This window comes from Scophthalmus maximus, chromosome 16 (assembly GCF_022379125.1).
Source record: "Scophthalmus maximus strain ysfricsl-2021 chromosome 16, ASM2237912v1, whole genome shotgun sequence".
Lineage (NCBI taxonomy): Eukaryota > Metazoa > Chordata > Actinopteri > Pleuronectiformes > Scophthalmidae > Scophthalmus > Scophthalmus maximus.
This window is the reverse complement of record NC_061530.1, coordinates 13,509,479-13,743,280: the sequence shown is the minus strand read 5'-3', so window position 1 is coordinate 13,743,280 and position 233,802 is coordinate 13,509,479. Positions and strand designations below refer to the sequence as shown.

The 233,802-nt window shown below is 41.3% G+C and overlaps 14 protein-coding genes and 1 long non-coding RNA gene across 29 annotated transcripts in view; 8 read left to right on the top strand and 7 right to left on the bottom strand.

The window, feature by feature from the left end:
• The first annotated feature begins 5,691 nt into the window (after window positions 1-5,691).
• LOC118287120 (zinc finger protein 385C-like) lies at window positions 5,692-57,648 on the top strand. 2 transcript variants are annotated; one of them, XM_035611936.2, is made up of 9 exons: window positions 5,692-5,900; window positions 24,472-24,744; window positions 46,987-47,141; window positions 48,448-48,555; window positions 52,276-52,453; window positions 54,921-55,289; window positions 55,462-55,664; window positions 55,836-55,934; window positions 56,278-57,648. In XM_035611936.2, exons 1-9 carry the CDS (start codon window positions 5,855-5,857, stop codon window positions 56,506-56,508), a joined length of 1,662 nt encoding a protein of 553 aa, XP_035467829.2. In that variant the 5' UTR covers window positions 5,692-5,854; the 3' UTR covers window positions 56,509-57,648. The 2 variants fall into 2 exon arrangements, with proteins under 2 accessions (XP_035467829.2, XP_035467830.2); XM_035611937.2 differs by lacking the exons at window positions 5,692-5,900; window positions 24,472-24,744 and adding an exon at window positions 33,466-33,847.
• Window positions 57,649-59,166: 1,518 nt separating this feature from the next.
• On the top strand, window positions 59,167-67,638 carry LOC118287748 (dnaJ homolog subfamily C member 7). The gene is made up of 14 exons (XM_035613283.2): window positions 59,167-59,315; window positions 61,675-61,763; window positions 62,114-62,238; window positions 62,360-62,473; window positions 62,803-62,877; window positions 63,246-63,364; window positions 63,559-63,712; window positions 64,348-64,512; window positions 64,637-64,728; window positions 64,816-64,889; window positions 64,982-65,128; window positions 65,230-65,385; window positions 66,083-66,157; window positions 66,270-67,638. The coding sequence occupies exons 1-14, from the start codon at window positions 59,245-59,247 to the stop codon at window positions 66,305-66,307; spliced, it is 1,494 nt and encodes a 497-aa protein (XP_035469176.2). The 5' UTR covers window positions 59,167-59,244; the 3' UTR covers window positions 66,308-67,638.
• Window positions 67,639-68,322: 684 nt separating this feature from the next.
• aclyb (ATP citrate lyase b) lies at window positions 68,323-84,831 on the top strand. 3 transcript variants are annotated; one of them, XM_035611594.2, is made up of 30 exons: window positions 68,323-68,479; window positions 71,104-71,285; window positions 71,445-71,567; window positions 72,567-72,629; window positions 73,039-73,229; window positions 73,403-73,482; window positions 73,732-73,862; window positions 74,263-74,381; window positions 74,596-74,732; window positions 75,083-75,144; window positions 75,710-75,827; window positions 76,049-76,203; window positions 76,485-76,578; window positions 76,816-76,872; window positions 78,034-78,063; window positions 78,855-78,996; window positions 79,680-79,848; window positions 79,939-80,043; window positions 80,152-80,348; window positions 80,498-80,579; window positions 80,694-80,804; window positions 80,880-81,007; window positions 81,104-81,197; window positions 81,466-81,620; window positions 81,719-81,869; window positions 82,114-82,257; window positions 82,471-82,584; window positions 82,795-82,877; window positions 83,177-83,253; window positions 83,341-84,831. In XM_035611594.2, exons 2-30 carry the CDS (start codon window positions 71,127-71,129, stop codon window positions 83,433-83,435), a joined length of 3,366 nt encoding a protein of 1,121 aa, XP_035467487.1. In that variant the 5' UTR covers window positions 68,323-68,479; window positions 71,104-71,126; the 3' UTR covers window positions 83,436-84,831. The 3 variants fall into 3 exon arrangements, with proteins under 3 accessions (XP_035467487.1, XP_035467489.1, XP_035467490.1); XM_035611596.2 differs by lacking the exon at window positions 76,816-76,872 and having other exon boundaries at window positions 68,324-68,479; XM_035611597.2 differs by lacking the exons at window positions 76,816-76,872; window positions 78,034-78,063 and having other exon boundaries at window positions 68,324-68,479.
• Window positions 84,832-85,707: 876 nt separating this feature from the next.
• klhl11 (kelch-like family member 11) lies at window positions 85,708-91,544 on the top strand. The gene is made up of 2 exons (XM_035611599.2): window positions 85,708-86,535; window positions 88,290-91,544. Exons 1-2 carry the CDS (start codon window positions 86,003-86,005, stop codon window positions 89,872-89,874), a joined length of 2,118 nt encoding a protein of 705 aa, XP_035467492.2. The 5' UTR covers window positions 85,708-86,002; the 3' UTR covers window positions 89,875-91,544.
• Window positions 91,545-91,906: 362 nt separating this feature from the next.
• LOC118286958 (7-methylguanosine phosphate-specific 5'-nucleotidase-like) lies at window positions 91,907-105,997 on the top strand. Of its 6 annotated transcripts, none has more exons than XM_035611605.2 (12): window positions 91,907-92,375; window positions 93,426-93,539; window positions 93,777-93,875; window positions 94,312-94,381; window positions 94,569-94,615; window positions 94,789-94,874; window positions 95,300-95,389; window positions 95,681-95,843; window positions 96,090-96,290; window positions 96,373-96,461; window positions 105,157-105,441; window positions 105,576-105,997. In XM_035611605.2, exons 1-12 carry the CDS (start codon window positions 92,373-92,375, stop codon window positions 105,658-105,660), a joined length of 1,332 nt encoding a protein of 443 aa, XP_035467498.2. In that variant the 5' UTR covers window positions 91,907-92,372; the 3' UTR covers window positions 105,661-105,997. The 6 variants fall into 6 exon arrangements, with proteins under 6 accessions (XP_035467498.2, XP_035467499.2, XP_035467494.2 ...); XM_035611606.2 differs by lacking the exon at window positions 91,907-92,375 and adding an exon at window positions 92,916-93,159 and having other exon boundaries at window positions 105,157-105,416; XM_035611601.2 differs by lacking the exon at window positions 91,907-92,375 and adding an exon at window positions 92,916-93,159.
• Window positions 96,638-104,694, bottom strand: fkbp10b (FKBP prolyl isomerase 10b). The gene is made up of 10 exons (XM_035611600.2): window positions 104,291-104,694; window positions 102,885-103,030; window positions 101,959-102,148; window positions 101,583-101,728; window positions 100,709-100,898; window positions 100,455-100,600; window positions 99,778-99,967; window positions 99,503-99,645; window positions 98,726-98,889; window positions 96,638-98,492 (listed from the first exon to the last, which is right to left on the bottom strand). The coding sequence occupies exons 1-10, from the start codon at window positions 104,479-104,481 to the stop codon at window positions 98,298-98,300; spliced, it is 1,701 nt and encodes a 566-aa protein (XP_035467493.2). The 5' UTR covers window positions 104,482-104,694; the 3' UTR covers window positions 96,638-98,297.
• On the bottom strand, window positions 105,488-127,324 carry adam11 (ADAM metallopeptidase domain 11). Of its 2 annotated transcripts, XM_035611598.2 has the most exons (27): window positions 126,980-127,323; window positions 126,541-126,674; window positions 123,454-123,530; window positions 122,860-122,926; window positions 119,188-119,270; window positions 118,463-118,520; window positions 117,125-117,194; window positions 116,160-116,299; window positions 115,275-115,349; window positions 115,046-115,117; window positions 114,503-114,669; window positions 114,098-114,182; window positions 113,920-114,010; window positions 113,466-113,517; window positions 113,046-113,145; window positions 112,661-112,732; window positions 112,267-112,359; window positions 112,054-112,134; window positions 111,888-111,938; window positions 111,705-111,768; window positions 110,961-111,066; window positions 110,732-110,851; window positions 110,332-110,500; window positions 110,064-110,178; window positions 109,438-109,528; window positions 108,165-108,182; window positions 105,488-107,482 (listed from the first exon to the last, which is right to left on the bottom strand). In XM_035611598.2, exons 1-27 carry the CDS (start codon window positions 127,035-127,037, stop codon window positions 107,467-107,469), a joined length of 2,325 nt encoding a protein of 774 aa, XP_035467491.1. In that variant the 5' UTR covers window positions 127,038-127,323; the 3' UTR covers window positions 105,488-107,466. The 2 variants fall into 2 exon arrangements, with proteins under 2 accessions (XP_035467491.1, XP_047183785.1); XM_047327829.1 differs by lacking the exon at window positions 109,438-109,528 and having other exon boundaries at window positions 126,980-127,324.
• A 1,260-nt stretch (window positions 127,325-128,584) lies between these two features.
• Window positions 128,585-135,932, bottom strand: dbf4b (DBF4 zinc finger B). Its single transcript, XM_035613527.2, has 12 exons — window positions 135,804-135,932; window positions 135,104-135,304; window positions 134,244-134,435; window positions 133,712-133,762; window positions 133,480-133,549; window positions 133,132-133,196; window positions 132,828-132,867; window positions 132,659-132,704; window positions 131,713-131,838; window positions 131,360-131,498; window positions 131,118-131,251; window positions 128,585-131,011 (listed from the first exon to the last, which is right to left on the bottom strand). The coding sequence occupies exons 2-12, from the start codon at window positions 135,251-135,253 to the stop codon at window positions 129,496-129,498; spliced, it is 2,529 nt and encodes an 842-aa protein (XP_035469420.2). The 5' UTR covers window positions 135,254-135,304; window positions 135,804-135,932; the 3' UTR covers window positions 128,585-129,495.
• A 554-nt stretch (window positions 135,933-136,486) lies between these two features.
• Window positions 136,487-145,485, bottom strand: LOC118287251 (gap junction gamma-1 protein-like). 3 transcript variants are annotated; one of them, XM_035612244.2, is made up of 3 exons: window positions 145,302-145,483; window positions 144,269-144,339; window positions 136,487-139,692 (listed from the first exon to the last, which is right to left on the bottom strand). In XM_035612244.2, exon 3 carries the CDS (start codon window positions 139,644-139,646, stop codon window positions 138,333-138,335), a length of 1,314 nt encoding a protein of 437 aa, XP_035468137.2. In that variant the 5' UTR covers window positions 139,647-139,692; window positions 144,269-144,339; window positions 145,302-145,483; the 3' UTR covers window positions 136,487-138,332. The 3 variants fall into 3 exon arrangements, with proteins under 3 accessions (XP_035468137.2, XP_035468138.2, XP_035468139.2); XM_035612245.2 differs by lacking the exon at window positions 144,269-144,339 and having other exon boundaries at window positions 145,302-145,485; XM_035612246.2 differs by lacking the exons at window positions 144,269-144,339; window positions 145,302-145,483 and adding an exon at window positions 140,094-141,090.
• Window positions 145,449-149,955, top strand: LOC118287254. The gene is made up of 3 exons (XR_004785616.2): window positions 145,449-145,582; window positions 149,321-149,565; window positions 149,714-149,955. It is a non-coding gene; the product is annotated as an uncharacterized LOC118287254 (long non-coding RNA).
• Window positions 149,956-150,369: 414 nt separating this feature from the next.
• Window positions 150,370-155,387, bottom strand: LOC118287253 (probable phosphatase phospho1). 2 transcript variants are annotated; one of them, XM_047327515.1, is made up of 2 exons: window positions 154,731-155,387; window positions 150,370-153,822 (listed from the first exon to the last, which is right to left on the bottom strand). In XM_047327515.1, exon 2 carries the CDS (start codon window positions 153,793-153,795, stop codon window positions 153,016-153,018), a length of 780 nt encoding a protein of 259 aa, XP_047183471.1. In that variant the 5' UTR covers window positions 153,796-153,822; window positions 154,731-155,387; the 3' UTR covers window positions 150,370-153,015. The 2 variants fall into 2 exon arrangements, with proteins under 2 accessions (XP_047183471.1, XP_035468141.2); XM_035612248.2 differs by having other exon boundaries at window positions 155,170-155,387.
• A 2,345-nt stretch (window positions 155,388-157,732) lies between these two features.
• On the bottom strand, window positions 157,733-173,967 carry LOC118287252 (synaptic vesicle membrane protein VAT-1 homolog). Its single transcript, XM_035612247.2, has 6 exons — window positions 173,318-173,967; window positions 165,605-165,812; window positions 163,691-163,861; window positions 163,405-163,494; window positions 162,252-162,490; window positions 157,733-160,807 (listed from the first exon to the last, which is right to left on the bottom strand). Exons 1-6 carry the CDS (start codon window positions 173,708-173,710, stop codon window positions 160,643-160,645), a joined length of 1,266 nt encoding a protein of 421 aa, XP_035468140.1. The 5' UTR covers window positions 173,711-173,967; the 3' UTR covers window positions 157,733-160,642.
• A 3,127-nt stretch (window positions 173,968-177,094) lies between these two features.
• LOC118287996 (rho-related GTP-binding protein RhoN) lies at window positions 177,095-200,099 on the top strand. Its single transcript, XM_035613722.2, has 5 exons — window positions 177,095-177,432; window positions 178,706-178,793; window positions 193,952-194,061; window positions 197,031-197,165; window positions 199,155-200,099. Exons 1-5 carry the CDS (start codon window positions 177,328-177,330, stop codon window positions 199,407-199,409), a joined length of 693 nt encoding a protein of 230 aa, XP_035469615.1. The 5' UTR covers window positions 177,095-177,327; the 3' UTR covers window positions 199,410-200,099.
• Window positions 200,100-209,055: 8,956 nt separating this feature from the next.
• LOC118287266 (breast cancer type 1 susceptibility protein homolog) lies at window positions 209,056-229,229 on the bottom strand. Of its 2 annotated transcripts, XM_035612279.2 has the most exons (21): window positions 228,981-229,221; window positions 227,711-227,800; window positions 227,540-227,593; window positions 227,342-227,422; window positions 227,131-227,219; window positions 226,998-227,034; window positions 226,789-226,919; window positions 223,640-226,285; window positions 223,372-223,445; window positions 222,383-222,506; window positions 221,801-221,858; window positions 218,745-218,848; window positions 218,209-218,414; window positions 218,027-218,114; window positions 216,797-216,874; window positions 216,631-216,671; window positions 215,770-215,853; window positions 214,215-214,272; window positions 212,062-212,135; window positions 211,276-211,342; window positions 209,056-209,243 (listed from the first exon to the last, which is right to left on the bottom strand). In XM_035612279.2, the coding sequence occupies exons 2-21, from the start codon at window positions 227,782-227,784 to the stop codon at window positions 209,149-209,151; spliced, it is 4,263 nt and encodes a 1,420-aa protein (XP_035468172.2). In that variant the 5' UTR covers window positions 227,785-227,800; window positions 228,981-229,221; the 3' UTR covers window positions 209,056-209,148. The 2 variants fall into 2 exon arrangements, 1 of the variants encoding a protein (XP_035468172.2); XR_007029813.1 differs by lacking the exons at window positions 209,056-209,243; window positions 211,276-211,342; window positions 212,062-212,135; window positions 216,631-216,671 and having other exon boundaries at window positions 214,225-214,272; window positions 216,711-216,874; window positions 228,981-229,229.
• A 92-nt stretch (window positions 229,230-229,321) lies between these two features.
• The window catches only part of becn1 (beclin 1, autophagy related), a 4,791-nt gene continuing 310 nt past the window's right edge, over window positions 229,322-233,802 (top strand). The window contains exons 1-12 of one of the 2 annotated variants that reach the window (XM_035612288.2): window positions 229,322-229,442; window positions 229,652-229,784; window positions 229,906-229,973; window positions 230,787-230,845; window positions 231,019-231,109; window positions 231,246-231,382; window positions 231,508-231,702; window positions 231,809-231,955; window positions 232,104-232,253; window positions 232,377-232,437; window positions 232,537-232,679; window positions 233,393-233,802. The exon at window positions 233,393-233,802 is cut by the window's right edge and continues 310 nt beyond it. In XM_035612288.2, the coding sequence (XP_035468181.1) occupies window positions 229,658-229,784; window positions 229,906-229,973; window positions 230,787-230,845; window positions 231,019-231,109; window positions 231,246-231,382; window positions 231,508-231,702; window positions 231,809-231,955; window positions 232,104-232,253; window positions 232,377-232,437; window positions 232,537-232,679; window positions 233,393-233,561 (1,347 nt within the window). In that variant the 5' untranslated portion in view covers window positions 229,322-229,442; window positions 229,652-229,657 and the 3' untranslated portion in view covers window positions 233,562-233,802. Of the gene's footprint in view, window positions 229,486-229,651; window positions 229,785-229,905; window positions 229,974-230,786; window positions 230,846-231,018; window positions 231,110-231,245; window positions 231,383-231,507; window positions 231,703-231,808; window positions 231,956-232,103; window positions 232,254-232,376; window positions 232,438-232,536; window positions 232,680-233,392 lie in introns of both variants that reach the window. The other variant, XM_035612287.2, reaches the window with a different exon arrangement.

Below are 233,802 nucleotides of genomic sequence, written 5' to 3'. Positions count from 1 at the left end.
CGCATGGATAGTTTAAATTGATTTGCGGTCTAAGATTATCATTTGTGGGCACCTGAGCTAATCAGAAAGCAGAAATGGCATCAGTGAACATTTCCAACCACTAGATGGCAGCATCACACTAAAAAAATACAGGTAGAGGTTTTGGAAATCTAATCGTAACAGCAGTATGAGCATATGAGGAGGCGGAGTACAGTGTAACTATTAGCAATGCTGAAATTGCAAAAGGTGGTGCGCTTAATCTTATTTGTTTTATTACAATTTGTATCACAGCATTTTGTTCTTCTCTTTAGGGACCCAGACATGACAGTTATAAAGAAAACTGAAAACATTGCTTATTAAAGCAGGTCATGATTTAAAACATATCTGAAGATGTTTCGGAACTGCGCAACTAATGCAGTTGTTTGCATTCCTTCTGTATTAATATATGTAACACCGGAGAATTGTTAGTCCTATTTTGAAAGGAAATATGAGAATACTTGCAAATCTAAAAAGTAATAAATATGCAAGATTCATTTTGTTTTGAGTTGTTTATGCAATTTAATTTTCCAAGTATTGCTTGCATGTTTTTAAGTCTGTAAGGGTTTGGAAAAAATATATGTGCAGCAGCAGCATTATGAATATTTGAGAAAGCAGAGAACAGTATCTCTGCAAATATTTCTACATATGCTCATTCTTGTCGGCTTATTAGGTGAACCTAGCTAAAACTGTCACTGTCTGGCTGCATAAATTCGAGAAATCCTCCCCGTTTGAAGGTTATAATGGTCAGTTACTGTTTAAAATGTCTTTTGAATTGTATTGCAACATACTGAGGTATGTTCAGTAATGATGGAGGGAAATAATCTTAAACATCACTTTAAAGAGAGATAGATACCAAACAGTTTCCATCCAAATTGTATTAAAGAATATTGAGAAAGAAAATGTAAATGAATGTGTGTTTCCATCTACTACTGTCATGTGAATATAAGGAGTTAGGTGCAACGAGTTAAATATTTTGTGGTAATTCTCCCAAAAGATGCCAAACCATTACAGGATAAGAGGGTGCAACAAGATGACATAATGAAGAGCGCCAGTTATACTTATATATTATGGAAAACCTTGTGTAAAATGTGATGGAAATATGGCATTTTTGTTTAAAGTCTCCCAATGGGAGCATACGTTTCTGATATTTTTTCTGCTGATATTTAATTTTTTTTTTGTCGCTCCAATATATAGCAGAAATGTCAGTGGATGTTTAAAGTCGTGTGCTTCATGTATGATGTGATATATTTCCTAAGTCTGATTCCTTTGCACTCCGTTACATTTGTTTTAGTTGGATGGATGGATTAAGTTCCTTCTGCTTTTAGCAGCACACCAACTTTTCCACCTCACCAAGCATAATTTTTTTTTGCGAGATCTTTTGTCCAACAAATACATACAAGAAATAAAGTATGAGGTTTCTTTTGAATTTTACAAGCCATTTTAATAGACAGAAAAACTAATGGAGGAATATGTTTGGGAGATTTTTCTTTGTGTCACACTCACACTTGGTCTGAACCTCAATGTAAAAATGTGTAAACAAACCATAACTACGTGAAGACCTGCTGTCATGGTTTTGCTGCCTCAGACCTCGTATTAAATTAGCTTTTAAAGCCATTTGAACACACACAGGGACACAGGCAACATCTCTGCCAGAAGCAGGAGGCCGCTCTTTTCACAGTAAATGATTTCTCATTTGTTGAACTGTCAGTCAAAATGCATTCTGTTCCCCCCCCAAAAAAATTAATTTCAAATTTCATACTTTCATATCTCTGAATAATAATGGTGAGAGCTGGACCTAAATCAACTGTGTTTAGAGGAGATTTACAGAATAGAGGAAATGTGCCCTGAAAGTGAAAGCAGCCACACACTTTTTACACATTCCCATTTTGTTCCAGAGATATTTGTTGTGTCTCACTGTGCCCCACAAATGAAATGACGTGGTCAAAAAAATTTTCTTAAAAGAAAACGTGGTTGTCATAACAACACAGATTTTCCGATTCGCTTTCGAACTGTAAATTTGCCTTTGCTCAAGAAGCCACTAGCCCAGCTTAACAGCTCAAGCTCAATCCAAGACACAGCAAACCGCCGAATGTTTCCAAAGGCCCGCGCTGATAGATTCCTTCTATCTTCCTGGACAGAAAGAAATGTCATTAAATACCAAGGGCACGGGGACACGGTATCTGGATTGCATTCTGTGGTGCAGTTTGAGATTTCTGCTGATAGCGATGGTATATGTGATGTGGTACTATAATTGTCTCTTATCTAAAATGAAACATCTCACTTTGTTGCCACAGGATGGGGATGCTAGTGAAGAAGGTACCAGACTAAAGCGCGATAAACAGTTGCCGAGAGGTCAGTGATTTTGATTTTTACATAATTTGTGTTATGTTGCGTTATAAATGTCCAAGGGTTTGCTGAACATTCACAGAATGTCAAGCAGTTGAAAACCCAGCGGCTTTTTCAGTGTCATGCTGAACACAGGGTATGACGACTCTATAAATGAAATGTATTATAATTAGAATTATTATTATTATTATTATTATTATTATTATTATTATTATTAATTTTCTTCCCAAGAAGAGTTAGATGAGAAGATCGACACCACTTTTAAATCTGTATGATAAATATGATGCCACAACCTGAGGCTTGTAAGCTTAGCTTAGCATGAAGACTGGAAATAGGGGGAAACAGCTGGCCTGGTACCAAAGGTAACAAATTCCACTTACCAGCACTTTGTTCAATCTATGTAGAAATCGTTCTTCTCATTTGGAAGCTTTTACTTCCTGGAATCTCTTGCCTTACGTCTGTCCCCAGCCAATGAATAATCCTCATCTAACTCATTGTTGGATTTTGTATAAATTAAACCCCCCCAAAAAATATAACATGTTCATTTGGAAGGTTTTGAGGTGCTAGTGAGTGGATTTTATTACCTCTGCACGGGGCCAGGCTAACTGTTAACCCCTCTTTACAGTCTTTATGCTAAGCTAAGGTAACTGGCTGCCAAAAGTAGGTTAATATCTACATGTATTTCCCAAGATGTTGTTCTACTCCTTTAAGGAAGCTGAAACTATTACTTTTAAACAAGTATTAAAATGCCTCAAGTGCCATGAAAGCATTGATATTTCCCCCCCCCCCCAAAAAAATAGGTTCAGGGAACATCCACGGAGCAGCACAGCTGATGAAGAGATTAAAAAATGTTAAAAAAATAAATGGAACCTCACACTCCTCCAAGAATCAAAAGGACAAAGTAAGAAGATATGCTTGTAGGATTAAAAACTCTTTTAATGTGCTCATACTTGGCGTACTTTGAAGTCTTTTAGCCTATTTATGATTTTTGTAAACTTGCCCAGAACACATTGCAATTGTTTACAATTAACATCAGTGACTTTTCTGAGAAGCTTTTGCCATCATCGTTCAGTCACATTAGTTCCAAGAGTAGTTGTGTTATTTTTGGGATGTTCCTTCACACTTCCCCCTCCTCACTCAGATATTGTTCACGTATGACGCAATAGTTCCTCAGCGTCAAATGAAGTGAAGTGAAGTAATGTGTGTTAAATGAGCTCTGGGACACGCTGCATGTTTGCCCTTAATAACCTCAATTGGGATTTTTAACAGTAAACAAATATACAAATAGACTCAGGCAGAGTCATGTAGAACAAGAAATAATTTTAATTATTTGGAAAAAAAGGTCTGCTATAGTTTAAGTATATATACTACGTAATGTATATACTTGAAATCATTTTTTTTCAGTCAAATCGATGACATGTGTTTTTTTTACTCCTTAAAATACAGACTTCTTTGCTTACTTCTTTGCACTCATACTAAAATTAAAGGTCATACTTTGTTTGTAATTTCTCCTGGCATCATGCATGTCAAATTTTAGACACAAAATTGCTACCCCCCCCCCCCCCCCCCGCACTGATTTAAGTAACAAAACAGATGGAAATGACTAAGTTCAAGTAAAGAGATGTTTTGTTAAAACCCCAAAATTTGCTTATGTTATGCGTGAAATAAATGATCAAAATGCTGCAGCCGCTGTCGTGGACCAATAACTGGATTGAGTCAGAAGCTGGATATTGTCGACACGCTCGACTACTGAAGACGGCTTAAAGAAAGAAAATGTTGCCATAGTGACAAGGTTAAACTGAAATGTGCAGCTCTACGGGAGTAGCCAAGTTCTGGATAATTCTGGGACCAGAGAAATCAAAATGTCCTTTAATGAAAGCACTCCAGATAATGATGGAGCCAAGCGCTCATATTAACTTTGATGCTGGGAACATCGGACTCCAGCTCCACGAGGATGGAGCGACCAGATATACCCTACACATCCTAATCCAACCTTAACAACAGGAGGCTGATTCTTCCATTGCAGGAGTATCCTGTTGGAGCTAGCTGAGCTGTGCGTGCATGTGTAAACGTGTGTTGCTGTTTAGCTGTGTGTTGTTTTATTATATCCACACACGCATACACGCGAGCAGAGCCATCAAGAGCACTTGATGAGCTTTGATATGTTACACCGTTGTCTCTGCTTGTATGTGCATACAAGCGCATGTGCACCTTTTATTTTTAGGGTGGGTGCCTTGTGGCGGGGTCAAGCAGGCTACCAAAAGGACTTCGACGTGAAGGACATAGCTCAAACTCCAAGTATGTTTCCACCGTGCATCCATCACCGTCCGGCTGACAGCTGAGCCAAGCGCACGCCACCACGCTGGCCGCTGCCACGTCGCTGTGTTCCTGAATTCATCTGCAGGCATCTGCTTTTGAACGTGGGCCAACAATGTTAATGAGGGGGTCGAAAGGGGGTGGGATGGCGGATGGCTGGCGGTGCACACAAACTGGGCCTAAGGGTGGAGGAGAGGATTTGACATGTCATAGTGATACAATGTTTTCCTTTGACTCCTTGACCAGTTTGTCTTACTCCATGTGGCTGTTATGTGGAAGGAGGTTTTTTAATAGTTTACAGACTATATACGTCAGCAATGTTTTGATTAGAAGTTTTACAAAGGTAGCACAACTATATAGGGGACCAGATATACGCACAGATGTTGTCGTCCTTCTATCGCCGTTACACTGTTCAATAATTTTGAACATCACAGCGACAGCTTTAGGCCAAAACGTTGTCTATGCCTTCTTGAGTATGCGTCACCTGAAGAAAAATCCAAACAAAGAACAACTCAAAGCACCTCCACCAAGAACGGGTGAGATAATCGAACCAGGACTCACATTGTGCGGCGCGAACCAAAAGAACTAACAACTAGTGAAGATGAACGAAGCTGCGGCCTCTGTGGGGGGCCTGCGGGTAATGGACCACTTTTTCCTGGTTGGTGGTCGAGCCTGACGCGTCCAGCACACTCAAATCCAAACACAGTTATTTACAACATAAGACATAGAAAAATGTATTCAAACTGTTCTGGGAGTGATGCATTTCTATACCCATCACAGCAGCCACACACACACACACACACACACACACACACACACACACACACACACACGTCCTCTGTGTGTGTGGCTTTAAATAGTTCCTGATGTGAGTTGCTCTCAACCATTTACATTTTAAACACTTCTGCTCTTTTCATTTCCTTAAGTGACATCTCTCTCTCTCTCTCTCTCTCTCTCTCTCTCTCTCTCTCTCTCTCTCTCTCTCATCCTCATCCTCATCCTCGCGCGCGGTGTTTTGGCGTCTCCGACGCGCAGGCGGCGGCGGCGGCGGCACAAGCGCAAACGCGCGCGCGCGCAGATTTGGCCGCGTGGTCGGTCGTTTCCTCTCTGGACTGTCTCGCGGGACCCGGAACGCCCGCAGCTGAGCTCGCGCCGTAATCTGTGACAGCTGCAAATGGACCCCGGCGACAACGGAGGAGAAGAGAAACCGCCTCGCACAGGTAGGACAAACTCCCCTTCTGTCGAATTCCTGTGCACGTCGAAGACGCTGTGCGCGCAACTGTGGACACACACAGAGTGGGCTCGTTGCTCGATCCCTTGGATGAAACGCGTCTCTGGAAATGCAGTCGTTTCGTCTCTTTAAGTGTCACAACCAAGCAATTACTGTCCGGACAACGACGAGCAACCAGGGCAACAGTGAGTCTCAAGTGGCTGACTTTTCTAATATGAACATAATATCTCTCTTATATCGTGACACAGCTGTACTGTAGGTACCTCGTTTATTGGTAACATGCGGTCATGTGTGGTTCTGTGTTTTGAAAGAACTTGGGATGCAATTATTTTCCCCCTTTGTAATTGTTAACCACTTGCAGACCCCCCCTCATATATATATATATATATATATATATATATATATATATATGAGGGGTCCAAGGCAGAAAATATACAAGCCTTTGCAGTATATTACTTGAAAAAAAGGTTTCAGTTCTTTCTTCCTTTTGAGGACAGTGTCCTCTGAAAGGTAACTCTTCAAATTTAACAACCAACCTTTTTTTTAATTTAATTTTTTTTAAATTTTGGACGTTAAAGAACTTAATATAAGTAGTACATTTTGTCTTGAAAACCCTTTGCGAGCCGCAAGGAAAAGTCTGAAAACAATGCTGGGCTGACAGCTGTTGCGGTGATATTGAGATACTGAAAAAACGCTTTTGCTCCCAAACAAGGTACGATTTGTCGAGGTTGCGTGAAAGACTCAGTCCTCTTCAGACCCGAACAACGTGTGTTCCTGAGCTGTGTGTTCACCAGCGTGCACTGCCGCAGCGGCTGCCAACGTCATTTCCGAAGAATATAATTTCCTGGCAGCTGTGGTCAGTGTCAACGGAGGTCGGAGGTATTTAGTTGGCTAACCGGGCTAATGAATGGAGTAATTATTTAAACCTCGGGGTGCAAGGATCTGTTTGCTCTGCCCACGAGAGTCCCAGTCAGGGTGTGACTGCCTGTCTGTGTTCCCGTGCATGGTTTTCAATTGTGAACGTGTTCTCAGTGTGGCAAGCTTGTGCATGTTTTTAGAGGCTTTTGTGTCCAGTCACCTGAAGGTGGAAGTTACAGGTGTAGGGTCAGAGATTTAAAAAAAAGAAAGAAAAAAAAGGAAACAACTTAAACTGTAGGCACCACAGAAAACACTGCAATTGAGCAAATATTCCCCCGTCTAACCAGTTGTTTTCAGTGTTTATTCCTCTACTAGTGAGAAAGGGTCATAGTGGCCTTTTTTTAATTCTTTTTTTTTAAAGATCGATTGTGTTGAAGCAAGACCGAGCTGGATGTATTGAAATGAAACTCTCACTGCCTGCAGTACTGTGATCCGGTCCATCTACGGACAGTGCACTGTAGGTGTGTGTCATTATTGTGAGTGCTGCCACACCGTCCTCGGCGTCCTCTCAATTCGGAGCAGATCACACCCACTTAAACACCCGGCACTGGCCACGTCATCATCCTCTTCTGCATCATCTTTGAATGCCCTTGCTCCCCTCCGTCCCGCTCTGCGTCGTCAGCTTCAGACCCAAATGGCTCCCAATGATGCACGCCCGCCCGCTCGCCCGCCTGCCGAGCACCGCCGCACCGCCGAGATGTTCTTTCCAACAACATGCAAGCAGTCATTTGCGCTGTGAACAAAAGGTCCTCGATTCATCAAATCCCGCGCCTCCTACTGCCCACTCCCCAGAGTGAAGCTGTAATTTTCACCAGCACTCCTCCAGTGTGAGGCTGGGAGGGTTTTTTTTTTTAGATTTTTTCTTTCAGTACCTTCTGTGAGTCTGTTTGGCTCTGAGGTGTGTACAAAGCTGGGCCAGACTCACGCTCTCCAATGCAGCATGACGACCTAAATTCACACAAATGAACGACTGAAGAAATGCGAAGTGGACTATTTAATGAACATATTCCGTGCACAGGATGCTCACACGAAATAGACTCACAACAGTTTGCTTGAAGGCCTAATTCGAGTACAATTAAAAGACAAAGTGTAATTGTTTTGAGGCTGGTTTGTAAATAAGTGACAATTTGAGCATTTCTCAAGTCATCACAAAGGCCATTTTAGTGACCAGGATCATAAAAAACAGTTTCACCAGATCAGGCCAGTGCTAAACAACTCAAATGGTCTGTTTAGCTCCACACTTTTAAGCAGGTGACACATTGTGGTGCATGACTACCAGTGACTTGTGTACAAAAATATCTTTCTTTAATTTCCTGCAACCAACTAGTTCTAGATTCCCCTCAGTTCTTCATGTTTACATTATGGCCAGGCTTGTGTTGTCAGACCCGAGACTTCTCAGTGTCTCACCATCCTGCAACCGTCAGTAGGTCACACTCACAGATTCATTCTCTCCCAAACATTGGTGATGAAGTTGAGTGACCAGGCTCTCTGTTTTCTCTCTAGCTTTCTCTCCCACCTCAGAGCGTTCTCCCCTGTACTTTGGCATTTGGCTGATGCCGTCTGTCTCTGTAAAAACCATCGGCTGTGAAATTGAGAATAATCATGTGGAACGAGATTGGGATGGGAGCAGCTTGAGCTCCAGCCCTTCACTGTCAATGGACTTGTGGCTCCCGCTGATAAAGTCCACCGAGGGTTGAACAATCGCCCCACAAAGCAGTTTTTGTTGACGTGTGAGAAATATTGCAGTTTGTCGTGGATGTGACCTATAGCGAAGTTTCACTCTAGAAACGACCAATGGTCTGCGTATGAAAGTCTGCGTCCTAATGCAGACTTTATTGCTCTTCATACTACATCGTCTGACTTCCTCCTTTGCTCCCGTCTTGTTTTCTGTGGAGCTTTTCACCAGCGTGCCTTGTTCCCACCAGGTTATACTATGTGTTGACACTCGGATAATAAAACAATTGCTTTGATGCTTAAAACATGTGTAGGCCTTCTTTTTTCCAGGCCTACTTGTAAACTAAAATCAAGAAATTGATACTAAAATCCTTAGATGAGACTTATGAAACCTTGTCAGTGTCAGGTGAATCATTTTAAAGTTAGTCAGATTTAAGTAAGTAAGTTTTAACTCATTAAAATCTGGAATATCAAACTTGCATTATGCCTTTGCTTTTGAACAATAGGGATACAAATAATTATTTTCTCTATATATTTATCATTTGAAAAATTCAATATTAAATGAATATTGGAGTTTTGCACCCAGGTTGATGTCTTAAAGATATTTTTTTCTTAGACCCAATGAGAAAAGCAGAATATCCTATTTGTTTTGTAGAAGCCATAACCATAAAATGTTTAGCATTTTGTTCATTACCCAAATAGCTGCAGATTATTTTTGTCAGTTGACGCTTAGTTTCAGCTCTATTGGACAGAGCGAGTGCAGTGGTATGAAATGCAGTTAGCGGTCATGTGTTCCCCCACACTTCTCCACAGCAGCCATTTTCTGCCCAGGATTTTATCATTGCACCTCCTGCCTGCGTTGAACGCACACATTTCCTCAGCCGATATCTGACGCGGGAGGGGGAAAAGTGACGATTAAAATGACAAATGTTTAAGATGAAGCACATCTGTCTTCCTTCTGCGCATCTATCATCAATAATGGTTTTGAGATGGACTGTGGGGGAGATTTGGAACCACAGTCATTCTCACAGGAAGATTCCACCAGTAAATTGCAATGTGCAGCAAACACCTTATCACAGCAGACTCTCAACAGATTGCTCTTCCCAAGCCTCCCCATCTGAGCCCGCGTCACCTTGGTCTCACTGAAATGGATTTCTGCTTAAGTCTCCCATCAAAGATGTAATGGCTCTCGGGCTGTGTCATTACAAGTCAGATGACGCTCTCCTTCACACAGCTTAAACCTGCCTCTGGACCGATCACTGTGATCTTTATTTGGCTGATTAGAGGTTGACGACGGGGCAAAGCCACCTCCCCACACTCTCTCCTGACCCCCTCCATGTCCCCTCCCCTGCACCAACACAGCGCTATCAGCTACAGTTCAGGATGGAAAAACAATTCCACCAAAGGTGCTGGGAAAATGTCAAAATGCCCACGAATAAAAGATCTATAGATGACATGTCATGACACAACACTAGCTCGTCAATACTTGGCTGTAATAGACTGAAAACTGAAGAGGGGGAGAGAGCGAGCCACGCTTTCTGTCTGTTAGACACAGTCAATGTTTGGTTACACCTACAGTAAGTAGTTTTCACAGCTCATATATCACTACAGCGGCAGTATGAATCATCTTCCTCCGAGGTAGGATCATCTGCTTCTCTGTTTTCGAAAAAACATAAAGGTGTGAAAGAATCGGAATTGACTTGAAGATCAGACAACATAAATACTGTAATCAAACATACATTGAAATTCGGCGAGTGTAACCACTCTTTCCTCTCAGTCACACAAAAAAACCTCTTGTGTGTATTAAAAAAAACAAGGGTATCCAGTCATCAAGGTATGTTATATCAATGCACAAGGTGCACAAGTGTGCACTTGTATGGAGAGAACAGAGAGTCCCTTGATTTCTCTCTGACCTCATTTTTTTTTTTTAAATGCCAGTCACAGGCTGCTTCACATTATTTCCAAAATGTTGCTGGCTGATGTATCTCATTTTAACATGCATTTAGAAACACTGTTCCGCCTACAGAGAAGGGGCAAAAAAGCATGTATGTCTCACAACAGCACTAATGGAGAGTTGCTGTTTGAGTCCTCTGTCGTCATCTGGACGGAGGGATGGACAGACACCTTGTGGGCTGTGTGGGAAGTTGAATTTGTGTACGGTCCATTACCTCTCCATTCCTCTGTGGTTGGATTGCAGGTAAAGGTTCAACACATCAAGCAGCAGTAGGAAAGTGTGTGTGTGTGTGTGTGTGTGTGTGTGTGTGTGTGTGTGTGTGTGTGTGTGTGTGTGTGTGTGTGTGTGTGTGTGTGTGTGTGTGTGTGTGTGTGTGTGTGTGTGTGTGTGTGTGTGTGTGTGTGTGTGTGTGTGTGTGTGTGTGTGTGTGTGTGTGTGTGTGTGTGTGTGTGTGTGTGTGAGAGAATCTTTTATATAAATGGATACATGAAGATATTTCCTTAGAAACTGTGTCCTTATATAATTTCACTCCATTTTATTATGTCAACTGAGTGTAGGCATGGAAGCTTCACGGTGAAACCACACATTTGCACAAACTACAGATCAACAAATTCTTACCACAAATATTCTGCACGTCTTTAGGAATCTCATGATTTGATTGTCGGTGTCACTTGAAACATTACTGCCCTGTACTTTTCCTTACAGCAAGACCTCAGTGCAGGAAAATAAATCTGCAGACGTACAGTAGGGAGGGGGCACTTTGTCGTTGTGTTGCCGCAGATAGGTTTTATTCCATGTCCCGCTGAATATTTCGCACCTATTGCATATTCCATGTGCCATCATGTCCAGAGGGTCAAATCTGTACATTGTGTGTGTGTGTGTGTGTGTGTGTGTGTGTGTGTGTGTGTGTGTGTGTGTGTGTGTGTGTGTGTGTGTGTGTGTGTGTGTGTGTGTGTGTGTGTGTGTGTGTGTGTGTGTGTGTGTGTGTGTGTGTGTGTGTGTGTGTGTGTGTGTGAGATAATTACTAGAGAGCTGGTAGACACAGTCCTACAAAGCAGCCCTGTTGCAGCTGTTAGAAATACAATTTTAAATTTGCGTTGATAGAGTTGGTACACTTATCCTTTCTACTGACATTCATAGCAGGAGTATCTATTTTGAGCCTGGCATACTGCAAGCCTAAGATAATTGTGTTTATGATTATATGTATTTAATTTCATTCAGACATAGTGACAAAATGGGGCTTATGCCCTCCAGTTAAACTAGATTGGGTCGCACAATACAGCTGATGAAATTGGAAGTCAGATGCTCTGCCATTTAAAATTTTTTCCATCCTCTGTTTTTTTCTTTGGATCAGATAACTTTGCTTCGCACCCGATTTGTCATGCAGCGCATTATTGTGTAATCATTTCCCTTTTGTTCCTCCATTAAACGATGTGTTATATTCTCTCTAATGGCCATTATTGCTGAACACAAAGACCAGTCATGCAGGCTACATTAAATGGCCATTAATTGAAGGAGCCATTATAGCGAGGCTCTGCTGCTCGCATTGTGCCGTCTGTTTCAATCGCAACTGAATCGCAGGTTGCTGATGGGTGAAGCCCCTGGACTGTTCTGTCCACTAACAATTTACGATCAACCGACTAAAAAACGACTTGCAGAATTTTTGTTGTTATGAATTTCTGGACTTGAGGGTAAGGGTTTACTCTTAGTGCTGATGCTATAGAAGAGAATTGTCGTCCAATGGTCGAGTCTGAAGTTCACTTGACGGAGTGGGAATTTTGTAACCTGTCTAGATTAGTTTTGAATATTTAGAGCCAGAACTACCTATTCATTTGATTGAGACATGAGCTCATGGCTACATTACTCAAGTGTTAACAGCGTATCCCTGATATAAGGTCATAATGATTCTCATCATAAGCTCATATTAAATTATGAACTTTATCTGCAGTTGAACATCACACACTAAAACTACGGAGTCCACTAATTATATTGATTCATGTTTGTATTATTTAGATACAACAGACAAAAGCCTCAACAAACCTCAATCTTTTTTCTTTGGGAGGCTGTTTACATTTTAATTCAAACTGATTCAACTGACTGATTTGATCTTGCCCTTCTGCCACGCGACGCCAGCAAGATAATACAGACAATTAAACCCGTTTTACCTGGTGAGTGCACCTAATTAAAAGTCAATCCAATTTAGCCCGTCAGGTTTCCAATAGGAGTCAGCGCAGATAAGAACTTGCAGGATGGATGATTAGGGGAATTGGACTGAGAATGAGCAGTGATCTTATCTGCAGTCATCTGTCAACGTGGGGATGTTTTTTGCTCGATAAATAAAACGCCATTGAGTTTCTTCACCACATGATGGGAAACCTCCGAAATTTTCACTGCAGTGAAGGTAATTTAATCTCAAGTTTGTTAGGATAATTACTTATGCAGGGAGGCAAGAATCAGCATATTGACACATAGAACTTTCATAGTATAACAAAGCTTACACACTGAAAACAGTGCTATTTTAGTTTTGTTGTCTACCGATGCAGGTTTGATTGGCACAGGGACTATGGATATATTTTTTTAAGTTCGCTATATGGAAATTCACAGTGACTTATAACTTATGAAATAATGGTGTTAATTCTACCTCTATGCGAGCCCCCCCCCAATGGAGCGAAAATGAATGGACCATCCCAGTTATCGTGTAAACGTTTAAATTCCCCAGTGTGAGGCTTTCTATGTTGTTGAACCATCATGTAGTTCAACTCCCTTTGCTCACTCTATGCCATCCATATGTTAAAAAAAACAAAACATTGAAATGAAAAATACAATATTTACACAGGGAGAAGCACCCTGAATACATCTCTGTCACCCACGTTCGTCATCGCTGCCACCACGCTTCCCTCCTCCCACCTCTTGCTATCACTCCACATGGACAGCACATGTTTTTCTGCTTGGCTTGCCGTCATTTAGCATAAACATATGAAGCATTTTGCCCAAGTTTAAGAAACTGTGGGAATATAACCTGCTGCCAAAGCCCATGAAAACGGGAGACATACTGCGATAAGTTGCATTTCTCTGTGATTGAGATGCCAGGGGTTTTTGCTTCAGCTGTTTTTATCAGTGTCACGCAGTTGGTGATCTGAGAGCTGTCAGGAGCACGAAGCCCGAAGGGAAAACGGTCAAAGTGGCTTAACCCTGCTCCGCCCAGGGCTCCTTTCCAAATGTAAACATATGTTCACACCCGTGTGTCAATGCCAGGACAGTTGAATAGTCTTACGTTGATATTCAGGGTTATTTTCAGAATTCATTTCATGAAGTGTAATAATGGATACAACAACCCACTATACGCTGACAGGTCGACTTATGTGTTTGGCCAACTGGCGTTTGGTAAGGAAAAGCTCTCAAATCTTAAAGTGATGTCTTCAAGTCGCTTCTTGTGTCTGAATAACACTCCACGTCCTAAATATATTCAATTCACTTTCATAGGAGACCGATTGTCGGAACCTATTTCTATTTAGAGATTTGGACCAACTTGTCAAGCCACACTTCTCAACTCGTGGATGTATGTTTTTATTTTGGAGAGACAGATAGTAAAAGGACATGACTGTTCTTGGCCCCGTCGCTGAGCAAGTAAACCAAATATGAGGAATAAATCGCATTGAAGCTTCTCACCAGGCTTTGAATTTCACCTTCAACATAATGTGTATGTAATTTAAACGCCACAGACGAACTATATCTTAGATTACAGTCTGTATTTTAAAAACAAAGGAATTCACAAAAATCTTCAAGTAAAGAAACCATATGAATTCTTCAAACAGCCGGTGTGTTCATGTCCTTGTCGTTAGCAGAATGGACAGCATTGGAAACATAATAGCTTGATTTTCAGAGCATAGACCACCGACTGTATCACATTTTCTTTTTTTTGGCATCACTTAGCAATGCTCATTCTTGCAATAAGCTTCTCTGTATTAAATGTATCTAAAACTATTAAAGAGAATCCAGGTCAGCGTGGAAGGAAGGAAGAGGAGGATTTTGTAGCTGACTGCAGGCCGATCCCTTCAACAGCCCACACGTCCCTGTCAGAAAAAGAGAATGGGACAGTTGTCTCAGCTAATCCATCACAATGTTATCAGCACGCCCTCGCCATATTTGTTTGTCCCTCAAGCTGCCTGGACGATCTCTCAAACTATAGCCGCAATTATCTTTCACGTATATATCTCGGGTAGTTTGAGGACAAAACAATAAAGGCTCACAAAGGTTTATTTATTTAGCCAAAAATGTTATCATTTAGCATTTATGTTTACATTGTTTTTAGTCCTTCTTATATTCTTCATGTCTGCCTAGGGGAATTTATTAGGGCAGTTATGATTCAGAAAATCTTTGGTTTTATTTGATATGTGAAATTGGTGCCCTGGCAAAATTTAAATGAACGATAAGATTTGGATTTTCCTGCTGGTTGAGTCGTTAGAAAGTTCTCCATGTATCCCTGAAGCTTTTGGTAAGACACTTGCCGGGAACAACTTGACTGCATCAGTTTACATTAAATAATCTGATGAAAACACATAATGACGTGTTTAAGCCACGGACAACTACATACATAAGACTAGGTTTGACCTCTGTACGGTCATTGCTCCCCCCCCCCTTCTGTTTGCATGTCACTATAAGCACTGTTGGCGTTCCAGTACATTACTGTCGGTCACATTTGCTTTGCTCCCCACACAGCAGCTTTAGGGCTCTCCCAGATGGCCGATGACAGATGCCCACAATTGCTGTTGCCCTTGGTTGGAGTGCAGTTCCTCCCTCCAGATAAAGAAAAAAAAAAACTGTCCTTCCAAGTTCCCCCCAATGTCCCAGTTTTCCAATTTGTCATACCCTAATTTTTGCTCATAGTTTACTTTCCTCAGTTTCCTGTCTTATCTTGTGTATCAGTCGGTAAATACTGCCATTAACTTTTTTTTTAAACTCAGTTAGTTTCAGTTGCTTTGTCCCATTTTAGGTTTTCTTAACATCCTCTCCTCTCCCACTGCATCATTCTTCGTCCTTGACTTAATCCCATGTCCTCTGCCCCCCCTGCCTTTTTTCTTCTTCTTTTTTTTCATCACAGAGCTGAATGCTTAGCAAGGATGTTTGCCACAATGAGGTGTCCACTGTTACATCCTTTTTGTCCTTTCAGTGGGTAAAAACATGGCAGTGACAATGTGATTCTAAAATGCAATGAATTTATACTTGTGCTGTTTGACTTGTTTTAGCCCTTTATTTCACTGTCGGATTCCTGCAAAGTGGCAAAAGTTTTTTCTACATGAAAAGTAACCACACCATGATGACATATAGTAGTTCCCTGGTAAATCTAAAGTTTACCAGGGCAAACTGCCCTGTGTAGGGGTTTTTTTCTTCTGTCATCATATGACAATAAATTCAGTCTGTCATCCTGGCCTCATGCGACACGTCAGAGACTCCACCTGGGTGAAGGAGATTACGTGTTGCCAGTCCTTACTGTGGCCTACCTCAGCAGTGCTTATGTGCAGAACAAACTATATTTGTGCGAATGTGTCAAGGTTTTTGTTGAAAGGAGATTAAGTGCAAGGACAGGGATTTATTTTATATAGACATGGTGACTGGGTTTGTACCAAAATGTGACCTACATTTTCATATATTCTATATATTCTCCACCAAAGTGATGGCATTCAAGAAAACAGTGGAAACATTAGGGACAATTGAAAAGATGTTATTCTGTTAAGTACGGTAATATGTTATACTAATAGAGTGATATGAATGATTACAGAGCTGCAAATGGATGTAATTCTCATTATTGATTAATTAGTTCGTTTTTCATTGAATCTATTAACCGTTAATCAATTGCAATAGTAAGAAAATCCAAAGATATTCAGTTTATTGTCCTATCTGAAAAAAGGCATCAAATACTCACGTTTGACAAGCTGGAACCGGGAGGTGGTTTTGCACGTTTTTTTTTTGTTTGAAAAATGAATAAAATAATAATTTAAAAAAATGTTTGCTTAAGGATCGTAGGTACAAAATTTGGCCCCAAATGTTTAGAAAAATAATTATTCCAGAGATACAGTCTCAAAACATTTTACAGCAGAGACACTACTAGAATTCAATGTTGTGCTAGAGTGGTTCCACAGAAAAAGCTGGGGACGAGAAACTCATTTATTTTACTGCAGAAGGTCTAAAGAACATTAGCAGTTAAGGGTGAGCAGCTAAGGGATGGCCGCTTTTGAGGGAGCTTGGCTACACTGTCTAAAATAAAACCAGGATCATGAGCGGTTGAGACCATAAACTCTTCAGGAAAATGTTTCCTAAACCAAGTGAGAAGTTTGGTCATTTTCCCATGGACTTCTATAGAAACAGATTTTTGGAGTCATCGGAGAGGATACAGGTTTTAGGCTTCACTTTCCGGACCCGGTGACTACGTCAATGGTAGTGATGTGACACGGCGGATTTAAAAGGGAGCCAGTCAGATCAGAAAGGTGTATCTCATGTCTTGCGACAGAATGAGGTCAAGTGTGTCACCACTGCAGTGAATGGGTACCACAACGTGAAATCCTCGGACTCTATAGCCCTGGAAAAAGTCATTTATAGCTAATTTGATTAAAGAGCGTGCTTTAAACTTTGTTTGTAGCACTACATGTGCGTGCGTGCGTGCGTGTGTGTCCTCAGATGCCGGTGGTCTAATTAAAGAGCCAGCATGTCAGAAACCTGCTCTGCCTCTTTGTTAAACATTGTACCTAATCTCCTGCTACATAGAGTAAAGTGGTGTGTGTGTGTTTGCGCGCATGTGTGTTATCTGGTGACTGCACTGTGGTGTCTACAAGATGGATGCCAGACCAGTACAGACATTAGTTGGGAACCCAGCCAAGCAACCCCAGAGGTGTGTGTGTGTGTGTGTGTGTGTGTGTGTGTGTGTGTGTGTGTGTGTGTGTGTGTGTGTGTGTGTGTGTGTGTGTGTGTGTGTGTGTGTGTGCGATTGTCAATTTTCACATGAATTACCAGTGCTACTGGGGCTCCACAGAAAAAAAAATAGTTCCCATTATTTCAATGGTTTGATGTTATGGGTCTTTGAGTCAGCATCACATGATACACTAACACATGTATGGGAAAATATTGACCGTAACCTCCCAGTACTGTTGCTGGATGTTTATTTCTTGCTTTAATTGTTGCCATATTTATTGTTTTCAGCATTTCCACATGATTTGACAGCGAAAGTTTGATGGAGAATGAGAGAGAGAGAGGATGACATGCAGCAAAGCAGCTCGGGCTGGATTTGAAGCCAGTCAGCTGCAGTAAGGACTCAGCCTCGCTAGTGGTACATGCTCCAGGGCAGCCCTATTATTTTCAATAAAATCATCACTAATCACCAGATTGAACTGCAATCATGCAGAAGCTACATCCCACAGTCACTTCAGTTTCATAATCTACCGCGGGTCAACCATATGAAGTCTCTTGAGTGATAAATGCGACAATGTTTTGTGATTTAAAAAATTGTATTTTTGGTGAATCAAGCAAAAGGTTGACAGTGTTTGGTTACTGACAATCAGAGGTGCAAAGTATTTGGCTAAATGCACTTTTATTTTAGGGATGTAATTCAACAAAATGGAAAATAAAAAATTCATCAAAAATCGAAACAAAGTTCAAATTCTGAACACCACCCCCTTAAATTACTTTTGTACACATTTTAAAACATGTTTACTGTCGTATTTTGGTTGATCAGACATGTTACAGTTTTTTATTATTTTATTCAAATCCACGAGTAGAGCATATATCACCTCCTTCATCTCAATATACATATGGACACTGTCATTGCCCCATGTTCCAAGTACCAGCTGTGTGCAAAGGGAAATGTAGCGACTAAAAATATGCACCCTCTCTACAGCTCCCACTCACTCACCTAACCGAATGAATCACTGCATTATATGAGTGGAACGTTTGCAAATGACCTTGTCATAGAGATCTTACACACAAAAGACCACTTGCGCTGTGGGATTATTTATACCAACGGTTATATCTGTGCGCTATACATATACACAGTTTGTGTGTTGCATGTCGGTGGGGACATTGTGTGTTTTTGAATGTTAATATTTTAGATGCATCTCTTTTATACTTAATTGAGCCTTCCAGGTGAGTCATGCTTCTCTTTGAGCCCCGAAATGAAGGGATCTTTGTCATCTGTATTTGCACATGCGCAACAGAGATGAGCTTTTATTTAACCACATTCGGCATAACAACTACGTAAGGGCTTATATTATAACACATCAAGCAACCTATGTAGACATAGCAACCTTTCACTGTGTATATTGTTCTATAGATTATTTGAATGATCAATTATTCTGCAAAAAATTTTTTTCAGTTAATTATTTTGTAAAGTGTCAGGAAATAAATAAATAAGTTTAACATCATCTTCAAACTATTTGTTTGACAAACTGTCCCAGGCTACGATCACATATGGAGAAGGTGCAACCAAAGGATGTTTCTGATTGATCGATTGATCAATCATCGATTAGAATATTTTCAGATTCATTTCTAATGAATTAATCTAACTCTAATAGCTTCAGCTCTAACATGTACCGTAAAGGTTAATGAAAGGGATTGTGATATTAAACATTTTTTAAAAATTAAACAGAACATCCGACTGCATTGAATATATTTTTTACACTTCCCAACAAAACATAAAAGCAACAACCAACTCTGTGTGCTATACTTATAATTTGCTGTTGAATTCACATTACAATTACCAGAAAAATCACAGTTGTACAGACAGTATGTGCCTCCAAAATCACCATCCGACTGAGAATACTCTCTGTCCCTGATACCTAGATTCAGTACCCAGAGCAACAACAGCATGCAGAAAGGCAATATATTTTTTTTAAACAGATATTGTTTATTCCTTTGCGACTTCAGAAGGGTTCTGACTGTCAGTGTCAGCAATAGGAAGAAAATGGCGCCTGAGCTATAAAAATTGGACCATGCAGCACAACTATGGGATTTATATTCTATAATCTAGTTCATCAATGTTACAGAGCAGGGATCAATACATGAAATTGTTATTTTTATTATTCTCAGACTGTTTGTCCGCTTGCGGCTCTCTGCAGACTTTATGTTGTGAGTTGCACACATCGCCTCCATCCACCGTGCCGTAAAATGTGGCGCTCTGTCCATTTATTTCCCCTTTCCACACAAATTGCAGCATAATTGAGCTGCAATTTATGTGGAAAAGGTTCAAATTAATCTTCACATGGGATGTGCAGGGTTGCCTAGCGACACGGCTGTAATTGACTTGAAGACTCAAAAGAACTGTAGGTGCTGGCGATGTGTGTGGGGCATATAGTGTTTGTAAGTAAACGTGATCTGAATTCTTTGCACTATTACACACTTATTGCTTAGTGAATACATCCTACTATAAACGACAAGATCATTACTTACAGTATGTCCCCCCCGCCATCCAGTTTTTCCAAGCCAGATCAATCGTGTAATCTGCTGCTGTCTGATGTCGACGTAATGGAACAGTGATGACAGGTGTGGCAGCGACGGAACTCGTCTTGGCCTCAGTGTCTGGAGCGCAGCCATGTTTTTGAAAGAGCATATGGCTATGCCAAAACATCCCATCCACAGTTGCCTGTCATGTAGGTGCCGCAGACCATTGTCCACCTCTTGACACATCTGGACTGGACATGCTCATTCCAGGAAGTTTCCTAGATCGCACAGTGGAAAGTTCACAGGTTCAGGTGAATTAATAGCCTGTGGGGGAGTAGAATCGTCTTATAAATAGAGGACTAGGTTATTTGGAATATATTCTTAGGCTTTGATTGTACAGCGACAGATGGCAGACTGTACAGTTCAAGAACATAAAAACATTACATTGCACATAGCCTTTATAGTGTAACAGATAGCCTTTAATGTTGCTGGGAATTAATCAGCTATATATAGAGAAGTTCCATGGTGCACTGTATCCCCCTTGAGAAAATACGGGACAATGATCCACATGCTGAAAAGTAATTTTATCACATAATTGATTTGATGTAATAATGGAACAAGATGTTGTAATAAAATTGAACATAAACAAAATGAAAAGCTCGTTCAGCTGCAGAATACTTGTTCTTGGAAAACACCCGGCACTTCAAAAGCTCTCTGGTGGTGTGTATCTTTCCAAATAACTCTCAGACTTCACAGTGCCGGAGCTTTTCTCGCAGCAGTCCCTTATTTATCAAAGCTCAGTGATGAACAAGTTTGCCCCCAACGAGAAACAACTGCACATCGAGGCAGGCGGCACATCACACAGATTGGAACAGCAGATCTGCGGGAAACCAGCTGAACAAGTCGCCAGTTTTATAGACACCTGTCAACTCACAACCCGTCGGGCTGAGTACTAAGCAACTAAGTAGTTATTTAAACTCCTTTAAGACTAAATGCCATGCTTGCATACTGGCTCTTCTTTTGATCAAGATGCCAAAGCTGCATTCGAGTCACTCTATTCTCAGTTTTGAGGTTGCCCACCTGACGTGGTGGTGCTTTCCTCAGAGCTGCTTTCAGACGTGCACTGAAGTCAAGATATTTTCCGGAATTTTTTCTGGAGGGGCTGTATGTGAGAATGCAAATGTCTGTATACTGTATCTGTGAGAATACAGCAGGAGGTTTTCCAGAAAGTTCACAGTGGGTGGAATTATTGCTGGAATTTTTCCTGTTGAGGTGAATGCGTCTGACTCTGACAATCTCCTGCTGCGTTTGTCATGTGTGAAATGCAAATTCAGAAAAGGTTCGGACCCAATTTTCCGGACACTTTCCAGAATTCATGTCTGAAAACAGCTTAGGTGTCCGTGTGGAGAACATTACACTGACTGTATCTATAAGTGAGTCTCCTGATATAGTACTTTTTGAAGTTGACAGGTTGTTTCCATGCAGCTATAAAGAAGCGATAAAGAAGAGATGTCGTGCACGCCGTTGACTTGTTGTTAGTGGAGAGTGATAAACAAAGAGATGACATTTAGCGGCAGGTGAAAGATATTTCTTCTATATCTGCTGCCCTCATTGTTTGCCTGATGACAAGAATCATTAGTTTGAGTTTTTATTTTATTAGACAATTACAACTAACAACTTAAGGGGGCATCAGGTCAGGAGAGTATATGAGGAAGCCTTTACGACAGGCGCTCTATATTCTTGGCTTTGATGTGGTCTTGCTGGTATTTAAAGAGCTGCTGTGACATGATACAGTAGCTTTCACCACCAAGAGGACAGCCCAACAGATACAGTGTTTACAGATAAGGGGTTTCTGATGCTTGAACTCTTGTTTCATGAAACTGTACAGCAAATAAAATCGCGGCATAATACCCAAAGAGACTGCCTTTGCGAATGTATCCTGCATGGATATAACTACCAGTAAATAACTTGTTCAGATTTCTTTAGAGACATTAGACATTAGACATTAGGCTTCAGAGGCAGAACAAATTCACATTTTTTGAGTCATATGATCATTTTTGTGCCTTTTTTACTGGGAGGATTGTGTTTCATAATTGAACTAAGTGCTTTATCCCTTATCTTTAATTAAGTGCTATGGGACTTGATACTTGAAGTTGTAATATGTGCAATAATTAGATGTATTTATTAGACACCAAGCCTTGGATCTGTTGTCATTTAAATTTTTTTAAGTATTTTTTCACCTGTGAAGGCAACTTTCCTCATGGACAACAATAATCGTATTTCCATAGATGTCTATGTTACTAATTCACCATCAGCCTCAAAGCTCTTTGTGATAACATTTGCAATCACAATCTGTTGGGTATTTTGTTAACAAAAAAACGTGTGTAGTGTATCGCTTGCAGATAATGATCAAATTGGTCATATTTACCTTATTTTGTTCCATAAAAATAAAAATCCTGCACACTGTCAATAATTTTTTCACTCGTGACTCAAAAGGGGAGTAGTGAAGTGACTGACCACGAAATTCAAACTCAGAGTTTTGGAATTGAGTGTTCACAAAAAGTATGTATCATCACAGATTGAAATAGGCCGCTTTAAAGAGTTTTTGTTAAATACTTTATCTACATCCTTTTTGCGAAAGGCTTTTACTGGAAATCATAACTGAATGGACCTTCAGCTGCAGACCGCAGGTGCCACAGTTGGCTCATTGGAGCACCGGTCTCTTGAGCCATTTAGTCTGCGGCAGAGGACTTGGGTGCTGCTCCCAGCTGCCCACTCAGGTGCCAAACAGGCAAAGCTGCCCTGGCTGCGGTACAGAGTGCCATCAGAAACCAACAGCTGCTGGCCGCCGGCAACCTGTTTAAAGTTGTTTTGTAATGGGGCCATCAGCTGCCAACTCCAGCTGACCACATAAAGATGAGTGAGGGGGAGCAGCTTGGGTGTTTCTAGTGGGATGAAGGGTTTACAGAGTAGTGGCATCAATGTACAGTATTCAGCATGAGCCAGCATGAGCATCTGAACAGGGCTCGACTTGGACTAAAAACAGTGTCAGTACTTTGAACCAGCAGACTAAAGAGCATGCTACTTCCGCTTTTAGTAGAATGATGATCCAGGTGCTTAATATCTTTTAAGATGATCATTTGCAAACACTTTTTTCATCAAAAGAAAGAGGGAAAAAAATAGTAGTAGGAGATATTCTTTATATTCACTCGTCAGATATGCCATAGCGGGGAATTTTATTTTGACTGAGACTTCTTTAAAGACTACATACCAGACAAGGGTTTATTTCTGTCGTATGATTAATTTGCTTGTGTCAGACATCCATGTATATGTGTTTTCTATTGTGAGAAAAAATTGTGATGCAGGTTAGGATTAACACCTGCTCGTGCCAAAATCCTCCTTGTTCCATCACCATCTCCACCAGCAGTGACTGATTCACTGCCAGTCTTTTCCCTCAAATAACTGTGACGATTGGCTGCGGCTTTGGAGTCCATGTTGCTGGTCGGGGGCTGATGGATTCCAGTGAGCACATTTCCATTACACTTTCATCTTTCCACCAGTCCAATTGAATTTTTTTACAACGGCAAAGATTTTGTACAAATAATGGTTTCTGTTGGGCGGCGGCAGCAGCGGTGTTGGTGGTGGAGGGGTGGGCACACTCAGCGAGGCGGAGTATGAAATGTACAGCACAATGAGGACTTAATTGATGCCATTATCATGTGAACAGCACCAAAGCAAAGAATTCACTCAGACTTTGGGTGACATTTCCACATCCACAGACAAAGCTCGTGCTTCGCTGCAGCCTGATTCATGCTGTCAATCTGCCATAACCGCTCAGCCATTACAGGTATTAAGGCTGCGTGCTCTCACAAAGAAACATGTCGCTTTGTGAACCCCGGGAATCAGCTTTTATCATCTGATTAATAGAGAGACGCCCGAACAAGATACATCTGCAGACTGCTGTAATGCTGTGGTTTTTGCATGAGAGATGGACAATTCTTTTCAATTAATGGATGTTTTATTAAAGCCCTTTAATGGGATGTCAAAGATTTTTAACACGTACAGTTGGACAATAGTGAACAGTCCAAGTGATAAGCATCCTTTTGTATGTATGACCATATGATTTCTCAGCTTATTTCAGTGAGAAATTAAGCTTTGCAATAGTATTGTACATAAAATTGCACTAAAGAAAAAGGACAGTATTACTCTTGTGAATGGAGTTATGCTGCTCTGTTGCCCCCCTGTGGAAGCAGCATCAACAACATGCATAGCACACGATGATGAAATGTCTCTTGAGCTTTATTACTTCTATGCACATGAATTTTCAACATGTGTATTTTTATACAGCCTTTATTTGAAGAGATAAAGCACAATTAAACGTGTTTTTTTAACTAAATGATATGACTGCATTGTGATTAAACTAGAACCTTCCCCCACCCACTCTGCCCCCTGCCCAGTTTTTAGCGTTTTTCAAAATGATGCAGTGGGTGGAGTGAGGCCCAGAGCTGTGGGGTTAAGGTACTTTAATCAGGTAATGTCTGATTGATTAATCACATGAATGACCTCCATGATCTTTTTCTTCCTCCAGATATGAAACGTCCCAAGAGCCCCGTCTGGCTGGACAGCAGCCCTCCACCCAAGAGTCAGGAGGTGCAGGAGGAGGAAGAGGAGGGGGGGGAAGAGGAAAGGAAGGTGGGGGCAGGGTACAGGGCCAAACGGGAGCGACGTCAGAGCCCCAGCGGTGCCACTATGTGCCAGGTGTGCAGCATACAGCTCAACTCCGTTGCCCAGGCCCAAATCCACTACAGAGGGAAAACACACCAGCGGAGGCTGCGGCGATTTGCAAAGGCTGTCAGCACAGGTAGGGTCGCACTGGTTTTCCTTTTATCCCAATAATATTTATTTTTGATTACTCGGAACTCAAGTTCAACTTCAATATCAACTTCATCGTCACCAGAGGGCAATTTGTCCGTCAGACAACTAAAACACACACATGAACTTAAAACATAGTAAATAAAAAAAAAAGATTACAAAATGTGTTCAAAATAAACATTGAAATGTCGAGGTCAACATCACTATAAGACACGAGGAGAAGCAGGCCAACAAACACCTGATGCTGGTCGCTGCACGAGCAGAGTCTTTTGAAACAGTGTTTCACCCTGTTCGACAAAAGTAGAACAATCAGCGGACAATCACACTTATTTAGAAGTCAATTTCTTTTTTAAGGCAGATAAAGATTATTAACTGGGATACAATGAGGTCCAGCAGTGCCCACATGAATGAGCCGTTCCCTACATTTGGCTTGTCAAAGCATGAAAACAACGGGTGTAAGTAAAAATGATGGCTCCATTACTTCCGTCCCACTAGGCCATGCCAGTGAGACATCATGCATAACGCCGGAGCCCATAGAGCACCAAAAATGGGCCGGCGCTGCCATTCATGTCATTAACTACACCTGCGCCATTCATCTGATGGCTAGAACAACTTCTGCTGTGAAAAAAGATCTGTTGTCGGTGCCTTTTGTCTCATTAAATCCCGACATGTAGACTCTCACCAACACTGACTGAAAGACTCATAACATGGTATTTGCTGACCACACTACAAACTGTCTAGAAATGACCACGGTTTAATCACCAACAAAAACAGAACATCATGAACTTGTTCTTCAAATTGATATTTACTGATGGGCTGCTGCATCGTGGTTCTGTTCAATATCCACAATATTGTTATTGATTTTTCACTCATCGAAGGTCTGTTGATGGAAAAAGAAACTGCTTCTTCTCTGACTCTTGTGCTTCTTGGCGTCAAGACAGTTTGCTCAATGCGTGTATTGTACAGTATGAGTGATGGTACACATCACAGTGCAGGTATTCTGGGTCCAGCTTTTAATTTTTGCATCACCAGAAGATTTTACAACCAAAACTGAAAACTTTCAAACTGTTATCTGTGCTAATGTGGATAAAGCTCAAGTAAAAAAACACTCAAACTGCCTGTGGTAGCACCCGTATTCATAATCCATTAATAGGTTTTGTACCAAGGGGTATATTCAGAGAGCAAAATTACTTATAGGGAAATGTTGAAGTTGATCTTTATGTAAAAGGACTGAACTTAAGTGGGGGGGGGATGATATTTGAAGGCAGCGTCAGTCTCATCTAACACACTTTATTTTGACTTGCAGTCTCCACTCTCCTGGTCGTGATCTTGTAAATGTTCACACATGCAAACTGTGAGGCGGTGTTATGTATTCCGAATATATTTGCTATTCCAGAACAGGACCCTCGCCCATTTCCAGCTATTTTCTGCACACCTGCCGCGACGAGGGGCCATTAATCACCTTCAGTCTCCACCGGCTGTCACTCTGCCACACTGACTGGCTCTGACCAGCTTGATCAGTCAGCACTCAGGAAGAAGACAGCCAGTAATCAACAACTGGCCGATAAAATGGCACTTTTAATGTTGATTTATGAGGCCGTCGCTCTCTGAAGGCTCGCCACACATATTTGGCTTTTCCAATCTCACGCGGCGCACGGAACTAAGTTAATGCTATATCATTGTTTAATTTCTCCCTTATTTCAACCTCATTTTGTGATCATCAGAATGTTATTGAAATTTTTTTTTCTGTGTCTGATAATGGCCTTTTGCGGATCATCATTCATACTTAAAAGTGTGAGACTTATTATTTTAATGTACGCTTGTCGAAATCTGGGTCAGTGGCCAACTGGCTGACTTTCTGGTGCGGAAACAGACACCTGTGTGAATTTTGACCCTATTCCATCAGGTGAAACGAGGCGGCTGGTGAGTCTATATAGGAAGAGATGTGTTTCTGAAATTACAGTACTCCCTATGAAGTATATTCTTGAGTATAAAGCCTTTTAGGTCTTTTTTCAATTGTGTATACTAGTAGACAGTTGATATACAGACTGATATACAACCTACTTAACTATAGGTTTATTTATTAATCTCTCTGCCAAATGTTAGCAAGCTAAAATAAAACACACAAGAGTGATGTGACTTTATCGATGAGAAGAAGATTTAGGGTCATAAACCAAAAATAAATTGATAATTAAGAATCTGAATAGAGTCATTTTGCACTACTAATTTACATCAGAATAACTGTCTTTTGTCTTTTGAAAATGTAGCATGAAATATTAATATAAATAAAAAGATACGTGTGATTCATAACCCACATTAAACAGGATATTGGAAATAATACTCACATTTACTTGTGCAACAAAAATTCTAAAACAATAAATATTTTAGCAAACCTAAATACCATATATTGTTGAATATTAGTTGCTTGTCAGTTGCAATCATCATTGAACAAATCAAATCTTGCGAAAATAGTATATGTCATATTTCACACAGAAAAAAACAAACAATTCAAAAATAAATAGTAGGGCGACAGATTGCTTTTTTATTTTTATTTTCATTTAGAGCACTAGGCATCTCTTTTGGTAGCTGAAGATCATTTTGTAGAAACAACGTGAATCATCACGGAATTCAGCAGGTAGCAGCAAAATAGATTTTTGGTTAAACCTTTTGCATGAGAAGGAAAATCCCTACATTAAAAACCCGGGAAAATGCCAAGTTTTATTCAGACGTCACAAACGGTGTCTCATGAACAGTTTCCTCATGAAGGCCTTATCCCTGTCGCCTATTTTCACTGTATGAGATGAGAAAAGGAGGACAAGCAAAGTCAATTAAGGTGACTGTTGAAACTTCTCACAGCTGAACTAACATACCCTTTATTTAGCTTCATGCAGTGATTGCTCAAATTAAATTTGGGTGGATCTGACCGGGGGTCTTTTTTGAAACGAGAACGGAGAAAAGCATTTTCCACTTCCTACACTCTGCACTAAGCTTCTGGACCGCTGTGTAGTCGCTGCTTTTCTCGTTTTTTTCAGCGTGATTCAAGGTGCTTCCGTGTGCATTCATAGCGGATTTCATGGTGTGACGTTTAAGGTAAATTTGCACAGTTCAGCTTCAATCGAGGATACTCGCATGTCTGAATAAGCACTGTGGACACTTGAGTCACAATGTTAATCCTGCTAGGTTTGCCCTAGTAACAACTGAACTGAATGCAATGCTCTTATATACTTACCAATGATTTTACCATTAAAGGTAAATGTTATTATCACATACCACCTGACGTGAAGCGGTTGTGGTGTCATTATGAGTGAATATTCACTTTTCTGTGTTTGTGAGTAGTCTAATTTTACATTGAAGGACATTTTGCTGATATTTAAAATGCATGAATTACATTTGGAGTATTGTCATATTGTAGTATTGCTACTTGTGCTTCCTTCATCACTTATCACTAATGTATTGTCCTATCTCATATTATGTCTCAGTGTTTCCCAAATGTCATTGTTTCCATCGTTGACATACATATGTGCCTTGGTATGTTTGCTTCACATCTGCAGTTTGTATCTCCCCGATATGGAGCGACAGTAAAAGGCAATTGTAAGGGATTTGTTGTCCATATTTCTCTCTTTAGACGGCTGTTATTTCCAGGCTAACGTGCCATTTTACGAGGGTGCTTAAACTTGCAGTGCACAGTTAACGCCGCCGTTAAGACCGTAACACGAGAGTCTGCAATCTTACTCTGCAAGATGTGCACTGATATTTATCTTTGGGTGTTTTTAGGTAGGTGCACAGTGAATCCCTCTGCCCAGAGGTGAGTACACTTCGTCATATTACCAGTACACCTCCTGGCTAAAAGTGTAATGTGACTGTACTTCTTTAATATGATTTTTCAAACTTAGACTGTTCAATCCTCCTAAATCTGAGAGGTGACCTACATTTTCTCTGCCGTTTATAATATTGTACCACTGGAAGAGAAAGTGAAGCCCTTTTTTCTCTCCTGGAACAATGCTTCTCCATCGTTAATGGAAAATCTTAAAATATCTCAGATTGAGCATCACTGCAGAATGACGGGGTTAATTCCTTCCTGAAGGTTGAATTGTTTCTCCATAAAAATACATGCAGCTTGAAATACAGCATATTGTGTGACCTGTAAAATGGGACATTTATCAGCTGGAGCTTGGTGGAGGCTTGGCCTCATTTCACACACTGTAGCAGAGGCTGCTGAGAAAAAGCAGCAAATTTTAAGATGTCACTTGATGTGTCATCAAGGAAACAGTCCGACTGCCCGCAGGAAAGAGAGTAAGCTGGTGACGGAGATGCAGAGAGTGGGAAAAAAAGGGGTTGATGGTGGCTCGTTCGCCATTTCTGAATTTTTATTACTCGGTCGCTGGCTGGGCACCAAAATCTGACTAGTATCCTTAAAGCAGACACCTGTTTTTACAGTATTTCCAATGGCTGTGTCGTCTAAACAGGTCACATTATTACCCAGGGAGCTGTACCTGGATTTTGGACCCAAATAAAACAAGTAAAGGGTTCCTTCTTAGTATTCGACATGGCAATGCATCGAGGTTGTTTGTTGGAACATGAGTCATTGTCCTGCATGTGAAGCAACAAGAGTCACATGGCCTGAACAGCCGGTGAATATATTTAAATCCTTGAAAATTTGCTCAAATGAATGCTGGATTTATCTTGATAGTGAAAGTGCCATTGGATGTTTTGAGTGAGATTAAGGATAAATCAGTATGTAGTTACATTTATTCAGTAGCTATTATACCTAAGCATAGCTATGTAGGAAGTGGAGAAAAAGGTTTTGAATGGGGCAAAGAGGAATTTACGTAAGGAGCTTGGCTTGTCATGTACTGTACACAGTCTGTAGCGGTAAACAGATGTATGCACGGCTCATGTTCAGTAGGTCCACAGTCAGACGACCGTTGTGCTCGAGGCCATCTCCCTGCTTTTTGGTCTGCATGCAGCAGCCTGAAATCAAGTGTAAAACTGTCAGGGTTTGTCAGTGTTGTGCTTCCACACCACACTTATTCAAGTGGACAAGGAGTCGGCAAGGAGCACACAGGGCAGACACAAGCTGTGTGCCTGCGTGCGTGCGCGTGTGCCGAGAACACTTGTATGACATTTAAGGCCAGTTTTCAGCATAGAGACTGCGAGAATAGTTGTGTTTATTTTCAGGTGATTATAGTGACTGTGGAATGAATAAAAATGCACTGAAGTCCTGTCCTCCCCAGACATGGTGCAATGCAAGCCTCTGCGCTGCCTCTACAAATGTCTAGCAATGTGCATCTGGAGAGAGTTGAGTTTTCAGACGCAGTTAAAATCTTCCTCTTCAAAAACGAAGAAAGCACAGAGCCTTCAATTTCGAGGCATATATGTATAGTGTAAATGTAAAATGACCTGGAAGCTGTAAGAAGCTGTATAGAAACATAAACCCTTTAAAATGTGTAATACTTATATGCTTTATGGACCATTTGATGGTCACTTGTGATTATTTATGTAATAAATTGTAAGCAGCATGTGATTACTTGGTCACAAAGCACTTTTAATTCTGTCGAGCATTTTAGTTTCATACTCGTGAGTTGACCACAAACAAAGTGAGAGTGAAGTCTCTAAAAACATGCAACAAAGGTCCCCAGCCAGACTCAAACCAGGGACGTTATTGGTGGTCCGCACCTTAACCCCTCGGCTTCAAGAGCACACTGTGTAGTTATGTCTTCCTATTCTGCAAAGTAACTATTAAAGGTGCCCTGTGGGGGTTTCTACATCACATGTATCCTTAATGTGGCCTGATAAAGCCTAATAAATGTGATAAAATCCTCCTTATAAGATATTTAAAAAATGAAGTTTAAGCCAGTTTTAGCAGCTCGCAGTCTTGTTCTTCCCCATCTTTGTTGGTGTTTTGTGGCGTTTCTTGCCGCCACCTGTTGATCAGTGGAATAGTGTGAAACCGTTGGCAGGAATATGTATCACGTCACCTGCGGACTCACACAAAAAAACTTCTCTATTGGTCAAACCCACCACAGCAATTTTATTTTAACATATCAGCTAGAAATTCGGTGGAATATTCTCATCAGATCTTTTCCCAGTGGTGATGCCAAGACCGTTTGCTGTGCAAATTGTATTGCAACTCGAGCCTTTCAAGGTTAATATGTTGTACAGAGCTGTGAAAGGCTTCATTCATCTATAAAATGGCCTGTTTGGATTGTGGCGGAGCATGACGGGGCAACACCAATCGCAGTATCCAACTCTGCTCTGCAGCATGAACAGAGCAATCATCGAAAGATTAGTCAGGAAAATGAGCAGAGTATGAGGTGAACAATAATCTCTTCCATCTGCTCATTAAAATAAACTCTGTTCAACGCTTTTGGTTGCTTAATCTCAAATAGTTTTAATCAGCACTGAGCGGGGAAAAAGCTGCACTAACAATAAGGCAAGTTCCCATTTTAGATTTCTCTGAGCCCTTAAATTATGGACGACAGCTATATGTTAAATATGACTCTGCATAACAAATATAATATATTTTCATGGCCGGGTGTTATTTGTTAAGTGTATACTATGATACATGGCAAATATGGATCAATCTTGGTAGAAGAAAAAACCTTATGCTGTAGGAATGAGAATTTACTATCCTTACATATTAGTCGCAATCAGGTTGCTTTTGTCACTTTTGATAATAAAAAGTATTTGCCTATAACAAGTAGGCTAACTGAGATTGTGGCAACAAATGGAATTAGGGATAACTATTAAAATAAAATACACCTAAATCATAAATAATGTTTTTTTGGAGATTCATGCAGATACGTGTCTTTTTCTATGAAGTTATCTGGATTTAAAATATTAAATGTAACGTCTGAAATAAGAAATAACTCATTTCCTTTATGAATGAAATACTTATTTTTAATGAGCAATGAAACTCCTCCTGTTTCAGTTCCACTCACATTTTGCTGCTCCAGCCTCGGTGTGGTATGACCAGAAGTGTATGATGACTAATGTTGGCAAAAATCTGAGCCATTATCTGTCAGCTGTTTGCCGACTTTATGACTCTAATCTAAATCCCCGTCTCCATTCACTTACTACTAAATTGTTTTTCCCAATTATGTTGTGGTGGCAACATAAATGCTGGCTGGTATATTTAGTTATGGAATTTATGAAGTGCTACATTTGTGAACAGCAGCGGAGTCGCCAAGATGATGATGGGGTGGATGGTGTGGGTGTTTAAAGGGCTCGGCTGTAACACCAGAACCGGCGTCCACGGACCAATCTGTGGTTCTGTTTATGAAACAAAAGCCCTTTGGCATTTTGAACAATGTAAGTAAAGAAGTTGTGTTTCAAGTCACTGAACATTTACTGTGTTAATCCAGACCATGAACTTTCCCTAAATTTAACCAAGCTCTTAAACATAACCATAAAAACGTCCGGTAACACTGGAGTCACTTCATGTGGATGTTGAATTGCAAGATAGAATGTGTTTTAAATGTTTTTCTCTGAATATTATTTTCAGTAATTTATTTGTAAGATTAATATGTTCTCATTATATTCATAGAAACCATTTACATTAGTTCACTCTAATTCCCTCACTAAATGTTCAGGCCTAATATTCAAGATTGCACATAAAATGTCCAGCCATTTGGCCTACACATATTTAACATAAACAAACTAATAAATATAATGTGATGCATATTTTTCAGTCTAACATTAATGCAACAAGACTGACATTTTTGTGATAGTAATAATCTCAAAGATAACCAGAAAATAACCAGATTACAAATGTGTAAGAACCAGGTTTATGTCTTCAATATTGTGTCCATTTGTCTAAAATATTTGAGTTTTTTTATTTGTTTACGATTAATCTGTGTAATCCAAATGGATGGACATTTTATCTGCAATTAAAATACATTATTTGAATTCAAATATGCTTGTGGGTGTGGCCTCAGTTGTCATTGAGCAGGGGCAGGTCACTTTAAATACTCAGATCTTTCTTTTCCCTTTTCTGGCGCTGAATCCCAAAATACAACATTATAGCCACTTCAGCCCCTCATGTGATCTATCAGATATTAAAAGAACACAAAACACTGAGCCACTGCTGTTTTGATTTTAATGGCGATTAAATCTGTCACACTGAAGTGGTGGCGAGTCGAATAATGACTTTGTGCTGCACAATAGACTTGGGTTCTTTTTTTTTTTTACTGAAAGCGTTCACTCGACCTAACCTAAGACATGAGTGTAGAATTACTTGTTCCTCATCAAACTGGACCTTGCATTGTTTATCAAAAACACTGAAACTGCAGCACGAATCACAACGATATCTAACCTCAGCATATCGGGCGTTCATCATTCTGATGCGGATTGAAAGCTTTTCAATGTTGTGCCCGTGATGTTGATAACTCGTTTTAGGCAGAACTGTAAGCAGAATGGAAAAGGACTGATAAACGATGCCTATTGTTATCATGACAGGAAGGAAATTACATTTGAGTGACCTTTAGGGAGCATGCAGGTGTGAACCCTCAATGGAAAATAGTGCTGGGAAGAAGATGAAGAAGATGAAGAAGGGGGAGATGTGGGATGTTCATGGTGTTAATAGCCAGTCCTTTGCCAGCTCTCTCTCTCTGCTCTTCACCCGCTTTCTCTCACACTGGCGCTTTCACTCTATCGCTCTCACTCTCTCTCTCTCTCTCGTACATACTCCACAGAAGAATACACACACTTGCTCTTCAGACACTCGCAGCCTCTATTCCGTCCCCGCGCTTCCTTTTCTCTCTCTCCTCCGTCTCATGAAGGGCGGCGTGATCAGCGGAGCATGGGGCTTTTAATTGAAGCGCACGCGTGTCATTCTTAAGCTGTGGCAGTTTCGGAATCGTAGCCAGCATGTGTGTCATTGACTGAGAAAAAGACGGCCGCTTCACCTCAGAGTTAGAGAGTCAGAGAGGAGGGAAGACGGGGACAGTTGAGGGATTAATGTGCGAGGCTGCACTTTGTTGGGTTTTGTTGAACTACTTCAATGGGAGATAAGCTGGCGGGGGAAGACTAAGTCCAGCACAGAAGGAAGCTGCAAGCCGAGGAATCACAAAACACGTGGAAAATGCTCTTAGGTAAGACTTGTTTACTCTTACAGTGCTACATATGTAAGTTCCTCTTCTGTTTGCGAATGCAACAATAGCTTCGCAAGCAACTGCTGTTTCATCAGGATCCATCTGCCTAGATGCATGCGAGTACTCCCGAGTCAGTGTGCGCTGTATGTACGACTCCAGCTCAAGGGCAGACTCAGTCTCCTGCGTGTGCCATCTGCCCTCTTTCAGGTCGTCTGTATCCAAAATGAGTCCCCGGCCTGTTTGTTTTTCTAATTGACCCCTTTTGACGGAGCCCAGTGTGGAGTTCATACCAACACACACACACACACACCGTCCCGTCCCGTCCATCCCAGATGTGTCGAGACATTTTTTGAGCCACTCTAGAACAGCACTGATATCATTGTGTAGATTGCTGGCAATTATGTCTTCGCCTCCCGAGGGAAATATGCCCAGATTAGCTCGCATAATTGGAGCCTGTTAAAGATAAAGGCAGTGTGGGGATTTTTAGTCATTTGGGGGTGGGGGTCGACTAAAGGGAACAAAATGCTGATTGCATTTAGGGTTTTTGAACTTAAAATCACCTTAGTTTTTCCCAAGTTTAGCTCTTTTATCAAACCAGCGCACTAACATTGGTAGCACATGTAGAAAATGTATCAATCTCAAGGGTGACTTCTAGGTGGATGCAAATTAAAGAGCTTAATATGGATATATGTAGAATTAAAACGACAGTTTATTTGCCGGACGGAGATGGATCACCTTCTCTTAAATTTGAGCTTTTCCTGCTTTATAATCTCTGTTGTTTATATTTATAAAAGGAGGGAATTTAAATATCTCGCCACAGACATGTTCGTGGGTTTTGACAGTGAAGTAGACATTGATGATTACTCATACATGTCATATCTCATCTCAGATGTTTAACCTAAATCACAGGTTTAAAATACTGTATGTGGTATACATATGCATTTTGTGATATACTGTGATACACACACACACACACACACACACACACACAATGACACAGTGCAGTGTGAGCATGGGTAGAAATACTAAGAAGTGTCTGTGCGGCAGCTCTGGATGCTTTCTTCTTTAAATGGCAGATTAGCGAGATCAAAGGGAAACAGTTGGAGAGGAGATAACTGTGGAGTTTTGCCTGATGGCCATGCTGCAGCTGTCCTCACCCCTCCACCCCTCGTCGAGAGCTCTGTGTGGAAGCCGCAGTGACGGACTGTATACACTATTTCACTCTCTGTTCGGCATCATATGTAAGAGATGTGACAGTGAGAAATTCCTAGAATAAAAAAAATCATCATTCTTAGCCGTGAGATTGATGTATTTGTCTCTGTTAACAAAAGACAAGAAGAAATGTAAGAGGCAGTAGAAAATGGAGGCAGGCAATAAATAGCATAAAACCATCATAATAGATCACGACAAGAGAACAATAGTGTAATATACACAGTGGGGGCGCTGCTTCGATGTATCATACCATATGCAGCACAGTCAGTGATGCAAAATAGCAGTCACCTACAGTACGACATGGTGACTGGTTTTGGTAATTACGTGATTCCGAGGTACACTGAACAATTGCCCCTTAGTTGGAAATTAACTGTGTTCGCTGGTGTGAGACGTCTGAAATATGACTGCCGTCAGTTGGCTCAAGTCTGGCTGGGGAATCTTTGTAAAAATATTTGTGTATAGATCTTTTATAAAATCATGTCATCCCAAATTGCTCTACAGTGTGAGATGTATAGAGACCAGAACTAATATGACAAAAAAATAACATTAGGATTAAGATTTGGGGAGGGGGAATATAAACAACAACAAAAAAACAATATATTCAATGGGACAGAAAGTTAAAATGATGAAAAATATTTAAAAACACAAATTCATTCATTCTGATGTTGCAGTCTTCTCAAGCTTTGGGGCACATTGTCTCCTTTAGTTTTGAATTAAGTTTTCACTCAACCCCGCTTTCCCTCCTGCATGTTTTTTTTTTGCTCTCTACTGTTATCTTAAAAAAAGAAGGTAATGGGCTGTTATAAAATGAATATAATAACACTTAGTGTGACTGTTTTCTTTGCCTATTAAAGCAAGCGAAACAAAATCTGCGGTGAGCTTAAATCCTGTTTGTGCTTGTGCAAAGCTCCACTGGGCTTTGTCATAAACATAAAATCCGAAAATGCAATTTACCACCCACTCACACAGAAATTATTTACTATATACCGGTTAAAAAAATCTGGGAATAGCTTTAGATTGCAACAAATGATAGTTGTCTGATCAGCCTAAAAATAACCTGCTGCAGGTTGGATATTACCTCAATGACTGCTATTGAAGTGCAGATGTGTCTTTGGTTGTGCTTTGTGCATCTCCTTTTGGAGAAATTCTTTTTTACTATCCAAAGTGGTATAATGCTTTTATTAACATACAAGTAAAATATTAACAACAGACCTCTTCACACATTGATTCCAGTTGGACATTTTTTTGTGTCATGTTAGCCAGTTAATTGGCAACGTTTTAAAAGCAAAATCCTTTATAACCATGCAGTGATCACCTAATGTAACTTTACTTTAACGTTGTAAAATGTCTGTGTGACAAACAACAAAACAAGCATTCGGGGCAAAACAGGTTTCAAAAGATAAGCCTTTCTATGCAGAGATGAAGTCACTTTACTTTTAATCTAAATCATTTACAAGGAATATATGATTTTAGTGCTGTGATACATATAGTAGCTATGAGATATTTAGTTGTGTTCTGTGGTGGAGAGAGATAATCCATGTTTTCTTGTTATGTAATGGAAATGTTATTCAAAATGGTTCAGGAGCCAGAAGTTCACGAGTCAGTTTAAATGGGACCATTAATTTTCCTGTCGGGGCTATATTCGCTATCCACCAGCGTTAATGAGTCATTATTCTAATCAAAGGCTAATGAATATGGCAGAGTATGGTTTTAATTGCAATACTGATAGTGCAGATTATCTTGGAGAACAAATTTAATTAGTCTGCTGTACTTTGACTCAGTGCCGTGTGTCGGTGAGAGCGTTTTAATTTATTTGTGCCATCAGTGCAGAGTCAAGTTACAAATACATTACGACATGCGCCAGCTTGATTCCACAACTTTATTTCTTGTTTTACTTATTGGAGTGAATGCACCAGCTTGCGTGTAAGTGCTCGCCGAGCACTTTGTCAGGAACACCACACTACTGCTGGAAGGAGTCATTGGAAGATGGTAAGTTGTGGCCATGATGAAACCGCAACCAGTCATTTTCCTCTGACCTCTCTCATCCACGAAGTGTTTCTGTTCAATATTGATTTTGTTTTTCACACCGTTCTGAGTAAAACTGACTAAACCCTAGAGACTACTGTGCATTGAGATCTCAAACCAGCCCGACAGACACCTACGATCATGTCAGAGTCACTGAGATCACGTTTTTCTCCATTCTGAAGTTTGATATGCACATTAACTGAAGCTCCATGTATGACTTCATGCAAATATCATACATCATTTAGATTATTTTAGATTTTTATGACATAATGCAAACAAAACGCAATCTTACAAATTCCGTATTTAACAGTATTCAACGACTTCTACACATCAATATTCCCCCGTTGCCATAAGAAAAATCTGCCTGGCAGATGTTTCAATACTAGTAACTCTGGCTAATGTAAGGGTAAAATGTGGGTCACTAATTGATAAAAGAACAACATCTTTGAATGAGTAATGATTAATTACACTTAAATGTGTCCACCACCCAACCATTACACCCGCACCTCTCATTCTCCACCTTAGATGTCAAACTTTGTAGTTAGGGTCTTGTAAGGGCAACTTTTCTTGAACTCAAACTTGCACATGGAGCGCGTCTATGCTGCATAAATGTGGCAGTTTATCTTAATTTTGTGTTTGAGTGTGTTTTTCCAATTTTTTGGCTATAGTGCAGAGGAGTCTTGCATAAAACAGTTGCCCTCTTTTACCGCAGCCCTGCTAACAGAGACCGACAGCCCCAATCAGTCACTCTGAAATGTTGACAGTGTGAGTTTGATTAGCCTGACTGGTAATGACTGTGGGACACACACACACACACAAGGATGTGCACTGTATTACGATCATTCTCTGAATGCTACCAAACCCTGCAAAATACTCTGTACCAAAACCCTAACCTTAATCTAAACCAAGTTTTTGCCCTAAAATTAAATGTTAATGTAGACCACACTTTTATCCCCCGAAGGCAGGAAAGATTAACAATAATGTCCCTGCAATGTCATTATTACAAGTATGCACACGCACAGTTTTCTTCCCTGGTGATTAATCCTAATCAATGGAGGCTATGTGATGTTGTTGTACATCTAAATCACCATGGTCACCTTGCTTTCAATCTTAACAATTACTGTAAGTGCAGCATAAGTTGCAGTATTGTTGCTTTAGGGTTGAGATGTGAATGTTGAGACATAAGTTTAACTGGCATTAATTCTCTTTGCAATTATGAATCACCATGTCGGTAGAGTTGGATTTATCATAATGACAAAATGAAAATCGTGTAGAAAAATTTGACTTTTTGTCCGACTGGGATCCCTACAGTTAATAGTTATGTGGTGCGCATCTCAACCATAATTGAGTTTTAAAAAAGCTGTTAAAAGTTGAGGATTCATGCAATGATCATATCGTCTTCTGACTTCAAACTTCTGGCTGTGCAAGTCTAGAGTGACTCACATACTGCATCAAAAATGAGGGAAACATTTTTCCAACATTTTATCCTAGGAATGGAGCTGCATGCCAAGACCTACCACACAAAGTCATTTTAATGATTTAGACACATGCCATGGATTTCTGTGATATTCTGGATTTGCCAGGAGTTCATGCAGCTTCAGGATATCTGGTGTCCAGGGATCTGCCGCAGTCCACCATCAGACAATTCCCACCGGGAGACCCTGATCCCAGGGGTGTGTAGAAGCCTTGTGGATACTTGGAGGGGACATTAAAGGGTTCTTAATGCACCAGAGAACACATCACCTGCTGTGGGGCTTGTATTTATATTTTCAAATAATAACCTTTGGAATAAAGGCCTGGAGAAACAAATTACAGAGAAGCAATGTGATGGAGTTGCAGAGTAGATCCAGTGCGTAGCAATATTTTCCTGACTATCAGGAAAACACTGGGGAAAAAATGAGGACAGGCCAAATCTATTGTTTTTTTTTACTTGACTCCTGGATCCCAGAGCTGAATCCACAAGATGAGCCTGAACAGCATGGAGTTAGAGACAGGGTGGAGGCCAAACTTAAGTCTTCACAATCATTCTCATCTTCTCAAGGTGCAAGGTGGGGTGCTGCTTTTGTGTCAACAGCCATCAGACTGTATCATGCTACCTGCGCAAACGGCTTAAGCCTCCACAGGAGAATATCAGGCCCTGATGTTGATCAGTCTTTTCGCTGGTCCAACATTTTGGACGAGAAGAAGACCATTTCTACAGCTGCTGGTCGGATTACCATGAGTGTATGAATGTTCACTGTATCCTCATCATTTTTATGTTTTCTTAACCACAACTTGGTCAAGAATTTCACCTTGGACACTTTGCTCCATGACAACGTATCTTTGATACAAAAAGACTACAATTCCTTGACATTTTCTACAGATATTCATGGTCCACATTAATGTGGTCCACAAAATCAAATGCTCTCCATTAGGATTAATGGAATAAAATCTGTGTTTATGATTAGGTTAATAAAAAATGAAGCATCTAAAATTTAAGCTGAGTGCTGGTGTGTGTTTTCATGCAGCCTGTGGCCTTTTCCTTAACTTTTTTACCAACATGATGTTTTACCAACATGATGTTATTAGAAGATTAGAAAGTGTAAAATCACAGAAAATATGTGAGATGTTACGCCGTCTTTTGAATTCCAGGAGACGTGACAACACGCATGCGCAAGCGGTGGACCAATGAACGAGCGCAGACTTTGCTATTTCTTAAACAAACAGGCTGAACTGTGAGGCTCTTTAACATGCTCTTTCTGACCTCTTTGATGGATCTATGGACGCTGGCTGCTCCTCTGTTGTGTAGCCCCCATACACATCCTTCGAGGTGCACCAGCAAGCCGATATCCTGCAATTCTCATCTCTGATGCCACTAATGTACGATCCTTCAACCTCAGCCAGGCAGGCCGCCAGCCTCACTGCAGCTCAGAGACGGAGCATTGAAACAGAAAGCGGCTAATTACTAAGTTCATGAGGCGAATAAAGCTGCAGACAGACTTCAAATATCAATGAATATGTGCCGCAAATCTGCTGACTGCCATTCGGCAGGTCTGATTGGACTCTGTGCTTATCTCAATCCAAGCAGATGGTGGCAGTTTATTTTAAGTGGGCTTGGTGCTGGCGTGTAGAAAGCTGTGGAAGGGCAGAGGGTTGGTATAGGAAACACCACACAACAAACACTGTCGTGTCTGAGCAGCTTTGTGCTCATTTCCCTGCTGATCGGCTTTATCGCTCTGTGTTTGTTCGTCCTTTTATACGGACACCGTGCAAAAGATTCTGAATCCCCCCAAACCACCATCACGTGCACTAAATTGGATTTTTTTATGTTTACCTGTTTTCAAAAGGCAAAAACTTCTTGACATATTCCAGATAATTGATCATATAGTGGGATTGATCAAATGATGGTTCACCAGAACATACCAAGATTATGACGTTCCTAATGGACCAGAAGTTCTTGAATGTACTGTATTTCGGTGTCTGTATTAACATTAGACTAAATAGGATACATTGTAGAAACTCTGTGGCCATGAAATCTAAAGGTCAGGTTAATGGGACAGCATTGGATTTGATATCTCATTGACTGTTTTGTCCCACTGGCGTTGAAGAAAAGTCAACGCGATGAATTCTGAATTTCCTGATTATTATTTTGTTGTTGTTTAATGGTCCTGTGTTGACATTAAACCTGATGCTCATTTTCTTTGCAGAGTACGTACACTCTCCTGTGATTTTCTTTTAAAATTTGGGCTTTTTTTTGGGACCAAAGAACACTAGTCCTGGATTTCACACATTGAACAAATTCAATAGACGTTTATATACCCTGGGGTGAAAAATGTTGAAAGTAGGACAGATTACCATGGGGAGCCTGATCTGGGCTGGATGGTTCCCTGCAGGTAGAAATTGTCACAAAGCCGCCGGCTCTGCCAGCTGCAGCTGTAGGAGTTTAAATAGACAGTGACAGCCAGCGGGAGAACTTGCCTGTTGGCTGCCAGTAGTGGCCTAAATGTACTTTGTCACAATAAAGATGATTTATTTAAAGACCACACAGTGCAAGGTGGGGGCAGCATTTTAAGCCATCATGGAAATTAGACCCTCACTCTCCACCTTTTTGTTTCCAATGGAGAAAGCTTAGCGGAGCTTTCAATGGCAGTTTTAATGGATGCTAATTCATCCACCAGAGCTCATCATAAATGCCTATCTCGACGCCTGTTGTGTAAGCAATGAATGGCATCAACATTACCGCAACAGCGGCGGTGCACTAACCACTTCTGTTTTATGACTCAGAAAAGCTGTTTGCGTCATTCTGTATTGGAGTGGAAAACATACCGTTCAATTTTCACTATTTGACAATGTGTTTTGCAGGCTTGCAAAACACATTGAAAAATGTCAAAAGGCTGCATTTTTTTTTAGCATTTAAATTCCACTTTTCTCTCAGTGCTTAATCTGTTGTATTAAACCGTTTGTTATGACTGAGTGCTATTCTGCAAATAGAAAGATGATGGTTTGTTAAAGATAGAGTGAGTGGGTTTTCTATTGGGCACCATATACACTTAATAGACTGTGCAGCAGTGACTCACGATGTCATCTATCAAAAGCAGCTGAGTGGACGACATTTTGGTGAGGGGGAGAAAAAAGCAGCCTCCTACAGTGTGAGATACCGATGGTGGTTAACAGCTTAACAGCATAATAACACAGGCTTTTGTGTCAGTGCAGTATGTATGTAGATGTTATGATTGTAAATTATTATTAATTTTCAATTTAATTTAATTAGGGTGTCCGAATTATTTTCATCACTTTTATTTATAAGCTCTAATGTCAACCATCTGAACTAACCATTAAAATGACTGTACACGTCATACAACTAAATCTAGACGTGTAAAGGCCCTGATCAACACCACATGTTATATAATCAAATTTCCAGCTCTCCGGTTTCCAAAATTAGTAGTAGTATATATTTAAACAAACGGAACATATATTCACAGGTTTACCAGTTTTAAAAGACAAAAATTTGTCTTCAATCAGTAGAAAACCGCACTGTCCTGTGAAAAGCAGGTAAACATCGGAAAACGATGACAAATACAATTAATATACTGATTCTTGTCTCGATTGGAGCTCCAGGAAATAAAGATTAATTAGAGGCCAAAATGCCCTCAACCTGGTGGGGTTGGGTAAGAATTGGGATCAAAGCTCTAATAAATGTAATTTATAATAATGTGAAAATTTTCCCCACAGAGGAAAAATAATCGGCACTTTCCTCCGTTTTCCATCCTGCATTTTGTCTTGCTATAGATTCACCTTCACCACACCAGCTCTAAATCTGCGCCCACCCTTAAATCATCATGGATTAACGTGTGTTGTAGCAAAACGGTTTGGATACAATTCAGTGAAATAAACAGTGCTATTTTTGACGTTAATATCACAAAGTGCTAATACCGCACTGGGGAAGGAGGTATCAGAAATGAGAGCAATGAGGAGAAATGTGGAGGCACATTGCCACGATGTTTCAGACCGAAGACAGAGAAAGTGGCTCAGACAGATGATACGAGGAAATACATTCACCATGAAATGAGGCAAAGCAGCCTTTCTTCTGATGCTTTCGCTCTGATTCGCCGCTATGAAAGCTTCATCCCCTCTTTTTTTCCCCCCACGCCTCATGGAAAGATGCCATTTCTCTCCCTCTTTGATAGCTGTGATGTTGAGTCACCCAGAGTCTAATCCTTGACACAATAGAGATTAAGCATTTTCCCCAGTTTTTTTTATTTCAAGGTGCTGTGATTTCTCCAGCTCATAATCTTCTATCCGTTCTCAATGCAAAAAAAAGGTTGGTGGCTGTGACCTAAACTCCCAGCCGCCATGAAATATCCATCATCTTGCATAGAAAAAGGAAGTGAATACAGATTATTAAGCAGGGACTGGCTCATTTTAATGTGTGGAATTACACAAATAAAGTAGGGGGGAATTGACAAAAGCGCAATTCCCTGCATGCTCAATTTAATGTTTGGTAAACCTCTGCCGAGAGCAGAAGTGTAATGCATTAAACAGTGTTTGTATGCTCAAACCTGAAATCATTATTATGTCCCAGTTACTACTTACACCGGAACTGAGCCTTACTTCTGGGGCCAAGTTGGTTTTGTCAACAAAAACACAAAACATGAGCAAATTAGGAAATCATCCTCATCAATTTGACTGATGTGCTGCAAATATTCACAAATAAGGAAATGTCCTTCAAGTAGCACAGACCACAACAGACTTGCGAGGAGATCTTTTTTTTAATTATTATTTTATCACTCTGATTCCATGCTGCCGACTTCAAAAGTGCGAAAGTACTGAAAAACAAATGTGTCCCAGCTGAGTTTATCTGTTTTTAAAAATTCACAGTACAAAGAGTAGTGACTGTCCTTGTTTGCAGTTCAAGGTTTCTTGTCAACAGTTTTCAAGTACAATTTGCCGCTAGGCTAAGTGGTGATGCCGCATCCAGCTCTTCATACATCCATGTTCACTGGCCGGCTCCAATCCTGGGGGCTTGGACTTATCGAATGCTCAGTTTTGTGGTACTTTTGTCTGTGTTTTTCCTTGTATGTGAACTTATCTGGTTAACTAATTCCCTCTACTGCTCCTTTTTATTTCAGGTAATGGGGGCTTTAACTGAGTTCGTGACTTTGAGTCCATGAAGTAACTGATGTTGTACATATTTTCACAGCTGATGGCAGTTTCTAGTTTGTTGAGTGAAAATGCAGTTAATTAAACATTTTGCCCTGCTGTGTTTTGTGAATATGTGCACAGGTGATTAATGACATCAATTTTAGATTTGTGTGGGAGGGAATCAATGTCCCCAAAAGTCATACTGACAGGCGGATTAAGCACATCGGCCTCGCAGATGGGGGAAAAAAAACCTCATCAGCGTCTCCCTCTCTCTACTTTCTCTCAATTTTCGCAACTCTGTCATTTGCTATTTATTCAGTGTAACGCAATTCAATATACTTTACTGGGATTGGCGGTACACATTTGAATGGCATTTAAATGAAAATGGAATTCATCAAAAACAAATTCAATCAGTAAGCACGTGTTACTAGTGTCTGTGTTTTCATGCAGGTGGGTGTTTTACAGGCACATTACACGTGCAGGATCAAATGCACACTTATAATCATAATCGCACCTCTCATTTCAAATTCAAATCTTAACAATAATACTCACGAAGTGCACTGGAGTGGCTGTAAATCTCTGAATAAATAGAATAAACTGCTAAAATAAGGCAAACAAATAGTGTAATGCATATTGGATGAGGATTAAAACATAGCATTCTTTTTCATATGTTTATTATTTGGCACACTGTCGACAGTTGTGTTGTCAGCCAGGACCTTTCTCTGTGATTCTAACTGTGGTATTTCTGGTCACATTCATCTCCTCTTTGTCGTGAAGAGATGCGCCTGCCAATTTTCATTCATGGCTGTTACTCTAATCGAATTTCACTTCGCTTTGTGTTTGCTGTGTCATTGTTGGTTTCTTGAATTAGTTTCGCTCGTATTTTGTGACTGAAGCATTGTTCTTCTGAGGTTAACCCCTTGCTGGTGTTGGTCAGTCTGATGACAAGATGTGGGAATTTAATCTGTTTTTAGAAGATCATCTTCTTCGCTCAGAACATAACATTTCAATTTGTCTTCATTTAAGATTCATCCGCATTGGTTCTGTTCTTTTGTAAACACTTTTTTTTACTAGTAACAGAGTTGGCAATATCTTGACAACTATTGGATGGATTGCATCACCATTTTGTACAAACGATGACCACCAGCCTCAGTCTAATTAGCAAATGTTAGCATGATATGTTAAGAACATGGTTAACATACATTCTAAAAAATCATCACCGTCATGCGAGCATGTTAACATGATAACACTAGCAGTAGTTCAAAGCAACACTGAGCCTCGGAGAGCCGCTACCATCGCTGTTTAAAATATAATTTCATATTTCATTTCCATATAAGGCACCGGTCTGGATTGCTATGAATCTGATTCAAAACAAACTTGACAAGCTTTTATGTTTCGCTCTATTTCCTGCCCTACCGTTTGGGGCGTTCGTAGCTGCAGGCGATGATAAAAAAGTGCTGCGATGTGTTTTCACTGTTGATGCTGTTTTATTAGCTCTTGCCTGTATAAAATATTGGGTCACCTAGATGGAGCAATTCAATTCAAATATTGAACTTTTGCTTCTTTTTGCTTGTCTCCAGAAAAAAACATGTGCCTGTATAATTCGTCTGCAGTACCGTTCTGTTCTGTTCTGTTCTGTTCTGTTTTGTTTTGTTTTGAATCCGAAACGGTGGTTTTCCCCCTTTCATTTCCACATCCCCATGTGCTAATGTACAAAGACTTCCAAGCATGTTTCATCCGCAGAGATAACACATGAAATACAGGGGTGCCAAAGTAAAAACTAAAAACAAAGTAAAAAGTTTGACTCCAACTTTGTCCATGGAGAAATATCCACCTATGCTCGATCCCTTCAGCTGTCTCATCAACCTCCTCTTGACAGTTTTCATCCCGTTAAAAGCCAAACCCCGCCTCCCCATCACCAACCACACATTTTTAATCCTAACTAAGTCGAGCTCTGTCTTTCAAATGAAGGAAAAACACTTTATATTGTGTTGTATTTAAAAATATGGCTGTTTTCAATGTAACTTCCCTAATTTATTATTCGTCATTTTGTAATTGTCTTTAACCTAAATATTTTTCAAGCACTGCAAAATGGTAGAAAAAAAACTTTTGACACTGAATGAATTTTTCTCTGCTGCTCATAATTTAGACATTCAACAGACCTGTGCATATACTCATAATAATACTGCACTTTAGCCTTCTAGCTTCTTTGAGGTTTCCCTTTAAATATTAGTTATCGTAATCATTAATTAATGGTAAAATCATTGCTTTGGTATTACCATTTCTTTTGCTAATATCTAATAGATGTCTGATGGAATTTCCCTTTAACAAATCAGCCTTAACCCACTGTACATCTTCTTTAACAGAGAAATGCTTACCTGGATCCAGATCCCTCACTTACTTTTATTTATTTTATTCTTCTATCCCTACACTTCCACATGACCTTTTAAACTTCAGGACCTCAGGACTTTAAGCATTGAGGCATTACAAACAGTCTGTAATCACCATGCTTATGTAAGGACTGAATTTCAATGCAAGCGCACTAATGTTTACTTTGGGTCTAGACAAAGGTCAGTGCCATGGTGCTCTTTAAAGCTCGAGCGGTCTAAAAGCATTTAGGGCAACCAAAATTAAGCGTGATGAGATGAGAGGTCATGGGAAAGGAGATTTCAAAGCAAAATGTGATGGTGGCAATGCTGTGGGATTCATCAGAGTAAACACTTCAGAGATAATGTATGCAATGAGATGGAAAACGTGTAAAAAAAAAAAAAAATGTATGTACAGTCCACCACTCACCTTAGACCTCAACCCAATTCGCCTTACCTCTTCGTCTTGAGTGACCCATTAGCAGGATACGAGGAAGAACAAAACCACACAATTACGCACACTAGTGCTGTGTTTAAAGGCCAGAGACATTTGTCAGGATAAACTATGGACTTGTTAGGCAGGAAAAGGCCACACAAAGGCTCTCATCATTTATCTCCTGCTATTACTGAAGTCATTAAAGCTTTACTGAGTGAATCATTCACTGCGGGAATAGATCTTGGTCTCATATGCTGTGTGCTAAAGTCTGTCACTATGCTTGTCTGTGTGCAAGGTAAGGATTTGCGGCTTTGGTGGTCTTGAATGAAAAGGCCCGGGTGAAATTTCTGCCTCTCCTCAAATCCACCAATGTGATTTATTTTTTCTGGAAAGAGGATCTTGATGAGATGACAGAGGAGTAAGAGGGACCAGCTTGTCACGGAGATGTGTTTTTGTGAATGTGATCTGTCCTGCTGAAGGTGCAATGTCCCAGAGTCAAGTCCACCCGCTCCTGGGATCCCTGCCTCTGCCGCGTCGAGCCCTGCAGCCGCAGACCCACGCCCAGCTGGAGCACTTTCTGCCGCTCAGGGTCAACGGCTCCTCGCCACTCAGCCTCTTCCCCAACTTCAACACGGTGAGATACCGCATCGCATTCTTCATACGATACATACACATCACGCAGGTGGATAATGTCTCCAGCCCCAAACAGAAGCCAAAAATATTTATATCCAAACCCCAGGCAACACTAATGAGTGTAACTTTTGGTCACAGCAAAACTTAGCGTCACGTTTTCATATGTGTGTTACAAACCGACATTATCCATAACTTGCAGCAGGTGTTTTTGTAAAGTAAACTAGACGCTACAATGTTGCATTATTTTAAATATATGAAAATGGAAAATGAAAGCGGTAGATCAGCCTCTTGTGATGTCTGAGTACCAGCATCTGTCAACTTGAGCAAAATATAAGGCAACAGTTTACAGGAGCAAGTATTATTTTATTCATCTTGGTGCTCCAAATATCTAGGTCTTATTTTGTGTGCAAGACCAACTTCTCACATTAATTTCCTATTTGTTTAGAGCAAACCCTGTGGCTCAAATAATCAACTTTATTTTACATGAATTGTGCACTATGTTGCCATGTAAAATATTTTTAAATACCAGCTGCTATATGGTAAAACATATGATCAAGACATCGGAAATATAACACTCGTCTCGCACACATTCCCATGTAGGTTTGGTCTAAACAGTGAAGCAGCAGACTTTCATAGTTTACATTTAGCTTTAACCCGTGACGAGGTAAATCAGAGGAACGTGCTAAATGTGTATGAGACGTGTGGGAGGCTGGGAAAGGATTCCTGTCTGACACCTAGAGGCTAAAAATAGGACTCCACCAACACTTCTGCGCTGTAAGATTAACCGTATGAATAGAATCGATCAAAAAAGGTCTATTTCAAAAGTGTAAAGTGAACGGCAGTTTCTTCATCTTATATCCTAAAGAAAAAATATACGCAGCTCACTAATTGCTGATCTCCCGTCCTCTCTAATCAGACAAATTACGCAATTCATCATTGAGCTAAAAGATGATCAGGGATGTGGTGGTGTAGATAATTATATTGGTGCTCATTCAAGGCTCATTAACTGTAAAAACATGTGCTACTCCACTGCGAACATGACCTGACAGCAAGTTTTCATTGATGGTATAGGAAACAATAGTTAATATGTCAAACACATCTTTCTTCAATAGTGCAACATTAAACATTATTTTTCCAGTGGTATATGTGTCATTGTATGTTGTCACCGCTTTATGCCAAAAACATATGAGAAAATTCTTACTATACTTTAAGGTCAATTATAGAAAACAAAAAAAAAGAAAACAATATCTGACTAAAGTGTTCCTGTGTGTGTATATGTGTGTTTTTGTTTGTCTTTCACCACGTAGATGGACCCAGTGCAGAAGGCGGTGATCAGCCACACGTTCGGCGTGGCCCCGCACAAAAAGAAACCCATCATCTCCTGTAACATCTGTCACCTGCGCTTCAACTCCACTGTAAGTCGGACACTCGTTCAATCCTTTCTTTCTGATGTTACAGAAGAGAAAAAGTGTCAGTTTCGTTGAGCTTTCATCTGGTAACCTGTCAAATTTACATATTATTATTATATATACACATATTTGCACCACATCTAATATTTTTACATCCTAGTGTTCTGAAAACAGTCTTGAAGCTGGCTATTCTTTCTCTCAGTTCAATCATACGTGTGTCCCCCCCCCCCCCCCCCCCCCCCCCCCCCCCCTTTCTTTTTTTTATCGACCACGGGGTTCTTAAAAAGAAAACCAGCCAGCTAATTCTGTGGCTCTTTCCCTCTTATCGCACCGCTCTTCATTTGGCTCCCGTTCCTGTGGAGTTAGTTTATACATATTAGCATTTATATTGTCAGGAGGAAGCTGGCAGAATGACAATGACTCTTCATTATGTGAATTTTGAAACCTGAAAGAAGCAGGACAACGGCGCAAGACCACCATACTACCCTGACCTCCTCATTTGTCTCTCTCTCTCTCTCTCTCTCTCTCTCTCTCTCTCTCTCTCTCTCTCTCTCTCTCTCTCTCTCTCTCTCTCTTTCTGCTCTTTACTTTTGGACATACAGTGATGTTGTCAGGAGTCTGTTTATTTCTTTAGCTAACAGGCTCTCTCCTCCTCCCCTCTGTGTTACCTGCAGCTGAGCTGAGAGGGCTGTTTGACCCGGGAGGTGGATGCCAGGTTGCAGGCAGGTACCAGGTCCCAACAGGGGGCAGCACTGCGTGGCTGGAATTTGCACCCCACAAAGATATTAGATAAAAGGAATAGTTCAGAATGTTTGCAGTCTACTTGTGTGTTATACTCACTGCTTGTGCGGCACATAGAATTGGAAGGTTTCATTGTCATAAATGTACAACTTCATTTGTCATATTGGACGTGCAGCTTCAGCGTGCCATTCAAAGCTGGGAAAAGGGCTTTCATGGCTCAACGGAGCATGATTTAAAAGCAGTCTATTATACATATTTGAATTAGTTATTTCAGATCACAGTTGTTTTTATTGAATATATCAATGAAGAAAATTGATGCCACGGGGACATGAACTACTTAATGTGGACAGTGTTTTTCTCCTAACAGTGATTTCACTTCATCACTTAATCGCTCTGCAGTCCCCCCATTAGCTCTGTGTGTGTTTTAGCATTTTGGTTTTACTGCCCTCAACTTCACTTCGTAGCTCCAGTCCCATAGTGTCATTTCAGTAGCAGGTAGCTGCATTCATTGAAAAGATTTACTGAAAAAACTAACTGTGTTATATTTATTAGCAGCTAAAGAGGGAGATGTTTTTCATTGGTGGAGACCAGAGCAGAGCAAAAAGCAGAGTCATGGCTCCATATACATACTAATGGAGCTCTGTATTTGCAGGATTGTTTGCAAAAACACTAGAAATAACCAATTTTATGGTTAAAAATATGTCAGTCTTAAAATGAACAATACATATATACAGCTGTAACATGATGTCAGCTATGACTGAAGCCTTAGAGTAGGCTTCAGTCTCTCCTAGAGTAGGAGAGTGCTGTAGTGCATTAAAAGACAATGTTAATTTTACCCTAATGGAAAGCTGAAGCTGTTTGTTCATTGTTTGATAACCTTTATACTACTACATAAAAGGTTTGTATGATAATCTGGGGAAAATTCTAAATTATTCCTTTAAGGCTGTAAACTGACTGAAAACAAGCATGAAAGTTTCAACCTCGATGGTCCAAACATTTTTCTGCCCTTTTGTGGAGGATGGTTGCTGCTCACTGTGAATGAAGCTTGTGGGCATCAGTGGTGTGAGGATGCAAAAAGCTGCTTGAATCAAGGTCAGTGGAGGCCAAGCAGTCCTGACAGTCGTGTCTTTATATGGGGTTTTGTCTAGCTGCCCTGGGATGGTAGTTATTCCAATTTTTTTTTTGTTCTTTGTTTGTTGGTTTTCGTTTGAAGTTACTATGGTGTAACATAGTAAACCCATACTACACTGGCATGCAAGATAGTTTGGTAGTATGCAGATGAGAGCAGCTTCATCCCTCTGACTCCGGTGAAAATCACGCTGAATGGTTCGTGTGCACTGACATTCAGCGTAGCCAAAGGGGTCGTACACCCTTTGCACAGCCCTTTGCTCAACCCATGGTGGTGCCCTTTCTGTTTGTGTCGCAGGGCAAAGCTTTATGCAAAGTGTTGATGAGGAGACTGGTGCCCCCTCCACTTTATACACACAGTCACTAAAAGATCACCTCTACACACTATGAATGTGTATGTGCATTAGCAGGGTGCTGCACAGTGTGTGCTTGGAAACTGGAATGGGTAATTTAAGCGATGGCAAATTATTCAACAGCCTCGTGTGAAGCCAGACACTCGACTTCTTCTGTTGATGTAGGCAGTGCACTTTTGTCTGTCATTTACAGAAAGGCACTAGTTTTGCAAAAATGTGCTCTTAAAGAATAAGGCTGGTAGTGTTTTTTTCCCCCACTTATTTTAAACAAATCCCGTAACAAAACCAACAATGTGTTAGTACATTCAACAATAATGGAAGTCTACAGCTCAGAAGAATAAGCTACAACTGACGTGGGTTACGCAGGCAATATTGGTTTTGGCCTTTTCATTTTTTTTTGACAACAGGAAAAATATGGTGTCGTTATCACCAGGCTTATGTCCTTTATGACTTCGGCATGATGTTGTGAATAGTTTGCTCAACTTGCCGAAGCTATTTTATTCGAGAAAAGGTTTGGCCAGTTTACATTTTGAAATGTCACTGTGAGAAAAGCACAAGTATACAGGTAAATGGTAAAATGACTGGCTGATTCCATGTAGCTGCTTCAGTGTCAGGATCCAGATGTTGGTCACAACTTTTTGGGACAGGTAAGAGCGATTGTTGATATTATTAGTAAAACTTGTGCTTTTCCTACTATGACAGTTCGAAATGTCTGCTGTGAAAAAGGCTTATTTTGGAGTTCAGATGGTTGTTATGGAGCTGGCTCAGTTGGCATAAATAAATATGAAAACAATGTGTATATAATGTTTTATATTGTTGCATAATAATGAGAAACGGAACAATCAAAATTAATAAACTGTTTTGCTGTTCCTTTTTCTAAAGCTTACTGGTGCAAACAAAATGTATAGATTTTGTGTGTGTTGTGTAAAAATTGTGTGGATTGCAAGAAAAATGTGTTTTTTCTTCAGCTTTTTTGTTTCACTGTTGGTGCACTTCTGTTTGCTGGACAATGATCGTCCTCCGTAGAGCACGTCTTTTCTCTACAGCCATTCGGAGCAATTTCCCAAATCTGCATGCATCTCTTGTCACGCTGCCACAAATGTGTTTTCTCTCTCTGCGGAAGGCAGAGAAGTCATTTTGTGATGCTGCATAACGGACACAGGCCATTTTGTGTCAGAACAAATCAGTGGAAAGAAGAGCGAGTGAGCTCAGAGGAGGGTCATGAGACGCCACGAGTCCAACTGATGCTCATTTGTGCATAGCCATGACGATGATGATGATGATGATGAAAATGGTCTTGACTCTTCCTCCCAGTCAAATGCCCAATCGCACAATTTTCCCCAACTCCAGATAGACACATGTGAAGCCAGAGAGCTGGAACAGATGGAAAGATTGCAGTTTGCTGATTTCATGCTGTCCTTTTAATCACTTCAACTGAATCAGTAATTTAGTGCATATACTGTGCATTGACTTTCCCCTCTGCTTGTTCTGCTTGCGTGGCCAGACCCAGGCAGAGGCCCACTACAAAGGTCACAAGCATGCTCGCAAGCTAAAGGCCTTGGAGACCCAGAGGAGCCGGCAGAAGACCGGACACAGTACATCCACGACAGGAAAAGACAGAGGGAGGGGGATTATGGGAGGAGCAACGGCGCCAACAGACTCACATTTGAAAGACAAAAAAGGTATAAAACTTTCTCTTTTTTCTCTCCATCCTCTGAGTAATTAGTGGTAAATGGAGTGACATAAGCACTAAGGTTTGGTTGCTGTCACTCAGCTGGCTAATTACCAGCTATTACCTGTCCTGCTATCATTGGCTCCTTAAGATAGGTAATTACTCCCATCAAGCTAAGACATTCTGCATAATGAGAAGCCTTGAGGAACTTATCTGACATCTTAAGTCTGAATTCTGACCGAGGATGTTGTGGGGTTGCTTCATCTGATATTGATTGTGCTTGTGAATCAACAGCAGCTCCACGCAACTCCCACTTGCAGTTCCCTGTTCCTGTGTTGTCCCTCTGCTGTCAGAGAAAGTGGAACATTTTTGGAAAAGGGACAGAAAGTCTGGTGTGTGCCTACATGTTTTCATGTCATAGTCACACTAGACCGCGGTACGTTACAAGAGAAACGGGTTGGAAGTATGGATGCTGAGTGCAAACCTCCCATGAACATTTATACTGCTTCTGTGCAAACAAAACAAAGATGGTTGCAGTGGCTGTTAGTGCCTGAAACAGGACACTTTCTGAAATTGAACAAAGAAGTCAGACATGGAGGTGGATGTCTTCATACAGCGTCAGAGTATGGACCAGTGAGTGGAGGAGTGGGGACACTGAAGCTCACCCTTGGTATTTGGTATGCTTGGTACCCCTGGTTTGGTATGCATGGAGAATGCTCAGTTCCCTAGTTATGTTAATAAATTTCATTTCATTTGGTGGTTATTTCATGTGGTCGCTAGGCTATTCATGGTTTATGTTGAGGGAACGGTGACCAAGACTTTCTATAATCTGCCACCTGACGCATCCTGGCATCATCCTTGGTATTTTATCCGCTCTGGGACCGTGCAGCGCTAAGGGTTTAGGAATGTGGGGATGAGCCGGTGACTGGTGCTCAATAGCTTATTAATAATAGTTTAATGATGAAGATTTTAGTTTATCTGCATCTTTGAATAGAAAAGAGTTGATTGTGGAATAATCAGTTTCTTACCAGCACAAACACAACGTAACACAGCTGACCTCACTGTCTATCACATTGTATGATTATTCATTTAATGTGTAGTGAAAAAGTCGTCATAACACGTTCCCGCAGGTCTAACATAGCTTTGTTGTAGTAAATTTGTCAAAAAACAGCAACATCATCCTATAAAAACCCATTTGTCCCCCTAATATTGTCAAACTCCACAAATTCCCAGACAACAAAACCAAGGACTCAAGTGTTTTTGATGGTGAATACAGCCCTAGAACCTTTCTTCATTTTGTACAGTATGTACTGAATATTTGCCTACAATAGAGCTTCTGTAGGATTTTTGACATTTTAGTCATTTGTCACTCTACTTCTCATTCAGCCTGACTGAAAAAAAGCCATCGCCGTCTTCCTTTTCTATACTGTGTCTAGCTTTCCTTTTCATTATTGATCTCCGACTCGCATTTTCTTCCAGCTCCTATCAATTTCCCTCTAACCACATAATGATAAGCTTGTTTCATTCAGCAGTTGCCATGGTTGTTGATTGATGGCGACAGAGGGAGCTTCAGAAGAGGGAGCGAACAAATGACACAGATGCAGAGAGAGAGTTACAGAGGAAGTAAGATTGAGATGGCAGAAAAAAAAATTAAAAAGAGGGAACAATGTGAAAATTAAGGAGAGATGATGGAGCAGAAAAGAAAAATAAGTCGATGAGAACAAGAACAAATAGAATAACAAGGTAATTTGACAGAAACAGAACGAAGGAAAGATGAGAGGTCAGTCATACAAAATGACTGATAAGAAGAAAAATATTTCATATTTCTCTTCTCGCACCAGTGAAGAAACTGTATTTATACCTTGACTGAGTAGAATGAATGTATTGTCATGATATTACAAACTGTGGACTCACCATCAGGAGGGATTTTTCTTATATTAGCTAATCCGGTGTTTGTGGTTAAACTCTCCAACTCGTTTCATTTTCGATTAACTTCAATTCAACTCAGCTTTATATGTATTGCATGTTGCAGCTTGCCGTACAACAGGTACACATGCAATAGATAGAAGAAGAAACAGCAAAACACAATCACAAAGCTAAAAATAATGAAATGCTACAAGCCTAAAAACTATGCATGGAATTGGAAATAATTACCTTCATCAATATGTATAAATATCTCAAATTAGGCGCTACATCTTGCAGCTTCATTGGCTGGCATGTGTCTTACCTTTTGACAGAGCTCTTTACCAGTGCTTCCGGTCTTTATGTTTCACAATATGTCCAACTATTGGTTAAATGGTGGTTTGGTCAGAATATTCAAATTAGTAATGGTTGAATTGATTTGTCTGCAAATGCTGTCATCGTCAAAATAATATAATATTTCACTTTGCATTAACAGGCGTTTATCCTTATTCAGATAAGATATCAAGATAAACATCATATTGTAATGTAATGTCTGTTTATCTCTCTGTCCTCAGGCCCAGGCTCTTCTTCTCAACCTTCACAGCAGCAAACTGAAAACACCCAGGGGAGTTCACTGGCTGCCACTGCTCCCTCACAGCCTTCGTCCATGGATTCCTTGCTCCGCTCTCCTCAGCTGTCCCCACAAGCCTCCCCCGGCCCTCAGCTTTCTGATCCGGCCTCAGAGAGGCCACCTGTGGAATGGTGCAGCCTGGCCACGGGTTCAGCCCCTCGCATTGACCCTCAGGGAAGCTCCACGGGTGGGGAGGACGAGGCGGGGAAGGCGGACGAGGCAAAGGAGACAAAGAGCAACAAAAAACAGCTCCACTGTCCAACGTGCAAAGTGACAGTCAATTCCAGCTCCCAGTTGGAAGCTCATTGTAGTGGTATGTACTATACAATACAAAATAAGTTTAGTTTACATTTTTGAGCCACTTGCCGTTTGATCATAGTTGGGAAAATGATATGGGAATGTTAAAACATGTATTTTAGCTTTGAAAAAAACCCAAAAGAAGATCATTCTGACATTTCTGCCTCCTCTCTGATTGGCTGAATCAGGCTCTAAGCACAAACAGATGCTGGACGGTCAGAACAGCAGCTTGTCACAACGCAGGGCCAAGTTGACATCATCGCCCAGACCTTCCTGCCGAATTAAGCAGAGGATGGTCAGCAAGACCCGAGCAGTTGTTCGCGTATCCAACCAGCCCTTTCACTGTGAACTGTGCCAGGTGTCCGTCAACTCTGAGACACAACTGACGCAGGTACGTAGGTTGATCCAAATATAATGAATGTGACTTATTTTACTACTTAATAAACCAGTGACAACAAAAGAGAGAACGCCTAACCTTTGTATTCTGCAAGGTCTGTGTTGGTTCTATGCTATGTGAGTCAGGGCGGTCCTGACTGCTCTGTGTATACCTATCCCCTTTTAGCACATGAACAGCAGGAGACACAAAGAGCGTTTGGCTGGGAAGCCTGTCAAGGCCAAGTTCACCCCCTATAATAAACTGCAGCCCAGCGCTGTCTTAGCGGTAAGAATTTGTCTCTCACATTTGACTGCTTTTCTTTTTGTTCTAAATGGCCATTAAAGAACACATACAAACACTGCATTCTCAGTAGATGCACCTGTCAACATATTTGCACGTCTGATAGTTGTTAAGTGCCTTGTTGTGCTATTTAAAAATAAGAGCCTTGTTTTATATCAATATTTTTTGTTCAAAAGTGTAGTGATGGGACAGTAGCTGTGTATTTGGAAGACACAGCAGTTGGTATAGCCATTGTATGGTTTGTGATATGTTACATATCACGAAATACTGCTTATTATATTTTTGGTAGTATTATTATATATTCATTATGTTGTACTTCATGTGTCAGACTAAATTGGCCCTGCAGAAGCAGCTGTCCAAGACCCTGTCTTCAGGTTTCCTGACCAGTCCCCTCAATCCAGCTGCCTTGTGCGCCCTGGCGCCCGGACCCTTGGCACTACGGCTACCGCCAGGTCCCTCAGCCTTCTTCCAGGGTCCTCTGATCAGCCCCACGCTCTTCAGGCCTGCCCCGGGACCTTTGCGGGCCACACATGCCCCAATAATCTTCTCTCCTTACTAGCAATGAGCCAATCCCGGACAAGGCAGGGGACCCCCTGAGTGACAACAGGACAATATGCAGCGACAGCGAGGGCAACGTGTCAAAATATCAAATTTGGCAGGTTCAAGTCATGAGCACAGTATGCACAATCCCCCTGGTGTGGATTAAGATATCAACGCTGACTGACCCGTGTCTCGCCTCCTTAAAAATGGAAGGATCATCACTCAGCTGTTTCCTCTCAACGGACTGTTGAGTGTATGTTCCCCCTGGGTCAGGGGAACATGGAAGCCATAACGACAAGAATCTTTTTGTTTTATTTCTAAAACTATAATAGACAAATACACTAGGGTGTGTCAATGTTACTAAGTGTTTGTTGCAAAATTTCTTTAATTTTGAGAGCTTTCTAGACGTACTCTGGGAGAACAAGTATGAGACTACATCCTTGCTTTTGGTTTCATAACCAATCCTAAATGAAGAAAATCAAGACTGTGTTAATCTCCAAAATACCAGGCTACTAGTTAATACAGATTCATCCATATCTTTGGATTGCTGATGATATTGCATCTCAACAAATTTACATCTTTACAGACATCGTCTGATTTCGATGCCTGTACTTTATAATTTATTTTAGATCAATACATACATTATTTTTTCTCTATTGCTCTGTGTTATGAGATGACAATCAGCCACCACATTAATGATGCCAAGAATACATGCTATATGGAAACAGGCTAAATGTGTTGCATACAATGAGATGGTTTAATATAAAATGATGAAGTTTGAAACTTGATTTTGTTCAACATGAGCCATTACAAATAGTTCTTCAGGTGATGGTTGGATAAATAAGATTTTGCAACAGCTTGATGTTGTTTTTGCAATATGAAGAGATGTACTCTTGTCCTTTGTTTAAAAAATAGCCACATTTTAAATGTCTGGCAATATTTAACCTATTTTTTTTGTACAAAATTGTATTTAAAACAGTTTTTTTTTCATTTTCATCTCTCACCTGATTGTGTTGAATCATCCAAAGCAATATGTATTTTTTGAAGTGTCCCCTGACTAGAGTTAAATTAATGAATAGTGTAAGTGCATCAATTGCAATAATGTAAATTATTATGTGCTGAAAATGTCAATACTGTATTCTATATAAACTTATAAATATAACTGTTTTTACCAAGTTGTGATTGTTTTTCCTTCATATGGACACAAGTCTCTTCATATGATTAACAATTCATATTGTGAGTATGCAGAATTCTACACTTATTAATATAGTTATAGTTAGTTATACAAGAATACTTGAAGAACAAGGCACACTCAGTAATAACTTGTCACTAGTGTGATACTGTTTTTATTTCAGGTTACTCAAGGGTCAGTGAATATCAAAAGCAATTAATTTTTTTTAATATTGAGAAAAAATTTATGTCAGATAAACATGATACAATCAAACAACAAATGCAGCAGCTTGGATGTATTAAAGTCACAAGCCTCATGCATATGAGTTGTACTTGTATGAGAGACGACTAACTGAGTAACTGAGATCGTAAAGCCTCTGAAGTACTAATAACCAAAACAATATGGTGTTTGAGAATAAAATACTATTTAGTCATTGTTGCTGTGTTCCTCAAACAGGCGCATATCCCATGCTTTATGATGCTCTAGTGCCCTCTTGTGGCAATTAACAAATCATGAATGATATAATTTATCATGCTTTAAGTGATATAACATTTGTTACACCAACAGTAATTTGAACAAATAAAAATGCCACCGAAATATCTTTATTATTAATGCACTAATCCTGTTAAAAAATATTTGGTGGTTTTCTTGACACATCTAATACATTGGGATAATTCATTTTTGCATGCTTACAATAAGCACTGTGCTAAACTGCCTTTTTAAAATAGATTTTTAATGTAAAGAGAGTAAAGAGTTGTGCAGCATTTTATTTAGATTAATATCATGGCTTCTCTCATACGGGACAAGAAAATAAGAAATAAAAGTAGTAACAGACAAATGGAAGCAGTAGTGGACAAATAAAGCAAAACGATGCTTGTGCAAGTATGTGTTTAAAAGTTGAATAAAAATAAAACCACTGGTTGAAATAAATTAGATTTACATTTACAGATATACAGTGGCATGCATTAGAGAGGTAGAATGTTGTGAGTAGTGTAGTGAGGGTGAGGCTGTGTGTCTGTGTCAAAGACCTTGATGTGTGTGTGTGTGTGTGTGTGTGTGTGTGTGTGCGCGTGTGTGTGTGTGTGTGTGTGTGCGTGCGTGTGTGTGTGTCTTAAAGTCTTTGATGTGTGTGTGTGTGGGGGGGGGGGGGCTCACAGTTCCTGTCCTCTGTTCTGTGGTTGAGCAGTAAGATTTGAACATCAATTTTAGTCTGAGATTTACACTAATAAATGTTTTTTAAAAACAATTAACAATTTAAAAAAGACATACACAGTATCCACAAGGGTGTTGAATCAGGAGCAACTGGACTTGTAGCTTCTTGAAGATGTCTCACCTCTCATCCAAGAGGCTTAGTGCATAATTGTGACCTGGATGAATAAGGATCTGCACATACATATACAGTGTGTTAGAAAACGCGTGTGTGTGTGTGTGTGTGTGTGTGTGTGTGTGTGTTAAAGATATATATCTCTATTGTATCTTTTCGCTGCAGTGGCCTACTTTCTCATGACCTGCAAAATAAATAGATAAATAAATAAATCCGCTTCCGGAAGTGACGTCCATTCCTCTTCGTCCTCTCCAGCAGAAATGGCAGCTGTTGACATCGACGTGCTGATAGAAACAGACCCCGAAATTCGCGACCAGGACGACCTGGAGCGGTAAATACGTGATGTGTGCTGTGTTGAACCGTGTCGTGTCGGTCGAGCGAAAATAAACCGAGTGAATCCACGTGCTCGCGCGCTGACGAGCCTCGGAAACGACAGCGCGGTTAGCCCCGAGACAAGCTAACTCGGCTAGCATGCCGGGGCGAACACGGCAGCAGCGTGTCTCACCTCCGCACAATCTCCATGGGTGTCGATTGTTGTTAAAAGGCGGGAGTTTTGCCTTAGTGTGTTAAGGCTACACCGGAACACTTGATAATTAACCGACGGAGTGGCTGTTGGCACGCGCGCCGTTGTGTCGTGTCACATGTACAGACACAGACATCCGTACAACTGTTGTAATTAAGACCTTCGCGCAGGCGACTGCTTGTGTAATTGACCCATTTGTCGCGACACATTACACAGAAACATTGAAAACGAAAACAATAAAGCACCATAACAGATCGTTGCTGCTGTACTCTCCGGCGGTCAGTGCTTTCGAGAAACTTCGATGTTGAGATAGCCAGGAAGCTAGCAGCCGAGCTAGCATCGGTGCTAGCATCGGTGCTAGCATCGGTGCTCAGCTCTCAGGTGAAGCTACAACACAAATCGCTATGAGAGTTTTTGGCTAGATGAGTTCCTCTGGTAGGCAGGTCATCACTGACAGTAAAGCTCAATGATCGATCAGCCTATCAGAGGATGGCGTCAGAGCCACTGTGTGATAATTCAACATTGACACATGTGAAAGATAGAATAAAAAGGAATGGTACAGTCTTGCACAAAGAGCTTTGTTCGGTCGTTTTGCCACTGACACAAATCAAGGTACAGGACTGAGGAAGTTTCCAATGTTGCAATAAAATGATCACGGTGCTGCAAAGATGTCAGCATCATTACACCACTGTGATCCATATTGCTGGAGTGATACTGAGCAGGAAAAATCCAGGTGTGCATCTCACTTCTTAGCAGAAGAAGAACGTAAAGAGTTGGTTTCATAACCAGTAACCCAACATTAAAATACTCCTGTGGGTTAACAGTGATTTGTGAGAAGCTAACTAACTCCTCAGAGACACACGCCGTATCATGACAATGTTAACACACTCGTTTGCATGAATCTGAAATGATGGTTTGGGAATCATTCGCAGGTCGGAGGGATCATGTTCAAATTCATTTAGTGGTTATAACCTGTCAATTACAAAATATTCATAAAGGATCATCTATGAGACTTATAATATAATGTGTTTGTGGTGGTGTCTTCAATCATAATTGGCCTCCTTAAATGTAAATACGCTGTTAAATCATATACCTGAGTTGACTCAGATATCTGAATTGCTGAACCTTTATTCAAAATTCCTTGAAAATTTTAAAAACAAACGTGACCTTTTACCATAAAATGAGCATTAGACTTAAACCACTACATTCTTCTTTTGATCTTAGAGAAGCATACTTATCTTTGAGCTCTTCTGCCAGCGTCTTTTTCAGTCTTTTTTTTTTTTGCAGTGCCACAAAGTTTTTAAATGCTGTTTTACAAATATATGTAACTTGAATAACAAACCGGGAGAATGCGTGAAAAAGTTATGAATGATTTTTTTTAAGGATTCATTATTAATAAATCTGTAAAATATTTTCAGTAATGCTCTGTTTTGCCTTTTGATTTTTACAAAACTTATGTCAATGCCACTGGCTTGGCTTGATATTATGAACTTGCGTTATGAGAAATATTGTGTATTGATATGATCTATTTTGTCATGGTTTTTGGTTTTTGCATCAGTTATGGTCCATTGTGTCCAAGACACAGCACAGCCTATTTTCCTATTGAGAACCGACTCTTACCTGGGCAAGATTTGCCCTACACCTTTAAAAACTGCAGACTGCAGACATGAACCCTAAAGCTTTTTTGCGTATTGCAAAAAAGAAAAACTCCACCTACATGCATTTCCGCTCAAATATCTTGTTCTGCACCCAGCCGTAGTTAGAGATGTTATCAGCTGAAGAAAAAAACACCTAGTGTGATGTCTCTGATAAGGGGTGTGTCCTGACTTTAAACACTTAAACCCACAGAGTAGCACAGCAGTAGCTTCTACCCTTTTAGCACTTTGCATGTCTGACGGGCAAATTTCAACGCTATGTTTAGTAATGTTGCTATCAGGACTGAGTGTACCCGGTGCTGCGGTCCCAGTTCCATGTGTGACACCACAGTTGAGTCCTTTCAGACATACTCTCCATCCCATCTGCAAGATAGATGGAAATGACAAATCCGCTGGTTTCTTTCTGAAAATTTTCTTTGTTTTATGTATTGTATTCTATCAGTTACTGTTGTTTTATCTTTGTCAAGTCCTCACTTCATCTTGACATTGTTTTCTGTTTCTCCTCTCTCCAGTGAGGCTGAAGGCTTCAAAGAGAAAGGAAATGCACTCTACAGCAGGAAAGATTACTCTGAGGCCTTCAACTATTACACTAAGGCCATCGGTGAGTTTACTACTCGGCATTCTTTATCGCTGGAAATTAGTTTTTGCAGGAAGGAGTGAACGACACACTGACATAATCATATTGAGCAACTCTTCTAATAAGGCCTACACCGCATAAATCTTATATTTTGTGATGACTAGTATCATTGGTTAAAGTTTGAAAGGGATCCTTCATCCACAGATTTCATGTTAAACTATGTCAGTGATTTTATATTTTACCTTTCTGTGTCTCAGAAAGAGACAGAGTAACTGACTAATTTAAAAAATCATCCCGTCTTTTCTGAAATATTCTCTGTAATCCACATCTCAGTTAAACTGTGACATTGATTTTTTCTTTTCTTTCATTTCAAGACACTTGCCCCAAAAATGCAAGTTATTATGGCAACAGGGCAGCCACCCTCATGATGCTCTCTCGCTTCCGAGAGGCTCTTGAAGATTCCCAGCAGGCTGTGCGCCTGGATGACTGTTTCATGAAGGTCAGTGTGAACAGACAGAGCTTCATATTCAACCTCAGCTGTTTCTTCACTTCTTCTTTCTTTCTTTTTTTTACATAATCTTATCTTATCTGTGCCCTTTCTTGTCTGCCCTTTTCCACAGGGTCATCTACGTGAGGGTAAGTGCCACCTCTCGTTGGGAAATGCCATGGCGGCCAATCGCTGCTTTCAGAAGGTTCTCGAGATTGAGCCCAGCAACAGAGAGGCCCAGCAGGAGGTGGGGATCACTGAACTTTATTTAATCACTATCAAAAACAAATGTTTGAGTCATATACCGTACACAGTCTTGGAGCTTAATTTGCATGACTTTGTGTTCACAATTAATTACCTAGACTGTGGCGGTCCACCACAGTTTCATAATGATCCAAATCTCTTTTTATTTAGATAGATCTCAAACCTAGCATTTTTTAATTATGGTAGCATTGTCTCTCTCACACACACACACACGCCATTGCTTGAAGCTACGACAACAGATAGCATCTATCTCTGTGGGGAATCTCGTCACATTGTAACGACATTTCTGATCAATGGCTGTTTTATTTTCAGAATAACAACGCCTCGACTCTACTGGAGTATGAGCGAATGGCGGACTTCGGCTTTGAAAAGCGGGACTTCCGAAAGGTACATTACATTTCTATTTTTCAGCAAACTTAACAAGGGTCCTTTCCTCATCTTAGTGGAAAGGACCCCCCCCCCCCCCCCCCCCCCAAAAAAAACATAGACACCTAATCAGTCGAACAAATGCTATGACTATAACTCTCAAAGAGTTTCTTTGGAGCACTTGAGTTTATACACCCTCAACAGCTTGTTTGACTGGAGAGGCAACATTCTCTGTGCGCATACAAATGTATACAATTATCTTTTGCAACGCCTCAGCATTTGCATTTCTCATATCTAAATGTAATCATAGAGTGTATATGTGGTTGCTTAATGTGTTAGTTAATTAGTAGTGTAAATATAGTCAATGTTTCGCTCTTGTTCCGATCCAGGTGGTGTACTGTATGGACCGGGCCTTAGCAGTGGCTTCTGCCTGCCATCGCTTCAAAATCCTCAAGGCTGAGTGTCTGGCTCTGCTGGGGCGCTATCCAGAAGCTCAGTCTGTAGCCAGGTATGATTAGTTGAGCTCTTATTACTATGAAGTTTAATATGACTGGTTTCAGGGTAATTAATTTACAGAACAAGCTTCTTGGATTCACATAAGATTTTGAATATAAGTACAGGCTCTGTTAAAGTAGCTTTCCAATAAGATGGGTGAATTTTGTTCTTCACTGCAGATCTTTTAAACAAAACTTTCTTTTGCAGTGATATTCTGCGGATGGATTCCACAAATGCAGACGCGCTGTATGTTCGAGGTCTGTGTCTGTACTACGAGGACTGCATCGATAAGGCTGTTCAGTTCTTTGTCCAGGCTCTGCGCATGGCACCTGATCATGAAAAGGCCCGGTTAGCTTGCAGGGTAGGACTTTCATTTTGTGTGTTTGACTATTACTTGTTCTGAGAAATAAGAACTTGTATGGCAATGGTTACAATTTTTTTATTTTTCGATCTCTAATGTGGGAAAATAATCCAAATCGTATGACAAATACAAAAACCACTAACTGTAAGGATGCGATTTGTTAAACATTACAAAATCTTCCATATGTTAGCAGCTTTAATTAAAAGTACGCTGGCAAGTTTTTGACCACTAGCAACTCTTTTGTCAGTAGGTCCCCTTTTTTTGGTATGAACCCACATACATATTTTTATGTAACATGATCCTCAAGATTGCAGATGTTCTATGAGGAAGGAAAAGCATTTAATGTGTTTGTTAGACTTCAAGTATGCACACTGTTTTGTTCAGAAACAGCAGAACTTTTGTTTGTTAACAAGAAAACGGCATAGACCACATTTAAAAAGAAATGTGAATAGAAATGGTCTGAGGTCATGAAGACATTTCTAGAGGTCGTGAAAAGGCTGTATAATACGAAGGATGTTGCAGGACTTGCTGAAATGAGATATAACTATCTATCTTCTTTTTCGTTTTATGTTTTACTTTCAAGTATTAGTAAATGTTTGAAATTATTACAAGGACTTGTTCTCTTCCTAATTCAGAATGCCAAAGCCTTGAAGGCCAAGAAGGATGAGGGCAATCAAGCGTTCAAGATCAACAACTTTGAGGCTGCCTATCAATTGTATACTGAGGCCCTGATGATAGACCCCAACAATATCAAGACTAATGCTAAACTTTACTGCAACAGAGCCACAGCAGGAGCAAAGGTAAAACACTAGCAGTTGTATGAAAGGCAGGCACACTGATCACACTTGATCAATAATACTGATTATTTGCTTAAAATGGCACCAGTCAATTATTTCACTGTCCTTATTTCTTCCTCATCAACAGCTGAAGAAATTAAATCAAGCCATCGAGGACTGCTCCAGCGCGATCAAACTAGATGACACTTACATCAAGGCCTACTTAAGAAGAGCACAGTGGTATGCTGTACAGTCAACACGAGCACGTTTCGCCAATTTTGTTGTTCAGCATTTTGCAGTGTTTGAGTGACTTTGTGTGACCTGTAGTTACATGGACACAGAGCTGTACGAAGAGGCCGTACGGGACTATGAAAAAGTTTACCAGACAGAAAAAACATCAGGTAAGCCGCTGTTGTAGGTATTAATGTGTCATAACAGATTTCACTGGTGATGTTCACACTCATGTTGCCTGACTTGTATTTTCTTACCGTAGATCACAAGCAACTGCTGAAGATGGCACAGCTGCAGCTGAAGAAAAGCAAGAGGAAAGATTACTACAAGGTGCTTGGAGTTGGCAAGAACGCCACCGAGGACGAGATCAAAAAAGCCTATCGCAAACGAGCCCTCATGCACCACCCAGGTGGCCATATTTTCCCTTTTTCACACGCGTGCAGAATTATGATTATATTGAACGTTTATTCATCTTAAGGTCGCTGCTGTATTATGTCATTATTTTTGCAGACCGCCACAGTGCGGCGACTCAAGAGGTGCAGAAGGAGGAGGAGAAGAAGTTCAAGGAGGTGGGCGAAGCCTTCACCGTGCTCTCCGACCCAAAGAAGAAGGTCCGCTATGACAATGGACATGACCTGGATGACGACAGCGGCATGGATGGTGGAGGTAAATGCGTTCAGTAGTGTCTGTTCTTTGGCTGGATTTACATAAAACCTACAGGACATTAGTGAGATGGAAGGGAACAGAGGCATCAGCTTAGGCATTTTTAAACCTCTTGAGGATTAGCACCTCTGTTTGTGTTCAGTCAACACCAAATTTCACACATGGATACAAAAAGCCTTCCCTAAGTAATGTGTTGTACTTGATTGTGACATTTCCTCTTTTTTTTCTGTAATTAATGAGGGTTATATCAAAGTCACCATGTGCCAATGGTTTCTGATTATTGAACGTGAGCAGAGTTTATGGGGTTAACAATGAAAGATTTAGCACATTTGCATCCAAACATTATTTATTTTTAAAATGCACAATCCCCACCTGCCGAATACTTCACCACTTTCAAACGTAAAACGACATTTTATCTGCAAATGTAATTTTTTGTGGACATTCAAACTTCTTCTCCTCTAATTGCCCTCTAAACCTCCCAGATTTGTAACTTGGCCTGTGAAAACATTAGGAACTCAATTCATCTTTTTTCCAATTTATTGTGACACAGTCCATATTGTTGACACAATATTGTTGTTTTAAGCAAAATTGCAAAATGAGTGAAATATGTCAAACAGCTTGATCCACCACTTTTTTCCATCTTGTTCATCCTTAAAGTTGTCATCACCAGTTAATCCCATGATATTTGCCTTCTCTCTAGATTTTGATGCGAACAACATCTTCAGGGCTTTCTTTGGTGGCCATGGTGGAGGATTTAGCTTTGATTCCAGCCCAGGTATGTTAGTTTCTTTTCCAGTTTAGGCATTCTTGGGGTTACGGAAAGGTGAAAGGAAGCAATCTGAAAAGGTGCATCATAGTAACTTCTTTTTTCTTTTATTCTTTTTCAGAAACTGCACCTGGAAATTTCTTCTTCCAATTTGGCTAAAACAAAGGCGCATGTAAGAAACTGCAGCCCTGCCGAGGACAAAATCAAGTTGGACCCACAGTGTCTGGCAAAATCCCCCAACCATTCTTTTTTTTTTTTTTATCAAAAGAGATCTCTGATTATCGCATTCACTAAATTTACATTGACGCTTACCAATCATCAGGAATGATAATTCGGAGGCTGTAGATAATGGATTAACAATGAAGAAAAAGGGATTAACCTTTTTTTAAATAGGCTTGGATCTGCTGATTGAAAAAGTCACTTTTGCCAAAATCCTGTTAATTGAAATGTAATCTTGTAAAGCCACCTCAAACTTCCTGAAGATGATAAGTAGTAAGGAATGCTGTAGAAATAAAATCGTCTTGGTTGATGATTTTTTTTTTTTTTTTTTTAGAAAACATAACATGGTATACATTTTTAAGTTTCTACTGGGTCATCAGGTCTTTATTGAGCCACAGTCAATGTACAGTAGGAGTTCAATGTCAAAACTGACCTCAGGACACTGTTAAGGAAAACACTGCTCTTTTGTGACTGTGTCCCGGTTTTATTGGCTCACTTGCCAAACATAGAATCAACTTGCTGGGTTTTTGTTTCTTCACCCCTTTGCATTGTATATTTGACTTGAATGTAAAGCTTTTTGTGTCTTTTAATTTCTTTTCTTCTTCAGTCTTCCCTTGGTCTATTTATATTTATTGTACTGTGTATTCTAAACTGTATGCAGCAGAATGCCATCGTCTTCCTCCTTTTGTAAGACACATTTGTAAATGTTTCCACATCATCCTCACTCTCAGACTATAAGTAGTTTTTTTTCTCTTCAGAAATGGGCCAAAATCAGCATACATGCACCTACAGTTTTTCTTCTGTTGAAAGCACCGATTACGCATCATCTGTTCGACTGTCCCATTCAAACTCAAGTGGTGCCTTACCAGAATGAGCATATCTGTTTGTGAAACCTGCTTCAGAAGCAGTAGAGCAGGCCACATCCTATTTGCATATGACAACAGTCACACTTGTATAGCAGGCTGCTCTTTCGTAAGAAAACCTTTTTTTCTCATCTGGCCAGTAAATTGAATTTAAAAGTAAATTCTTCAACCTGTCATGTTGCCGTCACCATCACACCCAGCTGCCATCCACCTAAACTTGTCCTGCACGTTCAGTCAGTGCAGCCCTTCCCCTACTCGTTGCACCTGTTTAAAGTGGCACTGATAGTAGGTCGGAACCCTCTGTTATTGTTTTTTTCTCATCTGTGTATCATTTAAAAAAGACTTCTCACAGTGTTAACAGGACATGCTTTTATTTTTGCATAAATAAAGGCTCGTCTTTTACTGTAATATTGTATTTTTTTCTTCAATTTATTTATGGAATAGTATGATTTTTTTTTTCTAGTTTCCAGTACTGGGATGTAGCTTATTTGTCTAGTATATTTACTGAAGCAATACTTATGTACACATTACTTGAGTGTTTCCATTTAAGTTACTTTATACTTTCAGGAAGGTCTTTCTTTTATTCATTGCATTTGTTTGACAACTCAAGTAATTTTTTTATATATACAGTGTATATATACAAACATCTGATGCATTGTTATAGAATAAACTGCCCAACAGTATATAGTGTTTAGTAAAATATGAAGGCACAAATAATGTGTTTTCATTTTGTTAGTTGCATTTAAAGATGGTTTTAAGATGATTTTTCTATGACTTGGAACTGGGTTACTTTTACTTAACCCCAAAATCCTAAAGATGTCAACTGGAGTATTGTTTCACCAGGAAATTATCACAGTTTTGCGCACAATCATTTTTCGGTTTTCCCTGGAACTGACGAAAAAGCAAATAAAAAAAAAAGGTTAGGGTTGAGAATTTATGTTGTAATCTTGTGAGAAATTGTAATTCTAACTTTTACAGTTTAGTGTGCGTTTGTGTGTGTGTGGGCGGGGGGTGTTTAGGGGGTGTATCTGACATCTCACACGTGACCAAGTTTCAGCCAATCAGGGAGCCGCAGCGACGTGTAATCGGTCGCCAGATTATGGTGCGACGCAAGCGGACGCAAGGCGAGCGAGGGGGAAGAGTTGCAGGAGCGGACTCTCGGTACGAAGCGAAGTGACTCCTCCGCCGTGTCGTTCCTCACCACGACGAGACTCCTGTACTTCGACACGGCGCTACTTCCATTGACAAGGTAACCGCTTTTCACCTCGGTCGTTTTTTCAAGACCGCCGTCGGTCGGCTTCTCTCTGATAACCGGTTAGCTAGGTAGGCTACAGCGGTTAGCCGGGCGGTCGCGAGTCCGGCGCATGTGAGATGCTGCGCGGTGTCCCTGCTCGAACTGTAGAGACACTGTCCTCCTGTTGGACACGGAGCGGATGACAGCTGCTCACTTCGTTGTCTTTCTTAGGAATTCCAATTACAAATAGACTGCATTCCCCAAAAACTCAATTAACTGACTCGTCACTCGCAGAGTTCCCTTTAATCGCATGCTAACTTCACCTGACATTTCATCCGCAAACAGCCTGGTCCCCCATGTCGCACTCTGGAGGTGTATTTGTCCCATTCATTCTGTTTGCACGTCCACGGAGTTGTCCCCTTGTCCAACCCACAGCGGGCAACGCTGAAGTTGTCGGAAGTTGTCCGGGAGGGAGCTAGTCGCGGCTGCAGTGTGCGTGCAGGAGTGGGTGTGGTGTGGTGTGGTGGGCTGCTGAGTAACAGGGGCTTCGTTCACGTCCTGCCGGCCTGACGCATGAGATGTAGCACCGTGAAGTCGTCCAACAGCAGCTGTGTCTGAAGCAGTAACGACCCCCCCCCCCCCCCCCCCCCCCCCCCTTCAGCTGGTGGTGCTGCTGCTGCCTTCGTCCACCTCAGGAAACCACACAGTGACACACATTTCACGGCTAGACAGTTTCAAACAATGGACTGGAGCCCGTGGATTATGTGGCAGGATAAATACTGGGACATCTGCCTCTGAGATGCATGACAAGACCACCTGTCAAGACAGAACCCACCAGAACCCACGCCAGGTCAGATGTCCCATAGCTCCTGCACACCGAGGCTCTGCAGCTTCCAGAAAAAGGGCCACTGTTTGTGTTGTCAGAAGCTGCAAATACATCCAGCATAAAATGTCACTGGTATCGCAGTGTCAGATGATCTACGACGCATGTTATCAAGGCCCACTGCTTATCACTGTTTGGTTTTCTGGTGGATATAATGGAGGTGATGCAACCGTATGGCCTCGCTCTCCAGCCTCCAGGGGCTCAGCATCTCCTTTAGATTAGAGCTGTAAACTTTTGGCAGGGCACCAAAAGCAAACAGGAGCTATACATTTACATATATTTGTGTTAGCTCAGCACCGACTTTGCATGATGCTTTTAGAAACGGGAATGTCAGGTCGTCGTGCGTTTATGTTTTAGTTGCTGTGTTTCAGCCTGGAGCTAACCATTATTTGTATTATCAATTAATTCGTGAATTAATGTAACCGAGTCGTGTTATGTCTACAAAATGTCAGAAAATGTTGAAAGATGCCCTTTACATTTAAGATTTTCCAGAGTCCAAGGTGATTTATTGAGTCAATTGCTTGTTTTGCTCCCAAAAACAGAGATACTCACAAATGTAACCACTATGAGTCTGGAACCGAAACAAAGCATTTTCCCTTAAAAAGAAAAATGACCCAAATAATAAACTAATTATAGAATATTTGCAAATCAAGGTTCCGTTGATTGACTAATCATTTGAGCTCTAGCTGCATCTTTGCTCTGAACGCTGACATAGGATTGTGTCTTTTTCTATTTTCTTACATCTTCTCTTGTTTGCACAACGGCTGTATTGTTGATTGAAGGAAGGGGACTTAAGTTAACTGTGTACACACTATTCATGGCTTTGAGACAGGGATGTGTAACTGACTGACTGAATGTTCAACTGTGAATGTACCTCTCATTTCTTGAGGAACCACTACCACTCCTCTTCTTAAGTTTGTGTCCACAGCTAAGTGAAATGAAACCAACCAACAGCTAAATTTGGAAATATGACTTAACAGTACCGAAGAAGGGATTAATCTCCATTGAGGAACTTCGGTTTCTAGGTTTGGGGGAAAAAATAGTTATTCAATTGTCATCAGTTTGTGAACTTCCATTCTGAAGCCTGGAGCTTAGTATTTTTCATAAATTTTTCACGTTCAGATGCATAGAATCATCTGTGTCTACGTCTGTTTGCATTTTCAACATACCCATCAGAATAACTGCTTGAAAACATGCCACTAACTAAGGCAGATATCCCTTTTATTTTGGTAGTCCTTCATTGCAAGCCAAGTGTATTGGCTGAGTATGTGGCCTTGCAGCTGATCGCAAATGCTTTCACAGTTTATCTCAGTTAGTGCACAGTTTGTCACATGGGATTTGTCTCTGTAAAAATCTCAAACATGCAAGACAATATAAAGCTGTAGAAGGCCACTCGGCTTGGGTTCAGTAAATGAATGTAACCCATTAGATTAAGGGTAGTCAGTCTTTCTTTGTAAAACCTTACTGTGTAACTGATTAGATATTTAATCATTGCACATTTAATAAATCACTTGCACCGAGTGTCTTACATGGCATGTGCACAGAACCTTGATTTATTTTGAAAGATTTCATCCTTTGTGTTTATAACCAATTATATTAAATCACATCACATAATATTGTATTCATACATGTTCATCTGGGCTTGATAGTGGCTCAGTCTACATCTTGGTTTAAGATCAAAAGAGAGTTGAGCCTCAGCTTCTAGTTGCCAACAATTTACACATGCTTATAATTTTGTTTATTTCATCTCCTAAAGGTACTGTGCTAGCCAGCGCTGCCATGTCGGCGAAAGCCATCTCAGAGCAGACGGGAAAAGAGTTCTTATATAAGTATATCTGCACCTCAGCGGCTGTGCATAACCGCTTCTGCTATGCCCGAGTCACCACTGAGACGGACTGGGACCGTCTCACTCAGGAGCACCCATGGCTGCTGACAGAGGTACGGCTGCGGTGCCCTTATAAGATGCACTAGACACTAACACCTGCTCGGGCAAAGTTTTAGCCTGATATCACTTTGACATGTTAACAACAGTACTGATGCAAGATGGCTTCCTTTGTAATTTGTGGTTTATCTGTTGTCCTCTTGCTCTTCCTGTAGCGGCTGGTGGTGAAGCCAGATCAGCTGATTAAGCGGCGTGGGAAACTCGGGCTGGTGGGCATCAACCTGGACCTGCAGGGCGTCAAGGAGTGGCTCAAAGGCCACTTCATGAGAGACACCACTGTAAGATGACTGCAATATCTCTCTTTGCGTTTAGACCAAAACAATCCAGCATTACTTTTGAGACAAAGAAATAGGATCCAAGAGGTTGAGCTACAGTAACAGATTCAATAGTTTGAGTGTTTAACAGATATCAAAACACATCAGTGTTGTTTGTAATAGTATTAAGAAGTATGCTTCTCTGGTAAGTTAGTTTGTTGCTATGATCACTAGGGTAATTGGTATAAATTCTATGCTGTTCACTAAGTAATCAATCAGAAATATTCAGTTTCTGCCAGGTGACCGTGGATTTTTGAATTCTGTTTGAAATACAACTTTATTATTCCCTTTTATAGAAAGGTGGGACGTAAGCTAACTTGGTATTCATAGTATATGTGAAAGAAAACTAATTTACTTAATGAAAATTCATGTAATCTGAGATATTTAAAGATGCCCACTGCTCTTTAATGTGATTGTAGCTAATTGTGTTGTATTTGACCAAAACTGTGACCAGCTGACTTACCATTGAGTAGTAAATCACGAGTGCAGAATGAAGGCTACAGTTCCTTTTAGTCAATTAGTCCCAGCATACAGACCTGTTTTATGTAGAAATTTGTTATATGCATTTCCGAAGACCACAGGCTTATGTTTAAATGTGCCAGGTCAGAGGTGAAGGCCGATGGAGGGGGGTGATCTATTCTGGTCCACCATATACACACAGTCATGCAATCCTGCTCTTCAAACAGGCAGTGGCCATTCTACATAAGAAAGAGAATTAAAGCTCGTTGGTCTGTTCTCTTTTTATTAGTATTAGTCTCATGCCAGGATGAGACTGATTCTCTCTTTGACATAAATATATTTTCCAATAGAAAAATGTGTTTAATTTTTTTCTAGTTTGGAACAAAAAAAGGGATTTTCTGTTGAGTAATTAAATTATATACACCATAGTTTTCTTATCAAGTGTTTAACTTGGATAAACTAACATGCGTCTGGTTTATGACATTGAGTGTTTGTCTTGAATAGGTGGGAAAGGCAAAGGGCGTGCTGAAGAACTTCCTCATTGAGCCATTTGTTCCACACACACAGGTAATGTACGACACCCTCCTGTCCCAAGTCAGCTATATTTGTGTAGCCTTGAATCATATATACATTCTCAGGGAGCTGCATATACCAACCAAGAAATCAAAATGTCAGTCCACTCAGCAGAGGCAATAAAAGCTCCAGGGCCAGCGTTCAAAGTCATTTTGTGTTTTTGTTTTTTTATCTCAGCGAGCATGTGATTAGTTGGTTCGTTTCAAACAATTTCAGTGTAAGTGGTGCTTGTGAGGCTCAGTTTGGTTTAAAGAAAAACTGGATGTTGTTGAAGTCAAATGTTAAAACAACCTGTCAAGTCCAAAACCAGTGAGAATGCACACTTGACTGTTTGCAAAATGGAATCTATGAATATGTCTGTGTCTTTGTGTATGTGGTCTGACTTTCTACTGGCCCAACCCAGGATGAAGAGTTTTATGTGTGCATCTATGCCACACGTGAGGGCGACCATGTGCTTTTCCACCACGAGGGAGGAGTGGAGGTGGGCGACGTGGACGCCAAGGCCCAGAGGCTGATGGTTGCAGTGGACGACAAGCTGAGTGAGGACCAAGTCAGAGAGCAGCTCCTCACACACATTCCTGATGATAAGAAAGAGTACGAATGCATCCTTTTTTTATTTGTTTACTTCTTATCCACATGGAAAGATCTGTAGCAGTAACGCAAACTTTACTGATTGAAATCAAGGTGTAAAGAAAAAATTATTATAAAAGTATTTTTTTGTCCTCTATTAAGACTTGTCTTTGTTGTGCTCTGTTTTTCTCCTTAAGAGTCCTGTCTAGTTTTATCATGGGCCTCTTCAACCTATATGAGGACCTCTACTTCACCTACCTCGAGATCAACCCCCTCGGTAATTTTTCTTAACTTAAAAGAATCACATCTCTTTACTCTTCACTGCAGCTTCTTATGTTTCCAGCTTGCAGCCTATTATTATTAATTCAAGGTCCTTTCATAGATTAATCATTTATTTGAGGAAAATAAAGTTTTAAATTGTCATCTCTAAATGATCATATGTACCCCTGATAACCTTTAGTTGTGTAACACATTTTTCTTTTGTAGAAATGAATGAACAATTTGACTTTTCTCTCATATTAACCAGTTGTCACCCAGGAAGGAGTGTACGTCCTTGACATGGCCGCCAAGATTGATGCCACAGCAGAATACATCTGCAAGGCTAAATGGGGTGATGTTGAGTTTCCACCACCTTTCGGCAGAGAGGCGTATCCAGAGGTGAGATCTGGAGAACAGCATATCAGGCTTTTCATGTTTGTGTGCATTAAGATTTTTGGGTTCTCATGCTCCGGTTTCCTTTTCCTACTTTCTCATTTTTTTTCATAGGAGATGTACATGTTAAATGCCTTGGTGGTATATGTCTTTGGCTTTACAGAAACATTTTTTTTAGTGACTGCATACATAATTATCTTAATAAGTAATTTCACATTGAAAATTGGTTTGGGGAAGAAATGTATAAAATTTAGTCTGATCACTCGCTTGAAAATAGCATCCTAACTTACATGGACCAATTCTGATAGATGTTAATCAATTACCCAAATGCACACGTAGCTTAAAATGTGGCATTGTGCATTGATTCATCAGATTGTTCAACTACTATGTGTTATGTCACTTGTAGGAAGCCTACATAGCAGATCTGGATGCAAAGAGTGGTGCCAGTCTGAAGCTTACCTTGCTGAACCCCTGTGGCCGGATCTGGACCATGGTGGCTGGAGGAGGGGCTTCAGTTGTTTACAGGTGGTCTATTGATGTACATGGTTTATGTGAGACTTTTAAAAGCATGTTACATTTTGAGTGACATGGGAGTCGATGATGCAAACATAGTTTTTGTCTCTGCGAGGCAACGATTTGATATTTCTGATTGGGGGTGTTAGATAGTCGGCAAATGTTCAGAGTCGTCAAACTACAATCACGACAAAGGACTTGATTGTCCGTCTTCTCTCTGCTTTAGCGACACCATCTGTGACCGGGGCGGGGTGGATGAGCTGGCCAACTATGGCGAATATTCTGGCGCTCCCAGTGAACAACAGACCTACGATTACGCAAAAACCATCCTCTCTCTCATGACTCGCGAAAAACATCCTCAAGGTGAGTACAGCCAACACTTCTTAAGGTGCGCATTTCCCCAAACAAGGTCAAAGAAGTAGGCCAATGGTGAACGGCTGGGGGGAGGAAGTTATCAGAAGTCTTGACTACTTCAAATAACAAAGACATTTCTTACGGCTGCGTGTAAAATTTCGTAAATCTGTGTGTAATCATTGTTCTGCAACATGGCTTCTGGTTTGTTTTCCTAAAGTGTGTCTGAAGATTGCTGTTCACTATGTGTATGTCGCCAGCAATAGACTTCAGTTCGGTCACTTCAACTATGTTGCTGGGGAGTCAAATTTCAGTCACGGACATGTTCTTAACATATCACCTCCTCTCTCTTTATCCTACAGGGAAAGTGCTGATCATCGGAGGAAGTATTGCCAACTTCACCAATGTAGCAGCCACATTCAAGGTTTAACACACTGATAGATTTATCTAAAACTGTGTAGAGTAAGCTCTATATGTTATCACATTATCACATTGCGATTGTGGGTCAGTTTAATATGTTTTATAACTTTTCTTCAAAGAAAAGCCAACTCCAATACAATATTTTATTTCCAAAACTGTTGAAGAAGGTAGCGTCTGTATTACTAGTAGGTTATTAGATTAGCAGCTGCTACAGCTTCATTTCTTGTTGAGAAGATCAAAGTGGAAATTTAATTTCAGATCATGTATTTTTTTAAAGTTTATACTGCCCACATTAGCCAACTGTAATATCTAGGTTCCTTTAGTTAATAACTAGCATCATAACTGATGGTAAAACATATTAACAACAATAATTATTATAGAAGTCTTGTATTTCAGAAGTTGGTCTGAACATAGTGTGTGATAAAATGTCCCTTCGTAGTTTCAGGAACCTGGACTCAAAGTTTTGCATCTTGTTTTCTGAGATGGACAAACGATGTTAAACCCTGTGTCTCTGAGCCAAGAATCTACCGGCTGATCCACATAGCTGACCTGCCTGTCTTTCTCCTCAGGGCATTGTTAGGGCCATCAAAGATTACCAAGGTCCTCTCAAGGAGCATGAGGTCATCATCTTTGTTCGACGTGGCGGACCGAACTACCAGGAGGGGCTGAGGGTGATGGGGGAAGTAGGTGAGTGAGGTGAAGTAGAGGGTCATAAGGAAAACATGGGATAGAGATGCTTCAGTATGTAGTTTGATACTTGGGAAATATTTTGTGTTAAGCAATTTTCAGAATTGTTTTTGGACTAAGCATTATGGTAAAGATGGCTAAATTGCCTATCATTTTTTGAGTGTGTGCACATCTGGTGTGAGTTAGCAGCAGTGGTTTAAACTTGTGTTTTTCCTTTGCAGGGAAGACGACAGGTATTCCTATCCATGTGTTTGGTACCGAAACCCATATGACAGCCATCGTTGGTATGGCCCTGGGCCACCGACCGATTCCCAACCAGCCCCCAATGGATGCACATACCGCCAACTTCCTCCTCAATTCCAGCAATAGTGCAATGGTATGTTATATAGTAACTTGCTGGGGGGGAAAATAGGATGGTCCGCACATCATGTGCTGCTTTGCTGATTTGCTACCGCCACTGGTGTCTAGCCTTTTTCCCTTTTTACTTATAAAAAAGGCAAACTTACCAAAGACAGGACATACCAAATTGTCACTGCAGCACCTTACAATTGTTATAAGACATTTTCAAGTACAATTTATCTCTTGTAAGAGACAAAACTGATGGTTCCTTAGTTTCCATTTCTCACTGGAAAATGTCATCTCTCTCTTCTGCACCAGACTCCAGCAACCACAAGGACGGCTTCATTCTCTGAACCCAGGACGCCTAATAATGCCACCCCAGCGAAAAAGTCTAAAGCAGGTCTTCCAGCAGGTAACTGAACTTCACCCCGACATCTCCGCTGTTCCTTGTCAGCAAGACTCCATGTACTCACACACGTATGCTTTTTCATTTCTCTTACCCTTACTACCTGTATTTCTCCCTCCCCTAATGCTGTCACTGCTACACTACATTCTCTTCTTTTCCTCCTACTCATGCTCCTCCTCTTCTTTTTGTTTTGCTGCACAAACTGCCCTCTCACCCTGTCTTTTTCATGCTTGTCTCTCTAAGACTCTCTTGATTCTATACTGTGGCCTCTGAAGAATTTGGTCACAGCCATTTGGAAAGGTAAGCGGTAGTTGTGCCATGACCACACTGCGCACGGCTGCCCCCACACTCGACAATGGTCTGCCCATTTTTCCTTTTTACCCCTCGCCCTCCTCATCTTGGTAGAAAGGACTTTGAGTTTGTGTGACAGCTTCATGTAGGGCTGTGCGATAAGTCTAAAATATCATGATAGAGATGTTAATGCTCTCACAACATCTGAGTCTGGATTACTTTTACGGCTTTCACGCGTCTCTCTTCATGTGGATTGATATGATTCTAGCCTAGGTGGTTAAAGAGGTTAGTGATGTTTAGGTCTGTCGTGGGACAAGTCTGCGAGGTAATTTGAAAAGTAAATTTTTTCTGGCACTTGTCAGACTTTTGATACCCAAATTATTGCCATGCAAAAAAAGTGGCTCATCTAATGTACGAGCTACTGGTCGGAGTCCTTCTCCCGTTCGGAATGATCCCGTTCTGTGTTACTTTAACTCTCTCCCACTTTTGTGTTGCCTTCACGCTAATTTCCTGTCTGCAATGAATGCTGAGCGCTGTCCAAATGATGGAAAATATTGCCATAAAGAGTGACATGAAGTGAGAGATCTTTTTCTATCGTGACCCAAAATATATCGCACAGCCTTACTAAGTTTGTATTAAGTTATTACCTCAGCAGTTTTCCAGGTACAATATTTTTTTCCATCAATACGATGTTTGTTCATTCATCTTTGAAATAATTAAAAACTGTGGAAATGCTTGTAGACGTTCCACAAATTAATCATATCACCTGTTTTCTTAAATCCGAGTCTCGTTAATACAACAATCTTTTTGGAAAGATTTGTCAACTTCAGGCTGAGTTGTGTGTCGTTGTGTGGGGATTGTTTGCATTGTTGTGAAGCAAGAAGTTCATCTCAGGCTATTCAGGAATGAGATTTTGATCGTGGCCTAACTCGTACTGTTTAGATTGCCTTTTACAGCAGCGCAGTAAAGGCATGCTCCGTAGCAGCTGAGCTTTGCATGCTCTTTCCTCTGCTAGGCTTTTAATGGAGTGTTTTCAGAGATGATAGCACAGTTGCCACTGCATTAAAGTCTTTTAAATAAAAAACACACAATTAGGTAAAAATGAACTCATTCTTTTCTCTTTTTGTGCTCATTTTGTCATATTTTGTTTCCATCCCATGGTGGTCACAGAAGTGCAGGCCTCTTCAGGCTGCAGCGGAGGTATGGAAGGGTGTGAGAAACCTGTCCTCCTTGCCTCTCTGTCCTCTGTCCAGTTCCCTCTGCCTTCCCGTTGTTGTCTGTTGTGTGATGCTTCTCAGTGTGTTCCACTTTTTTTCCACATTCCTACCGTGGCTTACTCTCAAGGTGTGCTGTTTTTTTTAACACTGAACTTAACTGGTGTTCCCTTTCAGACTGACGTAGTTAAATCATATTGAATGATATTGATGATCAGAGCATGTGGTTTCTTTAAGACCATCACTCGTCTCTCAGGCCTCTGTTTAAGTTGCAGTGGACGATCGAAAGCTATTGTGCACAAATAATTGTAGATCAGATGAAACGGCAGGAGGCGGAGGGGAGGAGAGACATGGGAGGACCGGAGCAAATGTGAGAAAGCATGGAGAAAGCAACTGCACAAGGCTGGTATAGGACAGAAAGTTGTTATCAGCATGTGAGAATGGAAAGTTTTTAATCTAACTTCAGTTTGGATAATTTTCTCCAATACAAATTCCTATATTAACAATGTGAGGCCCCAATTATTCCTTTTAACAGTGTGGCTTTATGGGGTGGACAAAATAATGGACTGAGTAACTTGAGCAGTGTTTGCAGTGGTGAAACTGTTTGATCAAGGTTATTTTCTCTACCTCCTGCGTCTCTGTCCTCATAACAAGCTCTCCCTGTACTCTGCTTATTACCGTCCTCATTCCTGGTGTTTTCTTGTCATTAATTAAAAAAAACAAATCTATTCCAGCTCTGACTCAAATCTCCATCCCTATTTCTCTCTCTTCCTTTAGCCAAAGCCACCACACTCTTCAGAAAACACACCAAGGCCATCGTCTGGGGCATGCAGACACGTGCTGTGCAGGGCATGATGGACTTTGACTACGTTTGCTCCCGGGACGAACCCTCCGTGGCAGCCATGGTCTATCCCTTCACGTAGGTTCCCCAAGATCTAATCATTGCCTCAGTTTTGGGAAATACAAGGGTTAATAGATTTTCTACATTGTTACAGCAAGTTGTTCTGAATAGGATTTGCTGCTTAATTTGCTTGGTTTAACTTGTCAGTGAGTGGTTGTTACAATTCAGCACCAATGATGCTAATATTCACTGGAAAACTACATGGACCACTCTATTGAAGTTAAAAGACTTTAACATATCAAGTCATCATATTAGATCAAATCTAGAATTTATTAATCTAATTTCTACATTCGAGCCTGTCCGATATGTTTTTTTTGTGGGGCAAGCCCAAAACTGTCAGTAGGGAGTAAATCAGTCAATGCATATTGAATAAATTTTTTTTTTTTAAATGGGCCAAGGATCCCTTAAATATCGTTTTCAAACCCTTATGACAGACAACTTGAATTGAAAGAATAAACATTATTTATAGTTTACTAATGATTTATGTTAAAGGTAAACATCTTTCTGCATTATTTATTCTGTAAAATGACAAATTTTATCACAGGGAATTTTACTATTCAATTCACTCCTTTTGTAGAAACATAAATTTGCAATTGAAGCTTTTGATTATTTGTGAGAAAAGCAAATTCGAGGTAAAACTGCTCTTGTGAAGTTCTTTTTAATTAAGATTTTCTTCCCCTTTATGTTCCTGTGTTGCCCAGTGGGGATCACAAGCAGAAGTTCTACTGGGGACACAAAGAAATCCTGCTGCCGGTCTACAAGAACATGGCCGATGCCATGAAGAAGCACCCGGAGTCGGACGTCATGATCAGTTTTGCATCACTGCGCTCAGCCTACGACAGCACAATCGAGGCCATGCAGTACCCACAGGTAGAAAGTATATAAAGTATGTATACTGTATAAGCATGTGACTGACAGTCAGACATGGAAGTCAGGACTTTTATCTCACTGTGTTTCCAGATTCACACTATTGCCATTATAGCTGAGGGCATCCCTGAAGCACAGACAAGAAAGTTGATCAAGATGGCTGATGAGAAAGGTGTCACGATCATTGGCCCCGCCACGGTACGTCACCGCATCACACCAACAGAGACTCTTTCAAGTACAACAATAGACGCTGTTCATTTTTAAAGGGACAAGTTCATTTGATACCAATTGTTTTCTGTCTCGCAGGTTGGTGGCATCAAACCAGGCTGTTTTAAAATTGGCAACACAGGCGGTATGCTGGACAACATCCTGGCTTCCAAACTTTACCGTCCTGGCAGTGTTGCGTATGTGTCGCGCTCTGGGGGAATGTCCAACGAGCTGAACAACATCATCTCGCGCACCACAGACGGCGTCTATGAAGGTGTTGCCATAGGAGGAGACAGGTACAAGAACGTATTTGCACATTATTTGTTTTGTAGTTAGGAGGGGAGATGGTTTGGATTTTTAGATTTCATCCTGGCTCCACAGAAATATTTTGTCGTCTGAAAGATTTCTTCATATTAGTAGTTTTATTTTGTTCCTTTTTGCCCAGATATCCAGGCTCCACCTTCATGGACCATGTCATTCGTTACGAGGACACTCCAGGGATCAAGATGATAGTGGTGCTGGGAGAGGTGGGAGTACAGTATTTTGGCCATGTTCAATGCTAATTCTTATGTAATTAATGAAAACGATCTGTCAGCATAGCCGTTTGTCATTATTAACATCTCTTTCACTCTGCGGCCCAGATCGGAGGCACAGAGGAGTACAAGATCTGCCAGGGCATAAAAGAGGGCAGCATAACCAAGCCTGTGGTGTGCTGGTGTATCGGAACCTGTGCCACCATGTTTGCTTCAGAGGTTTGTTGAGGATTTGTTTTTATAAGGTGATGATTTAGAGTTTTTGAGTTAAGTTTGTCACGCTGCCCTCTTCAGGTTCAGTTTGGCCACGCAGGGGCCTGCGCCAACCAGGCTTCAGAAACAGCAGTAGCCAAGAACCAGGCTCTGAGGGACGCTGGAGCTTATGTACCCAAGAGTTTCGACGAGCTGGGGGATGTCATCAGGTGAGAAAGTTATCACATGATCATGCCTCAGTTTATCACCAATGATTTCAGGCTTTTTTCTCCACTGATATTGTGTTTGTATATATGGTGAAACAGGACAGTTTATGATGAGCTTGTGACCAATGGCACCATCATTCCTGCCCAGGAGGTTCCTCCTCCAACTGTACCTATGGATTACTCTTGGGCAAGGGTAAGCATGTCAACGTTTACAGTACATGAAATGGTTGTGCTGTTTTTAATAATAAATAATTTTTGCAAGTATTTTGACCTTGGTTTGTGCTGAGCAAAACATTTTAGTTGAAATATAAACTTGTCAGTGCTCTTGTAGACAAAATATGTAATGACGCCACTGTTTCTGTTAACCTCAATCACATCGGTGGCATTTATGCACACTGTCTATTACCTGTGTTTCTTTTCATCTCATATTTGTTTTCACTCGCCGCTGGATTTCCCTCCAGGAGTTGGGACTGATCCGTAAGCCGGCCTCTTTCATGACGAGCATCTGTGACGAGCGAGGCCAGGAGCTCATCTATGCTGGCATGCCAATCACCGAGGTCTTTAAAGAGGAGATGGGCTTAGGAGGAGTGTTGGGCTTGCTCTGGTTCCAGCGCAGGTTAGAGCGACGACTCAAGACCCTGATGCCAATTGGCTCATTTACTTTTCCAACAAACATATTTTTAGTGACATTACCTCCGCTGTGCTCTTGTCTAGGTTGCCACGCTACGCCTGCCAGTTCATTGAAATGTGCCTGATGGTGACTGCGGACCACGGACCTGCTGTCTCCGGGGCACACAACACCATCGTTTGTGCTCGTGCTGGCAAAGACCTTATCTCAAGTCTTACCTCTGGCCTGCTCACCATTGTCAGTAGTGATGACAAACACTTACACTTGACAGTAAAAATGAGGAAGTAGTATATAGTGTAATTATTTGTCTACCTACTGGATTTCAAACTGGTCCAGGGTAGTTTTGGATTGACGTCCCTTTTTTTCTTTCTCGTCTTTTACAGGCCTCTAGGGCCACATTTTGACTTTTAAAAAATGGTTCAAACTGACCAACATGTTTCTGTACAGAAAACTGATGATTTATTGATTCCTAATTTCTCAGGGGGACCGTTTTGGAGGAGCTCTGGATGCAGCCGCAAAGCAGTTCAGCAAGGCCTTTGACAGCGGCATGCTGCCCATGGAGTTTGTCAACAAGATGAAGAAGGACGGGAAGCTGATTATGGGCATCGGCCACAGGGTCAAATCTGTATGCAGCACTCAACTACTCACATTCTGTGAAGTTACATCATCACCAGCTTTGATGTTTTTTTAGAATAAAGTAGAAAGTTGTTCAGATTATCTGTTTTTCATTTTAAAGAAGCATTAAGTTTAGAGCCTATTCTGAGTTTATTGATCTTATTCACTAAAACAAGATACAAAGCCCATTTGTATTAATAACACAGTTTGTCTCTGTTTTCAGATCAACAACCCAGACATGCGGGTGCAGATTCTGAAGGACTTTGTAAAGCAGCATTTCCCTTCCACTCAGCTACTCGACTACGCCCTGGACGTCGAGAAAATCACCACTTCAAAGGTACATGCCAGTTGAATTCGCAAGAAGGAAACGAAACCTAAAGATTTTCTACCAACTTTGAAAACACAAAAACATAAAATAAAAACATAAACTGACAAACACTCATTTAATTCTGACAGCGTAGGACACTGTGCAGAGCCTCTTCTTCCTTTTTATGTGAAAATTAGGACAATGGTTGCTTGGTACTAATATTGCTTTCATAATTTTCAGAAACCAAACCTGATCCTGAATGTAGACGGTTTTATTGGCGTTGCCTTTGTGGACCTGCTCAGGACATGTGGAGGCTTCACAAGGTAAGAATGTGTTTTAATGCGGGCCTTTTATCAACACTTCAATATTTAATCATAATCCAGCCTCCATTTATGTGTGTCCACAGGAGGAGAATAGTTCCATTACAATAACAAACATAATCTGGTTATGACTGCATTTTAGTGTGTTATGAACCATTTATTCAAGTGTTAACAATATGGATTATCCTTATCCTAAGCATTTTGGAAAAAAATCTGCCCATTGTCTGTATTTTTGTGATCTGCACTAATACAGTTGCACACTGCCCATATTGTTTCTCACATGAATGTTGAACTGGTTCCAGAGATGAGGCTGACGAGTTTGTGGAGATCGGTGCACTAAATGGGATCTTTGTCCTTGGCCGGAGTATGGGCTTCATTGGTGAGTCCCATCGACACTGAGACATGACACCAACTGTTTTTAGGTATTGAAACAAAACAAATCTAAATGGTGTCTGTCTGGCATTAGGTCATTACCTGGACCAGAAGAGGCTGAAACAGGGTCTGTACCGCCACCCCTGGGACGACATCTCCTACGTTCTTCCTGAACACATGTCCATGTAGACCCAACATCAAAGACTGGTACGCACCCCACAGTACCGCCCATCTCACTAAGCGTATCGGTATTCTCCGGTTATGATAAAAGCTGCCTTATAGGGCAGAGGGATCTGGGAAGAAGTTTTTGATTCAGTTTTTACGGAGACAGTAAGTATATTTTTAGATTTAGTTTTTGACAAATTATTTAAAAAGTCTAAGACGTAACTTATTCCGTTTTGAAGGCAAGCTAAAGCAAAAAAAGGAGCACAAATTCAATCAGTACTTTAAACAACCAAAACCTAAGAAGTCTGTTTTTACAGCTGGTACGAGGGCAGGATTCAAAAGCACATTTCAAGCCTGACCCCTGTGTTACTGAGTCTCAGTAGATGACCTGCAGTAGCAGCTGCTGATGTGAAATTTGTTCAAGCGCAGCGATACAGTTACAAGTCCTTTTATTTATACTACTTACAAGAAATAACCGTGATTTATTTTAATCTGCATTTCCCTGTTTCAGGCCACGAGATAGTGTGCTTAAGCATGCTTTGTCCTTCTAGTTTTACGTTTGAGTTTTGCACCTTAGTTTAAACACTAGTTTTAAAAATCCCTTCTCCAAGGTTCACTCCCACTGAGAAACATCTTTAAAAAAACCAAAGTTATTCTTAAGAATCTGTTGTCTTTTGTCAAAAGTTTAAAAAAAAAACAGGGTCCAGTGGTAGATATAATGGAGCTTATCTAGATCTTACATTTTGAGAATGGGACACACACACACACACACACACACACACACACACACACACACACACACACACACACACACACACACACACACACACACACACACACACACACACACACACACACACACACACACACACACACACACACACACACACACACACACACACACACACAGATTTAGGTGTCACTCCGCCATTGCCTTTCTTACAACAACCCTGTTTACAAACTTAGTTGTAGTCAAGTGGTTGGAATTCATCAGCTACTGTAAATTAGATGCAGTTTTGAAGTTTGGGACACTTTGACACCAAATCTAAACAGAACTATTTGTGTTGCTATTCTGAATACCTGTCAAAAAACACGAACGTGTGTAGAAGCATCGAAATGGCTGACAGACAAATTGCTACATGACAGAGCCCTGTGAGTCATGGAGGCATCTTTTAGCGAGGGACCATGAAAGCAGTCTGCTTTATTTGGGGAAATGATTGCACAGAATATGGATATCTGCTCTGTAACAGATTGTTCACTGAAGACTTTGACACCAACTCAATATGGTTTGTAACTACCCACTTTATGGCCTGCTATGTTTGATCTTTGTTTTGCTGTTTTTATTTAACTGTGAAAAAATACTCTGTTTTTGTAATATGTCATACAGTGGTATAATAAAAAAAAAGTGTTTTCCTTTTCATTTTGGTCTGTGTCATCATCATCATCATCATCTTCAACCGCTTATCAAGGGTCGGGTCCCGGGGGCAGCAGCTTCAGTAGGGGGCCCCAAACTTCCCTTTGGTCTGTTTAATGTCTTAATGTCTCAATTGGTTCAAGGTGAAGAAGAGTGATCTGTGAACAGCTGATGAGCCAGAAATTAATTCCGTGAAGGGGGGGGATCTACATGTACAGTACTTAATGCTCAATAATCCAAACACTGATTTCAGTGATCTTCGGTTGGGAATTATTTTCGTAAAATGGGAGACATACTGAATATGGGAGCTTGAAACAGCTCCAACAAAAGTCAAAACCTGTTAACTGGACAGTATCATATTTGCAAGACAGTGAAGCAGGACTCAATCATTCAGTGAATGGATTACAACCCACTTTGATAGTTTTATGCAGCTATAACGGCATTTTATATGCTTATTAACGTGGAGTATTCGCATAACCTCTAACTCGGTTTTTACATGAGTCTCTTCTTATGGATTGGAGATGTATAATATTGTGAGACTTTCAAAACTTGTGTCAAACAGGCCATTGATCTGTTTGCAAAACAAAATAGTTAAAATACAGTAAATGTGAAAAGTTTAATTAAGAGCTGTTTTTATCACATTTTTAAACAGATAAGTTAAAATTCAACCGGCCAATAAAGCGTCAGTAGATTTTTTTAAATAACCATAAATACAGTTTATGAGCCTTTTGTGAATTTGCTTTAGTATAATACCAATGAATTTCCCAACAGCAGGCAACAAGTACCGAGCTTTAAACATGACATCATTTAGAACAGACATTAATATGACTGATAACTCGCGGAATGAGAGTGTGATTTATATAAGACGCAACAGCTCACCAGCACTTCGACACATCACAACACGCATGCGCGCAACTGGTGCATCCTTCATAAACAAAGTTGAATTTCGCTAAAAAAAAAAAAAAAAAATACGTGTTATTGAAAAATACTCAACATCGTGGACTCTTCGTGTCGGACGTGTCGGTCTCCTGCGGGACGGACGTGTTCTCTTGAATCTGACGGGCTCCCGTTGACTCTCCCGGGGGAGGGAGGGGGGGGGAGAAACGGGAATATATATTCTTGAAGACGGAAGTGATAGCTACAGATTTCCAGTCGGGGCAGTGAACGCACCGCATGCATGTCAGTCATCGACTGTTTGTTCACGTGTGTTTTATTTGCCTACGACTTCTTCCCGAAGCTCCGTCAGAGCTCTCGCCTGAGACTCGCCTCCTCCTCCTGCGGCGGTATGGCGGCGGCGGCGGCGGCGGGGCCGGAGGACTGCGGCGCACAAGGAGCGGTAACAGGTGACGGGGAACCCGAGGAGGCCGAGGAGTTCACCTGCCCGGCCTACTGCTCGGAGCTTTCGCGGCGGCAGAACGAGCAGAGGAAGGCGGGCGTGTTCTGCGACGTGACGCTGGTGTTCTGCTCCGGCGAGCGGGTGCAGGTCCTGTCCGCCCACCGCTGCGTCCTGTCCGCGGCGTCGCACTACTTCGCGCTGCTGCTCGGCGGACGCTTCTCGGAGTCCCAGAGCGGCCGAGTGGAGCTCAGGGAGTGGAGCTCCGAGGGCGGACTGGACCCGGAGACCGTGCGGAGGGTCGTGCAGTTCATGTACACGGGAGAGATCACGGTGACCACCGCGAATGTGCATGAAGTGCTGGAACTTGGTGACAGGTGATTTTTTCTTTCGTGTTGCTATTGTTCATGTTCAAATCACACGTCTGATCGGAATGAGACAATTCCCACTTGCTTATCCATGGAGGTGTTGGCCAGTTACCTGGGCCCTGCCTTTGTTTCTAGAGGTAAATGAGACGCACCTTGTCTGGATCCACATGACGTCAGCAGGTGTGACGTGTGCACACCTGTGGCCCCCCGTGGTTTTATAAGGTCTCCATCACAATAACATTGAGTCTGCAAATTGTATTTAAGTAAAGATATGAGTCAGGTCAACAGCCAAACCTTACCAAGTGTAACAGTCTGTATGTGATAATGTGATAATCAATTCGTCATGGACGGATTCTATCAAAACAGGCCCCTGGGCCGAGGCAGGTGGTAGGCCCCCCCCCCCCCCCCCCCCCCCCCCACCCACCCTTCCTACATAGGACCAGGCCACCTTCACCAAAAGAGACTGAGCGACCACAGATCGCAGCTTTGTTCTTTGGTCCTTTTGTTCCTCCCTCCCTTGCAGTCATTTTTAGTCTCTTTAAATATGTTTTGCATCGCTTTGTGGCAGTTTTACATTGTTTTGTGTCGTTACTTCGTCTGTGTGTAGCGTCTATTTGCATCTCTTTGGTTTCTTTGCATCTCTTGCTGTAGTTTTCCGTCCTTTTTTTTTTTGCGGCTCTTGTTCATATCTTTTTGCTAATCTTTGTAGATCGTTCATTTTGTCTCTTTGTGGTCTTTCGTCTTATTTTAGTTCTTTTGTGGCTCTTTCTGGGATATTTCCAGGTGAAGCCCAGGGGGCCCCCTGACCCCGTGAGCTACAAGGTTTTGGCCCTATAGGCCTGTTCATTCATCAATTGAATTAGGGCCGATTCTAATTTATCAATTAATCTGCCCTTTTTTTTTGTCCAAAGGGACCAATACTAACTTGAAAGTGATTTGAACAATGAATCAATCAAACATGAACATTGATGCCTTTTAATTTTCTGTGATGACTTTCCTGTTTCAACCATTACGTACTTACAAAGTCTGTCAGCTGAGAAATAGGTAAAGCTCATATTCGCACCTTGTGCATGTTTATTTATTGTTAAAGACTATACACACCCCATGTCGTACCAACTTCACTTGTTGTTTATGGTGTAAACATTGTGCTGGTCTGACAACTCCATTATTCTGCTGCACCTGTTTGGGGCGTGACAACTGTCACCTTGCTCTTGTTAATACATGGACATTATTATTATCATTACTTCATCCGACTTCTACCTGGGCAGAGTTCTAAACTGCCAGAATAAAAGATGATTAAAATCACCATTCATCACTTTTTGACATATCAGAGTATTAAAGTCGCAGGTGTCAATGACAAAGTTAATGTTGAAAATCTGTTGAGTTGCTTGATTGTCCAGGTCCTGGCTCTGTGCATTCCGCAGACTGTCAATCTGTCACTTGATCCAAGGCCAACGAAGACCAACTTAAAACCCTTAAAGAAGGTTATAGACACATATTAGTGCAAGAACACCAAGACAATATGACCCTCAAGAGTCTCGAAAATCACAACACAAAAGGTTTCTTGCAGACAGTATCTTGGTGTCTACAGTGCTAATTACAGATCATACACTGGATGCTGAGGGAGATCTAATATTTCTTTGTCCTGTATGTAGACATTTTGTCAGTCTATTTTTACTGCTCACGGAAATCGTCTGCTCACATTCTTTGGCTACAATTAAGAACCCGTTGGCAGACAATGACTCATTTATTCACACTTTCAGGTTCCTGTTGGTGCAGCTAAAGAACTTCTGTGGAGATTTCCTGATGAAGAAGTTGAGCTTGTCCAACTGTGTCGCTGTGCACAGCCTCGCCCACATGTACACCCTGGACCAGCTGGCCCTGGGAGCTGCCAAGACCATTAGAAGGAACTTCAACAAAGTTATCCGCAACGAGGAATTCTACACGCTGCCATTTCACCTGCTGCGAGACTGGCTGTCCGACTCCGAAATCACTGTGGACTCTGAACAGGAGTTGTTTGAGACCATCGTGAAATGGGTGCAGCATGACAAGGAGGAGCGAGAGACGCATTTTGAGGAGCTGTTCGAGCTTTTAAGGCTGCCACAGATTGCTCCTACCGTCCTGACACAGGTGGTGAGAAAGGAGCCCTTAGTGGCAAACAATGCATCTTGTCAGAAGCTGGTGTCTGACACCCTTGAAGTGCACGCTGTTCACTTTGAGAGCCTCAAGTCAGCTGATTTAGAGCTCTGCGCCTCCTACATGGCGGCGATCCAGCCACGTTTTGGCCAGAACATGGATGTAATCATGGTGGTGGGTGGTGTTTCAGAAGGCGGAGAGTATATGAGTGAGTGTGTGGGCTACTTTGTCGCTGAGGACCGTTGGGTCAACCTACCTCACATTCACAACCACCTTGATGGACATGCCATAGCAGCCACCGACAGCCATGTCTATGTGGCAGGCTCCATGGAGCCGGGCTTCGCCAAGATGGTGGAGCGCTACAACCCCAACCTCAACAGCTGGGAGCAGGTCAGCAGCCTGAGCTACCGCAAGCACTCTTTTGGCCTCACAAGTGTCAAGGACATTCTCTACAGCATCGGTGGTCACGGAAACTTCAGTCCTGGCTTTAAGGATGTTACTGTCTACAAGCCTGAGCAGGATCAGTGGCATAATCAGGAGCCAGCACCCAAAATCCTACGAGACGTGAAAACGGTGAGCGTGGAGGACCGCTATGTGTACGTAATGGCCCGGACCCCTGTAGACATGGACCACGAGGACGGACTGAGCACTGTGACCACTTGCTACGATACAGAGAGTCACGTGTGGCAGGAAGTGGACTCCTTACCGCTCATCGATAACTACTGTGTTTTTCAAATGGCCGTCGCCTCCACCAACTTCTACCACACGGCGTCCTGTTGCCCCAAGAACTACGACGTGACAGTAGAGTCTGCTCGGCAGAAAACGAGCAGAAAAATCTCCGACGACATCCTCGACAGCCTCCCCCCGGAGGTCCTCGGCATGGAGGGTGCTGCCATTTGCCACCTGGGTGAGGACATATTCGTCATTGGCGGATGGAGGAACAGCAACAACATGGACAAGCAGTATCGCAAGGAGGTCTACCGTTACTGTGCCGAAAAGAAGCGCTGGATGCTGCTGCCGCCCATACCTCAGCCTCGCTGCCGAGCAGCGGCCTGCCACGTTCGCATCCCGTACCAGTATCTCTACGGCTGCCAGCGTTACCCCATGCCCCAGAACCTGGCTCGCCAGCGAGACCGCATGCAGCAGATGCAGCAGCTCCATCGGCGCACCCTCACCCTGCGGAGGCAGCTGCAGTCTCAGATCGAATGTTGACATTGACTCTGACGTTCTGACTCGCCTGCCATGTATAGTACTGTCTTGTAAGCACTTTGTGCGCTGAGAAATGCCTTGTTGTTATCCCAAGATTTCTGTATGGTTTTTTGCTCCTATTGAGGTAAGGCTTTTATCGTCTGCATGGGTTCACCTGGGGCCAAAGCTTACACTGTTCCAATAGCCAAAATAGAAAAAAAGTAAGAATTTGCATTCTCATTTTGGCCTTACATCATTTCTACCTCCAACTTATACCATGATTTGACCTTTTTTGCACTGTAAGGATTTAAACACCTGGTTGATAGTCTTATTGATTAATCTTGTGTGCACCACTTGAAGGAGACCATAATTTCGTAACAGGAGATAAGTATGAATCAAAAGGACACACTGGGGAACAGGGTGCTCAAAGCCTGCTTAATACATTTTTGCACTAAAACAGTTTCTACAGATTCGCAAAAATGCTGTTTTGAAATTCAAAATGGATGTGTATGAATTGCTGCTTTCAGACAAGCACTGAAAGTCCGGACATTTTTCCTGAACTTTTCTGGAGGAGCTAAATGTGAGAACGCAAATGTTCCTCAGGACATTGTCTGAAACTGTTTTCTCCCAGCCCCCTGGTAAAATATCTGGAAAATGTCCCAGGTAGGGATGTAGCAGGAAATGTGAGCGGCAAACTCCTGAAGATGTCCAAATACGATTTTTCGGATATTTTCTTGTGAGTGATATCTTTCTTAAATAGTATAGCCGTATTAAAATACCAATATTTTGATTTCACAAGTTGTTGCATATCTTGAAAGTTAGACCAAATACCACCATAATAATGACGAGAAGTAATTTTGGCAGAAGCTCTCGGTTATTCTAATTTAATTTTAACTTCTGTTATCCTATTTAATGTTGTTATTTCAGTGACCAAAGTTTGTTGAGTATTTTTTAGTTTGCTGGTTGTCTCACTGGACTATTCGTACTTCTTGCAGAATTGGTTCTGCATCTTCTTTTGAGTCACCAAGAGCGAACTGTATGTTCACACATGGGCAGAACTGTGGAAAGGCTGAAATGTGTGAAACACATTTAAACAAAACAGGCTTCTTTGTGGATGTTCTCTCAACTGTTCCTTATTGATGCAGTTGATTTTAATTGCATTCCCTGCACTTAACGACCATGAAAGTTAAACTTTAACTTTTTTTAAAAATCCAGTCTTGTAACTCAGTGTTGTGTGGACCAGTTGCTGGGATCAGTGTTTATCTAAAACTTTTGAAATTGCTCGTGCCTGTGGTATCTGCAGCCAAGCTGTCTGTAGCTATGATCTAATTAGGCATGGTGAACCTAACATTTTTCCACTAACACACTGTACATAATGTGAACAGCACTGGTTGATGAATGATTCCATTCAGTTGCGGAACTGGAGGTTTTCATTTTTCAATAAAAAAAATTGCCAGTTTCCATTACTACAGGGTACAACAGGCAGTTACATTTTGGCAGTAACATATAAATGTCACATAGTTTCAAGTCCCAGTTTGATAAGAGGTAATTTTGGATAAAATGTAATTTGCCAGTGTTATACATCCTGATTTCATGCAGCCAAATGTACCATCTGACATGGTGTCATTGCATTTGTATGTGCAAGAGCTGCATGTGTATAGACACTGCAATAAAGGTTAATGCACTAAAATTAATTTGTTGTTGTTAATTTTCCAAAAATGTAAACAAATTAATGCTAAATAAACAGAGCTCTTGTTGCAGCCTACAGTGCAAGGCAACTGTAGACTGCAACAGTTTACATCTGTTGATACAAGTGAAGGCTTTTAACGTTTGCTGTAACATTTTCCTAAATTCTTTTGTTAATAACAAAGAACACATCATTATACAAACACATCATTATATTTATTTTTAAGCTCATTATAGAATTGGCAGGGCTGCACGGTGGTGTAGTGGTTAGCGGAGACTCTAAATTGACCGTAGGTGTGAATGTGTGAGTGAATGGTTGTCCGTCTCTGTATGTGGCCCTGCGATAGGCTGGTGACCTGTCCAGGGTGAACCCCGACTGTCACCCAATGTCAACTGGGATTGGCTCCAGCCCATCTTTTCTCGGTTCACGGTAAATCATAGTTAAGAGATTTAGGTCTCAATTTCATTTTTTTTTATTTTAGTATTAGGTATCAAAATGTCAAATTTGGTTGTTTATGTTGTTAATATAATCAGGATTGTTATGGTAACAATGGATAAGTCATTATTTCACATACAGTACACGGTCGAACGCACTGCAGTAGGAACTAATATGCGTCCGGAACCATGTACGCTGAGTGCACGGTTCAGTGGGAACGCCGCGGGTGATGCAAACAGGGAGAACGTAAACACATCATTCAAACCAGCTGTAGACGGAAAACAGAGACACTATTCCATCAGTTTCTCAATATGTTTTTGTAGATATCAACTGCTTGTCCTTATAGCACGATGTATTTTAGCGCTGGACAGTAGTTCAGACCGGACTTCTCCGTTTGAAAATGGTGAGTGCTTGTAAACATCCGGGTTGGACTTTTAAACATGCGAGGAGACTAATAAAATTAGTAAGGATGATGTGTTTAAGGCCAAACACATTATTATTATTATTATTATTATTATTATTATTTGAAAGGCCATGCCTCTATGTACACTCTGTCAGTGTTTCTATTTATCAGTGTGTGTGTGTGTGTGTGGAAAGTTGTCTTCTGTCTATTTTAATGATGTGATTCAAAGCTGACTGCTAAAAGCCAGCAATAGTGTTTCTGAGTTGTGTTACAGTCGCTGCAGTTGTGTGAATTTTACTTGCTAGAGTTGTGTTGTTCGTGTTGATTGTTTACCAAAATGCTTGTTGTTTGGTGAGTAATGTTGAACAGTTTGAATGTCCATTCCAAAATGTTTTGATAATCCTCCAATTGAAATCCTATCACACAATCCCCCGACGAGGCCACGATCATAGGATCAAAGGCACGCACTCACTCCTGTGAACTGGGCTCTTCATCGCACGTAACAGGGAGTCAATCCCACACGCAGACACAGAGGTGAGACGCTGGGTTCCCACATTTGAAAGTACAAAACTGGAGCGACACCACCATCCGGAAAGACGAGCACAGTTTCTGAGAAACCACATGCAAACTCCCAAAGGAATAATAAAGGAACTCTTTGTCACAACAAGGCCTGTGGTCACTGTAACTATTCCCTCTAGAGGCAAACCCAGAGCTCTTACCGGACTATTAACAGCGAATGGATCTATCCATTAGCATGGAACTCGTGCACCATTTTTCACACATGGTAGTTTTGTATAACGGGTAAAACATATGGCCTGAAATCCCTGTGAATACACAGATTCACCTTATTGAACTGAGTAGCTGTTAGCTGTATGTATGTTAAAAAATGAGGTAAAAATATTTGTATACTGCAACAATAGGGAATAATAATAGGGGTAGCTTGATTCGGTTTAAATTCAAGTTAATATTAATACATTTTTCCTTTGTTATTGGAATATTTATTCTCCATAGTTGTATCCATGAGTTTTCTTCTTGGCTGTTTACATACAGATCATTCCCTGGATCTACACGCCGGTGCGGGGCATCCTGGCCATCTGGCAGCAGCTGACCAAAACCCTGGAAAAGAAGAATGGGAGTTTAGTTTCAGAAATTCTACGTAGCAAAGTAAATATAATTCTGTTCTGTTCAGTGTCTGCAGCATTTAACGTGAATTTATGCATACAGAAAGATGAGACGTGATTAGACAGAAAACATAATCTTTGTGTGATGAAGCATGTAACATATTCCACTAAAGAAAATCCTCCCTGGAGACTGTCTTTGCCCCCATCGCTCTCCTTGTTGTCTGCTCTCTTTCCTTCCATGGGACTCGTGTGGATAAACACACAACTCTTTTCTGTTCAGATCCCAGAGATGGCCAACTGCTCTGTGCTGATGAGGGAGCACAGCCGAGTGGAGGAGACCATCCAGGCCATGCAGCAAGCAGGTGCAGGCAGCCTGCAGGTGAGTGGAATGGGTGAAGGAGCCATGGGTGGAGCAGGGTTGCGTTTCAAACATGTAATCTGAATCAAATATCACAAATGATCCCAGAACACAAGGTTTTTATGGATATAAAGAGGTTGAATGTTTACACTGAATAGTCATCATCACGTGCACAACCTAGGAAAGCTTATATTATCTCCACTATTTGAACACCAGACACTGTACGGAGAATGTATAAAGCATAAGCAAAGCCCAGGGACTGGAATAGCAAGAGGACAGGATACTGTAATAACATATTATCAGACAGCAGTGAGCCTTCATGAATAAATAGAGAAATGCAAAACGTATACTTTGGCGGGCAGGGTGTAACTTAAGAAGATGTGACGTGTGTTTGAATGATTCATGCTGGCTCAGTGGCCAGCTCTATTTTCCGTTCATAACAGTCGTGTCTTCGCAGGTAATCTCAGACTTTGACATGACGCTGACCAGATTCGCTCACAACGGCAAGAGAGTGCCCTCGACCCACAGTAAGCACATAGGCCACAGAGATCATCGGCGTCATGGCCAAACAGTGTCGTTATGATTCGGTAGAGTCTGCGCATCTGGTTAAATTAATCAAGGATTTATTTGTGCGTGCTTCCCCTTTTGCCACTGGGTTGATGTTCGTATGACTGTCTTGTGCCTTTCTGAAATCCGTTTTGCTGGCTTCCGCAGACATCCTGAACAACCGGTTATTGGTTAATGAAGACTGCACTAAAAAGGTAAGTGTGCTATAGTCATAGGGTTAGGGTTAGGGACTATAAGTATATAGTTTCAACAGAACAAGTAAATTTTGAACCCATCACTCCAATATTAACCAACAAGTATGTGCTGATACATCCCATTAAGTTAGATCTTAATTTATTTTTCCGTATTTTGTCTTGGTCCATTGCAGATAAAGAAGCTGCTGAACACCTACTACCCCATAGAGATTGATGCAAGACGGAGTGTTGAAGAGAAGGTGCCTCTCATGGTGGAGTGGTAAGAAACAGACAGATTGATTGAAATAATGGCAGAAACTTTCAGTCGATAAAGCAATAAAAAATATGAGAGTCAAAACTGTTTTGTAAAAGCAACGGTCCAAAAATCCAAGTCGATATACTCAGTATGTACATGAAAATAACATGTTTTTGTGTTATTTGTCCAACTGGATTCTCTTCATATATTTTTAGGACTTAGATAAGAATACTGCCTCATTGTAAGTAAACTGTATGTAGTTGATTCCAGGGCTGGGAAACATCCACTTCTAATATAGAACATACTGTAAACATCAACTTTAATATGTTGTTCACACACCTAACTTTTCTGAAAAACTAGGATTATTATTTAGTTTATTATCAATTTCCTGTGTTCTAAAAGATAAAGCTCATTGATGAGGAGGATTTGTCTTGTGCTGCCATCTACAGGTGGATCAAAGTTCATGAGCTGCTGATTCAGCAGAGGATCAGAAAGGACTTGCTCTCCCAGGCTGTCAAGGAATCCAGCACTATGCTTAGGTGAACGCAGATTAAATTCCATATTGAGTTTGCCAATAACACCTACAAATGTTATAACTCATTATAGACTGGTTGAAAAGAGTCACTGGGCTTTAGTGACATTAAATACTTACTTAGACCTTAGAAATTTTAAGACAAATAATTTCTTTAATTTAAAGCAGTGTTCATTTATCGTGTGAAATATTCTTCAGTTGTTCTCATGTTTACGCATCACAATTACTGCAAATCTTTCTGCTCAGATAGTCATTAGTTGATGCGTGTAATATAATGTGTGTGTGTGTGCGTATTTAGGGACGGCTACAAAGTGTTTTTCGATCGTCTTGTCGAGCAGAGGGTCCCTATGCTGATCCTCTCGGCCGGTGTCGGAGACGTGCTGGAGGAGGTGATCCGACAGAACCACGTGTTCCATCCCAACATCCACATCATCTCCAACTACATGGACTTTGACCAAACTGTGAGTCGGACCACAGCTGCCTTTACATGCATCTTTTACATCTTGTTCATCATTGTATGAAATGAGTTGTACGTTGATCGCGGAACAAAAGGTTGTCGGCTGTGTGATTGTAAATATTGTAAAAAGGGCCAGAGATCGATCAGAGGTCATCAAACTTTGCTGGTATATAAAGTAGTAATAATATAAAAGTAGGTACTAAAAATGTAAAGGGGCAATAAGCTAAATTCAAACTGTCTTGTTAATAAGGGCGTCCTGCAAGCCTTCAAAGGCGAACTGATCCACATCTTCAACAAGGGAGAAGGGGCTCTGTCACACGCCGCTGGCCTCAGGGAGCTGCAGGGCCGACCCAACGTACTGCTGCTGGGGGACTCTCTCGGAGACTTGGCCATGGCCGGCGGCGTGTCCGAGCCCCAGAACGTCCTGACCGTCGGCTTCCTGAATGACCAGGTCAGTGAACGGACAAATGTTTGGTGTGTGTGTAGTTTTAGACGCTGGGTTCGTCATCGTCCGTCCTTTTTGCGTCTCTCAGGTGGACGAGAGGAAAGAGTCGTACATCAACTCCTTCGACATTGTGCTGGTGAAAGACGAGACGATGGACGTTCCGAACGGCATCCTCAGGTACATTACCTCATCGGGTAACAACAAGTGAGACACACAAAGATGGACTTGTTCTCTCCTGTTACAAGTGTTGCATGCTGGGCAATTGTCGCTTACCTCAAACAAGACCTGGAAACTGGACCGTTAAAGTGGTTCAAGGTGCAAATCAGACAGACAGACAGACAGACACACACAGACACACTGTACTCTCTTTTATTTGTTACATTCACATGTTTTGACTTGCATTTGCAAAAAAAACCAAAAAAATCATGGAACCAAAGTCGAAATGTTTAAAGGATCTAAATTGGGTCATTAGTTTGCAGATTAGTTTTGTAGAATTTTAGATTTATTTCAGCTTTGCAGAGAGTCAGGGTTAAAACAAATCAGCAACCTCCTTAAAATCTCAGTACAAACAACCATGGTGTGTGTTTTCACATATACAGATTTTTATTCAAGTCTTAAAATATGCTCATGCAAGAACAAAGATGTAAGACATTTTGTAATCGACTCTTCATCTTTATATTAATTCCCCTGTGTTTAACCTCAGTGCGCAACTCGATGCCCCAGACTCGATGCCACACACACTGTACACGTGAATCCTTAGATGACAGTGATTCTATGAGTCAATAAGCTATTTATTAGAATTAATGAATTAATAGTTATGACCTCTGTTAACATGTGACAGTGAAATGTACTGTGCAATCTGGGTTGTGTGTCTTTCAACTGAATCACTGTCTGCTGTACAAAAGGACTTAACGTTGAAGCTTGTATATGTTGCTCCTCACCAAAACCTTGTTAAAAATGTAATTTTATTTAACACAAGTTGGGATTTCCTCTCTGTAAAGAACTGAATTCCCTCAGTATTACTAGTAACTCACATGTCCGACATAAATACCACACATTTGTACTGTAACGGAGAAATGCATCTTTTAAATTGCTACTGCTGAAAAAACAAACATTTTCCCTGGCATTTCCTCCTCCTTTGCTAAGAATATTTGTTTGTTTTTTCATCCTTTTTCAGAAACTGCACATTATCTTTTCATTTTTTGATGCAGAGTTGCAACATTTCTTAAAGCCAGACACCCGCCTATGTGATCACATCATTAGAAAAAAAAATCAGGAATCTGCCACATATTGGTGATTGAAATATTGCAACCACAACTGATTTTGGTTGTTTGTATAGGATAGCATTAGCTACTAACAACAGTTTATTTCAGATATCAGTGTGGTTAAAAAAAAAATCCTCGTAAAAACCTGGTGCCTACATTACACACATTGCAATTCTAATCAATGATTTGTTCAGCCAGAGTCTCGGCTGTGTTACGCAGTAGAAGGCCCTAAGACTTATTTTAAGAAATGGGTGCACTTTTCCTTTAAGTGTGATAATGAGAAAAGTGTAATTTCTGCATCTTTCTTTAAAAACCGTGGGATTGTTGTTTTTTCCCCTCAATAAAATCAACCATTAAATAGTTTATCCATTTGTCGGTAAACCTCTTTTTTTCAGGAATACACTTGCCGTTATTTCAGATGTCAGATGATTTTCTATGCAGTGTTTACAAGTCGTAGGAAAACAACTGAAACCATGTTAATTTTCTCACATTTTAATCCATGTGACTTCAGGGACAAATAAGGTGCTTGTTTGGTTTTCTGAAAATACAACTGTCAAACACAAACACTCACACACTCCGCAAAAAAAGATCATTTGCACTATTTTCTTGTCATAAAAAAAAAAAAAACAGTCCACCAATAAAACCTTGACGCTGTTTGGGGGAAAGTCTCTCGTTGCTTGTTTTTAAGGTGTTTGGGTTTATTCCTGAGAGAGCATTAAAATTCAAATTAAAAAAACATCTGTCCTCATTACAACTCCTCGTGCCTCGCCTCTTCCCTCTCCTTGTCCTCCTCTACCTTCAGTTTGAGCTCGTCGGCCGTGATCACGCCATCTTTATTTCGGTCCTGGTTCTCGAACATGTCGACTACAACCTGCTCCATGGTCATTCCAGGCTTTATGCGACCTTTGCCCTCTGCCACCTGCAGCTTGATGAACTCCCCAAACTACAGAGGGTCAAAGAGGAACATTACTGATTAATAACAGCATCGCAGTGCTTGAGTACAACTGCACACAACATCTTTAACCAATTGAAAAGATGCAATTTAAGCTGCTAGACCTAATACGACAACAACAAAAAAGTTAACAACATGCTAAAGTAACAGGGGGAGCAACGATGTCACAAGTGACCGTGTGAGTAGAGATTATAGTGATGATTATACTGTCAGCTGTTACCCACCTCCTCCTGTGGAACCTTCTCATTCTTGTTGATGTCCAGGGCTTCGAACAGGTTAGCCGGAGTGTCCTGGAGCCACACGAACAGGTAACCAGGGGGCACTCCCTTCTCAAAGCTCACCAGCTCAATGTCAAAGACCAACACAGCGCTGCCCGGCACACCATCGGCTGACAGACAAAAAGCAACAAAGTGAAGTGTGTGTATATATACATATATACATATATATACATATATATACATATATATATATATATATATATATATATGCATTATTCTGATTTTTTTATTCATTGACAGGATGGTGTAGTGTAAAACATTTAGGGTTATGAGAAGCGTAGACATCTTACGGTACAATGACCTACAGCCTTTTCAATCAGATCTTTTATCTCTTTTGAGAAATTTGATCTTTTAAATGATCAAAATGTACTTAAATACTGAAATAAAGATTTGTTCAGATCAAATCCAGACGTGTGACAAGAAACCTGTTCAGTTCTACATGAAAAGAAAAGAAAAGACTGATACTGTCATATCATTGTTAGTGTAAGTACATTTATTCAGTTAGTGATGAAAATCTTATGAAACTATGGTGAAAAAAGTTTACTTTGATTTCAACAAACAACCGCTTTCAGATGTAACCTAATAAGAGCTATTGGAGATTGATAAATGAGCACGAGCTTCGTTACTGAAGAATAATAATCAAACCTGATAAAAAAATAAATAAAAGTACAGTGTGATGGTGTGTGATGCTTCATGGTTATGAGGGCGAAGCTTAAGTCTCACCTCCTCGTTCTCCGTGGCCCAGGTGAGGAGGCACCGTCACCAACCTCTTCTCTCCCACACACATGCCGCGCAGGCCCTGGTCCAGCCCGTCGATCACTTTGTCTGCCCCCAGCACTGCGTCCTGAAGGTTCTCAAAGTCGCGCCTGAGAACAGTGATTGATTACGTATCAGACAAATGGGAAAAGGGAACATGTGTAAAATGTGTGTGTTTGTGCCGTTCTGAAAATCTGCAGCGACGAGACTTGAGAGTGTTTGTGTGTGTCCGGGTGACTCACGAGGAAAAGAGCAGCGTGCCGTCCATCAGGGTGCAGTTGTAGTTGTAGCGGACGAGGTCGTTGGCCGCGGTGGTGTCGTTACACACGTCGGGCTTGTGCGTGGTGTGGATGCCCACCGTGTCATTGGGGTTGTGGAAGTCGATGACGTGAATGTCAAAGACGAGCACAGCTGAGGGAGGGATGACGTCGCCTGGAAAGATCACAGAAAACAGTTTCATCTATTTGGTAACTCAGTGTTGGGAAAACAGATTCAACTAGATCACAAGTTCATTACAGCCCATGAGGTGGGATAGGTCGCATGTTTTTCAGTGATACATAACTGGTCCATTAAATTAATTGTTACTTTTTGTTTCTCCAAATAACTGAACGAAATATCCCGGGATATCAGATTGGACAGTGAAGTAAAACAAAGTGTCAAATCCTCAAACGTAAGAAAGTAAGAGCTGCAAATATTTGGTATCTGGTTCATTTGTTCTCATTGTTTGAGCTGTAATATTCGCTGAACAACAACTGCCAACAATTTTTTTAAATATAGTAATAGAATTTCTGCACCAGCCAGGTTTTTATTATCACTTTATCCTGTCAAAGCATGAGGACAAATCTATGAAATGAAGGATTTTTTGTTAAAAGTCAACTTGGGGTAGTCATTCTCATGCAGGGGGTACACAGTAACTGACCTGCTCCTTGCTCTCCATACGCCAGGTGAGGGGGGAGGATGACCCTCCTCCTCTCCGCAACGCAGACTCCCAGCAGGGCCTGGTCCATGCCCGCAATCACATACCCCATCCCGATGTAGGTGTTGTATGTTCCGTTTCTCTGGTAGCTGTGGGCAGATGGGGACAGTGATGTGTTAAAATGGGATGGTTTTATAAAAAATAGCCGTTGACCCCGCTACAATCCTCTTCACTGTCAGTGGGACCTAAGGGCTCACCTGGTGTCAAAGGTTCTTCCGTTCAGAAAGGTACCGTTGTAGTGGTACCGGATGTAATCCCCGACGACGGACCTGCGAGTGCACGACTCGGGCACCACCTGGTGCTCGATGGTCATGTTGTCCTTCGGGTTGTGGATGTCCTCCAACAGGACATTGAACACCAGGGTCGCCTGGGGGGGGATATCTGTGCCTGGTGACCAGAAAGAGGTGAAGCAAAATAAATATTCACACTTCATAGGCAACTTATTACTTGTTCTGCTAATAAAACTGGTGTTATCTTCCCTGTATGTGTCTCTGCAAGACACAAGGTAACAACGTATATTTAAATTAGAAGTATGAATTTAAAAATCTATTTTCCAACGTATGAGCATCTAAGTAACTTTTTTAAAAATAAATGTTTACAGGATAAGTTTGCTGGTCTTTTACCTTGTGAAAATATTTGACTAAATCTCCAGATGTCTTGTAAACTAACTTTGTTTTTACATTCTCAGCTTCTGACCAAAGTACACTTGCACTGTGACCAGCAAATTAGTAAAATCGGTTTTCTCCCTCATAAAACATTTACAAATGAGATTTTTCTTTCAGTATTTTTTTTTTTGCTCCATAAACAAAGAATATTATTACTTTTATTATCACTAGTAGTGATAATAAAAAAAATCCACAATGGTGCTTTGATTGGTGTGAATAAAATATATAATAGGCATTTTATTGATGAGACGATTTTGCCTGCCTGTTGATTCTATGTCCTTGTTTCAATGTTTTATTTCTCTGACCTACGCTGGACTTCAGGTTTCGATTGCAAAGCAGGAAATAAAATGTTTTTAAAAATCTACTTTTTTTATTTTAACCAATCAGTTTTCTGATTTGCACTCACCTGATCCCTTTTCTCCGTAGGCCTTAAAAGGTGGGATGATAATGTTTCTGATCTCTCCCACGCACATGCCCAGCAGGCCCTCGTCCAGGCCCTTGATCAGCCAGCCCTCACCTACTAATGAGTCTTGGGTTTGCTTCCTCATGTAGCTACGTACAGTAGGGCTCAGACAAGCGCAAAGTCAAACATAACTTCACACAGACAACATACCTGTGTGACAGCACAAAACACACAAGAACTGTCATTCAGACAGGGGCTTTGTTTCAGAGACTGAAGCACACACTTCAGTCTATATTGATGCATAAAATTCCCACATATCTCATGTTCGAGAGGAAACTCCCTTCACTGAACACCGACACTCATCTGAGCCCGAATTCACCTTGATTCAAAGACGGTGCCGTCGAGCAGGGTGCCGTTGAAATGGTAACGCACAAAGTCAGTGCGCATCACGGAGCGTTTGCAGTCTTTGGGGGTGGTGATGGTTTTGGTGACGACCAGGTCGGCTTTGTTCCACAGGTCCAACAGGTGGACCTCAAACACCAGGGTGGCATCTGGAGGAACCACGTCACCTGGTAACAGATAAAAATCATCAGTGGTGATAACCAGACGATACAGGTCATTTAGGATCCGGGAATTATTTATTTATTTAACTTTGTTTAACATCGCAAGATATGGGACTTTTAACATTTTAAAAGAGAATTTCCCATTCTTTCTCAGAGAAAAATGAATGGATCTTGATGAAATCAATGTGTGTGTGCGTGTGTGTGTGCGCGCGCAATGTGGTGCGGCCTGATTGTATTTGTGGACTGTTGGGGGTTGGCGGAGGTACAGCATGTGCTCTACTTAGAGCCTCTCCAGTTTTCTCAAGCGATGCAATCCAGAGTAAACAGGATGTTGGGACAGACTACAAATCTCTCATGGTTGCATTGCTTTGACTTTATTTACCTCTACCGGTGCTCAACAAAGTTTTCTGTCCATATTGCAACTTTAGTTTGTGTTCTTCTTTTATCGTAAAGGACTTTGTGACATCTGATCTATTAAAGTGCCATAGAATTAAGTCTTACTTTTACTTCCTGACTTTTTTCATTTCACCTGCAGATACTTTCAATAGTCGCTAAAGATGCAATATACAGCTACGCCTCTAGGTGGCCCCAGTGCAGAAATGAGCTGTGGGCCCCTACTGAAACCCTCAAACACGGGGCTGCAACAGTTAATCGATTACTAATCGACTACTAAATTAATCAGCAACTATTTTCGTAATCGATTAATCTGTTCAAGAATGTCCACTTGTTGCGCATCACTTACCTGCGCCAGTGCTGCCGTAGGCCAGGTGAGGAGGCACGGTGATCGTCCGGCGCTCGTTCACACACATGCCCTGCAGACCTTTATCGATGCCGGCAATGAGGCGACCCTCACCGATCCGACCGACCTTGGCGTCTCCTTTCTGGTGGCTGCATGAGAGAGAAACCCGGAGGACGTCGAGGAGGACAAAGGGAAGATGTCAGAAGTGGGCCGATGTAGGGGGTTCCTACACATTTTCCATTTCAAAATTCCATACTTTTTCCAGACTCGTATTTCCTTCTTCTCTGTAGATTTTTTCAGATCATATTTGACATCCGGGTACAAATAGTGAGATGATTATTAAATTATTTATGTTTTATTTTAAGTTTTATGGCTGAATCTCGCCTAAGATTACCACTAGCCATTTTGTTGCACAGGTCAGCAGCTTTGGTGGGCAGGGGCGTGGCCTGAGCTATTTGCATATCATGAATATGCCTAATCTCAGAATTCCTGAATGAGGGAGAGAGAGTGAATGGATTCCACCTCCATTCCAGAGGGGTTTTTGTGAAACCTTTTTTGGGGGTTAAACCATGTAAAACTAAATATTAAGCATAGCAGATTATTTGTATATACTTCAAAACGTGACTGGAGGGGTTATTTAATTAAATATGATTATATAAATGAATACTAATTATTAATAAGTCGTTTATTCTAACATTATTATAAAAGTAAAAGTGTCTCAATTCATTCACAGAAAATCACGGAAATTCTGCGGATTGATATTGAAATATTGATACTTCCAATTCCGACGATAGCTGTTTTAAAAGATTGATATTAAATCTAAGTAATTTGGGGGTAAATGTGTATTTTATCACCAGCGGGGGAAACAACGGTACAAATCTAAATAATGCCCGGTTGTTAGGAACTACTTATCCTTCCGCCCGCCGTAGTCATAGGCGAACTACGTCTCTGTCGTAGTTGCAGGTAGAGTGTGTCGCCGTGGCGACGTTTATCTCTGAACGTGGGAAGATGACTCACTACGCGAGAGATTGAGACGCATCGGTAGTTTTGTAAAAAAAAAAAAAAGAAGAAAAGGGGATTGACATCTGTTAAGATTTCAGTCTAGAAACACAAATATTTTTCCATACCTGGAAATTTTCTAAACAAAAATAATTAAAAAAAAAAAAATCAAATTCCATACTGCGTAGTAACCGTGCGCGTGGAGGACGCGGAGCTGCATCTGCGAACTTGTTCTAACCTGCAAAAATCCATCACCACGTCTGCGCCTTTACAATTTCAGCTGCGGAATCTGCGTCTGGTCTCGTGAGGCCCGGGGCCGCACGACGAGCAACTTTGCAAATCAAATTAAAACAATTTGTACAAATGCATTTGCGGCTCGCAGACAGAAAAAAGAAAGCGAGTGACCGTACCTCGAGTCGAAGGTTTTGCCGTCGACGAACGTGGCGTTGTAGTGGTAGCGGACGAAGTCTCCGTCCTTCACCTCCCTGGCGCAGAGTTTGGGGATGAAGGATCTGTCCACGACTACATCCCCCAACACGGGACTGGGGTTGCCCTCCACGGAGGACCACGCAGTGAGCAGGAAAAAGAACAGGCCCAGCATCTTCGCAGAGTTTCAATCAAAGTTACTTAGGAGGGTTGAAGAAAAAAAAAACAAGAACAACAGTCATAAGTAATAAGAAAAATAAAAGTCGGGGGGGGGGCGCCGGGCCGAGGCTGTGGATGTGGAGCAGGGCTGCGGCGTCTGAGGCTGTAAACGTGGACAATCCCCAGGTTCCTGCGCAGACTTTTTCCTTTTTTTCCCCCTTTTTTTTTTGTTACCAGAGAGAAGGAGGGTCGTCGGAGTTAGAAGTGGGACGCGTCTCTTGTGAAGTCACCACAATAAGACATGCGCACTACTTCCGTTAGAATAAAGTGAATAGGAATCGCAATTTAAAAGACCAAAACATTTCAGCATCAACGGGTTGAGAAGGGAGGACAATGAAAATGGGAGTAATACACATAGGTTATCATATATCCTCCACATGCTTCAACTTTGAACATTAAAATATGAGTGGTACTGTCTTTACTAGAATACGAAGACAGTAAGGATGTTTATATATATATACATATATATATATATTCAAAACACTTTGGCATGCGCAATGTTTTAAGGTTGAACTCATTTAATGTCATTTCCACTACGCATTGTCTGAGACATGAGTCTGTCTCTTTTGAGTTCCACTCATAAGACGGAATAATTGATGGAAATGTTCTTTCCATCCTTTTATTTTGAAAGAGCCGGACGCCTGTTGCTTCCCCGCGGCTTGACTCGTTGGCACAGCTGGACGCAGCTGCAGGCGGCAGCAGGGCGGTTCCGCCCATCCTGCCTCTCGAGCCGTAAAGCGGCCGCGGACCCCAAAGAGTCCAAGTATGCCGTGAAGTTCGGGACAGGATCACTTCTTAACTACAGCAGAACTACAGGAACCCGTGCGGAACAAATTGACAGAAACAAAGGACGCTGCAACAATACAGATGAAATCAGAACCCGCCAGAGGAGTAAGAACATCCTGCAGAACTATAGGTGTTTGTTTTTAAATCTGGATTTACACCATGGATCACACAGTCAGTGGTATTCAGATATGTTTTAATATGTATTTTTTAATATACAGTAATATGAGCATGGTCATTGATATAATTCTGTTTACTTCCCTGCAGGACTTCCACACTGAATGTGACCCGGTGCCAAAATACCTGTGATGAGACCAACCACCACGATGAGATCACAAGTGGTGTAACCTGAGCTTTCAGCCAAGTCTGTCCTTGAGTGTTTTCAGATTTTATATTACTGTGTTTAGGGAATAAAGTGTGATTCGATAAATCATGAATTTCTTTTGTATAATTTTCACTTCTCCTACTTCACTTCAGTGAGGAAAGTAAATTTGAATACACTTGATTTCCCCGTGTGAAAGACTTCAACTCAAAATGTTGACATATTCCTCTAGAGCCACTGTAGGTTTACTGGCAGTGTAACATGGATCATCTTCTCTGGCGTCTGTGCCGTTGCTGCAGTTCTTTATCGTTCCTGGTGAAACAAAAAACTTCTCAAGCAGTCTTTGTATTAAAAAAAAAACTAAAAACTGCAGGAATTCTCTGAAGCTGATAGCAGATATGAGACCTGAGGTCCAGAGAAGATGAGTTGAGACAGTGATGCGCATAAAAGCTGCAGAATTAGATTTTTTTTTTTAAGGTAGACCTTGTTTCACACAGGTAAGGTATGTGTTGAGACGAGATTGAATGTTTGGATCATTACACAGCCTCATATTCTAATGTTCTGTAATTTATGCACACGTGTGTGTACATACCGCAGAAGCCAAGTTTTAAGTCGTAAATCTTCATCCTGTGTGTCGGTCTCCTAACTATGCTCATTGAAACTTGAAAATTTCCTTCGCACTGCGAGACACACATCTTCTTTGCAGTCCAAATAATCAGGCATGTAGCCAACGACAAAGTTGGAAATCCAGATGAGCTCCACTTTTCCTAGAAAGTACAAACTGCAAAGATTTGAATCCGCTTCTAGCTAGTTACATCCTCAAAACGAGCAGTATAGGCTGAGAGGCAGGAGGGGGTTTTCTTGTGCTTCCATTCAGAGCGGCAGTGTGTCACTGCTTTCCAAACGAGTCATCCTTATAATACACTATGTACATCAGCACCCATGTTCAGCATACCTGTATGCATGTTGGTCATATATGGATTTACATATGATACAGTGGGATAAAACCTTCGGTCTATACATGTGCAACTGTCTAGCCAGCCTGACTGCAGTGTCGCACAAAGGACTTGGATGTCACCAGCACAGAGATACGACCATAACAAGCTTCCTTGCAGGCGTGAACTATACATTCATACATTAATGCATATTATGTCGAAGCATTGATTTAGGGTTGGACTACTGCGAGATAATGAAAGACAGTATTAGAGGGAGAATTGTGGCTGTTACTGTGGAATGTACTGTAAAGTCCTTACACACAAAAAATAACCCTCATCTACTTTAGATAAAACGTGAGCGTTCACTATTCTGTATGATATTTATACACTTCTATTGCAGTTAAAGTCACACTCCTGAGGAGAGGCGACTGTGTTGACTGTGTTCTCCATGAGGTTAAATGTGTTATCGAGAGAAGGCTTCTGTAAAAAGTCCGGCCCCCGGAGAAGTACACAGCCTTCTTCCATCAAATCACTAAAAGAAATAAAAAGCATAATAACAGTCAATATGGCAGAAGATCAGCTGTTACCAGTGGAAGGGGAAAGGAAAAATCGAAAAAGCGGCATAAATTAATTGCTCTGTGTCCGGGACAAAAACATGTCTCCGGACGATCCCTGACAGCCGTTCAGATCTGTGGGGATGTGACCTCAGGGGTTCTGTTCAAAAAGCACAATTTGACTTTCCAGAAGGAGAAAATACTCATGGAGAGAGCATCAGTAAAGTCAGAAAGGGGAAAATAAAAGGTCTGATGGCTCGTAGACGGAGGTCGTCTTTTTTCCCCCCGTCTCCTTAGAGCGTACTGGACACAGTGTAAAGGAAGACAGGACAACAGAGAAATATGTCTCACACTCCTGAAGATCTGGAAAGAGAAGAGGAAAGAAGTTGAGAAGATGAAGACTAAAGAATCTCAAACTGGACAGCTAGGATGAACTGATGAAGACTGTTGCAGGTTAGGGCTTCAACAAATGATTATTGTCATTATAGATATTTTTCCAATCGACTAATCATCATCATTGAAGTTAATACGTAGGTAACTCATAAAATAATGAGAAAAATAATGAAAAAAATGAAAACTTAAAAGAGATGTTCACCTTTAATTATTATGAAACTCTTTTGAAATGAACATTACAAAGTCAACACTGCAGCTCGATTCGATAAATGGCAGCCAAGGGAATACGGGGACATGCAGTAAAAATATGAATGAAGCAAAGTAAGATACACTGAAATGTTTCCATGTAGAAATGAAATTATGACTGAGCTGGATTAAGTTTTGTGCTGCACAAACTACTGTATATAAATGCGTTGTTATGTGGCATTGCTCCATGCCACTGTAACCTGATACAAACAAATATTAAATTTAAAACATACTGTAGGCGCTTAGAAATATCTGAAAGTAGTGGGTGATCAGGCGATAAAGAATTAGAGGATACTTATAAAACAGATGGCATTATGTTGACATAAAGAATGCTGATTATGGACAGATCTTTTTTGGGGGGGGGGGGGGGGGGGGGGGGGATCAGGACGGAAAAGCGGGATCGTACCTTCCCCTTCGGATGTTCCTGGATCCGAGGCAGACACAAGATGGAAGGAGAGGAAGAAAAAAAGAGAACGAGTGAAGTACAAAGACGGTTAAGGCTTTCACGTTTTCTTTTACGTGAGTTGGATGTAGTGTGGGAAAAAAACAATCATGCGATGAATCCAAGGCCTTAAAATGCAAAGCACTAAACACAGCCATCATCTCCTTTCTTACCTTTTGTTATACCCAGAAAACTAAACATGCCCTTGCCCGGAGCTTGGCAGGCAGATTTGATGCTATCGCACAAGCTACATCACAATCAAGATTTCAGTCAGAGAAAAGCAGTTTTTGGTTTTGTTTTTTTGCATGCTGCAGGCATGTCACTGCAAAGCAACTCTGAGACAAATCCAGCCGCACAGAGAAGAGACTGACAGTGAGAGGGCAGCAGGTTCTATGAAGTTAATTGTTAATCTACAGTATTTATCCATTTATGTCACTTCGTCACTTGTACTGGGCCATTTGTAAACTCCACAATATAACATTACACTCCTGTAACACTGTCCACTTCCGCGCCGACTCAAATGACATCACTTGAGGCAATTTATCAGTGTGACCTCAGCACCCTCAGGAGCCACAAAATCTTGAATCATTTTTTTTCCCCCACATATGCAGTTAGACTGCACACAGGACCTGTACAGAGACTTATGTGTAAAATCGGTGGAGTTCCTCTTTAAAGGCTAGACTGGTGACAATGACTTTACTGGGAATATTAACTACTTAACCTTGCTTTTTTAAATATCAGTAAATAATGAATATATAAAAAATCTCAGAGTTTTGAATATTATGTTTTGCGCGACCAACAGTCGAAAACCCAAGGATGTTTAGTCCTGCTTGACACTAAAAGAAAAATATTCACATTTAACAGGCTGGAACTAGTTAAAAAAGACCAAACAGGCCCATCAAATTAAAGAAATACTATAGCTACATACTATATTAGTTGTGTCACTCCTCTCATGTCATGATTGTAATTTCACAGAAGAGCGTAACAGCCAAAAGTATTAGTGATGGTTTATTAAGTATTAGCATTCATGCTGTCTTCCTCCTAGCAGATGGTAGACCCCTCTATACTGCACGTCGTCCGCCAGCGAGCGTTAAAAATAATCCCATATGGTCTCTGGTCGTGAGTATGGATCAGACAGCAAGCAGAGGAGCATTCAGCAGCGAGCCGCAGGCGTGTGTGTTAGCTGACAGAGGAACACAGCAGGCACACACAGATGGAGGCATGCCAGAGCTCTTACTTAAATCCCCAGCCAGTTCCCCCTAGGACTATCGCTGCCACAAGAATTGCACCAGCAACCGCACCTATTATGATATTGGTGCCACTGGGACCTGTGGGAGTGAAGGAGTCAGCCGGTGAGGGAAACAAACAGCATGAGAGAAGTGGGGTCATTGGGGGTAGTGAAAGGCAATGATGACTCAAAGTGTCCAAGAATGAACTCCAGTGGTTCATATATATTAATTTGTGGACATGTTCCATTATTTCTTGTGTTGGCCATTTTGTTTTATTTTTGAGTCAAATATAAATAAACCGTGATCTAGTGAAAAGATACAGTGGAAAATCGCTTTAAAAGCTGAATGAGAACAAGTGATAGTACAAGAAACAACCAGCAGATCACCAAATATGATGCTATTGTTTCTGCATATTGTCATATTTTTTCATTTGTTTTGTTCATTCTTTATGCTGAGAGGTTTTTCTATTTTTGGATCTCTATATTTCAAAGCTGTTGTTTTGCACACACTTGAAGACAACAAGATTTTTTATGAAAACATGAATTAAAATGCAATTTAATTGTGAGTTCATTTCATAATTTTTTTTTTTAACTAACCTGAGGCATCTGATTAAAGGACTACTGTGTGTGGTTACCTTTGTGTTTTTCGGGGCCGTCTGGCGGGGTGGGTATGGGCAGTTGGTCAAAGACGCTGCAGTCCTTCCCAGTGTAGTCTGTATCACAGATGCACTTCACCTCGTTACTGCACGTCTGAGGCACAAGGAGGAGAAACACGATGGAGAGCGTTGACCTAATCAACTACCACCACACTTTTGTTTTATTGGAGCTTTATGTCAGGACAACAGTGGAGGTTACAGAAGGGAAATATAAAATCTTGAGAGGGGACAGCAGCGACGGACTCACCCCGTGGTGGGAGCAGATGCGTGAGGACGAGGAGCCCGGGCAGGTGCTGAGGTTGAAGGTGGTGACAGGGAGGCAGCGGCGCTCCAAGCACATCATGTTTGGCCCACACGGCGTCCCGTCCTCCACGTAGCCCAGGTCCAAACCGTCATCCAGCACCGCATGGCCTCCCCTGTTGGTTCGATTGTCCCATAAAATGATTAGCAAACACTGTAATTCCTATGAATTTCAAAAAGAACAACAAATGAACTATTGTCCGTTCCCAGAGATTTTAAAAGATTCTGCTTAAGGATCCATCTCTCTGTTTATTCATAGTATGCCATAGATTTCTTTTCCTCTGTTTCCGTCATGTACTTTTGTAATTCCTTAAAGCGACCAAGCTACCAGAGAGAAGCAGCCTCACCTGCAGTCCAGGTATCTGCTCTGATGGTGGATGGTCAGACTCGTGAGCTTCCCCTGCAGCTCGCCAAACCTCGGCTTATCTGTCAGATTGGTGCACAGCAGCAAACCACACAGAACGTCCCTGATGGAGGCAAATGAGAGAAGATGCGACAGTAAAAGTGTGATTTAAAAAAAAAGCTCAAAATTCAAAGATCCAAATGAGATGTTTATGGTTTATATTGTTCACTCACTGCTTGTTGCACTGCACCCATCCCTGACCAGTGGAGTCTGGGCCACAGTTTCCTTTCTCTGTCCCCTCAGAGTTCAGCTTCTCATAGCAGAACCTGTCAGCTGAGTCTGAGAGAGAGAGAACAGATGCTTTGAAGTCAACGCACTACAACCCCGTGGCCATCCTTCAATAAAAATATAAAAGATTTGTTTTCATGCTTCAAGTTCTTGAGGCCGTAACAGAAATCTCTCTGCAAAAGTGAAAGTCATCAGAAAGAAGAATCAGTCAGTCATCAGGAGCAACTGTTCAGAACGGACCATTGACGAGGAAAGATGTCTGAAACTGCACCCCGCTATAAGAAACTATACACACAACATTATTTAATCAGACCTGTAGATCTACAGACCTTTCAATAAATGAAATTACTTTTCAGTTAAATATTAAGTAGGGCCATATCTACATTTTACGATGCTCTCTTTGATGACAAAAATGAAGTTGTTGGTGGTCCTAAACTAACTCTCTAGATTGGAGAGAGCACTGCTGGAAAAATATCCCCACACCAGGAAAAATATAAGAACACAAATCTGGCATGTTGGAGACAATGTGGCTCCTTGGATCAAAATTATTTCCATTTATTTTTGTGTTTATATTAAAAAATAACAAATCACTTGTAACCCCAATGGAAAACGTACAACCACAGCCATGGAATTCGTGTTTTAACCACCAACAATTGAGAAATTACACTCAATATACAATCCAAACCTACTGTAGCCCCACAGAGTTCTGCACTGGCCATCTCTGGTCTTACAGCGACCTCCATAACAACGACCCTAAGGAGGAGGAAGAGGAGGATGGACGTGATGACGAGAAGAGGGCAGACAGTAAGAGAAGAACATGTAACAGGAGATGTACTGACAAACGCTTAACATACAGTATATCATGACTTTACCTGGCCGACGTCACACATGTAGCCGTCCAGTTTGTGTACATTATGAGGACACTGAAAGAGGAAGAAGATCATCTGTCCAGTCAGAGTCACGTTGAATTTCAGATTTGTGCATTATATTTATGTATTTTTGTGATTGTACAAGATTGTGTTTGGGGGCGTCTTGTACCTGGCTGGAGTCGCCCATGCAGGTCTCAGGAATGTCACAGTCGTTGACAGCATCACGGCACGTCGTCCCTCTCAGCTCGTACTGTCACATGACCACAGAAGAAGAGAGAAAAAAACAACAACAAATACATCCGATATGAAACAGAGAAAGTGAGACAGGACGAGTCAATCAAGCCCTCGACGAACAACAGGAAAGAACCAAAAGTATGTTCACCTTACAGTCCCTGCAGCAGAGCCCATTGCTGCACATGGCATTGTGGGTAAGTGTACACTTCTTACAGCAGTTGGCTCCACTCCGGGCGCATTCCTACAGGATTATAACACAATCGTACATCATGAGCGTGAGGATGTTAAGCCTCAAGTCTTTCCTGACGTCCTGAACTTACGCAACTGACAGCATTGAAAAAAAAAAAATACTTGTGGAGCCACATATTCTAGAAAAGACAACGATTCTTGTTTCTCCTTAGAGGGAAATGGCAGACTCGAAAGCTGACAGAGTTGAATAAGAAAAGAATGTGATCCCTCATCATGTCGTTAAATATCAACTTTACCAATCATATATTAATATATTTCAATAAGCTATTAGTTAATTTGAGCTTTTTACTCACCACCAGTGATCCACAGTCACATTCCTCTCCCAGCTCTACATATCCATTGCCACACTCTGGCGGGTCTAACAGCTATTGATTAAACAAAAAATAACGTAAGGAAGCCATTGAGTTGAACAATACAGTTCACTATAGACCTGTAAATTAAAGCTACTTTATTTTGAATGAATGTAAATTTCATTGCTTGCAAAACTCTGACTGCGACAAAGCATAGCTTACTATTCTTAAATTTGAAACACTTGTTGGTTCGTGTTCAAATGGAACAAGAATCTACCGATGTGGAATTCAGTAGGTCTTTAACAGGGTTTGCTTTGTTCTTTAACTGACAAAAAAATTGTAAAAATGAACTTACAGTTAAGAAGACAAATTTGACTCAGTGTCTCACCTTGCTGGGCTTGTTGAAGAGGCAGCTGCCTCCTCCCTCCTGGAGGAAGCGCATGTACTCGTCAATACTGCAGCGAGAAAACTTCCTGGGCAGGTAGTAGCTGATTGGTAAAGAAAACACAAAAGCAGAATTCCCTATTTTTGGAACATCAGAGAAAAACCATCAACATCAGAATATGGAAATGTTTCAAACAACATCCTGTTCATATTTGTTTATCTAAATAAAGATAAAGTCAGGTACTTTTACATTTGATACTCCATTAAATGTGTCATTACATCACTGCAGGAAAAGTTTAAAAGAAAAGAAAATCATTCACAACTTATCAATAAAGCTTTAGATGCATAACTTGAACATGTTTTACATTAGTAAAAGTGAAAGGATGTGATCTAACTGATTAATTTATTTTAAATGAGTACGTACCCTGTATCCTCCATGATGCAGCCAAGCCATGGATCCGGACACCTGCAGTCTCCTGGACACACGCCGCACGCACACACACGACACACACATGACACGTACACACATGACACGCACACAGTTCATGATGACAGGTGATTCTAACTTCTCACCACTTGGGGGAGCTGTTAATGAAGTAAATGTGACATGTTTTCTTTTTTCCCAGTGATGAGTTCAATGCAATTAACACCTTGTCAATGGAAAATCTAATAATGATAGGTTTACAATTTTACAGATTTTAGATGAAAAACAAAAAAACTATAGCATTACCTGAGATGAAACAACTATGAGTATGTGTGTTTGTATGTATTAGAGAAAAGCCTTGCCTACTTGGCTCTGACTCTGTATCTCTGAATCATGACAAAGATGACTGTCGCTGCCTGTAAACCTCCCAACAAGCCTTTTACTTTGGTCTTACCTGCGGCTGGTCGCTCCTTGTTCCTCAGCATGCCAATGTTCTGGCCAAGACTCTGACACAACGTGATGGCCATGGGGCCCACGCTGCCAAACTGAAGACGCATATGTAAAACAAGTTCACATAGACTAGTCGGAAAAGAGAGCAAACTCGAATATACAATGCAAATGACATGTCTCACCTCATTGATGCCTCCACCCCTGGTGAGTGAGCAGATGCCCCCGATGTAGGCCGCCTCACTGCGACTGCTCATGAACGTCCTCCCTCTGTAGTGAAGACAGGGAGATGGTTACAATAATAGTAAGAAGAAGTAAGACGGTGAAAGAGATGAAGAGGAAAGAGTATAGAATTAGCAAAAAAATTGCATGGAGGAGAGGAAAGAGGAGGAAGACAAGAAGAAGAAATGACGTGGTGAAAGAGGAGCAGGATGAAAGGAGAAGAGGGAGGAGGAGGAAGAGGTGGATGAGGAAGAGAAGAAGGATGAGGAGAAGATATCAGAGGACGAATAGAAAAAGGAGTCGGAGGAGAAAGAGAAGAAGAAGGTCATTGATAATAATAGCAGCAGGAATCTGCAGACTGAACATACGAGAAGAGGTGCACGGCGTCACAGCGCTCCTTGATGCTCTCCTTCCTGAACTTCATGAAGTCACGCAGCGTGAGCAAGGCATCGTCGCCGATGGAGACTCTGTTTTCAGACGACCAGGTTTCCATGGACACCAGGACGATACGAGTGTTGAGCTGCTCCTTGTAGATCTGGACACCACATCAATGGGTGGGGAAAATCACAAGCTTGAATTATGCAGCAGGTGAGAGCACAACACTGTGATATTATCTGTTGTCCAGTTGTCACAGTGTGGCAGAAAACATGAAGAAAAAAAACTGAATAACAATAAACAATTCCAAAATGGTCAAATTGACCCAAAAGGCCCGTGGTTAAAAGGCTCGAGTCGGGTACTGTATGTCTCATGTGAAGAGAAAAAGGAACGAAATCTTGCAAATATCCTGTTTGAGCTCAAGAAAACTCTCTACAGTAGATTCACGTTGAAGGATCCTGAGAAAAAGCTCATAGTCTATTCCCAAACAATATTTCTCTCTTTTTAAGATTCTGTTGCAATTTAAAACCACTCACCGCATCGGCCATGTTCACCACCGCTTTGGCAAAATTCTTTGTATGAGTGGTCGACCGACGGAGCTGGACAAACTATAAAAGGAGAAGAGAAACATTTTAGTGCTGCATATTAAGTCATCTGATTACCATCTGATTAGATTAAATATTCATCACTGACTTCTTATAATTGCCTAGCTGCATTTACACACAAAAAAGGTGAAAGAAAACCCCCTGTCGGCTTCAGACCTACCAGTTCGTGGTCGTTCACCACCATCAGCTCGATATACTTGGTCTCAGTCTGGACGGTGCGCTGGCCTCGCCGCACCTGGAGGGAGGCAAAAGAAACCCGTGCAGCCTTTTGAGTTTTGAGTCCACTGTCATAATAACCTTCACACAGGACAAACAGTCACACGTCAACACACACACACACACACACACACACACACCCAGCAGGTGAAACCATTACTCACACACAGATACAAACATATGCTGATGCAAGTGAAACTCTAGTCTTTGTCCTTGAGAAGGCATCGGAACTTGGAGCGTAACAATCACTCATTCATTCATTAAGCAGAGGATCGCTCTGCATTTGGAAAGATTAATAACAGCGTCTTAAAACAGCTATTTAAAAACAAAGAAAGGCAAAACACAAAAAAGTAATGCTGCTGTGTTCCAAACTTTTTGGCTTACTTGGTGAGTGAAATTAGCATACTGCTATCAGTTAGAATAGAATAGTCAATGCTGTGAAAAAGTTGTAATAATCTTTATTTATTTTCTATAAATTCATTGTCTACAGCAGTGCTAGCAGCTGTGTGACGCTAATTTCATACCTTCAGATTTTCCTTTTGGAATTAAAAAAGGTATCAAGGTGGTATCACTTGATCACTTTTCTCAGATTTCAGACAGCTCCTCCAGAAATTTGACACTTCTCCGTCTCAGTTTTTCTATGATTTTGGGATTCTATTTCTAATAGCATGAAAGCCAAGACAAGCTGTTAGCAAGTATGGAGAGAGACGTGGCTTCATCTGACAGACTGCGCCGTGAAATATTAATTGTGTTTGCACATTTCAACACTTTCTTCAATGCATGTGACATCTTCCTGGCAGGTCTGATCTGCATGCATTAAAAAACTGACTTGTCTTTTCGAGCGTCTCAGTCTTTCTGCGACGAAGGGCTTCTCTTCTTCAGACCAGTTGTTCTTATCCTTCAGCTCCCCATCTCCTTCACTGTGGCCATCTGGCTGCCCCCCAGGCTCTTTGTTCTTCTCAGAGCATCCTGACACGCACGCACACGCACACGCACACACACACACACACACACACAAAAACACACACACACACAAAAACACACACACACACACACACACACACACACACACACACACACACACACACACACACACACACACACACACACACACACACACACACACACACACACACACACACGAGGTATGGAGTAAGTTAGAGATAGGAAACTGGCTAGTCATCAGTCCAGGGATGGATGTAACAATGTATTTTAGTCCACTGATCTGCAGGAGAAATCAATATGTATAATAAAGGAGAAGAGGTTAGGAGAGAGAGAGAGAGAGAGAGAGAGAGAGAGAGAGAGAGAGAGAGAGAGAGAGAGAGAGAGAGAGAGAGAGAGAGAGAGAGAGAGGGGTGAGGAGGCAGAGAGGGGGGAACAGGAGGCAAACCAAAGAGTGACAGTGTGTGAGGAGAGATGCTGCCAGATGAGACGTTTATCAAGGGCGGGAAGGGCAGCGAGAGAACCTGAGGAGGACATTGTATTCTGCAGTGTGGGTGTGTTTGTGTGTGTGTGTGTGTGTGTGTGTGTGTCTTTGGAGAAACTGAACTTGCTTTGAAGAACATTTGTTACAGATCATTCAATATCAAAGCTGAGGCCGACCATGTTGCTTCCAAATGAGTATTGACAGGAATCCTGCATCCCGCCAGCTTTCATCAAAGTCTAAGGTTGATATTAACTTTAAAACCTACAGCATCCACAGATGAGCTTATCAATGTATCAAAACAAAAAGACCAAATATGCGTCAAATCACAGTTGGGAACCGAATCAATGTTATCGAAGGGAAGGTCTTACCTGGACCGGGACAGGGAGGTTGGAAGAGGTCAATGTCTGGCATGCGATGCACGATGTGGTCGTCATGCTCCTGGAGGGCATCAGGAATAATAATAATAATAATAATAACAATGAGAGATTCAGAGAGAGAGAGAAAAAAATGTTTTTAGAGCTTATAAAAGGGATGACTACAGACTTCAGACTAATTCAAGGCAAGTGTATTCATTCAAAAAACATTATCTTATTAATTTAAGCAGAAAAAAGTGCCAGAATCTTCTTTGCATTTCTAAAGATTTGAATTATTACAGGTCCACAGAAGAGCCAGTTTTGATTGCTTGCTATTCATGAATGAGAAGGGTGAAAAAAAAAAATGTAATCAGGCAAAGTGGAAATTTTACATTGCCCTTAAAAAGGTGCACCAGGTTTTGATCAAAAGACTTGAAATTACAAAAATCAATCTGGCAAAACGTGGTTATAACCTTAGACCTATTATGTGTCTGATGAAATCCCCTCAAACAAAAGAAAAACAGTCTTTTGAAATAATACAAGCCTTGAAATGATTTCTCCTCATCCGGAACTTGAAAGCATTTCTGTCTGAAGTAAAAGTGCCGCCGTGTCCTCTGAGGTACAGAAGGATCAACGGGAAAGAAAGTGCTCTGGTGCATAATGAATCAGTCGCCGGGCTGTCATAATAGCAATAACACTACTGGATGCCGTGGTACACTTGAGCTGGGGATAAATACTTTATGAAAATGACCCATCGGAGATAGAGAGCTGAGGAGAGAAACAGAGAGTGAGGGAGTTCGAAGATGAGCTGGCAGGCTATTGATCCCTCTCTCCCGTCCATGTAATGGAGCAGAACTTCGATTAGCGTGGGGCGTAATGGAAAAAAATGCTGAGCCACTTCCACTATGTTATATATATACTGTATATATTTCTTTTTAAATATTAGATCTCATCTAAAATCAAATCTGAATAGTTTTGAAAGATCTAAAAAGCATCTGAAAATGTGTTGACACGTAATGTCTCCCCTTTTGGATATGAGACAGATGATGTGTTTCAGTGATGGTGGATTGTGTATCAACTCAATACTTTCCATTCAGCAACTCAGAGATAGAGTAACACTGTCTGGATTGACTGTAATTCACGGAGATATGTGGTCAGGAAAAATGTGATAATGTGGGCATCATTACAGTAAAGATTTCAATAATATTTCGGTGAGTTTGAAAGATTGGGGTCAGTTTTTTTTAGATTATTTCCACAAGACTTTGCTGCCGCCTGCTATTGATGTCAAGGGAACTAATAAGTGAGTGTTTGCTACCATAAAGTGAGTGTTTGCTACATAAAGTCCTGACTCACCTCTCCATTGCCAACAGGTTCAATCCCATATGAGAAGTTCCCATCAGAAAACATCCCTCTGAAAACACAAAATACAGTGGGAGGTCACAATGTGCTCGGCAGCCGTGGAGGAGTTGCTCTTTTGAACTGACAACCCTGGTATTTGGGAGAGAGAATAGTTTTTAGGTTGTTTAGTTGTGCTTAGTTAAATCCCAGCAGTAAAGATAAATCCTATTTCTGTGCTTTTTCAATCTTTGCCTCTAACAGTACATGTTTAGTAAACGGATATATGGTGTTATTTAATTTACTTCAAAAGAAATTTTCCAGAAATTGTACGAGGGGGCTGGCAGGAAACCTTTCGGGAAAATGTCTGGAGCAACATTTGGAGGAAAATTGCGTTATTACTTGTACAGCCCCTCCAGAAAATGTTAGGAAAATGACCGACTCCAGTGCATGTCTGAAAGCATCTCATGAAGCTATACTGCCAGCAGGTGGTTAGCTTAGCTTAGCACAAATAAGGGGGGCTGGCTTACCATACAGGTGTGAGAGGAACTATCACTTAATACTTTGAGTCATTTTCAGGGTAAAATATGTCATTATCTGCTTGAGGACTTTTTTAGAAAATTGACACTGAATGTTTTAGTGCAACGAGCTTCAGAAAGTTTCAATAGCTGTCTTTGAGCATATCATTCACATTATAAACTTTGAGTCCTGATTTCAGGTGAAGTGACCAGGTTGAGACTCACCGCAGGCCGTGGCAGGTGGACAGAGCAGCCCAGGAGCCGGTCAGGCCACGCACTCGACCGTGGTAGTAGCAGTGCTCTCCCCCCTAACAAACAAAACATAGATTGCGGTGAGACAACAACCCCACCATCATCCAGTAACGTGTTCACATCAAGATTTCAATAAGTGAAACCAACACCGACGTAAACACCCCTCGCTGTCGCTGATCTCCTGGCCTCCCATGTAAACTCAGTCAGCCAGGGGGCCTACAAGCGGCCTGGTGGGTCAACTGAAGGATATCAATGACTAGTGTGACACTTCGGAAATACCCACACCCACAAGGGCAGCAGCTGACTTGGGTTTCAGCAGGAAAACGTTACGTGCCTACAGTATTTGTTTGAGTGATGGAGAGATACATTAAATTGTAGGAGGGCCACGGATCAGGCACTGGGTCCTACACTTCCCAGCATGCAACTTGATAGGATTTTTTTTTACTTTTACTGACTCAGGCTAGTAAATGCCCACGTATTTAAAAACTTCAGTACAACTAAAAGTACGCAAGTGACATCATTCAGGATTCATCAAGACTGACCTTGAAGGTTGACTTGAAAAAGTGGTGGGTTAGGGTTAGGCCTATTTGATATAAAATGAAATAAACTGTCAGTGTCCGTTTCGGGTGTCACCTGTGAACCCCGCTTCCAAACGCCTTGACCTGATTATTCATATTCCCCCTGAAAGGCTCCACCAAGATGATCATGTTTTAAACATAGTGTTTCCGCGCTGCCTGTGTGTTTGTGTGTGTGTGTGTGTGTGTGTGTGTGTGTGTGTATGACAGGGTCAGTTTCAGGCATTTGTAATGAACCCCAATAATGTCATGTCTGCCACCTGAGACTGCTGTTGTCTGGCACATCTGATAGACCAAAAAGAAAAGAAGCAACAGTGAGCTGCTGTTCTTTATGCATCGCCAACCTTTACTCTGAACTGCAACTCAAAGCTGAAAGAAAAAAAACAATATATATTTTAAAAAACACTAAAGTCAACCAGATATTTCTTTTCTCATCAGACAGTCGACCTTTGCTACTCTATAAAGAAATACAGTGTGTAATGTATTCAGACATCTCTGCCCGGCATCTGCTCTGACTGGACCAAATCACATCGTCACCCAGACTTCAAATCAGAGTTGTTTTATCAAAGATAAAATTAATTCCTACATCTAGTTGAGAGAAATGTTGAATTCAATCCAAAGGTGTGTAACCACTTAGAGTCTGACATATTAACTCACAAATAATAACCAATTCAGTCTAGGTATTTTTTTTTTTTCATGAAGCATTCATTATATTCAGCATCAGTTCATCTGTTAGGGAAGAAAAGAACTCTCATCATTTGTATAGTCGAGTTAGACAGGCCACAGCACTTAGCCCGGGGCAAGATCATAAATAAATAAAAGGTAGGATTACAAGGCTAAATGGAGGAAATCAAATTGCCTGACACAGCAGACACACTGACTGTGAGGGACTTTTCCGACCAGATGTATGGGCTTCATCATTAAATATCATCAGCCCTTGTAGGACAGGCACGCTCCATTAGAAGTAAATGACTATATGGAGGAAATTAAAACTGCTTGCTCACACAAATGGAGGCAAATAAACAGTCATGTCCCAAAGAGAGATTACATTTGACATTGTCAACTCTAACTGGATTAGACAGTGGAGTTTACTCCATGTCTTGACTTTGACTCAGCAGCATTGTTGAGCTGAGAGGAGTGGATTGAATGTAAAGTGAGCGGAAGAGAAGATACAATGAAAGGCATCGGTATATATATATATATATATATATATATATATATATATATATATATATATATATATATATATATATATATATATATATATATCAAACAGACTGCTATCAAACATCCTCTTTTAGAAAGTAAGAAGATTTTTTACTCGCAAATGAGATTTTTTTTATTGCCCAGACACAATTAAGCCAGGTGTTTTTAATGTATTTTAAATATTAAAAATCATAAATTAATGAGAACAGTGCTCACAAATCCTCTTAAACATTTCCTCACACTGTATTTGACATCATCAATGCTGCAAGCTAATAAAGGGTGTCAGATATTTTTTATCGAAGCATCGACTGTAAAAAAAATTATTATTTTTGTATCAATCAGAGTGTTAAGAACTGACATCTTGTATATGTTATGTGCAGAATATGATATGTGACCAATATTTTTCCCTGTGCACAGACTCACAGGGCATTCAAAACAGATCTTGTGATTTCAGAGTTTAAGAAGCAACTTGTTTTGTCAGATTTTTTCAGAAATCAAATACAGAAGGGTTTCAACAGGACACGGACACATATATAAAAAAAAGCTACCAGCCCATCCTCATCCCTAACTCAATTCCTCTTTTAGTCGTGTGTCATTGTGATTCAATCCAAACGAGACAGTCACCAGCTCAGTGCAATAGCGTAGATCCACGGGGACCAATAAAAAAGTGACACACAAAGGCAGGGGGAATTTATTGGCACGTCAATAAAAATTAAATTAATCGAGATGGTGGTGGCAGCGGATTATGGGGTGTCGTTATTGATTGGGCTCCAAATGAAATTTTTCAGAGATCTTTTTTGAGATTAATAAAATGTCCCATTTCTAATTTGGTTTTGCTTTAAGTCCTTCAGACCAAGTACAATCATAACGCTTTCCATACCTAATCAATATACAACATTGATAAGTTGATTATTGTTTTATGTAATTTACATAGGGTTATAATGAATAAATGCATATTTCTGCACAGATGATTTTATATTATTCTATATGGAATAATGATCCACGCCGAAATCACACATCCGTTTTCCAAAGGTCAGGTCAGAAGGTGTTTGTGAGATTTGGATTCGTTGTTTCTGGAAAATGAACATGATTTCAATTCCCCTCACGACACCACAAAGTAGACCAACGCTGCTGCTGCTGCTGCTGCTGACTGCTGGTTACCAGGGGCAACCATGTACTGATTGGTCAGGTGGTCTTTGGCAGAGAAAACAGGGGTGAAAAAGAGAGACGGAGCAATAGCGAGAGAAAGAGACAAGGGACAGAGACTGAAATAAAGCAGAGGACACAGACAGAAAGAGACCGTCTCCCCTGGGTGGTGTTCGCAGTCAAGTCTGTCTCCATCAACTGCCTGTCTCTGACCGACTGACCGTGTAAACACACCAGACTCAGAAAACATCAGTACATTATATTGCTGCATGACAGCCAGGCCGATGTCAGCAATTCAGTCATCCGTCCTCCTCAAACTGCAGCACGAACATCGTTTTTTTTTAAAAGACACATTGCTAAAGATTCGGGACAAAGTGTGGATTTAATGGGCTTAAAAAGAGCCTGCAGCAAAACAAAATAAAAATTCAAAGTGCTGCTGTAATCGATTGTTGATTCTTTTCAGTTTCACTTCACATGCCAAGAAACAGATGGAAAATCAACACAATATTCAAAAAATCAACAAAATGCACTGTTTCTAGGAACAAAATATAGCGCCTCTAAAGCTCATTAATCAACACTTTAGATCTAATTAGTTTAATCTATAAAAAAAAACAAGAAAGAGTCTTTTCACATTATATTGATCAAACAAACAAGATAAATGAGTTAATTATTTGGCTCCTTATTTAATGGTTGAACACATTCTATGAGATAGTCCTACCATGTTCTCTGATGGCTGCCCGTCATCATCGTAGTGACGCTCCACATAGTCTGTAGACAGGAGATTGCTGGAACAAGAAAGAGCGATAACCATTTTAAACATTTAGTTTCAACCTGAATTCAATATTTCTGTAAAAAGTTTTAGAAAGATATTAAAACTGTGTCACCGTTCAAAGTCCATTATAGGTCATTATTGCTGTATTGAGTGCTATTTAACAGAAAGATGGCAATGAGCCTCAAACACTGTAACCAATCTAGATCGACAAATGGCTGATACATTGATAAAAATCAAAACGTGTGAAGATTCATTTATTCTAAGTGCTTAGCCGGCCAGTGAAAGGTGTTACATTAATGCAGTCCATTAGAGGAAAATATGTGTCGAGCAAGAAGAGGGGGAAGGGAGGGACTCAGTGTTGTTAAGCCCACAGCCAGTCTTGTATGAGGCAGTAGGGCAGCGGAGACAGATGAGAAAGACATGTAAGAGTAAGAGTAGTCAGAGTAGTAAGAGTGTGCATGTGAGCACAGGCCTGTCCGTGACGGCTCTAACCACTGAAATACTGTTTGCTGGGTCTGTGGTGAGGGTGTTTTCACTTACTGGTTGAGTTCCAGGTCAAGGATGAAGGAAGTGCCGAACGCCTCCACCAGGAAGCTGCACTGAGCCAGATGAACCGGCTGAGAGAGCGACGGAGAGTAGGAAAAAAGTTGTTAGAAAGAGGCAGAAAGGAGAAGTACAAACATAAGGGGGAAAAAGATATTACAACTCTGAATTAAAAAATGTCCGTGCGTGAAATGTCCGCTGCAGCGCTGTTAACGTGAAAAGTGAGCACAGAGGGAGTTCCGACAGGACTGTTCACGTGATGAATCAGTGTAATCCTTAGAAATCAATATTTCATTGTTGGCAGGTTTTGTTATGCTGCGTCTTGACTCTATTCTAAGGCCTCAATTGTCATATGTAGTTTATGTGGCATTGATGTAGCTGTATCACTGACATCAAGAATTTGCTTTTCATCATCACTACATTTTTAGCCTACACAGTCAAAACCTGCTTGGGTGTAATACAGTGTGGAGTCGGAGCACTCAGGTCACTTTTTTTTAATCTATAAACACCAATGACACAAATGTATCTTTGCAAATCAGTGCACAACACTCTCTACCCTTGGATCTTAGATTCAGAAAAGACATGTCTCCAAGTCAAGGTCAAGTATTTATTTTTGTGCTGCAGTACCTGGTGTATGTTTCACAGCCATGCAAGCTGTTTCCACATTGCAACTCCTTATGCAAAAATAAGATAAGCTAGCATAAAGATGTTATTACTCGAGCCTCCATCTTCAACAAGGGCAGGGAATCGGGAACAAACATGTAGACTTCTGGTGATGTGCCGCAGAGCAGAAGGTATTTTGGATTTTTAAAGCTTACTTTTTAGATTAGTACACCGAAACTCTGAATAAGGCTGTGTGGGGAAAAATGTGAGATAATATGACGAGGAGAGACAGGACTAGGGAAGAAAACTGATGGATTTTCAAAATGGAATTGACAGCGTGAACTGAGAACAAAGCAACAAAGACTTGGTTAATAAGGAGACGTCCTCAATCAGCCACCACTCCCTGATGGCGGCACGGCCTCATCCATCCCAGAGGCTTTTTGGATGAAACTGTGTTGGGGCTCATCGGCTCGGTCTAACCTTGCTCCAAGGTGAACCCCATCCTCATTATAAGAGAGAGCTCTGTGGTGGCTCCCATCAAGGAGCTACTCACTGGCCAGCCGCAAGGCATGCACTCTCTGCAAACCTCTTAGTATCAATCTAAACCTCCGCCGGGTCCATATATTGCACAGTAAGGAAAAGGAAAACAACACAATGTCCCTTATGATCCACCTGAACTGCATCAGAACTCTCAGAAGTCTCACTGTGAAGGTTTTTTTTTATTGTGCTGTATTTTACATTTTAACATCAAATCCAAAACATTCAAATTCGGCCCATAATGCAGGCAAGGCAGTATCTCAGCTCATTTGATTGATTGCTTTGATGTAGATAAGAAGTAGGCATTATTGCCTCTGCCAAGGAGGTTCTGTGATTGGTTTAGTTTGTCTGTTTCTCGGTCATGGCCGTCCAGATCTGGATCCAGGAATTTTATTTTAGAAGGATTTATCACCATTGCTAGATGCCCAAAAAACTCATCCTTGGTGGAAGTCTGCACTCTCTAAATGCTGAATCTATCTCCACAAACTACTGGGAGAAATATCTGGTTGTTCAGAAGCTAAAGGCTCATCCATGATCACCAACAAGTTCGATGAGTCTGTTTGGAGTCACAAAACCGAATCAACAATGAGCTGAGGCACATTTAAATGCTCTGTTAAGATAAGAGATCTCACTATTCACTGGGGATTTGTAACTATACAAGCAACACCTTGCACAAGACACGTAGTCATTTGATCCATTGTCTTTTCCCTTTGGTCTGTGTCTGGTTGTGAAACAGCCATTTGGTCTGACAATCGGTGTTCACTCATCGCTGAAGGAGGTTTGGTGAGATACATGACAATCCAAACAAAGTCAATTTCAAATACTGTCCATGTCAAATTTAAAAAAAATTATCATTGAGCTCCTGGCTAGATGTTCTTTTACAGCTCAAAGAGGCGATCTGAAAGTCCTCCACAGATTCAACCTCACATCCACATTCACATTAAGTGACGGCACTTAAGCGGCACACACTTCATCCGGACATCTCCAGCAGTCTCAGATAAGAGGGAGAGGTCATGAGACAAAACGCGGACCACAGAGGGCAGCTCAAGGTCAGAACCATGTCATATCCACAGCCCGTCCTGCCACTGACTGACAGGCAGCGTTTATAGCCACGGTAATGAGAGAGGACAGTTAGAGGTATGAAATATAATCTAACAGGGTGGGGGTTAGATGAGCATCATGAGGGGTGTCACAGGATGGGGTAAAGGGTGACGGATACATGACCTCAAAGGAGAGGATCAACAGAGGTGAGAGCAAGGGAAGGTTAGAAATTGTTTTTGAATATAAAGCTATTTTATCCCAGAGGTAATTAGTTTTTTTATTTCTTCCCTTGTAATCTCATAGAATATATTTGTCTTATTTTAAGGTCATCCTGAGGGTGTTTGAAAAACAGTATCATTCTGAACAGTGTGTTGACAAACACTATAATGTATATTTAGATATGTGAATGATTAAAGCTTGACCTCGAATTAATGAATCTTCTTTATTTCAGGAAAGTTACATCTAAAACACAAACATTTGAATTGGGAATAATGTCTGTCTTGTAGTAGAATGCTTTAAAGAGAGGAATATATCTCACATCGTTCAAGTGTAAACTGAAACTATAATCTATAGCCACTTAAACTCCTTCTTTGTTAAATTGATTTCAACTGATGAGAGAATTACTGAGGAGGATGATGGTTTATAAAGGTTTTGGACAACTGAATGGAAAATCTTTGAAGGAACCCAACCTGAAGCACCCACTTGACGTCGGTCTTGTCTTGCTCACAATTTCATCTCAGTGACATTACATAAACTGAGATTAGATGGAGGGGGCATTGTTATTATTAGTGTGTGTGTGTGTGTGTGTGTGTGTGTGTGTGTGTGTGTGTGTGTCTGTGTGTCTGTGCGGCGCTCGTGTTGTCGGGTGTCACGACAGTCGCAGGTGCAGGCAGCAGCACTCACCTGCGCCCCGGTGGTGTCGTTTGAGACCCGGGTGTCCAGGCGGCTGTGGAGCAGCTCCTCCGGGGAGTGGGTCTGTTGCAGGAGCCGCTTGGGCTGAACGAGCTCTTCTGCAGGCGGCAGGCTTCCCTCCAGACCTGCAGGAGGACGCGGAGGGGGGGGGGGGGGGGGGGGGGGGGGGGGGGGGGGGGGGGTTTCTGAGTGTGATGTTAAATGTCTCATATATACATTTATTGTCTGATACTATCTGATCCTGAGCTGTTTGTTGACACCGCGATGCAACAATTACGCGCTCCTTGTTGTTATTGGAGAGCGCAGGGTGAGTGGCCGCAATAACAGAAATCGTGCAAATTTTTCCTTCTCTCTCCCCCCACTGCCTCCCCAATGATTATCTGCAACAAAACTAAATCCCGAGAGAAAGCGGGGCGTGCAGCCTTCTTACCGGTCGCGGCGCACCGTGCACACGCTGCGGCGAACAGCAGGCATCTCACGGCGAGCATGGTGCTCACATAGTCCCTGTGATGTCCCCGGTGCGGCGCCGTTAGATGATCCGCGGAGAGCAGCAGCAGCAGCAGGAGGAGGACTGTCGGTCACAGCGAGCACGAACACAACGGTGGGGCTCCTTCAGACGCGGCGCCCGCATATCTCACCTCCCTCCCCGCATCCAGCACGTTGGGTAAAGGCTCCCGGACACAAGGCTCCTCCGCTCGGCTCCGGCAGCCTGGTGTGTGTCGGTGTCACCGAGCTCTGCGGCTCTCTCTCTCTCTCTCTCTCTCTCTCTCTCTCTCTCTCTCTCTCTCTCTCTCTCACTCTTTCTCTCTCTCTCACTCTCGCTCTCTCTCTCACACTCTCTCTCACACACACACACACACACACACACACACACACACAATTTTCATCTTCATCATCCTCATGTACAATAAAGTATTGTTGCATAGCAACATTTTATATAAATTTGATGTGGCTCTTGATGTGGATTTTGAATTTGAGCCAACAGTGGGTTCTAATAATATTTTGAGTTATCATTTATGACAACAAACAAGACTAACCCTGACGACTTGTTAGATGTCTCTAAACATGGAGGAGGAGGAGTGGACAATAGATCTGTGGAGGAAGACTGCAGAATAGGACAGAAAGCTCCAGAACAGCCACTAAGGCAGACTTTTAACTCCCTTTCATGTTCGTCTTAATAATTTATAAATAATTCTCACCGTTAGTTTTACTAAAATGTTTGTGTTTAACATTATTTTACTATATATAACTTTATTGACCTTAACTTGTAATTATTAATTTTATGTGTAGTACTTTCTTATTGTAATCATTGTTTTGAAATTATTGTTCTGGTTTGTGGTAGTCTCTTGATCAGTCTCCCTTTTATCACCTTAGGTTTTATCAATCACCCAAAATGCACTTTGAATTGCATTTGATTTGTTTGAAAGGTGCTGTATAAATAATGACCTCATATTAATTGTTTATAGTGTTCACATATAAATTTATATTATTTGAATATATATAACTGACTACAATACGTCGACACACACACACACTGTCCGACTGCAACCCGTCACATAAAATCCAATCAAACAGGAGTCTGTGGACAGACGTGCCAAGAACATTTCACATCAAACTATCTGCAATTCCCCACATTCCTCACTACTTACCAAGAAAGTCTCATTCAGTGCACAAGAACCAGAAAGTATCCTGGGTGGGAAGGTAGGAGTGGTTCCCAAGCCAATCGGCAGTGGTTGTGTCCAGGGCCGATCATAACAAAGGATCCTGTCATTTCAACAAAGGTTTAAAGTTAAGGGTTACGCAACAAGGCACAGAGATTAGATATCAAATATTGTTTGCGTCAGCTGGAAGCTGGAATGAGGAGCCAAACAGGTCACATCTGTTGCCCTTGCTCCATCCTTGCCTCCCCATTTGGCTCTCCCTTACCCTACAAGCACTGTCAGCACTCGTTAACAGGAAGAAATATGTTCAGCACCAAACTTCTTAACTTTGCTATAAGCAACAACTTTTTTTCTGAGGCAGGCAGCAGGAAATGTTTAAAGGTTAAAAACATTTATTTAAAAAACACAACAAGATTTCACTTTTTCACATTTTTCCTATGAGAATTGTAATTCTTCCACATACGGAAATCATGTGCTGTTCGCCTGTTGCGTTGTGGGTCCGTTTAAAATGTCCATGAAAAACATTTAGACAGCGGTGATACGTCTGAGGCAACATGGCGTTTTGAGTTTTGTCTGCAGTGAGGAGTCTGTAACGGTACGTGACCTTCAATTTGAAAAACTGACAAGTGAAGAAGACGATGAGCCTCCCTGTGGCTGCAGTGCACTGCAGTGGAGCAGCCGTCTCTCCTTTGGCCCACCTTCAACAGGGAGGAAAAGTTGTTTGACGTTAATCAGACCGTTTGTCTCGCGGGTTGCGCGAGGCCTCCACTGCGCGAACACCTCGTCTCGCCCGTTTGACCATCAACGCCGGTGCATTCGGGATCGGATCCAGATGCAGCACTTACAGTAATTGAGTAATGCCCCCTTCAGCAAGGCCCTCATTAAATTCTCAGTACCACCGCATGTTCCCGGACATTGCTGCTGAAAGGCCGCAGTCAGCACAATGTACAGAAATTGCCTGGGTTCTGTGCACTAGGAAAATCAGGGGTTGGGGGTAAAAATGATAATGGACGCTCTTTGAATTCATGGGAAAATGCAGCATCCACTATGCATCCACTACAACAAGAAATAAAAATATGCATGTCCAAAACCAGCTGAGTATTCCAATTTACTTTGCACTAAATTTTAAATATTTATTCAACGTATACTCCAGTGGCTTATTTTGAAGAGCTTAAGTGCTTCCCATTGTTTCTGAGGTGGGATACGCAGCTGCAAAGTCCAACACTTGCATCTTCCAGCAGTAGCTCTTCCTGTTTTGTTTTTGAAACGATCAAGAAATGAATAATCAGTGCTGAACCTCAACAATCGGCACCACAGTCCTGGAAAACACTGACGGGTCCCTTTCCTCCCCACAGAGTGAGGCCGCTGGGGTCGGCGGCTGAAGGGCCGTGTGGAGACGCGACTCGTAGCTGCTGTTGTGCATCCAGGTGCACGGCTTATGGAGGAGCTCCTTGTCGAGCTCACAGCTCTGTTCTGTGGGCGACAGAGGTGTTGCCGAGGTCGGGCCCAGCCGTGACAGCAGGTCACAGTCCCAGTCGGAGTCTGACGACGACGGGGAGAGCACGGCGAGGTCGGGGATGAGGGCTGACTCGATGCACACAGAGGTAGAGTGGGATAGTGACCGCTGAGAGTCTTGGCTGGAAAATGCACTGTGAACTTTTTCATCAGGGAACTGGGGTGGAGGATTAAAAGTCTTTGTTTTTGAGGGAGTAGCAACAGGTGTGCTACCATGACCTAAAATGTCAACTTCACTTGGTGCCAATGTGAAATTCTGCACTGTGGGAACAAAAAATGTGTTCAAAGCCTGTTTTAAATCCAGTGTTTCCACCATGCATGTTGAAGAGACCTCTTGGTGAGGACAACACTGTATTATCTGACAACAGGCCTTATCAAATAATACACAGCCCCCAGTCCTTGCCATAATGTCACTTTCTAGTTTTGTAGATTTACGCCCTTGTTCAGTCCATCTACAATCGTAGTTAAATTTCACTGTAGTCCTCTTCCTTTTGCTACGGACACTTTCAGGGCTGGCTGATCTACAGCGCTTTTTGAGGTTTGGAGCTGTCCGACTGTCTGACTGTCGAGGCAGGGATTGGGATCTACACGAATCCAGTTTATCACACCCCAAACCACTGCCGGAACATACGATCCTACTGAATGATAAAAGTCCATCTTGGTTTGATTCATTCACTTCTTCTGCAGTTGTCACAGCTACAGAGGAAAGAAGTGGGATGGAGCTAGGAACTTTGACAGCGGAGACAGACTCATACAAACTCTCTGTGGTGTCCATTTCATAAATGACTCCTTCCATAGTTTCCTCTGCGGTGTACTGCTGAGGGCTGAGGACAGGGGGCTCCGAGTATGGGTTGTGCAGCTCCATAATGTGTGAGGGGACTTGTGGGCTGAGGACTGGGGGCAGGGAGTAAGGGTCGAGGGTTGTACATAGGGTATCAGGGCAGTGGGGCGGCTGCTGGCATGCTGAGATGTGGGCTGATGGTTCAACATCCAATACAGGCATGGAGGGGCTTGAAGTGTGAGGCTGGATATCAGGGTACTGTGACTCAACTGCAGGATTGGAAGACTGGATGTCAGCATGTGGTGTGGCTGGATTCGGGATAGGAAACGGAATTCCTGGTGATGGGCTGGCAGGGCCAATAGAGAGTGGGCCCCCAGCACGATTGGAGATGCGAGTATTGAATGATGAACTTTGTCTGCGCAGGGCCTGCACAGCAAGCTCCGTCTCACCATCCGTGAGCAGCTCCAGTTCACAGACATCCTGGATGGGCAGAGGAGTTGTTGGTCTAGGAGGAAAACATGGACAATATTATAAATTAAAAGCACAAAAAAAGCCTGTTCCAGTTGAAAAAAAAACACATTTGGACATTACGAGGTAATAATCAAACTCACCTGCTCAAGGTTTCTTCTGATGGTTGAGATGGGCTGGGGTTGAACCCTGGAAGCATTTCGTCCACAAGTTGATCCACCACACTGTAGTTGGAGGGATCCAGCACAAACATACGGTGCTGATCAGACTGTAGGTGCTGCAAGGACCAACAAAGACCGAATCAAAGATTATGTCACGATGTATACAATGTCAACTGCAGAACTAATAAACACCAATAACAACAGATTTTTAAAAAATGTTCCACCTCCTCCAGATTGGTGAAGGGTTGATGACAGCACTCGCAGTATGACGTGTCCTTTTTGCGTGGCCGCCACGGTGAAGGGTTAAAGGTGAGCGGGGTTTGGGATTTGTCCTGAATGCTGCTTATAATTTTCTTCTTCTCCCTAATCAACAAAGAATAAACAACAATTGAAGAATCAATTATAATTGAAATAGTTGTGTGTTTTTTTTTTTTTTACAACATTAAGCAAATAAAGTTACTTTCCAGTTCCATGTTTTGTTTTGACACAATCAAGGCCAGACGGGAAAGACATTTTTGTGAGCAATAAAATGGTGAATATCACTAAAAACTTGTGACCTAAGCAAAGTTGAACAAACCTTTTACTTTCTCCTTCATCTGTCTGTTTTTCAAAAGGAGGAGGAGGAGATTCAAAGGGACTAAATCGGCCCAAGTAGCACAGCGCTGGAAAGGTCATAGACTGCAAATGCAAGGGCTTGTATTTCCTGGTTAGAAAAAAAATGAAAGAATTCAATACTCAAAATATAATTTATATTAAATACAATAACGCTGCAAAATTGAATATTAAGACTGATTATTCTCAACATTATCATATTATCAAATATTTCATAATTTGTTAAACTGACTGTGATGACAGATTGCAGCTACCCTGATATTAAAGTCTTTCACAATGTCATGGGTTCAGTTTCTCATTGCCACGGCCTGTACATTAACCAGAGCACTTCAATTAACTGAAATGAGAGGGCAAATGAAAAGAGCTGTTAGCACATATCCCCCGCAGGAACTGGCAGCGAAGCTCGCAAAGCCTCATCGAATAGAAATCGTATCCGCTTGAGCACCAGGCTCCTGGGGAGCGCCATCGCTGGATGGGGGGCCTAGTCACATTACATGATGGGACGCATTAACAGGTTCAAGTAAGAAAATCATCTGGGCTGAAATGCAAACCGCCAGCACCAGCACCCGGTGGGGTATGAATGAACAAGAAAGGTAGACAGGTCACTGCCGCATAATGTTGTTTCACTGTCATTATGCTTCCAACTGCAAAAAAGGATCTAATCTGATACCAAACACCCATTAGGTGGACTGGCAGGCGTTGCCCATAACTTCCCCCTACTGAATTCTAAATTGATAGGCTGGAATCAAAAACAGAGGATTAAAGAAGAGGATTGAATTGGAAAGGGGAGGTCTAAGAAAGTTGTGAAGGATTTATCCTACATAACTTTACACTTGGATTGAAATCCTACTCCTTTGTTTGAGAGAAAATGGACAAAAAAGAAACAGTATTGAATCGGGAATGAAACTCACCTGCTCGAGTCTTCGATTTTAACATATGGAGTTCTTAAAGCTGCAGCTGTGGCGCAGGAGAAGTGGGGAGGGACAGAAAACCCTTATAAAATTACTCCAAACAATTATACCAACAGAAATACTATATTTTTGGAAAATAAACACACAGCACCACAAAAACACAACTAACCTTTAATAACAGGAGAAACTTGTTGTTTGGTACTAGTCCTCTGCGTTGAAAAAAAGGAAAGTTTTAAGACTTGTTAATGTCTTGGAGTTATATAGATATATATATTTATATATTATTACAATAATTGCAATAGTCCTCATAATGTTGCTTAGCTCTGTTACTACATCTTTCAAAGTTCATTACATTTTAACGTAAACTTAATTAATTGAACTGTTTCCTGAATCTTAAATTATTGTTTTATTGTTGTACAGATGATACAGATATAAAACTGCTGTATCTGAATGTTGGTGAAGTGAAATCTTACCTCCGGCCTCTTGTGTTTCATGCTGAATCTCTCTCGAGTCAGTTGTTTCAGATACAAAAGCACATCTGACACCACATTTAGGAACTAATACAAAAAAAATCCAACACCGTTCTGTTCTTATGAATGTGACATGGCAGATTTCTTCAACTTGTATAGGACATCGATACAAATAAAATCTGTTAGAACAAAAATAAACACTTGTGTGGTGCCCTCTGCTGCTGGAATAGCTTCACAGCAATGCATACTGTATGTGAACACATCCAAACCAGATACTGTAAGACTTTCAAATCATGATCCTTTGATGTGGAATTTCTCTGTGGTTAGTATTCAAGTTAGACAAAAGGATACCATCCACATACAAGATCTTCACTCCCCATGATCGGGCACTGGCCAAAACACTGCTCCCCTGCCGTTGCTCCTACAAAACAGATCCAACAGAATCAAATCCAAATAACAAACTGCATCACTGTTCAGAATAATGTCCCAAATACAAACAAACAAAAAAATTCATCTGTAGATCTGAGGTGGCTTGCAGATCTACTTATCAGAGATAAATCATGTTCTGGCTACATTGACTTACATTGTTGCGAATAGCTTTTTCAAGCAGAGCCATCCCCCGGCTGCCACAAGCCTGTAGAGACAAATACAGCACAATTAAGCATTTTAGATTATATTCTATAGTAACAATAATTCATGATGATATAAAAATTTTGACAATAGTAACAATGATATATTTGTATCAGGACACCAAATAGCATCCAAGTATTAACATTTTAATTATAATAATAATAATAATAATAATAAATTTCATTTATAGAGCACTTTTCATTGCTAAAAACAATCTCAAAGTGCTACAGGATGATATGTATACAGTAAATATAGAAATGTTTTTTTAAGTAGTTTTTTCACCCATACAAAAACATGTACATAAACGGATTCATAAGATGTTAAAAAATGGAGGGTTTAGTAATAAACCATGTTACATATTTTTTTTACAATTATCAAATTATATTACCTTTAATAATAATTCTTGAGTATAAGCTCCCCTGTAAGCTTAATAAGTGGCTGTGAAAAGGTTTCAGGTGTATGTGTGAGCGACTTATGTTCAGTACCACTGGTCTTGGAGTTCCTGGTTGCGGTTTGTCGCTGCTGAGGACACTCTCCCGCTGCTTACTGGGATGTTGGGCTTCTTCATTCGTCCCCTTTGACTTTCCTTTGGTAACCACACACCTTTCCCCTTTCACAACCTCTTCGGTGCCAGTCACAACAAAGTTCACATCCTTGTGTAGGAAACTTTCGATTCTCTTCAACAGGAGGGAAAAAATTAAAAATAAACTCATTAGTCTCTGCTTTCATGTCGAGAAATTTAACTTGGACCTCAGTAGTTGTACAATTAACCAAGAAACCAGAGTTATGCTGTCAGTTTGGCTACTTCTCAAATGCTCAGAAATCTGTGATTTTTTTTTTACAATTTAGTACAGCAGGTAAAGTAGAGTAAATGAGTTTAGCTCAGTAGACCACTAATTTTCAATTTATGTTATATCCAATATACCGTTTGGTTTAAGAGACTTCATAACTTAAAGAGACTAGAGCCCAACCAATATGGATTTTTAAATCCATATGACAAAGAAATGTAATCGAAGCTTAGTATTTTACAGTTTGACCATAAACTGTATCATAGCAAACTATGAATAATAAACATAAAGCACAAATTCAACCAAATATATAGAGCTTGAATTAAGAAAATACATGTACATTTGTTTACGTAAAATGTAAAAAATGAATGCACACTGATCTGGCAAAGAAATGTTTCCTCTGACTCTGATTTCTCTCACAAAGAAAGGCAGACATGTTTTCTGATGCTGAGGCATGATTATCGAATAGTTAAAAAGCCACTGCCAATATTTAAAAAAAGCGGACAATGACCCGTATGCATAAACGTGTATGTTTAAGACTTAACACACAAGCTTACCCCTCCTAGAAGAGATATGGTTTCCAGAAGCAGGGCTGTTGAGCGTTTTTTCACATTGTCCAGGTAGAAAGTCTTCCCCTCCAGCTTCTTGTCCCCAGGACACAGTTTTCCCAGAGGGCCTCTCTCCTCTGCACACTGCTGCTGGTGCATGGTCCTGGGGCAGAGAAGCAGCTCACAACTCCACTGTGAAACACCAGGATCCTACAACAAGGGAGAACAAGGGGTTTGTGAGCACAATGTTACAAGTCTGTAAAAATGTTTGATAAGGTAGAGTCTAATAAAGTTATAATTTCTAGCTACCCTATTCTAATCCACTCAGTCCAAAAAAATTGAGTAACTTCATATAATGTCCCAAAAGTGAAATCAGAGTATTATAAAACCACAATAAAATGTCGCCTTCCTCAAAGGTAAGATTGGGGTTAAGTTTTTTCAAAACATCAGCCATTGAAAAGTTCTGCAGGGAACTTATGCATCGCCGGTTTACTACCAAACAACAACAACGATAGCACAAGCGCTAACATTCACTTAGCCATCGTGCTAGTTAGCCAACACACGTAGCTGCGGTTGGTTAGCATCATAGGTTAGCATCGCCTGACTAACTGGACGACGATAAGAGCGTCTAGCTAGTTTCAAATGAGGATTAACTGTCTGGTTAATAGTTTCCCACATCGTCGGGGTGGGGAACGACACATAAACTTACGCTTTGTAACTATGCTGGAGAGCAGCGGCACCTAAGTGCTAACTCCAGGTTCATGAAGAGGTGGCGAGGCAACCGCCGCTTTTTTAAAAACACTGGCGCAGACGTCAACGTAGGCTCTCGGTCACATCCGGCAAAACGCTGCGTTCAAGAGCTTTTTATTTACATCGGAAATATGATTGGCTCATCTTTGATTATTTTGTATCTACTATTCAAAAAGTGTTGTTTTGTGGTTTAACAATAGAATGAGACAAAGTAATAATTGAGTCTACATAATCCTCTCGACTATCAACGTACCCTTTTCATTTGAGTCCATTTCTGTCTGTTTTAGTTATGAGTTTTACACGGGGTTGACTCTTACTTACACGCTGATTCGGTAACAACCTAAACGCAACACAAAAGTTGCTCTGGGGTACAACAGAGTCTATGCTCTGGTCATTTAACATCTTAGCCACTTCTGTACTTTTGAGAGCCCCCCCCCCCAAAAAAAAATACAAATTGGCTTTTCTTCTACACACATTCATGATGTTAACATATCAGCTACAATTGACCCTTTTGTGACTACAAGGAGTGAAACTGATGTAATATACAAAACAATAAGACTAACCTATAACCACTGCCATAGTCTCAATTCTACTGTGTGTGGGTGCAGGCTGTTGTTTTGGATTACTGCAACAGAATGTATAACCAGTTGAAATTTGTTTTTTAATCATTGCTCTATCCTTGTCAGTTTCAACCAGCGGCTCAAATTCTTGCTTGCTAAGATAACACAGACAAATAAGACGTATTACTTTGTGTGATCCACTTCTCTCAGGCACAGAGATGGTTGAAAAATAAAACAACAAATGGTTGTAAGTATGAAAGTTATCCATAGGATATCAAAATGGGACTTATCTGGAGTAGGACATATTGTCACACTTGCCTTAATTGGAAATGTTTCACTTCTCTTTCAGAATACATGTTAAAAAAATTGGGTTGCTTCTTTAACGGGGTAAAATTACAAAATGACATCACCTCGAGAAAACAAAATCACATCATTTAAAAAAAACTGACAAAATTGATAACATGCTTTGTCAGCTGGAGCCTCACACAAGGCTCCCTGCCCAGCAGAGGGCAGTGTGCCTGCAAACATGAATCCTCAAGAAAGTCCACTGGCACCTTCAAACATTTGTTCACATGGATTCAAATATTTTATTATAACTCAAAATTGTTCCACCCAAGGGAAGTGATGCAATCCAAAATCAATATATCTTTAAATATGTCATGACACAAACATTGTAAAATGTGCGACAAATGTAGTAAAAATACTTGCAGTGGCACAGTGCCAAGGGCTATAGCCTTAATGGCATTTCAATGTGAAAATAAAAGAACGGAATTATTCATACCAGAAATATATACATATATATATATAAAAAACAGGCCAGATGAAAAAAATAATTGACTAATGGTTGAAACCTTCATAGCATAAACTTTAAACAAACAACATATGTCAAAAATGTAACAGGCCAACAAAAAGACTCAGATTCAGGTCATCTAACTTTCACAAACATCCACTGACCAATACATTTAAAAATCTATCAAAGCATTTTTTTATCTTCAAAATAATAACAGAAACACTAAAATCAGCGACCGAAAACATAACACTTCTCTCTATAGCAGGAAAAATGGCAAATCACCATCAAACCTGTGACATTTTTTTTGACTGTTTGAAAAAAGGCACCTTAGGTTTCAGCATGGAAGCATCTGTGCATCCACATTGAATCAAAGACCAACACTAACATCCCACAGCAAAAGACATATGTAAGATATTTTTAGTATTCAAAATAAAAACACATTTTTGCATACTTGAACGCAATATATTTGCATTAAATGTCTATTATCAAGAGGCAGTGTTATAGTAGAGTCACCAACTCCCGAGTTCGTCTCGAGTCCCCAGTGTTTGTGTCCAAGTCCAAGTCACAAATAAAAGGGGGTCTACAAAAATGACATAGCTTTCACCATTCAAAGTCTTCACGACCCGGGGCACGTCGCGCTGCATCTTCCAAATTTGTTCCAGTGTGGGGCGCGCTGAATCTGCAGGTGGAAGAGGACACACACACCCTGCCCTTGCAAGAAACTGTTACAGACTAAATTGACAGACCTTTTAAACATATAAGTTGTCAGGGACTTCATCCACCTTCGAGTCCGATTTCATGAAAGCTTGAGTCCTCTTGCATTAATCCTCGGGTCAGAGTCCAAGTCTGAGTCATTAATGCGTGAGTCCAAGTCGAGTCAGGAGTCCCCAAAATAGCGACTCGTCAGACTCGATTACTACATCCCAGTCAGGTATGTCTAGGTTCATAGACTTTTTTTTTTGGCACAAATGTTCCACTTACTATTTAAATTGCAAGAATATCATTGAAAATTATGTAAAGTGGCTTCCCTGTCTTTCTTTAATACAGTTTAATACAAGACATAAAAATGTAAATATATGTGTTGATGTGAGGATGTTTCGTATTGATTTTAAGAAAAAACCAAAAGTCAGTGTGTACGTCAGATCCACTCAGAGCCTTTCAACACTCTTGTCTTGTTGTGTTTGTAGACCGGCTGGTGTTTATGTTCACGGTTAGGATTGCTGTGGTTATTATTGTCGCTCTGAAGCTGGCGGTACCCCTGACTGTCTGTTTTCTGAGGCTGACTGAGATCCTTCTGAAAACAGCTGGAGGCATCTCCCCTTCCTTTTCTGCCCCGGTTGTCATCGTTGTTGGTGTACTGCTGACGCTCCTCTTGGGCAATGTTCACGTGGTTCTGCTGGCATGCCATCTTAGCATCAGCGAGATCAGTGATGGGCAGTGCTTTCTCATGGTTCTTTGTAGGTACCACAAGAGGCTTGATGGCGATGTCATACCGTGGTGGAGATGATGCTGCATTCCAAGAATAAGAGTAGTTGGTGAAATCCTTGCTGTCAAATCCTGCCTCCTTAAGAGATCCTTGTTTCAGTCCGTACAACTCTTCATCAGGGAGCTGCTCCCGGCGGGAGCGTACAATCTCACAGATGGTACCGATGCCCAAGTGAAGCATCTCCCATATATTGAGAGCCAGACAGAGCAGGGAGACTGTGTACATGATGAGGAGAAAGATGGTTTTCTCAGTGGGGCGAGACACAAAGCAGTCCACATTGTGAGGGCAGGGCAGGTCAGAGCACAAGTAGGTGTGAGGTACTGCAAATCCATACAGCGCATACTGTCCACACAGGAACGCCACCTCCAACAAAGTGCGAACCAAGAGCTGAACGACGTAGATGCGCATAAGTCCATCTTCTTTGATACGCTGGCGCCCATCATGCCGCACCTTGACCTTTACTTGTCCATCATCACCGTTTTCTTTTGCTGCTCCATCACCATCACTTATCACCTCTGCCATTTCATAGGTCATTGGGTCTTCCTCTTCGTCATCCTCAGCCTCTTCAATGCCCCTATGCTGCCTTCTGGTCAAAAGAGAGTGCTTCTTGGGTTTCCTCCGTGACAATCCGCCCGCTTCCCCACTGTCAGCACGCTCATCTGCGCGAGCAATCTTGTTGACAGCGTAGCCCAAGTACATGAGCGAAGGTGTGGCCACCAGGATGATTTGGAAGACCCAGAAGCGAACGTGTGAGAGTGGAGCGAAGGAGTCGTAGCAGATGTTCTCGCAGCCCGGCTGAGCCGTGTTGCACACAAACTTGCTCTGCTCATCGTAGTAGATGGACTCGCCTCCCACGGCTGTCAACACGATGCGGAAAACAATGAGGACAGTGAGCCAGATCTTGCCCACAAATGTAGAGTGGTTGTGGATTTCCTCCAGCAGACGAGTCAGGAAACTCCAACTCATGGTAGTGGCATGGAAACTACAGCGACATACACCTCTTGTTACTCACCTGTGGACAGAGAAGAAATGGTTAACGCATTAATACACATAATTAGACCTTACTATAGTAAAATGTATTTACCATTAAAACAAACATATCTGGCCAAGAACAATTCAGATTGCAGGCACTACTTTGTTTGTAACAGTGTCTAATATGTGCACAGAAAAGTGGAAAAGATTATCTAACAAACCCTAACCGTGCATATGAATAAATAGACCTTTTTTTATTATAAAAAGATTATTTAACAATTTTTCTTTTTGTGTTTGAATGAATAGACCAGTTTTTATTATACAAACAAAGACAGCACGCATTCTTCTACGGTATTTAAGTTTTTATTTGTTTAGTTCAAGCGTGGTACTGATTTGGAATCCAACACAGACAAGCATTTTTTATTTCTTGTACGCACTTACAGTATCAAAAATCACATCTCCCAAAATGACACGTTCATCCTTCATTTTTTTAATAGCTGTGCACCAAAGTTCACATCTAAACACTCCCTACACAAAAAGAAGAGTAATGACAAGGATGGAACGTGGGTGATGTCCCATATTACAGTACGCCATTGTGACATCTAACTGTCCAGGTGTTACAGGCAGAGGCTGAAAAGGAGCTGCAGGAATGGAAGCAGCTTGAGCCTCAACTGAACTAGCTAACTTCAAAGCAATGACATAATTAACTTCAAAGCCATGCATAGAGCGATTTCTCTTACAGCGACAGTACCATGCTTACCAGTTTAAACAGGAACTTAAATATTGCTGTCTTTAACAAATACTCATCTTAAACCAACATAACATTTTTAACAAATTACCATCACCTTAATGACTGAAATTAAAATTTTAATCTCAAATTTAGATAAAGTACTGAACAAGATATAAACTCCTGGACAATACCCCCACTTTCTCCAGCCATATTAACAATGTCTCCCGGATTGCCTTTTTCCATCTACGAAACGTCTCCGGACTACGCCCCAAAAAACTCATCCACCAACTGCAACTCATCCCGAACCTCAGCACAGAGGGTGCCGGGGATTTTCTCCCATGCAGCACCAAAACTCTGGAACTCCCAATTTCCACAATTCAAAACTGCTCTTGGAACCCATCTTTTAAAATAAACCTACGCACTTTAACTGGCTCAACGGCAACTTGTGTTTTACAACTGTTGATTTTAATACATTTGCCCTATCACATGTTGACTGTGCTGATGTTTTATTAATGCTTCATTGTTAATTGTCTGTTTTATCACTGTACTTGAAGTAAGGTGATCTTGAGTGACATGAAAGGCGCCATTATATTTTTAAAAAAAGTCACGGTAACACTACATTAGCTGAGTATTTCTTAGCATTACACATCTCATCTCATTTAAATGCTGCTATATGCTAACACAGTTCCATGTATTATAATTAGCTAGAAGTGGAGGGATGGAGATGCTCGCAGGTAGTAGCACACTAGATGGTTAAGTATGTACAAGATTAAATCACCCTGTAGCAATTAAGCCTGCATTCATCGATGCCCAGTGAGATAATCTTTTTCCTCATATGAACTAGACAACCTCATGTTAAACCCTGGAAATCCTGTTTAACCTACAGATGGTTATGTGAGTTCATGCACTTGATATCATCTACAATCGGGGGACAGGGACCGAGGCAAAACAAAAGCAGGTGAAAGAGAGACAGGCTCAAAGAGTCACTGTATGAAGTCAATTGCCTTATCACAGTGTTACCGGGAGAAAGCTTTTGATCCGGTCGGAAGACGATCGCACTGTTGGATCAAATCAGGCCCTCGGGCTCAGGGTGATTATGTAAAAAGGAGAACATGGAGTTTTCTTTTATTTGCAATGCGATTAATGAATTAGTCAGTGGGTGGAACATTAATGTGTAACAACTGTGATTGTGGATCAGTCCTTTCTAAGTAAACCCCCTAAAATTGTTACACTTTTCACTGTTATGACAGCAGTTATTTGAGTAATCAAAACGATTACTGACAGATTATCTAATCAACTAACCCATAAAGAAAATAGCTATTAATGGCTTATTTATCTTGATTTCGCACAACTACAGTTTGCCCGGGTTATACATATGTATATATATTTTGTTCATATATGTCTGCTGATTATTTATTACTAGTCACAAAAAGTACTTATATCATTTAGTGACTTTACATCCCAACACTTCATACACTACATCAAAGTGCCACTCAACTGTAAAAGTGTCTCTCACCCATTTTATCAAATAAAAGCATACTGATGCACGACTACGGCAATGAGTTAGTGTGACATTTCGTCCAAAAATACCCGCTGCTACTAACGCAAGAGTTAACAGTGTTCCTTATGTCTCACTCTGTAAAGAAAAAAAACAAAACAAACTCCAGACTGTCTCATTACCAGTCACGTGCCGTCTAAAACTGCACATCTGGCCAAGTTGTGTAACGTACTATTTGGAGACCCAGTAGCACAGCTATCACCACCCAAACAAAAGTCTAGCGGATGGCTGGAAACACTTCCCTTTTTCAGCTCATCAGGCAAAGTCTTATCACGTTGCCGCACAGCGAATGAGTAGAGCAAATTTAATTGCCCACCAATGACTTGTGCTTTTTTTTGCTCATAAAAGTTCAATTCATATAGAGAGTTTACAAATTACCTTCACAATAACACATACAATACGTGAATTTAGGTCAATTGGGGTCATCTCGAATGAAAGCAGTAAGCGACACATCTAAAGCAGGTATTAAAGCTTTGTCTACATTCTCGATAAATCTTAATGCACCTTGTGTAGTTATATGACAACTAGTGGCACTGTAGGTAAATATTTTGATGAGTGGTTTCCCATGTTCCCAACAGGGTTTTATCCTGCCAGCACAGGCACAAACAAATTCCAGCCCCAGACCAGCAGCCTCCAGCTTCCTACGGTGCCAGTAAAAGAACTATTTGAGGAGCGTTAAAGAAATAAAAGAGCAGCCACCCATCTTCATGCCTATCTACGAAGGCTCCAAGCTGTGAATGTGAAGGCTTGTGGTTACCTTCAAAGCTATCTTTCGAGCACGAAACGCTTACCCACTATTAACTTGAAAGGCGACTGTAAAATGTTTGTAGCTTGCTGACACTGCATTTGTTTTTTTAAAGTATTTTTTCTTGATAGCACGCACTACACAGTGGAAAGCTGATGGCGGGGGGGGGGGGGGGGGTAGAGGAGAGAATGACCCACCACAGAGGTCTCTGGCTGGACTTGAACCAGGTACATTATGGCCACATGGTCATCATCTTAAATGCAATAAACCCCTGCCATGTCTGCCAGGACGTAGTCACCATACAAAAGCTTTGATGTGGTGATCCAGGGACACATTAATCTTTAAGACAGCACAGGTAGGTGACAACACGTAAAAACAAAAATTGTGCAAGGGTTTAGACACGCATCATACACCATGTCTGTCTTTGAATTTAGGACAAATGAAATCCAGTGAAAATGATTTGCAAGACCTGGCTCTTGTGCCTTACTTTGGGAGTACTGTAAAAGTAACCGATTCCCAGTTGTGCCTGGGAGCTAATAAGTCTATTACGACAGGAATTCAGACTAACAAACAGGCTGAAGGGTTTGTCAGGAAAAACCAATAAAGAAACTAAGACAGTGGCTGCAGCAAGAAGAATAAATCTGTCTTGAAATCAAACACCATTCTGTAAAACATCCTTTGCTCAGACAGCTTTTTTAAAGGAGCAAAGCCCTGGAACTCGCTACCTGATCACTTGAAATGTATTGCAAACTGCAAACCACTTTTGAGAGAGCCACCAAACGCTGGTTAATTCAGCAACAAACTTGTACCCTTCTACTCTGTAATGCTTTTAAGTGTGCTTTATAGTGTAGTATATTGCATTTGTAACCGTTTCATTCAGTTTGTTTTATCTCACTCCATCTTGTATCTCTCTGTTTGATTTAATATTTTCATCAAAAACCTTCTAGGGACAGGTGTTGCAACTTAGCATCTGCTATCAACACTGTGACACTTGCATCGGCAGCTGTTTTCAGTATGTATACTGTATCTGTCCCTATCAAATTAGCCATGAATACATAAATCACCTTAACTACATTTCATACATGACTTGACCAACTTACTGGAATAAAAAAAATGTGCCCATTGGAAAAAGTACATTGAAAAAGTACTGTGGGTGCAGTTACCCAAACTTTAAGATTCAGCATTCTTCATCAGTGTGACAAGTACTTGAAGCCTGCGGCGTGTTCCGGGGTCACTTTTTGAGCCGCCCCACTCAAACATGTCAAACCACAAGCAGATGATGCAGTATGTATAAACAGTAATAATTTGACCCTGACCCTGAGCAAAGACAGCTATCTATTTATCCAAGTGATGATAACAAACTGATTGTAAAAACAATCTGTTTATGATGTAACATATGTATAGGGTGACAACTAGAAACAAGCATTTCATGAACAACTGACTCCTATTTTACAACGACAGGCTCTGTTCCCGCTGCTGCTCCTTCCCGACCACTTCACCTAATCAGAATTTTTTTTAATTCTCTAAATCTTAGTGTCCTAACAGCAATAGTTCCAATGAATTAAAGTCATCATTCTTATTACCCTTTTTTGTTTCTTCTTATCCTCCCAGTTTTCCACTGCCAGGATTTGGAGAGATTTCAAACCCCATGTGCCTGCAGAGAGACAACGCACGGAAAAAAGTGGGTTTAATCAAATTCTTCACACAGCCTTTATAGATGGTAGTGTAATTGTTAACTGACAGGTAAATCATGTTTTTAAATAGCACATGTTTAAAGCTTTCACACTATGACCGTACTTTGCCTATGTTTGTTTAGTTTAAGGATATATCTTCTATCTATTCCGTCTCACTGCTGAAAAAATATTGCAAAGACTGCACAGCTTTTTTAAATCAAATACGTCAAAGGGAAAATCATGCAAAAGCACAGATCCACGGGAAATAATTAGATTAAGATTAAAATCAAGCCCCGACATAATTTAACTTCAGTCAGCTGTTTGGACGGTCAGGATAAATTCAGTTCAAATGAATATGTATAAACAATTTAAACGCAAATACAAGCACTATTTGGCTAATAAATTTCATTGAAAATTAATCAATAGTCATTTAAAAAAGCAGTTAACTCTAAAAAAAAATGAGTCTGGTTCCACTTTTGTAAATGTAAAAAATTTTGCTCTTTTTTAACTTTTTAACTTTTAGCTAAATGAAAAACTCTGAATTGGGGCTCCTGGGATATTTGATGACACATTGTGAAATACATACATAAACAAACAAATGAAGGGCAGATTAATAGAAAATAGTTGTCTCATCCTTCAGGAGCATGACAACTACAACTGCAGCATTAAGCTAACATCACAGTCACTGAACAAAAGACTGTCAGAGAGTTTCAACCAGGACGAAATGGTTGTGTAGTGCTTCAATGTTACTTTCAACTATCACCAGGTTCATATGTCGAAATACACTTTCTAATAAACTGGGAGATGAAAAAAAAAAAAAAAGGTGAAGTGCAAGTCAACCAAATGTGTCGAGTAATCCAAGTTTTGGCGTGGAACTTCGCCCAAATTCAAAATCCATCCTGGAAACAGACTAACATCGCGATATTCTCTCTAGTCGTCTCACCTTTTCTCTCCACGCTCCTGGTGAACTCTCCCGCGGACATTCGCCTCTCAAGTCCCGGCAGACCGACGTTCACCTCGCCTCGAGCTGCGTCCTCACCTGGTCAGACCCGCACGTGGAGCCGCCCGCGCCCGCCAACATCCGGGACCTTTCGCCGAGCAACCTGTGAAGTACGCCGCTGCCGGGCAGAGGGGAAAAGAAAGATCTCCATCGCCTGATCAGAGGGACAGAAGGACAATATTCTCTTTGACTCGTGGGGGAAAAAACACGCCTCAACGTTTAAGGTCAGTGAAGTTCTAGCAAATGAAAGCATTAAATGTAGTTTTTAATCACGGGGAGAGAGAGAGAGAGAGAGAGAGAGAGAAAGAGAGAGAGAACGTGAGAGAGCGCGAGCTCGATAGAATGAGCAGAGGAAGACAAACGGACTGGTGCAGGGCGAGGAGTGGTGTGTGTGTGTGTGTGTGTGTGTGTGTGTGAGCGTGTGTACGAAAATATAACTGCTAAATGCCATGGTCCTGGTTGGTTTACCAAACATCTGCATCATACAAAAGCACCGTTTTTTCACACTTGTATCCAGTTAATATAAATCATAGGAACGTGCAGTGCTTTAAAAAATATGTAAGAAAGCCGATTGCTGTTTTTTTTTTTTTTGCTCAGATACAGGTTAGTGTCACACTGCACATTTTATACATTCGAATACAAAGACGTTGCATGTGACATACCAGTTGTACAACGTAATGTAAAGACAATGCACAGCCACAGTCCAAACAGGTTCTGTGGTGTAGACACATATTTTCTGAAGTGTATTGCTGTCATCTTGATCTTTGTCTATCTTTCTATCTTTCACCGTGGACATGTGCAAGATTGTCTACAGTGACAAATGATGATTTTTTTGTTTGTTGTTCACCCACTTTAAAATGCAGATTAACCAACTCCAGACATTGCAGATACACGTGGGCCGCTTTGTCAACCTCTACACCTGTTTTTCTGTTGAACGCCAAGGTTCACTGCAAAATATGTGGTTTCCTCCAGGTCCTTCGTGTAGTTTCGGCTGAACAAACAGCAGAGAAAGTTGGTCCCGAGTCAGGTCTTCATGAAAAGGTTCAAAGACGAGAGGTTTCAGACAACACATACTTTATATTTACCACATTGTTTTCTTAAGACGGAGTCTGAGACTGAGCAGACACCAACTGTTTGTTTCATCTGCTTCCATCAGGCTTTGGATACGAATCGTGGATCTGTAAAACTTGTTTTGCCAGGAGCTTTTTGCTCTTTCACACTATGCACTCAACAAGCTGCGCCTTTAAGGGGAGATCCACCAATTTTACACATAAAGGTCATTTTACCTGTCATGAAGACTACAAGTAGGCTTGTAAAAAAAAGAAAAGAAGCGCTGTATAATGTCATCTGAAGCCCTGATTCAGGCTTTCTTAAGGCCTAGATAACAACCCACATGATTTGATCAGCCTGCGTACAAACTGGGAGTGTTACTGAGACAGTTAATTGGATGGAAACACAATGTAGTTGCATTGTGGAAACTAATTTTTGGAATCATATTAGAAATTTAAAGGAAGTATCAAACTAAATAGCAGGAGTGCCAAATAATGGGCTACTTTTGCCAAAACATGTGGCTCTGATATGTGTGTTATTTCAGCTAAGTATTATAATGCGTTCTATGCAAGATGGCCTTAAGGACAAAGTTTTTCATAATATCCCACACTGCATGGCCTCTTTTCAGTTTTCGTCAGCAGATAACTCATGAATACACGAAAGCCACTCACCTAACAATGAGGTTTATTTGTGACATTGACCATCTTCAAGGCCTTGCAGATACAATTCATACATTGTTTTTCCTGTAGCTGGAAAAAAAAGCCAAGCCAAAAAAATTTCAGTTTTTTTACAGTTCTTCTCAAGGACTTTAGAAAAATGTCAGCTCCAACAGCTGACAATTCCCTCTTCTACTCCCTCTCCCAGGGAGGACCACAGCTCGAAGCTATTAGCTCGACTTTTGGCTGGCATTGTATACCCAAACTATCAGCAGAAGAATCAAACACAGAGGAGTGGGAACACTTACAGCCCTAATCAGCCTGATAGCGCTTTGGCATGGGAAGCTCACATCCTAATTCAGAGTGACCTCTTACAAGCTTCAAGTCCCCTAATTGAGTTATCTTTCACCTCTGAATGAGTAATTGAATGGAGAAAAATCAATGGGGTTATCCATAAAGGCAATCATCGTACAGCCTTGGCAATTTAAAGCATTTCAACAGTTGAGTGTATACTGTTAGTGGTGGGGCTGCGCATACGTCAGCTGGTACTGTATCTGGATATTGACAGGGAGAACCAACACGAGGCAGCGAGGCCGTCACTGACGAGTGAGAGATCCTCAAATACGATTCGTCATCATTCCCCACAGGCTGATGTTAATTGGGTTTTCTATCCATTCACTTACCTCCGGAGGTCATCGAAAATTGGGTTGGGCAGCAAGTTATCTTTTGCCTATTTAGCCATAATAGACACAGCATGTACTCTTTCCTTGACAATGTCAGGCTCAATATGACTTAAATTGAAGGATCAATTCTGGTCCGATCAATTGAGCGGAGAGTTGTGGAGGCTGACAGAGAGGCGCTGACGGAGAGGGGCTTCCAAAGCGCGATGGTGGAGTCATGTCGGAAAAAGAAGAGGTGAAGGAACACTGTCTCACAACTATACGAAATACTATTACATTTGAAGAACAGAACAGGAACGCTAACAGAGTGCATAGAGGCATGGCCTAATCTATTTTTTACATTACACCTGACAATGGAAAATACAATGGTAGATGATAACAAAGGCATTGGAATCACCCGAGGGAAAGAATTCATCAGAGACACGAATTCCCATGTGGAGAGAGAAATGACGTTTATCCGAACAGACAGATGTGACAGACGGCTTAATGGACACAACACTGACTGAATTCCAAACAATTTAAAAAAAAAGCTATGACAGATGTGACAGACGGCTTAATGGACACAACACTGACTGAATTCCAAACAATTTAAAAAAAAAGCTATGACAGATGTGACAGACGGCTTAATGGACACAACATTGACTGAATTCCATACAATTTTTAAAAAAGCTAAATCAACATATTAATTGTCTGACTCCAGCAGAATCTCAAACTCACATGATGACATGGAGCACGCACACACACACACACACACACACACACACCACGTCATCTCCACCACCACAGCCTTGAGCCTGGGCTGTCATATTTCCTGAGCGTCGTTTCATGAATTCACATCAACACTGCTGATGCTGCTGCAACGCGTCACTCTGGTTTTCTTATTCATGTCTCCCCTTGAACGACTTGTACTGTCCAAAATATCAAAAGTCTTTTGGGCTACGCCTACACAGTTTTCATAGAGATACATATTTGGTGCCATCTTCTGGTCATCTTCTGAGATGTCGTACACAGAAGTTCAGTCCTCTAGTGACACTGATGATGGCCTTAGTATGTACACATGTGATAGGGGCATTTAAGTTGAAGAGGGCATTCATTCGAAGCGGTTGTATGGGCAAGGTGGAATGCTCAAAATATTTTCGCAAGAAGAAAAGAAGAAAAAAAGATTCTAAATTGTAAATAAAAAAGAAGATATTCTTTATGTGTATATGTTATTCTCTTTCTCATTCCTTTATATTCTCTTCTCCACTCAAAATGTGTTTAGCTTATTGTTATTTGCTTCATTGTGTTTGACTTTCACGGTGCAGAATGATGCAGTTGAGTCCAGAGGGCTGTTTGAATGTGTTCACCTTAAATGTCAGTTTAGAGTGAGCACGACTGAATGTGCATGCAGGTTAAATGTGGCCATTCCAATCACCAATCAGAAACATTTCACATTTTATTGCCCTTTTCATTGATCTGTCTGGATATTAACAAATTCTATTACAGGTCCAGAGTGTAAGATTTAAGGGTATCTATTGATAGAAGTGGACTCTGATATTAATCATTATGCTTTCATTTGTGTATAACCTGAAATCAGGAAATGGGGAGCTGGCCGTCGCCGTGTTTGTACAGTATCCCAGAATTGAGAAACCAAACACTGCCACAAGAGAGCGTCTTCCACGTTACCCAACGGACACCATAGCTTCTCCTACATGCTTGTAAACGGAAGGTCACAAATCCACCACCTCACCGCTAGATGTCACTTGATCCTACACGCTGGTTCCTTCACGTAGTCGTGGACCACATCGACCTCCTATCTGCACGCAGCAGTGTGGATCCCCTGTGAGTGACTGCCCTGGGCGTCATGGTGACACGTTTATTCCTCTCATTGTCTTCTCATATCATCACATCTCAGTGCCGCTGCCCTTCTCCCCTCTCCTCCATCCATACTGCTGACTGTCTTTCCACTGACCCTGCCGCTCTCCTCTAGTGACCGCCCGTCTCTCATCACTCTGTCGTCTGAAGTCCTGCAAGTTGAGAGAGTGGTTCAGATGACTCCTCTCAGTCCGGGACTCCTCTGTCGTCCCTCCTCTTCTTCGGTCTCTGCCTCTGCTGCTGAATCAGGAAACGATTACATCCTCGCTGTCCCTTCCCTTTAATCACTTCCACGTCCCATTCTTTAGAGAATGTATTTGACACTAGCTTGACATTGTCCCTCCCTAAACTTAAAACAGTGACATCAACAATTACAGACAAGTGTCACTCCGCTTGTTTCCTGTCAAAATGATTAGCCTCGGGGAGGACGGCCTTTTTCTACTATGATGCTGCCTCTTAAAAATGCTGCTTTTTAATCTTGTCACCCTCCTTAATATTGAGTTTTATAGTTTATGGTGTAATTCATTCATTGTATTTCTTGACCTTGGAAATTGTTACTGCAAAACAATCTCAATTTAAGGTCCATCTAGTGCCAGTTTTGGCTCTTTTATTGATCTCATGATCTGCTTAAACTAATCGTTTTGTTTACACACACACACACACACACACACATTTAATATAAGATGATGATGAGCCTAGTTGATCTTTCAGTGGTGTAACTATGTGGCAATCCTTTACAGTCTCAGTTATGAAGCACACAACGGAACCAGATTAATCAGATAATGGCTTTATATTCCTGTTACAATGATGCATTAGACACGTAATTGAAGTTTTGATTACAAATACAAAACTCAAGTTACAGCAAATCATAAAAAGCAAAGCAAAATGTAGCATTTTAACCAGAGTCCTACTGTAACAACACATGGTCTCAATTGCATTTGGTTGTTGTAAAGTTATTTTAAAACACTACAGTGATGTGATGTGGGGTCCTCTCACATCCCTGAAAATGTCAAATGTTAAGTGTCTCTCACATCATATCACGTATACAGCATTTTAATTATTGCACAAAAGTCCATGGAAGTTTTACCAGTACACAGATTATTCAAGTAAACTAAAGTACCTGTGTTACATTTTCAGTGTTCCCAGCATCGGAGGGAGGAAAGTTCACAGGACTTTTCCTAACCACAACGCATGAGTGGATTACAGTAGGTTTGGATCTCAAAGAATTTCAGGGTCAGACTCCTGCAGCTGCATTGATTTTTAATCACAAATGAATACACACTTTGTTCTTAGAGCATCTGAGTTGAATCTAAGAGTGCAAATTAACACACTTCCATAAATATACATTATTACTCTTATTTATTACTTATTCTGTTTGCTTGCTAACACTTTCTCTGATACTCCCTGAGAAATTAGAACACTGGTTAAAGGAAATTTATGCAGCATCATGTTGTTATTCCAAGCCTGGATGTTTCTTATTGTTAATAGTAATGGCTTGACAAAGATGTACACTGATTTGTATTAGAAATTTTTAAAATACAAAATTAATATGAATATACACTCTTATTTCTTCTACCTCTGGCCTGAAGTCACTTGACAGGATCCATATCAGTGCTTACTTGTGTGTTAATTAACAGGGAAAACCACTTGAAATAGACAGATGTACATAGACATGCCCCAATTACTGTAGGTAATTCATCCCGCTTATTTTTATATGACATGGAAAAATGAAAACAGGGCCCTGCAACATATTATTCCACCAATAATCCCTGAATTTGAACAGAAAAATAAAATGCTAAAAACAGCCCCAGTGAATACAAGTGCCCTTTTTTATATCTTAAAATACATTTCCCAGTCCCTGTCATGGATTCAGTGAGGCAAAGTGAGGTTATATGTTGAATTAATTATGCAAAGCTGCTGATGCCAACACCATTCTCTCACAACACTTTAACCGGGAGTATATTCCAACATACTTTTTAGAGAATATAAATCTGCCCCAACAACATTTTAGCAATACTGTTTATCACTGCTTTAATAGATACAAGTACAGTGTGTGCTAGCTAATGACTTACAACTCTTTTTTAAAAATATAATCAATATGTACTTTGCATTACACTTTATTTCAGTGTGTCAGAGTCAGATGGTACAATAGTGGGGGCAAAGTGCAGACAGACAGTATGGCCACAGCGTTCCCTTTGGATCTCATGCTGGTGTAGATTACTGCTGTATAATCAAGTCCCAGATTAGGTATCAGCACTGTCTTGGGACAGGTACAGGTAGTGTGCCTGAGTCTCTGTCACCTTATCCCTGCTCTGCACCATCCTTGTCCCTGCCTGACGCAACATGCGTGGTCTTTTGTCCCCGATAGTGTCACAACACCTGATCCCACTAATGTGTCCGTCGTCGACGAGGCCTCAGATGAAGTGTCGAGGGTTTTGAAAAGAAGCCTGTCGACACCGAGAGCCTCCAACGATGGAGCGGTTTTCAAGTGGCTGTTCTTATGTCACTGAAATCTCTACTCTCTCACAAGCGCATGTGACCGAGGATACCACAACTAACATCGCTCAAAAACGTCCGACACAGTGAGATGTTACAATGTAAAGTGAATTACATTCATATCGAAGGATTTGATTTACTCCAGAGCAAACAAGACGCAATTTTGATCAGCGTCTTGTCCAGACTGGATTGATCTCAAAGTTAAACACTGATTTATTTGTATTACAATGGGACTCTTGTTACTGCATATTGCACCTACTACTACCAAACAGTTAATACCGATTAATTAAAATCCTCTTTACGAACACCAAGACATTTTGGAAATATGCTCAAGTCACATGAGGATGCCACGTTGTCTTTTATGCAACTGGTTAGCTTAGCACAAAGACCGGAAACAGGAAGAAACAGCTAGCCTGCCTCTGACCAAAGGTAAACAAAGACCAGCAGTTTCCGGGGGTTGACCAGAGGGAGTAACCTGGAGTCTGGTTGAGATACGGTGCGTTAATTAAGCTGTCCTCAGACATGAACTCCAGAAAACGTCCATCAGATTCTAAAATGCTCTGGTCATTTCTGCAGTTTTCAGAGCATGTCTGAGAGGTCTAACAGCTTGAGTGAGCTTGTGTCTTTGTGCTAACCTAACAAGCTGCTGGCACCAGTTACAAATTTAGACTGGGAGTGACTTTGATCTTCTCATCTATCTCCCAGCAAGGAAGGGAACAAGCTTATTTCCCAAAATGTCAAACTATTCCTTTAAAACAATAGATTAAAATAGATGCACACTGTTCAGCTACTTTGTTTTAAGTTGTACCAAGTGTGGCTGAGGTAAAATCATGCATATCCTGCTGCTCACCTTGGACTAGAGTCTGTGCACCTTTGCTATATTTGCCACCCCTCTTCCGCGCAATCACAGACACACTCATCTCATCTCTCCTTCATTATTTTCTTCAGGCAGTCGACGATGTCCTCACCACTGGCCCAAGGAACTACGTTTGCTTTGAACTTGGCGGCCTGGGACTGCTGCATCCCCAGCAGCAGCCTGTGCATGGGGAAGTCCCTCCTGGGGAAGGCTGTGTCGCGGGGCCCCAGAGCCAGAGAGGGACAGATATCATTGGCCCCATCGCCGATGTAGAATACCCTCTGGAAGGGTGCACCGCCAAGCTCCTTCTGCCGGCCCGCCAGATACTCCCGAAGGATCACCTGCTTGCACATGTTGTCAGGACAGCGGGAGCACGAGTGGGAGTGGAAAGGCAGCAGCACAAGCCGGCCAGACGCATCAAAACTGGCCGGGTTGGTGAAAATCTTCCGGAAAAGTTGGCGCACCCCGGCGCGCTCCAGCCACGTCTCGATGAAGTACATGTTGGCGTCGGAGACCACCACTAACTCAAAGTCCTCCCGGTGGCTCTGCAGATACTGGAGGAGGTTGAGGAGGCCTGGCGTTGGTGGGATCCTCTCTAACACCGAATGGATGGAGTCCTGAGGCACACCCTGCTCCGCCATGAAGGCCAAGATCCTCTGCATGTGCTCATTGTAATGCCCCTCCCTGAAGCTGCTCTTCAGACGATCAGGGAGCTGCTGGCCCGGCAGAGCACACAGTACAGCATCGTCGCTGTTCTCATTGACGATGGTCTCGTCAAAGTCGAACAACACCAAAAAGCGCGGTTCCTGTGGCGCCGCAGGGGTCAGGTTTGATGGAGCCGTCATCTTTGGTACGTTCTGAGTGATCCCTCTCTAAGAAAAGGAGGTGGGAGGAATTAAACAGTATCAGTACGTGTTTGAACAGCACATTCATGTTTATAGGTATTTCAACCTAGCATAAATAGAAAATGTTAATAGCTGGATGCCAAAAGTTGCCAACACTGAACTGCGCATGTGTTAAGAAACATCTAAATGCATAACTAGGCCAGAGACTACAGGGGAAAAAAATGTTTACAAGAGGAAAGGAAGGAAACTAAGTTTAAATTCAACAAAAGCAACATGTAAACAGGAGTAACCCAAACCAGTTCCTGGCTTGAGCAAAGTCTAAATCCCTTCCTAAGATTCAAATACACCCATACACTTCCTGTCCTTGACACACTTCTCCACTTTAGGTAAGGGATAGAAAACTAAACACAACTCATTTATTTGTATATAGGGTTAGTGCCAGTTCCATATTTACTTTCTCACTGGTGCACACATGTTGTAACTTGTGTGAAGGGAGAGTTGTTATCTCACAGCATACTTTTACCATAAGTGGAACAAACAGGAGCGACAAAACAGCAGTGATGGGGTGTAAAAACCTTTTCCCTGTACTGTACTGGCCAATTTCAGTTACTAATTTTCAGGAATTTATACTTATATATGTATATATATATATATACATATAAGGCATTCAAGGGTCTGAGTGCTTCTTCCAGTGGGATTGACAAACAACAGTTAGCCTCAAATACTCAGACATATACAGCAGTTTGCACAACCGGTTAATTGAAACCGGTCCAAATCTTTTAATCATTGTGGCAGAGGTCACTGGGTTTATTTCCCACTGGCCTAATCTGACCAGTGGAATCTGGCCAAATATATATATATATATATTCTATATATATATTCTATCTATATATATCTATATATATATAGATATATCTATATATATTTAAAGGCACCTTCAAAAAGCTATGCGCGTGGTCCTTTCTGTAAAAGAGCTATACTGTAGTTCAACATCAACGTCTGTCCCGACATGACGGTCGGACGCTCGCACGCCGCGTTGCGACGCTGTCAGCCGGTGGTCCGTGTTCAGCCGGTCCCCGCTGCTCCGCGATCCGGGCGTCCTGCAACGTGCGGTGCGAACAGCCGTCCGTTATCATCGGGACCATGTCCACAACAAGCGGAGCGGGTCTAATTTTAACTCCGCGGGACCTGTTTTCCCGCACGAGAGGTTACCCGTGAAAGTCACGGTGGCGCGGCTCTGGCAGGCGCCGACCGCGCTCCCGCGGGCTGTGTCCCCGCGAAGCGCGGTCGGGCAACAACATCGCGCGGGGCGAGCACGCGTCCGAAGTAAGCGGGACAAACACGGCGAGGGACAAGACGGAGGAGCAGGCCTACCGGTGCCGGTGGTGGTGGTCATACGAGCGGGGATGGGAGGCGAGGTGCCCGGCTCCGGCAGCCGCATTCCATCCACCATCAAGATTTTTTTTTTTTAAAGGAGACTCCCTCCGCGGCACAGAGGGTATTCCCTTTAAAGGCACCGCGTCAAGTTGACCGTCGCACCCGCAGGAGCCAACTTCCGCTTCCGCTTTTCAAATTAAAAAAGTAATTGTGATGTAATAATCATTTTATTTACGTAGCACCCTTCAGAAGTAGCTTCACAAAGTGCTTTCACAAAGACATACAAATCGCAGACGATTAAGATCAGCATTCCAACAACAATACGGTTTCCAGGTCACATATCTGTATTAAAAAAAAAAAAGATATAAAAAGATGACATCACATAAATGCAAGTCTACAGGAATGGGGTTTTAAAAGTGACATAAAAGCATTGCAGAGGCGGTCTCGTGTTATTGTTACGGAGGTTATTCAAGGTACATGTAGCTGCCAAATGAAAAAAAAATATTGAACCAACGAGGTTGATACTTTATATCTATTGAGCCGTGTTATACAGTGTAATATAGATAGAAGATAGAAGCCTTTTATTGTCATTGCACATGTAAAGCTGTACAATGACATTTTAAAAACTTTTCCCACTCTTGTATGTGCATAGCAAACACACGTGACTTTAAAAGAACAGTAAGTAAAAAAGAATATGTATTAAATTATATAAATAGATACAAATCATGTAACCAGATGCTGTATTTCAGCACCAGTCATGTAACAATGCCACAATGCACCGCGCTGTATATTTTCCGGTTGGATTTCGATTCAAAGTACATTTTAGCCTGTCAGACAACAGACCTGCTGATAACTGACGTGACTGACGATCAAGCAGCTGCTGCACTGTATGAGACGCACGTGTTGGTATTTCGAACACACTTTTTTTTGTCACTGGAAATGTCAATCTAAAAATACACAAAGGCATGTCTTTTGGACTGGGTCAGCAGCAGCTACAAGTATAGGACGGACATCCAGCCAAAACTAAAGCAAATGACATCTCTCTAATTTCCCAAGACTGTGTAAAATATCTGCTGTGCAAAGGGCAGGAGAAGCTCTGAGTGAGGTAAGAGCTGACAGAGGAAAGGGATAATAACCATAATCTTATCAGTGCAGCAGACCATCTCAGCCTCTCCACCCTTTATAATCGTAGTGTAAACATGTTATCAGTATCTTGCTCCCACAGACGGTATAATGGATGCTACTCATCATCTTTGATAATATGTCAGAGAAATATTGCACAAAAAGAATGACTGAGCATAAAACCATACATCGTTGATTTATTTTTGGATCAGACTGCAGAGGCTTCGACTGTTGAACTGTTGTCTGTAGCTTAGATTTAGTGGCCGAGGGGCTTAACTTGACATAGTGTATAGCCCACATCACATCTACCAAGGGTGGAGAGTGACGACATGCAGGTTCAAGTGTTGTAGGCCTAAAGTTACGTTTGAGTCACCTACAGTCAAGTGTTTACATGTTTACATGGCGTTTGTACTTTGGACTTTTACGTCCGAGTTTTATGATTTGAAAAAGAAATAAATGCTGTTTTGAACACAGAATTGTTCCTTTAATTTCTTTCTTTCTGGCCAAATATATCAGTAATGGTCATCGAAATACCAAATCACTCATGAGAACATCCCCCAGAGTGTTGGTTTCTCGAGCAAGCAAGTGACCCTCAATCTTGTCTGAATTGTCGAGACAGGCCGGATTCTACTGCAATGAGACAGAAAAAACAGAAACACAGGTTTGTCAATGAAAAGCCCCCCCCCCCCCCCCCCCCAAAAAAAAAAACCAAACTAATTTTATGTAGTTATTCCACTCACATGTAACCACAATCACTCGATCCAGTTTTAAAAAAAGTATAACAGCTCATAAGTTATTGTTGATAATTATTGGTACTTAAAAAAGGCAAATGTCTCACAGTTGACATGAGAGAACAACAAACCAAACCCATAAGATATTGAATCTGTGTTGGATTGTGCCAATGAGGCAATACAAATTGTTATTTTTGTCTTAGCATAAGGCTGCAATGTAAGAAAATGTGGAATATATCTAAAGGGTCCAAATACTTTTTGAATACACTGTAGATATGAGGACCCCTGCTGGTTGCCATGCGTTTTTAAGGTCAGTGCTAAACCCAATAAAAAGTTCCCAGGTACAGTTTATTGATCTTCGCAGGAAAACCTATAAAACTCACCAAGGTTGTAAATTTGAAATGTCACTTTAACTGGGCTGTGATCCCACCCACTGTTTGTTTTCTTGGCTTAATCTATGTCTTTTAGGATCACTATACCAATCATCAGTCAAGCAGGGCTCATAAACAAAAGTGAATTGAGCTCACCCCCATCTGGTAGTTGAAATTTAGTTTTTTAAACTGTTTATTATTTCAGAAAACCTTCTGACTCAAAATGACCCAACAACGATGATACGACTTCTTGTAGAAGTCAGTAAAATTCATCATATACTCAATGCTCCTTAAACCAAATTTATAGAAAGAAATATAATTAATTCACAAGCCAGGTGAAGATATGTGATATAACTTTAATAATAATAATACAGACAGGTTAGTGCCAAATGAACACAGACCAGCCTAATGCAAATGTGTAGTGTGTGTGTATATATATATGAAAGGTATTAATGTTTTGACATGAATGCAATAAAACGTCAAATCCTAAATCTTTTGGCAGGGCCAATTGCTGAGACATAAACCAGGGTTGGAACCTCATGTGAAACAACATGTTTACTTTTAGTAAAAGAAAAAGCATAAGTAAAATTTTCAAAATGTAATTACTAATTAAAGACATTCAATGTGCTTTACAGGAGTAAAAGAAACATAAAAAGTATTGATAAGAAGCATTGCAAACATTTAAAAAATATATAAAAAAGCACAAAATTATAAAACATATGTAATGTCTAATTAAAGTGCAGAATTAAGTGATGGCAATAGAGAATAGAGCAGTAAAGTGTCTGAATACACAATATTGCTTTTTAAAAAGGTGTCAACATCAACTTTGAATTGACTCAAAGGATTTGGGCTTTCATCAAATAACTGTCCAAGTTATTTGGACAGTTATACGACTTGACGATGCAGGCGACAGCATGTTTTCAACTGACCACTAGATGTCCCAAACATATCAGCTACAGCATATATTTCACATTTTAGACTTTGGATTCCGAAAACTAGATTTTGGCACAAAATCAAAGCATAGTTCCTGTATTCCCTGACTGCTTACATTTGACTGCAGCCAGGTATCTTAAATAAAACAAACCGTGAGATGCTACCCGCAGGCTCCCATCTGTTTTGAAATGTTTTATCTTCACCAATGGCTATTTAAAATCCGGAGAACAATATGCTCCATTGTCATAAGCAAATAAAAAGAACTCATCTTGGTCATTAAGGTTGTTATTTAGTTAATGCAGTTGCTAAACTGTAGATCTAGGTCAGAAGAATCGAGAGACAGAGACACAATCACAATCCAGACTCCAGTTCCCACTCGCAAATCCACATCGGGTCTTACTTCACACTGTGAGAAGGAAACCTGGCAGGACTTGACAATACTTTCCCAAGTGGCCAAAGGAAAAGAAAAACATGTCACATATGTAAATAACACAAAGCATTATATGTGGAACTTTGTTATAAGCACTCTTAGGAAATCAAAACACTGTGTGCTGCAGAGGGAGATAGATCAGAGAGAGAGAGACAGAGAGAGAGAGAGAGAGAGAGAATGAGAGACAAGAAAGCAGGACTGAGAGAGGAATGTGAGGAGATGGTCTTGCGTGGATGGAGGGGGGGAGCTCTTTCTTGTGCTTCGTCTTCTGAGTCACAGCATTGAATTACACCCACAGCTGGACAATACATTTAGAATACTGACCCAAATCTCCACTATGAAAAAGAAGAAGCTTAATAATCAACCCCTACAGCTTGAGCAAACTAAGTGCACAACAACAGGAGCATGATAAGGACAAGTTGATGATTTAAAGCAGAGAATGATACCAGTTGTCCTTCATAACCTTTTAACCTACTCCCTGTATATAGAGGAACCGCCGATTAACACATCTTGTGCCGTAATTCTGTAAACTTGGCACTATTCACTTTCATTTTGTGGACGCCAGGGATAAAAATCGTGGGGGTGCAAGACCCCGCTGTTCATGTGGTTTGCCAAAGAGTTTTAGCTCAAGATCAGCGTGACATTGTTTCGAGGAAAGCCCAGGAGTGATTCAAGGCGGGGAAGTTCCGCCAAATGTTGTTCACAGTTGACTTGAGGAAAGGCTTAAAAAAAATTGGGCACAAATAATTCAAGCACAATAAGATACTGACCTGGGCATGTAATCCCTACACAGACTATTGTCTACATACTAATCAAAGAGAAGAACAGGCTCACTCATCATTACAGACATTTCAGTAATAAATCTCAATCTGTTTTATCTAGACTAGTAGATCACTACAGCTATTTCTTACAAGTTCTACACCGACGTTAACTGATACAACACGCTTTGGTGGGCAAATGACAAAACAGGATCTGTTAAAGTAACTAATTACTTCATCAAATCAATAATCTATAACATGCAAGATCCAAGAAATTACCAAAGCTCAGTAATGTATTCTGATGACATTCAAATTACCTGGACGGATTTATGAAAGAAAAACAAAACAAAACAAAAAACCCAGAGAACTGGAAATGTTTTTTTTGTTTTTTTGTGCAGCCTTTTTCCCCCCCAACTTATTTTATGAAGACAGAACCAGAGCCGGTGCTGCAGAGAGAACATTTTTGTTGCCTTACATCACGAGTCACAATTTTAGGAATCAAGTAATTTTGATTTCATTCATTCTACTATGAATACCGACACTCTACGGAAATCCTGCAGAGGTTGGAGGAAAAAAACAAAACATTGATGGATTCAGCAAGAATACAATTAAAGTTTCACATTATTGTGACTCTTCTCTATGTTATTGAAATTGGAATAAATCTCAATAAAACTTGACGGTTCATTAAGTCGTTTTGGAAAGACAGAAATAGGCCGGATTCTGCCTTCCACTCGTAGCTCTTACTGGTAATGATTACTCTGTCCTTCTATAACTAACTAAACAATTAATGATTACTTAAATGAACTTTCCCTCTGAATTCTACAATATAATTAAGAATATATAATATTGGTGTAAATTGAGCTGTTCACGTTTTTTTGTTCAAGACGTTTTTGTCGTCATTACGTGTCAGAGCTGCGGCATGTCACCTTCAACACTTGTTGTTTCCAACATGAGACACCACACTATAGACATATTGCACAACAAAACGTTATAAACATGTTAAAATACTGACAAAAGACTTCATGCCATCTTGCTTATCTTCTCTTTTCTTTTTTTTGACAATCAAACAATGGGGGAACTCATGGGGGAAGTGTTTAAAAATACCATTCAGATAAACACTCTTACTCAATCCTTCTCTGCTTTAACTTCCTCTGTGGCGGCCTCCTCTTTCGTCTTGTTGTCCGCTGCTTCGGTTTTTTCCACATTTTCTCCCGGCTTCTTGGGTTCAGGAAGAAGGATGACTTTCCCGATATTATGGCGATCGTGCATGCGTCTCATGGCATCGGCCACCTGAAGAGAGACAGGATGTGCACACAAGGTCACTTCCCACCAGGAACAACAACTGATCTCTCATTCAAACTACTGTTGTGTTCCAAATCTGTGCAAGAAGTAAGCCACTAAAGTAAAAAACCAACTGAACACTGCGTTAATTCATTTATCAGAGCTTTTACAGCTGCCTATAGAAAAAGAATCAAAAACAGTTGAAAGTTGTAGGTTGTAAAACCAAAACAAAGAGCTGCAAGACACTAAAATGCTCAGTGAAGCCTGAGAGGAACTGTGATGATTCATGTGATGATTCTCTGCCGGCTTATTACTACATTACACGTAATGATTTGATCAACTTAATATAAAAACATTAATCAGTGCGGCTTTAAGAAAAATGTGAATAAAAACAGGTTTCTTCAGTCATCAAGTAGCTGCTTAATCATTGTTCTATTTAGGATTTTTAGAAGGACATTTATTTTGGGGTCAGTTTATACTAATGTGATATAGGTTTTGATAATGTTAACTGTTTAATTCCATATGTTTTCGGTGCAGATCTTTTTTAACATGTTGAGACCATGCTGGAAAATCCTTCCTTCAATATATTTTATATTATGTAAATCGATCAATGATAACTAACCAACAACAGCTGCATATCCAAAAGATATTTTTGGTACATTTAAATTTGAAAAAACTAAAACAAAAAAGCATATATAATTAATATTAATATATTAATTGGGATCTGTTTGCAATGACCACATAAGCACATACTGATGACTGGCGATGATGAAATAATGACAATTGTTACCTATGCTATGTAATTATACCCTCATTGTTGGTTTTCCTGCTCACAGGCTGTTTGCAACACATTCCTGCGTATCCTTGAAACCAGCCACAGAACCTCAAGACACAGATTTCCCCGCTAGTAATGGATGCCACGGCAACAATTAAGATCGTCACCTAGCAACGAATGTTACGTGTCATCTCGATTGATGGGGGACTGAGGTTTGCACGTCTACTACAGCATATGAACGATGGGAAAGAGGAAAACACAGGGAGGAGTTTTTCTTAGGTTGTGAGGCAGAAGAAGCTTTAGTGAAGCTCCTGTTCGACTCCATCTCAACTAAAAATGATTTTCATTATTTGAAGGAGAAGTAGGAAATCCTCACAGAAGCTGCAAAAGTGAAATATTTACTGTCAAATTAGTTGCTAATTAACTCACAACCGATTTTTTTTAGATGAATCAGCTAATTGTTTCAGCTCTACTGAAGTTAAATCCAGAGCAAATTGTCATATTCAAGAAACTGCAATATGTTTTGCATTCAAAAAGTGTCATTTGTACGGTAACAAGTGTATTTCCCCCCAAAGAAACGGTGATTATTAGAGGTAGAAACCCAAACAGCTGCCATTTAACAGACTACTAGAAGCCATTTCACATTTCAGATTTCCAGTGTGCCGTGATCAAACTAACCTCCTCAAAGTGATAGCAGGAGTCGATGCGGGGCTTGATCTTTCCCTGCCTGTAGAGCTCCAGCAGCTCCCGCATGGCCCTGTCGATGAGCTGATCTTCGGCCATGTAGCCCAGGTGGAAGCCACAGACGGCCTTGTTGGTCTGCATCAGTTTCATGGTGTTGAGGGAGAGCTGGTTGTACCAGGTCTTCATCATGGCGAGCAGGCTCTTCTTCTGGCCTGTCACACAATTGGCTGCACCTGGAGGGAAGTACAATGAAAGGTTTCATGGCAATCCCATAGGAAACCAGTGACGATCAGAATATCTCAGGTCAAGCTGCAACACATACTCCACAGAAATGGTATGCAGTATTTTTTTTATACATTATGTTTGTTATGTTTATTATGCACTTATGTCCGTGGCTACTTCTTTTTCAGTAAAATAAAATGGCAACACACGAGAAAGGTGCTCCAAATAAAAGATTTGTGTATCTGAAAACGCTTCACAGCTACGTCTTCATCAGAAACGTCGTCGCTGAAGAGTTTTTCTTGATATGGTTTTTGCCTTTTTTGCAAACTTACCGGATGTAATATTGGGGATGTGTGCGCAACACCTCAGGGCTCAGTTAATATCAAGGGAAATGAGCCACAGGATGTGCACTAACAAAGGTCAATAAAACTGCAAGCTTGGAATTCAAATTACACTTGACAAAAGGAAAATGAAAGAGACGCACACCCTCCTCCCTCTGTTTGAATTTTTTTTTCCAGCTTGAGATGCTCATCTGTATCCTAACATTGTCAGTGCCCATCAACGCCCACACTCATACAGAACATGTAACTGCAGACTCAAAACCTGGTTAGAATCAGGCTGTAGTAGTGACCTCCTGCTTTGTGAATGGAACATTACAATCACCCATATTCCATCCTGTTCGTAGAAATGAAATACCTTGCGTGGGAGGAATGAAGCAATTTTTTTTCCCTTTCTTTATTCTTTTTTCATAATATTCCTTTTGAAGCGTGAGAGATACCGAATATGCTGCTATGTCAAATATCTTTTGATACAATTATGGAAAACATCATTGTTAGGATTTAAACTTGTTAAAATTCAAGTGAATTAAACCATAAATACAAAAAAACAACAAATGCATTAAAAACACTTTCTCCAAATGTCTTACCAAAGACTATAAGGGTCCCCAATGGTTTTAACAAATTAAAGCCTTTCTGGGTGTCTGAGCCACCAAGTGGGTCAAGGACGATGTCCACACCTGCAGAGACAAGAATAAAAGTGGAAAGGAAGCTGAGGGATGAAGGTGAAGAGCTTTTTCATGTCTCTATATCAACTTGATGTTCAAGAAACAAACGGAGACAGAGATTCTATGAATATGAAACATGAACGTATCAACTTTCCTGGCCTGGACAGAATGTTTGGGATTTGTGTGTTTTTTGTCTTCTGTTCCTCACCCTTAGGGCTGATTTTGCGGATTTCCTCCACGTAGTCTTTGGTGCGGTAGTCGATGGGGTGAGTTACCCCGCCTTGGGCAATGGTCTCGTGTTTGGAGGCTGATGCCGTGCCAAAAACGGTCACGTCCGGCACCGTCTGACACAGCTGGGTGGCAGCGATACCCACACCGCCTACAGATGTGCAGACACAGGCACACATGAGAACAGTGGAAACTGCAGTTTTTTTTCCACTTAAAGCAGCAGAGCTTTTCAAAGTCTGAGTGATTTTTTTTCTCCCTATAAAACTCCCAGTGATTTAATCATCAGATCATTAAATAGCCCCGACGTTAAGTGCTGCGTTAGCACACAGCTAATCTGATAGACAGAATCACTTAGAAAAGCTACTTCCTCCTTGCTTTACCAAGCAAGTGTAATAAATGGATTGAACATTATCTTTCCACTCATAATCACCAAAGATGTGTTGTATGATTTTTTATTTGCGTAGAATATAGTAGCTGTTATGAACTGAATCACCTGAGGATATTGATTTCAGTCTTTTTTAATGTGGTTTGGCAGAAAACTGACATTGTAAAAAGCAAAAAAATAAAATAAAAAGCCAGTAAGACAACCTCTTCATTTGAAATCAAATTGATACTGGGAAAATGTGAACACACTTATGCACAAAAGAATATATTTCCAATTAGATGAATGATGTAGCTATAAAAGCGTGAGTATATTTCACACTGTGTTGTGTCGGAACGAGTTGTGTGTTACTATCAGATGAGTCATAATGTGTCGTAAGGGGAAATAAAAGGGGAAGACCGAATTGAAAGGGTTTAAAATATCATCAATGTGTGACGGATCAAACCGGAGGTACACAACTAGAAACGGCAAACTGTAATTTCTGGTTCTTGTACCATCTAAGAGTGAAAGAGTTTTGACGACCCTTGGGTTTGCAGGTCAGATCACCACTTGCCCTTCTGGCCTCCTCTTCCTCACCTTTACCTGGTGTAGCCGACTCAAGCAGGTCAGCTGACAACCGCCCACTCAACAATGAAGCGTGGACTTTGGGACAGTAGCTGACCTGTGTATTTGGACGATAACTGCTTATCTCACTTTTAATGCTTTACTCTCGACTTCAAAAGTAAAGAAGACAATTGCACTTGTAGCCACTGTTATCGAAGAGGAATTTTATGCTATTATTGATATTGCTGCTTTTTCTGGCGCAACTCATGACCACAAAGTGGGCTTTTATTTTGACAATCCGTATCTGTCAATTACCTGTGCTCACAAATTCCTATCCTAGTTTGATTTATGTCATCCTTCCAAGACCTTGGTTATATAAACACCTCAACAAACATGATGATCTTCAAGAAAACAAGACATATCTGCTTGTTGTGCTGCCTGCCGGAGACCCCATTTTTAATATTTTTGAATTGACAGCTGTTGCCAAAGCAACCGCATGACCGACGGTCTCTCGGCTTAGAAAAATGCGGCTGCATTCGGAGGAGCGATTAGTGACCTGGAGTAAATGAGCTGTGTGACTTTTTCACGTGTTGCCCATGAGACTGGGCGAGATGTCTGCGGGACTGACAATTAAATCACAGGGGGGCAGACTGTTCAACCGTCCTTATAGCATGTGTTTAAAATGTTTTATTTTAATGTTTGTTTTCTCGTTTTCAAGTTCTATATATTTCCTTGTATTTCTGTTTTCTTTTAATTTAGAGTTATTTACAATTCAATTCATGGTTAAACTGTTAAATAACGAGTCTCAATTACATTTCTACATCATAACTGTTTTAAAACGACATCTTACGAATCATTGCCAATTTTGTATATATACATCGGCCAATATGTTGATATCAGAATTAAATGTTTTCCCTAATATCAGTATCAATATAGATCGGACTCTAGTATTTACTGTATGGGTCTTACCTGCGGCCATGTGTACAAGAACGCTCTTGCCCGGCCTCACGTTGGCCATCTCAAACAGCATCATGTAGGCGGTCAGGTAGTTGATGGGAATAGCGGCGCCTTCCTCGAAGCTCATCTGCTCGGGCATGGGGAAGGTGCGGTCAGCGGGCACGACAACCACCTCCTGAAACATGCCGAAGCGGCTCATCGCGATCACACGATCTCCCACCTGAGGGAGGAAAGAGAGGGAGAGGGAGTGGGCCAAGTTACTGAGGGGGCTATTAACAGCAGTAAAACAAAAAAAAGTTTGTCAAGATCTTTACAGAAGCATAACACACAGAACTTCTCTAGTGAAATATGGTGTAACGTTTTGGTTTAATTTGTCCAGCTCTTGAGATTTCTGTCTTCACTCCAGTGCAGTGAGGGTACATTGAATTTCATCTGTGGCATTTGTGGTGCTCACCATATCAAGAAAAACGACGAAGCAGTGCTTGGATTGGGATTCATCCTCTGTGGACCATGAATGTGAACATCACCGTGTCCTATTCACAATCCACTGCGTTTGGGTTGGAGGTTGTTGTGTGAACATGTGAGAGAAAGAATTGCCTCTTCCCGTGGGCTCAGTTTCCTTGTGTCATTTTGCTCTTGTCTTGAGTATTTTAGAGATTAAAGCTGCTTCCCCCTCCCTCCAGTGCAATCAAATGGAAAATTGAGGTCAAGCGGGAAGGAAGTCATCTGACGCGTCTTTGTTGTTCAAATGACACGAGGTCCGGTTATAACGCTGCTGCTCAATGTCAACATCCACATTCAGCCCGTCAGAGGACTGGTACTGTAGGTCACAATACACTAAACACTAATGATCAATGTCATTATTGATTATTCAGCTAGATACTTTCTCACTTAACTGTTTGGTCTCTAAAATGTCAGAAAATAGCTAAATGGATTTTTCTGATTAACACAAGATAATGTTGATCTATTTATTTTCATGTGTGACGGCGCATTTGAAAACCTGGAGCTGATCGCAAAATGATCACATAAAGTTGCTGTTTAATTCTCTTTTACTTATTGTTTCAACTCTATCTAAAAAACGAATGCAGGATTGCTTCGGTTGCATGTTGACAAATGCATATTATTTGTACTGTAGAAGCAGAACTATTGTGAAATTTACTCAGTTTTCCCCTTGATTTGTTCTTGTCTTCATTTGTTTTTTTTAGAAAACGAGTCAAGAAACTTTGTCCTGAGACATGTCTGTGCCAACTCAAAACATGCTACATGCCAAATGTGCCTGCACACTTCTTAGGCACCTCATAAGAGCTCGGACAAGGAGGCCTATGGGAATTGTTGTTCCTGTGTTGTGTCTTCCTTTCTTCTTCAGACACCTCCCCTTTAAAATTGACACAGGCTTTGTGAAACTTGGCGCACCAAAGTGTGATCTGATCGTGTTGTGAATGTTTCCTGTTAATACTTTTAAAAGTTTCAAGAGCTCTGAGCCACACCCACTTCCCGTGACACATACACCCATGACAATAGACAAATTATTTATATAAGCATATATAAAGTTTATAGCACATTTTTAACACATTTGCAGGCAAACGCGCTCACACACAAATACACAAAGACATTTTGTGTGTGTGTTGCAGTGAAGGAATTCTGAGCTGACGTGCAGAGCAGATGTTGTGTTTCTTTCGAAGCGACCGAGCTGGAACAGTTTTAGAGAGAAATTACAACTCATTCAAGTCATTCCAAATATCAATCAAGGTTCGAGGTGCAATCACAGACTGTCTTCTGTCACGAGGTGATGCAGCGTCTGGAAATCTCAAAGTGTAATGGGATCCTGCAGAGCACATCTGCACACATCTGTCTGCTTCCCGACCGAGCCTCTTATGAAACAGCCACACCCTCCTGAGTTTATCAGGAGAGGCCTTGCTGCTCGCTCTGTCCTGTCAGTCCCTGAAAACACTGTGGACTCTTATATCTAACCCCACCCGGATTCTTACCACCTCTATCATTAATCTTATCACAAACTTTTTTCACCACCTTATGCATTTAAGTTTCTTTGCCTCAGCCATGTCTGGATTCCTAATTCCTGCACTGCTGTGTTTTATGGCATCTTAGTCTTTTAATGCTTCCTTCCATAAAAGAGGTGACGGAATGCACTACCCCCCCCCCCCCCATAAGATTCTTCTCCTCCGAAAATGGGGAGTTGGATGGAGCGAGGAGTGAGGGGAGGGTTGGATAGGAGTGTATGAAGAGTCGGAGGAGGGGAATTCCATAGTGACACCGAGGGACGGGGAGGGGCTTAAAGAAAACATCTTGCACAAAATGCAGACAACTGTACAAATAGAGACAGATTGAAACAACTATTCTATTCAGATCGATAGGTGAGATAAAGAAGCGGTGAAGCCCTCCAATGCCGCCTTTACACTTTGCATAGTTGCATGTTGTTTTTAACTTCTTCACACAAATAGCAGTGAAGCATCCTGCTTGGAACAAGTCTCGATGAAACTGGCTGAAATAATAATTAAAAAAATAGCTTGGTGGTGGATGTATGGATGCACATAGCCCCAGTCAGAGCATCTGATTTATTACAGAACAAAGTATTAGATTTTTTTCTGATCTAAAGTTTTCCACAATAGTTGAAGACTCTTACAACAATATGGATGGATGTATGCTCCATTGTTTGCATAATATATTTATCCCGTTTCTCAAGTCACGACTCCTGTTTCCTTTCCATGTAGCTGGAAAAGACAATTTACTGTCAAATGCAAGCACAAACACAAGATATGAACGTGTAACTTCAAATGGAAATATACAAATACTGGACAGAAACATGAACAGATGGAAAATTTTTCATCCAGAGGATTAAAAGAGTCTTTCAGGATTGTGGAAACAGAACCGTAGGTCTTCTGGGTTTATATATTTTGTCAGATAATCGGATGCATGGCTCTGTAATGTGTGTGAGGCGGAGACTGAGGGTGAGGATGCACAATAAGTAAGAACTGTGCAAAGCTCACCGAATGCTTCATTTCTCTTGAAAACGCTGGTGCAGATGGCTGATCACAGTTCAACTTACTGTGTTCCTAAAACAATACATGTCTTTGGTTTCACGAAAAAGGATGGAAATATTCAGAGGAAATTAAGAGAAAGAAACGTCAGAGTTCCTCCTGAATTTGTGCCTGGGAGTCAAAGCAAATCCTGCACCTCTTATCATCCAGATTGAAAGTCCTGCTATTCATTCAATGGGTGTTTTTCGTCTTCTATATGCACAAGTGTTTGCACACTGAACATGAGCACCTCCAGTTACAGATCAACAGTGATGGTGTCAAAGATCCTGCAACTTAGGTTGTTTTTTTTTTAAATGTTTGCAAAACTGGAGTTTTTGCACAACTAAATGGCATATATCGGTATTCACACAAAACCTATATTTGTGAGTCAGGGGTGAACAGATGCAGGGCAAACACAATCTGTGCTTTTTTGTCTTATTATTCTATTTTACGTTTTTAAATCATTTTTTATGTTTTTATATATATATATATAACCATCACCTCCGGGAACCATCACCTTACCGTGGTGGAGGGGTTTGTGTGTCCCTATGAACCTGAGGGCTGTGTTGTCTGGAGCCTAGTGCTCCTGGTAGGGTTTCCCATGGCAGAGTGGTCTCAGGCGAGGGGCCAGACTAAGTATGGTTCAACAAAGACACCATGGACAGCAGAGGAAGAGGAAAAGGGACCCAGCCCGGAGGAAGCCCGGGGCCCCCGTCTGGAGCTAGGCCCAGGCGGCGGGCTCGTCGGCGAGCGCCTAGTGGCCGGGTTTGCCACGGAGCCCGGCCGGGCACAGCCCGAAAAAGCTACGTGGCACCTACCTCCTCTCCATCCTGTGGGCCCACCACTCATAGGAAGAACCGCTGGTGTCGGGTGCGCTGCCACACGGGTGGCAGTGGAGGTCGGGGACCTCGACGAACCGGACCTGGGCTGCAGAAGCTGGCTCTGGGGACGTGGAACGTCACATCTCTGTGGGGGAAGGAGCCGGAGCTTGTGCGGGAGGTGGAGCGCTACCAGTTGGATCTCGTGGGGCTTACCTCTACGCACAGTTTGGGTTCTGGAACTGTACTCCTGGATAGGGGTTGGACTCTTTTTTTCTCTGGAGTTGCCCAGGGGGAGAGGCGACGGGCGGGTGTGGGGATACTCACAAACCCCCGGCTGAGCGCCGCTGTGTTGGAGTTTACCCCGGTGGACAAAAGGGTCGCCTCCCTACGCCTTCGGGTGGTAGGGGGGAAAACTCTGACTGTTGTTTGTGCATATGCACCAAACAGGAGTTCAGAGTATTCGGCCTTTTTGGAGACCCTGAATGGAGTCCTGCAAAGGACCCCAGTAGGGGACTCCGTTGTTCTGCTGGGAGACTTCAACGCCCACGTGGGCAATGATGGAGACACCTGGAGAGGCGTGATTGGGAAGAACGGCCTCCCTGATCGGAACCCAAGTGGTTGTTTGTTATTAGACTTCTGTGCTAGCCATGGCTTGTCTATAATGAACACCATGTTCGAACATAAGGATGCTCATAAGTGTACATGGTACCAGAGCACCCTAGGCCAAAGGTCGATGATCGATTTTGTGATCGTTTCATCTGATCTGAGGCCGCATGTTTTGGACACTCGGGTGAAGAGAGGGGCGGAGCTGTCAACTGATCATCATCTGGTGGTGAGTTGGATCCGGGGGTGGGGGAAGACTCTGGATAGACCTGGTAAGCCCAAACGTGTAGTGCGGGTGAACTGGGAACGTCTGGAGGAGGCCCCCATCCAGGAGATTTTCAACTCACACCTCCGGCGGAGCTTTTCTGGCATTCCTGTGGAGGTTGGGGGCATTGAACCCGAGTGGGAAATGTTCAAAGCTTCCATTGCTGAAGCTGCGGCGGTGAGCTGTGGTCTCAAGGTCTTAGGTGCCTCAAGGGGCGGTAACCCTCGAACTCCGTGGTGGACACCGGTGGTCAGGGAAGCTGTCCAACTGAAGAAAGAGTCCTTTAGGGATATGTTATCCCAGAGGACTCCGGAAGCAGTTGCAAGGTACCGACGGGCCCGAAGGGCTGCAGCCTCTGCCGTGTCAGAGGCAAAACAGCGGATGTGGGAGAAGTTCGGAGAAGTCATGGAGAAGGACTTTAGGTCGGCACCAAGATGCTTCTGGAAAACCATTCGACATCTCAGGAGGGGGAAACGGGGAACCATCCAAGCTGTGTACAGTAAGGATGGGACACTGTTGACCTCAACTGAGGAGGTAATCGGGCGGTGGAAGGAGCATTTTGAGGAACTCCTGAATCCGACTAACACGCCCTCTATGGTAGAGGCAGAGCTGGAGGCTGATGGAGGATCATCGTCAATTTCCCTGGCGGAGGTCACTGTGGTAGTCAAACAACTTCACAGTGGCAAAGCCCCAGGGGTTGATGAGATCCGCCCAGAAATGTTGAAAGCTTTGGGTGTGGAGGGGCTGTCTTGGTTGACACGTCTCTGCAACATTGCGTGGACGTCGGGTACAGTGCCAAACGAGTGGCAGACCGGGGTGGTGGTTCCCCTGTTCAAAAAGGGGGACCAGAGAGTGTGTGCCAATTACAGGGGTATCACACTTCTCAGCCTCCCGGGTAAAGTCTACTCCAAGGTGCTGGAAAGGAGGGTTCGGCCAATAGTCGAACCTCAGATTGAAGAGGAACAATGTGGATTCCGTCCTGGACGTGGAACAACGGACCAGCTCTTTACCCTTGCAAGGATCCTGGAGGGGGCCTGGGAGTATGCCCATCCAGTCTACATGTGCTTTGTGGATTTGGAGAAGGCGTATGACCGGGTCCCCCGGGAGATACTGTGGGAGGTGCTGAGGGAGTATGGGGTGAGGGGGTCACTTCTTGGGGCCATCCAATCCCTGTATACTCAAAGCAATAGCTGTGTCCGGGTTCTCGGCAGTAAGTCGGATTCGTTCCCGGTGGGGGTTGGTCTCCGCCAGGGGTGCGCTTTGTCACCAATCCTGTTTGTGATATTCATGGACAGGATATCGAGGCGTAGTCGTGGTGGGGTGGGGTTGCAGCTCGGTGGCCTGGGGATCTCATCACTGCTTTTTGCAGATGATGTGGTCCTGATGGCACCATCGGTCTGTGATCTTCAGCACTCACTGGATCAGTTCGCAGCCGAGTGTGGAGCGGTTGGGATGAGAATCAGCACCTCAAAATCTGAGGCCATGGTTCTCAGCAGGAAACCGGTGGATTGTCTACTCTGGGTAGGGAATGAGCCCTTACCTCAAGTAAAGGAGTTTAAGTACCTCGGGGTCTTGTTTGCGAGTGAGGGGACAATGGAGCGTGAGATTGGCCGTAGAATTGGAGCAGCGGGGGCGGTATTGCACTCGCTTTGCCGCACCGTTGTGACAAAAAGGGAGCTGAGCCGGAAGGCAAAGCTCTCGATCTACCGGTCAATCTTTGTTCCTACCCTCACCTATGGTCATGAAGGATGGGTCGTGACCGAAAAAACGAGATCGCGAGTACAAGCGGCCGAAATGGGTTTCCTTAGAAAGGTGGCTGGGGTCTCCCTTAGAGATAGGGTGAGAAGCTCAGTCATCCGTGAGGAGCTCGGAGTAGAGCCGCTGCTCCTTTGCGTAGAAAGGAGCCAGTTAAGGTGGTTCGGGCATCTGGTAAGGATGCCCCCTGGGCGCCTCCCCTGGGAGGTGTTCCAGGCACGTCCAGCTGGGAAGAGACCTCGGGGTAGACCCAGGACTAGGTGGAGAGATTATATCTCCACACTGGCCTGGGAACGCCTCGGGATCCCCCAGTCAGACCTGGTTAATGTGGCCCGGGAAAGGGAAGTTTGGGGCCCCCTACTGAAGCTGCTGCCCCCGCGACCCGACCACGGATAAGCGGTTGAAGATGAGATGAGATGAGATATATATATATATATTTAAAAAAAATAAAATATATATATAAGTAAATGCATATAAAAGCTCTGATCTTCTTTTTTTTTGCACCACAATGCATTATTAATGACCTCAGATTCCCTCAGGTGGCTTTTCTGTTGTTTGGCTCCGCTATGCGCCATAAAATGTGATCTCTGCAAAGCTCTTATCAAGGCAAAGGAAAGTGTTGCCTACTGTTCAAGGACACATTGTAAATCAAACACTAACTATTTATAATGGCAGAGTGTTTCATTTTCCATATTAATGGATTGGACTTAATGGAGGCTATTTATCAGCAGCATTTTTTTTCCAGCCCTGCATTTTCAGCATAATGCATGACTCATCACACTGATTGTCATCGTTGGTAAAATACCCATTCCAAATGCAGGTGCAGATTTTTCTAATATGTGTCAAAATGAATTTATATCCTGAGTTCCTTTTAAATCACTACAAAGAAGTCAGAGGGACTCACTTATATACTTCTCTTTAAATAATAATTTAAAAAAAGTGATGTTTTCTGCCATCAGAGGCCAAGACGTTTGCTCCATTTCTTTTCAACTCCCACAAAAGAAAAGGGGGAGAGAACTGATTGTGGAAACCACCTGGTGCAGGGTTTGGGAAAGATTATGAGCCTGTTCTGACCAGGAATGGGAAACTTTGAGGAACCCACAGGATGAAGAAGCCCAACCCGCACATACTTATTTAACTACACTGGAAAATGTCCTGTTTGGCGGCTCCACACCACGCGCCTTGGCTGAAGTGGTTCATTCTGTGTGCTTGTGTTGCACCCTGCAGGGGGCCTTCGTATACTCACTCTCCTGTCCTCCACATCCTCCCCGACCGCCTCGACGACCCCGGAGCCCTCCATGCCCATCGTGACCGGCGGGGCGGGCAGCGGCTCGTACAGGCCCTGTCTGCCCATCAGCTCGGCGAAGTTGAGGCCGCACGCCTTGACGCGCACCAGCACCTCTCCGGCCTGCAGCCGCGCTCTGCGCTGCGTCTTCACCTGCAGCTTGACTTTGTCGTATCCGCCGTAGCCCGTCAGCACCAGGGCGCGGCAGGAGAGCGGCTCCTCCTCGGCCGCGGGGCTGCTGCTGCTGCTGCTGGGGGCTGCAGCTGGAGGAGACGGAGGAGGCTCGTCGGGCGTCCTCTCCTGCCCAGGTTGTTGATGCTGCTGCTGAGTTGGAGCCTCTTCTTCCCCGGACATGATGAACCTCTTGTGATGTGCGCTCCTCCGAGGGGCTTATTGAGTCCAGAGCACCAGGTCAGCCTGACTGGGCGGTGCAGGGGAGGACAACAAATAAAGTAGTTAAAAAATAAAATACAATAACACAAACCTGTTGTTTTGTAAAAAAAAAAAAAAAAAACAACAAAAAAACTTTAATAAAATACGTCCAGTCAAAACACACTCGGACTCTTTGCTGAATGAAATTATAACTGTGCGGTTTCCTGTGAGTGAGCCGCGCTCAACAAGTGACCAGCGTCAAGACAGACGCAATAAAAAGACAAATTCCGGTTTTGCTTTTCACAATAAAACAACTAAACGTGTGGGATTGTGTAATTTTGATTACGATTTTGTAATTGCACTTTCATAATTCTTTTGATTATGAAATCCAAAAACATGTTTTTCAAACATAGGTCAAATACATTCCTCAATTAGAAATAAAGACGCACGTTAGACCTAACCCCTACAAACCATCAATATAGTTTTAATCTGTTTGAGGATCATAGTCTATGGAATTGTCAAACATAAAAAAACGCAAAAACAATGATATGGAAGAGAGAGACAGAGAAAACAAGGGTAAATGATAAGATTTAAAATAAATCCATGTGCCTTTCAGTTTTAATTTAAACAAATTTTGTCATGCTAATGCCATAAATTGTACTTGGTCACTTTTGGGGAATAAAAATCGAAAAGCACTTAAAAGTAGCAGAAAAAGTGGAGGGTTTGTTGGCTTTTTATATTAAAGGGTTTTGTTTTGAAGGTGAAATCGTCCAACTTCCGGTGCACACGTAGCTGTTTTCCGGTGACTTGACGCGGCTCGCGCAGTGACCGATATGTGTTTTGCTGGCAGAGAGCGGGGGGAGAGCGACAAACCGCGGACACCGGAGCAGCGGGAGCGAGAAGTGGGATCATCCGAGCGAGGAAACACACGCTGCTCGGCTGCTACTCGCCCTCTCAAGTGTTAAACATTGTTAAGAGTATCTGGTGCGTACGAATGTGGCTGAGGGGATGCGTCACTTCCTGTCGTGAAATAAAAACATGTCCATCAGGAGTGGGTGTACCCCAGCCCCCCCATGTAGGTTTGAGACCTTTTAAAGTAATCTGTGAGAAATGAATCACAAGCCTCTTATCCGAGAGTCACACACGACTATAAACTGATCATAATTCACGATTTGAATCGTGATGTAGGATATTTGAGGCCTTTACAGTCAATGGGCTTGGATTTGAAACACTTGGAACAGCTGGACAAATGATATTACACTGACTATGATCATAAGGGGGAATATTTAGCCTATAGCTATAGTGCCATTTTATTCCCAATATCAATAACATATCACCCCAGCATGTACTCCATGTACTTTCTCCTCTTGTCGCGGCTTCTCTGCCTCTGACACAGACAGGAAGTGAACTGATGGTGAGAAAGATAGAGATGATTTAAAAACAAAGGGGCCAATAATGTTTTTTTCTTCTTCTTTTATATATAAAGATACATAAAAGTGTCAGAAGTTGCTTTTCACACTTCCTTGACCCTCATTCATGTTGAGAGGAAGCTGTTAGCAGTGTGGCTAAACTGATATGTACACTGGTAAACGCACAACCACAGTGGTGTTAACTCACTCAGTCACTAACTCACTCTCTCTCACACTCTCACTCTCTCTCTCTCACACACACACACACACACACACACACACACACACACACACACACACACACACACACACACACACACACACACACACACACACACACACACACACACACACACACACACACACACACACGGATTAAGTTTGACAAACCAAGCCTGTGAAGACTTTATGAAATATGATGCACTGTGACAAGATTAAACAACTCAAAATATATAGTATATTGTATATTTGGTATTAAAAAAACTGCAACAAAATGAAAATCGTGCTCACATGAACAACAGAGTGTTCGAATATTAGTAAAATGACAGGAGCCATTCGGCTGTACATTAGGTGCTTTTACCTTTAATGCATTTTTTTGGTACTTTGTACTTTTCCTTTTGTAAGGATTTGAAGGCATTTATTTGAAATGTAGTATTTTTTTTTATCCCACTGTGATTTTACTTGGATCTGAAAGAGAAAAATATTGATTCTTCATCACTGAAAAGAGCAGGGAAGGGATGAAAACTGTTAACATGACATTATCATTCACTATTTCCAGGGATATTATTATCAAATGACAAACAAATATTACACGCTCTTGATTTTTCCACTATTGATTTGTACGTGCAGTATCAAAGTAGCATTTAAATTCATGAAAAATGATTAGCATTCTGCATAATATAATTTGAAAGCCCCCCACGCTCGCTGAGAGAAACAAGACTGCCTGCTTCCCTTTTGGCCAGAAGATGGCGCTAATGCACCTGTCAGAAGTCTGTTGCTGTCAGCTCCATTTGATCTTATTAGGGCTGACAGACACAGCCTGTCTGTGATGAAGTGACTAATGTAGGAACATGAGTAACACGCACAGAGTTATTCACATGACCTCCATTCATCTGGAGACAAACGTCCATGTACTGTATCATACCAATAATCCAGGACCTCAGGTTGTCACCTATTGATAGAATGTGACCGCATGTGAGTCATTGCTGGACTATGTATGAAGAGTTGTTGGTGGGGACTTGATAGACATCAACAGACCATAATTTCATCTGCCCCTGGTATAAGAACACAGTAGTTAAATTGGACTGTTGACCTGGGTCGAAGCAATAATTCACTATCATTAATATAAATTCACAGGTCTTCAGGTTTAACCACATTGAAAATAGGGAGAATCTCTCACACGATGTTGGTTTTACGAGGTAAAGGGGTTTGTACAGAGGACTGAAGTGAAGACACATTCTAGTTTCTTAAGAGATTACTGTTGACACTTTGGGCCGATTGATAGTAATATTAAATTCGTGCAGAATTGCCTGTCACTTAGAAGCACAAGAAGACAACACCAAGTCAACCTGCGACTGCCAGATGAAGACCGGAAGTGCGAGGGTTTTCCTTCGAAGTAATGGCACAACAGCAACAACAACTAAACAAAAATAACAACATTAATAATGACAATTATAACAATAACACCAGTTCCTGTCGGTCCTGTTAGTTGAATTCACTATTTTTGTTATGGAAAATTACTTTTGCCAAGTAAAATGTCATATTTTTTGTTAAATCGTCACATTTGCTATGGTCTCAGACAATATTTTTCTTTGTGATAAACCTCTATCTCTACGTTTTTACTACAGTGTGAGAGATACACACCTTTATATGTGTTCAATTACTTAACATTGCCAAATACCGCAGCTTTTATTTTGAAATGTGTCAGGAAATCCCTCTTTAAACGGCGCTACCTTGCCGGGTGTCATCAGTGTCACCGGTGGAGCAGGAGATCGCACAAGTGCGCAGAGCATGTAGCCGAAACTACACCAGACTGTGCAGCTGAACTTTTTTTTCTTTTCGTCTTGCCTCTTCTGAAGAAAAACAACAACAACGACAACAGCTAGACCTGCCCCTCGACCCGCGACCCGCGACCCGCGTGGAGCTAAATGACAAGTGGACACGGAGCCACTCAGCGATACTCGGGGCGCGATGGAGAGCAAGGGATTACTCCGCTGTAAGATCGTGGTGGTCGGCGACACGCAGTGTGGCAAGACGGCTCTCCTCCATGTCTTCGCCAAAGACTCGTACCCGGAGGTGAGAGGCTGTTTACATTCGATCGACACGAACACATGAGTGATGACTGCAGCACAAAGTGCGCGAAGTCCCCCGGAACCACACGGCGCGACCGAGTCTCCCGTCGCGACCGACATTCACACCGAAACTTCAAAATCAGTTGGGAGCCGACCGATACACTCACTGGGGCCAAATTCATTTCTGTACGTTCATTTCTTTTTGATGATCTCCTTTATTACCACGAGCTGACAGGCTGCAAATCAGACCAGACGCTGTTGCCCCAGACACTGATTCCTTCAGAAATGTCATACGCCTTTCTTTTAATTTTTAACATTCTTCTTTGTTGTTCATTGATTTGTTTTTAATGGTCCATATCGAACGTTCGGATCCCCCGTTCTGAGTCGTACCCAGTCAGTTGTGCGCATTGATCTGGGCTCCGCGCGCTTTTGCGCATCAGCCGCCTGGTCATGTAAACGCTGAAGGATCAGGAGCAGCAGCCGGTGAGCCGAGCTGCCTCTGAGCAACACACTGACTCACCACCTCCCTGCCCAGGTTTGAACAGAGAAAAAAAGAAGAGGAAATTATAGTTAATAAAACGAAAAATTCAAATAATCAAATAATCAGAGTTTATCTCCATGTTCTCAATGATTTTCCTCGTAAAAACCGACACTAAGCGATTTGAAGTTATCAAGGTTTTTTTTTAAATATTTAAACTTTATACTTTATTTCATTTTGAGGCCAGCATACATTGTCCAATGAGCAGTTAGTATGGGGTTTTGGGTACAAACTAGTTTATTATCTGTGTTATATGGTTTTGTCAGTGAATAAGTATATTGGTGTCAATACAATTTCAATAACATCAGAATATATATTCATTTGACAAAAAGCAAAACTGTCCACTGTTTGGTGCCCAACTAGATGTGATGGACTACATTTGTTTTTTCCCAATTGAAACTCTCTGGAGAATAATGGAATCAAAGCTTGTTGACCTAAATTTCTGAATCTGCAAATGAGTCAAAGCTCAGAATTGGCTACTTTCAGTGCATGCTTGCCTGCACACACGGTCCCCTGTCTCTGATCACTGCACAACAGCGATTTGGATTCATTCTGGTTTTTTTTACCAACCTCTCATTAGTTTCATATCCCTCAATTGTTCCTGTTTCCTGAAAATGTACAATAATTTTTCGCAAGGTACAACAGTACCCACCCCGCCACACACACACACACACACACACACACACACACATCCCTGAGCTCTGATCTAATTTTAGCCACGCACACTTTCTCGTTTCAGAACTACGTTCCCACGGTGTTCGAGAACTACACCGCCAGCTTTGAGATCGACAAGCAGAGGATCGAGCTCAACATGTGGGACACCTCAGGTGAGACGCCCCCTTGGGTTTGGTTTTTTTATCGGCAACATCCGAGCTGTTGGTCAAAAACGTGAGCAGCCGCAGCTGCAGCTGCAGTGTCGGGATTACTGCATGGTATCCCCCCCCCCCCCCCCCCGAAAAAATTTAAACTGATGTTTAAATTCAGTTTTAGATGAAGACACAGAACTCGAGTGAGCTCACGCAGCGTTTATGTGTCGGCACTCGTCACCACCTTCAGAGTCAATTTGACACGTATGGTTTGTTTTGAACAGCTGCTCCGGAGTCACATCATTCTGTGAGATGATAAACAACCTCGTCTCGCGCCAAGTGGCTGTCACTGCACAACCGACACTTAGGAATGTTTGAAACAGGGAGAATGTGCCACTGTTATTACAGCGACAGTCATCATGACATAATGGTGCGTTCCCTTGAGATGGAGATGGAGCTCTGACAGTCAGGACTCTCTCAGTCTCCAGCACTGAGTTAACTTTCTCCCTTTGTCAGACCTTTGGGCACTTTTTTTTTTCCTTTCCATTTTCACCCTTCCACCACAACACCCGAAAGCCTGCTCTCACACAACCAGAGAGCCGCTCTAATGCTCGGCGTTCCGTCAGCCTCCGCCCAGAAAGACAGACAGAAAGACCAGCCAGACGAGCTGGAGATTAAGAGCCGCGGTTGCCGAGGCCGGTGCAGCCTGTTGGTTCGCAGTGGGTGAGGCCACTCGGCTGTTTGTACAACACCCATTTAAAATTACTGGTTGTCGTGTGTGTCACAGACACACACACACACACACACACATTCATACACGCCCACACACACCCCTTTCTCACACTGATCTGTGTGGTGGATTACCATTTCACCATAGGAAATGCTCAAACAGTAATTTCCTCCACCACACATAACAAAACAATTCAATCAATCTTCATTTGAATTTTTTTCTCCGTGTGAAGCATGAGTCACTCAGGAGTTTATCATGTCATATTAATGGCATCTCCTCGCAACACAAAAGAGGCCGAACGCAGTGGACAAAGTGCTCCAAGGTGTGAACCTCGGTGAATCAGATTTAAGGTATTTCTGAAAAACGAGCTTGGCATTTTTAACAAGAAATCTATTTCTGTCCAAGCATTTTGTGCTACGGGGATATTAAAATAGGTGTTGTACTTTTTAGTAAGTATGTAATTTCAACACAAATGCAAAATGTATTGGTGGTATTTTACTTATTTACTTACTAATACTATATACCACAATAAGGTATCTATATTTGTGCTGAAAGTTATGATGGTAAAAGATAAACTTCCGTTACCTTAGCTTAGCATAAAAGCCAAAAAACGATATCTTCCTAGCAGCATCTCTGTCTTAAGCACGCCGCGTAACACGTTCTGTCTCGATTGATGTAAAAAAGATATAAGTGTAAGAACGACAATTTGCAGACCAGGCTAATGAAAAGTTACAATTTGTCATGAACTCACCTGCAGTCGTGCAAACTGACCTAGCGACGCATTTGCAAAGATTTAAAATGACCTCGGGCAACCAATGTGCACGTATCCCGGTGCTTCCTAAACAGACAGGGACACGAGGGGAGATGAGAGAGAGAGAGAGACTGGAGGGAGATGACAGCGAACAGCTGCGTGGCTCAAATAAACACATTAACATTATCCAGCGGTGAAAATTGTGCAAATTATGCAAAGTGAAAATAAGCGCTCGGAACACAACTTCAGAGTGGCTAGTTGCTGGATTTTTCTTTCTGAGACAGAGACCCATTCGCTGTTTCCTAATGAACTCCTGGCTTTATGCAAATCTTGGAATAGGCGAATAAGCTCAATATGAAACGATCTATCTTTAATATAATGTATTGAATTTTTCCGTCAGAAGCCAGACATTGAGTGATTTGGATTATGGGAGGTGATCCATGTCTGACCTGAACTGGCTTTCTCGCCGCTCTCGGGAGCAGACGTGTGCGTTGCCGCGAGCTATTCCGGGTCTGTCTCGGGAGACAGGTGCTTTGGCACCTACATCAGTATTACAGCAGTTCCCTCTGGTACCTGCCTCTTCAGACAACTGACTCAATAGGGGATTACCTCTCCGTCATTTGCTGTTTCTTATGCAATCACAGTTTTGTTTGATTTTGTTTTTAAGTATGTAAAGACTTTTTTGTGCGTGTGTGTGTGTGTGCGGGCATGCGTAATAGACAACCGGGCAAATGTTTGTAAGCGTTACGTTTGTCTGTGTATGCTGTGTGTGTGTGTGTGTGTGTGTTTGGTTGCACGCGCAGTTTGCATGACAGCCAAGAGCATGAAGCACGCAGCGAAGCCAGTGGGAGTGAGGCGGTGACCGAAACTCAGACATTAAACAAGCGTTATGGAAAAATCTGTTGCGTTGTCATCGCCAAGTATCACGACAGTGTTTGAAATGACGCCGGCGTTGCATGGAGCCACAAACACTTCAGAGTAATAAAAAACAAATATAGATAATTGAATAATAATAATTTAATGATGTAAGGCCAGAGAGCGTCTGTGGGGGTAGAAGTGGAAAGGATGAGATTAGAAAAAGGGGCACAGAAGAGGAGGAGGCACAGGACGAGTGTTGTTGTGCAGCAGAGTTGCAAATCATTGCAAATTTTTCTTCCTTATTTATATATTTATCACCTGATCACCTTCAGCACATTTTAACTGCCTAACATCTGTAACGCCATCGGCCCCCAAAAATCCACATCGCATGGGCTCAAGTATAAATACATAATTTCATTTTTAAAAAGGGGATATTCATAGATGTTGTTCGTGTAATCTGTACAGAAATAGGTCCAAGCCAACCAGCAGACAAACAATTCAACATGTGGGAAAAGCGCAGACCTGGCAGCCGCGGTGTTCAGGCCCGCAGAGAGGGGAGCGTGCTGGGTGAAGTGCCAGGATGAGCCTCTGAGCTCCCCGCTCATTGTGCAGAGACAAACAGTTGATTTAATTAATCAGGCACTGGCTGTGTGACCAAACACTTGCCCCCTGTCTCCTTCATTCTTCATCTCACTGAACCACCCTCAGCCTGCCGCCTCCTTCCTTTACATCCGAACATGCTCGTCCTCAGACCCCCTGCCTCGCAGGTTAAACTCTTGTCCCCGTTTTTCTTTCCTCCTGCCAAACTGAATCCCTCCCTTGGGTACGTCCCCGTTGTCCCTCATTCGTCTCTCAATCTCTCTGCCGTCCTCGCCCCTTTCCTTCGCTGTCTTTCGTGCCTGTGCTGTAGGTGGCACTGATTCGATGCTAAGGTCAGAGCAATGAGAGTCAAGATGCGATTCAAAATTCACTCTTGGCCTTGGAAACAGCAGTTGCACTCGTTGTAAGCCGCTTTGGACGAAATAGCGTCAACTAAATGACTGTCGTGAAAAACCAGCCTCTCCTTAAGGTCCATTTAGAAGCTTTTGATCATGTCACATGATCCCCAACCAGCCAATGGCCTCTGCACAGTTTTCATAGAATTTCACATGTTCAAATGTCCCTTTCATGTTTGCCGTTTAAAGACTTTTAATCTGGGATTAAAGCTGAGACTGGAAAAAAAAGTCAAGTTCAATAGCATTGTTGGGACTTTGCTGGTCTTCCACTGTAACAAGGGGTTAAAGTCGTACACGGCCAGAATACCTGTATCGGGGGCAGTGGGGCAAAAGAAACTGTGTCACTTCCTGGTGTGACCAGGCCTTAATATAGAGCTCAGATTAGCTCTGTTAGCACAATAGATATATTTGAATTGCTGGAGAGAAAAAAAGTTTCCATCCTGTGCTCCAATCTAAAATGCCCCCCCCCCCCCCCCCCCCCCCAAAACGAAAGCCTGTTTGCAAACATTGAAAAATAAAAATGATTTCTGCTCTCGACAAATTACTCGAGTAATAATTCTCATTTGTATGAAACCTCTGCAATATCTTAATGTGCAACGGACCTTGTGGAATCATCAACTCGCTGCAATTGTTTGATCAAATCACCATAAAACAAAAACAAAACTGTCTCATAGCTACATTAGCTCTGTTGATGACGATTACGCAGGAGCTGTGCAGGAGTTGTTGCTCAGCAAATGGAAAAACAAAAGACTCGGGCCTTAAAATCTGACCCCAGCCACCCGCATGTGCTATAAAACCAGTTTTCATTTCTCTGCACTTTTTCTCCTCCTCTATTTAATTTCATCTATTCTTTCTCACAGCCAGTCTGGCTGCCAACCTCTCCCCAGTCTTATTCCTCTCAAGGTCAGGAGTCCCACTGTATTGGGGCAGTGCCCTCTCAGCACTCTAGCACTTGATTAGCTTACATTGCGTTTTCTTTGTCTGCCTCTGTATCTGTCCTTTATGTCTCTCCCTTAACGTCTCACTCAATCTTTTTCTCATTTTCTCCAAAAAATCCCACACCTCTGTGCATCCCGGCAGTTCAGATGCCACATGTCTTTCTCTGATCTAATTTACACTAAACAAAAAACAACTTTGGTGCTGAGAATGATTTTGCCATTGATTGATTTGCTTATACCATCCTGCAACCTAAGCGATAAATGATCTTAGTACACCATATACCAGGCATCTACTGTATGTGACACTGTTATCTACCAGTGTGATTTCATCTTTGCCACTGGTTTTCCTCTGCAACCCAAAGGATTTCACTTTTCACTCGCATTTGTGTTGAGCAATTATCAACCATTTGCCAACGTGAGGCTTCAAAAGGTCATAAATTGCACTAATACATACTCCAGGGGTGACCTTTACATTTTTACTTAATCGTCTGGTACTAATTAAGATCCCCCTTTTTTCTTCTTCTAGAATCCGAGGCAATTAGAAACCATCAAGCATGTAAAGTGGTGGTATGACAATAATTTTAAGGAAAGTGCATTGTGCTAAAGGAAAAGGATTTAGTGCATTTACAGTGGTGGGCAAGGAAGGGGATCATCTAAGTGTATCACCCATGACATGTAAAATTAATATTTCAATATCATCAGTGACACAGTTGGAATATTTCATTTCTAAAGAGCCAGATCTCTCCGGGAACTGGAGGAGAGGGATAAATAGCTTTAAAAAAGTGGATATTGGATTTACATTTATCAAAATAACTAAATCCGAATGTGTAAATTTGTCACGTGATATGTTTTCCATGTTAATTTAACATCATATCTCATTGTTGTGTTTTTTAGAGTTTCTCTCCGCTGCCCTCAAGTAGCAAAAAAAATCTGTTATTTCAGGTTTCAAAGGATTATTTTAATTAAGCTGGTTTTAGCTTTATAATTCACATTTTAATTTTAGTCACATAGTAACTAAATAAGCTGAATAATTAGCAACTTCCATGACACATAGCAGTGTTTGAATTTGGGGATTGAAGTTTTATTTTCACTTATCTTCATTGGACTCATTAAGAACCACTGCATTTTACTGTTGCTGTAATGAGAATGAAGTTTTGGTTGGATTCTGGGTTTATTTGCCTCTGTGGCTGGCTGACGACAGAAAGCAGGTTCGCGCCTGAAGGGTACTCTAACCACCGAAACGCAATTATCCTACACATACAGGTTTCAAAGCTGAGCATGTGAAAGTGTGAAGTGAGAGCGTCACGCAATTTCAAACTGTGAGCAGTGAAGGGACGTATAGGTAGCCTCCTGTTCAGAGGCATGCAGCCTGACTTGTCTGTGATACTTCCTTGAGGGCTTGACGAAAACAACATGTCCCAACATGGTTTTAAAACACACATGGACGTTTTGCTTGCACACGCGCACTATACACATGCTGCTCTTTCTGTTTGATACTGTGCAAACATTGCTGGCACTGTATTCTCTTGAAAGACCCTGTTGCATCCCTCCATCCATCCATCCCAGGTCGATGGAGTCTGTGGCCGAGATTGCCTTAACAAGCCATCATTCATTCAGGAGCAGCTTTCATGACCCCTATTAAATGTTTGCTCCTTGAAAGCACTACCCAGATGTGCCCTGACCGAGCATCTGTGTGTGTGCGAGTGGCACCTGGCTCCATGACAGAACTGAGCGGACCAAATAGCGTAGTGTGTCAATGTGTTTCAGAGGCTTTCTGGATAGAAGAGCAGATAGCAGCGAACTGGTTCCTTAGTCTAACTTGCTGTTGGCCTTTTCTGCTTAATATGTTCACTGGTGTGCATGTTTGTGATGTGAGTGTGAGTAAGCGTATGAGTAAGTGCTCTGAGAGATTAGAGGAGTTGCAGAATATATAAATAGAGACGGTGAAGAGACAAATGGGATATAGTGTCAAAGTGAAGAGCTCAGATTTAAGTGCTCTGAGTCATGTATAGGAGGAGGCATGCTGAGCGAAGACAAAATGAGTGTCAGTAGGTTTTTCGTGGTGCGCGCCTGTGCTCCAGTCAATCTGGTCTGATTCTCTCCTGCTCATGCAGCCCATTAGAAGGCCGAGGGTACATTGAAAATCAATGGCCTAGATGCGTCTTCATTCCCAAGGGTCGCCCAGTCTCTCAGCCACTGGTGCATGTGTAACCGAGCAGTCTGTCTCAAAGAGACACTAAGTCTGGATGGACTTGCACACAGTGAGTCCAACTTTCAGATATGACTTTTAAAAGACACTATATTCTGAACAAAATACTTTTTTTTTTTTTTTTTTTCAAAAGTCAGTATCGACACTCATTGTTGCCAAAGGCTTTTCAGCTAATTTAGCAATTCACTCCTACTCCACCCGAGAGTCCGCTTTCAGCTTAAGCTTTCAGCTTCTATGTTCCAAATACAATATATGGTGTCAATTTTGTTTGGGGGCTTTTTTGTTAAACGCAAACTTGCAAACTATTGATTAGTCTTCAGACTTTTAGAAGTCAGTAAGAAACCAAACTTGGCTTGATAAGACATACCTTTATTGATGCCCTGTAGAGAAAATTAAAATTTATTTTTCTAGCTAATGAAAACGTTTGTGATAACATGAAAATAATTAAAATGGACGCCAGCCTGACAGAAGTTCAGAAATCAGTTGATATTGGGACTGGAAAAAAGGTAATTAGATTTTGTAGTGCACTTTGTTTAGAAACAAAAACACACACACAGGGCACTCAAGGGTCTATCCATCCACTTAAGACCCCCTCTATTCCTTATCTATAATGCAAGATATAGCTATGACCACTCCACCCAACCCAACACCTCAGCCATTACTGCGAGGGCTGGTGGGGTTGGAGCAGTGGTGACCCTATTTCTACTGTATTGTGATATTCTGTAATTTTTTGGCCGTATTAACACTAGTGTTTCCTAGTTTAATGTTGATTGACGACATCACGGTGCCGAGAAATGTGTTTAAATCGCGTCAGAGCAGGAACCAGATCAATCATAGCTCAGTTGTTGAAAATGCTGAACATAAAAATCAAGTAACTAGTAAATTGATTCATTATGCAACCTGATCTTTGATTGTCAATGTGTAGGCTTTGTATAACACATTGGACAAGTGTAGAAATGAGTATTTTTTACGTTCCCTATTCAGGAAGACTGTACAAAACTGCCATTATTTTAAAGTGATTGTTGTTTTAACTCTCTTATCGCCATTTTTGAAAGTACACTTACTTTATTTGTTAGCCTTTGGAAAGCCCAGTCGAGCAGGAGAGGGGTTGGAGCAGCAGGACAAAGTGTTTGCTTCAAATAAACAACACATATCGATCAGGGGTTCATACATTCTCTCACGGTCGCACAGGCTGCTCAGAACTTTACAGCATATAAAATCACAACAGGAGCCGGGAGGTTTAATGTGAAGGGGAGATGCCCAGATGCCAGTTGGCTCCCTCTGTCATTAATTTTAAGGAATCCTGCAGGATTACTGCTGATTTCAGGCAAAAGTGTGCTCACTGGCAGCTCCTTCCCTCTGTGCCCACTGAGTTAGAAATATGCCAGAACATCACATAGAATTTCTCGCTGAAATACATCCTGATATTCTGTTAGTAGTCCCTCTACACATGAAATTCTTTCAAAACTTTGGTCAGACTCGAGTTCTATGGTCACACTGAAGCAATTTAGCAAAAGTTTAAGAACATCATAACCTGATGTTTGTCAGCAAAACCCTGCGAGGACACGGGTTTCAGTGAAGCACCTATAAAATACTGTACACATCTTCATCATGCGTGAAATCTGTCATATTGTTGACAGGTACATTGTGCAAAAACTCCTCAGGGAAATGTTTACTGACTTTATAAATCCAGTGAGAAGTAGTGGTCAATTAACATTGACTTCTACAGAAGCTGACTTATTTTCGCAACCAGGGAGTCGCCCTCTGCTGATTATTCCAGAGAACACAGTCTTCAGACACTTCCCCACAGGCTTCATTTTCCGGACCCGGCGGCTACTTCTATTTTTTATAGACACTCTATGGTTGATACATATTATCATATGAGTGTCCCTTTAACTTTTAGGTCCACTGAGACTCCTGAGACACTTACATATTATTTTGTTATTTTGTTATTTACAAGACAGTTGTATTCACACAGCATTATTATTATTTATACGTTCAGGTGGTGGGAGAAAAGTACAGTAATCGATTGCATTAAACTGTACTGCCGTTTCCTCTCTGGATATATATTTCAGGCCTGCATCGAAATCTTAAAAAGGCACTATTTCCTCAGAAGGGCATAACCGGGACAAACAGGATTTTAATATTAATGAACATTACCGTGCAGTGATGGAAGTTGGCAGACAAAAATGCCATAGGAGAGGATTAATAATGATTTTTTTGTGCAGGCATCTCAAGGTGTGTGTGTGTGTGTGTGTGCGTGTTTTCCTTCTGAATCACAGTGAATTCTGAAAGATACAACATGCAGGCTGATCCTCAGTCATTTCAAAGCTTTGACTAACTAAAGAAAGTTCCTATTATATAACAGTGAATGTTTAATAATCAGTTGAGAGAAAATTAGAAAAAGTTGATATTTCTGGAGCATTAAAAAAAAATCCCTAACAAGATCAATATTTAATATGGAATAGATAATGTGACGCAAATTCCATAATTAAGAAACCAGCCCAGTGGGGCTCATTAAAGGTCGCTCATCAAGACACTTTATTCGTAAAAAAAAAAAGCTTCTTTACCTCAAAGCTGAACTTGCAGAAGAGTCTGGAATATTCAGATGAATTAAAGAAAATACCTGAAAAACATGAAAACATGATAGTTAATAGTGGAGTTTGAGGTGTTAGACAGTCGTCTCAGAGGACATCATCAAAACACCAAATGAGGGATTAGGGCTGAAAGAGTGTTCAGCTCTTCAGTGGAGCTCAGAGATTTGAAGAGTTTACGTGTTATTCCTTTCATTTGTCAAATGTCTGATTTATATTTGAAAGGATTACTTACATTATGTAAGGATATACTGTAAAGTGGATCTCTATTGTTTGAATAAGTTCTTACATGAACATCTGATAATCTAAGATCATTTAGTTGTCTTTTTAGTGGCCTGTTGTGGTCTTTGTATGCATGTTGCCATAATACAAACATATTACTTGTCATATTTATCTCTATGACGATAAATGGAACGAGACATATTTTTTTAATGTAGGGGCAAATTATTTGTATGACAAATCTGGACATGACTGGAGTTTTAGATGCCTTTTTTTGTTCACACATGACATTGGCTGTTGTAGCTGTCCTCAGCGTAATTATATGAAATCACAGGATTTATTTATTAAAAACTGTGATGTGAATTGGTCAATATTAATATTGTCAAGTCACAAAGAAAAAAAACAAAGCTGCAATGTATGATGTCAACTCTCCATTAGAGCTGAAACTATTAATACATTAATCTATTACGTTAGTAAAAAATAAACTATTTTGATAAGTGATTTATTAAAAGGACTTTCGAGTCAAAGCATTCCCTAATTCCTGCATCAAAACTGTGACAATCTGCCCATTTTCTGTCTTATAGGACAGTAAACTAAATCCTTCTACTTAAGACTCTGGGTCAGACAAAATGAATAATTTCAACACTGTCACTTTCAGCTCTAGGAAATTGTGATGGTGAAAATAATTATTAGTTGCAGCCCCACTTCCCAAGACCAGCAGCAATCTCGTCACATTTGCACAATCTCCCTATTCTAATCTGACAACCAATTCTTTCTGTATTTTTTCTCTTCGGTTCTCGAACTTGGTGACACACTGGGTGTGTGACGCACTCAAGCCTTTTTGTCTGTTTTTAATTGCATGCAACAAAAGGATTCACATTTACATTTTCAAAGCATGTTGATAGTTTGGCTTCATCTATCTCTCCCAAAATATGCCATTCAGGCAACATGACACCAGTCGTTTAGGGAGGACAAACCTCACTAAGCAACCACAAGAAAAAAACAAGCCAGATATCGGATAAAGGAGAGCACAAGTGGATTACATAGAACGCCGAGAGGGCACAAACAGTACATGCTTACCAGTGTGTTGTTGAAAGCGACCGAACACACAGGAGCAAAAGGAAACAGCTTTTTGTAAGCATCAAACATCAAAAGCATGACAACCCCATGTGGAGTCGCGGCATTGGGGCTTCTGTTGCTGACAGAAATGTGCCAAACATTGTTCAGCAGCCAGAGGATATCTCAAAAAAAATTATTGAGTGCCAAACGGAAATGTAATTCTCTATGGCTGGTGGAAACACCGAAGTAAACGCGCTGTAAGCATTTTAAATGACGCTAATATTGGCCTCATGAGCTTGTGCTTGGTCAGAGGGTTTTAGACAGAGACAGATGGGCAGAAGTTTTTTTTTTTTTTTTGGTTCTGCTGCCACAACAGCAGGAGCCTCACCATGAGGGGCGTCGTACTACAAGTCCCAGAGAGGGTCAAAAAAAAAAAAAGAAAGATCAATACACATTAGCTGCTACTCGAGTGCTGAACATGGATTAGTTGACATCATGGAACCTTGAGACCTCACGGTCTGTGTGTGTGTGTGTGTGTGTGTGTGTGTGCCACTGTGAATTTGTGCTTTTTATGAAGAGTCAAGTAAGCACTACCGTTATCCAAGATTATTTTTTATGAGCACTAGTGAAGCTGAAATATTTGTATAAGCATGAATGGTTTCCTGGTTCCCTACTTTTGAAGTTCATTTTCATTTTTCAGTAATGTGAAATGATGAAATGGCCTTATACTGTAAAAGTGGACACTTTGTCAATTTGCCAAAAAACATTCCAGGAGATATGGAATAACTTTTGGGTTTTAGTTTGTCTCCACCAACACCTGAGTTAAATATGTGGCCCTGCAGCTTCTCCATGTTTACCAGCTAGTCTCTAACTTAGTTTGGCCACAGTTTGGTGCCAGGCTGGTTGCCATCGGTGTTTTTTTCGCTGTGTACAGCTGCATTTTGCGGCCAGAAACACAGATGAGAGAGTGAACCAAAACAGCAAGGGGAGTTTGCCAGATAGCCAAAGTGTTAAAGACGCTATAAAGTCCCATATAGAGCTGAGGGAAACCGCAGAGTCAGGTAATTACTCTCTGTGGATTCCACCTCACCTTCACATAAAAGAAGATGTGATCTGTTATTAATGTGAAAAAAATATAATGCAGACATGAAAGTGGAATTAATCTTAATACGAACATTAAAAACAGGAAATAAGCCTATTTCATAAAATGTACTTATACATGTGTATGCGACGACTCTTTGAAAGAAACATTTCTAGCATCTACATAACCTCCCGCATGTTGTCAGGATGGTCGATGACACACACCAAAAGTCTTTTGACGGCTTTCTCTTAATGAGTGTTTTTATTCAAGGCCTGTCTTTGGCAGGTGTGTGTTTTTGGAACCACTGAGCAGATGAAGCGTAGGATTCAAGAGGAGAGGGACTTAAATCTCGGGAGGGTCTTGATGCGTGTTTATTCTGGCAGGGGTAGTTAGACGGCACAAAGGAGGACTTGGCAGAACAATAAACAACTATATAGTATCACTGCTGAAAAAGTACCAGCTACACCAGAGGAGCAATCACCTAAACTCGACAGTAAGGCTGCTATAACAAACAGCTTCTTTTTTTTCTTTTCAAAGGGGCAGCACGACTAAAACAAATCGCAGGTTACCTGCGTATTGGAGATTTTTATTTCCTTGGCACGTGACAGTTGCAGAGTGAAATCAGCACCCTGGACAGCTCTGCAACGTCAGCTCATTTCAAAGCGTTCATGAGCCATTTTACAAGCCATGTTGTTGTCTACAGATGTTACTTGTTACATTCACGGCGGCAAATAGATTTCCACTTCCATTATTTCTACTTGAAATAGCAGGAAGTAGCTTTTAAAAATAACATTAAAGCATAATGGAGTTTCATTATGTTTTTATTTCGTATTCGCCTTTGTTTTTGTTTTGCTTTTTGCTCCCCCTTGCCTTGGGAGGTTTTGGAGGAACTGGTTGGTGAACTAAGTGTAAGACCCAAGATTACAAAGTCTTCCCCATAAGAAAATATGTTGATTTTTTTCTTGAGCTTTCAATCACTTCTAAGCCTTTCAAAGCTGATGGAGTTTCCTTATATTCCAAGTTGATGTAGAGCAATGTTTTCATCACTTGACCGAAAGCATGAAACTTCAATCGGTCTCTGTTCTGTGTAAATCTACTGAGGAAGAGCATGATACATGGTTGAAAGCAATGGGAAAATCTATTGATTTAATTTAATTCAAGGAATTTTTTCAGTCTAAATGTCCGTCCTAAATTTGATGCATTCACGGGAAGATCAAATATTCAAATGTGAACATTAAAAACAAAACTACCGCATGTCTTATGTTGGTTGTTTCTGTTCACGTAAAATCTATTGTTGCACATACATCATTTGTCAAAGTATTCTGCAACAGTCGGCACGAGTTCTAATGATAGCAGCTGACCAAAAGACATTACTCTGCATAGCTGTAACCTATATAGGCCTAGTGTGCCTGCAAAAGTGCCGACTAGGCAGCTCTGCAAATGACTTGTTTTACGGCGCCCCATCCTGCTGCCCAGATTTGACCAGGGCGTCAGGTGGGCTGAGACAAAAACCTCTGGTTTCCACACTGTTTGTTTTCTGTCTGACCCATATGGCATCAGCTCAAAGCTAAAGTCATTTAGGATAACAGACTAGGGCAAAGGCAGGTTGGTGCAGTGAAATACATTTAATGAATGAAAAAAGGCTTAAAGAAGCTCCAGTAGAAAGGCAGACAATCCAAACTGAAAAAATAGGAGAGGGCAAAAGCACGAAGAACAACCGGGGGTAACGAAACAGAAGCACTAAGTTTACAGAGAACATGAGCAGACGAACTGACTGGGCAGGGATACTTGGACTCAGGTGAAACATACTCGGGGGCGGGGCAGACAAGCACAAAGGTGGGCAACCAGACACACAATATAAGAAATACCAATAAAATCAATAAAAATTTGAAATATCAATAAAAGAAAGTCCAAAACGGACAAACCAAACGTTGAAAAAGAGTCATTAGCGGGCCCCCAGAGGCGCAGACAATGACAGAAACTATTGCTTTAGAAGAAAAACATTGTGTCATTTTTTAGTTGTAAAGGAGCAACACAAGTGGATTGCTAGCTACAAAGACAAAGACTTTTTAACACCTCGGTCGATCCCAGCTGCTGTCTGATACAGAGGTGGAGCCAACAGTGTGAAGCAGTGTGTGTGTGTGTGTGTGCGTGCGTGCGTGCGTGCGTGTGTGGAGGCTGTGGAAACCAACGGGTGGTTTGTGGGGACTGCCGGCTACATTTCCACAATCCCCCTGCTGCATTCGCCTGCTATTGAATGAATCATCCTCGTTCTCTGAATGTTAAAGCTTAAACTGCGACGACAAAATACTAAAACCCTAAAAGGACAGTGAGCTACTCTGTGTATGTGAATTCAGGATGGTAATGTGAGAAACCCAGGAGCAAGAATGAATCAAACAGACGGCGGGAAAATGGTTGTAGCCTTTCAGTTTGACATTTTTCAACCACAGAACCACAAACATGTTTTCCTTTGGGGCCAGATTTTGACAGCACAAATGAGCGTGAATGTGGCTGTTTTTGTATTTGCCCTTGTCTTTGCACACATGATGTAAATGTAAACTACCCTCCCGGTGTTGTGGATGTGTAATCAACATTTTCAAAGGATTTGGCAGCTTCAAGAAAAATCCTTCAGCCCGTACATCCTCCTTTAACTATGGTCCTAAATGAGTTAGTCACGTTTGATTAGATGAATGTTTATATTAAGATCTCTGAGTGCAAGTAGAATTGTTTTTGGTTTTACAGGAAAATACATGTTATGTATGGATTAAAAAACACTGATAATAAAAAAAAATATTGAGTAAATTTGAAAGCTGTGAAATCATTTAAATATACATTGAGAAATGAGTAAATGTAAATATTTAAAAAATGAAATGCATCTGAATAACTACAATTGAGTAGATATAATTCAAAAGTCAATGCAAAAAAAGGTCAACTTTAAGTAAAAACCGAACTGTGTAACTGAAAATTAGTCTATTATTTAACAAAACAAACTATGTATACTTTTAAACTGAACACTGACTCATTTTCTTATCTTTATTTACTCTTTACTCCAGGACTAGACAGGATTTGAACATTTATTTTTATGAAGAGAAATGGGAGTTAGCTTCAGTATTCTTTGCTTGAAAGTGTGATTACTTTGGAAATAACTTTTACGTGTGAGACATGTAAACCCTAGGAATTTGTGTTTGCGCTATATGTGTGTCAGCTTCAGTCGGGTTCTACGTGTTTGGGAATTTTCTGTGCAACCTTTTGTCTTTTTGTTAAGTTGCCAAAGCCCCATGTATGGTGAGGGGTAAAAAAACACTTAGTGTTGGAGACAATGAGGGAAATGGAGAGGGAATGCTGTCCCCCACCCACAAAGGAATGTGTCCCCTTGCCCAGGTCACAATGCTTAATTCAGCCCGGGGCCCCGGCAAAAACACATGCCATTCTGAAATACCAGGTGACGCTTTGTGCGAGCCATTCATTATGTCATTGTCACATGTCTGTCGGTTGGCCTATTCAAGACCGTCAGACAAACAGACCAGGGGTTGTGGACGAGGCCCCTCGAGAGCAATGAATAACGCCCACTGGTTGTCATCTGCCGAGTGCCTTAGTTCAACGTCATCATTATCGTTTAATCACAGTTATTACTGCCGAAGCTGCTCTGAAATGAAAAAAAAATGTCACCTCTTCAGCAAAGTAAAAATAACACATAATCCTCCTGGAAACGCTGCTCATGTTTGTGTGTATTCTTCGCCCGCAGGTTCCGCCTACTACGACAACGTGCGGCCGCTAGCTTATCCTGACGCAGACGCTGTACTCATCTGCTTTGACATCAGCCGTCCAGAGACACTGGACAGCGTGCTGAAGAAGGTCAGTGTCACATTAACAGAAGTGTGAATGTGACCTCTAATGCTTTTCGGTATTTTTCCTAACATAGCTTAGACAGTTTCCAAGGTCCCCTTTGTCCTTTATCATGACGACAGACACCAGAGCAGTCTTATATAGAAGGGTAGTTTCTGATATATTGAAGCCCGTCTAATGCAACACTCACATGCCATGTTTACACTGAAAGAGATATGAGTCACTGTGATCATTTCTCCTCTCTATGCTGGCTGTGAAATGGTTGCTTCACTGCACAACTACACAGGAAGACATAAGGGGTAAAAATCCCCCAAAACATCCAACGGTTACAGACCAACATCATCATGTATTTGGAACGTAGGTTCAACATGTTCTGATCTTTTAGCTCTGTGTTTGGTCTCAACCAACTCCTCAGTGAAATATCTGCTCCATCCTTCACCGGCCGGCCGGTAACTGTCTGTCCGGTGGTCACCAGGGGGTGTATGGCTGGATTTTAGAGCTTTTGTGCTGAAAAGAGCCGTCTGTCACAGCTGAAAACTACACAATGACAGTGAACTGAAACAATAACGACAAACAATGAGTCGAAATTTGCTGCGAAAGCCCAGGGGAGCTGCCGATTCAGGTGGAAATTCTCCGAGGGTTCATCACTACGAGCAACCTCTGTCACATTGCCACATTGCCTTTTGATAGATACATTGCTATTGTAAAAAATATTGATGTTTAACTGCTTTAAGTTTAACCAAAGCTAGTATTAAAAACTGAGTTAGCCACATGAAGTCAGCATCTATGTCCTGGTAGTTGTGTGTGGGTTTGTTGGTGGTGATTTGTCCCAACTAGTGTACCTACTACATTTAGCAAAAAAATGTTCCGCTCAGTTTGGATGACTCGTCAAATTAGCTTTGAACCTAAAGTATTTTTGGTGTGGATGACTGTGGAATTTGTCTTCCTATCCTCCTATGAAGGAATTGCTTATAACCAGCACACAACACGCACTAACTTATATGGCGTGCGAGCATTCCATTGAGAGAGACTTGATATCAGAATCTATTCTTTCAAGCTGGGATTTTCATTTAATGACAAATGTGTTTGGTAATTCATGAAACGCAAATGAGCTTCTTTTTTAAAAAAAATTTTTAAGAAATTTGCAAATGACTATCATTTAAAATAGATGAGACGAATCTTAATTCTCACTGCTAATGACCATATGTAAGCGGTGAACATCAAATGTGCCAGAGCATTTTTCAGTCCTCACACATTCCTGCAGTCAGCGTCATCACTCAAACGCGCCATCATCAATGCAAGACAGAACACTTATCTTTTATGGTGGGCAAATTCTCACAACTTCAGGGGGTCCATGTGAGAACTAACTTGAACTCTGACCTTATAAAATGACCTTGGTGACAGTGGGAAACACACTGACCTCACAATGCAAGCGCAGGATGCCAGTGTGACATGGATTCACAGTTTAAGTAAGTTCTTAAGCCTCTCATTTAAATGCCCAAGCATTACAATGTGCCATCATGGCTTGCTTCCATTTACTGTGATGTGTTTTTTCTGAGCTTATTTTACATCTGTAATTTTCCATTCTCAAACAACATCCTTGCAGCGCATCTCTGACAGCCTTCCTCCCTACCAATTTGTGAACCCTCCAATTTTTCCTTTTCTTTTTTCCTTTCCTTTCTCAGCATTGCTAAGCTACAAAAACACCACTTGAATCCTTATCACTACCCCTTTTCCTTTTTGTATCTTTTGTTCACTTTGGTCCAATCTCTCTTCAAACGCTTCTTTAAATCTCCAATGTTAGACTGTCTCTATATCTCTCTTATCTAGTATTACACAACCTAAGATGTTATCCCAGTCTCTACCGGGGCAACACACGTCTTTTTTTTATAATGCTCCAACACTTGCGTTGCAGCTGGCAACAATTTCTCACCTCTTCCCTTTTTTCATGCCTTTCCGACTAGCAGCCTGCTAACACTGCCACATCGCCACCTTTCCATAATTTCCTGTATTTGGTTGCAAAAAAAGAGTTGCAAATGGAAAATTGCAGAATATCACCAAAGTGATGGGGATTCGTTGTTTTTGAACCATGACTATGTGTAAAACATTTTAAAGACAATTCATACAAGCAATTAAGTCTGGACCAAAGCGGGACTGTGTGACCCCAACTGGAACTGAACTCACTGAAGCTCAAAAATATCACATTCAGCCTTAAAAACCCAACACGTGTAAAACATGTGTAATATCCGTAAACTGAATTTCTAGGTGCAGTTATTGAAAACACTCAGCCTCAATATTTATCATATGAATAAACCAGACACTCAGAACCAACAGCTCACACTCTCTATCAAGGACAAAACTCTAACCAGTCCTCAAAATTATGCAAACAATACGCCGCTCTTCCCATGGGTCCTTTGTGACTCATCTAAATTGCTCCTATTCACCAGTTGCACACTGTTCGGCGGAGCAGCGTACCGAAGAGACAACTGCTCGTTCTGCACTACAGCACTACACGCCGGAGCCCGTAACAGCAGCGACGCAGGCATCTGGGAGAAAAGATGTCTTTGTGAGGGAGAATAAATGCAGCAACAGTGCTCACAGTGGTCGCCCGTGCCACAGTGTGAAGAGATAATGAAAGCAGTCCCTCACAGAGAACAAGAGCGATAGAGAGGAAGAGAAAAAGTTTCATAGTTTGAGTCATGTTTGTGGTCATGGCATTTCTGACCATGAGCATCATGCTGCTGTGAGCTCATGTCATTGCTAACAAAAGAGCTGTACTGTTGTCTGGGTAACTAAAAGATTATAACCAGGGCTGGGTATTATCATACTGGTACCAAATGGTACAGATACCAAATAATACTACAATATTTTTTTGTGTACTGTCTAAAACAGGGGGACCCTATTAGAGAAAATTGAATCAATTCATAAGGGCCCCTATATGTGCACTGATATGTATTTATTTATCTTTTAATTTACAGTGGCAAGGTGAGACACAGGAGTTCTGTCCCAGTGCCAAAGTGGTGCTGGTTGGCTGCAAGTTGGACATGAGGACGGACCTCAACGTCATGAGAGAATTGTCCAAACACAGACTCATTCCTGTCACCCATGAACAGGTGAGCAGGGCAGGGAAAATGCATCTGAGTATCTGTGACCATCCGCGGAGTCAAACCTGGCTTGAAGCGGACTGCTATAATGCCACAGTGATTTTGCATGTGTGAAGAACTGAACAGTGTTTCATTTATTCCGCATTAGTGATATTTGAAACATAGTTTTAAATGTACAGTCCTTTGCATTTTTCGCCTTCGGCAACTTTCATTTGAATGCAGTAATTTGCCTATTTAGATTCCAATTTAATAGTATCATCCCCAACAAATGACACCACTTACTTTGTTCTCTTGTGCACACAAACAAAACCCCTGAAAATTAATTTGGAGAATTTCCGTCAGATCATAACTTCAACAAATATGGAAACACTAGGACTATAAAAGACCTGGGACTGAACAGAGACGGAGGCAAACAGAAGGATGTGCGATAATACAGTTGTTTTGTTTGTGTCTTGGAGCAATAAACAGTGGCAAGCATGAATTTTAATAGCCTATTCTCATGTAAATGCAAATTCCCACTTCTTGGCAGCCCTTTGTCAACAAATTAATATTTTTTCATACCTCCGACAAAGCAAAGGTAACAACCTTCCTTGTCCTGTCGATATAGAATCAAAATTGTTCCATCAAGAGTTTTCTCTGCATACAGTAATTAAGCTCCAAATTCACAAAGGCCCTTGATTAAACCAAAACATCTATATGTTTTCCCTAAAACGTAACTGCAGCCACATTTGACTCTGAGACAATTTCTTAATCTTTTCCATTCAGTCCCAATGTTAAGCCTGCTATATTTTATTCTTACCGTCAATTGAAGAGGCACCTAAAATGATCAGCAGATATACTTTCATTTCATAATTTGAACCTCTTAAAAAGTCACAAATGTTGTGAGACAATGGGGAAAAGGGTAAATGAGGCAAAGGATGGATTATATAGGTTGAAAAATTTACTTAAACGTGTGGTGTGAACCAAAGAGCTTTGATTAATCATTCAAAGGGCTGCCCTGCATACATTTCAGCCACTTGAACCAACTGATGTGATCCCGAGGGGGAAGTGCATTCACCAGAATAAACCGCACAGTTCATGTGCGAATAGGCCACATGTTGGAACGTTTCCATTAATGCAAAAATAATGCATCTTGCCTGGTCGCACAGCTTAAGAGACGGAATAGTGTTACCCAATCTGGTAACTGAATACTTAGTACTTTGACTTATCTCTAACACTAATAGCTGAACACCTATGCGGTCGCACACGCTGTAAATGTTTAATCGCTAAAAATAGGTGCTGAATCCAACCGATGACACAAAAAAAATGAGACTGAAGCAAAGTGAGAAACATCAGATAGGAGATGTTGTTGTAGTAGAAGAGTAGTTTTTCCTTTTTCTGATTCAAGGGACAGATGGTCGTAATGCTGTACACATTGCTAGGCCCCTTGAGACAAATTTGAGATTTGTGATAGTGGGCCATAAAAATAAAATTTGACTTGACTGACATGAGCAGATTAGACCTAAAGAAGAATTCCTACTGTAAGTCAATACGAGTTTGGACCAGGCCAAATTTAAGATGGTGCTAATCACTACTGGGAATCACCTGAGCTTCTACGCTTGAGTTTTACTGTCACCCAGGTAGGATTAGGATATTTCATAGTGTGGATGATCTTAGCTATCTTTACTACTATTAAAAAAATTAAAAACAAAGGATTTGCCAAATGCTAACTGTTACAGTATGTTGTGTAAATGTGCCTTCATTGAACTACATAAGGCTTCTCACAGGACTCAAGGCAAACACAAACTGAAGCAGAAGGCTGGACAAATACTTGAATTGTATGGCAGACAGAAAACGCTCGCGACTAGATGTGAACCAGAACAATGTCACAGTTGTGTTCAAAGCTCGGTTCTGCTGCCCCCCAAATTGCTGCCAGAAATCTGTTAATTCAGCTTTAAGTCTTCACTGTTCATTGGTCCACTTAACCAACCCATATTCCGTATTGTTCTGTACTTTCAGGGGACAAATTTGGCGAGGCAGATCGGTGCTGTTGCCTACGCAGAGTGCACCTCAAAGTATTCAGAGAACAGCGTCCGCGACGTTTTCCATGTCACCACGCTGGCGTCTGTGTCCCGCATCCACCGGCCTCAGCTCAAACGTGCTGGCTCACGTCGCTGCCTCAAGCGAGTCTCCCAGCAGCCGCCTCGGACTGACATCACTGAGCAGCCACCCCCCATTAGGAAGGACCGGGCCAAAAGCTGTGTGCTCATGTAGGACCAGAGTCTAACAGCGAACCGGACCTGAGTGTGTGCTGGGGGACATGTTCCATTCCACACATGAACTTAATTTATTGGTGAATTCTTGTCAGATCTTTGCACTTTGCACTGTGGGTTCTTTAAGGAATTGTTTGTCCATCTAAAGCAAAACTCTCCTTGTTATTTTTCTCTGTGGCTGTGTTCTCATGGGGTGAGAAGTGGTCGAAAATGGGCATGGACACAAACAGGCTGGTTAGCAAATGAAACACAGATCAGGAAAAAGTGTGTTGAGATTAAAGAAAAAAACAATTCGAAAGGTCACTTTGCAGGAACCAGCAGTAACAGTGCTGGTCTCGACCTCCGTTATGTTGTTTTCTGTTTTGAAATGCTATCCTCTCTTTTGGTGTTTAAGTAAATGAAGCACAATACAATGCACGCAAACTGTTCTGAGTAATCCGTAAATGTCAGGGAAGTTGAAAAGAAAATCTGGACCGACAAAATACTTGTGGGCTGAGATTACACAAATTTTCTTAAACCACAAGTGCTTTTTTAATATTGAAAACAGAATAATCACTCACCACATATTACTGAAGTGTTGTGAAATTAATACTGTGCTAATGATCCACACTGGGAAGGAGAGTCAAAGGGGGAGTTAAGAGGGTGACAGTTATGTTGTACATGTAATAATTAAAGAAATTTAAAAAACTTCCGCTGCTGACTGTTGGTACATCTTTAATATATAAGCTTTTAATTTTAATGTGTTTGATCCAGAATCATTCTGCTTAGAAAAGTTATTTGAACTAATAGGAAATCTTTGATTCATTCCACTTTCTTCTGGGTCAGATTTCTCAGTGCGTCTGGGTTCACTGGAGAAGAGAATCTATCTTTCTCTGAACATTGTTTTCCGGGGAAATGTCTCATTCAAACTATTTATTCTGTATCTTGCGTTAAATGTTTTTTCAAACTTGGACAAATTAAATTGAATCAACAGCACAGGAAAAAAAGGAAGTTGGCTGAAAAAAGTACATAGAACAATAAATCTCCCGAAAGCTCGGAACACAGTGGTAAGTCATTGTACATAAATTTTAAAATAAATTGTCCAACCTGCAGATGTTGGTCCTTGAAGGGGAATTACACAGATTTTTCAAATCAACGTCTGTTTAAAGGTTTACACTACAGTGTGGAAACATTGTAAAACAGCCCTTTGTGGCTCCAGAGGGTCTGTTTGTCTGACAGTGTTATAGTAGTGCAATGCTAAATGAGTGGAGTAGCTTTTTAATGCAGACAGTAGATAAGCTGTACATACAGCAGGCGGCAAAACCTGAGATTTTGAACACAAGAAATGAAGAGAATTGTTATCCTCTATAAATAAGAGAAGCTACTAACCTCCCCGTACATCAGTGTGAACTTAGAAAGCAGTTAATCACCTCTTGACTCCAGAGCAGTTTTAACGGCAACTTCCAAATTACCTATTTATAAGGTGCAGTTGAATTATCAGGGTGCACTTTATGTCACTTCCACAGAGTTTTATGTCTCTTTGAGATTATGATACATTGCAAAGCTGTAGCTGGCAGTATATGTCAACTCTGTGAGTGATCTGTCCTTATCTCCTTTACAATCCAGGCAGAGGATAACTGGAGGGACTGCTTTTGAAAGCCAGCTCTAATATATTGTGTACCTTGTATTAGAACCAATATAATTCACGTATTTCCTCTTGCACTTTGTATTGTAATCAAAATGTGCATTTTCATTCTGGCAATATTTCCACACACTCAAATGTTTAGAATATATTCAACAGCATGAAATATGAGTATAGTCCCCTCATTAAAATGAATACAGCTGTTCTGAACTGTATTCATGAGCATTGCAGTTTGACCTTTAACTGTGACTCTTGTTCCATTTGTTTCCCACCCCCATGCATGAGGCCCCGCAGCAACCCACTGCCTCTGAATGCAACGGCAATGTGACATTTCACAGCCCCGCTGCCGTGTTGCCATGCAGGGAGCGCGAGGTCGCACCACACGCTCAAGGCGGAAACCAGGGCAGACCCCCGGTCAGAGGGGAGAGGACGTCCGCAGAATTGGAGCAATAACAATCTGGCATACGAATGCAGTATATGACAACGTCTGCATTGTAATTTAACCGCATGTGTAAGTGGCAGATAAAAAATAGCTAGTCAGACTCTTCTCGTCCTATTATTCACATAAAAAGTCATGTTCTCTATAGCTGCTTTCAGACATGCTCTCAAGTCCGGACATTTTCCTGAAATTTTAGTGTCGTTTTTCTCAAGTATTGAGAAGCGCCCTGTTAAATTTCCGGAAAATGTCCAAGGGAGCTCATGTGAGAATACACCAGGAAAATTCACAAAAAGCATGTTGATGACTATAAACATAAACGCTGCTCTCCACAGCGGAATTGTCCTCATCTCCTGCCTCCTGCATGCTATAGTCTGCACAGATGCAACAGAAGGCTCCGGAAATGTTCATGTTGACGTGAATGCGTCGGACAACATCCTGCTGTGTCCGTCATAAGTGAAAGGCAAACTCTGGAAAATGTCCTCACACTTTTTTTTCTCTGGAGTTCCCGTCCGAAAACAGCTTATGATTATCATAGAAAGAATAAGCCTTCTGGCTAGCTGCACTGTCACAATAGGACCTAATTAGACTTGAATTTCCAAATTACAATGCTGATACTCTGCACTTGAATTCTCACCCCAGTTGCAGCTCCCTTTGAGGGATCAGTAAAGTCAAGAAAGGGGAGAAAGTTAGAAGAAATGCTTGCTGATGCAACAGAAAAAATATGTCATTTTTAGTCCTTTCAGCCTTTGGGTGAAAGCGAGTAAACCCATTTGGCAAACAGTCTGTCCTCACATGGCTCGATGATATTCCATTAAAAAGTCAAATAATACTGTGGCAACTGCACAGCACACTGTACAGCCAAGACTTTCTGGTGTATTATTGGCAACGATTTTTCACTTGATGTCAGATGCTTCCCATTTAGTCGAGGGGATCTGTGTGAGAAAAGCCGGCCATATAAGTACCGGTAGGTATGTGGGAAAATGAACTCAGGAGGGATAAGATCTCAGAGACAAAGACTATTGGATTCCCACATGGGTAATGTTCTCAAAGATTTTCTACGTTCCTTCCCTCTCTGAACCACCGGATGACCCCAGGCTTTAGGTGCTTTCATCTTTATATATATCCAGGTAATATTTTCTATAACCAAAGCACAGCCAAGTGTGTTTTACAGTGGTCAGTTTAAATAAGATATAACAGGCTGTAGTATTGTCCACATTTAAATAACACTTAGCCAGAGGCACTTGAGTAGGATATAATGCGGTTGCATGAAAGCAACTGGGGACGAGTCCTTGAAAACCTTAGACTGACCATCTAAGAGACTGGAGGGAAGGACGGAAAACGAGGATATAGCTAATTGGATTTGTAACAAGAGGAAGATGAAAGAGAGGACAAGTTGCAAGTCAACACACAAAGCTGATGGGATGTACAGTATGATTTGAACAGCTTTTCATCAACAAAGTGACATCAGTTTCCTTTCAGTGAGAAGAGAGAAAAAAAAAGAAAGATACTGGCCGGTATTTTGGTATGCTAGTAGCATGTCTGCATGGATGACATTGTGGTCATTGGTGCACCTCCAGTCTGTATACATGCTGCAAATGCCTTGTGACGTTGTAACTCATGCGTGAAATTTGATGAAGGCGGTTGAAAGTACCTTATCAATGTATGCCTTATTTCTCCAGGAAAAGAAAATAAATTCTCTTTACGCATATATGTGTGCGATGTGGGTTCAGCTGCTCCAAGTAAAGACTCGACAAGTGGTTGTTAGTCCTGTTTCTCGTGATTCAGAGCCTTACTAACCCTCCATTCACAGATCCTTTACCAGACACATCTACTTTCAGATTTCAAAATTCAGACGACAACTTGCATTACACGCGCCTCGGGACATGAGCCAGCCCCATGTAAAATAATGCTAAGTCACACGCAATCATGTGAAAGGTTCACATGTAACATATGGTAATCTTAACATGTAAAATTCATAATGGGTTTTTGCAAAGCAAAGAAGTTTGTTTATGCGCTTTTGTGACAGGAATCTATCTAGATGTACAGCTTTAACCGCATTATTATTACATGCACCATTATCTTGATGCAAACACACTTTGCAGGGTCAATTTTTCATTTTAATTCCTCTATAAAGTAGCACTGATCAGTGACCACCAAGGCTCAACCCTTCTGCATCTTTAATGCCATTCCTACTTGCAAAATCTCAGTCGCCATAAAACTACAGCCAATGCTTTTGAGGGAGGAAAATGGCGAACAGGATGTCTCTGCTATCATTCCAGTTTTGCTAAAATCCCAGCTTTTAACATCACAAGGAAATGCAATTCAGTGAAAGTAGGCTGGCAATAAGCATCAAACACCCAGTACGTAACACAGTAGTAATGCCAGGATAATGGCTGCCGTGTCAGTGGGAGAGAGCGAGTCATTAAAAATTCAAGACCCATTTATACAGTATGTAAAATTGAGCAGATTAAAAATATATGTGCCCTGTGTCCATGAGGGGTAAGGCTTCTCCTTCTGTGTTCGCTGCGCAACAATGACAGCAGGAAATTTGTGGAGTCAAGACCGGGGACAGCACATGCACAAAACAAAATGCATCTGCACATACAAGTATGCATATGGTATGCACACAGACAGACACACACAAATAAAAAAAACTGTGGTTTGTGAAATTGGATTTTTGCTGTGATGGAACTAGAATCGTAATAAAAAATAACGAAATATGCACCATCTACAGAAACTTCATCATCCTCCTTTGTACAGGGAGAACGTTTTGGAGGCAGTACGGGCTTGTTTGTGCAAGGAAACCAAACCGGTTAGTTTTCTAAATAGTTTCCCTCTGCATGACCCCGGCTTTAAGGACCTTGTTGAAGAGACACTTGTAAACGGTGCTTGGGTTACTGCCAAAGGGTGGGACCGAAAACACTGCTGAAATACCCCTGGCTGCTTCAGGCTGTAAGTAATGAGGATCAAAGCAGAAAAGTGTGAGAGCAGTCAGGGTCATCATGGACGAGTGCACTCATTATTCACAACTGTTTGAGAACAGAGAACATGAAAATAGCTGAATTATATCCATTAACCAATATAGAAGCATGACAATGAGGGACTATGTCAGGGTGTCATTCATCTAACGACTACAATCAAATCACGATTCCGTTTTCAGACCAAACACAGCTGGCAAAGTGTTATATTATAACTTTGGAACATTTGGCAAATCAAAACGTTTTCCCGAGCTCAAGTCAAAAGCTTTGCTTGTATTTACCTCACTGTCTAAAAAAAACGTCCAAAAGCCAAATATATCTTCACATTAGAGATGCTGGAAGCAGGGAATTGCTGACATTTTTGCTCGAAGAGTCTACAGCCACGCTGAATGGCAACACATTATCTGGGTCTTCCCAGCGGGCCGGCTCTTGTTGCTTCCTCCTCTTAAAACGGTTAGTGACTTTTCTTTTACCACTTGTAGGAGGTGCGGAACAGTCTCAAGCAAACACGTGCTCTAGTGTGGCTGTAAAAAATAAATTCCAGAACAATCACTCTGCTTATGCTGAATTTAGCTGGGGGGTAAATGACTGCCCTCAGGTGTTTGAAATGCCAATCCCATTGTACAAGTTTTGCATACACGCAGACAGATGTGCAGCTACGCAAACAAGTGCACTGAAAGACTCCAGATGGCCAAGCAGTATGGTTTGTGCTAATTTCCCCTGTGAAGCATATGAACAGAAATATCTTCCACAATACCCCAGTCCAGTGCTGCGGCATTAAGACTTAGCAACCGCACACATCCAACTAGCAACCTTCCTTTTACACAAAGACCTTCTCACACATGCAGCCATAACTCAGTTAGTGTTGTCGGCTCCGACACGAAACTGTCTTTACACAGAGAAACTGCACCTTGTGGGGTGATAAATATCTAAACTGGATATTCCATATTCTGTAAATAACTTCAGGTGATCACTGACAAAGTGACACTCTTTCTGCACTGCCCAGTTCTGACACTAATATTCTGACTTTGCCAACTGACTAAAATGTCACAAAAAAGTTTTAGATTGTATACTCCTCCATGCCAGTGGCATAGCTATAAGGACGTCAGTGTCAGACCGACGGTCAGTCGGTTCACCATTTGGCTCCAGACTAATACATTTCCACAACGACTGGATTGATTTCTACGAATTCTTGTACAAACATACATGTTCCCCTCAGGATGAATCCTGCTGACATTGCTGATCCCCTGACGTTTCCTGTAGCTACATCATGAAGCTCACAAAATGTCTCGGCAACAATTGAATGGATTGCCACAAATTTTTTAATAGACTTTCACCCTGCCCTGAGGATGAACCCTGAAGATTTTCACCTCATGCAAAGACCAACAACTAGTGCATACATTGCCAAGTTTAAATGCAAATATGTCTCCCTTGGGATGAATTTTAATAACATTGGCATGGCCCTGACTTTGCCAGCATTGGGTCAAAAATTTGAATTAGTCCGATACTTTGGTTTATCAACAAACGCCTGCAGAACTAATGGCATTCTCTCCTCTCGCTCAACACAGAGTACAGCCTCAGATGTACTAATGCTGACACAAAAATGGTGGTGAATACTATAAACATTATAGCTGCAAAGAATCTGCAAGTAAACATTAAGGTCAAATCATGGACGTCTAAGAACAGCCTCACGGAGCTGCTACAATGGCTTAAGACTCATTCTAAAAACAGAGAACTGATGTGTTGTCCGTCAACAGTGCTGTTATACATGGGTTCAGTCTATTGCTGAATCAGGACAAGAGTCAACAACCCTTAAACAATCAAAAACTAAATTCACCCATTTTAACTGTTTAGATAATTGTATGGTAAGAGAAAGCAAACAGTGCCGTATTGTGAGCTTCAACACTGTATCATGCTGTAACCCCATCATCACAAAGAGCAGCTGAACTGAATACATGCTCTGCTGCAGGCCTGCGCTGAAAAAAAAAGAAGAAAAAAATCAGCTGACTGGAGGAAAGCGGCGTCCTGGCACTCTGGCGTCTGGCACAGCACATCTGGCATTTAAAAAGCCTCGGTGTAAACGTGCTGACATTACTGTTGTGTGTCGCGACTCTCTCGCTATTTTCAGCCACCTGTTTTTTTTAGATATCTGTTGTTGTCATAGCGATGAATGACACTGGATCCAGGATTCTTTTTTACTTATCCTGGAACCAAATGTCACAGACACATATTGCCATGCTGAATTTCCCATTGGCTTCCTTTTGACTGGACAAAAGGTGTTTGGAAAAAGGAGCTGTAAGCAAGAGTCTTGAAAATAATGTGTGTTAATGTATCCGGAAGCAGATCTTAACAAGTGACATTACCCCACCTTCAGCTGTACACATGTATCCATCTTTCAGCACTCAAGAAAAATCTATGCTTTGGCCTTTGAGACAACATATATGAAAGGTTGCAATAGGGTCCAGTCATTCACGTAGACTCATGTGTCCTAGAGGCATAATTGTTCCGAGCTCATTCTGCTCGAAAAGCTGAGAGTGGCTGCAGGAGCAGGACGTTTTTTTCTGCTGCATCTCTGCCCTTCAAAACACTCAGTTTCAGTAGGTGATGTTACTGTAGATATGATTCGTTCTGGTTATTGCAAGGATTACAGTCGCCACAGTGCAGACCACCAACACATCCTGAGGGACCTTGAGTTAGCGCTGTAACATACATTATTTAGGTGGTGCGTTTCCCTTCTGCAAAGAGACATTGTTTACATATTGTACGTGGTCTCATTTTTCATGAATTGTGGGAGAGGAGATCTGCGTGTTTTGAATGGAACACATCTGCAACTGCGGAGATTTAGAAAGTTAGACATTTTAGGAGCAACTGCTGACATCAGTTAGATGAGCAGATTGGTACTATAGAAAATATCAAGCATTATAAAAAAGTGCTCTACACACATTTGCTGATTTTTATTTTACATTTGACAACAGACGCAGAGGGTATAGTGCATTTAACTACAATTGGTCAGGACATGTTTTGTTTTTATACCTTACTGAAAACCTGAGAGGCAAAATGCCAGGTAAGAATGTGGACATAGAAAATGAGGTCAGGTCAAAAGGTTACATTTACTGCATCAGTGAAATTTAGTTTGTCCGCTTGAGTCCGTTAACAGGTAACAGCTTTATAGTGTTAAACTCAAGCTTAAAGTTGTTAGCGAACCAAATTTGAGAAAGCACAGTTTAGTTTCTCTCGTGAAAAATTCACACCAAAAGGTGTAAAACATGTCAACGGCGGGCAAAACTGACACGTTTGGATCGTTTTAGTGTCTCTGCATATTTCTGGAGCGTAGTGTGAGGGTTTATTTTCTCACTGTACGTTTCAGTGAGGCTCCTGTCAATGCCGTAGAAGTTATAGTTCAGCTCCACTGTCCCCTGGGGTAATATTAGTCTTTTGGTTGTACCTCTTTACTGAGTAGTGGCCCTGTCTTTTTTTTTCATTTACATGCAGACTTTACACATGCAAACACATCATTGATACTGACTGCAACATAAAGTTAACAAAGGTGGATCCAAATGATTAACTAGTCAATCATGCTAACAAACTGCTATTTCTATAATCAATGAACTGTTTATTTCCCTGATTTAGTGAATTTTTTTGTATGTGACAGTTAACTTGTCTTTGAGATTTAGGCTATTGATAGGAGAAAATAAACAAATCACATTATATAATTTGGGACTTTTGGAGATTTTGATTAACCAATTAGGGTATCGCCATTTTAAGCCCTAATTACAGCACCATCACATTTTAGGAGGATTTCAATCTGTTCGACCAATTTTACCTACAAACCACACAACCATACCAATATGATGCAAGACTTTTTACAACAATATTTTACGTGAGGCCTAATCTGACGCACACCTTTGTCTTCTTGAGATTACATAAAAGCTTGTACACACAAGAGGGCTCATTTTGGTGCCCTCATACGGCCCATTCCTGTAAATCTCTTCACTATCATTTCATTCCCACGCACTGGCTGTGCAAATAATTCATGAAATATGTTACAGCATACAGGCCGTGTTCAGTAAAGCTACAGGCTTCCTGCCATGCCTGGAACCCGGCGTTGCGCGAGGGATTTGCAGACAACAGTTGCAGAACCGCAGAACATCAGTTGGAACACAGAAGAAAAGGGACGACAAGAGCTTATTGAATTACATTACAGCTGACAGGAGACATCAGGTAGTGAATACTGTAAATGGTTCTCTCTGCAACCGCCCGCAGATGATATAGATGATGACAGAGTGTACTGACCTTTAGGGTTAGCATTTAATTAGCTTGACGTAAAGGCAGGTTTCCAAAGAAACATGCTTTAACTCCGAAAATCAAAGTGATCATAATTATGTCCACCACTGAGTTATCTCACCGTCTCATGTGGGTGGGATTTAGATCTTTACAATGTTTACTTTTATTCTTAATTTTCTGCCCGTTTTTTTTTGGTCAATTTTCTGTCATTTGAGAGTTTATTATTTTATAGAAAATCAAAGTTGTTTTTTTACAGCAGTGATCAACGCATGTGTGTGCAGCTGTGGTATTATAACAAAAACAAAAAAAGACTAAATTCAAGAACTTTCTCTTAATATGCATCATTTATTTATAATATCTGACATAAAAAAAGAAACAGAATATATGAAGTAGAGATGAGATTACAGGAAAACACGGGTCACGGTGAGTAGTTGTTGAAGTTTTGGAGGGTGTAGGTGGCAACGGTATCCAAGAGCCAACCGCGTGTCACAACAGTGGCACGTCTGGAGAGACCTGCAGGGTGGACAGTGTATTTAGTATGTCTGAAGATGAAAGAATCGTAATAAAAAAACATTTGAAGAAAAAAAACATTTATGAGGTTGCAACAAATAGTCTTTGTGGGCTTAAAAGTGTTTACATTAGCTTTTTATACTTTAGTTCACATTTGATAATCACAGCATGTCTTGTCAATGAACAATCTCCATCTTTTACAGCTAAAGGATGAGTCAAATAACCTACAAAAATACAGAATACTCTCACCCATTATGCTGCCTCATTAAGGCATAAAAACCCTGAAAAAATAATTTCAAAACTTTTACAGCACTCTTTCAGGCTCCGTCTATGCAGCGACACTTGTTCACAGAATTAATTAATTGTTCAGCATTTTCTTGAAGGTTTATGTAACTGTAACCTAAGAGACAGTTATAAGATTACCATTTCAGATCATGAAAGATCTCTGACAGCATAATTAAAAGATACCTGGCATAACAAGACGGGCAAAAGGTTAAAGAAAAGAAGTGAACACCCCCTTAAGTTGTGCCTAATTCAAATAAGCAGCAAACTCCTCTAAGGCAATAACCTGAACTAAGAAGTTCAGAACTGTTGTAAAACACACATTGTGAAAGAGAAAGAGTGAGAGGCGTCTGTGATTTCAATCAATGGTGCAGAAGGAGAGGATAAAGGGGGATAGAGAAGAGGAGGGTGGAGGGGCGGCTCCATTACCTGGGCTATGATTGCCAGAGGACGTGGAAAAGGAAAAGCGGTATTAAATATGCAGCAGTGCAAGTTAGGATGCCAGGCCGAGGGAGTAGGGGGAACTCGGGAGCCACTTGCTCCGTCTCTGTTTCAAACTGTCAGCTCTGCCGGTGCCATGGCAGCCTCCCTCTCTTCTGCGGGCCAACTTGTTTTGACATTTCCCCGCGCTCCAATCTGACATTTTCTCTGCTGCCTAACTTCCTTCACACTGGCTTTACCAGCAAGTCACTCCTCTCGCCCTTGTTGGGAAACGGTCTCATTTTGGCTGGCAGCGTCTGCCATTTTCACTGTTCTGTCACTCTCCAACTGGTCCTCACACAGGCACAAACGCACTCGAATCACAGGGGACTAATGGAACAACAGGTGCACGGAGACGCACGCCAGCCCGAACAATGTCAGCCAGACCGTGCAGCTTTGTGTGGAACGCCTATTCACTACAGTGCATTGGGATAGGAAATCTGATCTGAAACAATATTTCCATCAGTCACCCAGTAAATTGATTTTTTACCGATTGACTAATTGATTTAGTTTTTATCTATTGACAAATTTACTGACTTTGACCCAAAAGGTTGTCCTTTTTAGAAAAAGAGGACTTGATTGATTTTATGATATGATTATATGACCCGGAGATATTTTGAGGATGGCCATAGTGTTATCGGATATCATGACAAATGTTGAGGCAAATCTTTCTTTCATGTAAGAAAACTACGAATATAGTAAAATAACTTTTTAAGGGCTGGAACCAGCGGGAGCTAGCTAACCTAGCTAGCTTGTTTGAAAATACTAAGCATTTGCGAATCCTGTCTCCTAAAAGGACAACGTAACACTTGCTAGGTCAACCAGAAATTCATCAATAAATCTTATTAATAACCTAAATTTTTTTTCCTTAAATTATTTAAAAAAACAGCCTTCCCCATGTTGGCCATATTGTCAACATCTCAGATTCATTTTCTCTGAAACCTCGTTTCTTTATACCAACCGCATTATGGCTAATGCCCACAATTGAGAATATTATTATGAAAATTCATTTCTTAAATGATATTGTACTGAGATTCATTGAAATGTAGTCTTATATAACATCTATTGGTTTATTCCGTCTGTCATAAAAAATTCCCGTCTCCATAGGTGAATGCTTGTGCCAGACTCGAACCCCCAGGGGAATCCATGTCTGAATTATTAAACCATCTCCCACTGCTGTCAGTCTTATCTTTATGCTTATTAACTCCATGTGTAGGCACCTGTGTCAGTATGTTATTACTATATGATATTTTCATTATCAGATAAGACTCACTGCTGTATGTGGACGACGACGACGACGACTCTGGTCCAGGCTGTACAATGGCCAGCTGATGTGACTTCTGTGCAATAAAAAGATAAAAAATACAACATTGGCAATAAGTAGACACACGTTCATACTTCATACATACATACTGTACATACTTTTGTCCAATCAAATTGAGAGGAGATTGTATTTTCTCCAATTTATCTATTAGTAAAATAGAAAAAATATCTTGGCAGAAATCTACTGGTTCAGGGATTGCTGATTAAGCTCTGATGGTTATTGGACTAGGTGATTTTCAGCATTAATCAATTTTCATAATTTATAATGTGACATTTCTAAACAACACTGCCTCACTGTGCTGTCTTTAAAGATAAAATTATACCCAGAACACAGACAAAAGTGATTGACTGTTACGATGCATGCAGCTTTGTGAGTCGATGAATTGTTAGGTTTTAAGAGGAGGCATATGCTTTACTGAGTGCTGCATAATCACTGCAGCAAATACTTATCCCATTCATGTCATAATACACGGGACATGGGAATCACAAGAACTGGATTCAGTAAAACTGAAACATCTTGTAAACCGTGAGGGGGAAAACTCCAATAGTAACAAAAGAGGAGCAAGGTGATTATTTTGATAATTGCATGCAAACAGTCAAATTTCACCAATCGAATTTTAAAACACTCGTCTGCATTTTCAAAACGATACTTCGGAAAAAAATGAAGGCAATCAGAGTGACTTTTTTAGTTTATTACTTCTTTTTGTTTTTTTAATGGCATAGACTTGATGCTTACCTGTTTACTGTCGAAAATAAGTGGGTCTTTAACTACAGTTGCTCCACAGAGCTCCACCATCCACTCCATTTCATCTAGGATAAACACACACAAACACACACAGTGCTGATGTGTTTTGGGGGGACCATATTTGGAAATTAATCAGAAATTAATCAGTGGTCACATATTTTTTTAAACTCTCACTCCTTTAAGCCTGAGGGGATACAGAGCAGACTCATTTCAAGCTCAGACTTCCATGGAGGGAGGGAAAATAGATCAATATTTCAGTCTCCAGTCAAATCAATATGTACATATCACTTAATCCGTCACCACACATTACATTTGGTTTTAGTAAAATGTGTTCATCTTCCGACACATCAAACCCCCATCGAAAAATAATAATCATCAGCTTCTCTTGTTTATGAGCTTCAACGCGAGAAGACTCAATCAACACATGGTACGAGCTTGAGAGAATCTGTTTACAGAAATATAAGCAATTAAATAATGGATGAAATCCTGTTAAGGCTGAAGGGGACAGACTCCATCCTCGTGTTTGTGCCATGTAAAAGAAAGTCTTTAAGCTTCTCACGCAAACTTGCAGATGTCAGCCCATTAGCAAAGCTTCATCGATCCAGCAGTCAGCAGGAGGATGCTGCGGGAGCACAGGAAGAAGGAAACAGCGTGCCCCCCTGAGACCTTCACCCATGATCTATCTGTCCATTCGTTCATGTTGGAAGGGTGGAGCAAAAAATATTTTACATGAAGGGCAGCCGCACTCCTCTCTATCTCGACTTTCAGATCATTAGCAGATTTTGACCAAAGCTCAAAAACTGCGCTCGAGGGAGACCAGCGTATTTACACCAGTGTCAGAAGAGGAGAACTGCAGAAGCACTATGGCCATGACTGAAAGCTCCTTTCTCGATTCCTTTCACATATAATCTCCAGGCAACTAACCGACACCATAGAAACCGCTGTGCAATATGACAGCACCACACCAAAAAACGTCTCTCACAACTCCTCAGTCCGTATTCAAACCACCCACACGCTGGGTATCACTTGTCATTTTGCTAAGGTGCTGAAATGACAAAGGTTAAAAAAACAGACAGGTCTCAAGCTGTTCTATGTGTCAGTCAAAACCTGGGCCGGCTACTTTAACCGTCCCTCTTTTTGTTGTCATTTTGTTTCTTAAAAGTAAGAGGGGTGTCGATCAGAGGCCCGCAGGATGCAGACATCAATAAAACTGCACGTATGGTTGAGGAAAGTAATTCTTGTTTGAGGAAAACAAAACGGTGCGAACAGCATGACGGCAGCTGGAAGAAGGCAAAAAATACCATTAAATTACACCATAGGTTTTTAGCAGTTTTTCCTCTGAAAGAAAATTCACTCTAGGTGTTGCAATTCCTGTGGAGTTTGCGTGCTGCATTCTTTTGACAAACAAATTAAACAAACAAAAAAAGAATGAGCTACCGGAAAATGAGAGTAATCAGAGCTGGATATACTCTGGAATATAAGATATTTCAAGATTTTATAATGTCGGAGCCTATCGAGCAATCTTTGCTGGAGATGGAGAGATGAACACTGCTTATGTATCATTCACAATAGTTACACAACCTCTTCACTACATGAACCAGGCAGTAATGCAATGGAAACGCAATACGAGCGGACGGCAGATTTTGGGAACGTAATCCCACTAAATGAATAAACTGAAAACATTATTTTTTTCATAATTTAAACAAGTTGTGAGTTTATAAAGAGTTTCATGCTGGACCAATTTCTCGGGCGGGCGCAGTGACCTACTGGAGCCTCCACAGGTTATGGTGATAAGACTTTGCTCTGCACCAGTGTGAGAAACTAATCACATTTTTAACAAATGTCCTTGATTAAACACTCAAATATCAATAAAATGAGCCTCAAAACTCCAGTATTGGTGGGGCTAACTGTTTGATGGTGAACAGCTACATAAACTGTATACTTTTTCACTCTCTCAAACTGGTCTGACATTGTCATGTCAAAAATACAAGCACAGAGAAGCACTGGTTACATGTATGGTCCATTTACATGTTAAATTTCAGCCCTTGGTCAGTGTGTCAAACCTTTTTTTTCTTTCTAGATTGGAAAATGTCAGAAAATGTCAGGTTCCTAGTTGGAAATGTCAGGTTGTTGACGGGTTTTACCTGTAGTCATGTCAGTAAAAGGCCCCTGGAAGCAGACGGTGTAGCCCTTCATCAGCAGCTACAGAGGAAAACAAAGAGAGGGGATGAAACACGCTGCGGAAGAATTTGACAGTCAAACAAAAGAGAACAGTTAGTCAGTGAATTTAACATTTGCGACAATGTTCAATGGCATTGAGTGAGAACAGTCATTACAGCTTAGTGTCTCTCTGAACTTTTCACCCGTCTGAAGGGTTACACTGGTCGGGCTGCAATGCTTCACTAAGCATATCCCCCAATTTATAACAAGTTACTGTGTAAAACAAAACCTCAGGACCTTGTTAATTTTTTGGCCTCTGTAAATTCTGGGAAGAGTCGAACAGAACAAGGCAAACAGAGATATTTTCACTGAGGCAACATTACACTTCAGAAACGCCACAAGTACAAACTGTCTGACCCCAGGGACACAGTTTTATTGCATTCGGGGTTAATGAGTTCGTCTGGGAAGGGAATGTAAAAACTGTTTTCTTGAATCAGGGTAACCACAAAACGGAAACGTGCAACTTACATCCCAGTCTCATATAGACAGCGAATGGCCAGATGGTCGTGTTTCGAAGATAAACCATGCCTGAGCTGCTGGACAGAGAAATACTAATTTCTCATTCCTCCCTGTCCGTCCATAGTGATCATTAGGCAGAGGTGCGCAGCGAAATGAAAGTGTTTCTGTTACAGATTTTTAATTTAGACAACAGTCTAATGTCGTTCAGGAGGTATTAAAGTGTGTGCTGTGATAACATCCAAACCCTACAAACACACACACACTATGTGTTAGTCTGATTGCGACCAGCGCAGGTTGACAGAAAGTGGCGGTGGACAGGACAATCTGTCTGGCTCCATCAGTAGCGTTGAAGCCACTTAAATAAGCCTGAAATTACTAGCTAATTCAATTAGCAGTGGTTCTTCAAAGGCAGCGATACGGCCAACGTGTCATGGAGCCATTTCTAATTTTCCCCTTCAGTGGCAACAGAACCGGTCCAGCTGGCCTCACACCAGGAGGAAAATTACTATTCGCTTTCTACAACAGGGTCTGAGAAAAGAGGCCGCTGCAAGAGGAGGAAACAGTCTTTCCTTGTTTACATGCTGTTTTACTTAGTCAAGTTACAGACAGTTACACATTTTTTATGTCATCACATTCAATTCAATGGCATGTTTTTTGTATTTTAAACACGCTTTTCTCCCTAGTTTGACTTCGGTGGGTCAAGTTCAACTTTTAATCTTGTTGCTGAACTTGCCTACCCATGCAAAACGGAAACACAATTTGTTTGAATCTTTCTTGTGATTTCTTTAACACGTCAACCTTCCAAACCCTTTATTCTAATGTGCCAGCATCAATTTTCTGTAAAACTTTAATCTAGTATTAAATCATGTTAAAATAGCTGGAGGTGAAAGACAAGAGACATAAAATGCCACTGTTCCATTCCTCTGGGAGATCCCCTACTTTAGCTTTTACCTTTAGAGGTAATTAGGTTAAACAAACACTGTTTAATGTACAGTCTGGCTCAGAGTCTGAAGGACTTACGTTACTGTCTTCAGTCGTGCGAGCTCTGGAGGGGCCCTGGTGGTTGGGTCCGTTCACCACATCGCCTTTCACTTCAAAGAGACTCTGTTGGGCAAAAATGCTGCTTTCAGACACGCACTTAAGTCTGCACGTTTTCCTGAACTCTTCTGGAGGGGCTGAATGTGAGAATGCAAATGTCTGCGAATGTCGCTCCTCCAGACACAGTAGTATTTACGGAAAATGTCAGTTTGAGCCCACATGAGGATACAGCGGAGAATTCCGGAGACAACACTGCTTTCCGCAGCAGAATTATCATCACATCCTGCCACCTGCATGGTCTACCCAGACACCAGAGAATGTTCTGGAAATGTTCCTCTCCTGCTGCGTTCGTCATTAGCTCCGGAAAATGTCCTGAGTTCAAGTCTGAAAACTGTTTGAATTGCAATGTTCAAATTCATTTTCTCTTACTAATACCTTTTGAAATAAGTGGAGAAACGATTAACTCTCATCTGACCTAAGGAATTAATATTAATATTCATTTATTTTATATTATGTAAATATGTTCCAACAATAGCACTGATCATTCTGAAGTTTGGCAGTGTTAATCTTGGGAGTCCATATGAGTCTATTTTTATATGATGAATAAAAATGCTTCGAAGTTTGGGGAAATTGTTCAAAATTTCCAGCGACACTAAACTGAGCATATGCCTCCATAGCAAAGAATCAGATGCAGGGATTGCTAAAGCTAATGGATGACAAATAATTTATGAGGTATCATAGCTAACCTCGTGGAGAGAATCATCATGAAGCATTAATTCAACATCAGAGATTTAACAGGAAGTCACCGGCATGCAAATTCAAGGAGCATGCGGGCGAGCATACCTCATTGAGGACTTTCTTTAGTTTGAAGCACTCTGAAATCCCTGCGGAGAGGAAGTAAGAACAAAAACTTAACAGCTTACACTGTATTATGTATCGCTCCTTTTATTCCAGCCTATCGCTCCATCACCGTGCTGCTTTGTATTTAGACTAATTGTTCAGGACTTACACTGGAAACTCACGACCCACTTCCTGCCTGCGATGCCAAGGAAGTACTTGAGCGTGCGCTCACATACCAGCTGTTCATCTGGCGGAGAAAAGAGATCAGAGATGTGCGACAAGATGCGCAACAGTGTGTGAACATTCTCTCACACACACAAACACACCTTGATTTTGTTCGACAGATATGTCCTTGCATTTCCAAAAACATCTTTCGGTAGAAACATTTTTCAAATTAGCTGACCACATATTCAGCATATAAATGATGATGATGAAAAATCATTACTTTAGAGAGTTGGATGAGTTACATAAAGTCTGATAGGCAAGCAAAAAGCATTTGTAACATTAGAAAGAAGAAAAAAAGCGCGTGCCGTTACACTGCACTATTGATGTTCGTCTTTCACACAAAAGGATTTTTACTTTTTTCTATAATTCTTATTTTGGGGACATAGCCAAAAAGTGTTCCTCAAAAGCTTGTTTAAAAAACATATCAACACCCCAAATAAATAAACTGTACCAAACAGTTTTGGAGCTAAAGAAGTGTAAAGCTTCATAGACACAAATCATAGATGATCATTGGGATCAAGGGTTAATTTTCCTTCAAGAAATGCCGTCATTGTCCTTTCATTTGTACTCCAGTCGACAGTAAAGAGCAAAGTATCAATGCCTCGCACATAACATTAGTTTCACTGATTTTGAATTACTTTCTGCTAAAGGTTAAAATGGAACACGTCCTGCTCCTTTTCAACTTTTCACCACAAAGCTCCAGTGGCCACACGCTGCCTTTTTTGAGTTGCCTGGGAAACAGGCTCCCATTAAAAAAAAAAAAAAAGGGGCTTCTTCAACAGTGACAGTTAATATGCTGCTTTGGAGCTTTGAAAATTAAAAATAATCTATCAGAGAGGGTAATTAGCAACAAGTGGATGAACGGAGGAGAGTGTGTGTGTGTGGGTGAGGGAGAAAAAGAGCTTATCTCTAATGGGCGTTTTAACAGACGCACAAAACAAGCTGTAACTACATGTTGGAAGAAAATGTACTTGTGGAAATAAAAAATGTTATTGCTTGAGGAAATATTTAAAAACTGTTTAAGGGTTTAAGAGCAGATTTAATAGCTTAACTGGCAATTTTGATCCCTCAGTTAAGGTCTAATGGATCAATTCAAGACATTTAACAGCCGCCGTCTTAAAATGGATCAGATGAACAGTGCTGTTACACACTCACACTGCCTGCATCTACTTACCAGTGCGCATGATGATATGAGTCACCTCTGGTGTGACCTGGGAAACCACACGGGCACCGACTCGCTTGGCAAACTTTTTCACCATTATCTGTCGACGACGACAACAATAACAACATCTGATCAGTGAATGTATCCTACTATGGAAAGTGCTCAATAAAGATATTCATTCATTAGCCTGATACCTGTTCATTGGGCCCTAATCCAGAGGACGCTAGCAGCATCTTATCTTCACGTCTATCTCTTGGAGGTGTATTGTTTTCTTTGTCTTCTTGCCCATCTGACAGTGAACTACAGTTCTTTAGCGTCTTGGCTGCTGAACTTATATCCGGTGTCTTGAAGGCTTCAGTGCCTTTTGCGCCCAGTGCTGTGTTTGTGGATTGCTGCGCTTCTGAAGAGACAAAGAAAAAGAAACACTAAAATAAAAAAAAATGTCTGTTAAACCTCAGAAACCAAAGAGGAAGAAAACCATGCGCCAGACAAAACCCCTAAACTCAGTCAAACCTTTCTGGCTCACGGTAAACATTTTGTAAAGCATAAAAAGTTGCTATCCCCAAGAGTGATGTTTTCCATACACATCTCCCTGTGCAGATTTGGAGAAACATAATAAGTAAAGTGTGGGATCATCAACTCATTGCAAAAAAAGACTCTTTCTGCTAATGTGCTACTGACTGTTAGAAATGCATTTAGGGCGACCGCAGACAAACACGGTTACACATACTCTTCTCTGGAATAGCGCCATGCTCCGACACGCTGGACTCGGCGACCCCTTTGCCGTCACACACTCCCGTGCTGTGCTCACACTCTGCATCTGGAACACCTCTCCTGTAAAAGTGACATTTCTATTAACCTTTATTGAACAATGACGCAAAAGAGCCAGCATGGCGTTGTGGCTTCAACAGTTTGTTTCCGATATAAATTGCGAGGATCTGCCACATTGACACTCAAGATCAATATACAGAATGTATTGACTGATACTCGCTATAAAAATCAGGATTTTTTTCAGATCATTTGTGTATTTGGATCACTGCTCTGATCTTAATCTGACAACTGCATTTGAACCTCAGTGTGCTATTCATGATGGAGCTGAAGGAAATCTGAACTATAAAAACTGTCGTGTTGGCTCCAGCACACTAAACATGAAATAAAACTATCACAATACAGTCGGAGGCCCTGTGATGGGCATTGGTGTAACCTGCCTCTCGTCCAATGTCAGCTGGGATTGGCTCCAGCAACCTCCCCGCGACCCTTAACGGATAAGTGGTATAGATAATAGATGGATGGACTATACAGTATGATCCAAGTGCCTACTTAATTTGAGGACGTTTGCCTCCAGATCAGATGAGCATTGCAGCCTTTTTCAAAACAGTCTCGCAGTTTCAGTCCAAGTGCTGATTTATGCAGTCAGGCATAAACATCAGTCGAATTCTCTAATATAATATTTGGTTGCAAATCCTTTGACTACCTAAAGTCTCTGAGCCACAGATATGAGCAGAGTATCTTCCCTGGGGTTTTCTGCCCTCAGTTTGGTCTTCAGCAGTAGAAACACATGATCAGTTGGGGTCATATTGACCAAGCAAGGACATTTCATTGTTTGGCCACTAAAAAGGAAAAGAAAAAGAAAACATCCAGGGGTGACTTGTCTAAATGTTTATGGTCATTATCGTAAAATGAGGTGATTGTGTACCCTTACATCTGAATAACAGCAATTAGAATTCTTTGTGATTTCTTTGTTCCACTTCAAATCAATTTGCCGGATTGGAGCCAAAACAATGAAAAAAAATTTGTGACCAAAATACTTGTGCACTGAGTGCAATGTTGTAATAATTGTCATCATAAATCATCTATTTATAGAGCACTTTTAAAAATGCACATCGCAAAGTGCTCTACAATGGCAGTACAACAAACAAACAAGTCTTTAAAAAACTCAGCAAAAATTAAACAAGCTACACATAAAATAGAACATGGAAAAAATATGATGCATAAAATTCGGTGTGAAGACAGAAATATGGGAGATGGAGTTTTAGGTCGGAAAATGTAAATGGTGGATCGGAGCTTCGTGTGGACAGACACTCAATATCCAGTCACTCGTGTCCTTTGTCATGAGTTGATTACAGGCCTTTTTTTTCTCCTAAGTTTTTGAAAGACTTTTGGATTTATTTTGTCCGTCAAAGACTCGGTGCCTACATTTAAATTGCCTGGACCAAAGTGATAACAGCTCATTGAAAACTTGCCAACTATTCTTGTTCATGGAATATGTGCTTTTTCATTTAGAAACATGCACAGCTAAGATTCTCAGAGAACTCATCTGTCGTCTCTCTCCGTCTCTCCCTCTCTGTCGCCTGTAGGACGGCACTTAGAACCCTGCGAGGCAAGAGGCTGGGGAAGGGGGGGTTTAGTCAAGCGGGAGAGATAAATTACTGTGGCAACGCAAGTTTCCCTCTAAGTGCTCTAAATGACACATAAGATGCAGTCAGTAATGACTTTTTTTATTCTCCACAGCATAAGCAGATTCTGGGTTCATTAGTGAGATTATGCGCCTGTCCTCTTGAGATGCATCACCCTATGAAAACAAGACTAGCAACACACACATACACGTGCGCGCCAACACACACACACTCTAACTTTCTCCATCAGTAACAGACTGAAAGAGACCAATTACATGCCACTTGCTCCACGTATTATTCTCCTTAATATGGCTGTATTGAATTATGGCTCCATTTAAAATGTATTAACACTGCATACGACCCTCTGAGGAGACAAATGTGACGCACTGAGGCAGATATATTAAGTAATTAAATTTGTTATTGAAGTTTGTCTCGATTGTAGGCCAATGTCGGACCTGCTGATTGGTTTACTCGCCTACTGGGAAAAACTGGTGCTTATTTCTACTTGACTGATAAGTCTTGAATTAGTCATTGGTCCACTTGCGTCTATTCTTTTAAAAATGTATTTAGTGATAAAACTGCCTCTGTTTGCCTCTATCTGTGAGGAATAGTTTTATGATTATTCACTTTCTGGCAAAGTTTAATGAGAAGATAAATACCACTCTAAATAATGTCCAATAAGTATGAAGGTATAGTCAGCAGCCGGCTAGCTGAGCACAAAGACGGAAAACAAAGGAAAGCAGCCAGCCTGGCTCTGAGCAGCGGTAACAAATCGCAGCCATCAGGACATTTAAAACTCCCGAATTTACACATTTGTGGAATCCATACAAAAACCAAACCAAAAACCAAACCAAATTTGTCATTTTGCTGAGGTTTACGTGACAATTTCTTGATTGGGAGCAGAATCAGAGCCAGGCTAGGAGGAGGTATGAGTATTTATAAGTGTGGGAACAATTTTCTAATTTCCCCCCCCAAAAACGTTTAACTTTAAAGTTACCTGACGCTTAAAACTTCCACATACAAAATCAGATGCCCCCGACAGCACCAGAAAGATGAAAAGTTACAAGTTTACGAATCTCCCTATCATATTCACTTATGATATTGTCAAACAGATGACTACAGAGACCTGCAAACCTCAAGAATGTCCTCTCTGTAGGAACGAAAGGTCCTCAGGTAGAACCGGTCCCTAACTGTCAAATTTCTGAGAGTCATCGAGCTGTGATATCATCAGCCTCTCTCGTCATTTCCTGCATACCGCTTCGTGTCGAGAGGCGAGTTTTCATGTTTTTGTGTTAGACAGGAGCCAGAGCTGCTTTCATTTGTGGTTTGATTGTGGTTTTACAAGATGCCTGTTGTTTTCATTAGGAGAGTTTAATAATACATAACTTACTGGTCTGAATCTTGGCATGCATCCTGGTAACACAGGGGGGGTCTGTGAGTGTCTGGGCCTGGAGACACAAAATACACATAATGTTTAGATCAGCTTTAAATACTTAGCACAAAGCTAATCGGCATCTAAAGCTAAAATCAAAATAGATACTGTTGAATCGAGGTAGAGATTAAGAATATTTGCTTTTATCTGCATGTAATGTTTAATTTGAACACAACAAAAATTCATATTAGAAAGCACTAAAGTATTGCAGCATTCAAAAAACTGGCCAGCAACTCATGATCGTTTCCATTATTAACTTATTTCTCAATTCATGTGGGAAAAAAAATGTAATTGTCAGTAAATATTACATGAATGCCCATCACAACTTCCCAGAATGAAAGTTGTTTCTAAACAAAATGTTTTGTTTGATAAAACAGAAAACTGATAAAATAGTCAATTATTCACATTAAAGAGGCTGGAACCACTGAATTTTGGGCATTTTGCTTTGATAAATACACTCTAGTAATCATCCGCTAATCGATCAATTAATCATTTCAGAAGAAAATCCAAAAGAAAATCCTACATTTGTTATCCGTTTACCTGTGGTTTTGCTGCTCTGCTGCGTTTCCTTCGCAGGACTGTGCTCCTTCTCCTGAAGCACCTCTGACACCAGAGCCATCAACTTCTCCAGCCTCACCAGCTCCTTCTGCATCTGTATCTTTTGCTTAAACGAGGAGAAAACAGAATAAAGTCCCTCACGATTACAAATGAGTCATGCACTTAAATAATAAAAAATTAAAAAAACTGGGAGTAAGCAGAGATGAAATACCGCAATGCAACATTTGCATCCAAAGATTAAAAGGACACATACTGCCACTTAATTGGTAGGGAATGGGGCTCATTTAGTCATTTGGCACGAATTGAGGAGAACATGGCAGAATAAGAGAGAAGGTAATATAATATAATATCAATAAAAGCATAATATTTGAGATATAAGAGGGAGATCAGAAAGCCAGAGAGAGAAGTGACCTCAGCTGTTTTGGACTAACAGAGTCTAATTCTTCGAGTTTACAGAGCCAGTGAATTGATTATGTAAACAGACAAGGCAGCACAACAACACCGACGCTCTACATTCTCCGATGTCTTTAATCCTGGGACCTTTCTAAACCCTGGGGCGTGAAACTTGAACTCCCAGTCAAATACGGGCGACGGATAAAAAGTGAGAGCGCTGGAAGATGGATGAGGTAGAAAACAAGAATCATCTCCGTCGCTGCATTTCCTCCAACGTAAATGAAATGCAATTTAGAAAGCTGCTGAGGGGGCCATATTTTACTGAGCGGGGTAGTCTGTCATCCTAGAGCTGACAGTTTGTTTTAGCTTAGAAAAGTGCGTTGGCTGCCCTCTATGGGACGTAGCGTGACAGTGCATCACTGGAGGCAATTGAATAGATAAGACTCAGAATGTTGTTAAAATAAATGGAATATCTGACTTTGACAAGGGTCAGCAGTCGTTTCAACCTCAACAGAGGATGTGTTTGTGCCGCTTTACTTGCAACCCAAGAAAGTACCTGAGAGCATAATGAGATTTACCTGTGTGACAAGGACCTCACTTGAAAATTGTGATGATTCCATGGAAACGGTGTTGTCATTTACTGGGGCAATGCCTGCAGAAGAGAAACAATCCAATTACTTTGAAATACACAGACTCTCAGGGAGAGAATCAACAGAACAAGCACATATTTTGCAGACTATTAAAATAAAGAGAAGATTTATTGTATTGCCCAGCATCTTCCAAGGATCAAACCTAAAAATGAAGCCTTAGGAGATATACAATTTCAGTTACAGGGAATCTACTTACATTCATCTGGCGTGCCAAACAAGTCCACTGAAGCTTGGCTGGATGTCACACAGTCGGGGCTGGGGCACGCAGGTGGGCGGCTGACCTGGTCTGCTGCATCAGCTGTAACACATGCAGCCTCACATCCATTAGCTTCATTGGAGTCTCCTCGACCCTTGGTCCCAGCAGCCGGAAGAGCTGACGTTCCAAAAATTTGCGCCAGAGTTGGTAATTCCTCTCTGGATCCGCCGCCATCGGACGAGGACGAGGACTCCAGTCTCTGAGTCCTCCTCTTCTTCCTTGGGTTGCTCGTGATGGAGGAATGGCCGTTGACCTCGGCGCCTCCTTTGTCGTTCCAGTTTGTTTCATGGACCATTTGGACGACTGGTGTGACCAGGCCGTCGGGAGTTAATGAAGCCTCTGCGACTAAGACATGTTCGGCCGTGTGGTCTGACTGCTTTCCAGCAGAAGTGCTGTCTCTTATCTCCTTCCGTTCCCCGGCATCCCTTGTTGAACAATCAAGCTGACAGTTTGAGATGTGAGAGCACTTCGAGGCTTCATGCAGTTCCTCGTTTTCAGCAGCAGTGAAGCAGAGACCAGAATTTACTAGTTGAGGGACGACAGAGAGATGAGGACTTTCCATTTCACGTTTGGACACTTGATTAGGAGTGAGGACACTGCTAAGACTATTCCTGGAGAAACAATCACCAGCATCACCAGCACCACCGACGCCATCTGAGCATCTGGTGACAGACGTCAAGCCTTCGGCCACCACTTCATCAACCGTTTTTCTTGTCAGGACCGGTGAGATAGACTGAGTGATCAAATCGCTACACAATGAGTTCTCATTGTCACCTAATGTTTCCTGGGAGGGGCTTTTTTCCTCCGCTTCAGCACCCTGCGTGTTTCCTTGGTCCGAGCTTCGGCTTCTTTTCACGTGTGGACCACCGAGGTGGAAAGATTTCCTCTTAGTGGCTTTGAAGCTCCTCAGCAGTTGCTCTGTGTCCAGCTCGCTGTCGTTGACAACGTCTTCCTCATTTTCTGTTATTGCAAATTTAGATTTGCAAGCTGAAGTTTCCAACTCAATATTTTTTGAGAATTCATCAGTCAGATTGTCACTTTCAAGTGCCAGATCTACCACAGCCGCTTCAGTTGGACTTGCAGAACTTGGGACCACAGGGACATAACAAGCAGCACTGGCTTCGGACAGAGATTCAGCATTTGGCACTTCAGCAAAGGACTCTTGTTTTCGGTGAGTTCTCTCACCGGACTCCATGTTTTCAATGCCTCCTAAATCTTCATCATAAATACATCCATTTCTTTTGGCCAACTGTGTCATATTTCCATTTTTAGGTGTTTGAGTTGTATCCAGTGTTCCTCCTATAACCTCCTCCGATCGCTGCACGACACTGCTGTCCTTTTCAGCGACTCTGGCTTTCAAGTTTGCTTTTTTGTGACCTTCCTGGACTTCCTCAGCAAAGAGCTGAAGCCTTCTGCTTCTCCTGGTGCTCCTCATGTTTGGGGTGGTTTGGTCTTCGCTGCTGGGATAGTTCTCAATTTGTACCTGAACTTCTTCTGATCTCAGTCCAGTCTTTGGACTGGTTCCTCCATTTTGAACTCCAACCAGAACAAGGGGCTTCGACGATCTACCAGGTTTGCCTTTTTCTGAACTTGTGTTTTTACCTTTCCTCCTGTCAGTTTTCTTTTGCTCAGTTATTTCTGACTTTGACTTAAATTGTTCCTGCAAATCACTGTCAACCCGCTGCAGGGCGATACGCATACTTTTCTTTAACTTTCCTTCTGGTCGCTGTTGTTCAAAATCAGACAAAGGATGGGGAACTTCAACTTTGCCTTTACTTTTGTCACTCTCTGAAAAGTTGTTCCACTCTTCCCCATATTCATCAATTTCATTTTCCTCCATGATTTCCATGTGTTCTGCTTCTTTCGAAATGTCACTGCTGGTGTCATTTACTTCATTTGTTAATGGCTGCTCTTCCTCCAAGTCACTGTGAATTTTATCTTCAGAGTCTGTTTTCTGTTTTATAGTTGTTGTTGGTTCAACGGAAACATTAGGTGGACAAGGGATGTTCCTCTTTCCACTCCTCTGTCGTTTGTAGACGGCTCCGAACACATGCTCTTCCAGGGCTTTGGCCCGATCCTCCCTCTTAGGATTCATATCGCTTATTTGTTGCTTAATGTCTAATGTTGCAGTGGAGGAACAGCTGTCGGAGTCATCAACGTTTTCGTCTGGTTTTTCTAACTCCAGACTTCCTTCAGTTGGTACTTTCATGAGCCACTCAGCAACTTTCTCTAGACTTTTCTTCTGCTTCCGCCTAAGAATCTTGTCAGAATCCAAATCGTTTTTCAGCTTCGTACGTGAGGACTTTCTCACAGGTTGCTGATCAGTCTTGTCTGGAATCTCAAGCGTATGAAGGGCAGCATTCTCCAATTTACCAGATTTAATTTTGCCTCTAGTTTTGTGCGTTGATGCCTCTTCCACAGCTTCTAACAATTCTGTTTCTATTGGTAGCAAATTATCTGAAGAGCTATGGATTTTCTTGTTAGAAGTCGGTGAGGCGTCCCCAAGGCCGCTGTCCAGGCCTTCGTTTTCTGTCGTCAAAGGAGTTGAGTCGTCAAGTCCCATGAGTCTTGCAAATCCATTCTGGGCTAAAACGTTCAATGAGGAAATGATAAATAATGAACATTTTGGAAGACAATACAATGAGAAGAATAATAAGTCACCATCACTTGCACCTGTTTCATCTACTTAAAAAATCACGGATAAAACATTGGCTGTAATATACATACATTTACGCAAAATGAAAGCCTTGGGAGGTTGAAGTCAGGAGGGAGGTTTTGTCATTATTGTTTACAAATTTGAGCAGGACACAATAACAAAGGGGTGACACATACAATAACAAATCATGTACCACTATCTAAATAATGTATGACTGCCATTTATCTAAAAGTAGGAAAAACAATAACATCACAAGATTTATTTTGATTTATCTACAACCTGATGGAGGTTAGCGTTTTCCCCCCAAGACAGACAAGAACACTAAAATTTCCCATTTATTTTATACTGGTGAAAACATTAAGTAACCAAAGCTAAGGGTGTAATTGATTTGAGGTCATTAGACCAACAGTTACAAAAGTTCTCAAGATTTAACCTGCTATAGTTGAAGAGTAGGACCGAGGAAGATCATCATGCTCTGCAATTTCCACGTTGTCAAGGTCATTGACTGGTGCGTCTCCAGATGACACATTATGAGGATGTTTGGTAGCTTCAGCATCTGTGACGCTGGGTAAAAGAAAATACACAATCACATTGACGTTACATAAAAGGACAGTTTAAGTCTTAATGAATGTAACTTCTTACCCCGATTGTTTTTCTTGCAGTGAAATTCCAGTGAAGTCTGAAAATGTGACGAAAATGTGAGGAATCTTATTAGGTGTTGTAATGCAAGTCAATTTAATAGGTTCATATTTTTTAGTCTGTGACGTGATCTTACAATTTGTGCAGGTGTCATGTTCATAAGCTTGTATCATGTCCTGCAATCCCGCGACAAGTCTCTGAAACCCAGGGCTCTCCTGCAAGCTCCTGTATAAGTCAAGCATACACATATATTATAGATTATAATATCATGATGTAGGTATTAATAACTATGAGCTTTTAATGACTCAAGTACATGTTTGAGTGACATCTTATTGATTTTGTCCAACCTTTTGGTTATCTTGGTTTTACACACTGGACAGTTGGCCCTGTTTTGTTTAGAGTTGTCCAAAAGTTTCATTAAACAAAATCTAAGGGAACAAAAAAAAGGAAATGTATTATTCATGAATGTATGTGAAAAATAAATAAATGCAAAACAAATAAGGATCAATTATTTGAGTTAAGAGGACATATGAGATGTTCTTTACTTGCAAAACTGATGGTCACACTTGGTAGATACCGGTGCTGTCAATAAATCCAAGCTACAGGTGAAAGAAAGTAGGAGGTAAGATCAGAACCCTGAAGTAATATTTAAAAAATACTATAGATGAAGCACATTTTTTATTTTAACAAAATTTCTTGCTCTCGATGACACTCACCATATGGGACATTGCAGAGTCTCCCAAAGGACTGATATCTCCTTTTTGACATCTGAGGCCTTTGGGGTTTTCATACTGATTTTTTAAAAGCTACAGTTGAAAGATCAGAGCACACACACACACACAGGCACAGTAAACAACACGCTGCTCACAAAGTTACTGGACAAAACTAAACAATGAGCATGTTACTAGTATAGTTGCATCTGTAAGCCATCCTTCTTGAAATTACAATTTTTTTTCAATGATTACTTTATCTGATGGTGCTGAGCAATACAGTATATCTGTGTTATTAATCGTGATGCAATATATCAACGTCCAAATTAACAGAACAACCAATTTATTTAACTCTGAAAGATTTCTCCCAAATACCCAAAAATAGAAATAAAATACCCTGAAAATTACAACTTATTAATATGCACTACACTCTAATGTGAGATGGTGACATAAACAATGATATTTATCCATCAATTAATATATTTTCATTTTGACATTGGTTATATAATTACTTACTGGACGCCCACACATTTGCTTTGAAATGTTCTATTGTAAAACTTTGTCACTCAAACTTTGTCTGTGACTATGACAAACTGGCCCTGCTCCAGGAAAGTGAAGACAGTTGAATAACTGTGTGTGTACTTTGGTCTTGTATCATATACTGTACACATACTAGTTGCATTGTTATTCATGTAGCCAGCTATAGTGTGTTATCTAACAAGGAAGTAAATAAGGCAACTACAGTATTTAAAGTACATAACAACACTACGATCCCACTTGCTCGTAGCGTTATTCCATGTGTAATTTGGCTCATATTTTTGCAACTGAAATGAGTTTAATTCCTGTAAAACGCATTCTTTGTAAAATTTCATATAATATTGCAAAAGTCTGGCGGGGGTCTTACAAGTATCTTTGGTTACCTTTGAAAACGCGAGCTATGCTTATAACGCGAGTGACTGTTAAAGAAGCAACACAACGTTACAAACGACAAACAGATGATGAAGCACAATACTCGGACTAGGCAGGATACAGTATACAGTAACGTTGTTAAACAAATATTCCATATACTGTGTCAGTATCTTAAAGTGGCATTGGTCAAGTTAAAAACAGTGGACTGTTATGTTGCTCTCAATTGTTTTGGGAGGTTACACAACTAGAAGGCAACGCTGACCGGGCGCGAAATACGACGACAGAGCAAAGTGTGACTAGAAGATCATAGTTTTTGAAATGCCACTCGGCTGATTGTGAGGAATAAAACATTGTTCAAACATTTTACCTTGTTTTACCGTTGAGTCTGGGGTGTCTCCAACACAGGAACCATCCGCTTCGGTTTTCCCGCAACTATCTTCTTCTTCTGCATTTTATTAATGACGTTCGCCGGCTGATGTCACAGCGCCACCTACCGCTTGAAATGCAGCGGCGGTTCCACAAGTGCGTCAAATGTGCTTTTTCTTCTCACCCCTTTTCTATCTGTTGCCTTTACGTGTACGGTGAAATGTAATATAATGTAAGACAGACAGGTAAAATAATAAAAAATGGAGTTCGCACACAAAAGTTTGATAGCCCCCTCTAAGATCTAAATACTACATTGGCACCGCCAAAGACGGAAGTGGCTTTCCCACGTGACCTCCCTTTAACCTGACGTCAAACGTAAACAACAATACGGAAGTGGAGAGGAAAGTCCCGAGGACAACAGTCACGCTAACTGCTTTGGAAGTGATTTTTCTTACGTGCACGTGTGAGGATTACAATGCAATAGATTTTATTTTTCACCAGCGACAGTGAGTCTATGTGACGCTTATACACCGTGGGTGTACGTTACGCATTAGCCTAGCCTTAAGCTAGCCAGTCGCCGAACGGCTAACTAGCCATCGAGCTTACAATCTACTAAAATGGCTGTCAATGCTTCACATTGTCCTTTTAATTCCTTTGCTTGTGTTTTTGTAGCCAGCGATGGAGGGCTCCAAGTCGTCAAGCACAACCATGCAGGTCAGCTTCGTGTGTCAGCGGTGCTGTCAGCCCCTCAAACTGGACACGTCCTTCAATGTGCTCGATCGGGTCACTATCCACGAGCTTATAGGTATGTGTGTGTCCTTTCAATCGACCACCAATTCAATAAAATGTAGTGTTAGCGATGTACAAACTGCTCCGTCCATCATGACTTTATTTCTCTGTGCCCCCTCTTCTCCCCTCCTCCTCAGCTCCGTTGGTCACTGTGACCCCCAGCAACAAGCAGACTGACAGCAGTGAGGTGGAGACGGCACCAGAGGTGAGTACAGCAGGAAGCACACAGCACTGGACAAAATGTTTAGGCAATAAGATTAAAGTGTGAATGCCATTGGTGGCTTTTATTTAACAATGAACTTCGTAAATAAGGTGAAGTTTACAGAAAAAAATAAGAGCAAATCAATATTTGGTGTGACCAAATTGCACCTGCAAATTACATTTTCATGGTATTTGGCAGGTTGATTGTTGGAGAACTTATATTTGTCCAAGTGTCTCATTTCTTCTCATGTTATTAGATGGATGAGAATCTAAAGTGCGTAAAACTTTTCCATAACACTGTACATCTCAACGTTTAGATCCTGAATTGATAACAATCTTTGATGCTCTCATGTCCTTCAGTACATGACATGATACACACAGTGTGAAGACGCATTGATTATGACAGCAAATTAATGGAATTCATGTAGACTGATGTGTTTTTCTAGACTGATGAATGGTGGAACTCATGTTTATACAGCGACTACAATCCATACTTGATTAACCACATTAATACCAAGAACATCTTATAACTGTCATGACTTTGTAAAACTTAATAATGTGATTAAATGAGCATAACTAAAATATTCTTAGCTACAGCATATTCCAAAGAAACTTTCACAAAAGGTAAACATGCAACGTTTTGCTTGTCAACCTCATTATTCTGTGTGTATTTCACCTACAAACTCCTATGTGATTCAGTTTGGAATAAACTATTCTGCAATAATTTTATCGGAAACATAATTAATTATGCACATTCTGTGTGGCAACATGTGGCTATCAAGTATATTTGAGTCTCAGAATTACATTTCCCTTCCAGGAGACCTTTGCAGAAAACAAGCAAGATGGAGTTTCGAGAAAATACATCCCTCCTGCACGGTGAGCGCCCAAAGTCTCTTCAGTCAGGAAGCGGAACTAAATACAGAATGACAAATTATTTCTGTTGATTATCTCTGAGTTGATATGTTCCTCTGTCAAATGAGGTATGGATGGACATCAACATGAAGCATATTCTATTAAAACTGACTGAACTGCTGAATCTTGCTCTTCAGTATGATGTCGACAGAGAGCGCCAACAGCTTCACCCTCATTGGAGAGGCATCCGATGGAGGCACGATGGAGAATCTTAGTCGCAGGCTAAAGGTGAAGTCCACTGTGAATTTTTATATTTCAATTGTGTCAGTTTACTCTGGTCGTGTTAGTTTGGCCAGAGTAGCAGAGGTCTTTTAAACCAGAACCTAAAAAGTGACTATTTTGCGTTTGATCATATTTTACCCAGGTGACCAGTGACCTGTTTGACATCATGTCGGGCCAGACGGATGTGGATCATCCACTGTGTGAAGAATGTACCGACACTTTGCTGGACCACCTGGACACACAGCTCAACATCACAGAGAATGAATGCCAGAATTACAAGTTAGTCGATGCAGAACAAGTTTATTGTTTTCAGTTTTTAAATCCACGATGATTTTCAAGAGAAGGGGAGGGTGCATTAATAATGTGTCTGTAATAAAATACACTGTATGGGACCGTATTTTCAGGCAGTGTCTGGAGCTGCTGTCACGCCTGCAGGTGGAGGAAGAGGAGACCCTGCTGGCAGAGCTGCAGCAGCTGAATGAGGAGGAGGAGGCCTTGGTCCAGGAGCTGGAGGCTGTCGAGGAGCAGAGGGCCGCCGTGGCCCAGGACCTGGCCCAGAGCAGGATCCACTCTCAGCAGCTGGACACAGAGGAGCTACAGTGAGTGACACCTAAGCATATGTGTTAATAAGTGAGAGTGGATTATTAAAAATGATACAGCACCTAACAGCTGTGACCCTTTCCCCTGGCCGCTTTGCGCTGAAAGGTACCAGAAGGAGTACAGCGAGTTTAAACGGCAGCAGCTGGAGCTGGATGATGAGCTGAAGAGCGTTGACAACCAGATGCGTTACTGCCAGATTCAGCTCGATCGGCTGAAAAAGACCAACGTCTTCAACGCCACATTTCACATCTGGTAAATGCGCGTGTGCACACATACACACAGAAGAAATAAGAATTGTTTCTCTTCAACAATCAACCGCGACCTAACAAATATTCAACATAGGCCCCAGGACAAAAGTAAATCAATGCCCATTGACTAGTTTGTTTCTTTTCTTGTCCAGGCACAGTGGGCAGTTTGGTACCATCAATAACTTCCGTCTGGGTCGACTCCCCAGTGCCCCTGTGGAGTGGAACGAAATTAACGCAGCCTGGGGACAGACGGTGCTGCTGCTGCACGCTCTCGCAAACAAAATGGGGTTGCGATTCCAGAGGCACATATAGCTTTTTTTTGTTTCTGTTATTTAGATTAATTTAAGACTGGTGCTTCATCACATATGTTTGGCTACTGTGTGACATAAGATTAAGCTCAAATATTACCACTCATATCTCATCAGATATCGTCTTGTTCCATATGGAAACCACTCATACTTGGAGTCACTGACAGACAAGTCCAAGGTAATGAACGATTCAGTATTCTCAATCCCGGCTCTCTCATCATTATTTGAGCACTCCCTCAGGCTCCAATCTTTCTGTCTTTTTTTTTTATCCCCCCAGGAGCTTCCTCTGTACTGCTCAGGTGGCCTGAGGTTCTTCTGGGACAATAAATTCGACCATGCCATGGTGGCCTTCCTGGACTGTGTCCAGCAGTTCAAAGAGGAGGTGGAAAAAGGAGACACTGGCTTCTGCCTCCCGTACAGGTAAGAGCTGCAGGCCAGCGTGACGTCGGCATCATCCCACTCATTTTACATGTTTGTTAACAGTTAATGGCCTGTCATGCCATTTTGATATATGGATAATATGCATATTTTAAAGAAATGTATGATTCATATTGATCTTGTCGTACAAATTTTTTACCTGTACACAAATTTTGACATTATGTTTTCCAATCGCATTCATATACCCTTTCCATTTTGGAATTTTAAACCTTTTGCTTTGCACAAGAGGTATCTCATAACCTAATGGGCAAATTAGGCAAATGAGTACATTCATGCCCCAGGGGCAAATGTATCCTTCTGGTTCTAATACCTAATGATCTTTCCTCTGTTGGCACCCTGAGGACAAACGTTGTGCCACAGTCTGAACAGATTTTCATTCAAACTTGGTGAACACAGACATGTGGTCACGGAGCATTTGGGCAGATTTAGATGTTTTTTATCTAGGTTTGAAATTTGCATTATTACAGTGATAAAAATGAAATCCAGACTTCCAAAGCCCAAGGTCATACTTTTCAGGATTAAAATCTGTGTAACATAAGTGACATGTCTTCAGGTGCAACGACAAGATGGAGAATTGTTTACATATTAACACTAACGTTCCCTTCTGTGTTTTTAATGTGTGGTTATAATATGACTCCAGCGTCTGATGGCTATAATCGATGTTTAATACAAATGTTTTGTTTGTCATGTCCCAGGATGGATGTGGAGAAGGGCAAGATCGAGGACACGGGCGGCAGTGGTGGCTCCTACTCCATCAAAACCCAGTTCAACTCTGAGGAGCAGTGGACCAAAGCGCTAAAGTTTATGCTCACGAACCTTAAGTGGGGACTGGCCTGGGTCACCTCACAGTTCTACAACAGATAAACCTGCTGGACGAGGCCTTGGGTCACTGAGCTTTGCCCCAATGAGAAAAAAGATTACTTGTGAATCTTACTTGGATATTTTGCCAAAGGAAAAGAAATGGTCACGTCTTTTTGGGGGATTTTGAGTGCAAAACAAACTACCCAAATTCACTTCTGACCACTTTTTTTAAGTTCAAGGTATCTTTGGTCTCCTGTTGTGCTGCACATCTTTCTTTTCGTCACTCTTTCCAGAGTGCAAAAGA

Coding starts and splice junctions, on each gene's coding strand:
- LOC118287120 (XM_035611936.2), top strand. CDS start 5,855: ATGGACCCCGGCGACAACGGAGGAGAAGAGAAACCGCCTCGCACAG. Junction 52,454..54,920: donor ACATTTGAAAGACAAAAAAG/GTATAAAACTTT, acceptor CTCTGTCCTCAG/GCCCAGGCTCTTCTTCTCAA. Junction 55,290..55,461: donor GTTGGAAGCTCATTGTAGTG/GTATGTACTATA, acceptor TGGCTGAATCAG/GCTCTAAGCACAAACAGATG.
- LOC118287748 (XM_035613283.2), top strand. CDS start 59,245: ATGGCAGCTGTTGACATCGACGTGCTGATAGAAACAGACCCCGAAATT. Junction 65,386..66,082: donor CAGCGGCATGGATGGTGGAG/GTAAATGCGTTC, acceptor CCTTCTCTCTAG/ATTTTGATGCGAACAACATC. Junction 66,158..66,269: donor TAGCTTTGATTCCAGCCCAG/GTATGTTAGTTT, acceptor ATTCTTTTTCAG/AAACTGCACCTGGAAATTTC.
- aclyb (XM_035611594.2), top strand. CDS start 71,127: ATGTCGGCGAAAGCCATCTCAGAGCAGACGGGAAAAGAGTTCTTATAT. Junction 78,064..78,854: donor CTCTTCAGGCTGCAGCGGAG/GTATGGAAGGGT, acceptor CTCTTCCTTTAG/CCAAAGCCACCACACTCTTC. Junction 82,878..83,176: donor ACATGTGGAGGCTTCACAAG/GTAAGAATGTGT, acceptor AACTGGTTCCAG/AGATGAGGCTGACGAGTTTG.
- klhl11 (XM_035611599.2), top strand. CDS start 86,003: ATGTCAGTCATCGACTGTTTGTTCACGTGTGTTTTATTTGCCTACGAC. Junction 86,536..88,289: donor GTGCTGGAACTTGGTGACAG/GTGATTTTTTCT, acceptor TCACACTTTCAG/GTTCCTGTTGGTGCAGCTAA.
- LOC118286958 (XM_035611601.2), top strand. CDS start 93,112: ATGGATCTATCCATTAGCATGGAACTCGTGCACCATTTTTCACACATG. Junction 93,160..93,425: donor TGCACCATTTTTCACACATG/GTAGTTTTGTAT, acceptor GTTTACATACAG/ATCATTCCCTGGATCTACAC. Junction 96,462..105,156: donor GTTCCGAACGGCATCCTCAG/GTACATTACCTC, acceptor TTATTTTGAAAG/AGCCGGACGCCTGTTGCTTC.
- fkbp10b (XM_035611600.2), bottom strand. CDS start 104,481: ATGCTGGGCCTGTTCTTTTTCCTGCTCACTGCGTGGTCCTCCGTGGAG. Junction 100,899..101,582: donor CTACGGAGAAAAGGGATCAG/GTGAGTGCAAAT, acceptor TCTGGTCACCAG/GCACAGATATCCCCCCCCAG. Junction 98,890..99,502: donor GGGCCACGGAGAACGAGGAG/GTGAGACTTAAG, acceptor TTTGTCTGTCAG/CCGATGGTGTGCCGGGCAGC.
- adam11 (XM_047327829.1), bottom strand. CDS start 127,037: ATGCTCGCCGTGAGATGCCTGCTGTTCGCCGCAGCGTGTGCACGGTGC. Junction 118,521..119,187: donor TCCACCTGCCACGGCCTGCG/GTGAGTCTCAAC, acceptor TTGTGTTTTCAG/AGGGATGTTTTCTGATGGGA. Junction 115,118..115,274: donor TGGTGAACGACCACGAACTG/GTAGGTCTGAAG, acceptor CTCCTTTTATAG/TTTGTCCAGCTCCGTCGGTC.
- dbf4b (XM_035613527.2), bottom strand. CDS start 135,253: ATGCACCAGCAGCAGTGTGCAGAGGAGAGAGGCCCTCTGGGAAAACTG. Junction 134,436..135,103: donor CCATATCTCTTCTAGGAGGG/GTAAGCTTGTGT, acceptor CTCCTGTTGAAG/AGAATCGAAAGTTTCCTACA. Junction 133,197..133,479: donor GAAGATCTTGTATGTGGATG/GTATCCTTTTGT, acceptor ATGTGGTGTCAG/ATGTGCTTTTGTATCTGAAA.
- LOC118287251 (XM_035612245.2), bottom strand. CDS start 139,646: ATGAGTTGGAGTTTCCTGACTCGTCTGCTGGAGGAAATCCACAACCAC.
- LOC118287253 (XM_047327515.1), bottom strand. CDS start 153,795: ATGACGGCTCCATCAAACCTGACCCCTGCGGCGCCACAGGAACCGCGC.
- LOC118287252 (XM_035612247.2), bottom strand. CDS start 173,710: ATGTCCGGGGAAGAAGAGGCTCCAACTCAGCAGCAGCATCAACAACCT. Junction 165,813..173,317: donor AGGATGTGGAGGACAGGAGA/GTGAGTATACGA, acceptor TTCCTCCCTCAG/GTGGGAGATCGTGTGATCGC. Junction 162,491..163,404: donor GGGGACCCTTATAGTCTTTG/GTAAGACATTTG, acceptor ACTTCCCTCCAG/GTGCAGCCAATTGTGTGACA.
- LOC118287996 (XM_035613722.2), top strand. CDS start 177,328: ATGGAGAGCAAGGGATTACTCCGCTGTAAGATCGTGGTGGTCGGCGAC. Junction 177,433..178,705: donor CCAAAGACTCGTACCCGGAG/GTGAGAGGCTGT, acceptor TTCTCGTTTCAG/AACTACGTTCCCACGGTGTT. Junction 178,794..193,951: donor CAACATGTGGGACACCTCAG/GTGAGACGCCCC, acceptor CTTCGCCCGCAG/GTTCCGCCTACTACGACAAC.
- LOC118287266 (XM_035612279.2), bottom strand. CDS start 227,784: ATGAAAACCCCAAAGGCCTCAGATGTCAAAAAGGAGATATCAGTCCTT. Junction 218,849..221,800: donor GCATGCCAAGATTCAGACCA/GTAAGTTATGTA, acceptor TCACTTTTACAG/GAGAGGTGTTCCAGATGCAG. Junction 216,672..216,796: donor GTGGGTCGTGAGTTTCCAGT/GTAAGTCCTGAA, acceptor TCCTCTCCGCAG/GGATTTCAGAGTGCTTCAAA.